Genomic DNA, 243,394 nt, shown 5'->3' with positions numbered 1-243,394 from the left:
CAGATCTCAGCCGTTGATCGCTTCGCGGTGAACTATAAATAGGGGGTCGAGGACCCCTCTTCTTCGCCAAAAATTCTGTGACTAAGCTCTCCCGAGGTCGCGTCGGAGTCTTTCAGCTCGCTCTTTCTTTGTATTCCGAGGTTGTTCTTCTTTTGGTGAGTTTGTTTTTTCCTCGTCGGCAGGGTCCATCATGATTTGGTTGTATCCCGAGTACGCATCCAAAAAACTTAGCAACTCATGCCCTGAGGTCGCGTCCACTAGACGATCTTGGGCAGCGGGAAACAATCCTTTGGGCAAGCTCGATTTACCGTTGGCCTTTTTTACCAGGACTAGTTTAGCTACCCAGCTTGGGTAATGGACCTCCCGAATGAAATCGGCTGCATGGAGCTTCCCGACCTCCTCGTTGACTATCCTTCAACGCTTTGGGGCGAGGTTGCGTTTTTCTGTCTAACGGGCCTAACTAAGGGATCAGTGTTTAACTTGTGAGTTAAGATTCTGGAATCTATGTCGGGCATTTCTGCCACAGACCAAGCAAGTACATCTAAATTTTTAATTAAAAAACTTATCAGCAGAGAGCGGTGCGGTTCCTCGATCGAAGCACCAATCTGGAGAGTCATAGCTGGATCATTTGCTGAGACCGGGATATGGATTGTCTCTTCCGTTGGTGTAGCTTGCTCTTTGGCGTACTCCGTAGGTCACTCGAGCTTGATGTCAGCCGCTAGCTTGACTTTTCCCTTGAGGGCAGCAACGTAGCACTTGCGAGACCCGATCTAGTCGCCTCGCACAACCCCTACTCCATAGTCCGTCGGGAACTTCATGGCCAAGTAGTAGGTGGACACTACCGCGCGTAGTACGTGGGTAATAGGCCGACCTACTATGGCGTTGTACGGGGAGGGAGTCGCGACCACTAGGAGTGTGTGCTCGAATCTTGCAATGTTGGGCCACGTGCCAACCTCTACGGGTACTGAGACTCGCCCTAGAGGTCCGACCTCTTCACCATTGAAACCTACCAGGGGAGTATCTGTCGACTTGAGATCGCTTTCTTGGAGCTGAAGCTTATCGTAGGCGTCTTTGAACATAATGAATCCACTAAGACGCGCTTGATTTCAAAGTCGTTTATCCTCAGCTTTATTACCAGCACATCGTCGTGGGGGTACTGGATCCCGCGCGCATCATCTTCTGTGAAGTAAATGGGATTTTCGAGCTTGGGTCGCTTCGGTGGATTCTACTCTTCATGCTCTAGTTCGCGGACTGAAGCTTTACTCGATGCTGAGGTGCAGCCCACGATGATGGACCCGCCAGTAATCATGTTGATTACTCTGTGGATCAACCTTTCTTCTGGTAACTGCCTCTGCAGCTGCTCATTCTGCCTGCTACTGGACTCGGGAGCATTTCTTCTTTGCTCCTCCTGCTGATCTTCTTGGTTCTTATTTTCTTTTTGTATGAAATTTTTTAGGTATCCGTGACAAATGAGTTCTTCGATCTCGTCGCGGAGGTTTCTACAATTTTCGGTACTATGACCGTGATCTTTGTGAAAGTGACAATACACGTTCCTGTTTCTGGTAGCGGGGTCCCCCCTCAACCGAGGTGGCCACTTGACGTAGGAGGAGTCTTTGATTGCCATAAATATTTCTCCTCGCTTCGCGTTGAGAGGTGTGTAGCTTATCCGTTGAAATGGCGAAGTTCGGGAACGCCGACCTAGCCTGTGAGATTGTGAAGGAGATCGGCTCCCAGACTTGTTTCCTCCCCTAGTCGGGGACTTGCTCTTTCTTCGCTTGCTGCCACCGTTACCTGCACTGTCACCTTCTCTTTTCCTCTTTCCTACTGGATTCTCGGTCATATGGTTCATCTCTTTCTTGGTTCCGATGAATTGATCGGCGAGCTTGAGGAATTCCGTGATGTCCTTCGGCTTATTGGCCACCACATGCCACTTAAATTCTCTGTGTTATACCTTTCTTTGCCGCCGTGAGCCTCACTACTAGATCTAGATCGGGAATCTGCAAGCAGGTGTCGTTAAAGCGTTTGATATAACTTCTAATTGACTCCCCTTCTCTCTGAACTATGTTTAGGAGGCTTTCTTGGGACCTCGGACACTTCTTAATGGTGATGAAGTGCGGGGTGAACAACTCTACGAACTGCACCCAACTTCTGATCGTCCCTGGCGCGAGGTTCCTGTACCACGTGCGAGTTACTCCTTTAAATGTTGTGGAGAAGGCTACGCACATGCAGGACTCATCAGCCCCAGCTAGGTGCATCTGGGACTGGAAGGAGTCTACATGATCATTTGGATTGAAGGATCCGTCGTACTTGTCTAGAGGAGGCATTTTAAAATCTTTGGCATTGAGGCCACCAAGAGCTCGGAGGATAGAGGAGACGACCCGGACAGGAGAGGAGCAGTCTTACCGGCTGCCGAGCTCGCCTCTTCTTTACCTTTTGCTTGCTCTAGCTGGCTGGGCCCGACGAGCTAACTATGAGCTGTAGTTCGGCGTGCCTTGCAACGCCTTCATTGTTGCTTCTTGATCAGCTCCACATTAGTGCTGCTGACTTCTGTATGATCGGGTATCGTTATGGCGCAGAGTGGCTCTGGGTGTTGAGGCTGGCTACCATGAATGGAAGGGCCTTGCTTTGAGTCCGCGGCCAGGGGCCCGAACTGGTTGCCTGTGAGTGAGCCCTTTTGATAAGAAGGCTGAGGTAAAAGGCCCTGGTGGGCTGAGTATCTCCTGATCTGTTCAAGTTCTGCGAAGCGAGCGGAGTAATCTGCCTGTCCCTCTTACTGCGGGATGAGACCTGGCTCCCAAGAGGAAGTGGGACTTGGGGGGTCTCGCCTCGGCGGGGAGGGCGGGTGTTCTGCTGACGAGGTTGATTCTTCCGCACTGCCGGGTGTTGAGGCAGAACTGACTACTAACTCTACTGCAGCGGAGGGAACTGTTGCTGGTAGAAATGATGGAGGACTTGTTGTTGATGGTGCTGGAGCTGCTGGACCTGTTGCATTTGGACCTGAATGTCCCGAACGCAGTGTACCAGGTCGTCAAGCTGGGATTTCCCGACTCCAAGGGGAACCACAGATGGTTCAGCGGATGTCGCGCCGGCTACAAGAGGGAGCGGCGCGTTCACTTGTGTAGTCGCTTGGGACATGGTCAGTGTTGGGACCCCATCTGCAGTAAGCGGTATGGTAAACTGACCTATGCAAACAGACAGGATCTAAGACTGCCCCCTGGAGATGTTCGCCTCATTGTTTTGTCTGGCGTTGCTGGAAGATGCCATTGCTATTGTTATTAGTGGAAAAGGCTTTCCTGTAACGTTTCCCACATACGACGCCAAATGATGTAGCGCGATCTAGCTACTCCCCGCTGGAGGTGACCTAGCTTCTAGTTAGACAACGGGCGAGGTGGATCTGCAAGGAGACGATCAGAGAACCCGGGGTGGCTAGCCCGATGAGGTCGCTCCGATGCTTAAGTTAGTATACTTGTTGCGACCTAAAATAGCTTGAGAATATAGAGAGCTAAAGAGCAGAGAAATCACATGTACCTTGTGCCCTCGGGGTTGGAGCCTTTAAATAGTGAAGTCCTCGCGGGTTTCGTAGAGCAGTTCCGGGATCCTCGATACGGCGAGGTCCATTTCCACGTTAATTGGGGGATAATGTTGCCAATTGATAAGGCATATCTATTTCACCCGAACCGGGCGGGGAGGAGGATAAGGCTTTCCATTACGAGGTGTGATCCCGTAAGGTTCGGGATCTGATGGCGAGGTCTCTGGGGCCGTCAAGTAGTGGTTTGAGTCGGTATCCCTGAACTGATGCTCTTTAATCCCGAACTGGAGTGAACCTTGAAGTGCCTTGGGACCAAGGTGGTCCTGATGTGACCTTGTACCGAGGTGACCTCGTCCCGAGGTGACCCATGCCGAGGTGGTTTGATTATCCGAGTTCGATCTGTTGCGGTCTTGGTATGTTGGGCTGAGCTGTCATCTATTAGTCAAGTCGTGTCCACGTGTCCCCTTATTACTAGGTCGGGCCAAATCGTCCTTCATCAAGGATAAAAATGACCTTTCATCCCTAATCCCCATCAACAAATCAAATCTTGAAAATTTTTAAATTAAAATTAATTTTAAAAAATTGATTTATTTAAACTAAAAAAAATTGTTAAAATATAAAATATTTTAATATACATATATATATATATATTTTATTTTATTGTTTTTTTTAACGGAGTAGAATTATCAGCACCCAAAACTTGATTAGCTGCCTTGTTGCAGACGTTAGAAGCATTTAGCCATGACTCAGAAGACCCCTATAGTTAGGCACATGGTTTTCAAAACCGGACCGGACCGGATGGTTGGACCAGAGAAACTGGGAACCGATCAGGTGATAAGTTTCGGTTTTTCCCAAAACCAGAAATTTGCCCAAAACCGTCGATTTTGGTTAGCAAACCGTTCGAACCATTCGAATGGTTTTGACCATTTTTAATTTTTTTATTTTTTTTATCAGAACGGGCCGACCGTTTGGTTCGAGTGGTTGGACCATTCAACTTGGTAACCGAACCCCTGCCCGGTTCAGCCTCCGGGTCATTTTTAAAAACCATGGTTAGCCATAAATAATATGATAAACTCGCCCAGTATGTAAACACTTTAGAAGTAACCTTCCAAGTTACAAAATACAAGCTGAAATGCCTAGTTAGGCCTGAAGCAAGCCATAGACCTATAGGTTGAAGCATTTTCCATCATGCATCTATTAACTTGAAAGCCCATGTGGAGGAAACGGGTGAGATCATCTAGGAAAAGAACATAATGGTTTTTTTAAAAATAAAATGTGCTACACAAGCCAAGGGGAAGCACAACCCCAGAAGTCACTAAAGCAAATAAAATAAAGATCCCTCGGAAGATTACAAGAATTAAAAGGAAATACAGAATGAGAAGAAGACATTGCCTTGTGAGTGAGCCAATCCACGACCTGGTATGCATCTCTAAACATGTGCCTGTATCGAACACCTCGCTCCAGCAACTCCTTCAATTTTAAGCAACCCAAGATTCCATGGTAGAGAAATCCGCTCTTTTAAGCAGTCAATAACAATCTTCGAGTCCCCCTCAATCGTAGTTGGGCGGTCATTAAAGTTAAGGGCCAGATTGTGAACATCCCATGCAGCCCAAGCCTCAACCACATTAATAGAAGTAGTGCCAAGAGTGAAGCATTTGGAATCCAAGACCTTGCTCCAATGGTCTCTTACAATTGCCGCAACAGAACAAAAACCATCTCTCAAATGAGAGGCATCAAAGTTGATCTTAATTTCGCCATACTTGTGGGGGGGGGGATCAAGTAATAAGATTACATTTTTTCCTTTCTATGATGTGATCTGACTTATCTATAAGCTCCTGAAATTCTGAAAACGCCTTGCCCGCCTTCTTGGCAATAAGCAGGGGATCATCCTCTTTGTTTTCAAATATTTTCTTATTCCTATTTTTCCTTCAAAATGTTTTTGTCTGTAATGTCCCTCTTGTGAATAGTAGTCCACCAATCAACCATTCGATTACTCTCCCCATTAAAATTTACAGGATTGACATCAGTGCAACCCCAAACTTGTTTAGCAATGATGCAGTCCAAGAAAATATGCTTTACATCCTCCCTAACCCCACACCAAACACAGTCCTCAACAATATTAACACCCCTCTTACGAAGGTTGACCTTAGAGAGGAGCTTGTTGTTAAGCATAAGATACAGGAAAACCTGTAACTTTGGGGGGACACTAACATTCCACACTATCAAGAACCAGTTCAAAGGAGACTCACAAAGAAAGTTACTATTACCTAACAGCTCATAAGCTGATCACATGGTGAAAGAACCTCTTGGAGTTAAACCCCAGACTAATTTATCTTGTTCACCATCCATCGGAATGAAGACGTCTTTAATTTTGTTCTAGGTGTTCACTGGAACAAAATTTCAAATTTTTTTCCTCCATCCAAACCCCTCTCCTTATCAATATAATCACTTAGAACTTCTTCTTCATTAATTGTCCCAGAGTTAGGGAGATACCCCAATAGGGGACCACCCTCAACCCAATTATTAGTCCAGAATTTAATTGAGTTCCCGTTACCAAGTTCCCATCTGAGACCCCTTTTTCAAGAGATCTCTAGTACAAAGAACTCCTCTTCAAGCCCCCGGGATTCCTTTCCTTTTCTTACTCTCCCACAGACTCTCCTTACTCAAATATTTCCCTTTCACCACTTTAACCCAGATGTTATCTTTTTCATTAAGAATTTTCCATCCAAGCTTGGCCGAACTAACTTCATTCATCCACTTGAGCTTCTTCTTCCCTAAACCACCCTTTCTCTGTGGAGTACACACTTTTTTCCAGTTAAGAAGATGAATAGGATTTTTACCATTAATTTTGTCCTAGAGAAAGTCTCACTATATTCTATCAACTTCCTCAATAGTATTCTGAGGGACTCTAAAGGACCTCATAATGAAAGAAGTATCATAGTCGTCATAGAATTCAACAAGGTCAACCTCCTAGCAATTGATAATGTTTTCTTTTTCCAACCTAAGAGTCTCGAGCTAACCTTTTCTTTTAAATCCTTAAAAGTATTCTTCGTGACTCTAGAATTGATAATAAGGACTCCCAAATACTTCTTTGATCCAGACCGAATAGGGATCCATTAGGGATGTTACAGGAGAATTGAACCGTAGATTACTTTTTTTTTTCTTATTTATTCATTTATATGGGATGCAATAAAGGGATCTTCTCCACTTGGCAGCTTCTTAGTTGAGGCACCCTCAATTGGTTGGATAAGTTTGGATTTAAAATAATTTCTCCATGGGATAGATATAAGATAGGCGGTGCAAACTGTAGAGAAGTATAAAGAATCACTTGATAAAGCATTGTGTTCAATTTAGGTTCAGTTTGCAAGAAGTATAAATAGAAATATGTAGAATGCAAAAAGTTTATATTGTGTATTATTTTGTATAATATATACTAGCAATTACCGATGTGCAATGTACGGAATGGTATACTTTTACTTTTTTATGTGTAGGACAATAGAAAAAAAATATTTTCTTTTTTAGCTATTGAGTTTCAAATTTTTCTTTTTATATAGCTTATATATTATGAGAAGCAGAAGCACATAAACCAATTGACATTGGTTCAATTGATACCTTGTCTAGTTAGTTGTAGCAAAGACCTGGGTTGGGGCAATGGACTACCTCCTATTGTGTAGCCTTATAAAGCAAAAAAAATGCTTAACATGAGATTAATTAATAACCAAGTTAAAGAAAATAATTTCAAAATTGAACTGATGAAAATAACCAAAAACTCACATTAAGTTTTCTTACTATATTTTATTATTGAAGAGAACAATCCATTAAGCAAATTTACATTAAATAAAAAAAAAAAACAAAGGGAAAAACCTCAACCCAAGGAAAGGAGCAAAATAATGGGAAATATGTAGAGTGCAAAGCCTTGTATTTTATATATATGTACACTATATATTTGTATTTGTACTCTTTCCCCAGTTGAGGCTTAGCTTGGAAGTGTAAATGCAAATATGTAGAGTGTAAAACCTTGTATTTTATATTATTTCTAAGTATTTGCATTGTACATAATTATATTTGTATTCTTTCCAAACTAAGCCTTGAAGGAGTACAAATACAAATATATGGAGTGCAAAACCTTAATATTTTGTATTTAAACTATAAATATTTATATTTGTATTCTTCACAAACTCAGTTCGAAAAAAAATATAAATACAAATATATACAGTGCAAATACATAAAAAGTCATACAAAATACAAGGTTTTGCATTGTCCTTCTAAACTGAACCTAATGAACTGAGTCTCTCCAGTTTTGTTTTTTGAAGGAGATTCTCAGCAGGTTTGTGGTTAATATCTTGTTGGGATTGTTGGACAACTCCCCTTGGCAGCTTCTAATACATTCTAGCTGAGCTGAGTGCAGGATTCTTATGTCCATTTTCTAGTTATTGTTTGGTTTGTGTTTTGTCCACGTTATTGTAACATATATGGTGGCGCATCATCCTGCACTAGCTAGCTCGCTATGGAATTAGGCATTAATTCTCGCCCTCATATATATGTTCGCTGTTGCTTAGATCTTCTTTTATTTCTCATTTTATTGATGCCGAAGAACAATGTATAGATATTGATTGATATCTCTGTTGAATGGAATTTGTCTTTAGCTTCAATACAAAAGAAAATAAAGTGTCGGAATAATGAGCTAGATAACATAAGACCCTATTTATAAAGTAATTTGTCAACAAAATAAAGGCATCAGAATACCATGCAGTGTGGAACTGTTTATCGAAAAATATCTACAAGATTCCTTTTTTTTTTTTTTGAAACTAAAGCCCAAAAAGCTGGATTCACTGATCAGCAAATAAAGAATGTACAAAATCCTTGGCTAGTTTAACCTTTGGGTGGGTTAACGTACGAGCAAGGATTAGCTGAACAGCGTTCAGCGAGCTGTGGATTCGATGATAAAAGTTCCACGTCATCAGTAATAAAATATGGAACACAGTAAGGCCTATGAGTTTATTACTTGCGTGGAACATTGTCATTGATTCCACAGCCATTTTAAACAACCATCGTATTCAGTTATTCCTAATTCCAATGTACCACACCCATTGAAGATCAGAGTTAGGCCACAAGCTTAAAGCACTCTTGACCAGGTAATGACCCTCCTTGTCCTTGGTGCTTGAGACCAATTATTTCAGATTGTAAATGCATTTTTAGTTTTAGTGTGATTTTGGAAAAAAAAAACAATTCTTTTTTTCTCAAACCATAATGCTGATGTGGCGGGCACCAATTCATTAAAAGACATCTAAGAAGCAAATAAATATTAGTCTTTCCTTTTTGTTCACTAATTTGTATTTCTAAATTGTTTGTCTTTTTCAACCCGTTTAATAACTATATTCCAGTCCAGCCTATGAATGGTACTCATAAGTTTGACTCAGCATAAACCCAATTAACCTAATTAACTCACTGCCTCTTAAGGAGGACTTGATCAATATATTGTTAAAGTAAAAAATGAAGACAAAGAAAGCAGACGAAAGAGTAAATAGAGAGAGAAAGGAAAAGAAAAAAACACCAGCGAAGCAGCTGGAAGGTCATCCCCTCAGTTGCATATGGTTCTGACACATTTTTCTTTCAGCTTCTAGGAAAATATATATGGTTCTAAACATATAGTTTGTGGTAGAAATTGGTTATCTTTGAGACTCCCATCATTTATCTACTCCATCTTACATTCATTCATTCATTCATTTATTGGAACAAATAGGAGGTGGTGATACCTCGTTACCGTCCAAGCAAAGCAAAAATAAGGAGTCCCAAAACGTGTAGGGGCCAAGTTGATTATCTACTACAGAGAGGATTCCATCTTATAACTACTATAAGATGTGTGGTTCAAAACCCTTGTATCTAGCATATATCACATAAATTCTTTTCTTTATCTTGTTGGAGAAAGGGGCACACCATCAAATGACTACCATGTTATTGTTAAAAAAAAGATGATCATGTTGATTTTAAGACAAGTTATTTTCTCTGGTTGGGAATCTATACATTCAATGGACAAAACTTGGATAGAAGACTTCTACATTGTAGGGTGGTGCATTTTTTAAATTTTGTTTTTCATTTTAATTTTATTTGTTTTTGTTATAATATGGTTCCTCTTGTTTTCAGATAAGATGTATTTTTCAGAAAGCGACCCAAGTTAGGTTGAGACTTGAGAAGGTGGTATTAATTGTTTTACTTTCCAGAAAATTGGTAGCCATGTCTACGGCTTCTTCGCTTGATATGGTGGGACATGCATTTAACAAGCTCCCTATTTTTGCCTCTTTTTAACCTATTAATCGTGTCTATTATTTTACTCATTTTTCTTTTAATCCTTTCCTTGTCAAATATATAATATCTATCTTATCATCATTCATGAGAAGAGGACCACCATTACCAAAAAAACTCTATCTCCCCGTCCCCCAAATCTTTTTATTTATTTATTATAAGTAGAAGGATGTGTGATGATAGGTTTATTAATTGATATATGTCCTTCTAGTTCTTAGTTACATACCCACCCAGTCGCCCACCCAATCAAAACCTTGAACTCAATGAATGAGCAAATGCTGTTTTTTGGCTATGTATTGGGCTGTTTGATATACAAGTTGCCTTGTAGTTGTAGATAAACTTATTTACTAGTTAGAATAAACTAATTAATTAACCACGGCTAGCTATCTCATCTTTTGTTTATTTCATCTAGATAGCATCTAACTAATACACACATAACATGTTCACGTCCAATGAAGCAACACTTAAGGGTGTATAAAACAACTTAAACACCAATTCTAACAATAATTAATTAGCTACTATCTTGTATAATTAGCAAATAGCAAAAGATTATATAGTTTAGAAGTTGTGAATTGTGTGCGCATCAGTACATATATACCTTCACCTGATAAAAACAAACATCAAAATCTGGTTTGGTGAGATAAAAACATTTAATTAATAAAACCATTGGACTCAACTTATGATGAGGGCGAATTTGGTCCTCCAATGATATTGTGACACATGGTACCTCGGAACAAATAGGTGACACCTGGAACCACTTTGGCAATAACTTGCCTTAGCCAAGTTGATGGTGTCCCACCTGGCGGCTTGGCCCAAGCGCTGACCTGGGGACCTGCGAGACGTGCTCGGCGATAAATTCGGCATGCATATCCAAACACTCCCACGAACCTTGGAAGTTGGCCACGTGTCGAACGATCCTGAGGGTGGTCAACATGCATGGCAGTTGCCTCAAGGAATCTCGGACCACTTAGACGACCTTGCAGAAATCTCGAATGCGGTGCGTGAAGCCCACGCCAAACAATGTCTATATAAAGGCACCAACCCCAATGGCATAGGGGGGCAAGTAAGCATATTCTAGTTCTCATACTTTGGGATTTTTAGCTCGTAGTCTACTATGAGAGTACTGACTTAAGCATCGGAGCGACCTCGCCGGGTTAGCCACCCCGGGTCCTTTGGCATTGATTCCTTGCAGGTCTCTAAAGAACTATGAAGCTCAACAATCAATCCAGTTCGGCACCTAACCTGCCCAGCTCGGCCCAGTTAACTCGGCACCGAACCTGACCCCAGCTCGGCCTGGTCAGCTCGGCATCCAAGTTCTCATCCTTCAAAAGTTCACTTCGGCCTCTGAGTCATCGACTACTTGGAAGCAGACCAAATGACGAGGTACTTAGCACAAAAAATTGATTCATCAATTGGCACCGTCTGTGGGAAACGCTACAAAAAGCTAAGTTCTCATCCTCCGAAAGGCTAAGTCCTCTTCTTCTAGAAAGTTAAGTTCTCACCTTTTAGAAACTAAAAGCTCTCACTTTCTAGTTTCCATTTTTTATGAACTCAAAGACTATGCAGGAAGTTGATGTCCAACTGAATAAGCAGCTCTACCAACTTTATTTCAACTCGGATAAAGCCTCCTCAGTCCTCTTCGCGAGGTACCCTCTACAAAGATGAGCTCTTCGTGGCTTCCGCAGGTGTAGGCGGCCAACAAACTGCATGGACGCCCCTACTGGTCGAGCCTTCCAAGGCTCCCGTGCGAGCTGGTGACCTAAAGTCAGTAGTGCTGCCCCTCTAGGTCGAGCTCCTAGTAGCTTCTTGTAGGAGTGGGTAACCAACGTCACTAACGAGGCTGATGCAATGCAGCCGTAGCTCTGAGGCGCGACCTGACAACCTAGCCCAGGCGCGAACTAGCGAGCTGAGACTTTGGCTCCACATAAGTCCCAGTCGCCTCTTCGGCATGGGCAAAATCAAAAATCAAGGAGAGTGGACTACGAGTCGCTCCCAGAGCCTAAGGGTTAAAGTGCCGAACTAGCAAAGACTTCGGCACCACATAAGACCCAGTCGCCTCTTCAGCATGGGCAAAATCAAAGATCAAGGAGAGTGGACTACGAGTCGCTCCCAGAGCCTAAGGGCTAAAGTGCCGAACTGGCAAAGACTTCGGCACCACATAAGACCCAATCACCTCTTCGGCATGTGCAAAATCAAAGATCAAGGAGAGTGGACCGCGAGTCGCTCCCAGAGCTTAAGGGCTAAAGTGCCGAACTGGCAAAGATTCAACACCACATAAGACCCAGTCGCCTCTTCGGCATGGGAAAAATCAAGGGTAAGGAGAGTGGACTCCGAGTTGCTCCCAAAGCCTAAGGAATTAAATCGACGCTTACGATTTCATCGAATTAGTCATTTCAGGCCAAAATGAGCAATCTACTCCCTTCGCCGAGTTACTTTCGGCTTGGGAGTGGGGGGCAAATGATGAGGGCAGATTTGGACCTCCAATGATATTGTGACACATGGCACATCGAAACAACTAGGTGACACCCGGAACCACTTTGGCAACAACTTGCCTTAGCCAAGTTGATGGTGTCCCACCTGGTAGCCTAGCACAGGCACGAGCTGGCAGCCTGGCACTGGCGCGACCTGGCGGCCTGTGAGACGTGCTTGGCGACAAATTCGGCATGCATATCCAAACACTCCCATGATCCTTGGAATTTGGCCCACGTGTCGAACGATCCGGAGGGTGGTCAACATGCATGGCGGTTGCTTCAGGGAATATCGGACCACTTAGATGACCTCGCGGAAATCTCGGATGCGGTGCGTGAATCCCACGCCAAACAATGCCTTATAAAGGCACCAACCCCAATGGCATAGGGGGGCAAGTAAGCATATTTTAGCTCTCATACTTTGTGATTTTTAGCTCGCAGTCTACTATGAGAGTACTGACTTAAGCATCGGAGCGACCTTGCCCGGTTAACCACCCCGGGTCCTCTGGCATTGATTCCTTGCAGGTCTCTAAAGAACTACGAAGCTCAACAATCAATCCAGTTTGGCACCTAACATGCCCAGCTCGGCCCAATTAACTCGGCACCTAACCTATCCCCAGCTCAGCCTGGACAGCTCAGCATGCAGGTCCTCATCCAACAAAAGTTCACTTCGGCCTCTAAGTCATCAGCCACTTGGAAATAGACCAAATGATGAGGTACTTAACACAAAAAATTGATACATCACCAAAACATTGATTCATCACATTAATAATCATCAGAAATCTGAAATGGGTGGTGGCATTATTATTAATTAATAATTATATTGCCCAAAAACAACTTAAACACCAATTCTAACAATAATTAATTAGCTACTATCTTGTATAATTAGCAAATTTCAAAAGATTTTATAGTTTAGAAGTTGTGAATTGTGTGCGCATCAGTACATATATACCTTCACCTGATACATATGTTAGTTAAAAACAAACATCAAAATATGGTTTGGTGAGATAAAAACATTTAATTAATACAACCATTGGACTCAACTTACCTTATCATCAAATCAGAACGTGAAATGGGTTGGATTTGCTTTAATTTGTTTTGAAGACTTTCTTCATCCACACTAGTTGATTATGGCCATGACATATATACGGCTGTCTGTTGCGACAATGCTGAGAAGAAAACGTTAATTAAGTTTATGAGCTAGAGCCTCAAGCTCCAGTTTATGTGATGATTTTTTTTTTTTTTCCCGATAAGTAGCACATGTGATGACTTTCGACTTGTATTTTATTTAATTGGGTTCGAGGTTCTCTTTGCATCTTATTATTTAATTAGGAGGGGAAAAAAAGATTGAATATATTAGTAATATTGGGCTTATCTTAACGAACCCAACTCCGTAGTTTTGTTCTTCATTCATTCACCCATTGTAATAGGAGCGAACGAGGCATGCTTCGTACAATGTGCTTATTATTATAGCAGGTAAATTATGCAACTATTTATAGTCATGGAGAGTAGTTAAGAGTCTGTTGACGTAATGATAAAAATATCAAGCTTTATTTCAAATTGGGCAATGAACATATATATATATATATATATAATAAGGGAAAAAAGGGTTAAAGAATGATGATCATTACACAATAACACTCTTATCTTACGATCGAGATCATTTCATGCAGCAGGCTGCAGGCTCAAAATAGAGCGATGCATGCTTAGTTTGATTAATTTGTCATCCCTCATCACTTCTAAGGCCCGCCAAACAACGTGGGATCCATATGAAAATACACACTAACTAATAAAGATAAATTAAGGTTGGTATGGGTCTAACAAATTAATTAGTTTATCTTTGAGGCTAATACCTAATGCAACTTCCATCTCAACTGTAACGGTAGTAGTTCAAGTTGGGACAGTTAGATGGTTTTCAAAGTTGTTCGAACAATAAGGTCTCACATGGATGGCGGAATACTTTTCAGTGGAACGGTTGATGTTGACAAGAAAAAGGGTTTATCTTTCCAAGTGTTTCTTTTTAAAGATAGAATAGAAAGGAATTTACCCAATTCATTAGTTTACTCAAATGTTTCTATACCGGTCCAGATGTAGTAGGCACGTTAGGTAAGTACAATGAGTGAGTACGTAATAGCTGTGATAAAAATTATCTATTATTTTATTATTTTTGTCAAAATAATTAAAAATAAAAGCAATAAAAAAGGAAAACGTAATTGAGTCCCAACTCCCAATACGTTTAGGTTTTTCCTTTTTCATTATTTTTATTTTTAATTATTTTGACAAAGTTAATAAAATAATGGATAATTTCTGTCTAACGGAACAAAAATGTTTGGATGAAAGGCACATTAACTAGGACATCTGTCACACAGTTATTACGTGCTCACTCATTGTGCTTACCTAACGTGCCTACTACATCCGGACCTCTCTATGCCACCAAACAAAAAAATAAATAAAACATGTACTGATGAGGGCGGATTTGGCCATCCAATGACATTGTGACACGTGATATCTTGGAACAATTGGGTTACACCCGGAACCATTTAGGCAACAACTTGCCTTAGTCAAGATGATGGTGACCTGGCATAGGCGCCGACCTGGCGACCTAGCATAGGCGCCGACCTGGCACAGGCATTGAACTGGTAGCCTGGCACAGAGACCGACCTGGCGACCTGGCACAGGCGCCGACCTGGCGACCTGCAAGACGTGCTCGCCGACAAATTTGGCATGCATATCTCAACACAACCACGATCCTTGAAAGTTGGCCCACGTACCGAACGATCCGGAGGGTGGTCAACGTGCATGGCGGTTGCCTCCGGGAATCTCGAACCACTTAGGCGACCTCTCGGAAATCTCGGATGCGGTGCGTGAAGCCCACGCCAAACAATGCCTATATAAAGGCACCAACCCCAATGGCATGGAGGGGGGGGGGGGGCAAGTAAGCATATTCTAGCTCTCATACTTTGTGATTTTTAGCTCGCAGTCTATTATGAGAGTACTGACTTAAGCATCGGAGCGACCTCGCCGGGTTAGCCACCCCGGGTCCTCTGACATTGATTCCTTGCAAGCCTAAAGAACTACGAAGCTCAACAATCAATCCAGCTCGCCACCAGTCAACTTGGCACCTAATAGGCAGCTCGGCACCTAATAGGCAGCTCAACCCTCTGGTCAGCTCAGCACCTAATAGGCAGCTCAGCCCTCTGGTCAGCTCGTCACCTAATATATAGGTCGGCCTAGTCAGTTCGGCACCTAACCTACCCAACTCGGCCCAGTCAGATCGGCACCTAACTTGCCCCGCTCAGTCCAGTCAGTTCGGCACCTAACCTGCCCAGCTTGGCTCATTCAGCTCAACACCTAATCTGCCCCCAGCTCAACCTGGTCAACTTGGCATCCAGGTCCTCATCCAGCAAAACTTCTCCACTTCGGTCTCTGAGTCATCGGCCACTTGGAAGAAGATCAAATGACGAGTTACTTAGCCAAAAAATTGATACATAACCAATAATTGATTCATTAATTGGCACCGTCTGTGGGAAACACTACAAAAAGCTAAGTTCTAATCTTCTGAACGACGAAGTTCTCTTCTTCCAAAAAGCTAAGTTCTCACCTTTTAGAAACTAAAGCTCTCACTTTCTAGTTTCCATTTTTTATGAACTCAAAGACTATGCAGGAAGTTGATGGCCAACTGACTAAGCAGCTCTGTCAACTTTATTTCAACTCGGATAAAGCCTCATCAGTCCTCTTCGCGAGGTACCCTCTACAAGATGAGTTCTTCGTGGCTTCCGTGGGAGTTGGTGGCCAACGGACTGCACGGACGCCCCTTGTCGGTTGAGCCTTCCAAGGCTCCCGTGCAAGTTGGTGCCCTAAAGTCAGTAGTGCTGCCCCCTTAGGTCGAGCTCCCAGTAGGAGTGAGTGACCGGCATCACTAACGAGGCTGATGCAGCGCAACCGTAGCTCTAAAAGTGCCGAACTGATAAAAGACCTCGACACCACATAAGACCCAGTCACCTCTTTGGCATGGGAAAAATCAAGGAGAGTGGACTACGAGTCGCTCCTAGAGCCTAAGGGCTAAAGTGCCAAACTGATAAAAGACCTCGACACCACAAAAGACCCAGTCGCCTCTTCGGCATGGGCAAAACCAAGGGTAAGGAGAGTGGACTATGAGTCACTCCCAGAGCCTAAGGGCTAAAGCAGTTCGTATTCAACACGAAAAAACAAAAGAAAGACTAGTTCGCTCTCAGCACCATGATGGATGAAAACTTGATTTCTTCATACCCGACCTCCACCTCGGTTGTAGGCTCCGCATCAAACTCACTGGCTAGGGCCAGCTCGAAGAATGCTGCGTCGAAGTCTACCTAGGTGGAGCAACCTGATAAAGCAGTCACATAGAACCCCCTCTTAAGGATGACATGATGAGCTTCACTCTTGAGGTACTTAGCCGGATTGTAGAACCTCTTGATGGTCACATCCCTAATAAGGTAGATGTCCTCAGGGTACCTGCTCCACCTCTCCTCGAGAAGATGAATTCGCTCTCAGGCCCCGAAAAATAAAGATGGTGAGATCCTACACAAGGCTGCAAACGCTTGGACTCTTCCGACCTGAGAAGTAAATTGGATCGACACTTACGAGCTCATCGAATTAGTCATTCCAGGCCTAAAGGAGCAATCTACTCCCTTCACTAAGTTACTTTCAGCTCGGGAGTGGGGGGCAATTGACGAGGGCGGATTTGGCCCTCCAATGACATTGTGACACGTGATATCTCGGAACAACTGGGTGACACCCGGAACCACTTAGGCAATAACTTGCCTTAGCCAAGATGATGGCGACTTGGCGGCCTGGCACAGGCGCTGACTTGGCGACTTGGCACAGGCGCTGACCTGGCGACCTGGCACAGGCGTCGAACTAGCCACTTGGCACAAGTGTGGAACTGGTAACCTGGCACAGGCACCGAACTAGTGACCTAGCACAGGCGCCGACTTGGCGATTTGGCACAGGTGCCGAACTGGCAGCCTGGCACAGGCGCCGAATTGGGCTGTTCGACCTGCAAGACGTGCTCGCCGACAAATTCGGCATGCATATCCCAACACTCCCACGATCCTTGGATGTTGGCCCACGTACCAAACGATCTTGAGGGTGGTCAATGTGCATGGCGGTTGCCTCCGGGAATCTCGGACCACTTAGGCGACCTCTCGGAAATCTCGGATGTGGTGCGTGAAGCCCATGCCAAACAATGCCTATATAAAGGCACCAACCCCAATGGCATGGAGGGGGGGCAAGTAAGCATATTCTAGCTCTCATACTTTATGATTTTTAGCTCGCAGTCTACTATGAGAGTATTGACTTAAGCATTGGAGCGACCTCGCCGGGTTAGCCACCCCGGGTCCTCTGACATTGATTCCTTGCAGGCCTAAAGAACTACGAAGCTCAACAATCAATCCATCTCGCCACCAGTCAGCTCGGCACCTAATAGGCAGCTCGACACTCTGGTCAGCTCGGCACCTAATAGGCAGCTTGGCCCTCTGGTCAGCTCGGCACTCTAGTAAGCTCGGCACCTAATAGGCAGCTCGGCCCTCTAGTCAGCTCGACACCTAATATGCAGCTCGGCCCAGTCAGTTCGGCACCTAACCTGCCCAGCTCAGCCCAATCAGTTCGGCACCTAACCTGCCCAGCTCGACTCAGTTAGCTCGGCACCTAATCTGCCCCCAGCTCGTTCTGGTCAACTCGGCATCCAAGTCCTCATCCAGCAAAAGTTCTCCACTTCAGCCTCTGAATCATCAGCCACTTGAAAGCAGACCAAATGACGAAATACTTAACCAAAAATTGATTCCTCATCTACAACCAAAACAATAACCATAAATCGTTCTTTTGCCACTGGTTTAAATTAATATCTCGATAAAGAATTATTTATGTTTATGATGTATTATTAATTTTGTCATTCTTGTGCTAGCTCAATCAAAATCTTGAGCTCAATGAATGGGCAAAGGGCAATTGAAGTCTGGGCCATGCATTGAACTTCTTGCTTGATTATTGACCTGTTGGTCTAAGAAAAGTAATCAAGAATATTAGAATTATATTCTAAAAATAGGCCATTGTTACGTTGTCTTAGCTTTTGTTCCTTCGTATAGTATCTAATACAAGCTTAGCAAAAAGATCCATTCAGTGTTTCATTTTTCCGGCTGTGTTTAGATATTGGTTGCAGTGCAAATTTGAACTAAATACAAATTTTGCATCTGTTTATTTCTACTTATGACTTGTACTTCTATCTGCTATAAAATTTGTACTTTTTTTGTCTCATTTACAGTGTAAAATTTGTATCTCAATTCTCTCATTTAAAGTGGGAAAAACTGCATCTTACTTCTACCTCACTCCCAAACAAATAACCCTATTCTTACTTCCATTTTCTTGCATATTAGGTAACCTCTTGTTTTATCTTTTTATAAACAAATAAGACAAGGTTTTATTCTTTTTGAAGTAAAGGTAAACTGGAAGATGTTGCCCATTTACGATTCATTAGTCCCACATCGGTAGTTTGGGATGCCGCTGTGGGGTGTATATGTGTCTATGTTCCCGCTCTAACAGCTAGCTTTTAGGGGTGAGTTCTCCTAAGGCACATAACAGATGGTATCAGAGCCTACACTATGCCTCCCAGTTTCAATCGTGTGGCGCAGGTGGTGGCGTCGGTATTGCAATGTTCAGCCAGGACTAGGGGGACTAGTGCAAAGCCAGCCTGCGTGAGCGCCGGGACTACGGAGCGTGGTGGAATGCTACGATTCATTAGTCCCACATTGGTAGTATGGGATGCCGTTGTGGGGTGTATATGTGTCTAGGTGCCCTCCCTCTAACAGCTAGCTTTTAGGGGTGAGTTCTCCTAAGGCACATAACAGATGGTATCAAAGCCTACACTATGCCTCCCAATTGCAATTGTGCGACATAGGTGGTGACGTTAGTATTGCAGTGTTCGGCCGGGACTAGGGGGACTACTGTAAAGCCAGCCTACGTGAGCGCCGGGACTATGGAGCGTGGTGGAATATTAAGATTCATTAGTCCCATATCAGTAATATGAGATGCCATTGTGGGGTGTATATGTGTCTGAGTTCCCTCCCTCTAACAGCTAGCTTTTAGGAGTTCTCTAAAGGCACATAACATGCTCAGTGGCAAGACCCGTGTGGTTTGATTCTGGTGTAGCTCTCTACGAGCTAATCAGATATCAGCTATATCCATCAGAGAATGCATACAAAGTTGGACGGATATCAAAGCTAGAATATGGATGAGGCATGAGAAGGTGGTCTATATATATATATATATATAGAAAGCAAGGAAGTCGACAACTCTGGCCCATCAAGATATCCACACTTACTCAAACCTTACAGGCTATTTGGTCAGACTGGCTTATATGGGAAAAGGTGGAGCCTTTGTACACAGTTTTTTGAATCATCCTTTACAGGATGGTCCAGAATCTTGGTGGATGTGGGTTGGGCTCCAATATTAGGCAATGCAGGGCTTGGGTGTGTTATCCTGAACAATCAGGGAGTTCTTGTCATAGCTCTCCATGTCCACAAAAGAGCCCCCTCTCCTCAACTCGTTCCAGTGCTTGTTATTCGAACAGGGCTCCTTGAGGTAGCTAAGTTAGGTTTGGATAGAGTGGTGCTGAAATCAGACACTTTAGGCTGCATTTGCCATTCCTTATTTTAAGGATTTATTTCCTTTTTGTAATTAAAATGCCCTTATCAATACTGTGTTTTTAAGTGCAAAAAGGAGATAAGTCCTTAAAATAAGGAATGCCAAATGCAGCCTAAATCCATCATTAAAGAGCTAGACTCAATGTCTTTGAATGATCCCCACCCAGCTTGGACATCAGAACCTGGTTTTGCGTTTTGCTCCTGTTAAGTTTGTTCACATTGGGAAAAAATTCATCAAAGTTACCCACAATTTGGCCAGCGTGGACCTTACTCCTGTACCGTTAGACTATTTTCAGCCCCTTTGGCTTCTACCTCTCTCATAAAGGGGCAACCATTGAGGTGGAGTGGGGGAGGGAAAAATTTACATAAAAAACTGTATTACTGTAAAGATTTTCTGAACCATAGGGGGGCCTGGCTCCATCCCTGAGATTCTTGATATTAATTACTTTTAATGACCAAACTAATCCTAAGCAAACAACATCAACTACTATCTTGAATACAAACCTCTTCCTTTATCATCAAAAAACTTGAACAATCTGTTCCAAAGTATACCTTTTAGATTTTGGGTAGTCATCTTTTCACTCATGGTAAACAACATCTTTTATTCTCTCTCTCTCTGTCTATATATATATCCTAATCTCACTGAATGCAATTCACTATGCGAAGAAAAATTGTTGCTTCAACAACTTAAGGGTCAACTACCATCTTGAATATATACGAATTTCATCCTTTATCATCAGCAATGAAACTTGAACAATTCTATTTCAAAGTATGCCTTTTGGAGCATTTTCTTTTTGGGATGTTTGGTGCCATAGTTGCTGCCTTGGAAATTGGGAGAGCAGGTGAATTGTACATAAACAGTACTAGTGCACAATTGTTATTTTTAGGCACCATTATTTGCCCTATAGAGCAAAAGAAGAGAAAATGATGGGAGCAAAAAAAAAAAAACTTCAAAAAGTTATTTTCATGGAAATTGAAGTAAAATAAATACAAGCACTTTTACTTGAATTAGCACTAACAAATAAAAAATTGTTCAAAATGCCTACCTGCATGAGGCTAACGTGACGGTGTTTCATGAGAAAGGATCACAATACACTACCAAATAGCTATTTAGATTAATTAATAGGAAACTTGGAATTCATTTTATTGTATATTAAGTGTTCTAAAGCAATTATGTCATGTTTTGCGTGTTTGACACGCAATGGTGCTGTAAACGGTGATCATTGAGTTGGTAAAAATACTACTGCTGCAAAAAGTTTACTAACAGAGGGTTTGTAAGGATGCTCTCAGAGAGCAAATAAAAAGGATATATTGGAAATATAATTCAAAAGGCAAATCCAAATGGAGAGTTAAAGAGTAATTTTTTAAAAATCGTCTTGACTCCTAACTTCAAATCTTTGACAGAGGCCATAGAGGTTCTGAAAAGTCGAAGAAAGTTTAAGATAAATAAAGAAAAATGAAGGGGAATCAATCTTAGGTAAATTTACAATTAGTACCAAGTAATTTAGGTCTGGTGTTATTTTAGTGTTATCTTAATTTTAAATTGTGATAATTTAGTATTTAAACTTTCAAAATGTGTCAATTCAGTACCGGTTGTTAAAGGGGCATTTGAAAAGATATAAATACCCTTCAAGTGTCATCTAATTTTTTTTATTAGCCATCTAAATGTTGATAAAAAATAAACAGTCCTAATTTACAATTAGTACCAGTCGTCTCCTTGGCCATTCTGGTGACCCAAACTTTTTTGAATAGAAGTGGCAAGGATTTGGGATTGTTCATTTTTTGTCAACATTGGATGATTGATAAAGAAAATTAAATGACACTCGGAGGACATTTATATCTTTTCCATGGTTTTCAAAACCAGGTCTAGCCGGTTCCGTTTTACCCTATAACAGTCTTTTGGCCAAAAACTGTTGATTTGGTCAGCAAACCACTAACATGGGTGTTCGAACCATCTAACAGTGTTGGCCATTTCTTGTTATTTTTTAATTTTTTATTTTTTGTTAGAACGGGTCATCTGTTTAGTTCGAATGGTTAGACCGTTCAACCCAAGAACCGAACCCCTGAACAGTTTGTTGTCCGGTTCAATTTTAAAAACCTTAGTCTTTTCAAATGCCACTTTAACGGCTAGTTAATGATAGATACCAGATTGGCACATTTTAAAAGTCCGGATGCATTTTAAAGTTATTGCATGATACTAATCGGGACCAAAGTGACACTAGGCCAAAATTACATGATACTAATCAGGAATTTTCCCTAAAATTTATTGCAGCATTCACTCTAAAATATAAAACCATTAAATGGGATGAGTAAACGCCATAAAAAAAACATTGACATCATTTGTTAATGTCATATTCAAGAGGGCTATAAAATCATGGGAGAAAGACACTTCGGTCCTGGGTTAGAATTTTTAGGCCCAAAGTACAGATAGGGTAGATGCCAGTTCGGAATTGATGTCAATTCATGGGCGGGCATTGATGTATAAAATGGGGGTTTTTGACATTTTGAATGTTTATAATTCAGAAATCTGCATTGAACTTGTCCATACTTTTTAATAAAAAGGAAATCAAAATCAAATCTCTTTTTTTTTCTCCTTTCAATCTTTGGACCCGCGAGGTTGTGTCTGGAACTGGTATATATTCCACGGCATTTCTGCACCGAAACCGAAAGATCACTTGGGAGGGATTGCTTGAAATTTGCAAAAGAAAAAGCGGAAATAGAAAAGGGTGCATGTGATGTATTGTACGCGCCGCAATCACAAAGGTATGCAACATAAAAATATCTTAGATTCTATTGTACAAAATAAGTATGGACTGGAATAAATTTACCTGATATAAGATGCCATTAAGTACATTTATTATAGAAAATTTTCTTTATATCAATTATTTGAATTTTAAATATATCATAATTAACATGGAAATTGAAAATTAACAAAAATAATAATATAATTAAAAATAGATTTAAATGCTTGTAGCAAATAACAAATACTATTATTATTATTATTATTATTATTAAATTTTGTATTCCAATTCTATCATAAATAAAAATAACTTTTATTTTAACACAATTATTTTTATTTAATATGATGAATATATAACATTAGAAATGTTCTCAAATGTTTTCCACAAAATTTATACATTTTCATATTTGGTGTTCTATCATTTTTTAAATATTTATTATTCAATTCTAGCATTATGAATTCCTTTGAAAAGTTGGGCCATTGACCCACCAACTAGATAATAAAATAGCTTTGCTTTTGGATTAGTTTTAAATTAGGGAAAGTTATAGTCAGAGTGGGTTGTACATTTAAAATTAGGCTACAAGTTGGTCCTAAAACCGACAAAACTCTGACAACCGGCTCTACATTTCAAATTATAAAACCCCTGCTATGTTATTGGAGGCTTATGTGGTTGTTCCCAACATGAGATTCTTAATCCATGTTGGACACAACAAAATTCTTATACCGAAATTTTCCTTTAATGCTGGATGATTAGAAAATAAAAAAAGGGTTTTTAGTTTGTCTTCCACTCTCTCTCCTCCGTCCCACTCTCACTCTCATAGTTATCTCTCTCTACTCAACAACTGTGTGATTTGAAAATAAATAAAAATGGTTTTCGGTTTCGGTATTTACATTCTCTCTATCAATTTCTCTCATTCTCTCTCTATACCTATCGTTTTCCCTCAATCTCTTTCATTCCCTTTCTCGGTCAATCTCTCTTTCTCCTTTAATTTCTGTTGTTCTCCCTTAGTTTCTCTCCCGCTCCCTCTCTCATTCTTTTTTTTTTATTTTCTTACACACTTATATGGTATTAATCAGGCCATATAAAAAAACATGAGACCAACTTGGTATGGATAAAAAATCATTACACCAATTTGATAAAGATTCACAAGAAACTCGTGGCTATGAAATTTACACCAACTTGAAAGAATTTTATAACTTAATTGTACAAGTGGTTGGTCCATTTAGTTTTTTTATACTATTTGATTAATATTGTATAAGTTTGTAAGAAAAATAAAAAATAAAAAAAGAATGAGATAGGGAGTGGGAGAAAGACTAATGGAGAAGGAGATATTGATTGAGAGGAAGAAAAATAAGAGAGATTGAGGGAGAATGAGAGAGAGAGAGAGAGAGTTTTTGATTTGGTTAAAACCAAATCTAAGAGAGTGGGAGAGGTAGAGGGAGCGGGAGATCAAGAGATGATTGTGAGAATGAGAGAGAAGGGAGGGAGATCGAGAGATAGAGGGAGCAGGAGAGAAACTAAACACCTATTTTCGATATATGCTTTTTGTTGTGTCCAACATGGATTAAGAGTCCTATGTTGGTAATAGCCAAATAAGCCTTTAATGACATGGTGGGGGTTTTTATAATTTAAAATGTAGAGTCGTTTGTTAGAGTTCTGATAGTTTCTAGACCAACTTGCAACCTAATTTTAAATGTACAATCAACTTTAATTATAATTTCCCTTTAAATTATATATTTCATTTACATTTTATAAATAACTTTTACTTATCACACTTAATTTTTGTTTGTCTATGATATCATTTGACCTAAACCACTAACCACCACCCAAAAAGAAAAATAGTTTGATTTCTAGGTTAACATTAAATTTCGTATTACATTTCCAACATTGATAAAATTATTTATTATCTATAATACTTATTTGTGTTTTGCATAATATTAGAGATGTACCCAATATTTTATTTTTTATAAATATATAACATTAGATATGTACCTATTTTTTCTCTATATTTTTTTAATTTTTGTAATTCTTTAAATTTTTTATGTTTTAAAATTTAATTATTTAACTATGACCATTTCATTTTTAGGTAGATTTTAAAATTGGCATTCCATTTTCATCATTAATAAAAATACTTCTTACATTTTATACTTATTTATTTTAATTTTTAATTATTTAATCATGGTATTATTTATTAATCTGTTTGACCTCAAATGGCCAAATTGCTTGCCCACCATCAAGGAGGGAAGAAAATAGTTTTGTTTCCAAATTACTTTTCAAAATATTTATTTCTATACTATTAAAATTAATATTGTGGATTTCATTACAAGAATTTAATTATGAGAAAAATATATCTTAAATATAGGATCTAATGAGAGAGAATAGGAAAATATTTTTATTTCCAAATAAATTTTACATTCAATTTCTATAATTAATAAAAACATTTCTTATTTATCATACTTATTATTGTTTAATATGTATGTTAAAAATGTTCATTTTTTTTTAATTTCTATTTTTTTCATTTTATTATTTAATCATGGCAACATGGATTGGCCCATTTGACCCAAAATGGTTTAATTTCTTACCACCACCTAGAAGAAACACTATTTTTTCTAGGTAGATTTTAAAAGTATAAGTTTTTATGTAATTGGAATTATTAATTTATTAAATATAGATTTAGTTAATAGAACTTAATGATGAGAACTTGAGAAGCAACAAAATTGACTTAAATATATGATTCAATGAACATGAGTGCAAGTTAATAACTTAAATGTGGATTTAATGAGAGGAAATTGAATGCATTAAATATCTTAAAATTACCTCTTTTCAACTCATTTAATATCAATAACTGACTACCCTATTTGCCCTCATTTTTATCAATAAATTTAAATATAGAGAGGTAAATTTTGTCCTCAAAAAATTCTAGAAATATTCTTGAGGCCGTTCGAACTTTTTAAAATAGTATATAGATATTTTTATCAAACAGTAATATCAAAATTCAAAAGAGCAAGAGAAGAGAACATTTAGGCCCCGTTTTGTTCGTGGGGATAATGGTTTGGAATCGGAATTGGAATGGGCTATTCCGATTCCAACTGTTTGGTTGGGTGGAATTGGAATTTTATTCCCATTTCTGGTGGAGTGGTCATTCCATCTTCCTCCCTTAGGAATGTAATCCCATTCTTATTGATTCCAATTTTCATTCCCATTCTTGTTTGAACCAAACAAACTATGTGAATAAGCCATTCAGATTCCAATTCCAAATGATTTTGATTCTGATTGCAAAACAAACCAAACATACCATTTATTTGATTTTGTTTAGATGGACGGTGAGCTTAAAAATATTAACATCTCCATGATAAATAATAAAGTAAATAAATTGTGGGCCATCAATTTAACTGTTTGCAAGCAAGTTGAACTATAATGTTATAAATTAAATAAATTAACAAAATTATAGAAATTTTATAGAATATAACATATACCTAACAATATTATATGATGATAATATTAAAGAAAAATAAGTGTGATAGTTATTGTTATTATTAAAGATAAAAAATCAATCGTGAGAGGAACCGTTAATGACATCATAAGTTTGTATCATCTATCTAAAAAACTCGAGAAAGATGTATATATTCATGTTAATCTATATATATATATATATATATATATATATATATATATATATATATGTATATATGTATGTATATTAAAACAAAGCGGTCAAGAAATTTTCTCCCTTTTTTGAATTCCTATTTATCTCCAAAGTTACCTTTAATTTAGTAAAGAGTTTCTCTCCTAAATTATCTCTAATTCCTATTTATCATCTCCCCTACTTTTATCTATATCTATATAAAGAAAGTTTAGATTAAAAAAATTAAGAATTATTTAAATATTCTAACAAAATTATAAAATAATTTTAAAATATTTATTAAAAACACAAAAAATAATTTTATATTTTTACAAAACATATCACAAAATTATGTACTAACAATTTAGATTATGTTTTTCTGGACTATCAATTATGTACTAACAAAATATATCACGAAATTATGTACTAACAAAAGATTTTAAATATTTTCTAGATTATTTAAATAACTAAGTATTTATCATAATTAGATTTTAAATAGTTAAAATAACGAAATTATGTAATAAATTTAAAAAATTTCATCAAAGCAGAAAAATATGTATAACATAATATTGAAATTAATAATAATTTAATATATTACAAAATTAATAATGGAATTATGTAATAATAGTATAAATTATGATTTTATGGATAATTAAATCCAATAAATAAATCATATTTTAAAATTTAAATATTTTACATATTATTTAAGTATTTAAATAAATAAATATTTTAAATAAAAAAATATTTAACATAAGTAGATTTTAGATAGTTAAAATAAAGAAATTATGTAATAAATTTAAAAAATTTCGTCAAAGTAGAAAAATATGTATAACATAATATTGAAATTAATAATAATTTAATATATTACAAAATTAATAATGGAATTATGTAATAATAGTATAAATTATGATTTTATGGATAATTAAATTCAAAAATAATTTAAAATTTAAATATTTTACATATTATTTAAGTATTTAAATAACTAAATATTTTAAATAACAAAATATTTAACATAATTAGATATTAAATAGTTAAAATAAAGAAATTATGTAATAAATTTAAAAAAAATCTGAAAAGTAGAAAATAATTATAACATAATATTAAAATTTAATAATTTAATATTTTTACATAATATTGTAAATAACTAATTTCACTTATATCAAGTAATAATTCGAGAAAATAACTTTCAAGAAAATTAATATTTGTTAATAAAAATTTTAAACTCTTAATATTTATTTATTATATTATTATATATACTAAAATTAATATTTATTGTATTTCAGTAATTATTTATGTTTTATGATAAATGTATTTTCAATGATTATGTATAAATTTATTTTGTTTTGTTATTTAACAGAAAATAACTATTATTTGTTATTTTGTTTTGTTATTTATTATTTAATTATATACTAATTTCACTACTATTGAAATTTTTGAATTTAATTTGTTGTGCTTATTGTATTTATTGTACTTTTGTTATAACTTATTGATTAGTATTTATTAGAGATTAAACTATTATTTGAGATTATATTATTTATTAACTAAGTTAATATATTTTTATTGCTTATTATATTTTTTCATTATCAATATATTTTCAATAATTGTGTATTTTCACTATAAATTTTTAATAATTGTTGGAGATTAAACTATTGTTATTTATCAGAGATGAGACTATTAATTTAGTTGAAATTATGAGCATTCATGAGTTGGTTCAGTTCAGTCGTGGGCTATTTGGCCAACCAAATTGACCTGGTCAAGTTGGGGAGTTGGTCAAATCAACCCACTCAAGTTATATCGGTTGGGTCGATTTTTTAGTTTAGTTAATCAGTTCAAAATATTTAAACTTAAAAATTTAATTTAATTTTAAACATTACAGTATAATTATTAAAAAATAAATTTTAAAATTATATTTATGATAGAAAAACATTTTAGACTATGAAATATGGGAAATTTCCCACATTTTTATATTAAAAATTATATTTAAAATATAAAATATTAATATATATCCACGGTTAGGTCATTCGATTTTGGCTAATTTAAAGATGGCCAAAGTGAAACTAATCAAACTTGGTTGAATTGGGAAATTTTTTAACCAAAGTCGAACTAAAATACTAGAAAACCGACCAACTCGGGTCAAGTTGATCGGGTTTATCGGTTTCATCAATTTGATGAATAAACCTACCTGAAATTAATTATTGTTATTTTTGTATTATAATAAATTTATTAAAAGTAGTATATAAAATATGAATAATTATTAACTATTTAAAAAAGTTGAAAATATAAAACAATTGTGTACTCATATGTGCTTCTATCAGGGTCATTTACTAGAAATGAGTGTTTGTTTTGCCATTAGGTCCATGATTTTTTATTCAAAAAATACCCTTAACACTTTTTTGTACAAAAAACAAAATTGACTAAATATAGCCAATAGAATGGTTGCTCATGTCTTATTAAGGGCAAAAATGGTATCTTTATTTTTATTTACTTTCGATTAAATTTATTTAAATGAACATTAGGGTCAACACTATCATTTTCCATTGTCATCTAATGGAAGATTGATTAAATCCATTGAAAATTATAAGTGGTGTTTTAGTAAAATGTTAACTACAGTAGATTTTAGTAAATCCATGAAACTATAAGGGTATTTTAGTAAATGACCCTTTATGTTATTTAGCTTTTGCTTAATAAATCCCGTGCATTGCACGGGTCCCTACTAGTATATATTAAAATAATGTTTTGAAATTTTCTCCTTTTTTTGAATTTTTTTAATTCCATGTCATATTTGAAACAACCAATTAGATGCACTTTTCCAATAACCTAAATAATTTCTTCTCCTAAAATTTCTCCTAAACTACTTCCCCTACTATCCCCCACTTTCTCCTAAATTATCACTAATTCATATTTATCTTCTAAATTATCTCTAATTCCTATTTATCCTCTTCCCCACTTTTTATCTATATCTATTTAAAGAAAGTTTATATTAAAAAATTAAGAATTACTTAAATATTCTAACAAAACTTTATAATATTTAAAAATATTTATTAAAACACAAAAAAATTATTTTAAATTTTCACAATACATCGCAAAATTATGTACTAACAATTTAAATTCTGTTTTTTTTTGGATTATCAATTTAAATGTTATTAAAAAAAAATTAACATTAAAAAATAAAACTTTATTCAAATATTTCAATAAATAAATATCTTAAATAACAAAATATTATAAATATATAAATAATTATGTAACAAAATATTTAGTAACACGTAATAGCTTTAAATAAATAAAATTCAAATAACAAAAAATTTTAAATATTTTTGATATCATTTAAATATTTAAATAAGTAAACAGTTAACATAACTAGATTTTAAATAGTTAAAATAACGAAATTATGTAATAAATTAAAAAAAAATCGTAAAAGTAGAAAAATAATTATAACATAATATTGAAATTAATAATAATATAATATCTTACAAAATTAATAATGAATTTATGTATTAATAGTATAAATTATAATTTTATGGATTATTACATTCAACACATAACAAAAAATTTTAAATATTTTACATATTATTTAAATATTTAACATAACTAGATTTTAAATAGTTAAAATAGCGAAATTATTTAAAAATTTCTTAAAAGTAGAAAAATAATTATATTATAATATTGAAATTAATAATAATTTAATATATAACAAAATTAGTAATGAAATTATGTAATAATAGTATAAATTATAATTTATGGATAATTAAATTCAATAAATAATTAGTATTTTAAAATTTAAATACTTTACATATTATTTAAGTATTTAAGTAACTAAATATTTCAGAAAACAAAATATTTAACATAACTTGATTTTAAATTAGTTAAAACAAATAAATTATGTAATAAATTTATAAAAAAAAATATTAAAAGTATAAAATTAATTATAATATATTGAAATTAATAATAATTTAATACTTTTACATAATATTGTAAGTAACTAATTTCTATTATATCAATTAATAATTCAAGAAAATAACTTTCATAAAAATTAATATTTACTAATAATAATTTTAAATTCTTAATATATATTTATTATGTAATTATATATACAAATATTAATATCTATTGTATTTCAGTAATTATTTATTGTTTTTGTGATAAATGTATTCTCAATAATTATATATAAATTTATTTTTGTTTTGTTATTTAACAGAAAACTTTCAATAATTATTGGAGATTAAACTACTATTATTGAAATTTTTAAATTTTGTTTATTGTACTTATTGTATTTTGTTAAAAATTATTGATTATTATTTATTATAGATTAAACTATTTTTTAAGATTATACTATTTATTGACTAATTTAATATATCTTTTGTACTTATTTATTTTTGTAATTATTGTATTTTTTCATTATCAATATATTTTAAATAATTGTGTATTTTCGCTAAAAACTTTTGAATAATTATTGGAGATCAAACTATTATTATTTATTAGAGATGAAACCATTAATTTAGCTGAAATTATGAGTGTTCATGAGTTGGTTCGGTTCAATTGTAGGTTGTTTGGTTAACCAAATCAACCTGGTACTGAAACCAACTGACCATTTGCGAAAACCGAACCACTCAAGTTGTATTGGTTTGGGTCGATTTTTTAGTTTGGTTAGTCGGTTCGAAAGATTTAAACTTAAAAATTAAAATTATGATATAAAATATTTTAAACTAAGAAATATGGGAAATTTTCCACTTTTCCATATTAAAAATTATATTTAAAATATAAAATTTTAATATATATCAATTGTCAAGTCATCCGATTTTGGTTAGTTTACAAATGGCCAAAGCGAAACTGATCCAACTTGGTCGAGTTGGAAATTTTTTTAACCAAAGCTGACCTAAAATACTAGAAAACCGACTTACTCGGATCGAATTGATCAAGTTGGTCGGTTTCATCAGTTTGATGAATAAACCTAAATGAAATTAATTATTGTTATTTTTGTATTATAAAAAATATTAAAAGTAGTATATAAAATATGAATAATTTTTAATTATTTAAAAAGTTGAAAATATAAAACAATTGTATACTCTTATGTGTTTCTATTAGGGTCATTTAGTAGAACACACCTTATAGTTTTACATATTTACTTAAACCTACCTTATAATTTTCATTTTACTAAAATATCCCATATATTTTACAACTTATTTACTTAATCAACCTTTCATTAAGGAGTGTTTGTTTTGCCATTAGGCCTATGATTTTTTATTCCAAAAATACCCTTAACACTTTTTTGTACACAAAATAAAATTGACCAAATATAGCCAATAGAGTGGTTGTTAGGGGAAAAATGATATTTTTATTTTTATTTTCTTTTGATTAAATTTATTTAAGTGAGCATTAGGATCGACACTACCATTTTCTACTGTCATCTAATGAAAGATTGATTAAATCCATTGCAAATTATAAGTGGAGGTCTTGGGAACTACTGTATTCCCAACCAAATGATACAAACCCTTGCATTTTCTCCCTTCATCAGGACCATACCGCCATGTGTGATTTTCATGGCTCCACCTACAACAAAAACCTTGCATCCCTTGGAGTTTAATCGGCTAAGTGATATTAGATTCCTACACATTTTTGGGGCATACGCCACACCATCCAAAGTGCGAATCACTCCATCAAACATTTTGATTTTCATTGTACCAAAACACCTGTGATGTTACATGTAGATCCATCACCCAAGGAGACAATACCTGTCTTCCTCTCTTGGAACGTGTCAAAATATTCTTTCCTAGAGCAAATATGCATAGAACATCTAGAATCTAAAACTCACTCATTTGGAGAAAAATTGCACATACCTTTGGAGACGGGAGCACATCTCCATCATCATCATATGCAATTGTCACGCTTCCATATTCGTCCCCACTCCTTTTTTCGTGTAGGACAATCTCTCTTCATATGACCAAATTCTTTGCATATATAATATTGTATCTTGCCCTTTTCCCTAGCCTTTGATCTAGACTTGTTGCTCTCAGACCCCCTATCGGACAACCTTCCTTTTTGATCCATTCCTAGCATAACCAACGCAAAGTCTTGCCTTCTCTCATACTTGGGCTTCCTCCTAAGCTCATTGGATAGAAAAGATGCAATAACTTCTTCTAGCTTCACTGTATATTTCCCATACAATAATGTTGTCACCAAGTTTTCATACGAATCAAGAAGTGAGGTAAGAAGCAAAAGGGCCTTATCTTCTTCCTCTACATTGACATCAACTTTCCTTAGTTGATCCAAGATACTATTGAACATATTTAGGTGTTCTAGGAGATTCCCACCATCTTCCATCTTCAACTTGTACAACTGCCGCTTCAAACATAGCTTTGTAGTTAAGCTTTTTTTTCCAAATAAAGCTTCTCCAACTTATCCCACAATTATGGTGCAGAATCTTCCACCATAACGTTAAACATAACATTATCAATTAGGAGAAATCAAATTGTACTAACACACCTTGACTTGATGTCCTCCTAATCAACATCATTCATGTCTTCTAGCTTCCCATCATTTCCCTTCAATGCTCTAGCCAAACCTTGTTGAACTAGGACATCCTTTACCTTCTTTGCCATAGGGTAAAAGTGTTTTTTCCATCAAACCTCCCAATCTGGAATTGAGAAGTTATACCTTTTACTGCCATTATTTCTTAAGCAATTTTACAAATACTTTGTAAACACTAACCTGGGAGCTCTGGTACCACTTTGTTGGGGCCTCACAACAACCACCCACAGTATAAAATCACAAGGTATTTGAAATAGCAACCACAATAAATCTAATAGTAGAAAAAATGGTGAAATCTAAGCAAAAACAAATAAAAACAAGCACCGAAAATAACACAAAGATTTATGTAGTTTGACCATACCGCCTATATTAACTGGAGAGATGAAACTTGTTTTTCACTATGAAGGAAAACTGAGAAATAATACAAGTATCTTGTGGTTTGCAACTCAAACCAATCCTTAATCCTTGTACACCCGTTCTCCCTTTCCTCTCAACCCGAAGAACAAAAATAAGAGAAAAAATCCACTCTCACACCAAGAACATTCTGTATTTTTCTCTCACACCTTCTTTCGAAGAAAGGCCTTAACCCTACATACAAAAGAAAGTTTTTATATGTAAAACCTCTTTAACCTAAAGAGGGACCACACCAATCATTAGATTAAAATTAATCCAATGGTTGTAAAATAAGACACAATGCCAACAGAAACTACCATCCCTGCAACCCGAACAATCCTCAGGTCATTATCAGTAACCCAAAGTACACTCAGCTATACTAATACTTTATGCAAATAGTGAAAAGCATTTAGAAAGTGTAGTCTAATTTTCTTGGGAAATTTGGAGTTTCAGACTCATCGGACTTTCAACCCTTTTATGGTCAAAAGGACCTGTTTCGTTGCGGATGAGAATCTGCACAAGCAAGAGGTTGTTTCAATGAAAAGATTCTAACCTGATTATATGTTCAAGTCAGTGACATGTTTATCATGGTTAGTACTTAGTAGCCAATCAGATGGCTTAAGGCAGCAGCTCTTGCGAGCCAGAATTTGGGTTACGGAAACTCCAGTGTGTCTGAAACTCCAAGTTTCCCAAGAAAATAACATTAAAAATAAAGAATTGTAATTCAAAAAAAAAAGGAGGTTTAGTTGAAATTTCAGTGAATACTAACCAGAAATGCAGTTCATAAAAAAAATAAAAATAAAAAACTCCACCTCAACTTCCAAGTTTCATTGAAAAAGGGAATTTCAATTAAAACTTGAGATTTGGGAGAAATGGCAGTCCAATTTGGAAAAAAAAATGTTTGGGCGCTCGCTCTCTAGATCTGGGAGCTTCTATCAACATCTGAGGTTGTAGGATTTTTCTTTTGGAGAAATGACGATCCAATCTTATTGTACCAGGGGTTAAAGAGGCAGTTTACTCATAAATAGCACATTATCCATGAGATGGAGTGGATTTAGAAGTGGGTTTTCCTTGTATTTTAGGAAATTTATACTATATATAAAAGTGTGGATGCTGAAATTTTTTTGGGTTAAAATTATCCTTTATTTCTTTATTTGAGAAAGGGTATAAAAGTTATTCTATTATAGCTTTAATGTTAGCTTTAATGGCTACTAAAATGCTCATATTTATATATTTAATTCATATTTAATTGTAAGAATTGAAAGTGTAACTTCAATTATTACTTTCTACCTCATTTAATCCTCTCTCATTAAGTCTTATACTTATGGAATCTCATTTTCTCTTATTAAATCCTATATTTAAGTTATTTTTCACTAATAAATACTACTAATTATATCTAGGTTAATAATTTTAACAATATAAACCCATATATTTTAAAGTTGACTAAAAAAAACATTCTTTATCCCAATCATAGCTAAGCAATTCAACCATCCGAGTCAAACTGGTCAACCTATAAGTCATACTTAGGTAATAAAATTTAAAAATACAAATAAGCATAGAAAATTATAAAAATGTAAAAACAATTAGACACATTTATGATATTTTTATTAATCAAATTTAAAAAATAAGTGTAATAAACAAGAATTATTTTTATTGATAATGAAAATGAAAAACATAATTTAGAACTGGGTAAAAATGAAACATAAAAACTAATAATAAATAGTTCAACTTTTGGGTTAAATGTGTGATCATAAATAAATAATAAAGTATAAAAATATAATAATGGAAAAAATACATAAATTTTGCAAAAAAGCATTTAGGTCCATGCATAATGTCATATATTTATCATATTAAACAAAAAGTAAGTGTGACATATCATAATTATTTTTACATACAAAAAATACAAAAAAAAAACAAATCTATAATTCTATATTTATACTTCTATTAAAAATATAAATAAGATTGTAAAACAATCTTTTGACTAAAATACTTATTTTTGAATTTAGTCCCTATTTAATTATAAAGTTTAAATTGTAAATTGAACTACTACTTTTCACCTCATTCAATTCCCTCTATTTAAATCAATTTTTTTTTGATAAATGAACAAAAAAAGAAGGGTAAATTACAAAGACCCCCCTATACTCTGTTTTGCGAGAAAGACCCCTTGTACTATGACCATGAGACAAAGACCCCCTTCTGTTAGCTTTTCGTTAAAATCTGTTGTTGCAATATTTTTTAATCCCCATACTATCCGTGTAATAAGAAAAAACATTGTTCATCTTCCCTGACCTCACGATATACGAACAGCAGTGGCGATAAGGGAAGAGAAAGGGAGACTGGATATTACTGTCGCTGTTGTTCTATTAGTAGAGACTTGGTTCGCTTCTTGGAGTTCGTTGATGGAATTTCCTTGAAAAGGCAGCAACTTTCTTCCAAAATGATGAGGCATGCAACATCTATAGCCGATGGCAAGGAATCCAGAACTTTTATCAATGCTCAAACCGGTTCATTTCCATGTAGAAAAAACATTGGAAATGGTTTTGGTATCAGTCATCGAGATTTTGCTGGTGATCGGAGACAGAGAAATTGAGCGACCAGATTAAAGAGGTCCAACGCCCTTTTGAGAACGACGAGGAAGCAGAGGTTGATGATCATAGACGAATCAGTCAAGAAATTTTAATTAAGAAAGAAATTTTAAAGCTAACGAATCAATCAAGAAATTTTACCTGAACTGTAGCTGGATGGAATCGAGCATCAACAGTGACAATCACAGACGCAGCAGCACTTATGGTGTCCATGGTGTTATTGATGCCCCTCATGTCTCCTCTCTTCGATCAAAACCACCCTAATTTTGTCCAAAAGCAATGGTTCTTCCCTCATCTATATTGACCTTAAATCTAGCTACCCTGGTTCTTACGACTTCGGGACTCCGGTAAAACCATAACTTCCAAATCAAGAAAGAACTCAATCACGGTAATCCGAAATTCGTACCAAAACCAACAAAAGATAAAAACAGAGAGAAAGAGAGAGAGAGAGGAGTAGAGGAGAAGAGAAACAAGTAAGGAACATTAATATATAAAAGAACCAGAAAAGATCAAAGCAATCTCGGTCTTGACTCGTGGATGTCAAACACGCAATAACTTGGATTTGTAATTAACTATTGAGCTGGAAAGCGGATTTACTGAAAAAAGCCCTTCCTCATCGTTCTCAAAAGGGCATTGGATCTCTTTAATCTAGTCGCTCAATTTCTTTGTCTCTGATCACCAGCAAAATCTCAATGGCTGATACCAAAACCATTTCCGGTGTTTTTCAGCGTGGAAATGGATCGGTTCGGGCACTAATAAAAGTTCTGGATTCCTTGCCATTGTTTGCAAATGTTGCATGCCTCATCATTTTGGAAGAAAGTTGTTGGCTTTTCAGGGAAATTCCATCAACGAACTCCAAGAAGCAAACTAGTTCTCTGCTAATAGAACAACAATGGCGATAATCTCCGATCTCCCTTTCTCTCCCCTTATCGTCGTTGTTGTTCGTGTATCGTGAGGTTAGGGAAGATGAATAGTTTTTTTTTATTACAAGGGTAGTATGGGGATTAAAAAATATTGCAACGACGGATTTTAACGGAAAGCTAATGGAAGGGGGTCTTTGTCTCACGGTCATAGTACAAGGGGGGGCCTTTGTCACAAAATAAAGTACAGGTGGGTCTTTGTAATTTACCCAAAAAAGAAAAACGATACACTAAAAAGATAAAACATTAGAAAAAGAATAATCTAGCCAAGCAGGTAGGCAGATCAAAAAACTTAAGGGTACTTTAAGACAATATGTAAACAGTAAAGATAGAGTTAGTCAATTTCCTAAACTAGGGTTACTTTAAGAAATTTACCCTATTAATTATCAACACGTGGATGTAATCCTTGACCGCATTCAAGTTTTAAAGGCTATATGTTCATGTTTGTTACTATTTGATAGGCATATGATTAGTTAGTTTTGTGCTTTTGATCTGCCGACCCGAAGACATACAACTTTACACGAACCAAGTCATAATATGAAGTTTGCTAAGGGGGTGCTTTAATTTGTTCATTATCAATCATTTGCAAGGAACATGTATTGAATACAATAATTTACATTATTTCCTTGGGGGAGAGAGAGAATGGAGTTTGATAAAACCCCCACATTCAGTTCTAGCTTTCTCCACAAGCTAACGGGGAGGGATACTTTTGTTTATGAAAATATAGAAGTATCCCTCCCTATAGAGTTGTAAAATGGGCTATGCATGGCCCATGGGCTGTGCCTCCCTCCCTTAGGATATTTTAGGGGGTCGGCTCAGCACACCCCCCAGCCTGAGCCTGCATGGGCCCATGCCATGCCACAAGTCGGGCTGGTCCATGGGCCAAGCCTTAGGCTGGGCTGGACCAAAGCTATGAAAGGTTTATTTAAAAAAGAAATTGAAAAAAATCTTAAAATTTTTTTCTTATATGAATTTTGATGTATACAATTGTTTATGTATACAATAATTAAATAAAATTGAAAAAAGTGTTTATTTTATTAATATATTATATACCGTATATTATTATATAATTATAATTTATATAATATATAATATATAATATATTATATATAAATAGAATATATATATATAATATATATTCGCGGCCCACTTGGTCATGCTGCGTTCGCACGGACCACGGACTTGAAACCCCAATCCCAACACGACCCATACAGTCATGTTGTGCCTGGCATAGCCTGTGAACCATCGTGTCAGGCCATGCCTAGCCACGAGCGGCACAGCCTGATTTACACCTCTACCTCCTTGTTAGCTTGTGGAGAAAGATAGAACTGAATGTAGTGATTTTATTATCAAACTTTGTTTCCCTCTCCCCAATGAAGCAATGTAAGATTTTGAATGCCCTTGTTGGATGGAGGAAACTAGATAGTGGAGTCCATGAAGATCAACTTTGATGCCTCACCGAGATCAGATGGTAGATGTATGATTGGTGTTATTATGAGAAATGATTCTTGAAAGACTATGAGGGTCACTTGCAAGGATGTAGGGTATGCTCCATTAATGAATCAAGAAAGACATAATATCGGAAAAACTTACAACCAATCAACTAATATCATAAAAAGAGGTGACCAATCAGTTAGCATTAAAGGCAATTCGTGGGGGGTGCTTTGATTGGTCAATGCTATTCCAATATCATGGATTTTCCTCGTAAAAAGAATACATTACAATCAATATAGTGGGATATGTAGGTATCATGCAACATAATGCATTAATTAATATCGAGTCCAAGACACATATTATAAAGAATTTTATAAATTACTGCATTCCTGAAACCATTGTTATGCTTTAACTACTAAATCAATTATCTTCTATTTTAGTATTTTTACTTTTAATATTAACAAAAAAGTCAAGTTAATATTAAATTCTCAAATGTTTTGTTAACTTTTGTAAATAATAAATATGTTGTTTTTTAATATAAATTAAAATATTAATCAATAGTTTATAAAAATATATAATTTCAACTTAAAATATATAAGATCCATTAAAATTTCTAAGATACATATCATATGCAAATTTATAAATTTCAATTAATAAAATAATTATTGTGTTATTAGTATTTTTATATAATTTTTTTAAATTAAAAATCATTTTTAATATAAATGTGGACAAGTGGACTTGATTGCTACTATTTATTCAAATTACATGTGAATGCTAAATCAAACAAAATTTCATTTTTTACTTGTTAGCATGATATGGGAAGATATTCTAGTGGTGTAAAGACCATATTTTCTAATGTGAGTGCATTTGGGTTCAAATATTACTTACATGGTATTGATGCATATAGGTTAATACAACATGGTACAATCAAATAATACATTAAGTCCCCATTCATTTTTCGGAAAATAGGAAGGGAGAAAGTTGGTTAGTGGGAAAGTGATTTCCATTGACTAATTTTACTATATTATTTTTTGGCAAGCTTTGGGCGACTGGGCCCCATGAAAAAAGGTGCCCAATCCTATATGGCATGGGGCAAGTAGAGAAATCTCTCTTCACCGGCCTGTAGAGGATTTAGAGCATGTGGTCGTTACCTGGTTTGGATATTGGATAAAAAACTCTATGATATGCAATGTGGGCTATGTTCGGTTTGATGGGTATTTATTGGAAAAGCACCACTTAGGTGTTGGCGTTTATTGTGCATGAATCCACTGTTTGATTTCAACATTTATCAAATAAACATTAAAAAATATAAACATTTGGATTTATGTGCATGAGCCATTGGGTAAATTTTCAAATTCTAGTTTCTCACACTAACCCAACGTTTATTGAAATGCAATGCTTACCTAGAGCATTGTAAGCTGAGGTGGAAGATAATTTTATAGTGTATTACTTGTAACGTCCAACCAATCAACAAAAGACAATAAGCATTTAAAATTACGTTTTTCAATAAAGCATTTATACTATATTATAAAGTAATTAGGTCCCACATCAACAGTCATTTCCTTCTCCCATTCCCCCTTAGCTTCTCTCTTCTCTCCTTTCTCCCTTACCCCTTCCTAGCCCTTCCATGTAGCCACGTGGCAGCCCTCTCTTCTACACTAGAGTGCCACTCCAAATTTCTCTCTCATGTTCTCAATCACTTAGCCAACCCCCTTCTAAAATTTCTCCTAAACTATCTCTCCCACCTAAAATTCTTCCAAAAACACCTCTTAATCTATATTGCCACATGGTAGCCCTCTCTTCTTCACTAGAATTCCTCTCCAACTCTCTCTCTCTCTCTCTCATGTTACCAATTGGCTCAACCCCCTCATAAAATTTCTCCTAAACAATCTTCCCCATCTAAAATTCCTCCTAAAACACCTCTTAATCTATATTATAAACCATCTAAACACCAAAAATGTAATTTGTGAAATATTTTTATATTTTCATTAATTACTGATATTATTTAGTAAATATCAACACCTAAACTATAATTTTTCATAATTTTAGTAAATTGAAAATTTTAATTATTGAAAATTACTGATTTTGGTAATTTAATTTCATATTTTTGGAAATTAATTATTGAAATCAATAATTACTAAAAATTAATAATTAATTAAAATATTAATAAAAACAAATTTAATAATTAAAAAGTATTAATAATTTTTAGCAATAAGTAGTTATTGATATTTTCAGTAATTTTGATCAATTTATTAATATTTAACTAGCAGGGATCCATGCAATGCACGGTGTAGCTACCCGACCTAGAGGGGGGACGGAATGGATTGGATATGGATGTTGGAGCCACCTAAATTTTTGGAATTGGGAATTTAGGAAAACCTAGGATTTTTCAAAAAAAACATTTTGTTTTCTTGGTGACTTATTGCCCAAAGGGGATGAGATTCTTAGGGTCCGTGTACCAAGGTACGATGTGGGAAGGTGTTAGGCACCCCACACACACTTGGTTAAACCGGCCTCTATTTCACCAAAGTTCCAAGGAAGATTTTATATTTTTGGGCTTGATTTGTTTTACTAAAATTAACACACACACACTAAATTAACAAGGGAATAATCAAATGCTAAAATTCTAACTATTTAATTCAGCAACAAAGCAAGAGAGCATTAACTACATAAGGAAAAGTTAACCCTAAATAAAGAAATTAATAAAATTAAACAAAGCATGAATTTCTAACAAATTAGAGTCCTAGAATTCAAAAAAAAAAGAAAAACTATAAAAAATACCTTTTTATTCTATTTTTTTAAAAGTTGGTTGACACTTGTCCTTGACATAAAGAGAGAAACTTCTTTGACTTGATTATGCAAAACATGGGACTGACTAATGTGAAATCGATGAAGTTGGAAATACACACAAATTTTATCCCTACTTGGATGAAATCTGACCACGTTAATAAAAAAGGTAAACCTAAAATGTGCAACTAAGATAAGAATGACAATGGGCGGGTTTGGGGTGGGGGTCATACTCCCCATTTTGACTTTGAGTTTTAAATTATCCCTGTCAAAAATTTTAGCCTGCATCCCTAGTCCTTGACAGAGAGGGCTTCCCCATTGGAGGCCTGAATCCCTGAATTTTTTAATTAAAATTTTATTTATTTAAAATAAAGGAAAAAATAAAATATAAATAGTATTTTAAATATATTTTGATATATATAATATAAAAAATATTATAAATAACATAAATAATATTATATATTTAATATAATATATACACATATTTTTAATATATATAATCAGGGTTTGGGTGGGTGTGGACTTCACTCCCTGTCCCCAATCAAGTATTCCTATTAATTCCATCCCCACCCTATTCCCGCTAAGCAATGTTTTAAAAACCAACCCAGAGGCTGACCTGTTTTTGCCTCTAGGTCGCAGGTCACTGGTTCAACCAGCCTAGTTGAACAGTTCAGACATGCCATGCCAATGCATATATGGATTAAGTATATGTGTGTGTATGCATAAATATATATTTTAACAATTTGAGGCATTATGTTTTTTAATTCAGTTTTTAATTTTTAATTTATAAAAATTGTAATTTGAGGCCTAAAAAGGGATTTTTCGCTAAAATAGCGGGGCAACACCTTAGGACAGATAGATCTCGAAAAGTTACCCAAAATAAAAAAGTCACCCCAATTAGACATTGGAGTGCAAATTTATGGCCTCCGAAAGTTTGCATGCTATGAGTGTGCAATCGTGACCCGATCACCGGGTTTAACAGATCAACAGTCGAATCGGTCGGGTCGAACGATTTTTGCCCGTCTTGACTAAACCAGACCTGGAATCTTGGTTGGGTGACGATTCAAATGGTTCGATCAACTAGGTCAACGGCAGGTTGAAAACATTGTCACTAAGGCAATTTCCATAGTCCATCCCAGCTTGATCGGGAATGCCCATTACTTGATGGGAATGAAGAAAATTGCCATCCCTACCCGGGTTGTGTAGGTCCATAGACTAATATATTTTAAGTTCAATTCCGTTAACCTGCTAGTTTATCTCATAACACCCATCTTTAAACGCCCACGAAAGTGGTCATTCCTTTAGCCACGTAGTATCATCGGTGATATTGGGATTCCGCTGCTTGGTTGTTGTCCTGTTGAGTTCAAACATGAGATGATTGAAAAAAAAAGGAGGGTCAAACCAAAATACCAAATCACTTTGGACGGTTTTTCCCTTTGGGACCCGCCTTGCTGAAAATCAAAATCATCACCGATACGATAAAATCGGGAAAAAAAGTCGGCAACGCCACGTAAAATGGAGCTATCGATGGGTCACTGGTCAGAAAGCAAAACACAGTACGCGATTACGACGCTCGTACGTGCAGTTGCCAGTTGCCACGCCAGGACACCCTACGCCAAAGGAAAGCAATTTAAGCAAAGGCAGAGTCTTTAGCTCTACGTGGAAACTGGGACCCATGCTGAGCCTGAGGAGGGCACAATCCGTGGAGTGGGGAGAGCCGAAATTAGGTCGGCCTCACCAAGTTGACAGAATGGCAGTCGAGCCCAACTCAAGTCAGTCGGCCACAACACAGAACACATTCATTTTCCTTGGAATTACGTTTGCTTTGGGTTCTGACTTCTGAGTGTGATCCCTGATTCACGTGCGCCTAAAAGAATGGCTTACGATGATTCAGATTCAACCCCGACAATAGCCAATAAGTGTTTTGTGTTTTTGAATAGAAATCTCCTACTCTTCAAAATTTTGGAAGGTGGGCAATTCCACTCTTTAAAATCACAGGGCCAACTGAGTGTAGGGGTGTCAATTTTCCCCGTCCCCAACAGATACTCGGGCTCCCCGACCCGATGGGGTCGGGGATGGGGTTCCCTTGGCGGGCTTGGGATCACGGATGGGGCTACTCCTGAATCTTCGATTTGGGACGGGGACGGGGAATGCAACCCCCGCCCCGACCCGTCCCCGATTAATATATAATATATTATATATATTATAAATATATATATGTATATATAATATTGTTTATTTTTAAAACATTAATTATTAAAACTTGAAAAATAGGAAAAAGTGTAAAATATTAAACTAAAGTCTAAAACCCTCGATAGAGAGAAGAGAGAAGTCGAGAACTCTCAACTCGTCTGTCTCTAGAACAGCTTCGCCGATTCGCCTTCCTTCATCTTCGATTATTCGTCGTCGAATCGCCGAATCACCGATCGCCGTTGCCACAAAAGATTCAGAACCCTAGCTTCGTGCCTTTTCGAGTGATAGAGAATAGATAATGAAGAGTTTCAATCGTTAGCCCTCTAACCTTCACCTATCATTGCTGACCGCCGTTGCCTGTCAAACTCTCTCTCGTCGCCGATCTTAACTCTCCCAACAGTCCTCTCTCTCTCTCTCTCTCTCTCTCTCTGTCTCAACCTCTCAGCCCGTCGGGGTCAGGGATGGAGGGGGGATTCATTTCCCCGTCGGGAATCGGGGACGGGGACGGAGGGTGATTTGGGGGTCGAAGTCAGGGATGGGGAATGTAATCCCCGCCCCGTTGCCATTCTTAACTGAGTGGCTCTATTGATTTGTTAGCTGGTTCGCTCCAGTATAAACATGGATTATATTCCTGCGACCATCGACTTTCAGGATGAGCAAAGTTTGATACACTTTGATATAGGAATGCCAACGGGACGGGGCGGGGCGAGGACGGGGAGCCTCTCTCCATCCCCGTCCCCACAAAAATCCCCATCCCCATCCCCGTCCTCGTCCCTGTTAACAAGGACAAGGTTATTCCCATCCCCGTCCCCACGGGGAACTTCATCCCCATGGGGATTCCCATTCCCCGTGATTTTTTATAATGTTAACCATTTTGTTTTTGTTCTTTATTTTATTTAAAAAAATAAAAACAAAATAATTAAAATTTAGAATCCTATTAGAAAAGATTCAAACATATTCAACCATATTTTTAAAAATATTAATATATAGATGTATGTGTACATATATAACGTATGCATGCATATATACATATATATTAGTAGGGATCCAACGGGGCGGGGAGTGCTCTCCTCATCCCCACTAACGGGGATGAAAATTTCTCCATCTTCATCCCCACGAGGGGAAAATCATCCCTATGCCCACCCCATTTGGAGCGGATCACCACGAAGATCGAGGAAATGGGAAAAATTGTCATCCCTACTTTTATATCAATTATATCAATGCACCTTATTGCACTATACCCAACTTATTAAGAGAGATTTTATTAATTTACCCACTGTTGTCAAACTTAACTAAATACGATGTTAAGACCACCAAAATTAGGAATCCTTAGCCAAAACCGTTTCTTTTTGTTGTCATAGCTCTTAGAAATGTTAAACTCATTTCATTTATATGTTTTTCTTTTTGAAAAGGAAAAACTTTATTAATAAAAGGAGAGGGGCATAAACCTAACCCTTAAAACATACAAGGAGGAAAATCTCTAAATACTAAACTATATTCAAAAACAAAAGAAAATTCTCAAGAAATAGACGAGGGTGATAATTTTTGTTTGGTCTTGACAATTGTTTGAACTCTTTCCTATTGATTGTTGGGCATTGTCTCCCAATCCTCCACTTTCGATTCTTTTTCTTTTTCTCCACTATCACCCATTATTAATTTGGATCATTAATTGTTTTTCTTAGATATACATTCCTTAATAGGATTCTCACCATTGTGACAAATTTCTCTTGTAGGAGTGACTGGACAATTAGGATTTAAGGTTTGTTTCGATCACCATCGGAGAGATTTGAATTCGAAAATAAGGAGATTGGTCGAGGTGCTTTTAATTTGAAGGGTTGCACTAGCTCCAAATACCATGTCATCCCAACCTCTTTGCTTTACAATACACAAAACATATTTCGACCTTTCATCACCACACTTAGTTGAAACCTTCAGCAGTCCTGTTTCTTGATTTTTGATTGGAGTGTTCCCATATATACAACATTAATTTTCTTCTCGAAGACTTTGAATGCCTTGAACTTCTTTCCCCTTCTCGGAATCCATACACCATAGCAGACACCCTCCTCGGGGTCTATTGTAGGTTCGACAGCCTTGCTATGAACGATCATCCCATCCTTCGTCATTGGGGTTCCATTGGGTTGGTTGTTCGAGCCTTGTAGGATTTCTTCATCACTCATTCACTCATTGCAGTAACCAAATTAATCTTCATGGAAATAGCATCTCAAGCACATCCTTACCTTTTCCATTCTCCACGGGAGCCTCTCTGGAAAGCTTATCCTCCATAGACTGTTTGTTCACCCTATTATGTTTAGGGGGTGCATGCTCACGGTTTCTTAACCGAAACGTGAGCTATTTTCTGAGACTAAACTAGTATTATTGGTTTTTGCAATTCCCCAAATCGAAATCGAAACAATACCATCAGTTAATTAGTTCTGATTCTTCGACTTTTTGATTATAGGGGTGGACTGAACCTTGCCCATGGATTGATGTCAAATTCACGGGCAGGATGTGGTTTATAGGGGAGGGAGCTGCAAATTGCAGTCCAAAAATCCCTTGATTATATATATATTATAAATAGTTAATTATAAATATAGCATATATAATATATAGATAATATATAATATATCTAACAGTCAGTTTGATAAATTGCCTATTTTTTCTAGATTAATTGATAATCAAACTGATTCTTTGATTTTTCAAAAATACCAAACCGAAATTGAACCGCTTGGTTCAATTGATCACACTCTTCAGTTAGGCTTTCTCAATTTGGTTTGATTTTTCTGAATTTATGAGCACCCCTAATCATGTTTTCAAGTTTATGCTTGATGGCCAATCTTGAAGCAATTCTCACAGTAAAGAGGGAGGTGTTTATACACTACATCTTGTCGTAACCAATCTCTACCAGATACAATCTAAACATGATGAGGGTGCTTCTTCAAAAGATCTTACTCTACACAAACCCTAACAGCTAATGTGTGATAACTCGAGTAGAATGAGAAACTGTTTCTCTCTTCTTCTTATTATTCTTCCTTTGCAGGGGTTCAGAAATATATATACAAGCATCTCTTAATTATACATAGATTCTGGTTCTACCTCTCCTAGTTACATACAACTTAGGCTGAGAGTTATCCCTGAATTCAAGGGATATCCCCTAGTTTTACAGCTCACGCCAATACTCCCCCTCACGTTGGTGCGTACAGATCTTGGACACCCAACTTGCCAAGTGAGTTGTAGAAGTTCTTACTGGATACAGCCTTTGTAAGTATATCTGCCAGCTGGTCTTCAGATTTGACAAAGGGAAATCGAATGGTTTTGTCTTCGATATTTTGTTTGATGAAATGTCGGTCCACCTCCACATGCTTTGTTCGATCGTGTTGGACGGGATTCTGAGAGATGTCAATGGCAGCCTTGTTGTCGCAGAATAGGTCCATTGCAGAGGTTGGGGGAAAACCAATTTTAGTCATCAGTCTTCTCAGCCAGAGTAGCTCACACAGCCCTTTAGCCATTCCTTGAAACTCAGCTTCAGCACTTGATAGAGCTACAACCTTCTGTTTCTTACTCCTCCATGTAACCAGATTTCCTCCGACGAATGTAAAGTACCCCGAGGTGGATTTTCTATCTGAGACATTTCCGGCCCAGTCTGCATCTGTGTACCCTTCTATCTTCAGATAATCATTTTTTGAGAACATGAGTCCTTTTCCGGGTGAGGACTTCAAGTATCGAAGAATCCGCATTACAGCATTCATGTGATCTTCGCTTGGGCAGTGCTTGAACAGACTCTCTACGCTGACGGCGTAGGCGATGTCTGGGCGAGTATGGGAAAGGTAAATGAGTTTACCCACCAGCCTTTGGTATCTCTCCTTATTGGTAGGTACTTGGCCTGGGTATTCTCCAAGTCTATGGTTCTGAACGATAGGCGTGTCTGCTGGTTTGCACTCCAACTGTCCTACTTCGGAGAGTAAGTCCAAGGTGTACTTCCGTTGGGATAGAAATATGCCTTCTTTTGATCTAGCAACTTCAATCCCTAGAAAGTACTTTAGCCCACTTAAGTTCTTCATCTCGAACTCGGATGCCAATTGCTTCTGCAGTGTTGCTATTTCTCCCGAATCATTCCCTGTGATAATCATGTCATCCACGTATATTATTAGGGCTGTCACCTTTCCTCGTTGGTGCTTTAAGAATAGTGTATGATATGAATTGCTTTGCTGGAAGCCATATTTTTTCATCGCAAGACTGAACCTCCCAAACCATGCCCGTGGAGATTGCTTTAGTCCATATAGTGCTCGTTGTAGCTTACACACAACTTGGTTCTTGGAGTTCGCTGTATAACTAGGTGGGATGTCTATGTATACCTCCTCTTCAAGATCACCATGGAGGAAGGCGTTTTTCACATCGAACTAGTGTAGTGGCCAATCAAGATTTGCGGCAAGAGATAATAAGACTCTGATCGTATTCAGCTTGGCTACTGGGGAGAAAGTCTCTTGATAATCTATGCCCTATGTCTAGGTATATCCTGTTGCGACCAGCCTTGCTTTGTATCTCTCAACTGCCCCGTCTGCATTGTATTTGACGGAAAATACCCATTTACACCCTACTGGTCTTTTCCCTTCAGGCAGGGTGGCTAGAGTCCATGTCTTGTTCTTCAGTAGTGCCTCCATCTCTTCTTGTATAGCTTGAGTCCATTTTGGGTTTGTCAAAGCTTCTTGGACACTGGTGGGAATATGATTATTGGACAATTCTTGCACAAATGATTTTAGAGGTTTGGTGAGTCTCTTCGTTAATACATAGTTGGCAATTGGATACTTTGTCCTCCTATCCTCAACATCTGGAGAATATCTGTTTGGTGGTTTGCCACGATTATGCCTGAAAGGTAAGGTGTAGCCAGCCAAAGTATCGTTAGAGCTTGAAGGAGTAGTAGGGGAGGTTACCTCAGGGATGCTTTCACGTGCTTCCGGGATATCCTCAGGAGGTGGGCTTTCCGGTACTGGCGAGGTTGGGGTCTCTACTTCTTCTGCTGGTAGAGGTGATGCCGACGTTGAGGTTTTTGTAGATACTTCTGGTGTAGTCTCTGTAGGTGCCTTACTGGTTGCTTCATGGTCCACCATTTTTGTTGAAGCACTCGTATTCGGCCAGTCAGGTAAAAACCAGTTCTGTTCTTCACTTTGACTCTCCCCCTGAAGAGAAGAATTGGTTGTAGGTCGAGAGTAGAAGGTTTTAGATTCCAGAAAAGGTGACATCCATGGTAACATAGGTACGGTGGGTGACTGGGTCATAACATCGGTACCCTTTCTGGTGTAGCGCATACCCCAAGAATATACATCGAGCTGCCCGTGGATCCAGTTTTGTACGTTGATTTGGATGTAGAAGCACGAACGCCACACAACCAAAAACTCAATGTGGAATCATCAAAACAGAGGGCAATGAGACATGAGATGAAAGAGCTTGTAATGGTGTTTTAAACTGCAGGACCCGTGAGGGCATTCGGTTAAGGAGGTGCACGGCGGTAGCAACAGCATCAGCCCAATGTCGGTTAGGTACATGTGCTCCAAGTAACAAGGCGTGGGCAGTTTCGAGTATGTGCCGGTTCTTCCTTTCTGCAATGCCATTTTGCTGTGGAGTTTGGGGGCATGAAGTCTCATGAAGTAATCCTTGGACCCGAAAATAATCTCGGAACCGTTGATTCATGTATTCCCCGCCGTTATCAGACCGGAGTACCTGAATCTGTGATTTGAACTGAGTCTTCACCATTATATGGAAGGATTGAAAGACAGTTAGCACTTCATCTTTATGTTTCAGTAGATATAACCATGTCATGCGAGTGCAATCATCAACAAAGATTACAAACCATTGGAATCCAGAGACTGTAGTCACCGGGGATGGCCCCCACACGTCCGAGTGAATCAAAGCAAATGGAACTTGACTTTTATTCATACTTAAGGGATAGATTGTTCTATGACTCTTAGCTAGGATGCAAGTGTTACATTGAAAAACATGCGGCTGTATATCTGAAAATAACTCCGGAAATAAATGTCTCATATAACTGAATGATGGATGTCCTAACCGGCGATGCCAAATCCAAATTTGTTGTTCCTTGGTGTTCCCTTGATGATGTGTATGATGCGCTTGACCCGTGCTAAGATCATCCATGTAGTAGAGCCCCCCTCGCCTAGTACCATGCCCAATTATCTCCTTGGTGAGAATATCTTGAAGAAGACAGAAAGTGGGATAAATGAGCACAACACAATTCAAATCAGAGGAGATTTGACTAACAGATAGTAATTTGTGGGAGAGCGAGGGAACAAGCAAGGTGTTTTTCAAGGATATAGCAGGTGACAAGGTCACAGTGCCTGCTCCTGTGACTTGAGAGATTGCCCCATTGGCATTAGCAATTGTAGTCCGTCTTGGTGGTGAAGTCTTTGAAAAATCAGTAGCATCATAGGTCATGTGGTCAGTGGCTCCTGAGTCAAGTATCCATGCCTTGTTGTCAATGGTCTTGTTGGGAAGATTGTTACCTGAATCCGAGAGGTGAACTTCTCCCTGTGGTGCGAATGAGGGTTGAGATTCTGTTGTAACTGTTGTAGCCTTACCACTTGTTTCAACCTTGTCTTGGCGTTTCCGAGCTTGGAGTTCATGCCACCAGTCGGGATAGCCATGTAGCTTGAAGCAGTTCTCCCGGGTATGCTTTGAGTTGCCACAATGAGAGCCTTTAGTACCACCAGAAGATGCTCGAGATTTAGAGGTCTTACCAGATTTTTCGCTGCTTGCAGGCAGAGAGCTCGTTGAAGAGAGCGTAGGTTGCCCAGTCTTAACACCTTTAGAGGTCAATACTGCTCCTGGAGTTTCAATATGGTTGCCGGTTATCATGACCCTCTATCGGATAGCTTCTCTTCGAACATGTGTGTAAGCCTGTTCAATAGTGGGAAACGGGTGCATTTGGAGTACATCTGCCCGAATCTTGTCTAGTCTGTCATCAAGACCATCCAGGAAGATATACACTCTCTCCTCTTGAAGGAGAGCATTGTACCGTTGAATATCTACCACACACTCCATCGGATTCGGACGGTGAAAATCAATTTCTCTCCACAATCCTTGGAGATCATTATAGTACTTTTCAAGAGATCCTCCAGACTGGCGCAAGCGGGTCACACGGCGCCGGAGATCGTATACTTGCGAGGTATCACTGCCATCAGAGTACGTGGTAGCCACAGAATCCCACACCATCTTTGCTGTAGGGAATCGAATAAAGTTACCAATCAAGGATACGTCCATGGAGTTAATTAACCAACCTTTGACAATAGCGTTGTCGGTGCGACACCTTCGAAAGGTTGGGTCAGTTTGTGGAGGCTGAGGAAGTTCTCCATTAATATATCCCAGTTTGTCTCTGCCAAATATATACATCTCAACAACTTGGAACCAAAGGGCATAGTTGGTGCCATCCAACTTGATACCGATCTGAGCAGCAGAGGTTTCTGTAGTTGAGATCGGTCTGTGTAGGAGTTCAGTCATTCTGGTGGTCAATTCAGTGAGAGTAGGATTAGGCCGTTGTTCTCCAAACGGATATGAGGTTTCCGAATCAAACATGATTATCAGCGGGTTGTAGCAGTAGTAGCACCGTCAACCACGATGGGGCGGCGAGATTGCAGCAGAGCACCTGTCGGTCTTGCGACGACAGTAATAGTAGCCAACCACCCGGGGTTCGCGGTGAGGTTGATAGTTCTGGATAGATCCACTGCCAGAGTTGCAGCGGTAATGGCAGTGGATAGAGCCACCGTCGGACTTGCAGCGGTCACCTCCCGGTGACTAAGATTTTGCGGCGACTAGGATTTGCAGCGGTGATAGCGGTGGTCCCCTCCTGGTATCCACAAAAATCAATAACAGGAGATCTCGGCTGACGGATTGAGAACTTTGATTGAACCTCAAGAAGAAGAAGTAGAGAGCAGAGGAATCCTCAATGTTTTTTTGTCGACGAATGCTCTGGAACAATCTCCGAAACCAGGAAGCTTCTTCGCTTTCCTCCCGGTGAGAAAAATTTTTCCTTGATCGTCTCGATCGCTAGGTGGAGAAAACGATATGGAAGAACAACCTCCCGGCGACCAAGTTCTCGCAGCGATCACGACCTGCAGCGGAGATAGCAGTAGTCGCCTCCTGGCGACCGAGTTTTCGCAGCGATCACGACCTATGGCGGTGGTAGCAGTGGTCACCTCCCGGCGACCAAGTTTTTGCAGCGATCAGAACCTGCGGCGGTGATAGCAGTAGTCACCTCCCGGCGACCGAGTTTTCGCAGCGATCACGACCTGCAGCGGTCGCCTCCTGGCGACCGATTTTTCGCAGCGATCACGACCTGCGGCGGTGATAGCAGTGGTCACCTCCCGGCGACCACGTTTTCGCAGCGATCAGAACCTGCGGCGGTGATAGCAGTGGTCGCCTCCCGGTGACTGAGTTTTTGCAGCGATCACGACCTGCAGCGGGGATAGCAGCTATCACCTTCGATGACCAAGATTTCGCAGCGACAGGGATTTGCAGCGGTAATAGCAGCGGATGGAGCCTCTGTCGGCGACCAAGATTTCGCAGCGATCATATCGTCGAGTTTATCATGGATCGGTATGCTCTGATACCATGATAACTCGAGTAGAATGAGAAACTCTTCCTCTCTTCTTCTTATTATTCTTCCTTTGTAGGGGTTTAGAAATATATATACAAGCATCTCCTAATTATACATAGATTCTGGTTCTACCTCTCCTAGTTACATACAACTTAGGCTGAGAGTTATCCCTGAATTCAAGGGATATCCCCTAGTTTTACAGCTCACGCCAATAATGTGAAAGAGAGAGTTGCAGTCGTTGGATTTATCTTGAAAACTGAACCTATGACCTATGCAATGGACTAAGGAATCCTTCGATGTAAAAGTCAATCAACAAGAAAGGAAAATTGATCCATACTAGAACTACAAACAGATCCCAGCCTAGTTTAAAATCTAGTACCCACTTAAATAAATGGAATAAAAAAAAAATTAATCTCGAATGCATCCTTCATCCCAACCCGATGGACCCGGACCGATTGGATTAGTTCTGATTCCAAAACTTGTTCCGATGGATCAGTTCCAGTTCCTAATACATTTTCCCAATTATTATCAGGTCGGTATCAGGTGGATCATGTCCAAACCAAGTCTATATATAATTATATATATTATTAAATATATAATAATTAGTAAATTACATTACATATATATATGTAATATTTAAAGAGAAGATGTCTAAAATGGTCATTTCGGCAGGGTTTCATTCAAAACCTTACCGAAATGCCCACACCCTTTCCTTTGCCCCTTTTGTTTCTTCTCAATTTGAAAGACAAGCTTAAGCTAGGCTCTTGAACAGTGAACACACTACGACAGAAACTGGGAACACAGAATGAGAGCCAGAGACAAAGAGGGGCTGTAGGCTACATCTACAACTTTGTCCGTTCATCCATCTGCAATTCCGCCATCATCGTCCATCTCTAATAGTTGTTTTCTCAGTTTTTCCTCACTCACAGGTATATATTCTTTATAGTCTCTCCTCCATTGCTCATACATTGTTCATACCGTACAAGAAATCTGTAGACTGCAACTAAAATCTATATTGCTTTTGGGTGTGTTTTGAGCTTGTTGTTATGGTGTAGGCGTCAAACAAAAATCCATATTGATTTTTCCTTTGTTTTAAACATTTTCATGAGATAAAATTCAATCTCTTACTCTCAAGGATTAAAGTATCAGTATCGGGTATCGTATCGGACAACATGGATACGCTTGGAAAATACATGAATACAGATGAAAAATATACAAATGTTTGGATACACTAAGGAAATGCATATAAATTCAATAATTATATTAGTAATTTCAAGTTTAATGTCAAAATAACTATAAATAACATATAAATACATAGGAACTGCATATTTTAATGGTATATCAAAAGAAATATATTATTATTGATATAACAGGATGTATAGATATTATACAATTTTATTAATAATGCATCAATTTTTATTTTTATTAAAATCCAAGGCATAAAAAATATGCAGCAATTATATTTGAATTATTATATCAACTATTTTTGTTTTACTATTTCAATTTTTAACATCAACAAAAAAATCAACTAAAAATTAATTTGAAAATGTTCAGTAAATAATACTTTCACTTTTGTAAACAATAAATATGTTTATATAAAATGTAAATGAAAATTTTAAGATGCATATCATATGAAAATTCATAAATTTTAATTAGTAAAATAATTATTCATTATTAATATTTTTTATTTTTATGATTTTTTTAAAATAAAAAATTAATTTTTATTTAAATGTAGATTAGTTGATTTGATAGATTCAATTTATATTATATTCTCAAATATTTTGTAAACAATATTTTATCTTTGTAATAATAAATACATTACTATTTAATGCATATTGAAATATTAATTAATAATTTATAAAATAATTATTATAATTTATCAAGTCTACATAAATAATTCTAAGTATTATAATAATTATTCTATTAATAATATTTTTATTTGCATAACTATGTTGAAATTAAAAATAATTTATATATATGTGGATTTGATAAATTATTTATTTTATTGATTTATAAAATAATAATTTTGAATATTATTCTTATTTTTTGTATTTGAAGTTATTGAATATTTTTAGATTAAATGTAATAATTAATAATAAAAGATAATTTATTTCACTTATTTTATCATGAAATGTAAGGTGGCTTGATCAGTCGTGGCATATCCCATATCTTCCCCTACTGATACCGATACGATACGCCCCGTATCGGGCATATCATGTCGATATTTTAATCCATGTTTGCTCTTCTTTTAATTAATTATTAATGGTGTTTGGCAGCTATAGTATAATTGGGTCCAATTGTCCCAAGAACCGATTGATTCGATTATGGGTATAAAGTTATAGACCCTATAGGGTCTAGGCCAGTTCCAGGTCCATTATATTTTTTGCTGGTTCGAAACTGGTTCTACCAAATTCCGACCCAGAACCGACCTGTTGGCAGCCCTTCCTTAAGATAATCCTCCTCATTTTTGAACCTAATGAAGATATGCTTAGAATCCAACAAAGAAAGAAACCCAAATCTCCTGAGTGGGCTTAAATGATCACACAATATAAGATCTTTGATCGTTGATAAAGATGGTTTGCTATACGTGCATTTGGTAATCAGCGTCCATTTGAAAACCTCATACGAAACATGAGAGAAACTCTTCTGGCCAGAAAACATGGAACTCTTCTGGCAAGAAAACATGGAACTCTTCTGGCAAGAAAACAGCTGGTTCCCCTTTAAATTGGTGCCAATCAGTACTGAAATGTCAAAAGAAAGGTTGGGATATCGGAGAGTTTGGTGAGAATTGCAGTGAAAGAGGGATTCGGATCACCATCTAGAGCTTCCATGGGAGACTGATTAGGGTTTTGTCATTTTGAAAAACCAAAAAGAACCCAATACTCCATTTCATGCACCACTAGTTACAAAATAGGTAGCATTTATATTAGGGAAAATTTTCGATTAGTAACTTGTACTTTGGGCTTAGTGCTATTTTGGTCCCCTAACTTTAAAATGATGTGTCAATCCAGTATCTGCCATTAATCGATTGTTAAGTAACATATAAAAAAATACAAATGCCCTTCCGATGTTATCTAATTAATTTTTTATCAACCATTTAAATGCCCTTTTCAAAATTAAAATACTATTTATCATCTTCTTTCTTAATAAGAAATAAAAGAGGTATAAGTTTTACAAGGGAATTGTAATGATATTACTCCCACAAAAACCAAACAATTCCTCTCAAATCCATCAACAGCAGGTTCCCCTGCACGCGCTGGTGTTTCTATTAAAACCAGAGAAAACATAAAATACCTGCATGCCGTTATGGGTTTGTTCTGTTAATTATTACGTGTGACCTTCCGAGACCTATGGTTCCAAAGTGCTGTATAATTATTACGTATTTACGTGTGACCTTCTGATCACCTCTCTCTATATATACATCACTGTTTTCAAAACAGGACCGGACTGGACGGTCAGATTGGAAAAATCGGGAACCGGTTATTTGACCGGTTTCATTTTCCTCCAAAACTGTTTTTTTCCCTAAAATTGTTGATTTTGGTCAGTAAACCATTGAACCGGCTGATTAGCCGTTTGAATGGTTTTGACCGTTTTCTAATTTTTTAAATTTTTTTATTTTTTATTAGAATGGGCCGACCGTTCGAACCAATAATCGGACCCCTGACCGATTCAGTCACCAGTTCGTTTTTAAAAACCATGCTACACACTACTATTCAGAGTTCTTTCTTCAAAATCAATCCTTCAGACTTCGGTACAATAAGATCCGGAAAACTATTGTGACGATGAGCGGAGACCCTTACATCCTCCACACCAATGTGTTTGCCCAAGGGAAGGGCAATTGTTGCTGCATTGGATGGGGCCAAGGGTAATACGATAACTTTGCTTTTGGCCAAAGCTGATGTATCCAATTCAAGGAGAGAACACACGTCAGAGGCCCGGGCTGTTATTCCAAGGGCGAAGATTCTGACGGTCAAATTAATTAAGTACTTGAAAGGGGTTTGACCAGGCTTAAGACGAGGGCTCAAACAAGGTCCCCGGAGAGAAGTAAAGCTAAAAAGCAAGAATGAACTAGATGCTTTACTTGAAGTTGAACACCCCCTTTTATACTTGACATTTCCATGGAATGGTTGAAGATAATTAGAGGTGGACGCCAGGATGTCATCCGATTGACGCCACGTTGCGCCATCCGGAACCCTGCCATATGCGCCTATATCAGCAATAGAGAACAGCAGTTCTATCTCTGGTTTGACCCCACCAAGGATTTCCACACCTATTCTTTCTTTTGGAATCCTCGGCAAATCATATAGGTGTACAGTGCTTAATTTGTATATAAATTAAAATGGGTCTTCTCAAACTATATAACCATTTAATTTTAATCTGTGTTTGCTGCAATTTTCTTTCAGTTTCTCTGTGGACGGCGCACATATCAGAGTGTTCAGAAACATGAGTCTGGCGTTGCTTTCCCCAACAAGCAACCCATGAGGGTTTACGCCAGCTTATGGAACACAGACGATTGGGCGACGAGAGGTGGGCTTGTGAACACTGTTTCAGTCTTTCTTCAGGATTTGATTTTGGGTCACGGAGGACTGTTTCAGTCTCAGGTAGGTAGAAGATGATGAACAGTATTTTTAAGTAGTTTTGATATTTAAAAAGTTTTAAATCGCACGTATCAACACTTCATACAGATTTAACACGCTTTAATTAAAAGTTCAGAGTGAAGATACTTAAATTGGCATGTTTTAAAATTTGAGGACCTAAGTGACACTAGGCTTACTAATGAGGAATTTTCCCTTTATGTCATTTTATGTGTCAATACATGCTATACCCCCCTAACATTTATTGTTGTAATCTTATTTTGATGTAAAACAGCTTTGAAAAGATAACCTAGAACTTATTTTTCATTTTTTTTTGCTGCTTTTGTTTTTTTAATAGCTTAAAATATCCAATGGATCTAGGTGAAGAGTTGAAGATTAGATAAACCGAGGTTCAAAGGGACGGGGCTGATGGACTAATATGGAGTATGGACACTTTCTCCTTCAAGTAAAATTTCTTTGAAAAGTTGAAATCGGCTTATAAACAAATTAGAACTGAGATTGCTTCTTCTTCAAAAGATGAATGACGTTCAAACAAACCTGGAAATTTTGTGGTCCTCTAAGCTTATCCCTCCTGGAATAATGATGTTTGCTTGGCGATGTTTGAATGGTGCCCTTCCTTGTATGGCTGACTGAGTTAGCTGAGAGATATTTGACTTATATTGATGGCTTATGCCCGATTGGAAAATTGAAAATGAAGAAGCTATTTCTCACATGCTTTTTGATTGTGTTTTGTTAAAGAGTACTGTGTGGTTTAATTTGGTTCTTATTTGGCTATTCGTACAGATCAAGGTATAAGGAAGTCTCCTTGAAGGACTGGATCTGGGTGTGGAAATTAATTAATGCTTGGCGTCTCCAAACTCTTTAATTTGATAGTTAATCAGTTGATGGGTTGGTTATTTCATGGAGTATTAATTTCGAAAAAACATAGAAACCGTGTTTCTTTAACATGGTTCCTGCTAATACAGGTTCTGGGATTATGGCTAGCTACTAGTGCCTTATTTGTTGTGTGAAATTATGAAACAGTTGGTTCATCTGCATACAGTGAGGTGGGATCGATGTGGTGATCATTGGGAGAAGCTCCTAGCTAGCTAGGCATGGTGAACTTAAAATTGATTAATTTTGATGGTGCTTCATTCAACTAAGAATGGTGCTGGTATTAGTGTAAGGAATTCAGAAGGAGAGAATGTTACTGCTAAGAGTATGGCTATTTTTTTTACCTCTCATTGTTTTGCATCTGAATTTGAAAGCGTTGGCTGTCTACGTACTCACTGAGTGTGTTTTCTGTAATTGTGGAAAGTGATGCACAAGCACAGCTTATCACACGGTTGCGCACTGATGAGTGAGAATGCTGAAACCCCCTGGAAGATTATTTGGTCGGTGGGGGGTAGAAGATTGTAAAAAAGAAGCTTTTAGCAAGGAAGAATTAATTAATGTTGCTCATCCGTTGCCATAGTAGCCACTGGCAAGCATTGTGATACTGAGGCCCCTGCTGATATTCTGGATGAGCATTTTGTCGAGATGAAATATACAAATGCTTAATTTATGACCATTTTATCTTCAAAGAAAAAAAAAAAAAAAGAAAGAAAACGGACTTGAATTTGTGGCCTAATCACCAAGATGGTTCTTTCTTCTTTGTGGTTGTGGACTCTGGAATCATAATTAATATTGTATTTACCATACAAATGCCAGTGCGATCAAAAGGGAAACCTTAACCTTGATAAGAGAGAAAAGTGGAGAGATGACATCTAATTAAACTTGCATTGGCAAGGCAATTTCAAAGAGTTTATAAAAAAATCAGGTAATGATATTCAATTGACTTATATAACGAAAATCCAAAGATTTTTTTTTTCTTTTTCTTTTTTTTTTGGTGTTAAGAAAATCCAAAGAGTTTGTGCGAACAAAACAAACATACCGAAATTTGAAAATCAATACCCTTTCGGCATCATCATCATGTCATAGACATGTGTTTCCGGCAGCATAGATTTTCCCCATTCCCCATTGATAAGTGATATTCTAATCAATTAAAAGCAGGGGAAGTTTCAATACAATTCAGAATTTTTCCTTCTATTAATTTTAATTAAATTTTTTTGGTTCAAATACAACCAAGATTTCAATTATGTATGACTAAGTCTAAAATCTAAAATCTTTCATTGATGTTCATCTCAACTAAAACCAAAATTTCATGGAATTCCAATCCAACAATTAAATAATAAATACCATGAAAAAGAAGAAAAATGACTATAATACAATCATGCTCCCAAAATCAATTACCGTTAATGGATAAATATCTAAAAAATGTCGTTTAGTTATAAACAAAATACAAGAGAGGAGGTGGCTTGCCGTGTTCTCCTTTCCAATTCTTTTCTTTCCTTCCTCCAATCTTCCTTGATCTTCCTCTTCAATTTTACGCCGAGTCAAAGCAAGTTGGCCAAGAATCAAGATACCCTTCTCTCTTTCTGTAACTATAATCTTTAAAATAATACAAACCCATAACAGAAGGCCATAAAAAGAGAGATCTCCCCTTCTCTTCTTCTTCTTCTTCTTCTTTAACTTTTCCAAAATTATTTCTGATCCATTTCCCATTTCTTAGTTGTATTATCATTCTTCTCTTATTATTAGCATTCAAAATTTCTGGATATCTCTCTTTCTTGCTCATCTCTAACTTTCTGTTCATATCTCTCAATGGAAGTATCAACTTCCTCGCCTTTATCAGTCCATTCAATGGAATTCTCCCCCCTCTTTCCCCACCTCCGTCGACACAAGCCCTCCCTCTCTCTCCACAACCATTCTTTCTCATCAAAACCTAAGTCTTCAATCGACTGCCGTGGCCGCTCCATGTTCCTCCACGTCGACCCACCTCGCCATTTCTCTCCCCCCGCCTCTTCCATCTTCGGCATCTCCATCTCTCGCAACAAAATCCCATCTAGGTCCAATTCAATTCCTCTCAAGATCCGCAAGACCCATCGGATACCGCCCATCTCGGCGGTCTTTGAACGGTTCACTGAACGGGCTATCAAGGCCGTCATGCTTTCTCAGAGAGAGGCCAAGGCCTTAGGCAATGACATGGTCTTTACCCAGCACTTGTTATTGGGTCTTGTCGCTGAGGATCGATCAGTCCATGGGTATCTCGCTTCTGGGGTCACAATTGAGCAGGCCCGTGAGGCTGTTCGTGCCATTTGGGGCGATGATGGTGTTAACTCAAACTCCGAGTCTTCCGCGAGTACTAGTGCCAAAAACTCTGCCGCAGCTTCCACGGATGTGCCTTTTTCTATTAGCACAAAGCGTGTGTTTGATGCTGCAGTGGAGTATTCAAGGAGTAAGGGTTATAATTACATTGCTCCTGAACACATTTCTATAGGGCTGTTCACTGTTGATGATGGAAGTGCTGGCCGTGTCCTTAAGAGGTATAATTTCCGAGTTCCTTTGGATAATTTGCAGGAGTTGTATCAAATTTTTCATTCTTATATGCGGATATGCCCATAGCATTGTTGCTTCAATAGATTTTTTGTTTTTTTATCTAACAATTTGGTTGGTATCCTTGTAGGTAAATATTGGAATTTCTAATAGCTTTTAGTTGCTATGAAAACTTTAGGCGATGCCCATGTGATCCTTCGGCTTTCTTCAAAACAATGGCTATTTGAATTTGGATTACATTGCTTGGCATTTTTGTGTTTATAACAACCATACTCCGTTTGTGAATTGATGCCTCCAAACCTGGTTTTGTGTGGAGAATTTGTGTTCCAATTGCCCATGCTAATATCATTTCTGTAAAATGGTGTGTCTCTGTGGAAATCTTACACATTGAACTGCATATTCTTACTGATTTTTTTGGGTGAAATGTGTGATACCCATTCTATTTGTCTCTTTTTAATGGATTAATTACAATCCTGTGGATGATTTATTCTTTTTTTTTATATATGTTTTTTTGGTCTCAAGAACTTCCTTGTATGCCTTTCCCTCTTAAATTAGTTTTTGAGTTTTCTTTTCCATTCTCCTAGAGAAAGGAAAACTCAATAACTACTCTGAGTCCTGGCAGACTGAACAGCATACTTTGAAGGAAACACAATTTCTTCTCAATAACTAGTCAGTTTCTGTTGCTCTTCTAGACCTGAGAAGGATTGGAATAGACATAATTGGTCAAGCTTTTGTTGCCAATGATCTCAAAGAAAAATGTGATATTTATGAGAACAAAAAAATAATAATTTTCACCTTTTTATTTCTTTTGTTCTTTTTAGTTTGGTTCCTTTTGAGGGAAAGCATTTCCAGGGTGCATGACATGATTGTGGATAATTGTGTAGAAGTTATGTTGGACTACAAGTTGTGCCTTGTAATTATTTCCAAGGAACCCATTAGGGGTAGGAGTGCAAATCGGGTTGCCTGATTTGAACAATTTTAACTACATCGGCCTCAGATTGTGCCTGTACCCAGTCAAAATTTAGGAAACTCTCAAACCCAATTTGACTCCCTAATTGGGGAGATACAACTGGTCTAACTAAATTACCATTTTTCTTGATAGAGCACAATGTGTAGAAGAGGATTCATGTAGCCAGCCCCAAGTTGGAATTAAGGCTGGGTTGAATTGCAGCTTGGAAATTGATGTTTTTTTTTTACCTTAAACATATGAGTTTCGAACAAACATGTATACATCAATTTACAATGAGTTTGAAATGGTGCTAGTTTCAAACTTTTACAATGTATAATTGGTATATAATGTATTAATGCACTGATGTATGTATTGGTGAAATGTACATACTACAATTTATGAGAAAAATGAATATGATCACAGATTGGGAGCAGATGTCAATCATTTAGCAGTTGTAGCAGTCTCCAGACTTCAAGGAGAACTTGCCAAGGAAGGTAGAGAATTGCCTGCTGCATCAAAACAGATGCGCAGTAAACCTTCTTCTGAAAAAACATCAGTTTTGAAGTCCTCCGGGAAAAGAGAAGGTGGTGTATAGATGTTTGTTTATCAAGATTAATTTGGCATCTTCCAATTGATTTTCAACTTCGTGTCTTAGGAAGAATGCTAAGTTGTTAAACTATTTCCCTCAGAGAAAAGTGTCTTGGCTCAATTCTGTGTGGATCTTACTGCTCGAGCTAGTGAAGGACTTATTGATCCTGTAATTGGTAGAGACCATGAAATTCAGAGAATTGTCCAAATCCTTTGCCGAAGAACCAAGAATAACCCAATTCTTCTAGGTGAACCAGGAGTGGGAAAAACAGCTATTGCTGAAGGGTTGGCAATTAGTATTGCAAATGGCGATGTTCCCATTTTTCTTTTGGTGGGTTGGTGTCCTTTTATTATTTAATTCTCCTCCTATATCCTCCATGTTCATCCAGTATTTTGCCAATGCCTTTCTTAAAGAAGTTGCATGTTACAACTTTCTTAGTGCTACTATTTCATGTGCAGACAAAACGCATAATGTCCTTGGATATAGGTCTATTAATGGCAGGTGCAAAAGAGAGGGGTGAGTTAGAGGCAAGGGTCACTACCTTGATCAGCGAGATACAAAAAGCAGGTAAACATATTTATTAGAACTTCATGGAAATAAACATGTTCTTTTGTTCTGTCTAATATGCCCTATATATGCAAAATATTGCAGGTGATATCATTCTATTTATTGATGAAGTCCACACACTTATTGGATCTGGTACAGTTGGAAAAGGAAACAAAGGATCAGGCCTTGACATTGCAAATTTATTGAAGCCTTCACTTGGAAGGGGTGAGTTGCAGGTAATGGTTCATGCCATGATGTTTTGGCACTGAGTTTTGTTCTTATATGGCCATGTTCCCTGGAAAACATGACATATAGGTTTTCAAAATGTTAGATAATTTATCATTATTAATATTGTATAACCAGTATGCCATGGTTAGCGGAGACCATAATATGTATGACATACCTAGATAAGAAAGATTGTTTTTTTTTAAACAATAGGTAAGAAATGATATCCAATAACAAGAATCACTCATCAGGCAGAAAGTGAAAAATTAGATACTTGAGCTTGAACCCATTCTTAAATTAATATTCCATGATCTGTTTTATATGTCGAACTAGTTTGACTCTATCAAAGACATGTTTAAAAAGTATCTGAGGCACCATACTACCTGAGGAATTCCTTGAAGCAAGCAGCCTTAAAACACAATGCTGGAGACTCAAGTTTGAAAATGTGAGGTACAGTGTTGCACGGACTCAGATATGAGAGTTGGAATATGACATGTGTCCAAGAGTCTGACTGGGCAAGCTGAGTTGGAATATGACATGATATGGTCATCATATCATCATCTAAGCCTTGTCCCATCTGTATGGGGTCAGCTACATGAATCTTGTTTTGTCATTCCATTCTGCTCAGTACCGTATCCATTGTTAAATTATGGGCTCATAAATTTTCTCACTACTTTAGGCCATGTCCTTTTTGGTCTTCCTGTAGCTCTTCTAGCCCCCTTAACTTATGACAGATTACTCCTTACTGTTGCTGTATATGGTCTTCTCAACATGTGCCTAAAGCCATCTTAGTCTACTTTCTCTCATTTTATCACCTATTGGAGCTACTCCTGGGTATCTTTGAATAAGTTCTTTTCTGATCCTATCTATTTTTTCTGGTCATCCATCTCACATTTACATTTCTGCCACACTCATACAAATTTGTTATTAAAATACTAATTGTATTTAAAACATAGATATTATTAGGATACTTCGTTTTTTTTTTTTTGTTTTTTTTTTGAATTCTAACATTATATACCTGCAAAAATGTCGCCTTGTTACTAAGTAGCGTTTAATGTTAAAAATGTCATTCATCTTGTACATTAGTTGTTCATTTGTGCCAAGGAGATAAAAGGGAATTATTACATGGAATTCCTCAGAACCCAGGAAGACACCGACTCACACACAACGTCCATTTAGGAGAATCCATGGAACACTGGCAAGCTGTATGTGCACTGCATGTACTTATGCTGCAACTTATGCACAGTTGTTGATTGTAAATGAGATCTACAATTTCTATTACCTTTTTTATATACAAATTAATGATTGAATATAATGTGCCTTTTGAAATGCTAGTGAACTAATGGGGTAAAGCTTAATAACTAATATGTCATTATCTGCGTTTTTCATTGTTTTTCTGTGGTGCTGAGTTATCTTTGGTGTATTTGCCTCAAGCTTGAGAGACTTATTCAATGACTGAATATAATATGCCTTTTGAAATGCTAGTGAACTAATGGGCTAAAGCTTAATAACTAATATGGCATTTTCTGCATTTTTCATTGTTTTTCTGTAGTGCTGAATTATCTTTGGTGTATTTGCCTCAAGCCTGAGAGACTTGTTCCAAGTTTTGTATCTTTGTTTTTCAATTTGTATGCAATTCAGACTGACAACCCACTCCCTTCCCAGTGTATTGCATCTACAACTGTTGATGAACACAGGATGCATTTTGAAAAAGACAAAGCATTAGCTCGGCGATTTCAACCCGTGTTGATTAATGAGCCAAGCCAGGTAATCTTCGATGTTTTCTCTTTATATATCTGTATTAATTTGTATACCAAAATCTGCTTAGATTTTGCTTTTAACATTTTGTAGGAGGATGCAGTTAAGATACTGTTGGGCCTAAGGGAGAAGTATGAAGCTCACCACAAATGTAGATTTACTTTGGAAGCCATAAATGCTGCCGTATATCTGTCAGCAAGATATATTCCAGATAGGTATCTTCCTGATAAGGCCATTGATCTTATTGATGAGGCTGGAAGTAGGGCACGCATGGATGCCTACAAGAGGAGGAAGGAAGAACAAACTTCTGTACTAAGAAAATCACCCAATGATTATTGGCAAGAAATCAGAGCTGTTCAGGCCATGCATGAAGTGGTAAGAGCTTTGCTTGCTAGTTAGCAGAAATTGTTTCAGGATTTGCCGGATTGATCAGTACTCGTTTCTGTTTTACATTCAGGTCCTGGCAAATAAAATTAAATATGCCGATGTTGCCTCTTTTATAGAGGATGACACCAAACTCATATCAGAGCCTCCTGTGCCCTCCACACTTGACAATGATGAGTATGATACTAGGTGCCTAATTTTTTTTAATCAAGTATGCAAATACTAGGCTCAAGACATCTAACATTTATTGTGTCTCAGATTTGTGGTAGTAGGACCAGATGATATAGCAGAAGTGGCTTCACTTTGGTCTGGGATACCAGTTCAGCAACTTGATGCAGATGAAAGAATGGTTCTAGTGGGTCTTGATGAGCAACTTAGGAAGCGGGTTGTTGGCCAAAATGATGCTATTTTTGCAATCTCTCGAGCTGTAAAGAGATCTCGTGTTGGCTTGAAGGACCCTGATAGACCTATAGCAGCAATGCTTTTCTGTGGCCCAACTGGTGTTGGCAAAACTGAGCTTGCAAAAGCTTTGGCAGAATGCTACTTTGGATCAGTAAGTACCTACACACAATGGGCAAGGGGTGGCATCTATTATGAATGTGGCTGATTTTCAGAACTTGGAGATATTGATTTTTTATTGTGAAGCTACCCTTTTATAGCAGGCAAATCTTTTTAGTATTAAGTTAAACTGTTTTTAGCACCCCCCCCCCCCCCCACCTTTTTTTTTGATGAATAGCAGAACAATTTTATTGGAAGAAGATTAGAATTACCAAAGATTAGCCATCCCAGAGGTTGAGATAGACTGAACCCAAAAAATTACATTAAATGGAAGCCCCTTCCCCTTAAAACAGAGAGAAGTCCCATTCCCCCAAAATAGGTTCTCTCTTTCTACCCCTTGTTCTGCGAACCTGCCTGCCAGCCCATTTGCAGATTTGCAAAGGGCACTTTCCTTCATTTTGAATCCACCCCACAACTACTTTCGAGTCCCCTTGTATTTGTGTAAGAGAGAGAGAGGGAGGGAGGGAGAGACTTCCATCACCATTTTTGAAAACTCCCCCAATACTGGAGGGGCCTGGCCGCCTGGGTTACCTCTGCTGCAAGCCTGCAAGCATTGAAGTTAAGCTTGATCAAATGGTTTGGTGGTGGTTCCCATACAGGCTGTGCAGCCACCCTACTAATGAAAGAGTTTGTTATCAATCTCAAGTTTTTTACTAACATCATTGGTGGAGAAGGAACTTAACAACCTCAATAATTTTACCTAATGAACCACTCTCACCGTTATGAGATCAATAAGAACTCTTCTGTCCTGAGTTTTTTGCTTGAATAATCTTCTGTTTCTTTCCTCCCAAACAGCCCATAAAGTGCAGCTCTGGAACATCTCCATAGAATCTTTTCCTCTACTCTTGGGAGGGACAAAGAAAGTGTTGTTGAATATGGACTGCAGATTCAAAGGAGGTGTCCATCTGCACCTAAAGAAAGCAAAAAACCACTCCCAAATACCAAACACAAAAGAATAGGAGCTTAGTGAATGATGAGTACTTTCCCCACTCACTTTATAGAGAAGGCAAACATGTAGAGATAAACACCAATGTGGTCTCTTTCTTTGCAGTCTCACTAGTGTTGATTTTAGCATGATAAATATCTCAACAGAAAGCCCTCACCTTAGGAGGGATTTAACCACTTCATACTTCTTTCACTTGAAAACTAGGGGAAGGGTCATGGGCAATAAGGGAATCGATGGAGGCACAAGTGAAGTTGCCAGAAGGACAAGGGAATCACACTCTAGCATCAGACTCTGATGGATCCACCACCACCCCTTCAACTATCTCCACTACCTGAATACTCAATGGAATTTCCACCTTCCTCAGGCTTTCATCTAAACCCAAAATTCCAAGAAAGCCCAACAGAGGATAGGGATACAAAGTGGGAGATAGTTTTATTTTTAAAGGTCGAAAGAGAGTGCAATGATGGAAATTTATCTCTAAGAGAAAGATTCTCCCACCATAAGACTAAGATGTCTAGAAGCACCCCACCGTGGAAATTTATCTTCATGGATGCATAGTTGCATGCATACATATAAATTTATTTAATATTTATGGGAAAATCTATGCTGCCGGAAAGACATGATACTGGAAGTGCTTTGACCAATCAATTCCCCCTCCCCCCGGTGAATTTTGATAAATACCACCTGATTGGTTATCACTTTTATGATACCGGTTCATTGATTACAAGTTTTTTTGGCATCATGTCTTTCCAATATCATAGTCGAACCCAATATTTATACATACAAATATGAAGATATGTCAGGTTCGGGTTGGGTTAGGTTGCCAAGGGCTCATTCCCTAACCCAACCTGAAATTAAGTTGGGTTATATTTTTCAATCCTTAACCCAAAATTCAACCCACCTTTTTTGAGTTTGTTTCAGGCTAACCTGGCCCAAGTTGCACCCCTACTTTTGGGGAGATTTTTTTCCTATACTAATTTGAAGCAACAAAATGGTCCATTTTGAGCTTTATACTTTTAGCTCTTAACCACATGGAAAGTATGTAAATTGAAGGTTATCATGTTTGCATTAACAGAGGAACCAAAGTCTCTAAGACAGCTTATGCTGGATTATTCATACATAAAATGTCACCTGTACTTGAGATAAACATCCCTGCATCTCCTGTACAAAGTTACGAGCTATGTCAGAAAGAATAGAAAATGATCCCAACCTTGTTTGGTATTATTTGTATGTCAAGTCTGATAGAAAGTAACAGAAAGGAGTAAACTAGGACATTTTCCCTGCACAGTGTGTTCCTCAGTTCAGATCAAATAAAATACTAATTGCTTTTAACATTTAAAGGTCAAGCACCAATCCTCTTATTGCATCTATGTATCCTTGATATTTTATGCTCCATTGTTAATTCCATTTCCCTGTATGTCATTATTGTAGGAGGCATCCATGCTACGTCTGGACATGAGCGAATATATGGAGCGGCATACAGTTAGCAAGTTGATAGGGTCACCACCAGGGTATGTAGGCTATGGAGAGGGAGGCATTCTAACAGAAGCAGCTAGAAGAAGACCTTTTACAGTGGTTTTGCTTGATGAAATTGAAAAAGCCCACCCAGATATATTTAACATCCTCCTCCAAGTATTTGAAGATGGCCACCTCACTGATTCTCAGGTTTGTGCACATTGTTATATGTTCAATATGAAGAGACTGACTGGGAAGATTTACCAAGTTTCTTATTTTTTCAAAGTTGAAACTGGTGTCAACATTGACTGATCAAACATAGTGTCATTTGGGATTGCTCCCGAGGTTAGAATATCCTTCTAGTGAAGCATCTTTCATGGAAGCACTTCTAGAAGGAAAAACTCACATAATTAGAGTACTTGGTGATTCATTTTTGTATAGAGGTTAGCTTTTAAACATCAAAATAGTTTGAGGTAAGGTATAGGTTGGTCAATAAAAAAATAATTGACAGATTATAGGGTTATTTGGCATTTAAAAGAAATCTTTAAAATAACATTTTTGTGCACATTGCACATGTTTTATTTTCAGCTTCTGCTGAGAGTGAGATGCGGATGCCATAAAAAGGTTTTACCAGATTCTGTTTCCTAATGGAAAATAAGCACTTCTAATTTAAATTATCAAAAGACATGTCAATACAGAGAATCACTTCACTGGCCATGAAGCTACAGAATAGAAGACTTCTAGGAGCAATCCCAAACTTGGCGTCTTGGCCTTGATAAATTTGGTCAAATTTCAATTGCATTATATCCTTTTATATGCTTTGCATATCCAATAATAGCTGCAGTGCTTCTTACTTTAGAAAGCATGGATTCAACAGGGGCGAAGGGTGTCATTTAAGAACACATTGATTATTATGACGTCCAATATTGGTTCTACCACCATTGCAAAGGGTAGACACATGTCCATTGGTTTCTTGATTGAAGATGATGGTGAACCAAGTTCGTATTCTGGAATGAAAGCCCTCGTTCTGGAAGAGCTTAAGGCATATTTTAGGCCAGAGTTTCTCAACAGGATTGATGAAGTAGTTGTATTCCGTCCTCTTGAGAAGGCACAGGTTTGTCTCGCACACAGATTATTAATAAAGACCAGTTCTTTATTGGCACATTGGTTATCAATTTTAGTTAAATGGGTCTCAACATTAAAGGCAACATTTTAGCTTGGTTTTCTTAATCCCTAAGCAAAATTAAATCTTAGCATTAAATCACTAACAGTATCCTTTTACCTATTACCTTATATAAAAGGGAGGTTTTTATTCCCCCTTTTGCCGACTCTCAAACTTCTCCTTTCTTAAAATGCTAATAGTTTATCTTAGGGAAAATTAGTTATGTGGGCACTTGTAAATTTTTGTTTACAATTAAGAAATGTGAACCAAAATATTTGCAAAAAAATTCTTCTAATGGAAAATCTTGTTCACTAAGTCCTTATAATCACCTTGTGCCTTGCTACTTCAAAAATGGCTTTCCTATATCCAATAACCTTTTCTCTTGATTGTTAGTAACTTAGTATTATTGAGATGAGATTAATTAGAGATTAATTGGTTTTTATCTTTTGTTTTTCCTTTGCATTTGTAAACTGCTGAAGTGCATTTCTGACTTTCTTTTATTTTTCTTTTTTGATACTTATTTGATTAACATCCATTTATATTTGTAAAACATGACTCTAGGAAGGTATGTTTCAATCAAAATAACATAAGAGAAAGAATGTAAACAACTATTCTTCTTATTATCTAATAAAATATTAAGTAATGCAAATGGGATTTGTTATAGATATAGGACTTGTGGGCATAACCTTAGAAATAAGGAAACTTAATGCAAGAGGTTCACTGCATTAATCTGTGCAACATGTGACATGGGTAGTATGTATGAAACTAAGTTTTCATGGTTACTTGATTTGTTGTTTCACTTCATTCAGGTTAGCATTTAAAATTTGTAGCTCACAACGATTAAATAAAACTAATTAATTGGGTATTCTTTTTTTTATCAATAACAGAAACTTTCATTAATAAAAAAAGGGTAGTACAAAGGAGACTAGGGGAGAGGTAAACTCTCTTAATCCTCCCTTACAAAACAAAAAACGACTCAACTTACAAAATAGCCCAAAACAATTGTTCTCTTCCCACCCCTTGTTTAGCAAGGGTATCCGCAAAGGAATTAGCACTTCTTTTTACCCACTATAACTGAATTTCCAAACCTTGTGCTAGCCGGTTAAGCATTTTTTTTTTCATTAGCAAACTTCCATAGACCATTCTCTTCTTTGTGCAGCCATCCTATAACCAGTTTTGAGTCCCCTTTCAACAATAAGCTTGCGACAGTTCAGCTCCTTTGCCTTCTTCATTTCCTTCCATCACTGCCAAAATCTCAGCTCAAAGTGAATCACCTACACCAATAGGACCGGAAAAGATATCAATGACTTTCACATCCTCATCCCTAAAAGTTCCTCCAATTCTAGAAGGCCCCGGGTTACCTTCACTACTTCCATCAGTTCAACTTGATAAATCCAAAAGCTGGAGGAGACCAAATGGGACCAATCTTGGTTTTTGGCAGGGGCTGAATTAGCCACTTCCTTCCAACTTCTTCTCATCATATCTGTAGAGATGTACTCAAACATTTCTAGAGATTTCACCCAATGTACCACTCTAATAGTAATTGCTTCAATAATGCCCTCCCTGTTCCTTTCCTTTTCATTAAAAATCGTTGAATTTCTTTCTTCTCGTATTGTCTAGCAAATGGCAGCTCTGACACATCTCCAAAGAATTCTACCCCTCTTCTTTGGCCACCTGAAAAAGGAGGCAAACAAGCTTTGTACATCTGATGGGGGGTGTCCACCTGCAACCAAATAAAGAAAAAAAAAATCATTCTCAAATATGTGAAACAAAAGAGCAAGAGATTAGTAAGTGATAGCCGCTTTCACCATTAGCCTTAGGATGCACCAATTAGGTCTTTTTCTCTGTAGCAAGTCACTAGTGTTACATCTTCCTAGAAAGGCTTCCCAATAAAAAGCTCCAGTCCTTGGAGGAATCAGTTTAGCATCTTGGCTTTGGGATGCTAGTATATATAATGCATTATGCATGCTATTTATTTGACGAACCTACTATGCACTTTTTTATTATTTTTTTTGGTATTAATAGATAAAGGAACATACACAAAATGGGGGAGGGGGTAGTACAACCCAACAGTCCATTACAGATATATTTTAACTCTTCAGTACAACCTTACTATTGAGACTAAGCATCTCTACTTTAACCAATATTCGCAAATCAATTGGTGTTTGATTGCTTTTTGTAAATGTGTGAAAGCCTCCATATCAGCTTCTGATGTAAGATTGTGACAATCCTGGATCAAGTTGGAGATGCTCCACAATGGTTTGAAATATTAATTTAAGCAGTCTATATGGTTTTGGAGTAGAGACCATTACTTGGTGTAATGGTAAATCTCAGGATGGGAAGCATGAGAATGTGGGTTGAATCTGAGAGTGGCCAGTTTGTGCAAAAAAGAAAAAAAAAATGCCAAAGGTTTGGACTGTATCGAGTCTACCCCTCCCAAGACCCTGATAGTTGGGAACCAATATTGGCTAATGGTCTTTATACTGATTTTGGAGTCCCCTTCTATCCATATATTTTTTAATCCACTTTCTTGGGCTAGAATATGAGCTTCCTTTCAGCCCAGGCCTCTGCCACATTTTTAGTGGTTTTTCTGCTACCCACCATGTGGCAGAGGCCTAGGCTGCTAAGGTAGCTCATAAAGTGAATTAAAAAAAAAAACATGGATAGAAAGGACTCCAAAATCACAATAGATTGCCTAAATAAAATTTTTGAACCACCATGGATCTCCAACTTAATCCAATATTGTCACAATCTTTCATCAGAAGCTGATATGGAGGTTAAGTGTACTCATGCATTTCCAGAAAAGCAAATCAAGCAGATAGGTTAACCAAAATATTGGTCATAGTAGAGATGTTTGCAGTTTCAATAGAATAGATCATACTGAAGAGTTAACCATGAAGACTTGGTTTCGTGCTTATGCTAGCCATGTGCCATGTGTATCACACATAAAATCTGTCAGAGAGAGGAGGCGAAGATGGTGCAGAAGACTTGTACTATTAATGTTTTGCACAGTATGGAAAACACAGGGGTCATTGCTTGGCGCAATGATAAAACCACAGACTGACAAGCATAATGTGGGTTCAAGTCTGAGAGTGGACACTGTGCAAAAATGCCAAAAATTAGGTCTGTAACCAGTCTCCTCCCAAGGCCCCAGCTAACTAGGACCAAATTGGGTAATAGCCCTTATAGTAGTGTTTTCAACCCATTGTGAACTATCTGGTCAGACCCATCCACCCATCACCCAGCCAAGTTCCTAGGTCTGTTTAGCCCCCGAACTGTTTATATGCAAAAGAAATGTTGACTCAATCAATAACCAATAGTCCAGTCGCTTGAACTGCCTAATTGTTTGACCTAGTCAGCAGGTCACAGGTTAGACATTTAGGCCATTACCCAAATGATATTTCTCATTTATCATATTTATTTTTGTTAAATAAGAAAAAAGGGCCATTACCCAATGTTGGCCCTAGTTATCTGGGGTCTTTGGGAGGTGTAGACTAGATAGGAGAACCTAGCCTTTGGTTTTTTTTTTTTCACACTGGCCTCTTTCAGACTTGAACCCATTTCACACTTGCCAGCCTGAGATTTTATCATTATTTTTGTTTAATATGATGAACATATAATATTAGAGGCATGCCCAATGTTTTTGCAGTCTTTTCTGTTTTTTACATGTTATCTAATTATCTGATTTAGGACATCATGGGTTGACCTGTTTGGCCCAGACAGTTTAAGTGTTGAACAATTAATTCACCACCTGAAGGGAAAGGTTCTGTTCCTGGGTTATTTTTTAAATATTGCTTGTGATAGATTATTCTTTCTCCTGATTTACAAGATCTTTCCTTTGTCTTTTATTTTTCCTTGTCATCAAATTCCCAATTTTTCAAGGCATTCCATTTTTATGCTATTTTTTAATTATTTTCTTCTAAGTTCTTAACCAATAGAAATTGGCTTGCAAACTGGTTTCAATCAAACCAATCCAGAACTTAGGTTAAGGTTACAGAAAGTTAAATCATCTAGCCGAAGTAAACTTTTCTAAAACTAGTAATACTTGATGTTAAAACATGTAAGGGGCCCATTAATATCAGATTCTAGCATAAGTAATTCAGGCCATTGCCACTTCTTTTCAGATTATTGAGATTCTAAATCTGATGCTGCAAGAAGTGGAGGAAAGGCTTATGTCTTTGGGCATTGGTCTGGAGGTATCTGAGGCAATGAAGGATCTTATCTGCCAGCAAGGCTATGACAGAAACTACGGAGCTCGGTCCATGAGGAGGGCGGTCACCCTTCTAATTGAGGATGTCTTAAGTGAAGCACTTCTTGGTGGGAAATACAAACCTGGTGACACTGCATTAATAGATGTGGATGCATCTGGAATCCCGTATGTGATTAACCGGTCAGATTTTGATATTCATTTGTCTGATGCAACATCCATATTGTAGTTAAGATCTTTGACAATTCATAATTTAATCACTCAGTGTATATTGATCTGTATCGAGATAGAGATTTATTTTGTATAGTTCTAGGTAATTGTTTGATCCTGTATGACCCAGGAGAATGAGGTGCTTACATACAGGTTCTGTATATATATATTTGGGGAAAAGATGCAATTATTACTTTTTGTAACTGTTTGAGGCATTTCTATGATTGCCGAATATTCTCAATACCAAAGGGTGGAAGAGTTGTTTTCATGTTCAACCATTGAAGGCTTTGTGACCTTGGCTTAAACAGAGAGCTTCGAGTTCTTGTTTCTCGTGTATATGTAGAATTTCTTTATAGATGATCGTGTTCCATGCACTATTTTGGTATGAGATAGTAGCCTCATGTGCTCCACAAATCTTGAACAATGATCACATCACATCTGACCTAAACAGAGAGCTTCAAGTTCTTATTTCCTGTGCATATGCAGAATTTCTTTATAGATGATCGTGTTCCATGCACTATTTTGGTATGAAATAGTAGCCTCATGTGTGCTTCACAAATATTGAACAATGATCATATCTAGATTGTTGAATTCTTGTATTAAGACTGAATTGAGTTGAGTCGAGCTTGCTTTCAAACTACATGAAATCAAATGATCTTTTCAGGGATTGCCCTTGCATTTCAGAATACAAATTTACCATCTATAATTCACTCAGTTACTAATAAGATATTAGTAATGATTAAGGGAAAGAAAATGAGGGAAGATATTGGTGCAGCCTTAATACCCTATCACGTAGTCAGTTTGAATAGATGTCTTGTGATTTACTTCAGGTTTAACTTTGACGACCTTAAACCAATGAGCACAGCATACAATTTTGAGAATAAAGCCAGAATATTGTGATTTATCTGCCATAAAATTGCTACTCTATCTTGGATAGACACCATAGCCTACTTAGGCCATGTTTGAGAGTGCTTAAAAATAAGTGCTTATTTTGGCCATTAAGCATTTATTGGTATTTGGGAAATAAGCCCGAAATAAGTGTGTATTTAAAAAATAAGGGCTTACATTTTAAGCCCAAATTTTCAGCTTTTTTTAAAATGCTTATACAATAAGCAGTTATTCAATCTTTTCTTCCAAAATTATCCCTAGTTGAATTTTAAAATACCACTTATAAAATTATCCCTAGTTGAATTTTATAAAAGCACTTTTATGGGAGCACTTTTACAAAAGCACTTTTGCGAAAGCACTTTAGGAAAGTACTTTTATGAAAGCATTTTTACAAAAACACTTTTATGAAAGCACTTTTACTTTTGTAAAAGTATTTTTATGAAAGTGTTTTGTAAAAATGCTTTCATAAAAGTACTCTCTTAAAAGTGTTTTCATAAAAGTGTTTTTATAAAAATGCTTTCATAAAAGTACTTTCTTAAAAGTGCTTTCAAAGGATGTATTTTGAAATTTTGAAAGAAAATGAAAGACAAAATAGTCACAAATGCTTATTTAAGTGCTTATTAGAAAAAAATACTACCAAACGTTCAATATAAAATAAGTGCTTATTTTAAAAAAAAATTGGGTGCCAAATGCAAATAAGTGTTTATTTGAATAAGCACTTGTTTTTAACTTAAGCACTCCCAAACATGGCCTTAGAACCTTATCATCGATGAAAGGATCATTAGTTTGCATTTTGCAAGACTTGGATGTTCGTTCTGGCTGACATTGTACCTGTGGTTTTCAATTTACGTGCTCATATATCAGCCTTTCCAAACTCGAATTAGAATCAAAGTCCACCGGAATTGGAATTGAAATGGTCTATTCATCCTACTTGTTTTGTTCAGATGGGTATTGGAATTAGCTAGAATTGATTCTCATTCCTGAGGGGGAGGAATGCCATTCCACTAGGAATGAGAATGGGATTTTGATTTTGCCCAATCAAACAGTTGGGTCTAATTCCAATTCCAGGCCTCTCTATTCCCACAAACCAAATGGACCTTCAAGGTGCAGTGTTGACATGAATTATATCTTTAGGTAGAGTTTAACTATGAGGGGGAGTGTTAAACAGTGTATGCCCTTAGCTCTAATCAGATTGATGTACATTTTGACATTTATTGTAAATGAATAAAGAACATAATTCATTCATGTTATTATGGGGTGTTTCTATGTAATACCCTTAAACTGGACACTTATGATACTCGTGTTAGTTTAGAATCTTCATAGTCGTTGGATAAACTTAAGGAGGTTTATCCTGACAAGGCTGACACTAATGTGTTGCCAAGTCAGTTGGGATGGCTTGTCTCAGCTGCTAGGGTGAGACCTGAAGCACATGTCGTGTGGGTTTGCTTGAAACCCTGAACTGGACCATTTTTCAGTTATGCCTTGGAGACAGATGGGCAAAACTAGAAAGTTACACCTAACCCCTAGACTCGATTATAGTGTTGCACTAGGTGTTGGATTGGGTTATCTTTGATATACCAATCAGTGAGATCCTTAGAGGGGGTCAAAACCTAAGTATGTTGGGGCAGTCCGAGAATTCACCTGAGTGGGTGATCATAGTGACAGGATCAACCCCTTTGTCGGACAAAGTGAATGATCGGGGAATGCACTCTCTTTGATGAAAACCTAAACTACCGGCAGTTGATTTCAAACTTGTTGAGATTTGTTTTTGCAAAATATATTTATATAGAGATATACATATATATTATGATTTCACAAAATATTTGCAAAATGTTTTAATTCCCGGGATCCATGTGAGCAGAGAGTGCAACACTGTACCTTGCAGTCGAGGGAGAGGTCCTCTCTTGTCGGGGCAGTGTTTAATCATCATGGGCTAAGAGGTTAAGTGTAAGACCATTTAGGGCTTTTACCTGATGGGCTAATCTCACTTAAGTCCATAGTCCTTGGGCCTTCATAAGGTGGCTAGACCTAGAGACCATTTAGTGTAAATGTTGGGCTTGCTAAGAGCCCATATTGATGGGCTTAGGGGTTCACTATCTTCAGCAGTGAATTTGGCCAAACCTTGTAACAGATGATAGGCTGAAACCATATGGTTTTTGTGGAGATCAATGCTAAGATCCCACGCCATACAAAGAAAGCCAAGCTAGCCAGCAAATTAAAGAGGAAGTGAGCATGATAACTTAATGGGCCTAAAGCCCAATTCGAACTAACTTAATGAGATTAATAAGAGATGGGCGAATTTGAGTTTAGATATACTTCTAGATCAGCAAGAGGATAAGATATGTCTTATCCACTTAGGAGTTTCAGATCTAAATAGAGATTTGGATCAAAGAACCCTCTCCTTATATGATTAGGAAGCTGATCCAAGAAGGGTTATAAATAAAGGGAGAAATCCTGTTAAACACTTTTTGCAAAGCCCAGATCTTCTCTCTGTTCTTGCCGCCCTACCCATTTCGATCTCCACATTCTTGGATTGGTCAAGAAAGGTTCTTGATTTTGATTCTTGCTTGAAGAATCAGATCTGAAATTGTGCTCACATCCCTTGTGTGATCCTTGTTGAAGGATTGCAAATCTTGTTGAAGAATTGCTTTGTTGATCCTGTCTCACTCTAAGTTGTGTCATCTTTAGTGGAGGTGGGATTTGGTACCCTCTTTAGGCGTGAACACCTACGTTGAGAGCTACTTGCGTGGATTATGTATTAGGTATATCACTCCCTTAATCTTGGTTGCAGATTTGGTCCGGCTTGTTTCAAGAACGAACCTTAACAAATGCAGTTTTTCTAAATCGGGGAATAGGATTCCCGAAAGGGAGAAAGAAATTTTTAAAATTTTGCCCAGCCACCCTGCATGGTTTGGCCATCCATATGATGGATCTCCCTTCCCTTCAGAGGGGGGGTTAATTGGTCAAAGCTCTTCTGGTATTGTCTTTTTGGTGGCATGGGTGCCATAGATTTTTTTTTTATCAATAACAGTAACTTTCTATTAATAATAAACATAATTAAAAATAAGGAAGGGAAGATAAACTTTCTTAACTCACCCAGTTGGGTAGGAGCCTCCATAAAAGCAATAAAAGGAAATTACAACTTTGCACAAAATAAAGAATCTCAAGCCACCCATTGCTTAGCTAACCCATCTATAAGAGAGTTAGCAGATCTCTTCACCCAGCTGTACTTCACTTCCATATCCTTTGTTAGCCACTTGTGAAGTTCCACAACCCTGCCTCAACCATCCTCTTGTAGCCATCCTACTACCACCTGCGAGTCACCTTCAACCACAAGTTTCCTTATATTCAACCATAGATTTTTCCTACTAACATGATTCATGCCAGCAAAATACTTTCATCCATTATTGGAAGGATAGCCCATTGAGGGTGGACCTCGGTGCAATAGTAGGGTTACTCCATTACGACCTAGGTAACAAGGGCTAAGGGGTGCAAGTTGGGTGGATTGAGCCAGGTTTTAGCTTAATCTAGGCCCAATCCTAAAATTTAGGCTTAAAGCCCAAGCCTGGCAAAGGCAGGTCAAGCTCAAATTATCCAATCTCGGCCCAACCCACACTAAAATTTTATGTATTCAAATTGAGCTTGTGTCTAAGTGAAGTTTAGGTTAGGCCTGCCCAAGTTGCACCCCTACCAAGGTTCAAATCTTGGAAACAGCTTCTATATGTGCAAGGGTAAGGTTGAGTATATGTCCCTCCAAGACCCTGTTTTTGCTTGCAAGAGCCTTGTGTGCACTAGGCTGCCCTTTTTATTGGAAGGACAACCCATTCTGGTTATCAATTCTAACACCCAAATGAGAACCAAACTATATAATATAGATATATTAAAACAAGGCGGTGAATAAATTCTTTTTTTATTTTTTTTTATTCCATGTCATTTTTTAGACAACCAATGAGATGCATTTTCCTAGAACCTAAATAATCTCCTCCTAAACTACCTCCTCCACTATCCCTCGCTTTCTCCAAAATTATCTCTAATTCCTATGTATCTTCTAAATTATCTCTAATTCCTATTTATCTCCAAAATTATCTCTAATTTAGTAGAGAGTTTCTCTCCTAAATTATCCCTAATTCCTATCTATCCTCTCCCATACTTTTTATCTATATTAAATATTTTATAGATTATTTAAATATTTATCATAACTAGATTTTAAATGGTTAAAATAACAGAATTATGTAATAAATTTAAAAAAAAAATCTTCAAAGTAGAAAAATAATTATCACATAATATTGAAATTAATAATAATTCAATGTATTACAAAATTAATAATGAAATTATGTAATAATAGTATAAATTATGATTTTATGGATAATTAAATTCAATAAATAATTAATATTTTAAAATTTAAATATTTTACATATTATTAAGTATTTAAATAACAAAATATTTAACATAACTAGATTTTAAATAGTTAAAATAAAGAAATTATGTAATATGTTTAAAAAATCTGAAAAGTAGAAAATTAATTATAACATAATATTGAAATTAATAATATTTTAATATTTTTACATAATATTGTAAATAACTAATTTCACTTATATCAAGTAATAATTCGAGAAAATAACTTTCAAAAAACTAATATTTATTAATAATAATTTTAAACTCTTAATCTATATTTATTATATAATTATATATGCTAAAATTAATATTTATTGTATTTCATTAATTATTTATTGTTTTTTGTGATAAGTGTATTTTCAATGATTATGTATAAATTTATTTTATTTTGTTATTTAACAGAAAACTTTCAATAATTATTGGAGATTAAACTACTATTATTGAATTTTTTAAATTTAATTTGTTGTACTTATTGTATTTTTGTTATAAATTATTGATTAATTAATATTTATTAAAGATGAAACTATTATTTGATATTATACTATTTATTGATTAAGTTAATATATTTTTAGTACTTATCATATTTTTTTCATTATCAATATATTTTCAATAATTGTGTATTTTTGCTATAAATTTTCAATAGTTATTGGAGATTAAACTATTGTTATTTATCAGAGATAAGACTATTAATTTAACTAAAATTATGAGTGTTCATGAGTTGGTTCGATCCAGTTGTAGGCTATTTGACCAACCAAATTGACCTGGTCAGATTGGGGAGTTGGGAAGCTGAGACTGACTGACCTTTCGTGAAAACTAACCCACTCAAGTTGTATCGGTTTGGGTCAATTTTCACAAAAGGTCAGTTGGTTCAAAAGATTTAAACTTAAAAATTTAATTTAATTTTAAAAATTATAATGCAATTATTAAAAGCAAATTTAAAAATTAGATTTATGAAATAAAACATTTTATACTAAGAAACATGGGAAATTTCTCACTTTTTCATGTTAAAAATTATATTTAAAATATAAAAGGGTAAATTTCTTAAATTACCTTATGGTTTAGCTAATTGACTAAGTATACCTTACTGCTTGAAAACTTACTAACACTACCCCTACTGTTTCTGACAATTGACTAATATTTCCCTTGTCGTTGGCATCCGTTAATAGAAAGACAAGAAACACTATTTTACCCTTTATTCTTCTTCAAATTTTCAAAATAAAACAAGGAAAAAGGGAAAGAAGCCTCATTCATTAAAACCCTAACATTTCAAACCCAACAATGCTAACCTTCCATCATCCTCCTCTTTAAGAAATTGACCCTATATATTACCTATGGAGACTTGAATCACCTGAAGTTTTGTCAATGAAGATTGAAGAGGGATGCACCTGCATCCAGTTTTTCTTCCGTCACCTCTGTATCCGTTGGGCATGAGCATTGGTAACTCCCAACCGTATTTGTGCAAATTGTTGATGGTGCGCAATTATTCATGGTTCGATCCACGCATTCATCCATGTCTGCAACCGGTTTATTGTTTGCACCTCTGCAACTCTTCACAACTCTTTAGGTGAGATGGTTATTTGAGTCATGTTTACTGTTTTTTTTTGGAAGAAAACAGGCCATTTAAGAAGAAACTGGTGTTCTGACTTTTAGAATTTTAATCAAAGAAATATATCTGGATGGATCTAGCTCTATTCTCCATTATCCATTAAAGGTCCTCTTAGGATTCCATTAGACACGACTCTTTTTTTTTATATAAGGAGAATAGAATTTACATCCATCCAACACAATTCCTTCTCCATTCTCCCCTGTTTTTGATATTAAAAACAATAAATAAAAAATATTTAACCGTTTTAAGAAGAAAACAGGAGAAGAGGTTAACAAATTCCGGATTACAAAGCACTCCTTCCATCTTCCCCCTTCGCCTCCTCCGCCCGTTGCCACCCAAAAGACGAAAAGGTTCTCCTAGGATTCACGAAATCCATTTACATCCATCCAGCTTTCATCCAATGAGATCCCAACACCGGTTGTTTTGACTGGGTCTTTGTCAAGTACAATGCCAATACCAATTGCATCACCCAACTGTTTATCGCTGTAACCACCATAGTCGGCCCCATCTCGACTGGCATCGGAGACCTCCAATACCATGGCGCCACTCACCATAGCTTTTGCTCCTCCGGTGGGGAGAGTATTTGCTGCAACTACTGCGAAGAGATCTGGGGGATGCGGAGAGGAGAAAGGGCTTCTGGATTGGATCCTCAGGGGTCTACAGAAGGAAGACCAGCTGCTTGAGACCGACCCCACCCTAAAGAATGTCAAGAAAAAGAACAACGACACCACGAGTTCGGGATGGAGGGGATCTATCGCAGTTCCACCCAAGAAGTCCAGCGGGTTTGGAGGAAAAAGAAAGGGAGAGAGAAAGAGGGGTGGGAGGTGGAGGGTAAAATTGGATTTAAAAAAATATATATCACGTGCGAATGAGTTTTGAAGGAATATTAACGGACCTTAACGACAAGGGTAAAGTTAGTCAATTGTCAGAAACAATAGGGATAACGTTAGTCAATTTTTAAATAGTAAGGGTACACTTAGTCAATTAGCTAAACTATAAGGGTAGTTTAAGAAATTTACCCAATATAAAATATTAATATATATCCATGGTTAGATCGTTCGATTTTGGTCGGTTTACAAATGGTCAAAGTGAAATTAATTCAACTTGGTCGAATTAAGAATTTTTTGAACTAAATCCAACATAAAATACTAAAAAACCGACCAACTCGGGTCGAGTTGATCGGGTTGGTTGGTTTCATAAGTTTGATGAATAAACCTAACTGAAATTAATTATTGTTATTTTTGTATTATAAAAAATTTATTAAAAGTAGTATGTAAAATATGAATAATTATTAATTATTTAAAAACTTGAAAATATAAAACAATTGTATATTCTTATGTGTTTCTATTAGGATCATTTACTATAACACACCTACCTTATAGTTTTCATTTTACTAAAACATCTCATATATTTTACAACTTATTTACTTAATCAACATTTTATTAAAGAGTGTTTGTTTTGCCATTTGGCCCATGATTTTTTATTCCAAAAATACCCTTAATATTTTTTTATACAAAAAACAAAATTGGCCAAATATAACCAATAAAGTGATTGCTCATGTTTTATTAAGGGCAAAAATGATATTTTTATTTTTATTTTCTTTTGATTAAATTCATTTAAATGAATATTAGGATCAACACTGTCATTTTTCACTATCATCTAATGGAAGATTGATTAAATCCATTGCAAACCATAAATGGTGTTTTAGTAAAATGCTAACTATAAGGTAGATTTTAGTAAATCTATGAAACTATAAAAATATTTTAGTAAATGACCATTTTCTATTATTTATCTTTCGCTTAATAAATCCCATACATCGCACTGTTCCCCACTAATATCATAATATAATGATGCATGATCAACTATTCTTCTAGCCCCACAAATTTTGTATTAAGGATCTCTTTGTTATTTTTCTTTGTCAAAGCTTCCCCATAACAGGACTACTGTATATTGCTCTCCAAGTAAATACTTGACTTTTGGGATGGTCATAACTTTGTATTAAGGAGTTCTTTGTTATTTTTCTTCGTCAAAGCTTCCCCATAACAGGACTGCCGTATATTGCTCTCCAAGTAAAAAAACTTGACTTTTGGGATGGTCATAACGTTGGAATTTCCTAATTCGTTTCTGTTGGAGATGTAGTTAGAGGTGAAACTCTAAAACGTATCTAAACACTGGTTTTAGAAGGTTATTTGCCCTTCATTCAATAGATTGAATTTGTTTTTGAGTTATAAGTAAATTTGTTTTCAACATTTAGTTTGAAAAGAGCACAAATACAAATACAAGGTTTAATAATATAATATACCTGTACTTGTGCAAGGGAATGTGCTATGCAGGTGGACAAGGATAAAGATATAACCTAACATCATATAATCAAATTTAACGTTTATGACATGCACCAAATGCCAATACGAAGTCAAGTTCCGTTTTATAAGTACAGATATGTTGGTATTTGCACTCTTCCCAAGCTGAGCTCAAGGCTAAGGGTGAACAAAAAAACTGAAAAACTGAACTGACCGAAACCAAACCAAAAAATCAGTTAATTGAATCAGTCGGTTTGGTTTCAGTTCGGTATTTAAAAAAAAATGAAGGTATCGGTTCAATTTTGGTTAACCAATATGGAAAACCAGTAGTTAACTGAACCGACTGATATACATATATTTCTATATATTTTATATATATTTATGTATATTATATATATTTAATATTTTTTATATATTATAAATTAATAAATATATATTATATATAAATATATACTTATAATATATGATATATTATTTATTATTTAAAATATAATATTTTATATGTTTATAATTTTTTTATTATATATTTATATAATATATTTTGTAAAAATAAAAAAATGATGAACCAAGCCAACGGTTAACCAAACCGGTCAACCGGTTTTCCAAAAACCGATAGTACCAATTCGGTTACAAAAAAAGACCCACGGTTCAATTAACCGAACCGTGAACACCCCTACTCAAGACTCCATTTGAGAATAGTATAAATACAAATATGTTCATTATAAATACAAATGTTATAATTTACATAAACTGTGAATATTTATATTTGCATTCTTTCCAAATCGAGCCCAAGATACAACAAAGTCGGGTGAGATACTACAACCAACAAAATTGAAGATTCTCTAAAGACTCTTTTATCAGATTGAGAGAGACAAGAGAATTGTATATGTGAATTGTGCAAAAACGACTTGTACTCTTTTCAATAGATTATGGAATCACTTTGTGTTTAAGAGACTCTTTGTGCAATCATGAATTTGAATTGACTACAATCTATAAGTTAAATGATTTAATAGGGTATTGTTAGGATAGACTTTTATGTACGATGGTACCAGAAACACTTTTAGTTTGGTTGGCATCATTTATACTTTTACAAAAATACGAAATAGTAAAATCACTAAATTGGCTTTTCATATTTTGTGCTTTTGAGGCCAAAATGTGCTTTATGTTGTCTACAGCATGTGCATTAATTGCATGTGTGGCATTTAAATCCCTACCATATGGTTACATATATAGATGCCACATGTCACTCGGATGAATTAAATGACATTATGTGTGATGTGGCACTTGAATGTAATCAATGATACGTACCATTGTGACAAAACATAAATATGCCGAATGACACCAAGGTTCAAAGTATAGACACGTATCAGTCGATACATATCGTTTCGGGAGCTCCCCGATATGTCCCTACAAAAGGTGTATCAGGGTTCTGACTGGTTTAGGGGGTGGAGCCTTAAATCGGCCCCCCAGAACCGATTTTGAAAAAAATAAAAAAAGTGAAAAAAAAATTATCGATATCGCCTGATATGCCCTTACTAGCGTATCAGGCATATCAAGTGTATCGATATTTAGAACCTTGGATGGCACTAAAATGTATTTAATGACACGTGCCATGTGGCAATATATATGAATGCCATATAACATTAGAATGTATTTAATGACACATGTCATATAATAACATATATGAATGCCACATGGCACTAAAATGTATTCAATGATACATGTATGCCATGTGCATATACGTATGTCACATGCATCAATGACATGTACAAAACACTAAATCCATCCAAATAGCACCTAAAGTCAAATCAATTAAACACCGAAGGCACTAAATCTTTAAAAACATTAAATCTAATTGCATTGTTTATAGCATGGGTCCTTTGGCATTTTTCCGAAATTATATACAGTAAAACACCTTGTTTTCTTGTGCGCCCAACACGTTTATCCTAGATGAAATCCAAGGGCCCTTCCACGCAAATTCTGTCCATAGCCTTTTTTTTTCCTTTTGATAATTGTCCATAGCCAATTTTCCACAAACACCATTTTTTCTAGTAACTCTTTCTTTTTTTATCAACTATTAGAAAAATCTCCTAGCTGCCCTAGGAATAAGGCATCAGGCCCAAAAATATTACAAAACCAGCTTCAAGAGGAAAAATAAAAACAAAGACAACTATAACATAGAATTACAGATTGAACCCTGGCACAGAAATCCCCAAACTGATCCCTAACAACACCTGCCTATTTCTTTCCCCACTAAAATGATCCTCTACCCCCAAGAGTCCTTAACTGAGTTTTGTATCGTGAAATAATTGTAACATGGAAAGTATCTAGTTTTGAGAACTTTAGTCCGATTAAGCAAGTGTTGTATCCTATCAAGGGGATGGCAGTGAGTATCAAGATGTTCAACTACAAGGCATTTGGTTCAAGCTAATCAGAAGCCCCCAAATCTGAACCAGGTTATGCTGAATTTTAAAAGATGCAGCATGGGGAACCCAGGGCCATCAGTAGTAGTAATGAATGAACAAGGGACTGGGTCAAGGCCTAAAGCAAATGAAGAGAAAGAAAAGGAACCAGAGGGGTTTAAGCTCCAAATCCTGCCACCATTTCTGGACAGATTCAAGATCCAAACAGGACGTCCTTTAGAAGAGCAACTAGAGGAACTCTGGAGACCCTTGGGCCCATTACTAAAACTAAAATTCCAGACCAGCCACAATGGGGAGAAAAGAGAAGGTGAAGCAAACCACAAAATAGAATTAAGCTTGAGAGGTGAAAGGTTGTACAAGGAGGAAAAAGCATCCTTTAAATTGAACATTACCCCACCATAATTCTTCCCAAAACTTCAATTTTATTCCCAAAACAAGCATCATACCTTGTGAAGTTCAAGAAAGACGGGCAAATAAGAAAATGACTTTCATGGAGAAGCTAGAGTAGATCTTGCAACCAAGCCAGCACCCCAGCTATTTGGATGAGCACCAATATATACTTCCTATCACCTCATCTAGTGGATATCTCTAAAGTCATTTTCCTAATAACTGTTTAATCTAATTATCCCCACTCCTATCCCCCCCCCCCCCGAAAAAATAAATAAATAAATAAATAAAGCCTTTCTCTTACACACAAACTCCCAATTTATCAAATTGTCCTTTTAAGCTTCACCCAGTTCCCAAAGAAAAACTCTTTATCTTTTCTAGTCTTTTAGTTACCAATGTTGGGGAATGAAAAACCTAGAGGAAATACTGGTGGGAGGATAGACAAGGTTATCCTTTCAATGAGATATGGGGCCTCTTCCAAGTTGCATGCTTTTCTTTTCTTTTTTTTTTTTTTTTGGTGAATCTATCCAACATTGGGTCGCAAAAAACACACTATTTAGCATTCCCGCCCAGTACTATTCCAAGGTACCTCAAAACACTGAACCAGTAAATGCATGTTCCTTGCTACCTCCCCTCACATGTCCTAACAAAATAATGCCATATCATCTGCAAAGGGAAAATGTGTTATTACAATCTGTTCCCTTTCAATTCTCATCCCATGATCAGCCCACATTCATCTGCCCTAAAACTTAATCTACTACGCACATCTACAAGAAGAGTAATGAGAAAAAAGGAGAGCAGATCTCCCTGCCTTAATCCCTTCTTGGCTGGGAAAATATATTTTACATCCCATTTATTAAGATAAAGTACGTTACTGAATTTAGTACACCTGTCCATTCACCTTCTCCATCTTTCCCCAAAACCACATTTTTCTAGCACTTCTCCCAGAAATGGCTAATCTACATGAGCACTACAGTTCCCAATTAGAAAAGGCAACTTATCCCAATTTGGGTGAATTATTTCGTTAACACTGGGTATGACTAGGGTAACTTCTACCATAAAGATGGGGTAGGAAAATCATAAAAGAACATTACTTTCATCAGGCAAAAGGTACAACTATATACCAAGAAAAAAGAAAACATTCAAACTAAACCCAGATTAACATACTGCAGGAACTTTCCGTAGATAAATGATTATTATGTATATTTGGTTATTTTGAAGATCCAGCATCTTCTGACCTGCTACAATGCTCTTCAATTTTATTCCAATCAATGCTCGTTAACTGTGCCTCTAGTAGTGTAAGAGAAGCATCTAACTGCAATATTCTCCTGAACAATCACAAAACTAAAAACTATTAGCAACAACCATCTGGTCGTTCCAATCATTAAAATAGATGCACTTGAATTTTAATAGATTCTGCAACTTAAATTACAAAGAAGTGCATCAATTTTAAAGCATGTGGAATACTCGTAAAGTTAGAAAACTTGGAAGTTTGTATGGACACTGCTTTGCAACTTGCCATTTGATCATCTAAGTTGGGATCAAAATTGGTAGAAATGCATTGATAAATTGTTTGTTGGAAGAGCAAGGAACTTTAGGACAGAAATGATCCAAAACTTAACTATCAATTTTGAGGAGAAAACTCAAAAACAAATGATGCTTTGTAAGGTTTAGGTCCAAGGTTTGGGTCTGTGGGGTTAAGGGCGAGTCATGAGGGTTCATCTAGAGATATAAGGTTTTCATTTGATTAGGTTATTCTTTTAGGGCTGAAATTCCTGCAATATGTTGAATTTTTTAAAGAGAAAACAAAAAATAAATAACTCAAGATTGTGTTGAAGTTACTTTAAAAAAATCATTAAGCCTAGATGCTTCTTTAGTGAGGTTGAGCTTAGCAAAAGTTGGTGTTTTGACATGGACATGCACAGAATGGCATTGGTGTTTTCCATTGAGTGATAATGTTGGAGAGGTCTTTTTGTTTCAGTCTCATAACAGGGAAGACACATCTGAATTCTTACAGTTTGAGACTCAGAGGGTTTGAAGACCTGAGTTGCAGTTGGATTTCTTGTCCATGTTGGTTGGGAACTTTAAAAACAACGTTTTCTACATTACCAACACCACAAATATGGGAAGTAGAACCATCAGCTAGGGTATTTGGAATGTGGAGGACTAAGAAAAGAAGAAAAACACACCTAAAGTCCCAGTCATATAATTGGAAGCTCCAAAGTCAATAATCCAATGGGACGGTTTGGATGCCAAACAAGCTATACCTAAGTGGGCAAGGGTAGCAGTGTAGTTCTACGAGGAAGCCTAGAGAAACCTTTTATATTCATCATGTGGAACACTTGCCATCTCCTTCCTAATGCACTTACAAATGTAGAACGTGTCTGGTCAGCTTGTAAGTTTTCACCAACACCACTTGTCACAACATGATTGGCCAATGCAGATCATAACAAAAATTGATAGTATACCCCTCCATTCCATAGTATGTGCACTTCCTAGACCATTATTGTGTCTTCTACCATGACCTCCCCCTAAATCTCAACCTTCACTATGCCCACCACCGCGGTTAAACATAGGACCACATCGGCCTCCTCTTCTATTCCCATGACCTCCTCCTCTTGCCACTATGAAAGCAAACCTGTCAGAGATAGTGGGACTCTCTAAAGGTCCAATCAATGTTTTAAAACGTGGAGGTGTGATGCGAGGCGTTCCACTACCTAGAGGCGTGAGGCATAATTCAGAACGCAAGAGGCGTAAGCCTCCTAAACACAAGGAAGCGTAAGCCTCCTTAAGAGGAAGGGGTTAGGAGGAGGAGGATGAAGAGGAAGGGGGGATCTCATTTTTTCTTTATTTGTGATAAAAATCTTTTATATTAAGAAAAATAAAGATGCATAACATTAGTTGAAAGGGGGGGTCTTGTCGAAGCGGAGGCGAGAGCTCACTAGAGCGGAGCAAGACCCCCCTAGCACGCCTCATGGCGTTGTAGCCAAAGGATATACACAAACTTATGGCATTGATCATCTGGAAACATTTGCTCCAGTTGCTAAAATGAACTCCTATTCGTGTGGTCATTTCTCTTGTTGCCTATTACTCTTGGTCTTTATATCAAATGGATGTGAAGAATGCCTTCCTCAATGGGGGCTTACAAAAGGAAGTGTATATGGACTTACCACCTGGGGTGAGCTTTCCTAACAGTGAAGGAAAATTTTGTTGCTTAAAGAAGTCCTTGTATGGGCTCAAGCAATCTCCTAGAGCATGGTTTGACAAGCTCAGAAATGCCATCTTAAAGATTGGGTTTTCTCAATCTCAGGCAAACCACACTTTATTCATTAGAAGAGTTTATGGAAGAGTAACAATGTTGATAGTATATGTTGATGACATTGTTGTGACAGGTGACGATATCGTAGGTATCTCCCAGTTAAAGTCCTTCCTTGCTTCCAAATTTGAGATTAAAGACCTTGGTGATCTCCGATACTTTTTTGGCAATGAAGTTGCAAGATCTAAAAAGGGAATTTTTCTGTCACAAAGGAAATATGTACTTGATTTGCTTCATGAAGTTGGGAAATTAGGGTGTAAACTTGTAGAAACTCAATTGATCCCAACCACAAGTTGAGTGCTACTGAAGGAGAAGTTCTTCCAGACAGAGGGGTATATCAAAGATTGGTGGGCCGCCTTCTGTATCTCTGTTTGACTAGAACTGACATATCCTACGTTGTTGGAGTGGTTAGCCAATATATGCATGAACCTGGGACCTCTCATATGTAGGTAGTTAATAAAATTTTAGCCTATTTGAAAGGATGCCCTGGTAAAGGGATGTTGTATTCCAACTACAACCATCTAAAGATTGAGGCTTACACAGATGCAAATTGGGTAGGGTCCATTGATGATAGAAGATCAACATCTGGTTATTGTGCATTAGTCGGAGGCAATGTGGTTTCATGGAGAAGAAACAATCTGTGGTTGCTCGTTCTAGTACTGAGGCAGAATGCAGGGCAATAGCTCATGGAGTGTTTAAACTACTCTGGTTGAAGACCTTATTGGCTAAGATGGGCTCCAAGCGGATATCCCAATGAGACTATATTGTGACAATCAAGCAGCCATAAACATTACCCACAATCCTGTTCAACATGATCGTACAAAGCATATTGAGGTGAATAGACACTTTATTAGAGAAAAAATTGCTAGTGGAGAGATTTGCTTTCCTTTTGTAAGTTCGAAAGACCAACCAGCCGATTGCCTCACTAAAGGTGTTCACCACCCAAAGTTTGCTAAGAACCTTGCCAAGCTGGGCATGATTGACATATATGCCCAGCTTGATGGGGAATGTTGAGAAAGTTTAGGCAATGGTGTTTTTAGTCTTTACCTCTTCTCTTTGTACTCTTTTTGTATTTGGGCTCCCAAGTAGGGACCTCTTTGTAATTTCTTGTTTCAAAATATAAAATGCTTTTTGAGGGTGTGAATAGTAACAAGAACACACATTTGACAAATTCCTCTCTTCTTCTCCTTTCTCTCTTTCTTTCTTCCTTTCTCATACAAACCCTAGATTTACAATACTAGTTGACAACTAGAATAACTAAAATTAAAAAACTCCAACAATAGAAAACTAAGAAATATAAGAGCTTTAATGAACAAATTAGAATAAGAAAAATCAGAATAACTAATTTCCCTTTTTCCTCTGGTTTTCAAGATAGGATCCGTTATGAAAAACTAAACCTTAAACAAAATAATTAATTACCTTTATTACCTTTCTCTTAGATTTATTTTCTCCGTGTGGGTATCAAAATGGGGTTAAAGCAGACCCAACCAGCTATACCAAAAGGAGGCATAGAGCTATGTCTTCCTTTTTCTGTTTTGGTCTTGAATAATCTTATTCTAACAAGATATGTTTCCATGAGTAACCGGAATGAAGAAACTGGAAGGTTCATACCTGTGGACGTGGGCGAGTTTTTCCTCACAGAGGGCTGAGAATCGATTCAAAAAACGAACCATGTTCACAATGAAAATGTTCACCTGAGAAATTCAAGTCAAATCAATAATACTATCACGAGAGAGATACAGATAGACAGACAGACGGAGAGAAAATACCAAATAGAGAGTCCTCTGATCGGAGACAAAAAGAGCAACTTCTTGTTGTTGCTGCTGCTGCCGCTGCCGCTGCCATTGAACTGGGACAACTTCATCTGGAGAAGGGAAGGAAAGGGTCTTTCTCCACTGCATCCTCTACTTCTGCGGGTAAAAAGCAGATGTGAAGCAAATGCAACACCCAATTCCACAATTGTTTTTTACGGAGAGTTCAATATACAAAAAAACAACAAAACAAAAACAAAACAAAAACGAAACAAAAAGTCCACTATATGGTGCATGCACCAAATCGAACCGAACTGAAATTTCAGATTTGGTTCGATTCTGCATTTTGTAAAATAAATCAAACCAGAAATTTTAAATTTAAATAAATATATGTGTATAGTATTAATTTTAGAAGATTATAAAGATAATAATAATGTATCCAAATTTTTTTTATAAATTTTATAGATTTTTTTGTTTTTTATTATTAATCCGATGTAAATTTCAAAATCTAAATATGATTATATAAACACCCCATCCAAATATGTGGGATCGAGTTGTGAATTTTCAAGTATCATTGATAGGCCTATCTACTCGATTAGATTCTTCTTTTTGGTGTTTTTTTTTTGTTTATTTATCAAAAATAAAATGTAAGATTTAAGTAGAGGGAATTGATGAGGTGAAAAGTAGTAGTTCAATTAACAATTTAAATCTTACAATTAAATATGAACTAAATTCAAAAATGAATATTTTAGTCAGAAGAAAATTTCAAAATTTTATTCATATTTTTAATAATAGTGTAAATATAGAATTACAGATGTGCTCAATTTTTTCTATAATTTTTTTAAAATTTTTGTGTGTAAAATAATTATGATACGTCACACTTACTTTTTGTTTAATACAATAAATATATGATATTATACATGCACCTAAATGTTTTTTTTGCAAAATTTATGTATTTTTTATTTTTATATTTTATTAAATTTTATTATTTATTTATGACATTAAAGGTTAACACATTTAATCCAAAAGTTGAACTATTTATTATAGTTTTTATATTTCATTTTTGGCTAGTTTTAAATTATGTATTTAATTTTTATTATCAATAAAAATAATTATTGTTTATTACACTTATTTTTTAATTTGATTAATAAAAATATCATAAATGTGTCTAATTTTCTCTACATTTTTCTAATTTTTTATATTTATTTCTATTTTAAAATTTTTATTACTTAACTATGACTTTATAGGTTGATCAATTTGATTCGGATTGTTGAAAATAACTTAAATATAGAATTTAATAAGAGAAAATGAGATTTAATACCTAAGACTTCATGAGATGGGATTAAATGAAGTGAAAATTAATAATTGAATCTACATTTAAAGATGAATAAAATACATAAATATAGGCATTTTAGTAGCTATTAAAACTAGCATTTTAGTAGCATGTAAATTTATGCATATATATATGTTGTTTGGGCTTTCTAATTGGATTAAATGCAATGAAATGGCCCAACCCATATTAGAAACCACACCAAATTGTAACAAAATAGTTTGGTTTGGTTTACATACCACAATGGTTTGGTTTTGTTGAAGAATTTTATAGATCGTATTTTATTGCCTTAGTCTAAGATTTTCTTCAAACCGCACTGAACACACCCTATTTCCTCCCCCACCTAATCCCAGTAGAGATCGGCTTCCATCAGGGCACACCTGTGCCCACACCATTCTAATAGCCTTTCCCAACTTTGCAATGAGAATATCTCCCCATAAAATAAAGCATATAAGTATAGAGATATTCTCAATGCAAGGCACTAAAAACTACTCGAACGAGCTTTGCCCTGATTGAAGCCAAACTCATCCAAGTAAATGGCATACACTATTAGTGAGGGGGTGACCATTTCAACATGGTCAAAAATTGGGTCCAAATCAGACCCACAATTTTGAAAAGCCAAGCCTAGGCTTAATACTTCAAATTTAGTCGGCACCCAATTCTTCCCACATCAAACCCACCTGAAACCCCAACCCATGACCACCGCTAGTGGCGATTGGTAAGTGACACCTACCCCCCTCGTATTTTAACATATCATGATCTGTGATCACTAACACTAGTGGCTTTTAGGGTCAGTGATCACAGATGATCTATGATCAATGACATGTCTACTTTAACACTTAACCCTCCTTGTATTCTAAAAAGATCCAAGGCTGCATTTGTTTTTAGTGTAAATGTAAATTATCATAAAACTCCAACATAGACGCATTGGCACATGTTTGTTTTCGATGTAAATACAAATTGGTATAAAACTCCACTCGTAATCTGTATTTTCACACATTCATTTCAATGTAATGTTTACATCAAAAATGGATGTAAAAGATTCCAACGTTTGAGTTTTTCATCAATGATTGATGTAAATAATACATCAATTTTATCAATATAGAGTTACATCAATTATCACATCAAAAAAGCTCCATCGATCCACTAAAATTTTAAAATTATCGTTTGAGTTTTCCATCAACCGAGTGTTACATCGATGGATTTTCCACCAAAAACAAACGCAGCTAAAAAACGGAAGCTTATCATTGGCCATTTGGCTCATACATGTCTTTTTCTCACTTTCATACGTATCGCTGACGAAGGGTGTTGTTATTAGTGGTAGCCTGCCAAGTGTAGCATTCCAAACTGCTAAATGGTTTCAAAAGGTTAATGAGACAAGGCAATAACAAAAACCCTTGCAGCCTTGCCTCAATAACTTAGCTCAAGCCTTGGGTTGGCTGAATGCGGCTCAAATAATACTTTATACATATAATCGTCCCCTTTCCATTAATCAATTAATTCATTTGGGCGTTAATATAATGCCGATACTTAACTGCGCCTCACGGTAATCCCAAAATTACAATTTATGATGCCGCTCAACTAGTGTTTCAAAATACAGATAAAATTGGGATCTGTTCCTCGCAGAGCGCGCCTTACACAGACTTTACAGTTACATTTTATCCTGTATTGAGAATAGATTTATTCACGGGTTGGGCTTCGGGCCTGATTTACACTGTCGGGTTTGAGCTTCGGAATCCATTTAAAATTTGGCAAACATCAAACCCTGACCCTGGCCTATGGACAAGTCTAATTGAGAGCATCTCCCATGTGCGGCCAGGACAGGTTGTGAGGTCAGTGTGAGGCCGATATGTGAGTAAATCCAGACTCATAAAAAGAGTGGTAAAACTAAACAGCAAAAAATAAAACGGAAAAGTACGAATAGGTTAATGCAAATTTCTGATTTCCACTGCAGATTTATAAACAATCAAAATATTAACAATCCACACTCTATGCATCAATGCCCGCCCATGAATTAGCATCAATTCCGAATTGACACCTACCCCAACAGTAATTTGGACCTACAAATTCTGATCCTGGGTTGAACTGTCATTCTCCCAAAAAGAAAAGATGGGGTACACGGTAGAGAAAAAAAAAAGACTAGGGTGATTGACGGCATCCAAAACTCAAAGCACCACTCGGTAATTTTGCAAAACTTTAGAAATGGCACCAGCAAATCTAAATCAACATAAATTACTGGCTGCAGGTGTAAGACTGTAAGCCCTCAATAGGAGTCATTCTCAGACGCGCCTCTAATTAATTTAGGTTAAGAAGCAAACAGCTTTCTTCTACTCCCATAAATGAACATGGAATCCTCAATTTAGCGGTGCCAGAATTTCTGTGCTTCACCGCTTCCAAAGATCACCAGAATAAATTCTCTCAACTGCAAGAATAAGATGTAACAACCACCGTGAGAATGCAATTCATCAGAAAACAGTGTAAGGTTGTGCCTTGATACAAAGACATAGCCCATCGAACTTAGTAGTTTAATTATCTATTTAACAAGAACCAATTAATTGAATCTCAATTCTCAAGGATTATTTTTCCATCCAACTTAGTAGTTATCTTTTTACATTCTTCTCATTACGTTATAAGAAAATAGTACATTAGATATCACTTTTTTTTTGCTACTAAGATAACACCTTATTTATTACAGAAGTAATTGATTCTGTTTATCTAATTTTTATTTTTATAATATATTTTAAATATTTATATTTTACTATTATATTTATGACATCACAGGTCAAACTGTTTGACTAGACAGTTGAACCACTGACCCAAAAACAGAGGCCCAAGCGGTTCCATTTCCTGCTCAGTTTTTTAAAACCTTTGTTTATAATTACTATCAACAAAAAGCTTTTCAGAATGGTAAATTTAACGAAAAATCAGTTTCTAAAAAGGGAAAATTCCCAATTAATACCCTGTACTTTGGGCCTAGTGCTACTTTGGTCCCTGAACTTTAAAAACGTGTCAAGTCAGTACCAACCATTAAGTGGCATTTGAAAAGACACAAATGTCCTTTGAGTGTCATCTAATTCTCTTTATCAACCATCCAAATATTGACAAAAATGAAATGTCCCAAATCCTTGTCTCTTCTATTCAAGAAAGTTTGGAATCATGTCTTAGTTGACATTTTAGTGACCCCAAGTTTCTTGAATAGAAGAGGCAAGGATTTGAGACTGTTCATTTTTTATCAATGTTTGGATGGTTGATAAAGAAAATTAGATGACACTCGAAGGGCATTTTTTGTCATTTCAAATGCCACTTAACGACTGGTTAACGAGCTGATTAATGGTAAGTACTAAATTGGCACATTTTGAAAGTTTGGGTACTGAATTGTATGTTTTAAAGTTTGGGGGCCAAACTGGCACTGGGCCCAAACTATAGGGTGCTATTCGAGAATTTTCCCTACTAAAAATAAACTGGCAATACTGATTTAATACTCCATCATTTACAATTTTAAGTGGGCCAGACATCGTTTTCTAAGTTCGAGCAGTAATGCATCTGAAAAGATTACACTCAGTCTTCAATGTAACCAGATTTATGCATAACCCCAAAACCATGAAGAACATAAAGGAATTAATAGTAATAAAAGAGACCACAAGTCTGGTCGTTTGAGAAGGTTCTACTATATAGAATGACTATTAAATTCCTCAAAACACAATGAAATTAACAGCTACAAAAGTAGATAGAATGAAGCTTACTAGGAATGTCAGATCAGATTCCAATTAAGAATTCAATAGACAATGGATTTGCTTGAACCAAGCACGAACTAATCTGAAACCAAAGACATAATCTTGACAGAATATAGAGAAAAAGGACCACCAAAACTTCAACACTCAACATTCTTTTCCATTCAGCTAGTCGCCATGTGCATAATGCACCAGCATGACTCCTTTTCTAGTTTATCCTTTTTCGGCTCTGCCTTTTGCCCAAGAAAGGCAGCAATCATGACCTCCCTTAATAAGCTTCATCTCTGACGTCGTCCTTCTGTCCCAAACACCTGATCAATCTTAACTCTTAATCTTCTTTAGCTCCATTTGTCCTCTCTTGCATGGTAACTCGAGCTTTTCCCAGAAAAATTAAGCACCTACAACAAAGGACTGAAGGAGCAGATTCTACAGTAAGCCCTAATTCTAGATTTCTTTCCCTAGTTCTTTGAAACAGAGATCAGAGAATACAACCCACCAACACCACCTGATTATGCAACTTTGGTGGAGAGCAAAGATGAGCCTCAGTTGTCCACCTGGCTTCTTCCAGGAGACCATGGCCATCTTGAAGTTTGACAATGTCCAAGGACAAAAATCTTTGTCTCACCCAAAGGTACAAAGAGGTAACAAGAGATAAAACAGGGAGAGAGAGAGAGGCAACAGACAGAGAGGGTGCTCCAGCGATGGTTGTGTGTTTCAATAACCATCTAAAGGTTACAGGGATGATTAAAGAAGTAATGGAAATTCTGTTATGGGGGCAGGGAGCATTGAATATAGAGAATCCAAGGGCTGATTGGGGCTAATTCTCAACTCATTTTGTTCTTTATTTTCCATGTTAAGGAACTTGGGAATATCATTATAGAATGTATCATATTTGTACAGCTTATTTTATTTTTGTACGAGGACAAAATGGTCCTTTCTCACATTTGATTCTTAATAATATATAAGCTATTTATTCTTTGAGGTGTGTGCAAGTGTTACACCCACACACACCCATTCAAGCTGTGTTTTTTTCTAACTGCTGACATGGTTGTATCAGAGCTGGTACGATTGATTGAATTTGCACGAAGTTTTTGAACCTGCTGTTTGAGGATTAAATTAAAGACTTCTTTGGCTCATCTATCTGGAGAGATCAATCCAGCCTCTTTTTTCCTTAGTATCTTTTGATTGGCAATTGACTCCTCTTTGGGAGGGTTTCTTTCTGGTCTGCAAACTAGTTCTTTTTGTACTGCTACCTGTTATTTCCTCCACATGGGTGCTTCCTTCACTGGGAAGACTGCATATCTGTGTGCTGGTTTCCTTTTCCAGCTATTCCTTTATTTCTCCTGCTATTCTTTTATGAGATGACACCAGATTTGATAGATTTGCTGCTTGATTTCTTCTATCTTCTCATTGAAACACCTTTATCTTTTGCCTTGGGCTGTTTTATTTGGTGATTTACTGCTGAAATGGCATTAGACAAAGGGGAAATTTTATCTCTCAGGTTCAATGGATTTAACTATGCACTATGGAGATTTCATTTTCAATTTTTTTGAAGGGACTTTGGGATTACATTGATGGTTTGGTTTCTAAGCCTGATGATTCAGATGTTAAGAATTTCTAGCTGTGGAGGATAGATAATGTAAAAAATGCTTCTTGGATTCTCAACTAATACTGATGTGGCTATTCCCATGAGGGGGTCTTCAGACTGCCTGGGAGATGTTTAATTACTTGGAGAAGGTCTATGAACAATCTAATATATCTCGTCAGTACCAAATTGAAACTAAAATCTTCTCCTACAGTCAAAGAGAGAAAAGAATACAAGAATACCATGCTCGTTTTGTGAACTTGTGGATTGAGGATGAATTAGTTCATTTAGGTTAATCTTCACCTGATTGTTGCATCAAAGTTATGAAGGACACTTTGATAAGAGGGAAGATTATGCATTTTCTGGTGCACTTAAGATCTGAAATTCTGAACGTGAGGTGATCAGGTCGAATATTTATAGAAGGGCACCATTCCTAGTTTGGAACTTTTAAGAGTTATAGGCAGTAGGACAATGACTTTATTTTACATAATTAGGGATAGTATTGTAAGTTTACCCTTTATTTATATAATAAAATAAGTAGGGCAGCGGATAGAGACATATTCTTCTTCTCATTATTCCTGGTTTCTTTTATTTTAATATTGTATGTTTATATATAAATATTTCCTTTTCTTCTTCCTCCTGGTTTCTTTTGTACATAAGTTGGGAACTGGACTTGATAGGTTTGATTTTTATTTTTTTTTTTATATCTTCGGAAAGTTTACACAATGGGGTAGCCCATCCCCCAACCCATACCCCCCCAACCTAGGTGCAGGCGGGATTCGACCCCAAGTCTTCGCTACGAACAGCAGGAGACCTTACCAACCCGCTGGTTGATAAGTTTGATTTTCGAGCTACTAGATGTGTTCTTCTTGGTTATTGTCAAAGACAAAAAGGGTATAAATGTTATGACCCCCATCCTTGGAAAATCCTTTGTTGTTCCTGATGTCGCATTCTTTGAAACCTTACCTTTCAACTCTAGTATCCACCTTCTGTTCCACTTCCCCCGCTCCACTAGTGATCCATTTGTTCCTCTTCCCACTCTTGAAGAGCCCATACAGCCACCAATTCATAGAGTGCACTCCAGACATGAAAGGGAGATCGATATTCTAGCTATAGTGCCCACTCCAACTAATCCACCATCAACACCTCCACCATCAACAGATTCTCCATCAATTGACTTAAACCTTCCCATTGCTCTTCATAAAGGTTAACCATCCCATTTTCCATTATGTTTTTCTTGCTCACTTGTTTCCTAGCCATCAACAATTTGTCTCCTTCCTTTCACCAAACCTTCCCATTGCTCTTCGTAAGGAATAACCATCCCATTTCCCATTATGTTTTTATTGCTCACTTGCTTCCTAGCCATCAACAGTTTGTCTCCCTCCTTTCTTCTATTTATGAGAAGCTTTCACATCCTAATGCAGTACAAAAGAAGGCCAATAAGTTCTATGCAAGTTGGGACCATTCCAAGACACATAAGAAGTAGAAATGACGCCACCGGCCCATCTTAGTAAATATTTACCGATATAGCATCACCACAAGAATTCTATCTTAGTACGTTTTTACCAAGTTGGCGCCATCTCAAAGTGTCCATCTTAGTTCGTTTTTACCAAGATAGCATTATTTCGAATTTATATTCAATTAGGACTTTCCTTTTAAAGGATTTTAATAGGATTCTATTTTGGAGTGTTTTCTTAGATTAGGATTTTCTTTTTTAAGGAGTTTTAGTAGGATTTTATTATGGAGTGTTTTCATATTAGGAATAGGAGACATAAGGGTGTATGCCTATATAAAGAGTAGCTAGGGGAAGGCTAAGGCAGTTCTCTTGTTATCAATTTTCTCTTAATTGTTTAGTGAAGAATCTTCTTCCTAAAATTCAACTTCTGTTCTTTTTTTTTAAGCTTTTCTCACGTGTTTCGTTTCCGTTTTGCATCAGTTGGTATCAAAGCTCAAGTTGATCCTTCTTCGGATTATGGCTCCTAAGAAGAAACAAGTAGCTCACATCATGGAGCAGGAACCCAACAACAAAACACAAGGAGAGATAGCGGAGCTGAGAATACAAGTTGAGGCACTTGCTGAGAAGGTGAAATCGTTGCATTCCCGGTTGGAAACAGGGGACAACGACTCCAATGCAAGTATCTCCATATGTTCCCTTTCATCATCAAGGCAAGCAACTAGATTGGCTGTAGTTGCGGGTGGTGACCAAAGACGGTGGCAAGCAGATCTCAAGGTTGAGATTCTGGAATGCCAAGGAGGCATGACTCTAGAAGAATTCATGGATTGGCTTTTCGTGATAGAAGAAATCCTTGAATTCAAGGAAGTTCCGGAAAATAAGATTGTGTCCTTAATAACCACTCGGTTTAGAGGACGAGCAGCAGCATGGTGGCATCAATTGAAGGTTATGTGACAGAGAAGAGGCAAGGAAAAGATTAAGACATGGGAGAAACTCAAGGCAAAGATGAGGCCAGAATTTCTACCCCATAATTATATTCGTTTACTTTATCAAGAATTGCAAAATCTAAAGCAAAGAACTGATACAGTAGATGAATATACAAAGAAGTTTCATCTGTTAGTGGCCCGGAATGAGTTAGTGAAACCGAAGACCAAATGGTGGCTAGATATATAAGTGGGTTGAGATCAAAACCGAAGACCAAGGGTGTGGACCTAATCAAAACCAGGTGGATCCACCTGGACTGAAGTGTTTTAAGTGTGGTGAACCAGGCCATAAATCTATTGAATGTGTGAGGGGTGATAAAAGAAAGGGGCGATGTTTGTAGAAGATGAGAGTGAAACCCAATTAGGTTAAAAAAAAGCAATTTGACCGTGTATGGTGTGATGTTGGTTAAAAAAGAGACCGGTGTTGTGTATGCTTTAATTAACAAGGGGCTTGACTTGAAATGTGTGGAGACTCCAAAGGAGGTGAGGCCTTTGCTTGATGAATTTAGTGATGTGTTCCTCGAGGATTTACCAGCAGGATTACCACCATTAAGGGATATCCAACATTGCATAGATTTAACACCGGGTGCTAGTCTCCCCAACAAGGCCCATTACAAAATGAGTCCCACTGAACATGAGGAGTTGCAAAGGAAAGTAGATGAATTGATTGCTAAAGGGTTCATACAAGACAATATGAGTCCATGCGCGGTTCCCACTTATTAGTACCGAAAAAGGATGGTACTTGGAGGATGAATGTTGACAGCCAAGTAATTAATAAGATAACCATCAAATATCGATTTCCGATTCCACGTTGGGATGACATGTTGGATCAACCTGCTAGGGCCAAGGTGCTTACTAAGTTGGACTTGAAATCAAGCTACCATCAAATTAGAATTTTTCTCGGTAATGAATGGAAGACAGCATTCAAGATGCGGGATGGTTTGTATGAATGGCTAGTGATGCCATTCGGTTTGTCCAATGCACCAAGCACATTCATGAGGGTCATGAACCAGGTTCTCAAGCCTTTTATTGGAATGTATGTTGTGGTATACTTTGATGATATTCTCATATATAGCATTGATATGAACTCCCATTTGTTGCATCTTCGAGATATACTTGTGACTTCGCGCAAGGAGCAACTTTATGCAACCATGAAGAAGTGTATTATTGCCATAGATCGGGTCTTATTCCTTGGATATATCATCTCAAGGGAAGGAGTTTCTATAGACCCAGAGAAGGTTCATGCCATTGTTGAGTGGCCCATCCCCAAAACACTTACTGAAGCACGAAGTTTTCATGGTCTTGCAAACTTCTATCAGTGACTCATTAGCAACTTCAGCACTGTTATGGCACCATATACAGACTATATGAAGGCTACAACCAATTTTGTGTTCACCACTGAAGAAGAGAGAGCCTTCATTGGGATTAAGGCACGGTTGACAACTGCACCCGTGCTAGCCCTTCCCAACTTCGAGCAACCCTTTGAGGTTGATTGTAATGCTTCTAAGGTTGGAATCGGTGTTGTTCTCAGCCAAGGTGGCCAGCCCATAGCCTACTATAGTGAGAAATTGAATGAATCATGCCTCAACTACTCAACTTATGATGTGGAATTCTATGCTATGGTACAGAAGCTTAAGAACCTCCAAGAAAAAGTCCACAACAAGCTGAAAGTAGCCAATGCTAAGTACAAACAATATGTTAATGGAAAAAATGAGGAAGGTAGTATTTGATACGGGAGACTAAAGCTACCCAACCATATACGTACCCATGATGTTTTCAATGTCAAACACTTGGTACCTTATGTTGGCGATCAATCAGATGATGATTTGAATCCGAGGACGGATTCTCCCCAACCCGGGGAGGATGATGTAGTACAGGAGAAGGCCAATAAGTTCTATGCAAGTTGGGACCATTCCAAGACACATAAGAAGTAGAAACGACGCCACCGGCCCATCTTAGTAAATATTTACCGATATAGCATCACCACAGGAATTATATCTTAGTACGTTTTTACCAAGTTGGCGCCATCTCAAAGTTTCCATCTTAGTTCGTTTTTACCAAGATAGCATTATTTCAAATTTATATTCATTTAGGACTTTCCTTTTGAAGGATTTTAATAGGATTCTATTTTGGAGTGTTTTCTTAGATTAGGATTTTTTTTAAGGAGTTTTAGTAGGATTCTATTATGGAGTGTTTTCATATTAGGAATAGGAGACATAAGGGTGTATGCCTATATAAAGAGTAGCTAGGGGAAAACCAAGGCAGCTCTCTTATTATCAATTTTCTCTTAATTGTTTAGTGAAGAATCTTCTTCCTAAAATTCGACTTCTGCTCTTTTCTTTGAAGCTTCTCTCACGTGTTTTGTTTTCGTTCTGCATCACATCCCCTGACGAGAAGAAGGCAATGGACGAAGAATTTCATATTCTTCATTCCAATCATACATGGTATTTGGTTTCCTTAGCTCATGGAAAGCAAATAAATGGATGTAGGATGTAGGTGGGTGTATATAGTTAAGCATTGACACGATGGTAGTGTTGAACAATATAAAGCTTGTTCGTTGGCTAAAGCATATACCCAAACCTATGGCATTGACTACTCTGAAATCTTTTTCTTATTGCTAAGTTGAGATCAGTAAGTTTGTAAAGACATGATAATCCAAATAAAGTGGATTAGGAGATCTGAAAACAACATAGCGGATGGGTTAGTAGCTAAACAAGGAATTCAGAGACAATCCATGTTTTGGGTTGTTTTCTAAATATTGGAATTGTTTTTTGGGCTTGTTCTTTGCCCACAACTGTTTGTTGTACTCCTTTTTAAAACTGATAAATCAATTTTTGTGTTGCTGACCAAAAAAAGTTGGGATCAGTAAAGGTGGTAATATCATTAGAAGCACACTTTGGTTTGGTAGATGCAGACTGTGGTAAGAACTTGGTTTGCGTAAACGCAGTATTGATCACTCGATTTTTAGTAGAGATACTTCTTCTAGGAAGATTATCTTGGTTGTCTATGTCAGATGTAATTATCACTAGTAGTGATGTTCAAGGTATTGACAAGTTGAAGCAATTTTTACAATAGCAATTTCAGACCAATGATTTGAGACACATGAAGAATTTCTGGGAAATTGAAGCAACAAGGTCAAGATGGGGGCATTTCTCCATTATAATGGAAATATGTACTTGATTGGTTGGATGAAACTGAGCTGTTAGGAGCTAATCTAGTTCCCATGGATCCCAATGTTAAGATGACTAATAGAGGTACAGGACAGGTATAACCTTCAGTGTGGGAGTTTTGAGTCAATTTATGCAGAGTTCTAGATCTAGTCATTGGGAAGGCAATAGTTAGGGTGACTACTTAAAAGGTGCTCCAAGTCGAGGCTTGTTATATAAGAAAGGGAGAGGGTTGTTATTGGAAGGACATTTAGATGCAAATTGGCAAAATCCTCAGTGGATAGAAAGTTGACCACATGTTATTGCACTTTCTTAGGCGAGAATCTAATCATGCGGGAAGTAAGAAGCAAAGTGTGGTTGCCAGAAGTAGTGCTAAGGTTAAGTACAGGGCAATGGCGCATACAACTTGTGAGCTAATCTGGTTGAAGCATCTCCTCCAAGAGATTGAAACATCTGTGTTTGAGCCTATAAAATTGTTTTGTGACAATCAAGCTGCTACACGTATTGCTTCCAACCCAATTTTTCATGAAATGGCTATACAATGGTTGACTACCATTTTGTAAGAGAGAAAGTTGCAAATGGTACAGTTGTTACCTCATGCCCCCATGTCAGGTTGGAGGATCAGCTAGTCGATTCCTTCACTAAAAGTCTAAGTTGTTTAAGGATAGATTACATTTGTACAAACTGGAACTTTATGATATTTATGCTCCAACTCGAGGAGGAGTGTTAGGAGTTATAGGTGGCAAGACAAAATGCCTTTATTTTACATAATCAAGGGAAGTTTTGTAATGCTACCTTTTATTATATAATAAAATAAGAAGGGCAGTAGATACAGACATACTCTTCTAATTCGACCTAGTTTACTACTCTCTTCTTCTCATTATTCTCGGTTTCTTTTATTTTTCTCTTGTTCTCTAAATCGATTTCAAGGCTGCATTTGTTTGCGATACAAACACCGAACCAGGGTATATGCACCCCGGTTTGCGTTTGCGAGCGTTTGTTTGAAACATAAAAAAGTAACGACTATCAAAGTAAAATTGCATTTTCTGACACTTTTGCACTCTAAAAAGATAGCATTTGTACCTATTTTTTGGATACAAATTTGTGTTCATTTGATAATTAACTTTTTGACCAAAGTTGAGGCATTGAAGCATAAGATAGTTGGAGCATTTAATGATGGGCCCACACCTTTGCACCGATTTCAAACAAACAGGATGAATGCAAAAACAGTTTAAAATGTGAACCGTATTTGCATTCATGAACCGAAAAATGGGTAAATATGTAATGTACATATTTGCGTTTGCATTGCAACCAAAAGCAGCCCAAGTTGTTTTTAAGATGCAATCTTGGGAGAATTCCTCAGGGAAAAAACGAGGTTGATCACTAAGTCTACTATTAATGGGAAACATGATTCTGGAGTTAAGATTACATTTCTTGCAAATAAGTCCACACTAAAGAATGCTTTGTCCCAAGAGAAGATGTTAAGAATGCAAGGAGTAGGTCACATGATTTCTCACTGTAAGAAAAAGAACATGTGTACCTATCACAGTGTTTTAAAAGCGAAAGGCGCACAAAAAGCAACAGGTTCCAAATGCGCCTGAGGCGCAAGGCGCAAGGCGAGGCACACGCCTTTTTAAAAAAGGCACACAAAATAAAAATAAAAAACTAAAAATAGAAAAAATAGAAAAAAAAAAACATGTAGAAATTCTAAGACATTAGGAAAATATCAAAAAACAAAGTTAATTACTTAATTATTAGCTCAATTGGTTAGAATTAGATACTTAGATTATTAGACATTACTCATTAGAGGTAATGTAATCAGCTTATCAGCAATCTGAAGTTAATGAATCAGGAAAATATGCAAATATGCAATCATCAATTATCAATCTTGAATCTACAGAAATAAAAATTAGAGATATACTCATAAACTGATAAAGTATGAAATCAGCAATGGTTCAATATAAAAATTAAGAAATCAGCATGATTAAATATAAAAGAATTATAGAATATGCAAATACAATCAGCATTAAATATAAAAGAATTAAAGAATATGCAATCAGCAATGATTCAATTGGTTAATCAGGAAAATATGCAATAAGTACAGAATTAAGAAATCAGTATTAAATAATTAAAGGAGACTAGACTACAAAAAAATAATAATAACAGAACAGTATAACACATTCAAATTCAATGATTCAATATAAAAATATAAAATATAAATATAAAAAAATTAAAGAATATGACATATGAACAATTGAGCACAACCTATACAACATAAGATAATCAGCATTAATGAAGTTAACACTTAAAAGACACTTACCTCTTGGTATCAGTATCCTCTCCATGGCTCACACCGTTACACTCACAGGTAACAAAATCAATATAAAAATTAATCCTTTATTGTAATAGGCAAGTAAGGAATCAGATTTGAAAAATATTTCAAAAAACAAGCTATATATTGAGTCATAGACAGTTTTCTACCCAAAAAATGAGTCAGACAATTTTCTACAAAACAAAATCATAGACAATTTTCTATATATATAAAAAAAAAAGAGTCGTAAGGTTTCAGTTCAGCCATTCTTCAAGACTCAATGTCTCAATCAGTATCCTCATCCTCTAATCATCTTCATCTTCACTTGGAAGTTCAACTTCATCTTCATTGTCATCTGACTTGTAGTCATCAAAATCCTCTTCCATTTCTTCTTCAACTTCTTCTTCCTCTTCTTCATCTTCCAATTGAAGCTGTCTTGGTCTTTTTCCACTAGATTTTGTTGTTCTTGCTTGGGAAGTTGAAGCTCTAGACCTTGTATACCTTAGTGGCTCTTCAACTCCAGAAGCACAAGCAACATCTCCCCATGTTAGTGTATCATTATCAAACACCAAATCAGCTTCTGCACCATCCTCGTCACATCCTACCTCCCCCATTAACCATTCATTACTCTCATATATATCTTTTAATGAAATGGGGTCATTGGTGCTACGTGAGTCAAAACTTTCTTTAAGCATCTAGTTGAACTTAACAAATACCAAGTCATTCAATCGCTTCTGATCCAACCGATTTCTTTTCTTAGTATGAATCTGTTAATTCAAAAAATTAAATAAGTATAAATTTAAGATAGTTTATTCAAAAAAAAATTGAAGTATTTGAGTGTAGTAGTTTGGCATACATGCTCAAATACGCTCCAATTTCGCTCACACCCCGATGCACTACATGTCGAACTTAGAACTTTCACTGCAATCTTTTGTAGATTCGGGGTAGAAGCACCAAATATGGTCCACCGATCAGCTAAAAAATATAAATATTAACTAAATTAGTGATGATTAGACAAACTAAAAATATTAAGATAATCAAATATTGTATTAATTATTAAATCAATGTTATTTACCTGGTGCTTTAGTCTTCCTCTGGGAAATAGCCATATCAAAACCAAAAATGCCTTCTGCATTCTTGTACTTGGATATTTCATCAATGATTACACTTCTCTTGTTCTTGTCCTTCTCAAGCATCTCAATTACTTTAAAAAGCCCCATCATAACCTCTTCATCTGTTTCAAGTCTCTCTTGATCATCATAATAAAATTGGGGGTTTAAAAAGTAACCAACTGCATGCAATGGTTGGTGGAGTTGGCATTCCCACCTCTTATCAATAATTTCAAAAATTTCATATTTTTCTTTCCTTCCACCAAATGCCTTGTCAATGGCCTCCTTTGCTCGATCCATAGCCTCATAAATGTAATCCATGTAAGGCCTGCTTTCACGATCCACCAACCTTAATACACAAACAAGAGGGCCACACACTTTAAGAGTAAAGATGACATTATTCCAAAATGTGGGCATCATGACTGTCTCCCCTATTCTTTTCCCTTTTGCTTCTTTTATCCATCTGCTATCACTCCATTCCTTTGAGTTGAATAAACCTCTCAAATTCTTTTTTTGTTTGTATATACTCTACAATGTGAGAAAGGAAGTAGCAAAACAGGTTTTTGCTGGCCTAATCAATCTTTGATTTGTGAACTTCCTCATCAGGTTCAATAAACCTGGATGGTTATAGATATAACCCATAAGTGCAATTGCCCTCTCAATTGTTCTCTTCACAGTAGGCAACTTTCCAATGTCTTCCAATATCAAGTCTAAGCAATGGACAGCACACAGTGTCCATGTCAGATGAGGATGCTTTGCCATCAAAAATTTCCCTAATAATACAAGAAAACAATTCAAGAAATAAGAATTAAGAAATGTGACTCTAACATGTCAAAAGACTAAAGTTAAATAGAAATAATAACAAAGTATAAAACCGGCTAGGACATAATTTGATGCGTTGTTAGTAATAACTTGGAGAACATTTTTCTCACCGATTCTCATCACCATCTTGTCAAGCAATATAAATAACCTCTCAGTTGTTTTTACTTCACTTGAAGCATCAATGCTCTCTATAAACATTGTCCCCGCACGGCTATGGACCAAAAAATTTATGAGGGTCCTATCCTTTCTATCTGTCAACCCATCAGACATAAGAGAGCAGCCCCATTTTTCCCAAGACTCATTATGGTGCTGAAGCAATGTTTTGTATAATCAACCTCCTTCAAGAAAGGAATTCGCAACTCATAGTAACTTGGGATTTTTAATCCCGGACCAAATTGCCCTATTGCCTCTACCATTGCTTCAAAACTTTTCAAGCGTACGGTATTCAAGAGAATACCAGCTTGATAAAACCATCTAGCAATGTGTATGCATACTTGCTCTCTCCCTTTTATTATACGCATCACTAATAGTGGTTTGCTTCATTTCTTCTGGGCTTGGAGTAGGAAAAAATTTATCCAAAGGCCCCTTTTGCCTTCTTGTGGGGGACTGTTTAGAACTTCTTTTTGAACCTGAAGCAGAAGGAATGTGATCACCACCACCAACACCAAGAACTTCCACCTTGTCCCCCATCTTATACTCATCTTCAATTATGTTTTCAAAATCATCAAAATCAGGAATTCTGCCCTCTTGACTTCCAACTATGTCCTCTTTCATTGATTTTTTTTCTATGCATGTATGCTAACATCTCTTCTTTCACCTCTTTCGAGCATTTAGGATAGACTTTTACATTTCTTCTTCCACCAATCAAATGCTCCTTTTCTCTATAGATCCCTCCATTTGTCATTTTGCCACAAAATTTGCAAGTGACAGAATTTGTATTCTTTGGATCTTGCAAATAACAATATTTCTAACTCGGGTCTTTCCTATTGCTTTCTTGAGTATTGTCGGACTTGTCTCCCATCTCTTTACTCGGTTGGCAAAATTTCCTATTGGCAAATAACAAATTACAATTTGCAACTATCAATACTCATATTTGTGCACCTATCTTTGAAAATAAATAAACTATTCTAGTTCTGCTTGATAATAACAGAAATAAATAAACTATCTTATTTGATAATGAGAAAAACTGAATTGTTTTAACTCACTAAGAAGCAAGACTGCAATTCTGCAAGTATGCAAGTCTTTGTAGAAACTATAAAGAAGAATGGGCAATTTTAATGATAAAAAACTAAAAAAACAATGGGGTGGACTATGAAGCCCCAATTTTAATGAGAAAAACTGAAAACAAAAGGGGCGGATCCCCTGTTTGTATGATAAAAACTGAAAAGCAATATGTTTCAATTAGAAAAACTGAAAAAAAATAGGGTGGATCCCCTGCTTTTATGATAACAACTGAAAAAAAAATGGGGCAGAGCCCCTGCTCTAATGAGAAAAACTGAAAAAAAGGGGCGGATCCCCTGTTTTTATGACAAAAACTGAAAAAACAAATGGGGCATAGCCCCTGTTTTTGTGCAACAAACAAGACTGCAAGAAAGAAGAAGAGAGGGCAGAGCCCCTGTTTTACTGATAAAACTGAAGAAGAAGAAGAAGAAGAATAAGAGAAAGGGCGGAGCCCCTGTTTTACTGATAAAACAGAAGAGCAGAGCCCCTGTTTTAGTGATAAAACTGAAGGGTGGAGTCTTTGTTTTACTGAGAAAAATCGAAAAAAATAAAAGGGGCAGAGCCCCTGTTTTTATGCATGTTTTGTACGAAGAAGAAGAAGAGGCTGAAGAAGAAAAAAAATAGGGCGGAGCCCCTGTTTCAGCCTAGATTGCCAACTGCCATAGGAAGAAGAACAAAAAAAAAAATACATAACATGCCTTATAGGCTGATATTGTAGCTCTGTTCGATTCGGGCTTGGAGTCTTGGACGAACTTGAGCTTCAATGAGCTTCAGCTTCCTCTGGTTTGTTTCTGGAGTGCTAACTTTTGAACGAAGGAAGTCTTCCCTCCAAACTTTCTTTTTTTTTTTTTTTTTTGATAAATGAGTGAAATTTTATTAAACCAGCAAATAAGAGTTACACGCAACTCGTGGAAAGGCACGAGATGCAACCTTTCCTTTAAAGCTAATTACAGAATTATAAGTACAAAAGAAATTACACTGAAGCCCAAAATAAAGTATCCTGAGAAACCCCTTGTTTTGCAAGTGAATCAGCCAATGAGTTTGCTGATCTGCCTACCCACTGAACTCTGATTGTCATATTCCTTGTTAACCATTTAACCTTTTTGAGAAGATCTCTAAAACCCCAAATCACAGTGTCTAGATCCTTCAGCCAACCCACTATCACCTGGGAATCCCCTTCAATAATCAGATGCTCTATGCCTACCTGATTTGCAAGCTGGATTCCTTGTACAGCAGCCAGTAATTCGGCCCTTAAAGAGTCTCCCACACCTGCTGAACCTGAGTACAAAGATATCACGTTACTATCTTTGTTTCTCAACACTCCTCCTATGCCTGAAGGTCCTGGATTTCCTCGGCTACTTCCATCAAAGTTCAGCTTGATAAACTCCTCCCCCGGTGGCATCCATTCAACCCCATGTCTATCCTTCCTGGTAGAAGTATTAGCCATTGCTAACCAATTTCTCCATAGGGTCAGCAAAAGAGTATGCATCAAAGATCTTTAGAGTTTTCAGCCACTGAATTGCCCTTGTCAAAATACATTCTTTAACTTCCAAGAAGCTCTTTTCTTTTTCACAAAAGATTCCGATGTTCCTTTCTTCCCAAACTGTCCACAACAAAGCTGCTCTTATGCACTTCCACATTGTTGAGCAAGAGCAAGTGAAGAGAGGAGAGGAGAAGAGAGAAGAGAGGTGAGTCGAGTGACTGAAAGCCCTCCAGAACTTAGGGGGCGAATGAATGAAATTATTATTTATACTAGTCCAGTCGAACAATATAAACAGAAGAGGAATTACAACAGTACCCTTATGGTACTAAACCTGAATACACAAACAACTGTCAACACTCCCCCTCAAGTTGGAGCATAGATATCAATCATGCCCAACTTGTCACAAAGATCATGATGTCTGGAAAGGTTTAAACCCTTTGTAAAGATGTCTGCAAGCTGGTTCTCAGAAGTGACATAGGGGGTACACACTTCGCCTATGATAACTTTTTCTCTGATGAAATGCTTGTCAACTTCGATGTGCTTTGTTCTATCATGTAGCACCGGATTGGCATAAATGCTTATAGCTGCTTTGTTATCACAAAATAGAGTTATAGGTTTGGCCACTGGGAAACCCAACTCCCCCAACAAATTCTTTATCCACATGCCTTCAGCAACCCCGTGGGCCATAGCACGATATTCAGCTTCAGCACTGGATCTAGCTACCACATTTTGTTTTTTACTCCTCCATGTAACAAGGTTCCCTCCTACAAAGGTGCAGTAGCCACTGGTAGACTTTCTGTCACTTTGGGATCCAGCCCAATCTGCATCTGTATAAACTTCAACTTTCAAATGTCCGTGCTTTTGAAACAACAAACCAGTACCCGGATACTTCTTTAGATATCGAAGGATTCTCTCTGCTACTTCAAGATGAGAAGACATAGGAGTATGCATGAACTGACTGAGGACACCAACAACATATGCAATGTCTGGGCGAGTCATAGAAAGGTATAACAATCTCCCTACAAGCCTCTGAAACTGTTTCACATCCTTGAGCGATTCACCACAGTTGTCACCTAATTTATGGTTGGGGTCAATGGGAGAGTCAACTGGCTTCACCCCCATCTTTCCAGTGTCCTGAATTTCATCCTCCTAGTCACCAGTGTCCTGAAGATACCCTTCTTTGATCAGACGACTTCAATTCCGATGAAGTATCTGGCAGGTCCTAGATCCTTCACTTCAAACTAAGTGGCAAGAAAAAGTTTCAATTTCTGAATTTCATCCTCCTAGTCACCAGTAACAATTATGTCATCCACATATACAATTAGAGCAGCAATTTTACCTTCTCCTTTTTTCACAAACAGTGTGTGATCTGATTAACATTGCCTGTATCCTTTCTGCTGAACTGCCACACGAAATCTGCTGAACCAAGCTCTTGGTGATTGTTTCAGCCCATATAAGGACTTCTTCAACTTGCACACTTTCTGTTCATTGCCTTGAGCTACAAAACCAGGAGGTTGAATCATGTACACTTCCTCTTCAAGGTCACCATTCAAGAATGCATTCTTGATGTCAAGCTGGTGTAAAAGCCAATCCAGATTAGCCGCAAGAGAGAAAAGAACTCTAATGGAATTCATCTTGGCAACGGGGGCAAAAGTTTCTGCATAATCAACTCTATACACTTGAGTAAATCCCTTTGCCACTAAGCGAGCTTTATACCTTTCCACTGTTCCATCAGCCTTATGCTTGACTGTGAACACCCATTTACATCCAACTGGAACCTTTCCCTTAGGAAGATCAACAAGTTCCCATGTGCCATTTTTGTGAAGGGCATTAATTTCTTCCCTCATGGCATTTGTCCATTCAGGAACTGAAAGAGCTTCTGCCACATTCTTAGGGATAGGGACACTGTCAATAGAGGTAAGGAAAGCACGGAATGAGGGTGAAATGTTCTCATAGGAGACAAAGTTGGAAATGGGATGTTTAGTGGTGCACAATCTAACACCCTTCCTGTGAGCAATAGGGCGGTCAAGATCATTAACAGTAGAGGAATCATTTTCAATAGATTCAAGGACATCATTGGGAGCCAAAATACCTGAGTGAGTATGATCCTCCCCCGAAGAGTCTGATGGCACTGGAGGTACAACTTTCGGATTCTCTACAGCTCTTGAATTTGGTTGGCCTTTGTGACGACGAGAAAAAACACGAAAAGGTGGAGGGTCAGGAAGAGATGGAAGCTGAACCAATTTCTCCTCATGCCTACACTCCCCCTGAGGAGAAACAGGATAGAAAGGCTCATCTTCAAAGAAAGAAACATCCATGGAGACATAGAATTTACGAGAAACAGGATCAAAACAACGGTATCCCTTTTGAGTGAAGGAGTAACCAAGAAATATGCAAGGGATAGCACGAGAATCCAATTTCCCACGGGTGGGAGACAGATTTTGGACAAAACACCGGCAACCAAAGACACGAGGAGGAATAGAAAGAAGAGGAGCCTTAGGAAAGAGAAGTTGATGTGGGCTTTGTACTCTAATCAACGAGAGGGCATACAGTTTATAAGGTAAGTGGAACAAAGAACAGCTTCAAGCCAAAACCGTTTGGGAACATTCATATGAAGTAGTAAACCCCGAGCCACTTCAAGGAGATGTCGGTTCTTCCGTTCGGCCACACCATTTTGTTGTGGTGTGCGGGCACAAGAGCTACGGTGAAGGCAACCATGCGAAGCAAAAAATTCCATGAGGTCACTATGAAAAAATTCTTTTGCATTTTCTGATTGAAAAATTTGGATTTCAGTTTAAAATTGAGTGAAGACCATCCGCTGGAAATCTTGAATGATTTTTGGTACTTCTTCCCTGGTTCGCATCGGGTATACCCAAGTATATCTAGAATAATCATCAATGAGGGTAATGAAATACTTGTAGCCACTCTCAGATGGTAAAGTAACAGGGCCCCATACATCAGAATGAACAATGTGAAACAGAGATTCAGATTTACTATTTCTTTGAAGAAAATGAGTTCTACAATGCTTACTCAACTGACACGTTTGACAAGAAAAATCAGAAACAGACATTGACTTAAACAGTTCTGGGAATACAACTTTCAAAGACTCAAAAGACAAATAACCAAGACGACAATGCCATAAATAGAATTTTTTCTTACAGGACTGACTCATAGACTCTGTAACATGAAGACCAACTTTCAGACTGTACAAGAGCATAGACTTCCTGAACAGATGGGAGATCCTTAGAGCTGAGAATTTGAACCCTGATAGATTCATACATAGGATTCAGACCATGTAAGAATGCAAACACCCTTTGCTGGGAGACAAGCTGCTTGTACTTCTTAGCATCCTCATCACACTTCCAATCCACACTCTGGTAGTGATCCAATTCCTTCCAGACAGATGTTAAGTCAGAGTAATAAACCGATAAACACCTCTCCCCCTGTCTACAAGTAGAAGATGTTGCCTACAGTTGATAAATTTTGGCATAGTGTCGCAATTCTAAATATGTAGACTTTGCTTGTTCCCAGATTTCATTCGTTGTTTCAGCCCACATGAAATTCTTCCTGATTTGAGGTTGCATGGAAACCAAGAGCCTGGACATAACAATATTGTTCTCCTGATTCCATCTATCATATTCATATAGCCTATCTTCCCCCTTGTCGTGATGTATAATTTGATCCCTCTTGACCACTCTAGGTAATTTAAACCATCAAGAGGGACAACAGCCATGGAAAAGGATAGGTCACCCCCACCCATTCCATTCAGCATTGAGGAAACTCCAGATGTGGCTGAATCTTCACTGCCCATGATATCAGAATAAAAACTGAAACAGCAACCAAAAAAAGTACAGCCGTACAAGGCTATTGCAGAAATAGGTCCTTCTGACCACCGGTTTCACTGAGAGCAAAAAAAAAAACAGAACACTGTTGTTGCAGTACTGAAACAGGTCCTTCTGACCTACGGTTTCACTGAAAACAAATCTGCACACTGTTGTTGCAGTCAAGGAGATCAACAGGGTAGTCGAACAGTCAATCAATAAGATTAATATTGAGCAGACAATCAATCGGCTGAACAGACAATCAACAGTCCACAATACCAATAAAAAAAAGGTTTGAATACAGTTACTGTGTTAAGGAATATAGTCACTTAACAGTAGGGCAGCCGAACAGTTCATCAAACAATAGGCAATCGAACAGACAACAGTAGGGCAGCTGAACAGTTCATCAAACAATAGGCAGCCGAACAGACAAGGATGATAGTACCTCTTTTAGTTTCAGATGATAGTCTCCCTGTAAACCAGAACTCCTTCTACGAATCCTCAAACAATAGGCAGCCGAACAGAAGATGACCAATACTTCTTTTAATTTCAGATGATAGCCTTTCTGAAGACAGAACACCCTCTACAAACCTCAAACAATAGTCTCTCTACAGTCGAGCAGACAAGAGGAGCAACTTCTAGGCTGGAAGACGAAAAGACTGTAACTTCTGGGTCGAACTGATTTCACCAGATTAGGAGTTCGATTGGAGACAGCACTGGATGCAACAGTAGTTAGCTTGACATCAACCTTCAGGCCTGGACGACATGCTCTGATACCATGTTGACAAGAGCAAGTGAAGAGAGGAGAGGAGAAGAGAGAAGAGAGGTAAGTCGAGTGACTGAAAGCCCTCCAGAACTTAGGGGGCGAATGAATGAAATTATTATTTATACTAGTCCAGTCGAACAATATAAACAGAAGAGAAATTACAATAGTACCCTTATGGTACTAAACCTGAATACACAAACAACTGTCGACACACATAATTCTCCCTCTCTTTGTGTGCCATTCAAAAATAGACGGACTAAACAACAAACTGGTATCAGATGGCAGGTTCCACCTACACTCAAACAACATAAGAATCTAATTCCATAAAGCTGTAGCAAAGAAGCAAGAGATTAGTAAGTGGTGACAGTCCTCATTCTGAGATTTACAAAGAACACACCAATTAGGGGATAAGCACCATTTTGGTCTTCTCTTTTGTAGGTTTTCAAAGGTGTTAATCTTACCATAATAAACTTCCCAACAAAAAACAACAGTCTTTCGGAGAATGGGCCTAGTCCAAAATTCTTTAACTGGGAAATTCTGAGGTGCAGAAGTAGAACAAAGGGACTTGAAGAAAGAGGAGCAAGTGAACAAACCTTTCAGGTTAGGGACCCAAATTCTTGTGTCAGGTTTGAGGGGATCTAAACAAATAGGCTCAAGTAAAGACAATAAATCTGAAACACAAGCACTTTCATCATCACGTAACCCTCTACGAAAACCAAAATCCTAGTTTAGGGCCACAGAAGATTCTGAGTAGGAAATAAAACTAGAAACTGGCTCTTCCTTATAAAGGGAAAGAGAGTAAAGAGAGGGAAAAAGGTCTTTAAGAGGTTGGTTGCCCACCCAAATGTCTTCCCAAAAAAGAACATTGTGTCCAGAATTAACATTATACCTGACCAGATTGAGAAAATGGGGTAGAATTCCGTGAATGGCCTTTTAGGGTGTTGCAAGAGTTGCCCGTCAAGATACCCCGGCATCCCAACCGTTCTGCAAACAGCCATGAATACTATTCACCACCTTGTGCCACAACCTCTTTCTCTCTAATGGCCATCCCCAGAGCCACTTCCCTAGTAAAGCTTCATTCTTAAGAACTAGATTTCCCAATCCTAATCCCCCTTCTTCCTTACTCCTACTGACTATCTCCCACCTAATCAAATGATCCTTCTTCTCTTCCCCTGGCTCCCACAAGAAATCCCTCATCACCTTTTCTAGCTTCTTGGCTTCCCTTAAGGGTATCTTGAATACAGAAAGAAAATAAACTGGAAGACTAGCAAGTGTCACCCTAATCAAGGTCACTCTACCCCCTATCGAAATGTAACTTTTTTTCTAAGCAGCCAGCCTCTTTTCAAACTTTTCCACAATTGGATACCAGAACCGACTTTCTTTTGGGTTAGCTCCTAACGGAAGGCCCAAGTAGGTTAAAGGCTAACCATATATGAAACACTCTATAGAACCTGCTATAGCCTCTACCTCTCAATCTTCAAAATTGATTCCCACCACACAACTTTTGTCAAAATTAATAGATAGGTTTGAAGCAGACTCAAAGAATTTAATAAGATCTTTTAGGTTCCTCACTCTCCCTAAATCTCCCCCTTCACAAAAGATGATGATATCATCAGCAAACTGAAGATGAGTCACTGTGACATTATTCCTGCCTATCCTCCAACCTTTTATTAGCCATTCCCTATCTGCTTTAGAAATCATTCTACTGAGCACATCTGCCATAAGTGTGAACAAAAAGGGGGAAAGAGGATCTCCTTGTCTGAGCCCTCTACATCCTGGGAAGAAGTCCTTGACCCCTCCATTAACTAGAACTGAAAATTGGCAAGATGTTATGCATCCACTCACCCACCTACACCATCTATCCCCAAATCCACATTTCCTTGGCACTTCTAATAGAAAATCCCAATCCACTGAGTCATAGGCCTTCTCAATGTCCAGCTTACAAATAAAACCTTGATTGTCGGATCTCCTCATTTCCTCCACACATTTATTCGCTATAAGGATCTGATCTATAATTTGCCTATCTTGGACAAAAGCACCTTGGGTTTGAGTAATGAGAGACAGAAGGACCTTTTTAATCCTTAAAGAAAGCACTTTTGCCACAATCTTATAGATGCTGGTCACCAAACTAATCGGCTTGAAATCTTTAGGGTGTTTGGCATCTGATCTCTTTGGAATGAGAGCTAAGAACGTGGCATTAACTCCGCAACTAATCACATGGTTGTTTTCAAACTCCCTAAACACCTCAAACAAATCTTCTTTAATAATGTCCCAACACTCTTGATAGAAAGCCATGGTAAAAATATCTAGTCCAGGAGCCTTTGACCTGTCCATAGAGAAGACAGCTTGTCTTATCTCTTCCTCTTCAAAGTTTCTTTCCAACCAAGCTGCCTCACCGACTGATAGACCTGGCCAATCTAGATCTTCCACTCTCACCCTTCTCTCCAGCGGCCTGCTCAAAATGGATCTGAAGTGAGTTACAAAGCAATTGGTTATCTCCTCTTGTGACTCAATTTCTACTCCTTTAACCTCAATCTTGGTCACAAAATTTTTTCTCCTTCTCCCATTGGCCATAGCGTGAAAGAACTTGGTATTCCCATCCCCTTCTTTGGTCCATTGATGCCTAGATTTTTGCCTCCAAGATATCTCTTCCCTCAATAGGACCTCTTCCAAATCCTTCTTCAACTTCCATCTCAATTCTCTTTCTTGTGCACTCAAGGTCCTTTGATGTTCCTTTAAATCTAAATCCTCAATTTGGGTTGTCAATCTGGCTTTTAACTCTTCCAATCTCCCAAATTCCTCTCTATTCCTATCTCTTATTTTGGATCTCAGACTTTTTAATTTCTTGTGGAATCTAACCCCTTCCTTTCTTTTCTTTTTTTTTCTTTTGGTTGTTTTGTCAAAGACCCTGTCGATTCACCTTCCTTTTTTTCTAAGTTTCCTATTTTGTGTTTTTTTAATATAATTTCGAATCCTATTTTAAGTTGAATTGTGTAAACAACTAAACGTCATCCAGGCGCTCGCCTGGCCTGAGGCACATGCCTAGGCGCAAAGGCGAGCGCCTATTCAAGGTTTGTGCGCCTTAGCCTGGGCAAGGCGCCCAGCTTGGAAAGCACATTGCCTCTACGCCTAGGCGCACCTAAGGCACGCCTTTTAAAACACTGACCTATCATAAGCAACTAGGACACATAATAACTGAGTGTCCTACTCAGCTACCTAAAGCAAATGAATGGTTCAAAGAAAAACCAACACAAAGCCTATCAGACTACTATGAAAGGGTCAGAACTCAAAAGGTGATACAATTTCTCCTCCCATCACTTCCTATTCAATTTAGAGTACTGAGGAGAAGATGTGGAAATTGATATCTACAACCATTTCTTTTTGCATTTTCAACCATTGGTCTATTTGGTGAGTTAGCTTAGTATTGTTCTTTTCCCAATTATCTTTGGATAATCAGTTTTGATGCCTCTAATCACATGACAAGGGAACATTCTGTTTGTCTCTTAAACCTCAATCTTTCAACAAACATATCATTATTGTTAATGGTGAAATCACCCAAGCATAGGGAATTGGACTATAAGAGGAGAATCACCCAAGCAAGTGTCCTCTCAAAAGAGGACTCCATTACCACATCCTACATCAAATCTGGCGAAGTTCAAGAAAGTAGGGAGTACCTCATAATGGATTTCCAAGGTGAAGCTAAAGAAGCAAGAGATGAGACCTTTGCATCCCAACCATTGTCCAAAGCACCATGAATACTTACCATGACTCTGCCACAGTCTATACCTTTCTAGAGGCAAGTGCCACAACCACTTCCTAAGCAAAATTTTTTGAGGATTAGGTCACTTATCCCCAACCCACCTTGATCCTTAGATCTACACGCCAATTATACTTCACCAAATGGTCCTTTCTATCCTTCCTCGATTTCCATAATCCCTTCTGTATTTCTCTAATTTCCTTGCTACTGTTACCATAATATGGAAGGTGGGTGAAAAATAGATAAGAAGGTTGGCCATTGTAGACTTAGATCAACATAATCCTTCCTCCCAAAGGACTTTTTAAATAGAACTTTAATAAACAATGCTCACCAAATGCCAATACTATACTTTTAAATAACTTTTTAAATTGAACTTGTTAAAAATCCAATAAGTTACCTAACTGCAATGCCAAATGCAACCTAAATAACCAACCATCCCATTACCTGATCTCCTTTCCCATTGTACTCTAGTAATCATATCTGAGCTCACATCGTCTTTCCCTGCCAATGATAATCAACCACGTCACAATGAAAGTTCACCCACACCAACATCATCGCACACCGCCACTGCAATCGAGCCACCATAGTTAGTTTGTGGCAACAGCCGGAGTCTTTCTCGACTACCGCTATTTCTCTGAGAGTTCATTTCCACAACAACGGTTATCAGAAAAATCTAAGGTTAAGTTTCATTGGAATTTACATAAACTGGATTAGGATTTGGAGGAGCAGGAGACAAGAGTGGTTGTTGGGCCCCTAGTGTTTTACAAGAGAGGAAGGAAATGGTATGATGAACATGTTGATAGGATTCTTTTCATGATTCTTTCATCATTGGGATTGATTTTTTCTGATTGTAATGATGGGAGGATCCAGGCGGTGGAGACCATGGAAGAAGAGCTTACGGAGATGACAGGTGATTGTGACAATGATGTAAGAACATCCAATTCAAAAAATCCCAGCTTAAAATTTTGTCATTCAATAACACTCTGCAAGGTTTTGTCCTATTAAGTCTTAACGATATCTAGATTACACTGTAAAGATAAAAAATATGATGAATTGACCTTTTGATAATTGATACACAGTCGCAAGACCAATTCTTTGTGGATTCTTCAAGTATTGTAATGAAAAGCAATTGACTGATGTATATAATTAACTACATAAATTACCTTGTTGCAAGGTTTTTAAAATCAAACCGGACAATGAACCGGTCAAGGGTCTGGTTCCTGGGTCAAACGGTCCGACCGTTCGAACCGAATGGATGGCCCATTCTGACAAAAAAATAAAAAAATTAAAAATGGCCAAAACCGCTGAACGGTTCGACCACCCAGGTCAGCGGTTTGCTAAACACATCAACGTTTTTGGGCAAATTAACGGTTTTGGGGTAAAATGGAACCGATCACCTGACCGGTTCCCAGTTTTTCTGGTCCGACTGTCCGATCCGGTCCAATTTTGAAAACCATGCCTTGTTGTTATAGTGCCTCTAGTTTCTGTAGATGTGTTAACATCGGTATGGTTATATGCGACCTCAAAGTTCATCTCAATCATTGGGTAAAAGTCCCAAGAGGGAGTTCAATTGAGGTAGGCATAGTTGATTGAAAAGTCTTTTTCTGAAAGAGACAAGGATAAGATCGAATGCAAAACCTTACCACACCTTTACATCTTCAAATTACAAGTTTCAGGGAAAACTTCTATTATTAGCAAGCCATGGAATATCATCTCCAATGTCCACCAACCAGTTATGCTCATATGTCAGAGAGAGAGAGAGAGAGACTCATAACTTTCTTCTTCCATCTATATACAAAAGATTCTTGCATCTATAAATCATTTAGTTTGCAAGGAATTTTAGAAGAAATGAAACAACTTTACAGTGTGAAATTTTTCTAGACAAGAAGATAAGAGGGAAAAAGGAAGAAAAATTGGAAAAAAAAAAGATGAACAACTTCAAGCCAAAATAAGCACTGCTGAAATGAAAAGAAAAGGGAAAACTCGGCAGCCTCCTCTTCTGTGATCATCAGGTTCATCGTTGTTCACTTATTCTCTTTATAATTGATCATCATTGTTCTCTTCTGTGATCATCAAGTTCATCAGTACTCTGATACAAACTCTCTTAGAAGGCAAAACAAAGAGTTGTAGTGGAAAGATTCCGGAAAGAATCATTGGTGGCTCTGAACGTTGGCATTGAGCAATGAAAAGATTTTGGAAGCTTGCAGCAGACGAACTCTTGTAGCTCAGCTCGCGAAGGTAGTGTTTTGGCAAGGGGAATGAGGGTGGTCAAGAAAGACTCTGGCTGTTGCCACGGACGAACGACGGTGGCTTGATTGCAATGGCAGTGTGCGACGACATTGGTGCGGGCGAACTTCGTTTGAGAGAGTGCAGAACGAAAATGGGGAAGAGAAACTTGGAAAGTGGGATCCAAAGGGTGGTTAAACCAAAATTGATAAGTTTTGGAGTCCAGACTGCTGTTAAGGTCTAGACTCCGTTAATTTTGAAATTTACAAAGAAGAGCAACATGGTTGATTATCATTGATCGGGACAGAAAAGTTTTTGTCCCCTAGGACAGACGATGTGAACTCGTACTAATCAGCCATTTAAATCTTTTCATTACTCCCCTGTATTTCCAGATCACTATATCCAGTTCTTTCAGCCATCCAACTATCAATTTAGAGTCACCTTCAATTAACAACCTATCATGGTTTAACTCTCTAGCAATCTGTACTCCCTCCATTACTGCTTGGAACTCAGCATACACCGAATCCCCTACTCTAACAGGACCTGAAAATAGATCAAGAACCTGCCCTTCAGTATTTTTTTTTTTTTTTTTTGATCAGCAAACCTGCCCTTCAGTATTCCTCAACACTCCTCCTATACCAGCCGGCCCCGGGTTTCCTAGGCTGCTGCAATCAAAATTTTAACTTCATAAAACCTTCTTCAGTGGGCATCCAAGGTACAGCAGGTTTATCTTTAACAGTAGAGCTTTTTTTTATCAGCAACACAAAATTAACTCATTAGATTTAAAAAGAGGTACAACAAAGATTTGTGGGCACAAAAACAAAGCCCACCCAGAAAATATTCACTATTTACAGAATTGCCCAGAACATAGTGTCCTTGAGTTCCTTGCTTTGCCAGACCATCAGCCAAACTATTTGTAGACCTCCTAATCCATTTATTTGGATCATCATATATTTAGAAATCTGCTTGAATCTCCTGAATTCATTCCTTAAATTCCATATGATTCCTTCCCCTTTTTTCAACCAGCCCACAACTACTTTTGAATCACCTTCAATAATCAGCTTAGTAATCCCCATTTCTTTAGCTTTTCTACTCCATAGGCATCTTTAACAGTAGAGCTACTTGCTACAAACTTCCAATTCTGCCATATATCATCAACAGAGTAGTCTAAAAACAAGTCTAAAGATATAACCCAATTTAAAGTGCTATTAACTATACATTCCCAAACTGCTTCTGCATTCCTTTATTTATCAAAGAGGGTATCAATCTGCAAGGGCACATTTCACCTGTTACCAAAAAGACTGAAAAGCTTTTTTCCAAAGACGTACAACAAAAGGGCACAAGATTAGTAGGTGGTAACAACTTCCTCTATTAGTGCTGCAAAGGGTACACCAGTTTGGGGAGATACAAAGGCTCTTCTTTGTAGAACATCCAGAGTGCTAGATTTCCCATGAAAAGGCTTCCCAACAAAAGGCACCGAACTTGGGAGGGATGGGTTTGGACCAAATTTCTTTAACAGGAAACGACCAAGGGATAGGGGATGAACACAAGGTGGAAAAGTATCGATCAAAAAAAAAACACAAGGTGGAAAAGGAGGCATAAGAGAACAGTCCCTTAGCATGAGGAACCCAAATATGACCATCAAGCTTAGAATTATCCAAAAAGACGGTATCAAGGATTTGTAAAAGCAAGGCTGCTCGCTCAAACTCATGGTCTCTTAAATCTCTCCTTAAACCCAAGTTCCAATGCCAACTGACACCAATCAATGACAAGAAAGAAACAAAGCACTGGATGGGTTCCTTTTTGAATACAAAGATGGAGTATAAAGATGGAAATAAGTCTTTTAGGGTTGCATTGCCAATCCAAAGGTCCTCACAAAAAAGAACCTTATCTCCAAACACAAATCATACTTGATAAGGCTTAAAAACTGAAAAAGCACTCCACTTATGGCCTTCCAAGGAGAAGTGATAGCAGATCGCAAAGATACCCCAGCATCCCACCCATTGCTTGCACTTCCATGAATGCTACTTATAACCTCATGCCACAGTCTCTCCCTCTCCAATGGCCATCTCCATAGCCATTTTCCTAGCAACGCTAAATGCTTCTTCCCTATATTACCTAAACCAAAACCCCCATGTTCCTTGCTGTTACACACCAAGTCCAATTTAATCAAATGGTCATTCCTTCCTTCCCCAAGCCCCTCAAGAAGTCCCTCATCAATTTCTCTAATTTCAACATTTTCCTTTGTGGGATCCTAAAGATCGAGAGATAATCAACTAGCAGGTTTGCTAAGGTGGACTTTATCAAAGTAATTCTACTCCCAAGAAAAATGTAATTTCTTTTCCAAGTTGACAATCTTTTAGAACAACTTTCTACAATTGGCCTCTAGAACCTGCTTTCATGCAGGATATCTCCTAGGGGCATACCTAGGTATCTCATTGGCCATCGAGTGAAGACTAACCTAAACCTAGGGACTCCACTGCTGCAACCACTTCCTCCTCATCAAGATTTATCCCAAACACAACTTTTTTCAAAGTTAATCTTTTCAATTTAGAAAGGTGTTCAACCAAAACCAATGTAATCACCCACATTAACTACCTTGCCTTCCTGGGATCACCACCCTCACAAAAGATTATTGTATCATCCACAAATTGCAAATGTGTTACTAATGTATCATTTCTTCCTATCCTCCAACATCTAATAAATCCACCAATATATGCTCTCAAGATAAATCTATTGAATGCATCTACAATCAAGGTAAAAAGGAAAGGACAGAGAAAGTCCCTAACTACACATTGACCAAACCCTAATAATGGCAAGTACTCAGACAAGCTTCAATCCAGCCACACCATCTTTCCCCAAACCCAAAACTTCTCATGGTATCCAAGAGAATGACCCAATCCACCATATCATAAGCTTTCTTTCTCCAAAATTCTGGTGGAGCAAATTGAGGATTTGGACCAGAAGGAAGAGAGAGGCCCCTTTGGAGAGGAATAAAGGAAGTTGAGATGGGTTTTAAGGAGGAAGTTGGAGGACATCCTAATCAAGGAGGAAATCAGTTGGAGGCAAAAATCTAGGTGTAAGTGGCTAAGGGAGGGAGACAGAAACAAGGTTTTTCCATTCAATGGCAAATGGAAGGAGAAAGAAGAATTACATCTCTAACTTGGAAGTTGATGGAACAGTTTTGTCTCACCCGGCTGAAATTGCAGAGACCCTAGTAAATCACTTCAAATCTATTTTCAGAAGGCCTATGAATGAGAGAGTGTGGTTGGAGGGTTTGGATTGGCCGACTCTAAGTGCAGAGAAGAGAGAGTGGCTAGAAAAAAGATTCGATATGGAGGAGGTAAAGGAAGCAGTTTTCTCTATGGATAGGACAAAAGCTCCGAGTCCAGATGGGTTCACAATGGCCTTTTACCAGGATTGCTCGGATATCTTGGAGAATGATCTTGCTTCGGTCTTTGAGGAGTTCCACAAGAGGGGTGTAATAAACTCGGGGTTGAACTCAACTTTCATTGCCTTAGTCCCAAAGAAGAAAGATGCCTCTCAACCAAAAGATTTTAGACCTATTAGTCTGGGGACTAGCTTGTACAAAATCATTGCTAAGGTGTTGTATCTCAGGATAAAGAAGGTGCTCCCCTCTATTATTGCACCCAACCAAAGTGCTTTTGTGGAGGGAAGACAGATCACCGATCAGATCCTCATTGCAAATGAGAGCTTGGAGAGCTTTAGAAAGTCAAAGAAGAAGGGAGTGGTCTGCAAATTGGATCTGGAGAAGGCTTTCGACTTGGTTGATTGGTCATTCTTGATGGAGGTGTTGAGGAGTTTTGGTTTTGGTGACAGGTGGTGCAAGTGGATCTGGGGCTGTGTTAGGACTTGCCATTATTCTATCCTGGTGAACGGGACTGTGGTTGACTTCTTTCCGGCGTTGAGAGGTCTAAGACAAGGAGATCCTCTTTCCCCTTTTCTTTTCACCCTTATTGTTGATGTGTTTGGGCGTTTGATCCATAGAGCAGACTCGAGGAATCTGATAAGAGGGTGGAGAGTAGGAAGGGAGGAGGTTCCCTTAACTCTTCTACAGTTTGCAGATGATACTATCCTTTTCTGTGAAGGAGGGAACCTCAGTTGGATCTGGAATCTAAAGTTGACAGTACAACTTTTTGAGCAGATATCTAACCTCAAGGTAAACTTCGACAAGAGTTGTGTGGCGGGAGTGAATGTGAACGAAAGAGACCTAAGGAAATCTGCAGATGAGCTAGGTTGTGCTATTACGGACTGGCCCCTGACTTACTTGGGCCTCCCTTTAGGAGATAATCCTAAGAGTGTCAACTTTTGGGCTCCGATTGTGGAGAGGTTTGGGAAGAGGCTAGCGGCCTGGAAGAGGAGTTATCTTTCTTTAGGTGGAAAAGTCTCTCTCATTAGATCTACCCTAGCTAACCTTCCTGTTTACTTTCTGTCAGTGTTTAAGATCCCCTCAAAGGTTTCAAATCTTTTGGAAAAATTAATAAGGAACTTTCTCTGGGAGCCTGGAGAGGAGAAGAGAGATCATAGGGTGAGTTGGGAGGTGGTCTCTAGGTGTAAAACAATAGGAGGTCTAGGGATTGGTAATTTCAAGAAAATGAACATGGCTCTTCTGGGGAAGTGGTTGTGGAGGTTCTCTTTGGAAATGGATAAATTGTGGACTAAGATTGTGGCTAGCATTCATGGGCTGGAAGACAATGGCTGGGATCCTGGAATCTTGGCAAGGGCTTCAGCTGCTTCTCCTTGGAAATCCATCCACGATCTGCTTCCAGTTTTCTCCCCTTGGATCAGGTATGGTCTAAACTCTGGTAACCGAATAATTTTCTGGGAACATCTTTGGGTCGGGGATTCTCCTCTGAAAGACAAGTTTCCTTCCTTGTATGCTCTTTCAGACTTGAAAAATGAACCCATTTCTTCTTTCTTAGTCCCTTCGAATTCCACTTCGGGCTTTGGTTGGAACCTTGGCCTGCATAAGGCAATTAGGGATACGGACTTGGATAGCCTGGTAGCTCTGCTAGCCTCCCTTGAGGGTGTCTTCCTAAACCCTGCTAAGGAAGACACCAGATTTTGGACCCTTTCTAGCTCTGGTACCTTTTCTTGTGCTTTTTTCTTTGAAACTTTAACTCAGCCTCCTACCCCCCTGGGGTTGTCCTTTCCAGTTAAGGAAATTTGGAGCAGATCTATTCCTCCTCAAGTGGGGTTTTTTTGTTGGGAAATTTTCCTGGAAAGAATCAACACTTTAGACTTACTCCAAAGAAAGAGACCCAACTATTGTCTACTTCCTAATAGATGTGCTCTTTGTAAAGTTGATGGGGAATCTGGCTACCACCTCATGGTCTCTTGTAAGGTTGCTAAATCTGTTTAGGAGTGAGTTTTCTCCCGTTTTGGGTGTTCTCGGTATCCTTCGGAGACTGTCCAATGTTTGTTTTCCCCATCTTTTTTCAGTTGGCCTAAGAAGCGAGAGAAGACTATGTGGAGGTGTATTAGGGCAGCGGTTTGCTGGTCTTTGTGGGAAGAAAGAAACTCACGCATATTTTCTGACAAGGAAAAAACTTTGGAAGATTTGTTAGATCGAATCCTTATAAGAGCGGTCCACTAGCTAAAATCTTTGGAGTTGTTTTCAGATTGTCCTATGGATGACTTGCTAAGAAACTGAAAAGAGATTGCTCTCACTGCAAGATGCAAGAGGACTCTTTGTCCGTTCTGGTCCCCTCCCCCCTCGGGCTTTTTAAAGCTGAATTTTGATGGTAGCAGTGTAAGGAATCCAGGGCCCTCTGAGATTGGAGGAGTCTTCAGGAATGAGGAAGGGATTGTTACTGCTTTATTCTCTGGCCCTATTGGAGAAGGTGACTCTCTTAGGGCTGAGATCCTTGCAGCGCTTGAAGGAATTCGAAGAGCAAAAGATCTAAATATTAGCCGTTTGATTCTGGAAGGTGACTCGAAGGTGGTGATTAATTGGTTGAAGACAGAGGACAGTGGTTTGTGGAACTTTAACAATGAGAAAAAACAGTTCTTATGGCTGGATAGGGACATAGAGATTCAGTACAGCTGGGTGAAGAGGAGTGCCAACTCATTTGCGGATGGGTTGGCCAAGCAAGGAGTGAATAGGGAGGCTGTTTTCTGGGCTAGTTTTTAATTTTCTTTGCTTTCCCTGAGTTTTCTGTTTTTGGGGAGCTAAGTTATTTTATCTCCCTTTGTATTCCTTTCCCTCTATTCTCTTAATTTAATGAAATTGGTGTTATTGATCAAAAAAAAATAAGCTTTCTCCAAACGCAACGTACACACAAAGACCTTTTTTCTTCTTCTCTTAAAATCCTCCACACACCAATTAGCTATTAGAATTTAATCAAAAATCTGTCTCCCTTGAATAAAAGCCCTTGGAATTGAGTCACTAACTTAGGGAGGGCTCATCTTAATATTAATGACAACACTTTGGCCATGATTTTATAGATGCTAGTCACCAAACTAATGGGTTCTCTCAGTTAAATGGCATCTCTTTTTCTGGGTATCAATGCTAGGAAAATAGAATTAATCCCTAGGCTAATTAAGTGTTCCTCAGCAAACCCCTTGAAAACTAACAACAAGTCAGATTTGATTATCCCCCAACAATCTTGATAAAAAGTCATTGTGAAACAATCCAGCCCTGATGCTTTAGATCTACCCAATTATTAGTGGACTTGGATGATGTTAGGTAACGATTATAAAACAATTATGGTCGTCAATATGGTGAGTACATCACCACAAATTGAAGTAGAGAAGCCAAAGGTCTTAGTACTAGTTTGTTATCAGCAACAAAGAAAACTTATTCATTAATTTTAATTGAAAAGCAATGTTCAAACTTGAAAGAATTGGACCGGGCATAGAACTGGAAAAGAGAGAGGTTCACCAATCAAAGGTTTAACCAAGGTCAAACCGAAGGTTGAACAATGATGACATGGCATATATGTATATATACTATAGGTCATATAAATACTACATATAATATATTTTACAACTTTTACTATACTTAAATATGGTAGATGGATGGCAAGTTCCTTAATTTTTAAAGCAAATGACCAAGGTTCAAGTCTCTTAATTTACATTTTCTTTAACATATGTGTGTATTGTGTAATAAAGTACTAAATACGATAAAGAGTCATTAATTAACACAAGCAAAGATGTGGAATAGTGGTAATTAAGTGATACTAAAAATTTAATTATTTAATGACCTGTGCGGTTTCATGAAACCGGGACCAGTTCACCGATTTTCCAGTTAAAACAGCTGATCAGCCAGTTTTCACTGGGTTTTTAGCAATTGCGGTTATTGGGGTGTGACCGAACTGGCTAGGGCCCAATCACAGTTCAACCAGTCCAACAGGCCAGTCTGGTCCGGTTTCCTAAACACTGTTGAAAAGAACATAACAATCAAAAAGCAATAAAATAATCACAACGTGATGCAATATGAAAACATGGCAGAAGAAATGGAAACAAAACAATGCTTACACTTTCTGCGGCAGGACTCAATCATCCATAACTTCTTAACATCCCTCTCTACCAACCGATTCCTCCTCCCTCAACCGCCCACAAGCATTGCACTCCATAACACCAGACACAACCCCTTCCTCCGAAGGTGGTAATGGTGCCAACGTCCCCCCGCAGTTATCTCGATCACACACATACCTCAGAAAGAAATAAGCATGAGGAAATTCAACTTCACTGCCCTCTCCATCGCCATCCTCATCCTCAACACCTTCCATTTGCTCCTCCCCATCCTCCTCCGTCATCTCCTCCTCCCCAATCCCATCCTCCTCGTCATCTGACCAACTCACCTCCACCCTACACCGATCACACCCGCATTCAAACCCGTAGTCCTCCCTCAACCTAGTCTGTCTCTCTTTATACCTCCAATTCACCGGAAAATAGCTCAAACAAATCTCCCTCCCCTCCGGAACTTCATGAACCGCCCTCACAATAATGTCAGTATTGCCATCTCCAACACCATCCACATAGTCAAATCTACAAGCGTTCGGCAGGCAATCGTGGTTAAAGAACGACGCATTCGGATAAATACCGTACGCCCTCACGGCCCGCTCCCCAGTTTCCTTAAACGGTTCCATTAACCCAAACGCGTTCGCTTTGTCCTTGGCCAGCAGAGCCGCCGTCATCTCGGGTGAGAACCCGGTAAGGCCCGGGGGAGGACCAAAAGAAGATATCAAGGAATGGAGGAAGAGAGTTGGGGCGTCCAGAGACTCGGGAGGGTCTCCGTGAAGGGAGAGTAAGGCATGGAAGTCGGGAGCAGATAGAAGGGAAAGATTGTAGGCAGCGATGAGGAAGAAGGCTTGAGTGTGGAGGTCAGGCGGAAGGGGGGGAGAGAGTGAAAGGGAAATGAGGGAGTGGCAGGACCATGGTGAGTGGGAGGAGGAGAGGGCGAGGGAGAGACAGGAAGAGGAACAGAAGAGAGCGCAGTGGGAACAGGTGGGACAAGGGAAGGGGGACTGTGGAAGGAGGCGGAAGCAATGGGAGCAAAATTTGCAGAGGGAGGGGGTGGCGGAGTACAGGAGGACCGGAGAGTCTCGGAGGAGTACTTGACCTGGTTTTATGGGCTGCGTGGAGACCATGCCGCGGCCTTTACCTGGTATTGAAACGAGTTTCACAATGGAGTTCGGTGGCTGCAACATGACTTACCTACTGTCGTCGCCCAACGATTTCCTTGGAGGTTAGAGGCTTAGAGCAAGCCGCAAGGCGACTTCATTTGTAATGCAAGAAGCTCGAGAAAGAGAGACCTCCGTCGGGGGCGTGTTACGGCTGGTTGTAGGTAGGGCTGTCAATGGATTTGGTCTGGGTCGGGTCCAAACCAATCTCAAATCGATTATTAAACATTTTTAATTAATATATTAACAAATTAAACATTTTTAATTAATATTACTTATATATTATTTAAATTTATTATTTCGAATATAAAATATGATAGAATTATAAGAAAAAAAAATCTTATATATTTAATAAAATAATTGTTCTATGTCTTAATCGATTCAGAACAGACAAAAACTAGAGTTGACCCAATTATTAGTCAGGACAAAATCATGGAATTATAAGTTTATAACTATCATAATCGGTTGAACTTGAATCCATCAGGAAAATCCGACCTATTAACAGCCCTAATTGTAGCCTAGACTTGGGAATTGGGATCAAAATCCCGCTACACCAGGTTGAGGGTGTTATGGGTTTGGACTTTGGGGATGTACTACCCGTTTGGGGAGGGGTTGTTATGGGCTACCCTACCCCTATTGTGTAGCTGAGCCAAAAAAAAAACAAGAAAAGAGAGAAAGAAGGGGAAATTGAAGCACGGATTTTTATAATGTGTAGCTGAGCCAAAAATAAATAAAAAAGAAAGAAAAAAGGGCTACTTTCATTACAGTTATTTTATTTTTCATAAGGATTTTGTTATGTGAATTTAAGTAAAAAGAACCTTATAACATTCCCAAGTAAGCCAATCGGGTTTGGTCCAACCTAAACATAATTTTATTAATTTTTTATTTTATCATTTTTTAAATGTCATACATCAATGAAAAATTAGAACTAAAAATTGCATTATTTTAATTTTGAATGGATATTAAATTTTACTATATTTTATTATTTTCATTAATTTTACTAAGATATACAAATTTGTTAATTTCAAATTTTTATTAATTTTTTTATATTGAATTTAAATGGATTTGAAATTATAGTTTTTACCAATAATAACAATTAAATAGTGGGGCCTAATGCATTACACGAGTTTGTGACATGGGTTTCACAAAGTTATGGCCTTCGAAAGTTTTCATACACATTAGTGTGCAACCTGACCCGGTCACTAGATCAAACGGGTCAATGATCTAATCGCCCAAGTTGGATGTTTTGACTAGAAATGCAACCGAATCGGATCGGATTTGAATCAGGGTATATCCGAATCCAGTCTGACACTGTTCATGTCAGATCCGATCCGATCAAAAAAACTGATCGGATCTGATAGGCCTCAAGTTGAATTCGAATCCTATCAGTAAGTCAGATCTTCGGGTCTGATCCAATCCGACTTGTTTTCTTTAAAAATACATTATTAAAAGAAAAATAAAATATACCAACTTAAATAAAGAAAAAAAGTACAAATATTTTTAATTATTTTCAACATATGTATACATGCTTTTATAAAAAATAAATAATATAACAAATTTATAAAAATACAATATAAATAATATATTTATAAACAAATAAATAACATATATGTGTATTATATATATTTATATAAATAAATATATAACATACATTGGATCGAATCTTTAGAGATCGAACAAGGGTGATCCGAATCCGATTTGATTTCTTATCAGATCATATTATCCGATCCAATTTGAAGATCTAAGCAAGGATGATTCAAATTCAATCAAATAGGATTGGATCTCGGATCATATCGGACCATGATTCGATCCACTTGCATCCCTGGTTTTGACTAAGTCAATGTTCTTTTACCAATTTATAGGTTTTACTATAATTGAATCCTTGGTCCAATGATGGGTTGAAAACACTATTCAAAAGATCTTGGTCCAATGATGGATTATTAGCTTTGACAACCCTTGAACTTTGTAAAAGGCCAATTTCGACCTTAAAGAATTAGAAAATACCATTTTTGACCCCCCCAAACATTGGTGAAAAAAAGGCAATTTGTAGACAAAAATACACAACATTTGAAATAACATCGAGGGATCCGTTAGACAATGAATAAAATAATAAAAGCATTACTAAAGTTTGAAAATGTCACTTTAGAGCCCCAAATTCGAAAATAGGTCACTTTAATAAAGTTAATTAAGTAAATTACTTTAGGGTCTAATTAAAAGACCCTAAACTATATAATTAAGCATTTAATTTACTTAATTAAGTTAATCAAGGAAAACAAATAAATTACTACTTAAGATAATTAAGTAAATTAAGCAATTAAATAAGTGAATCAAATTAATTAAGGAAACAAAGTTAATTAATTGATTAAATAAACAAGGTTTAAAACCAACCCAAAATGGAACCACTTTAGCTATTGGTTTTTGGGTCAATGGTTCGATCATCCGATCCAAATAGATCAACCCATTACATTTTGAATATATGTAATTAAAATTAAAAAATAATTCAAAAGCCATTTACCAGATCAAACAATTTAGTGGTTCGGGAAAAATTTTAGGCCAAATATAAAATGGAACACTTACTAGTTTCCGTAGGTGTCAATTGGATGGATTTGGTCCAACCTAATCCAGTCAAACGTGAATCCACTTATAAATGGACTGGACCCAATCCTGTCCAAATCCAATACAAACCAAATCCAATCCAATCTATTAAAATGCAAATGGATTGGATTGGATGCAATCCAAACCGAAAGAAATATAAAAAATTATATAAAAGCACTTTTAGCATTGAAAGAGCACTTTTGTAAAAGTACTTTGATAAAAACATATTCATAAAAGTGCTTTTACAAAAGCACTTTATTGAAAGTACTTCGGCACTTTTCGAAAAGTACTTCCATAGACTTTTATAAAAGTACTTTTGTAGAAGTGTTTTTGTAAAAGTACTTTTATAAAAGTACTTTCGTAAAAGTGATTTCGTAAAACTACTTTTATAAAAATACTTTCGCAAAAGTGTTTTATAAAAGTGCTTTCATAAAAGTACTTTTGTACAAGTGCTTTCGTAAAAGTTCTTTCATAAAAGTGATTTTCTAAAAGTGCTTTCGTAAAAGTGCTTTTATAAAAGTATTTCTATAAAAGTGCTTTTGTAATTTTTTTTTTGTAAAAGTGTTTTCGTGAAAAGTACTTTTGTAAAAGTGATTTTATGTTGTTTTCAGTTTTGATTGAATTCAAATTTGACAAGGATTTTGCCTCATGATTGGATTATTGGAAATTTGGTTTAGGTCTAATTCAAACCAATAAGAATATGGACCAATTTATTTTAGATTGACCCAATCCAATAATTATAATGGACCGTCCAAATCCGATTTAATAAGATTTGGATCGAATTGGATCCAAACCAAAACCGGCCGATTGACACCCCTCCTAGTTCCTGGGTCAAATGGTTCGACCGCTCAACTGCTTGTGCTCCAACTACTCGCAGGGGTCATGCTTATGTTCTAGCTTCTAGCACCCATATTGACTAACCAAGGCCAATGAGACACCATCCATTGGTACCTACAATAGGTCTTGTATGTGTCTCCTATGTGGAAGAATGTTCACCTTCTTCTGCACTCTTCTTTTTATCTAAAAGTAAGGAGTCTTCTTGATGGATCTCTCTACTATGTTTCATTTTAGAAGGGAAATTTCACGGCTTCAAGCTTCGGAATACAAAATGCATATGGAAAAGTTCTAGAATACAAAACGTCTCTCTCTAAGAAAATCTCAATGGCTCATGATTGGAAATTTGTAAAATTACCTTGTAATTGTGATGAAAATTGGTAAGGGGTAGAAATAATTAAATTGACCTACTAAATGCACAATCGAAATAACAGATCACTGCACTTGCACTTGGACTATGTGTTCTGTTCGTAATGTTTGAGAGCAAAAAAACCTTCATGTTCGCCGGTGATGTATTCGACAAAAGAGGAAAGAAGAAAAAACTGAACCTATTCAATCGTGTTGGTGGTCGCCGGTGATGTCAGAACGAATGCCGGCGCCAGAAAAGGAAGTGGAGATGGAAGGGCGCTGAACAGGAGTGCCTGGAAGTCGAGAGAGAAGGGTGAGCGGGAATAGGGGCTTTTGGGTTTTTTGGAAAAATTCCTGATCATTACCCTGTACTTTTTGATTTCCGAACTTTAAAATGAAACAATCTGTTATGAATATCATGTGACGGTATCCCTTCCGGCAGCGTATTGGCCAGATAGACACATGGCAACTGGGGGTTACCTGCCTGCTGCAGCGACAATAACGGGGGCGGAACAGCCAGTGTATCTAATTCCCACACTGGGTAGCGTGTATCATGCACCAACTGGGCGCTCAATAACATGTCTAATAGGCCAAAATTACTACACGATGCCAAGAGTGGTTCCAGAGGTTTATAGGAAAGCACCACCACCCGTCTACAGTGTGGGTGCACCAGCGGCCGCAGCACCTGCAATAGCGGCACAAGCGAAGGTAGGGGCGTATGCAGAAGGTGGGGTTGGACGCAGGTTATACGTAGATCGCCTACGATGGCGCGGGGAGGCAAATGTACTAGCGCAGCCAGGTGTAGTGACCCAATATCAGACAATGGCGGCTGGTTTGGTATTGTGCGGTGGACATGGCGTCTCTCTCTTCCATGGCTAACAATAATAATCTTCACGTAGTAATGTTCCTATGGTTAGCTTTTTGGGCACATGATGCCGTTTTTGGAGCTCTCCAATGAGGCGAGATTCTGTGAACCGGGCGCGTGAACCCTCCAATAGGAGGCGTGCACGTCTCCCCTTCGAGTCATGCGCGAAACCTCCATCGCCGTTAGCTTAAGTAACCATTAATCGGTTGAACCGGGTGGAAACTGGGCGGGACGAGATCATAGAAACCGAGTTCGAGAACACAGAAACCGGCGGCATCCTCACCGAATCATTCAACCATATCCGGTGGTAACCAGGTGAATCATTCAACCATATCCAGCGGCAAGCGGTAAGACCCTCTAGTAAGTGGCTTCTCCTTCTCCGACGGACTTGGAACCCTGTTTTGAAATGTAATTTTCAAAATAGCGGCAAATGTGATTTTCTTCTTCTCAAATGTAATTTTCTTCTCCTTCTCCAACTATGTCATGTTGTTTTGCTTTCCTTCTCCAACTATTTCATGCTGTTTTGCTTGTTAGGATGCCGCCGGTGACCTATAGAGAAGAAGAAAATCACATTTGAGATTCAAAACAGGGTTCCAAGTCCATCGGAAAAGGAGAAGCCACTTACCAGAGGGTCTTACTGCTTGCCGCTGGTTGCTGCTGGATATGGTTGAATGATTCACCCGATTACCGCCGGATATGGTTGAATGATCTCAGTGAGGATGCCGTCGGTTTCTGTGTTCTCGAACTACGGCTCGAGTGACTCGAAAATGGGGGGAGTGGGGGAGAGAGGGAGATGAAACGAAGGGATGGTGGGCTCTCGATTGATTTTGTTTTTGTCCCGCCCGGTTCAACTGATTAACGGCTATTTAAGCTAACGGCAATCGAGGTTTCGCGCATGAGTAGAAGGGGCGACACGCACGCCTCCAATTGAAGGGTTCACGCGCCCCGTGAACCCAGGGGTTCACTGAATCTCGCCTCCTCTCCAAGAGTTTATCTCAAAGGGGTCATCGTGTCTCCTTCGTTTCTACACCTAGAAACATCAAGACTCCCCAAGATCACTCCAAGCTTATAATCTCTCCTGCACCTGGTGGAGCTCCCCTTACCTCCCGTCGACGGTTTGCCAGAGAATGCAAAGGCAATTGTTGATCTCTCGTACCACAAGGTCCATTACCTTAAGAAAGCCTTCGATGGGTTGGAGGGACCCTTGACTTGTTTCTTGGAGAGCTCATCCCCGAATTGGATCGTTCATGATTTTGTGCCTTCTGCTTTCTTAATGCATCAATGAATGCCTTCTTCGGGTCTTATTTGAAAATAATAAAGAAGACAGATGGAACTTATCGGTAATCGCTTTCCAAACTAAGAACTTGTAGGAGTGTAGTGTTGTAGAACTGCGAAACTGAGAAAAGGAGGGCTGAGTCATGCCACTTGGTCACTCTCCTTAAAACCGCATTTGCCCCCTATGGTGCAGTCGGGTGATCACAAATTGGTCGCCAAGATAAAACAGCCCACAGGTCACTATTAGGCGTGCACTTGCTTATTAGACCTTCGCGAACCACTGAGAGATGATGCTCAGATTTATGGAGAAGACAAAAAAGAAGAATGTCGAAAATGTTGCTCTGTGAAAACTGTGTCGACCAACACTCATTTTATATCTTAGACCCGAAAGGACATGTGCCTCTTTAGAATAGTGCACCTGTTCAAAGAGACACAGAAGGTAAAGGGATAAGAACCTGTTCGAAAAGACAGAGACAGGAGACACGAACAGGAAAAGAAAATTGTTCAAAAAATAAATTTGAATTAAAATTCAAAAGATTAATTTGGTTAAAAGCAAAACTGATTCGGTTTAGCGTGTACACGTACACGTACTTGTACCCGCGCCCGTGCCCCGACCCGATCCGGCTCACGCGTGTGAAAAGCACCCCCAACTCCCCCTCACATGCACGAGATATCTATAATGCTTTCCTCCTATGGGTCCCTACCCATAGAGAGCAAAACTATAGATATACTCTACCTCTACTCATTTTCCAAGCAATGTGGGACAATGAGTCTTCCCCTGCACTCGAGAGTGGGAAGAGGAAAAAACAAACTCAAAAACAAGATAAGGAGGAGAGAGACTCTTGAAATTTTGAATCTCCCTCCAACACCTTTCCAATTGGCATTTCGCCTCTAGGAGATCCTCATAATGGTCGATGGCTTAGACCAAAATGCTTTAGGTGTCTGACTCCTACCAAGGCGATCCTAGGCTGTGATATTGTGGTCATTCGAAGCTGTATGGAGTTCGAATCCAATTGCTTGATTAACTTGGTCCAATCTTCCACTCTCTTTTGTTTCTTCTCATTTTTTTCCTTGTTTTTTCTTTTGTTCTTTTTTGTAGGGATTTTAGTACAGGAGGCGGAGTGTTTGGCGGTGGCCTTAATCGCTAATTTGATTCACCGTTGGTGACTGTTTCCTTATTTTACTTAACTGACACTTACAGTTCTGGGTGGATCCAGTTCCGATGATAATAAATCTGATGATTACAATTCTAGGTGGTTAACGTTCTAGTTGGTTCCAGTTTTGGAGACATCAATTCCGACAGTTTCAGTTCCGGGTGGTTAAAGTTCCATTTGATTCCACTTTCGGCAATAACAGTTCCGATAGTCTCAGTTCCGGGCGGTTAAAGTTCCAGTTGGTTTCACTTCCAGTGATAACAGTTTCGACAGTTACTTTTTTTTTTCTGGGTGGTTAAACTTCCAATTGATTTCAGTTTCAGCGATTACAGTTCTAGACTTTTAAAGTTCTAGTTAGTTCCAGTTCTGGTGGTTATGGTTCCGGATGGTTAAAGTTATGACGAATCGCTATTGTATTTATCCATCTCTTTCAGTGGTTGGAAATGCGTTCATTTATCTATTTTGCTAGTCATTCTGCCTCACCTTTTATCTATTGCAGAAGTTTCTTCATTTCTCCTTTATCTACTGTGAATATTTTGTTCTTTCTAGAGACTTGTATACTTACTTGGTACTGTTATCACTTCTCTGTTTTCATTCAATGTTTCTATAGTTTCTTGCTTGGTACTATTACCAGATACCACTACTTTGTATTCATATAAGTTTCATAGTTGTGAAGGGATGAGAGATCCATCCTATGGACGCCCAAAAGATTGCGGAATAAGGGGCGAATTTCAAAAATTTTTCTCTCCCTTCAACTGGGAATCGTATTCCCCATTTAGAAAATCATATTTTCAAGGATCAATTCTGAACCATAAACTGAACCAGATTTGAACCAAAAAGAAGTGGGAAGGATTATACCTGATACGGAGAAGTAATATCTCCCAACGAAGGTGTTCACGCCCAAGGAAGGATCCAAAGACTGCTCCCACTGAAGATGGCGCAGTGCAGGTGGAGCAGAATCAGCAGTGTTCTTCTCCAAGAACTCTGTCCTTCGCAAGAATAAGCAAGATGGCACGTGAGCACAGCTTCCTTTCAATCCTTTCTCAAAGGACTGATGTCAAGATCCAATATTGACTTCTCCCACAAGTGGAGATCGAACTGGAAAGCAGGGCGGCAAGAACAGGGAGGCAGCAAGAGAGTATTTGCAGGGAGCAGAATTCTCTCTTCTAGATTTAAGCACCAAAGAAACCTGATGATCTGTGTGTATTGTGTCTAAAGGCTGCCGCCCCCTTCTTCTTTTATAGTCTTAAAGGGATCAACTCCTAATCAGATTAGGAGTTGCTAATCCAAATCATATTTGGTTTAGAAGTCCCTTTAAGTGATAAGGGATAATCCTTATCTTATCTGGAGATCAGATCAGCCATCTCCTAATCTGATTAGGAGGTTTCCAGATCTAAATCTTATTTAGATCTTGGACTCTCTAAGTGGATAGGGTCTAAGCCCAATCCTATTAGCTGATCCACTTCAGATTTCGCCCCTTTATTAACTAAATAAGCAGCCCAGTTCGAAATGGGCTTTAGGCCCATTAAGCTTATGTGCTCACTTAACCCTCTTAACTGCTGCCCAATTGGCCTTCCTTGTATGGCGTGGGACTCAAGCATTGATCTACACATCAGCCACATGGGTTCGGCCCAGCCTTTGTTACAAGGCCTGGCCGAATACACTGTAAAAGACAGTGCACCCCCTGAAACCCATCAAATGGGCTCTACGGGCCCAACACTTACCCTAAGAGGTCCCTGGGCCAAGCCACCTTGTAACACCCAGGGACTGTGGGCAGATGCAAGATTAGCCCATCAGGTATTAACCTCAATGGTCTTACACTTAACCTCTCAGCCCATAATGATCATACACTGCCCGACAAGAGAGAACCTCTCCCTCGGCTGCAAGGAACAGTGTTGCACTCTCCACTTATATGGATCCCGGGAATTAAAACCTTCTTGCAAACAATTTAGAAACCATACATATATACTTTTATATCTTATATAAAATATATTTTGCAAAACAAATCTCAACGGTTGAAATCGGCTGCCGGCAGTCTTGGTTTCCATCAGTGAGAGTGCATCCCCGATCATTACCTTTGTTCAACAAAGGGGCTGATCCTGTCACTATGATTCTCTCTAGGGTGGCGGCAAGCAATGGAAGAATAACTCTCTGCTCTACAACATAATCATACGTGGGAACTCACCACCCTTCCTCCTGGTAAGCACACTGTTGGGTGTAAATGGGTCTATACAGTGAAGCATCTTCCTGATGGCAGTGTGGAACGATTGAAGGCACGGTTAGTGGTCAAGGGCTATTCTCAGTTATATGGTGTGGACTATATGGAGACATTCTCTCCTGTGGCTAAAATTGGTTCAGTTTGGGTGTTGATCTCATTGGCTACTATGTATGATTGGCCTTTCCTACAACTTGACATAAAAAATGCCTTCCTACATGGTGATCTTGTTGATGAGGTGTATATGGAGCAACCACCAGGGTTTGTTGCTCAGAGGGAGGCTGGTAAGGTGTGCAGGCTCAAGAAGGCAATCTATGGACTGAAACAATATCCTCGTGCATGGTTCGGTAGGTTCAGTGAAGTGGTGAAGGCCTTTGGGATGAAACAGTGTCAGGTTGATCATTCTGTGTTTAGCTATAACTCGAAAGATGAAAAAATCTTGCTAGTCGTGTATGTGGATGATATTGTCATAACTGGAAGTGACAGCAATGGAATTGACAGGCTGAAAAAATTCTTACAGGACCACTTCAATATGAAAGATCTGGGGAAGCTAAAGTATTTCTTAGGAATAGAAGTTGCGAGGTCAAAACAGGGGATCAACCTATGTCAGAGGAAATATGTTCTTGATCTACTTGAAGAAACAGGGTTGTTAGGTGCTAAACCAGCAGAGACTCCTATGGAACTCAATGCCAAGTTAAGTGTGGATGCAGGTGAAGAGTTTGATGATCCTGGAAGATATAGAAGGTTGGTGGGAAAGTTGAACTACTTGACCATTACCCGACCAAATATATCATTTGCTGTGAGTGTGGTGAGTCAGTTTATGCAACATCCCCGGGTTCCTCACTGGGAAGTTGTTATGAGAATTGTTAGGTACCTAAAGGGTGCTCCAGGTCGTGGTTTGTTATACCAAAAAGGAGGACCTCTTGAGATAGTAGGGTACACAGATGCTGATTGGGTTGGCTTTATATCAGACAGGAGGTCAACCATAGGGTATTGTACCTTCCTGGGTGGCAATCTTGTAACTTGGAAGAGCAAGAAGCAAACAGTGGTGGCAAGAAGTAGTGCGGAAGCAGTGTACAGGGCTATGGCCCATACCACATGTGAACTAGTATGGCTGAAGAACCTACTACAGGATATGGGTTTCTCAATTGACAAACCCATGAAACTATACCGTGATAACCAAGCTGCTGTTCACATCTCATTCAATCCTGTCTTCCATGAAAGAACTAAACATATTGAGGTGGATTGTCACTTTGTGAGAGAGAAAGTGATAAGTGGGGTAATAACTACATCTCATGTGAGCTCAAGAAATCAGTGGGTAGATATCTTCACAAAAGGATTGTTTCGGGGAAGAATAGATTACATTTGTAACAAGCTGAGACTATATGATATATACTCTCCAGCTTGAGGGGGAGTGTTAGAATGCTCGAGTCAGGGGTATTTTGGTCATTTTGGTGTATCTTATTGAAAGTGAAATGTCTAATGTATCTGAGTTTAAGTTATGTGTCCCATCTTCTATGAGGAACAAAACCGTCTTTCTTGTAACTCAAGTTTTTCATGAATAAAAGTCAAGTGGGTCGGTAGGAGAGGTACTTTTGTACATCCTCTCTTCTGGTCTGGCCGAATACTTTTCTCCTCTCCTTCTTCTTCTTCTTTCTCTTTTCTTTCTTCTTTCTTCTTCTCTACTTTGACCTAGAAACAATTAGGGTTTATTCACAGACTTAATTATCTCATTTTTGCCGTTAAAAATTCAAGGTTCATAGGGGAATTTTAACAGCAAGAAGGAGATAAGTCCTTAAAATAAGGAAATCCAAATGCAACATTAGTCTCGTCTCTCTTGACAGAGTCATCAATGGTAGCCAATGGTGTTTCTTTTTTTGGTAATCGCCATTGGTGTTTGTATGTTTGACCGAATGATGTTTAAACTGCCTCTACAACATGTGGATGATTTCAAACCCTTTCCTGTTAATCAATGAATCTCATCTGCACAAGTTCATTCTTTAGAGCCATGGACTGCATAATGCCATCAATTATTCAAAGTTCAAATGTTAATTTATTGATCTCTATCACCAACTTTGAAATTAGTTCTTACTCAATAGTCACTTCCCAATTTGATGGACGTGAAAAAACTTGGTGTTACAAACTCCTTCCTTCAACCATTTTATACTTAGATTTTTGCCTCCATAACACTTCTTCCAACTTCAAGGTTCATGCAACTCCTTATAAACACCCAACACCAATCTATTGTGATCATTAATACTATGAATATCACCAAAAGCTTCTTAGCTCCATGTTTTCAATCTATGAAGTTTTAGAAAAGGTCTAACCAAGGAGATAGCTGCCACTAATTCTCCCCAACTATATCAAGAAAAATATGATGATAGGTCCACATTCGGTGGAACCTAAAAAGGCTTAGGATTTTCATGTTTCAACTATATTCTCCTCCATATGGAAAATCAAAGGGCTATGACCGTAGTTGAGCAATTCTATCATTCCATCTTAATTTATTATTTGTTCTTTATTATTTATAAACTTTAAATATTTTTAAATTTTTTTTAAGTTTATGCCTTTCTACCCCTTAAGGCTTATGCCTCACCTTTTTGAGCCATTATATCTCAACTACACCCTTTGCCTTTTAATGCTTTAGTTGGCAGATTTGATCAAGGTTAAAGGAGAGACAGAGAGACCAGGGAAATTGGGGTTTGAGAAGTAGGGGTACAACATACTTGCATGCAACATACTTCGGATTGTACCTATCAAAAATAAATAAATAATAGACAATTACCATTTTTTATCTTTTCTCATTTGGAAGGTGTAAAAACATCGTGCACTACTTATCAAATTTGTGTTTGGCCTTGTAAATTGTAATATGAAGAAACAATCTGAGAAGTTTTCTTATTTATGTTGACAGGCTCTGTATGTGACAAATAACTAGCAGTAAAATAGCCTAAAAAAACTAGCAATAGAATAAAGTAAAGACATGATCAGCGCCTTGAGATTGGTATTTGCACTATATCTTTCTACAGAGATGCTTCCTTGTCTCTTTAACTTTACCCCAATTGACCTTGTTCAGTTATACATTGCTGCCTTGTAATTTAATCTTATGATCTCAAAAGTCTGCGACCTGAGTTTGATACCATCCAAGATGTGATCACATCCACCAGCAGGTCTATGTCCTTTGAAATCTCTGCCCTCAGGGTTGTTGAGTCAACGCCCAATGTATTGCCTACTTCTTTGGCCACCATTTCCCATGCTGTACCTGCAGTCAGGTTTGCTAGAAACTCACCTCCACGGTTTACTGCATCTGCCATTGCTGGTGGAACATCTGGGAGAGCCTGCAAAAATGTTAATTGGTTCTAGTTTGTTTCCTTGTATCAATAGATTACAAATATATCATGGGAACTGTGCATAAATGAGCTTACTGCTCCTCTTTTTCTTCACACTAGAATCAGTTGAGTTCTCATTGTTTTCGTTAATGATGAGGGAAAAGGGTTATTGAACTAAACTAATGGGTGCCAGATTCACCTGTTTCAAAGGAAGCCCATGATCTCCGGGCAATGAACGAATTGACATATCCAGTAGAGAACTAATGGCAGAATCTGAACTTAGCATCTGTGCTAATGTTGAGGTTTCATCAATTGTGTCATCTTTGAACTTAATAAGAAGGTTCCTTGAAATCCCATAATATGACTTTACCTGCAGGAGGGGTAAATATCTCTGCATCATAAGCTCTAAATGATCATTAATTGAATTGAGGATCTACAAAAAGGAAACTGTCCAAATATCATGGAGAAAAAAAGGCCATTACCCAATGTTGGTCCCAGCTATGTGGGGTCTTAGGTCAGTGTAATTCATAACACATGTTGGTCCAATTAAAGCATCAGGGAAGTTCCAGCCAAAAGGCATGGCAGTTTATTACAAGGTGACTATTCATACAAAAGTTCTATTGCTACACATGTCATTTCAATTTGAACAGATTTATTCAGATTTAGCTCTATAGGCATGTATTTATCTTTGTAGTTAGGATCTCAAACAGATTCACTGATTCACAATTCTGCATGCATGACTCTGTGAAACAGTTGATAAGACATTAACCAGTTACATTTTCACTGTCATCTTGTTCGTTGCAGCCATATGATCCAACTGATCCTGCAGATTGTACATCTGCTAGACTGTCTTAACAAACCTTTTCTATTTTTTTCCTCAACCTTTTTTAATAGAAATATGAGCAAATAACTCCCTCGTATAAAAGGAAGAGATCCTACCATAGATCCTAGGATCCTTTTTTGATAATAAATACAAATTCTATTCAAGAAAAGGAAAATTGAAACATGGAACAGGTGAAACAAGAACTTCAAGGCCTCAACATAACAAAATAGCCAGCGTGGTCACATACAAAAAAGCACCTGCCTCATCTCGCTATACTTCCAAAAAGTAAAAACAAAGTCAGAATACCCTCATAGCCTTCTTCCTACATCACCATCTGGGCTTTAGATTAGCCACCCCACTGGCAGTCCTATCTTTGCTACAAACCTCCTCACCCACCATGCTACATCCACTCTCCAACTGTTCTTGTTGTGTCCACTACTTCCAGATGCCTAAGTTTGGATTTGTAGTTTCCTAACCCAAGAACAGGACCAACTTCTTAGCTATCTGAACCTCCTGAGTAACCACCAACTCTAAAGAAATGGACCTGTTAATTATTACAATTATTACCATTCTTCAGGTAGATGATAGATCATCCAACTTAAAAAAAAAAACAAAAAACTGTCAATACAAAACAACACTCCCATCTTCCAACTAAAAGGCTGACAAAAAATTCTGGTAAAATCACAACAGGTTTCCAATCTCTGCACAAAGCTTTTCTTTGCCTTTTTGATTGACAACAAAGGAACAAAAAATTTATTAATATAAATAAAGAATATACAGCGTTACAAACAAGGCTGAAGGCAATCAAGCCTTGCCACTCCCCACAGAAATTACAATCTCACCTGAAGCATTCAGATCTTTCACTTTATAATTGAGCTCAGAATAGCTGCCTCCTGTAATCATTCATGGAGAGAGAGGGACGAGAGAGAGAGAAGAGAAAAGAGAAGAGAGGAGAAGAGGAAGATACGATTGAGAGTCTCAAACTATAGCTGGCGGCTGCCAGTTTGTTTATTTACATTAACTTAATATAAATGAATGAGAAATTACAAGTATGTCCCTGGTGGCACTCCCTAGTAACAAGCTAATAAGAAAGAAAGAAACTAACTGGCTGACAGCACACTAACAGCAACTGTAAATAACAATTAAATAATCCTCACAACACCTCCCATTTACCCCTTGTTTAGCAAGACAATCAGCTAATCCTTTGCCTGATCTTAGAACCGATTGTATTATTAGCTGCATGTCCTTTGAGAACCATTGGAACCTTTTGATCTTGTTATTAAAACTCCATAGTGCATTACTTTCCTTCATCAACCAGATTATCACAAATTTTGATCTCCTTCGATTATTAATCTTACAATCCCTGATTCCCTTGCCTCTGACACCCCAAAAGCTGCTGTCATGAGTTCTGTTCTAACTGAATCTCCTTCCCCTATTAGTCCAGAAAAGATGGCAAGTATGAAACCATTCCGGAAGGCCCTGGGTTACCAATGCTACTCCCACTAAAATTTAGTTTTAAAAACCCCTCTCCTGTGGAGACCAGCTCATTATCTATTATTGCACCCCAATTTCTAAGAATTTCATCCATTGTGTAGTCTGTAAAATTAATCCATAGTCTTGACTTGACCCAATGTGCCACTCTTATTGCAATACTTTCAATGGTAGCTTCATAGCTTCTCATTTTCTCAAAGAACCATTCAACCTAAAAGACTAAGTTGTTAAGTGAGGTTCTTGAATAGGTTTTGTTCTCTAAAATGTCCCCTCACATGAAAGCCCATTGGGCTTGAAGTGTGGACAGCACAGGCCCACCCATACCTTGTGCTGAAACTTAATTAATTATAATGGGGGTGACGAGAATCGAACACTAGACCACTTGATCAAAGTGGCTCTGATACCATCTCAAAGAACCATTCAGCCTAAAAGATTAAGCTGTTAAGTGAGGTTCTTGAATAGGTTATATTCTCTAACATTTACCCTCAAGGATACAAGCATTCCTTTCCATCAAAGATTCTTTGTTCCTTTCATTCCAAACCTCCCAGCAGATTGCAAATGGTGGAACACAACACCAAGAGATTTTTGCTCTTTTGCTCCCTTAAAGAACTGACCAACAAGAGAAATTCTTTGGGGGAATAAGGACCCCATAACTTTGTTCTAAAAAGCTGAAAGAAGTAATCCCACAGGAACTTTGTAGAAGAACAGTCAAAAAAAGGTGCAAAATATCTTCCTCCATACTAAATATATATATATCTCTACATTTTAAATGATCCTGCATGAGGATACTAGTCAGAATTACCAACCACACAAAGCTTCAACCCTTGGAAGCCCCTCTTCTTCATGCCCTTCCTCAGCACCTCCATAAACCTCCCCCCCTCATTCCCCTCCCCATCTGTCACCTACGTCCTCCAAAACATCCTCCATTTTCGGATGAATCCTGTATGGTCTACAATTAGGTGGTACCCCATCAAAAACTCATCTTCATCATCTTGAATGAAGTCCAGACCCTATGATCCTCACACACTAGTCAATTCTACCCTCGTCTTACATCACTACATCAACTGCCATATTCATGTTGAGGTTAATTTTCAATTCTAATGATGCTTCATATTCTCTTAAGGAAATTTCATCACATGTACTTGCCTCTCCTTTAGCCCCCACAAATATGGTCATAGCATCAGCAAACTGGAGACGGGCAATTGCAAATCCCCTATTAACCACCCTGAATCCTTCAAATGAATCTTAGGTTTTCCACTTCAATTATTATTCTACTGAAAACTCTCACTACAAGAACAAAAAAAAAAAAAAAAGAAAAGTGGAGATAAAGGATTTAGTTTCTGCCTTGAATCCACTTAAAAGTTAAAACCCAAGTAATGTCATGTTTTTTGAAGCATTTAAAACCTTTAACTTTTATCATGAATTCAGTGCCTATTCATACCTTCTTGAGTATTAGCTTTAGATAATAGAAGATATTTAATTATTATATGTATTTTGGTGCTGCACCAGTGAGGAGTGAACTGGTGCAAGTAGAAGGCTCTAAAGACCAAAGAAAACATGAAACGTTAAAAAAATGGTTTAATGATTTACATCTTAACAGAAAACATGGCTCTTGATTGTGAAAACCTTATTTAGTCCTAGGTTACAGTAGAGAAGAAGGAGAAGAAGAAGAAGAAGAAGAGGAGAAGAAGGGTTCGGCCAGTAGAGGAAAATCAGTCCTCTCTCTAGTCGACCCACTTGAATTTATCTCCAATAACATAGTTACAAGAAAGACCATATTGTCCCTCATAAGTGATGGGACACATAATTTAAAACTTAAATAAAACAGACCTTTCACTCTCAAATAGATAAACCCAAATGACCAAAATACCCCTGTTTTGTGTACTCTAACACTCCCCCTCAAGCTGGAGAGTATATGTCATATAGTCCCAGCTTGTCACAAATATAATCTACTCTGCCCCGAGACAATCCCTTTGTAAAGAGATCTGCCCGCTGATTTCTTGAGCTCACATGAGATGTGGTTATCACTCCACTTATCACTTTCTCTCTCACAAAGTGACAATCGACCTCAATATGCTTGGTTCTCTCATGGAAGACTGGGTTGGAAGAGATGTGAACAGCAGCTTGGTTATCACAGTATAGTCTCATGGATTTGTCAAACGAGAACCCCATCTCTTGTAGCAAGTTCTTCAACCATACTAGTTCACATGTGGTATGAGGCATAACTCTATACTCAGCTTCTGCACTACTCCTTGCCACCACTGTTTGTTTCTTGCTCTTCCAAGTTACAAGATTGCCACCAAGGAAGGTACAATACCCTGCAGTTGATCTCCTGTTTGATATAGAACTAGCCCAATCAACATCTGTATACCCTACCATTTCAAGAGTCCCTCCACTTTGGTATAGCAAACCACGACCTGAAGCACCCTTCAGGTACCTAACAATCCTTGGAATTGCTTCCCAATGAGGAATCCGAGGATGTTGCATAAACTGACTCACCATACTCACAACAAATGATATATCTGGTCAGGTAATAGTCAGATAATTCAACTTTCCCACCAACCTCCTGTATCTTCTAGGATCATCAAACTCTTCACCTGCATCAACACTCAACTTGACATTAAGTTCCATAGAAGTCTCTGCTGGTTTAGCACCTAACAGTCTTGTTTCTTCAAGTAGGTCAAGAACATATTTTCTTTGACATAAGTTAATTCCATGCCTTGACCTTGCAACTTCTATTCCCAGGAAGTACTTGAGCTTACTCAAATCTTTCGTATTGAAGTGGTCCTGTAGGAATTTCTTCAACCTGTCAATCCCATTACTGTCACTCCCAGTTATGACAATATCATCCACATACACCACTAGCAAGATTTTCCCATCTTTTGAGTCATGGCTGAACACAGAATGGTCTACCTGACACTATTTCATCCCAAAGTCTTTCACTACTTCACTGAACCTGCCAAACCATGCGCGTGGAGATTGTTTCAGTCCATAAATTGCCTTTTTGAGTCTATAAACCTTACCATCCTCCCCCTGAGCAACAAACCCTGGCGGTTGCTCCATATACACTTCCTCAATGAGATCACCATGTAGGAAAGCATTTTTGATGCCAAGTTGCACAAGAGGCCAATCATACATAGTAGCTAATGAAATCAACACCCGAACTGAACCAATTTTAGCCATAGGAGAAAATGTCTCCATATAATCCACACCATACAGCTGAGAATAGCCCTTGGCCACTAACCTGGCCTTCAATCGCTCCACACTGCCATCTGGAAGATACTTCACTGTGTAGACCCACTTACACCCAACAACATGCTTACCAGGAGGAAGCGCAGTGAGTTCCCACGTGCAATTGTGTTGTAGAGCAGAGAGTTCCTCTTCCATGGCTTGCTGCCACCCTGGGGAGGTAAGGGTTTCCTGGACAGTCTTGGGAATGGAAACAAATGATATAAAATTGCGATGAGAAGCAGAAAGGTGAGCAGCTGAAACATAGTGTAAAATAGGATGAGAAGTACAAGTGCGTTTACCTTTTTGCAGGGCAATAGGAAGATCAAGGTCCAAGGGAGAAGAAGCAATGATAGGACCTGTCGACGAGGGCTGAATTGGAGGAGGGGCCGGTGCTCTTCTATGAGTATACACTTGTCTGATTGGTGGCTGTAGAGAACATTGATGTGGACCCCACTGCTGTGGTCCCCACTGTGTTTGTATGGCAACATAGCATATCTTTTGTTAGTTATGTCAGTGTTAGTTGGTAGTTATTGGTAGTTATTGGTAGTTATTTCAGTTTGTTGTTACAACTTGTTATTTCAGCTTTATTATTAGTTTATTTGCCATGTAAGCAATAAGGGCAATTCAGCCCTTTTACAATTAGTCAACATATATAAATATTAAGAGTGGGTCGGCAGATCAATAGATCAACCCTCTCTCTCTCTTTTCTAAATCCCTTCGTGTGCCTCTTCTTTTCTCCCTCTCTTCTTCTTCTTTTCTTCTGAAATTTCTCCTTTTTCTTTCGAATTCAAGACTGATTGTAGTCTTGATCGACTACTTGGTATCAAAGTAAGGATTAGGGCTTCTCATGTGAGTCTGATCCAGCCAACCACATGAGAGTTGCTTAGGGGTGGAATATTAAGAGGATCCTTTTTCGGCTGATTCTTGGAGGTTATCAGAGACTGTAGCAGCTGTCCAAAGAGTGGATTGTGTTCTTGATAATCAAGAAGAATCAGAGGAAGATAAAGAGTCCAAGATCAGTTTCTTTATCAAGACTGAAGGTGGCGATCAGAATTTTTGTTCAAAACCTAAAACTGGTTGTAGAGAAGGTCTTATGTTAGTCTAATTAGATTGACTACAGGAGAATTTCCTAGGTTTAGAAGTTTTTCAACAAAGAAGGAGGATCGGCTGATTCTTGGAGGCTATTGGTAGTGTGCGGCTACTACTAAGAAGATTGTAGAAGGCTGGGAGAGTTCCAATAGTTAGGAAGAATTAGAAAAGGCTTCAGATCCCCAAGATTAGGGTTCTGCATCAGACAGAAGGTGGCGGCCAGAGATTTTCTTTCATAAAGTAAGTTTTTTTTTTTTTTGCTTGAGAATAACCTTGAAAGAATCATCTTGGTCTATTCTGAGAGGTGCGGCTGGAAAATCTTTTTTTCCTTCTAGGGTTTTGAGAGAAAACCCTAAAATTCAGAACTGTTGTTGGTTTCAGATCAGATTTTGAACTGGTTTCATACAGAATTCTCTTTTCTTTATTGTTTGGAAGACCTAGGCTGGCTGTTATCAGTTGTTTAGGTGTTGTTTTCTATTACAGTAGCTTCAAAAGTTTTTTTATTGTTAATTCTTGACCAAGAATGGAGTTCAAGAATCAGGGGGAAGGTGTTTTTGGTACTAGCAATTCTGGTAACATGTCTGAGAATGCCTTTCAGATTACAACTGTGAAGTATGATGGATCCAACTACTTAGAATGGGCTCAATCGGCCATGATGGCCATTGGGGGTAGAGGAAAACTCAGCTACTTGTTGGGAGATGTGAAAGAACCAACTAAGGAGGACCAAACGTATACCAAATGGGTTCAGGAGAACTATTTGGTTATGACATGGCTGTGAAACTCTATGCAGCCACATATCAGCCGGAACTGTTTGTGGGCAAAAACAACCAAGGAAATCTGGGATATCATGAAAGAGACTTACTCCCAACCCCTTAATGTTGCTAGGGCCTATGAATTGAAGTGTGAGGTTAATAACCTTAAGCATGGAGAGAAACCAATCTTGGTTTACTTCTCTACTTTGAAATCTTTGTGGCATGAAATTGACCACCTAGAAGCACTTGAGTGGGAAAGTCAGAAGGATGCACAGACTCGTAGAAAGCAAGTTGAAACTAATAGGGTTTTTGAATTCCTAGCTGGTCTGAATTCTGACTATGATATTGTGAGACAACAAATACTAACAAGGGACAGTGTGACCTTATCTCAAGCCTACTCCTTGGTGCATAGTGAAGAGACTAGGAGAAAGGTTATGATGCAACATCAACCCTTCCCACCAGCCTTGGCAGCAGTTAAACCTAAGTCTGAGGGTGATACGGAGAGGGATATAAAGAAGGAAGATAAGCGGGATCTAGTGTGTTAACATTGCAAGAAACCTAAGCATACTAAAGACACATGTTGGAAGCTGCACCCTCATCTAGTTCCAGCAAAATTGAGGAACAAAAGGGGTAATGCTCATATGGCTGTTAATACCGATTCTACATCCTCATCGGGCACAAAAGGCACGCCTCTAGACACCTTAGCTTCTGTCCGGGCTGCCCTAACTCAATTGGAAAAGGAAGTTGGGAATTCAGCTCAATCATCTCAGCCATCATCAGCTCCTTCCACATCAGCCTTTGCTCATTCAGGTACTCGGGCCTCAGCTTACCATGCATCAACTCCAGGTAACACTGAACATTGTTGGGTAATAGACTCAGGTGCATCTGACCATATGACTAGCTTGCCATCACTGTTCACTACCTATCACTTATCTTCTGGTAGAGATAAAGTGTCCATTGCTGATGGTTCCCTTGTTCCCATTTCTGGCAAGGGAGACATCAAGTTGTCTAATACCATTTCCTTATCTTCAGTTCTGCATGTTCCTAAGCTTGATACTAACTTGCTTTCAGTCAGTAGTATTACAAAACATCAGAATTGTTTAGTAACTTTTTTCCCTGACCGATGTATTTTTCAGGACTTGGAGACAAGGAAGGTGATTGGGACTGACCATGAGACGAATGGGATCTATCTGCTTGGAGAGAGTTCTCATTAGGAAGATCGTGAAGATAGGAAGTCTTTTGTTTCTCAGTCTGTTAGTCAGGTTATGCTTTGGCATAATCGGTTAGGTCATTTATCCTTTCGGTCTTTGAAGAGTTTGTTTCGAAATTTGTTTGAGTCTGTTCAGATGTCAAATTTGAGATGTGAGAGTTGTGAGCTTGCAAAGCATTGTAGAACATCTTATTCCTTGAGTAATAAAAGAAGTAGTAATTCTTTTGATGTTGTGCACACCGATGTTTGGAGCCCGTATCACATCCCTTCTATGGGGGGTACAGATATTTCTTGTTGTTTGTTGATGACTATACCCGTTTTTCTTGGGTTTACCTTATGCGTTCTCGAGATGAGGTTCCTGCTCTGACCCAGATCTTTCATCAGATGATTTTAACCTAGTTTGGGGTCAAAATCAAAATCTTCAAATCCGATAATGCGAAAGAATACATTACCAAGCCATTAGCCTCTTATCTGCTTGATCATGGGATTATTCACCCAAGTATTTGTCCTTATACACCACAGCAGAATGGGGTTGCTGAGAGGAAGAATAGGCACATATTGGAGGTGGATAGAAGCATTATGTTTAACTCCAATGTGCCTATCCGTTTCTGGGGTGACGCTGTTCTTACAGTAGTGTATCTCATCAATCGAGTTCCTTCACAGGTTCTTGACATGAAGCCTCCCTTTACCCTTCTATACCCCGATAAAGAATTGTTTACTGTTCCCCTTAAAACCTTTGGTTGCACTTGCTTTGTTCAGATTCTTGGACCCCATCATTCCAAATTTGATTCTAAGGCCTCCAAATGCATTTTTCTCGGTTATGCACAAACTCAAAAGGGTTATTGCTGCTATGAACCTACTTCTGGGAGGAGATTTGTCTCGACGGATGTTACTTTCTTTGAGGAGGTACCCTATTACCCTAGGCTTTCTCCTCAGGGGGAGAGTGAAAGAATGGTAGGATCCATCTAATGGACGCCATAAAGGTTGCGGAATGGGTGGGGCGAATTTCAAAAATTTCCTACCTTCTCCCAACTGGGAATCATATTCCCTGAATTTAGAATACAATATTCAAGGATCTACTTGAACCCTAATCAAACCAGATCTGTACCAAAGATAAATGGGAGGATTATACCTGATCCGGAGAAGCAGTATCTCCCAAAGTTGGTGTTCACGCCCAAAGAATGCTCCAAGATCTGTCCCTGCTGAAGATGACACAGCTGTGGATGGAACAGAACCAGCAGGGTGCGTCCTACACACTGGATCCTTCACAAGAATCCCCTGGATGTACTAAACACTGAATTCTTTCAGTCTTTCTTGCAAGACTGATGTCAAGAACTGGTTTCTTGACTTTCTTTTCTGCAAAGATCAAATCTTGCAACAATGCAGATGGCGGCGGCAGGAGGAGATTTCCAGAAACGAAAAGGCTGAACTGTTTTCTTTTCTGGAGAGAATGAGATCTAATCTCAATTCGCAGGAACCCTTCTTGCTTACCAAAACCTCTTGGATCGAAATCTTATTTCTCTCTCTTGGTTCATTCGAAAATCTCCTCTCTTTTCTTCTTGATTAAGAAATCTCCTAATTAGGAGTTATCCCAATCCAAATCAGTATTTGGATAGGGGATAATCTTAATCCTTTTCCCAGATAGAGTTAGCTTACTCCTGATCTTATCAGGAGGTTACCAGATTCAAATCTGATTTGAATTTGGTCTCTAAGAGTGGATAAGGCTAAGAGCCCAATCCTTTTTGCTAACTTCAATCTCAAATTCGCCCCATTGATGGGTGATCATATCAGCCCACTTCGAAATGGGCTTTTGGCCCATTAAGTATTCAGTGTTTAATTAGTTTCCAATCTGCTGCCCAGTTGGGCTTCTTTGTATGGCGTGGGACCCAAGCATTGATCTACACACCAGCCACATGGGTTCGGCCCAGCCTTTAATACAAGGCCCAGCCGAATTCACTGAAAAACTCAATGAACCCCTTGAGTCCATCGTATGAACCCTATGGGCCCAACACTTACATTAAGTGGTCCCTGGGCCAAGTCATCTTATAAAAACCCAGGGACTGTGGGCAGGTGCAAGATTAGCCCATCAGGTATTATCCTAAATGGTCTTACACTTAACCTCTCAGCCCCTAATGATCAAGCACTGCCCGACAAGAGAGGACCTCTCCCTCGGCTGCAAGGAACAGTGCCGCACTCTCCTCTCACATGGATCCCGGGAATTAAAACCATTTGCAAACATTTTGAAACCGTACATATATATGTAAATATATTAATTTTGCAAAAACAAAATTCCAACGATTGAAATCAACTGCCGGCAGTTTGGTTTCCATCAGAGAGAGTGCATTCCCGATCATTACCCTTTGTCCGACAAAGTGGCTGATTCTGTCACTATGACCACCCACTCAGATGAATTCTCAAACTGCCCCAACATACCCAGGTTTTGATCCCCACTCAGGATCTCACTGATTGGCATATCAAAGGCAGCCTGATCCAGCACCTAGTGAAGTGTCATAATCGAGTCTAGGGGTCAGGTGTAACTTTCCAGTTTTGCCCATCTATCTCCAAGGTCCAGGGCAAGACTGGAAATCTGGTCCGGTTCAAGGATTCAAGTAATCCCATGCTGTATGTGCCTCGGGTCTTACCCTGATGGCTGAGACAGGCCATCCCAACACTTGGTGGCACACCAGTATCAGCCTTGGCAGGATAAATCTCCCCAGACTTATCCAACGGCTGTGAACATTTAAAACTAACATGAGTCTCTACAAATGTCCAGTTTTAGGGTTTTACACAGAATTAAACCAAACAACATGAATCAAACATGCACTTTATTTATTTCCACTAAATGACAAAAGTACATCAAAATGATTGAAGCTAAGGGCATACAAAACTGTCTAACAGAGAGTAGTGAGAGTGGGGTTAACTCATTAGAAGTTCCTTTACCTGTTCCATTAAGTGATGAGGGATGTAATGGGGAGGGTTGTCAGAGGTGTTAGGATTTGAGAGTCTATCATAGGCGGTGGAGGCAGGTTGATTTCGGTCATCAGCAGTCCAGGCCAGCTCCAGTTCCTTCTACGAATCCAGATCCAGGTACCACAGTCCCTTTATCAGATCCAGGTCCCCCTGAGATACTTTCCACTGTTGCTACTTTACCTCCTTTGGATGACCTTGACCTCCCCATTGCAGTCCGTAAAGGCAAACGACGTTGCACCACATCCACAGCTCACTGCATTTCCCAGTTTCTGTCCTATGATCGCCTGTCCCCCTCTTACAGGTCCTTTCTCACATCCATTGCTGATATTCCTATTCCCAGAACAGTGCAGGAAGCCTTGTCAGTTCTTGAGTGGAAAGATGCAATGAAGGTTGAAATGGATGCCCTTCTGAGGAATAATACTTGGGAGCTAGTTAATTAGCCTAAAGGAAAGAAACCGGTTGGATGTAGATGGGTATTTACTGTGAAACATAATGCTGATGGTTCTATTGAAAGGTATAAGGCTCGGTTAGTTGCAAAGGGATTTACTCAGACTTATGGTATAGACTACTTGGAGGAGGTACCCTATTACCCTAGGGTTTCTCCTCAGGGGGAGAGTAGTGAGAGTGGGGTTAACTCATTAGAAGTTCCTTTACCTGTTCCATTAAGTGATGAGGGATGTAATGGGGAGGGTTGTCAGAGGTGTTAGGATTTGAGAGTCTATCATAGGCGGTGGAGGCAAGTTGATTTCGGTCATCAGCAGTCCAGGCCAGCTCCAGTTCCTTCTACGGATCCAGATCCAGGTACCACAGTCCCTTTATCAGATCCAGGTCCCCTTGAGATACTTTCCATTGTTGCTACTTTACCTCCTTTGGATGACCTTGACCTCCCCATTGCAGTCCGTAAAGGCAAACGACGTTGCACCACATCCACAACTCACTGCATTTCCCAGTTTCTGTCCTATGATCGCCTGTCCCCCTCTTACTGGTCCTTTCTCACATCCATTGCTGATATTCCTATTCCCAGAACAGTGCAGGAAGCCTTGTCAGTTCCTGAGTGGAAAGATGCAATGAAGGTTGAAATGGATGCCCTTCTGAGGAATAATACTTGGGAGCTAGTTAATCAGCCTAAAGGAAAGAAACCGGTTGGATGTAGATGGGTATTTACTGTGAAACATAATGCTGATGGTTCTATTGAAAGGTATAAGGCTCGGTTAGTTGCAAAGGGATTTACTCAGACTTATGGTATAGACTACTTGGAGACTTTTGCTCCAGTAGCAAAGATGACCACTATTCGAGTTCTGCTACACCTTGCAGCCAGTTATTCTTGGCCCTTGTTCCAGATGGATGTTAAAAATGCCTTCCTCAATGGAGACTTACAGGAAGATGTCTACATGCAGTTACCTCCTGGATTTTATGATGCAGAGACAGGTAAGAAGGTTTGCCGGTTGATTAAAGCCTTGTATGGACTAAAGCAGTCCCCCAGAGCTTGGTTTGATAGATTCAGACAAGCCCTAGAAAAATTCGGCTATGTACAGGCCCAGTCAGACCATACATTGTTCATTAAAAGAGTGGACTCTTCCTTGACTTTGCTTGTTGTATATGTGGATGATATTGTAGTGACAGGGAATGATAACAGTGAAATTGAGTCTCTTAAACAACTCCTTCATCAAGAGTTTGAGGTGAAAGATCTGGGAGAGCTACGATACTTCTTGGGTATTGAGGTTGCTAGATCTAAACATGGGATTTTTATTTCTCAAAGGAAGTATGTTCTAGATCTATTGGAAGAAACTGGGAAGTTGGGTGTTAAGCTTGCTGGTACACCTATTGAACAGAATCACAAGATCAGTAAGCTATGTTCCAAGGGTTGGTTGGAAAACTCCTCTATCTTTGTCTCACACGACCGGACATCAGTTAACAGTCAGCGTTGTCAGTCAATATATGCACTCTCCTAGAACTACTCACCTCCTTGCAGTTGAGAGAATATTAGCATACTTGAAGAGATGTCCAGGTAGAGGTATATTATTCAAGAATAATGATCACATGAAGATAGAGGTCTATACTGATGCTGATTGGGCTGGGAGTGTTGATGACAGAAGGTTTACCTCTGGATATTGTGCCTTTGTAGGAGGTAACCTTGTCTCCTGGAGGAGTAAGAAACAAAGTGTTGTTTCTCGTTCTAGTGCTGAAGCTGAATATAGATCTATGGCTAATGGTGTGGCTGAAATCCTATGGCTGAAGTCATTATTTGAGGAGTTGGGTATTGCTTATGAGAAGCCCTTAATGTTGTATTGTGATAATCAGGCTGCTATTAATATAGCTCATAATCCGGTACAACATGACAGAACTACGCATATCGAAGTCGACCGACATTTTGTCAGAGAAAGGGTTTCGTCTCAAGAAGTGTGTCTCCCGTATATCACCTCCAGCATGCAGCTCGCAGATCTTCTCACCAAGGCTGTTCCAAGGAAGAAGTTAGAGGCAAACCTATGCAAGTTGGGAATGACAAATATCTATTCCCAACTTGAGGGGGAGTGTAGAGAACACTGATGTGGACCCCACTGCTGTGGTCCCCACTGTGTTCGTATGGCAGCATAGCATATTTTTTGTTAGTTATGTCAGTGTTAGTTGTTAGTTATTGGTAGTTATTTCAGTTTGTTGTTACAACTTGTTATTTCAGCTTTATTATTAGTTTATTTGCCATGTAAGCAATAAGGGCAATTCAGTCCTTTTACAATTAGTCAACATATATAAATATTAAGAGTGGGTCGACAGATCAATAGATCAACCCTCTCTCTCTTTTCTAAATCCCTTCGTGTGCTTCTTCTTTTCTCCCTCTCTTCTTCTTTTCTTTTGAAATTTCTCCTTTTTCTTTCGAATTCAAGACTGATTGTAGTCTTGATCGACTACTGTGGCCTCTCAGTAGTAATTGGCACGGGAGGTGAATCTGCAACTGGAATGGGAACTACAGGAAGGGGATCCACAAGAGGGACGGGAAGAGGAACTACGGGGGAAGGAGAAGAAACCACAGTATCCGAGAAAAAAGGAGCCGATTCAAAGAAGGTGACATCGGAGCACACAAATGACATGGAATTTAGGGTTATAACACTTATACCCTTTCTGAGTCCTTGAGTAGCCAAGGAAGATACACTTAGTAGCTCGTGCATCTAACTTGTCTAAACCAGGCCCCAAGTTTTGAACGTAACAAACACATCCAAAGACTCTTGGGATGAGAGGAAACAGAGACAAGGTGGGAAACAACACCGAGAAGGGGGATTGACTTCCAAGGATGGACATGGGAATCTGATTGATGAGAAAACAGGATGCAAGGACATCATCACTCCAAAAATGCTTTGGGACATTCATATTAAGCATCAAAGACCGAGTAGTTTCAAGGAGATGTCGATTTTTCCGTTCAGCTACACCGTTCTGTTGTGGGGTGTAGGCACAAGAAGTTTGATGAATTATCCCATGGTGCTCTAAGTATTGCTAAAATGGTATTGAGGTGTACTCTTTGGCATTACTGGAGCGAAGAATTTTAATATGAACACCAAATTGGGTACGTATTTCAGCATAAAATTTTTGAAAAATAGAGAACAATTCACTACGATCTTTCATAAGATAAATCCATGTCATCCTTGAAAAGTCATCAACAAAAATTACAAAATACTTATAGCCATTGTATGACATCACTTTGATCTTACCCCAGACATCAGAATGAACTAAAGAAAAAGGACTCAAGACACGACTATCAACTCTTGGACTAAAAGAGACTCTATGATGTTTCCCAAGCTGACGTGACTCACATTCCAAAGATGAAAGATGACTCAAGGAAGGAACAACAACTTCAGAGCCTTGAGAGAAGGATGACCAAGTCTGCAGTGCCATTGAAGAGGAGTAAGAGACAGCTGAAAAGCTACTGGAGGGCCACCACCATCAAGGTAATACAATCCACCTGCCTCATGCCCTCCACCAATCTTCATCCCTGTCTTGAGATCCTAAAACATACAAGAAGAGGGATAAAAGGTTATGGAACAATTAAGTGACTTGGGGACATATAAAACAGATGATAAAGACAAGGAGGAGAGATCAACATCACCAACACCACAGATGGGAGATGTAGAACCATTAGCAAGAGTAACTGTTTGAGATGTGGAGGACCGAGAAAGAGAAGAAAATACATTAGGAGTCCCAGACATATGGTCCGAGGCTCCGAAGTCAATGATCTAGTGTGAAGACTTGGAAACCAAGCAAGCCATACCTGAATGGGCAAGGGTAGCTGTGTTCTGCTGAGAAGATGTCTAAAGAAACTGCTCATATACTGCACGGGGTACACTCACCATATCCTTCCCAGAAACACCAGTAGATGTGGAGGGGATCGGGTCAGTTTGTTGACTTTCAATAGCTGTACCACTACCCTTAGTCACAGCATGGTTAGCCCAAGTGTTGGGTGGACCATGTAAATCATAGCAGAAATTAACCGTGTGCCCCTCTAATCCACAGTATGTACACTTCCTAGGGGCATTACTTCTTTACCACAACCTCCCCCTGAGTCCCGATCTCTACTCCGGTCACCAGCACGGTTAAACATGGGACCACCACGGTTACCTGCCATTCCGTTTTGTTGTGGAGTGCCAGGACAAGATCTCTGGGATTGAATTCCATTGTCTCTCAAGAAAATTTGAAAGTCTCCATCAAGGTATTCACCCCCCGAGTTTGAATGGAGAACCCCAATGTTTGCATCAAATTGGTTTTTGATTTTTGCTAGGAAATATTTAAAGGTAGAAAAAACTTCAGATTTGTTTCTCAAGAAATATATCCATGTAAAGCCAATCATCAATAAATGTAACAAAATATTTAAATCCCAACCTGGAAACAACTGGAGACAACCAAACATCACTATGTACTATTTTAAAAGGAACAGAAGCATGTTCAACAATTGAAGGAAAAGGTAAAACATGGCTCTTACTCAAGCAACAAGAAATGCAAGCCTTATCCACATTATTAAAAGAAGTAGATTTAGAAGACAAATAACTATCATGAAACAAAGACTCAAGTTTATTTGCATAGGGGTGACCAAGACGCCTATGCCACAAGTGCCATACATTGTTTTTGCAAATAACCTCAGTACTAGGAGTGGTAGTAAGCAAACAGGATGTGGATGAATGCCCTGGTGTCTTTTCAAATTCCAAGGCAAATAGCCGACCCAGCCTACGCTCCTTCCCTTTCACCGTCCTAGTGTGTTGGTCCTGTATCAAACAACCATCATGGGAAAAGGAAACAGTGTTGCCATCCTCAACTAGCTGACTGACTGAGATCAAATTCGTTGTAAGTTTAGGAACAAAGAAAGTTTTAGGTAAATGAAGGCAATAATTGACAGATGTAGACAAATCGTTGCAACCAACAATATCCAATTTCTCTCCATTAGCAGTAATAATATGTTTATTCAAGGATTTGGGTTTAACGAACTGACCAATGTGTGCCCCTGTCATATGGTTAGAGGCCCCGGAATCAATGGTCCATAAGTGACTAGGAGAGGAACAATAATACGATGACTCACCGAAAAGACTAATGGCTGAAAAAGCAGAGGAAATAGTTGAGGATACTAGCTGCCGCATTCTTTCTTCTGTAAGAGTCCTAGAATTTTCACCCATTCTTGTTGAAGTCGTACTCCCTGTATCCGCACCTTCAGTTGTTGAAGCTGTACTCCCTGTACCTACTGCAAACAGCATGAGAATATTATTCCTGAATGTACTCCCTTTGCTGGCCGGGTAGGACATTCAGGAATAATATGCTCATGCTGTTTGCAGTAGGTACAAAAATTTTTCTTCTGACAGTGTGAGACATGTCCATATTCCTTGCATTCATAGCATTGTACATGGGACAAGTCCTTCTTGGGCTTGGATTTGTTCATCAGAAAGGCTGTCTCTGTTCCACAATCAGATTTCAACCTCAAGGTCGATTGAGTAATGAGTCTAGTTTCCTCCCTGAGAATCTCCCCCAAAACTGTGTCAAGTGTGGGAGGAGTGCCTCTACTGAGAATCTTGGACCTTACAATTTCATATTCAGGTCTCAGATGCATCAGAAAATGCATGGTTTTCCTCCTATCAAAGTGTTCTTTCAGATTTTTGATGCAACAAGTAGAGATGCTTTCACCCATGTGAACTAATTTATATTACGTCCACAAATTCACAAAACCAGCATAATACTCCTGTATTTTCTTCTCACCCTGACTGTAAGAAAATATCTCTCTCTCAATTTGATACTGACGAGAGATGTTGGACGGTTGGTACACCTTTTCCATATAGGTGAACATTTCACTAGCAGTTCGATAACTTCAAATTGGAATAGCAACCTCAGTTTCAACGGACCCAAGAAGCCAAGACACTACTTTGGCATTGTCGATCTTCCACTGTTTCAGCCCCTTGGAATCAGACTCATCTGGTTGTTTTGTGGAACCATCCACAAATCCCCATAGGCCATTTCCCTCAACACAGAACTGGAAATGGAATTTCCAGAAGGCATAGTTTGTTCCATTGAACTTTACTGGTAGAATATCCCTTTTCTCCATGGCCATTTCAGCAATGAGTAAGCAAAGAAAACTAAGAAAGTAGACCAGCCGAAGGTCCAAATGAATCCAAAACTTGATGGAATATGTGTGTCTAATCACACACCACAAGGAGGAATCAAAATCCAATAAAGAAACCAGCCACACAGAGTTTTCGAACTGATAACAGTCCAAAAAAGTTAAGTTTTCTGGACTGTCAAACAAGAAGAAGGGAAAAACACCCTTCAAAAGGAATCCGAACCAGAACTAAATTATAGATCTATATAGATCTGACCTGGGCGACTTCAGATCTGAAGTTTCACACTTATGCCCTTATCTTACAATGTTATGGAAAGGACAGTTATGCCCTTATCTTACAAGAAAGAATTAAACAAAAGATAGTGTACATAAGTTACAGCATAAAAGAGTGGTCCCAAGGGCCAAAAAGGAAAGATGTAAGAAACATAATCAGTTTCTACATCTTCAACTTGCGACAGATCACTTTCTAACTTTACAGTTTTTCATCATCTTAGGACACATATGCAATTCTTGATATTAATCCCTAAGACCTTTCCTGACCTAACTGATGTCTACCTTTAAGCTGCATTTTATAAGAGCATAAATGCAGAACCATTGCAAATTTGTCCTCCAGTTCAGTTTTACAGTTGTTTGGTAAGAATACGTCTTTGTACTGAAAATGAGAGTAAATTTGTTTTTTTCCCTGATGTTTTTGCATTCAAAATGGGAGCAAGAAGCAAACTTTTGCACTCAAAATTGGTCAATGTAAAAAAGGTAGGTTCCAGTTTTTAAATTCGTCTTTGTACCCATCACAACCAAACTCAATACAAAATTTATCAATGCAAAACTGAACCAAGTTTGCATTCTCACTTTTTGACCAAATTTGCATTTACTTCAACACATATGCCTTTTGCACTCTTTCCAAATGCAGTCTTAGTTTTATAATCATCACTAAACCCTATTACAAATAATTAATTCTTTCCTAGACTCATCCTTTGGTCATAACTGTTCTACATCAGTTTTGTATCAAAGTAATTAATCCTATATCAAAAGTGCAAGGGGTTCCTAGAGTCTGAGCCACAACGCAAAGCATGTTCTTGAACAAAAGTGAGGCATTATTTTTTGCAAAAAAAGATAAATAAGTAAGAGTAATTAGTCTACAAGAATATGAAAACAAAATTCTTGGAGATATAAGATATTTTACAAAATGTAGATCAATGGGATAGAGAATTGTCTTATTATCACCAAGGTTGTAGCCTAATATGTTGAAGTCTTATATAGGATAAAACATTATAGGTATAACCTACAATATAGTAAATTTCCTATTGAGCATTAAATTCAAAGTTAATTCATCAAAGCAAAGCAACAAGCCAGGTGAGGATCACTTGGGTTCAATGGAGGTGCATTTTACAAACTGAGCCTCATTTTGTGGGTAAATTACAGATCACCACATTGTACTTTGGGGGTAGTGACACTTAGCCCACCGAACTTCCATTTGCAACAAAGGCCCCCTAAACTTTCAGATTCCAATACTTCGCCTCCTCTCTGCTAACTGGATTGATAAAGTTAATTTACTAAAATGCCCTTTTGAGATACGTATGGGCAAGGGGTAGCATTTCAAAATAATGAAAATGGGTAGGTTAAAGTACATTATCTCTTCTTCACCCACTTTGCTTCTAAGCCCTAAACGAACAAAATCCTCATTACAAGAAAGAAGAAGAAAGAAACATAAGTAAAGGGTTTATACTAATATGTAAGAGAAGGGGCAAAATGGTCCCACAAATTAAAGAAAGGGTAGTTTGGAGATTAGGAAATATTTCACAAGCACAAAACAATCATATGAGAATCTTTTTCAAAGTTAACTGACAGAATGCTAATGGAGGGGGCAAAGTGTTGGAATCTGAAAATTCAGGGGGGTCTTTGTTGCAAATGAAAGTTCAGGGAGCTAAGCGTTATACAGTTTTACAAGTAACTGTTTTAGTGGCAGTAATCTGTAATTTACCCTTTTTTGATAACTGTTTCTTCATTAATGAAAAAGTATATACATAGTTTTATATAAGACAAGGATAGGCGAGAATTTTCTGCCCATCCCCCACAAAAAATTTAACTACAATACAGCCCAAAAGAGTTCATCCCTGTTTACCCCCATGTTTGGCAAAAGTGTCAACCGTGCTGTTGGTCAATCTTTTAATCCACTGAACTCTGATTTCCAGATTCATAGTCAACCATTTGATTTCCTAGAGTTCCCATCTATAGGTTTGTAGAGCCTTCTCTTCATGGGTAAGCCAAATGACCACTATCTCGAAGTCACATTTAATGATTAATTTAGTGATATTTATGTGATGAGGCATAAAATATGCCCACCAATAGATGAAGCACAGAATCTATTCACTCCCTCGTGTCTGATGAGGTGGCTCGGACCGGGTTCAATCTGCGGTGAGCTGAGCTACAAAGCCGAGCTGAGGGTCTGAGCTGGGATCTGCTGAAACGAAAGAGAGTTTAGAGTGCCTGGGTAAATTTTACCCAGGAAGACAGCTTAAGTCAGTAAGTAGTTCAATCAGAGAAATTGGGAGAGAGTGAGAGCTTATGTGTTCATACCCTTTTGAAGTGGTCCTGGGGTCTTTTTATAGCCGCCTGAGGTTCAGGTGCTGCTGGGTAACATCTCGGAGCCTTGTACAGAGCTATTTCCTAAATTCTGGGGTGTACTAGTCAATTGATTGCTAGATCTGTGTGGCGGTTACAGGTCGCCTGCTGGTCTTGAGGCGGTCAACTCGGTGGACCGCTCCCTGTGTTGATGTTACAGTGCTTACGCGGGCATTGCCTTCGGGACTGTTTTGGGTGAGCTGGGGCTGTCACAGGATTGAGCTCGCCCTAGCTCGGCCGTGTACTAGATACTGACTGCCTCGTTTTACTTTGGCGAGCTGCTCTGCTATGCTGGACGCTGTGGGCTGAGCTTGCTCTATCTTGGTCGTGTACTCGCCCCACTCTCGAGTCACTATTTAGTAGACAAAGAGAGTAGAAGTTCCTGGGGCAATTTTGGTTCACTCTTAGGTATGTTTCACCTTTTGAATCAGTTCGGTTCAGCTCGGTCGGTTCAGTTCGTTTGATTTGGCGCGGTTGATGAGGACAACAGGCTTTTTTAAATTTTGAAAATGAGCACCGTTTTTTCAAACTCCTGCAATTGGCGCGCTGACAGGTTCGGCGCGTGTCTGTTGGCAGCTGTCAGCAGCCTGTCAGGCGCAGGCGCCCCTAGATCATGGGAGACGTGCTCCTATCACGTAGTTTCCAATCTGGGCCGTTGACTTTTATTTTTGCGAGCTTTAAATATGGGGGCCTTCGAGGTCCCCACCTTGTCACTGTTCTTTGGCTTTTTCTAAGGATAGGTGCGTGGTGAGAATTTGGAATTTCTTGCTGAGGCGAGCTTTGTTTTCCGCAGGCGAGCTGTTTTTTCTTCCTTTGCCAAGTTCGGAAGCTAGCGTTCTCTTGGTGAGTACTTTATTCTTGATATGTCTCACAGTTCCGTTGAGAATAGGGTTCGTTGTAGTGGGTCAGGAGAGGAGTCTAGCTCCTTAGATGAAGAGTCTTTCGAGGTTTTCTATGATGGGGCTATGGTGGGCAGATAGGCGGAGGATGAGGCTGCAACGACTTCATTTGGGGAGACCGAGTTGTCGGGGGACAAGGTGGTAGAACTGTGTCATAGGTACGAGGTCCCAAATGAGTACCAGTGGATCATGCCCAGTCCTGGTCATTATCCTTGGGAGCATGGCCTGGAGGGTTTATGTGTCTACAAAGAGTCTTTGGCGGCTAGCCTTCGTTTTCCCCTTCATCCCTTCATCATTGTAGTTCTGATGCGTTATCGGGTATCCATGGGTCAGCTCGCTCCTAATGGGGTTAGGACATTGATTGGGTTAATCAGTTTGTTCCACCATTGCGGCTTTCCCTTGAGTGTTGAGGCCTTCTCGGCTTTGGTGCACATGAAGTGGGTTTCGGGTCCCTTCTGTTTCTGTCTCCCCTTTCGCAGTGGGAAGAAAATTTTCAACTTCCCAAATAAGGTTAGGAATTGGAGGCATCGCTTCTTTTTTCTTAAGAAGGTAGGTGGTTGGGGCTGTAGTACTGCCTGGTACAACAATCCTCAAAATGTTCCTGAGTGCAAGGATGACAAGCTGTGGGCTACCGTTCAGCAGCTCATCCGAGAACATGTTAAAATTGAGGATTTTCTGGCCGAGCCGATGCTCGTGCAGGCAGGCCTGAGCCGAATAGGTGGGTCGGATGTCTGGCCACTTATTGCACATTCAGTTCAGGTTGCTTGCCTATTTTTTTCTTCCTTTTGATTTGGTAACTGATACCCTTTTGCTTTTTCCAGGTATGGCGAGCTTAGCTTCAATGATGTTTGCTGATGCTGAGTGGAGGTTCTCCCACAGGAAGCGTCGAGTTGAGCGCAGGCTATCGAGGGGTGTAGCTTCTTCTTCCGGGACTCCTATTGTCGACTTGGAAGGGGAGGGGGATCCGATGCTTACTGAGTAGGATTCTTTTGATCCTGGGAGAGGCGGGTCCCCACCTTTCCGACATCCCTCCTTTTGTTCCCAGTATTCCTGATGTGAAGGTAATTGATTGGTTGAGCGATGTCCAGGTAGCGCTTCAGATTGGCAGGGGCATTCTTTTTCCGGCGGATATGCAATGAATCGCCGAGATGGATCTTGCGGAGGCCGGAGCTCGGATGACCCAATGCATTATCCAGGTGCCTTCTCCCTTCGTCCTTCTCTTCTCCCCCCTTTTTTCTCTTATTTTTTTGAAGTGCCTTACTCCTGTCTTTCCTTTTATAGGCAAACTCTTATGGCCAGGCCTTGTTGGATCATGCCTACTCCAGCCAGAAGGAGCGAGCTAGTCTGCAAACTAAAGTAGGTTTGCTTAACACCAAGGTGCAGAAGCTCAGGTTTGACTCGGAAGGGGAGCATGTAGAGCATCAACGTTTGTAGCACGAGCTGTCAGAGATGAGGTCGAGGTGTTCCTAGAAGGAGTGCCTGAGGGCTGAACAAGCTAGGGCAGAGGCGGTTGCTTCTTACCTAAAATCTAGGGCTGTTCATAAGAAGGCCCAACCCGACCAAACCGACCAAACCGACCAACCCAGACCGACCCAACCCGAGTTGGCCGGGTTTTCATCAGCACAGGTCGGTTTCGGGTTGTGCAAATTCCTAAACCGATGATTCGGGTCGGTTTCGGTTTTCACACCCGAACCGAACTGACTTAGTTCCTAGTTCAAACATGAAGTTCCAAAGCCCATTAGGCCACCTAGTTTTTGAATGGTTGCAAGAAACTTTGGATTAGTGAATAGTGATTAATGAACAACTTTTGTGATTAACTTTTCATTTAAATTTTATCATAGGAGATGGCTGAAATGATATTCAATTTATGACTGTTTTTAAAATTAGCAAGATTTTATCACAAGGATGAACTTAGAATCGAAACCGACCCAAACCGACCCAACCCAACTCAAACCGACCAGGTCGGTTTTTCTTAACACTGGGTCGGTTTCAGTTTCTATGTTAGGTAACCCGACCAGGTCGGGTCGGTTGGAAAAACCGTAGTAAACCGACCCAACCCGACCCGTGAACAGCCCTACTAAAATCCCCCGCGTACGAGAACCAGCGAGCAGTGGATGGTATTCCTTCAATGAAGAGGGGTTTCAAGCTATGCTGCCATTACCTTAAGTCTCTTTTTCCCGACCTTGATGTTAGCTCTGCTACTTCTCGGAAGGTGCCGCTCGATCTCGTCACCCAAGTGGACCAGGAGCCGCTGACCCTGTCAGATGAAGAGGAAGACGATGAAGAGGGGTTTGATGGGGGAGATGGCGAGGAGGCTCAGGATGATGCTGGTGGTGAAGAGTAGCCTGTCTCTTAGCTCGGACGAGGAATCTGTGGTGGTCTGTTGGTGTTCTCAGTTGTTCCGGGGGCTTTTATGCTCCTGTGAAGATCTTGGGGCCTGCATGCCCCGTATTTGTCCGAACTTATGAATATATATTTTAGGCGGCCATTTGGCCTGCTTCTTGTAGGGAGGGGGGGTTCTGGTTCTCCCCCTTTTTCTTTCTTCAGCAAAGGAGCTTTGTTTCTTCCATCGTTCTTGTTTTCTCTGTGTGTCTTAGCTATGCTGTGTTGTTTTGATCTCTCCTGTTACCTGCTGTTGGTCGAGCTGATTTTTGGCACTAGCGAGCTGTTTAAATCCTTATTTCAGGAATAGTGTCGGTGTAGATTGTCTATGTTCCATGCTTGGGGGATCTTTTTGCCATCAAGTGTCTCAAGTTCATATGCATTCCCGCCGAAAATTTTAGAGACTCTATAAGGTCCTTTCCAATTCGGACCGAGCTTCCCTACTCCAGGCTCAGGCACCATGATTTTCCTAAGTACTAGGTTGCCGACCCTGAAATTACGTTTCCTAACTTTAGCATTATAGTATTGCACAACATGCTGTTGATATGCTGCAGTCCGAATGTGAGCAAGTTCTCTAGTTTCTTCTAGTAGGTCGAGGTTAGCTCGCAGTTCTTCTTCATTTGATTTTTTAGCGTATACTTCAGATCGCAAGGTTGGAATTTCTATTTTTGTTGGTATCACAACTCCAGTTCCATAAGTTAGGTTGAAGGGCATCTCACTGGTTGCTGTTTTGGCAATGGTCCTGTAGGCCCATAGTACACTGGGTAGCTCGTCCACCCACAATCCTTTGGCTCGAGATAATCAAGCCTTGAGTCCTCGTAGTATTGCTCTATTGGTGACTTCAGCTTGCCCATTAGCTTGGGGATGCACTACCGACGTGAATCTTTGCCTTATTCCCATTTGATCGCACCAATCTTGAAACTTAATGTCTTCAAACTGTTTTCCATTGTTGGAGACTAATACTCTTGGTAGACCAAACCTGCACACTACACTTTGCCAGAAAAAAATTTGGACGCTGCGAGCTGTTATTGTCACTAAGGATTCTGCTTCCACCCACTTAGTGAAGTAATCCATAGCTACCACCAAAAACTTTTTCTGTCCCTTCGCCGGTGGGAAGGGCCCTAGTAGATCTATGCCCCATTGCGCAAATGGCCACGGGTTGGTCAAGTATCTTAGGTCAGCAGCGGGTTGATGTAGGATGTTTGCATGTTGTTGGCACTGATCGCACTACTGGACCAGCTCAGCTGCATCTGCTTTCATGGTGGGCCAGTAGTATCCTTGTCGCAAGGATTTCTGGGTGAGGGCTTTGCTCCCTAGGTGCCCTCCACAGAGGTCTTCATGGATCTCGCATAGAACTTGGTTTGCCTCAGCTCATCTTAGGCATCGTAAGTAGGGCATCGTGAAGGATCTCCTGTAGAGCAGCTCACCTACTATCACGTAGCGGGCTGCCTGTCGCTTTATTCACCGAGCTGCATTTCTTTCTGTTGGTAGCATGCCATGTTTCAGGTAATCGTAGAGTGGGTCAATCTAGCTTGGTTCGGCGGTAGTAATGTTGGCGACCTCCTCTCTTGCCTTTTCTATCGAAGGTCGTGGTAATTCTTCTATGTAGATGGTTCGTTTTGTCGAGTCAATCGTGCTCGCTAATTTGAAGAGGGCATCAACCTCCGTTTTTTCTGATCTCGGAACTTGTTGGAGATACATGATTCAAAAACTGGCAGGAGTCCTCTAACTTTGGTGAGATATGCCATCATGGAGGAGTCCTGAGCCTCATAGTTCCCATTTACCTAGTTTACGACGAGCTGAGAGTCGCTGCATATGACCGTGTTTGGCTCCTACTTCCTTTGCTAATGCCAATCCTGCTAGTAGGGCCTCATATTCAGCTTCGTTGTTTGATGCCCGGAATAGAAACTAGAGCGCATATTCCGGCTTTGTTCCGCAAGGTCTGTATAGTGTTAACCCAACTCCGCTTCCGCCCTGGTGAGACGAGCCATCTACCTAAAGTATCCAGGGCTCCTCGTCCCAGCTCGCTATCTCGCGAGGTGGGGGCGCCGTGTTGGATAAAGCTTCTGTTGCTAGCTCCATCTGCCTGGGCGACGACGAGCTGAAGGTACTCTTGGCAATGAAATCTGCCAGGACCTACGCTTTAATTGTTGTGCGCGGCTCAAACCAGATATCATATTCATTGAGCTCGATTGCCCATTTGGTGAGTCTCCCCGAGATTTCGGGTTTTAGGAGAATTTGTTTCAATGGCTGATCTGTTAGCACCACTATGGAGTGCGCCTGGAAGTAGGGTCTCAGCTTCCAGGTGGCTAATACCAAGGCGAAGGCAAGCTTCTCAATGTTTGGATACCTTATTTCGGTGGCATGGAGTACTTTGCTAACATAGTATACTGGAAATTGTGTTTTTTCTACCTCTTTGACAAGGACTGAGCTTACCACTTCATCACTTGTAGAGAGGTAGAGTTTGAGCTCGTCTCCCACCTCCGGCCTGGTCAACAGAGGGGGTGAACTAGGGTATTGCTTTAGTTCGTTGAAGGCGAGTTGGCATTCCTCGGTCCATTCTAAGGTCTGGTTCTTTTTTATGGCCTTGAAGAAGGGAAGACACCTCCCAGTTGATTTGGACATAAATCTGTTCAAGGCCGCTATTCGTCCTGTTAATCTTTGAGTCTCCTTAACCGTCCTGGGTGGTCTCATGTCTAAGATCGCTTGGGTTTTTTCTGGGTTAGCCTCTATGCCTCGTTGGCTGACGATGTAGCCCAAGAACTTTCCTGAGGTCACACCGAAAGCACACTTGTCTGGGTTTAACTTTAGGTTGTGTTTTCGCAAAACTTCAAATACAAGATTTAAATCAGAAACTAATTCTTTTGAAAATAGAGTTTTTACAACCATTTCGTCAACATAGAACTCAACTTTATTGCCAATTAACTTTGAGAAAACAAAATTCACTAATCGCTGGTAGGTCGCTCCAACATTTTTTAAACCGAATGGCATGATCATGTGACAATACAGGCCTGTCTCGGTGGTAAATGCATTCTTCTTTCGATCTTCAGGGTCCATCAAGATCTGGTTGTAGCCCGAATAGGCATCCATAAAGTTGAGCAGTTCGAATCCTGAGGTTGCATCTACCAAGCGATCTATGCTGGGTAGGGGGAAGCTGTCTTTTGGGTAGGCACGGTTTATGTCCGTAAAATCTATACACATCCGCCACTTCCCATTTGCTTTTTTCACTAAGACTGGGTTCACCACCCAGCTTGGGTATTGGACTTCCTCTATGAAGTTCGCAGCTAGCAACTTCCCCACTTCTTCATTTACTACGTTCCACCTTTCCGGGGCAAGGTTTCTCTTCCTTTGCCAGATTGGTCTGACTGTAGGGTCCACATTAAGTTTATGAGTTATTAGATTGGGGTCTTTACCAAGCATTTCAGCAGCTGACCAGGTGAAAACATCTAGATTTTTTAATAAAAAGCTTACCAATTCAGATCGCAGAGGATCTTTCAGGTGGACTCCTATCCGTAGTACTTTCTCAGGGTCAGTTTTGGAGACTTGCACTGCTACTGTATCCTCGGTCGAGCGAGCTTTTTCTTCAGTGTTTTTTGGTGGAGGATCTAGGTCAATGTCAACTATCATTTTACCTTTGGCTTTCAGCGAGGCCACGTAGCATTTCCGAGACTCTAGTTGATCATCGCGTAGCACTCCCACCCCTATGTCCGTTGGAAATTTCAGTGCTAGGTGGTAGGTGGGTACCACAGCTCGCAATGCATGTAGAATCGGTCTTCCCAAGATCGCATTGTAAGGCGATGAAGCCACTACTACTAGAAAATCATGTTTCAGGCAAGCTGGGGGGGAGCCTGCTTCAATCGGTAGCCTGATCTTGCCAATCGGGCGACTACTTCCCCGCTGAATCCTACCAACGGTATATCAGCGGGTTGTAGGTCAGTTTTACTCAGCTCCATTCTTTTGAAGGCTTTGGCGAACAAGATGTTAGCTGAACTACCTGAATCTACCAAAATTCTTTTTACCTAGAAATCATTGATGAGCAATTTTACCACCAAAGCATCATCATGAGGGTATTGGATTCCTCGCATGTCATCTTCAGTGAAATAAATGACTTCTTCTATTCGGGGGTGTTTGTGTGGCTGGTTATCTTCCTGTTCTAGTTCGCGTATTGTGTTCCTCCAAGCAGATGAGGTGCATCCTGCTATAATCGAGCCTCCTGTGATCACGTTGATAGTTCCTCTAACCTGTCTCTCTGGTGCTTGTTGGTTTTTGGCAAGTGGTTCCTACTGCCTGTTGCTCTGTGGTGCTTCCCTATTAGCTTCCACTTCTTGAGTCCGCTCATCCTTGATGAAACGTTTCAAGTAACCTTGCTTAATGAGGTCCTCGATTTCATTCTTCAAGTTCCAACAATTCTCAGTATCATGTCTGAAGTCCCTATGGAAATGGCAGTACTTGTTCGGGTTCTAGTGCTGGGGTCCCCCCTCATCTTGGGAGGCCATTTCACATAATCATTAGATTGAATATGCATGAGAATCTCCTTTCTGCGAGTGTTCAATGATGTAAATACCCTGGTGTATGCGAGTGGTGTTCCCAGTCGTCGCCTTGCTCTTCTGTTTGGCGATCTGCTTTTTCGGCGTGGTGAGCTGCTACGCCTTCTCCTTGGGGATCTACTTTTATGAGGTGACCTGCTCTTTCGCCTAGTTCGACTTGTGCTTGCCTCTTCATCTGTCCGCTTCCTTTTTCCTACCTGCTCCTACTGCTTCTTCCGCCCTTATGAATTCATGGGCAATTGTGAGGAACCTTTCCATGGTAGCGGGAGGGTGGAGTTCTAGTTCCCGTTTTAGCTTGCGATGCTTGACGCCCTTTTTGGCTGCTATCAACTGAGTAGAAATCTGCTGAATTAGAAAATATGAAAGAAAGTAGTTTCTTGAAGAGAGAAGGAGAAGAAGAGAAGAAGAGACGTTGAAAGAAAAGAGAGCAATAATCTGGCCGCCCCCTTCACTTATTATTTATACTAAAATAATAGAATAGTACAAAGACAACTATGCCCTTATAGGGCGGCAAAACATAAAACAGCATATACAACACTCAAAAAACATAATAAAATTTGGACTCACATAACTACTGTGGTCCCCACCTCCTATCTAACAACTAACATAAAACATCATAAAACTAATTAATCTTCAACAAACTGTACAAAGGGATCTAAATTAGGTATCTACAACCGTTCCATGTTGAAGCGCCGGATGTATTCTCTAAGTGGTTCATTGGGCTTCTAGACTATGTTAAACAGGCACGTAGCTGATTTTGAATGCAGCGTGCTTGTGATAAATTGGTTGATGAAGAGTCAGACAAACTGGTTCCAGTTTTTTATGGATCCTGGGGCTAGTCCCGAATACCATACCCAGGCTTCTTCTTTTAAGGTAGTGGGGAACACTATACACATACTAGCGTCATTTGCTCCGTAAAGGAGCATTAGAGCTTGAAAGCTGTTAGCATGTTCTACCGGGTCTGATTTCCCTCGGTAGGATTCCAAGGTGGGTGCCTGGAAGTTTTTAGGGCATGGAGCTCCAAGAATTTCTGGTGCGAGAGGGGTTTCCCTAGTCAAGCTGGATTGTTCTGATAAGGTAATTATTCTTCCTGTTGCCGTGCTACCTTCTCCTAGACGAGCCTTGCCCCCCGCTCGAGCGTGCTGTATCTTTCTTCCTGCGCGGTGTGTTCTTTTCTTTTTTCTGGTGCCTTGCGGAGCAAGCTGCATTAGATTCAGCAGGGGCCTCCACCTGACTCTCTTCTGGTCATTGCTCATTCGGGGTTGTAGTATCTTCTCTGGTTGGTGCATGGATTTGGCTACACACTCGCGATTGGGGTAAACCTTATTGATTCAAATTGGATTGTGGGGGTTGTTGGTTGTTATGAGGCTGACTGTCCTTTGGTGCTGGTTGTCTGGACATCACCGGATGCTGTGGTTGACACCGCTGCTGAGGTTGCTGGTGAAGTTGTTGAGACTGCTGATGAAGCTGCTACTGAGACTGCTGTTGGTGTGGCTGTTGTGGCTGCTGCTGGGACGATTGCTACTGTTGTCCAGTGATAAACACAAACCTGTTCTCTCACGACCGCATTTGTTCAGTCATGGTATTGACACACCGTACTAGGTCATTAAATTGTCACGCATCCACTGTCGTGGGGGGTGCTGCTGGTTCCATAGATGGGGGGGGGGGGCATATTCACATTTTCCACTTGTGGAAGGGGAACATCGATTTGGCCAATGGTGATGGTTGGGATCTGGCTGTTGATGTTATTGGTGGAAGGATTTTCTGAAGATGCCATTAAAAGGTTTTTTTTTGAGTAAAATTTGAGATAAAGAGATGAATGAAAGGGAACACAGGCTTTTGCTGCGTTTTCCACAGATGAAGCACAAAATATGCCCACCAATAGATGAAGCACAAAATCTATTCACTCCCTTGTGTCTGATGAGGTGGCTCAGACCGGGTTTAATCTGCAGTGAGCCGAGCTGAGGGTCCGAGCTGGGATCTGCTGAAACGAAAGAGAGGTTAGAGTGCTTGGGTAAATTTTACCCAGTAAGACACTCCGATGCTTAAGTCAGTAAGTAGTTCAATCAGAGAAATTGGGAGAGAGTGAGAGCTTATGTGTGCATACCCTTTTGAAGTGGTCCTGAGGTCTTTTTATAGCCGTCTGAGGTTCAGGTGCTGCTGGGTAACATCTTGGAGCCTTGTACGGAGCTATTTCCTAAATTCTGGGGTGTACTGGTCTGTTGATTGCTAGATCCGTGCGGCGGTTACAGGTTGTTTGCTGGTCTTGAGGCGGTCAACTCGGTGGACCGCTCCCTGTGCTGCGGTTACAGTGCTTACGTGGGCGTTGCCTTCGGGACTGTTTTGGGCGAGTAGGGGCTGTCGGAGGATTGAGCTCACCCTAGCTTGGCCGCGTACCAGATACTGACTGCCACATGTTACTTTGGCGAGCTGCTCTGCTATGCTGGACACTGTGGGCTGAGCTTGCTCTAGCTTGGCCGCGTACCTGATACTGGCTGCCACGTGTTAAGCTGGCGAGCTGTCTTGTTGAGTGGGACGCTGTGTTGTTGACAGCGTCCACGTGTCCGCCGTCAATTAGGTTGACCAAAATGCCCCTCATCAATTTGTTTTGCCACTCTGATTCTTTCAAGTAAAGCTAATACCTCTACCCTTATGGAGTCTCCAACACCTGTTGGGCCTGAAAACACTGCCCTAACACCTCCATTTTCATCTCAAAAGACACCACCTACTCTGGAGGGTCATGGGTTACCCATACTACTACCATCAAAGTTGAACTTTATTACTCTACCATTGGATGGTTGCCACTGTTGTTGCACTACCACTTTCTTGGAGGATGAGCCTGCCACTTCCCCACATTTATGCATAGTATCATCAGTAGAGAAGGGTGAAAATAGGCTCAATGACTTCATCCAATGTGCTACCCTTATTGTGATGGTCTCAATAATGGCTTCTTCACTTCTTGCTAGAACTTTGTATATTCTAGCATTTCTTTTTAAGTATAGGCACCCCCAATATGTTCCATTTAAAACACTGGTTAAGAAAGATTTCAAATGAATAATAGTGGTAAATAACATCTATCCTTGTAGCAGAAAACTCATCACAGTCTTAGTAAGAAATATATTTCTACAATTCATACAACAATCCTAGGGAGATACAAAATACAATAATCTGAATATTAAATGTAGTAAATCAGGTTACTGGAAATTCACTGAACACTCGAGTGATTACATACCAACCGATGGGTTTCTTCTGGTTTAGGGCTAAACTCTTCTCTCCCCCTGACTAAATCCATGTACAAAGGAGGAAGTTGTTCAACCAAGGGAAAAACCTGCTTCATAATTGGAGGGCTAAGGTTTTCGAGTTGCTTCATAGCCATTTCTGCCTGGAAACATTTCATGAAGGAATGGCATATTCATCAGTTAAAAAATTGTTGTAATAAACCTACTACACAGAAAATAGATACTATAGAGTATAGACCTAGGAAATATTAAAGCATTTTCTTTGAGACTAAACAATCTCTACCTTGTTCAGTCATGCTCTGTCTGGGACACACAAAACAAAATAATTCTTTTACAGTGACCAGCAATAGGGGAAAACAGGTAATATTAAATGGCTAAATGAAGAATGGTAGGCAAGAATCTGATCAAATACTGGGGAAATTTCACTATTGCAGGCATTTGAGATTATCTTATAGCAGAATAAAAGAGTTAACTTAAATGTTAAGTATGTTATGCTCAAGTACCTGAGGTAAATATATGCTTCTAGCATACAAAAATTTGAATACAAGTTCCAGTGGTTTTTTAATAAAAACGGGTTAAAATTAGTCATGGCCAAGTCTATCTGGATTGGCTACACGATATTTTCATGCAAAGTTTCTTTTACTATCTTCTTGCAAAGCATGGATGCTGATGATGTATTGTAATAGACAAAAAGTACATACATAAAACAACATACTTCAGATAGCAAAGTAATATCAGATAAAATTACTCCAAAGTAGAAAGGACAACCACTCCAACATAAGAAGGCAACTTTCTCACCCCAAGGCGGACTGTTGGTGATGATGTAAACTGAGAAAGAAGTGGACCAAAGCTTTGAGCCATTGGAATAATGACAGGTGAAAACAATGGGATAGCTAAGCTTGCCTCCTGCAAAATTAATTAGTTGAGAAATGCATCAATTGATCTCTCAAAATTTTATAGATTCAGTGATAGTCGGATAGGCATTTCAGTATTAAGAAACAAACACAGACCATCCATCATATTACACAGTTGTCTAATAGACTGTTTTTCCTTTCGTTTTGTGTGTATGTGTGTGTGTGTGTGGGGGGGGGGGGGTTAATTCTTGCACAAAGGAAAAGAATACAAAAATACTATATCTAATTCTTGTGTAAAAAAAGAATCTAAACGAAACAAGTACAACAAGAACCATAAAAATTAAGGGTGAAGAAATAAATACAGCCTACTGATGACGTTGTACTGTCATTTGCTAGACCATATACTTGTTTATATTTCTTTCTTTTTTTTTTGGAGGAGGAATATTATTTTTTGAACAAAGGAAAGGAATAAATAGATACTATATTAATGTTTCTTTTGTAAAGAAAATCTTTAAAAAAATAAGTACAAAATGAAGCCATATAGTATGGTGATGATGCACTTTTTGGCAGCTCCTGGCTGATAGGTAACTCGGATGCCTAGCTGAGCAATCCCTACCTGGATGGTGGCTCTGACAGCTAGCTGAATGGTGATGAGCTGGAAGGTGGCTCTGACGCCTAGTTGTATGGAGACGAGCAGGAAGGTGGCTCTGACGCCTAGCTGAATGAGACGAGCTGGAAAGTGGCTCTGACGCCCAGCTGAACTGTCCCTAGCTAAAGGTGGCTCGGACGCCTAGCTGAACTTTCTAGCTGAAGGTGGCGAACTGCATAGTTTACTGGTCCGACCTGCAAGGAATCAATGTCACAGTGCCCTGGTTGCTTTACCCAGGGTGGGCACTCCGATGCTTAAGTCAGCGAATAAGAGATTTTTAAGATTGCTAAATGTGAGAGAGCTGGAGAGCTGCAAGAACTAAATTGCGCATGTACTCTCTGAGGTTGGAGGTAAGGCCTTTATATAGGCATTGTTTGACGTGGGCATCACGCATCGCGTCCGAGATCTCCGGGAAGATGTGCCTAACTGGTCCAAAGTCCTCAGAGGTAGTCGTGCATGTAGACTAGTCTTTGCGCCTTATTCGGTTTCTTCCAGAACATTTGGTGTGAGAGCTGACTTCCGAGAGACCTGGGAGTAACGGGATGCATGCAAAATAGGTCAGCGAGCACGTCTTGCAGGACGCCACCTGGACCTCAATCAGGTCGGCAAGCCTTTGAGGGAGGTTGCTCCTCATGTCGAGGTCACTTTGACCGGTACTGATGAGGTACCACAGGTCGGCTCTGGACGAGGTGCTGCTAGCGACCTTGAGTTGTGGACGAGGTCGCTAGCTAGATTTCCACCAAGTCGGCGGCAGAGGCAGGTCGCTAGGTCGGTGACGGAGGTAGGTCACTAGGTCGGCAACAGAGGCAGGTCGCCAAGTTGGTGGCAAAGGCAAGTTGCCAGGTCAACGACAGAGGTAGGTCGCTAGGTTGGCAACAAAGGCAGGTCGCCAGGTCGGAAGGGGAGGCAGGTCGGTGGCGGAGGCAGGTCGCCAGGTTGGCGGCAGAGGCAGGTTGCCAGGTCACCAGGTCGGCGGCGGAGGCAGGTCACCAGGTCGCTAGCTGGGACTTCATCATTTTGGCCAAGGCAAGTTGTCACCTAGGTGATGCTGGGATGTCATTCAACTGTTCTGAGATGCCATGTGTCATGATGTCAGTAGAGGGCCAAATCTGCCCTCATCAATTGCCCCCTACTCCGTAGCTGAGGTTAGCTCAGCGAAGGGAGTAGCTTTATTGTAGGTCCTTTGGCCTGTTACCAACATATTTCAAGGTCAACTTAGGGGTCCTTGATGTTGAAAGCGGTTTGGCTTCCCCTTGTAATATGTGTGTCATTGTTTAAATAGCGGGTCGGTGTCACGTCTGCACTGTCATTCCTCAGAGGTGTTGGTCGTCTACTCCTACGATAAGCCACAGGGTTCTCAACCTGCGGGGGCAGCTCTACTAATTGCAAGTTGCCAACTCGCACGGGAACCTTGAAAGGCTCAACCCGCAAGGGCAACTACAGTCTGTTGGCTGCCGACTCCCGTGGGAGCTGCAAAGGGCTTGATCTCTAGGGGCGACCTCGCGAACAAGGCTGACAAGGCTCGTCTGTGCTGATTACGTGTCGTCAGGTCGGCAGAGGTTGGTTGCCATGTTGGCGGTAGAGGCAGATTTTCAGGTCGTTGGAAGTAGGTCGCCAGGTCGGCGGAAGTAGGTTGCCAGGTCGGCAGAAGTAGGTCGCCAGGTCGGCGGAGGCAGGTCTCCAGGTCGCCAGTTCGGCGGAATTTTGACAGTCTAGTTTTGCTCTCAGCACCGCAGCCTACAAACACCTCGTCTCTTCGAAAGGATTGACCTGCGAGGGTGGCTCCACAACCTATTGGCCATAAACTCCCATGTAGAGCATGGAGGGCTCGATCTACGGCGCGACCTCACAATTTGTTGGCTATCAACTCCCACGGGAACCATAGAGGGCTCGACTTGCGGGGTGACCTCACATTCTGTTCGGGCAAGATTGCGAGAACTCGTCTGGGCTAATCATTTTGATTTTGCCCCCCTAGGGGATTCTTTCGATTAAGTGCCGTTGTTGTTTCTTGAAGATGCTATTACTTGAGGCTTAGAGAATTGGGTGAGAACTTAGCCTTTTGTAGCGTTTCCCACAAACGACGCTAATTGATGATGCACTTTTTGGCAGCTCCCGACTGACAGGTAACTCGGATGCCTAGCTGAGCAATCCCTACCTGGAAGGTGGCTCTGACGCCTAGCTGAATGGTGATGAGCTGGAAGGTGGCTCTGACACCCAATTGTATGGTGATGAGTTGCAAAGTGGCTCTGACACCTAGCTGAATGGTGATGAGCTAGAAGGTGGCTCTGTTGCCTAGTTGAACTATCCCTAGAAGAAGGCGGCTCGGACGCCTAGCTGAACTGTCTCTAGATGAAGGTGGCGAGCTGCATAGTTTACTAGTGAGACCTGCAAGGAAACAGTGTCACAGTGCCCAGGTTGCTTTACCCGGGGTGGGCACTTCGATGCTTAAGCCAGCGAATCAGAGATTTTTAAGATTGCTAAATGTGAGAGAGTTGGAGAGCTGCAAGAACTAAATTGTGCATGTACCTTCTGGGTAGGAGGTAAGGCCTTTATATAGGCATTGTTTGGCATGGGTTAGTCCAAACAACCTTGTGCAAATTTGGAGGTAAGGCCTCTATTTTGAACGAGATGCATGCAGAACCACTTAAGGCGCAAAGATTGGCCTACGTGCATTAGTCCAAACAACCTTCATAAATCCAAAACTGGTCATATCTTGGACAAGGCATTGTAACTCAACAACTTGGAGTTATAGACATGCCTTCAAGGAGATAGACTATGTAGCAAAGGAACTCAATATCACCTCCAGCTAGATTAAAAGAAGTGCAAATGACTTGGAAGATGTACTGGCAAAACAAGGGGTGGATATAACCCATTTGCTTTGGGCAAAAATCTAAACTCTTATATTTGGGGTTTAGTTTGAATGGTGCAACAACAGTACTAAAATTTAACTCCAAATTTAATTAATGAATATCCTTTGCTGATAAAAGAACAAGTGTTTTTTTAACTAAAATTAACTTATATAATATATCAAATTTACCCCTCTAGACATAAATCATAACAAAAAAATACAAGAAAACCACAAGATCTTTATATATTATTAATTACATAATCGGTTCGGGTCTTAATCAGTTTGGAATAGAAAAATTGCTCGCAAACAAATTATAATTGGGAAACAAAACTTAGAACTAGAACCAGTATAATCAATTCGGTTCGGTCCTATTGGGTAGATCCAACCCATTGACAACTCTAACAACCATCTGCCTCTTACTCTCCCACATAACTAAATTTCCACCTAGTAAGATGTAATAGCCAGTTATGGATTCTGTAGAGAGGATGGGCCGAATGGTCCATAGGCTATTTATTCTTTCTTACCTTTTATATTCCTTTCTGTAATGGGCCTTATTCTGGGCCCATCCTTTCTATGTTATGTTCTTTTAATTTCTTGCCCAACTAAGGGCCTCCTTGTAATTATTCAAGTTTAACTTAATAAAATAGTGTTAAGGTGTAGGAGAAGAGAGTAAGGTTCGAAACTCTCATTCTCTGAACCCTTATTGCCGCCCTCTTCTTCTTCACCTTCTACTCCATAGAAGAAGCATTTTCTGCTGTTCCTTTTTGATTTCTGCATCTATTCTAAACAGTCCCCCCATTCCTAACCACTCTCATGTGGGTGTAGTCCAGCCGATTACATGAGAGTGTTCTAGGGTTGGAAGCTTCAGCTTGTGTCGCCTGATTCTTGGAGGTCATTGGAGATTGAAGAAAGTGCCCAAGATTCAAATCTCTTGGAGAGTGGTTCGGTGACCAGGAAGAATTAGAGAAAACAGGTCGGTTTCTGAATTGGAGCTTAAGTCAGAGATTGTAAGTTGTGCTCAGTTATTTCTGGGTTATTGTTTTTGTTCTAGACTGTTGAAGTGTCTGAAGGTTCTTTGAAAACTGTACAGCTATTCGGCTGTTTTTAATCTGGTTTAACCCAGAGATTTCTGGGTTGTTTTCATTCCTTTTCTGGACTGTCAAGTTGCCGAAATACCTTTAGATTCAGTGCTGCGGGTTGTTGCTTCCTTGAGTTGTTTTTTGGGCACCTGTACAGACTGTCCCTGAGCTGTTTTTCACCTTTGACAGTGGGGTCTTCTCTGCTGCCCACATTGTGTTTGTAAAAAGGCCTCTTCATCAATATGGACTGTTCTTTGCTCTTTTTGGGGTACTTTTTGGTAAGTACCTGGAATTTCTGTTTAGAAAAGGAGCTTGGACTGGGTGCACAGTATTTGGAGGTTTTTTGATTATTTCTTGAAGGCCAAACCAAGCTGTTTAGTGTCTCGTGTAGTCAACAAGGTGCTGCTTCAGTCTTGGTTCTCACAGCTTCCGGGTGTGATTTGGTTTTGTGTATTGCTGCTTTAAGGCTGGTTTAACACAGTCCTTGCTCATCCTCATTCAGTACTTTTGTTGAAGTTGGTCGAAATCTTATTTGAAGTGTTTAAAGGGATGGACTCCTTAGAGATTGAAAATAAGAATGTTGCTGAATTCGGACAAGTTCAGGGGGCTCCAGTTGATTCTTTATTGACTGTGACCACAGTCAAGCTGGAGGGAATTAATTATCTGGCATGGTCACAATCGGTAAAGATTTATATATGTAGTAGAGGAAAGTGGGGCTTTATCTCCGGGAGCAAGAAGGCTCCCCCAAAGGATGACCCATCCTATGAGAAGTGGATGCAAGAGAATTACACTGTTATCAGGTGGCTTGTGAACTCAATGCAGCCACAGATTAGCCAACACTATCTATGGATGAATTCAGCAAAGGAAATCTGGGACAGTGTTGCAGAAACCTATTCCCAAAAACTAAATGTGGCTAGAGCTTATAAATTGAGAAGTGATGTGAAGAATTTAAGACAGGGGGAGAAACCTTTAGCTGTATACTTCTCAACCTTGAAGTCTTTGTGGCAAGAAATAGACTTAATAGAAGCTGTAACCTAGGACACCACCAATGATGCAGAGACCTACAGGAAACTGGTTGAAAGAAACAGGGTGTTTGAGTTCTTAACCGGACTAAACCCAGAATATGATATCACAAAACATAATATTTTATCCAAGGAGTCTGTCTCATTGTCACAAGCATATGCGTTGGTGAGTAGTGAAGAGAGCAGAAGGATTGTCCAGGTTCAAGGGACTGGTATAAGTGATCACTTTGCTAATATGGGAGTGAAACCCAAAGGAGTTGCAGGGACTTCTAGTGGCTCTAGGAAGAAAGAGGTTGTATGTGACTACTGCAAGAAGCCAAAACACACCAAAGACAAGTGCTGGAAACTACATCCTGATCTTGTTCCCCTTCGATTTCAGAAAAAAGCATGATAGTAAAAGGGCAGGGAGTGCAAATGTGGCTGCTGGTCCAGATAGTGACAAGTACCATACTGAAGAGATATCTGCTTGTGCACAGTTAGCAGCCATGAAAGCAGAATATGAAAAGTTTGGGAAGATGATCAGTCATTTAGAGGGCGTGACTTCTTCTTCCAACCCTTCGGGGAATTCATCCTCTTCTGCATGTGCTCATTCAGGTATAAGGGCTTCTGCCAATCATGCATCCATATCAGGTAATCTCAAGATCCCTTGGATTATCGATTCAGGTGCTTTTGATCACATGACCAATCTTTCTACCTTGTTTGTTTCATATGACTTGTTTCCTGGACGTGATAAAATCACCCTAGTTGATGGTTCTCTTGCCCCTATTTCTGGCAAGGGAACCATCAAGGCTACAGATTCTTTTTTTCTACCTTCTGCCCTTCATGTACCTAGACTAAATACAAATTTGTTGTCTGTAAGTAGTTTAACTAAGTCATTAAATTGTTGTGTAACCTTCTTTCCTTCCTACTGTGTTTTTTAGGATCTGGAGTCTCAGAAGGTGATTGGGAGTGGCCATGAGGTGAATGGAATATACCTGCTTGATACTCCGGGACAATGCCCTGATCAACCTGGGAATGTTGCTTTTGGTTATGTTTCTTCAGAGTCTATTAGTCGAATTATGTTATGTCATTTTCGTTTGGGTCATCTTTCCTTTTCTGCTTTGAGTCATTTATTCCCTGAACTGTTTAAGGGAATTAGTTTGTCCAATCTTCATTGTGAGTCTTGTGAGTTGTCAAAGCATTGTAGAAACAATTATCCTTTGAGTAATAAAAGAACTTCTTTTCCTTTTAATATTGTGCACTCTGATGTGTGGGGGCCTTGCCACTTACCCTCTATGGGTGGCTACAAGTATTTTACCCTGTTTATTGTTAATTTTTCACGGTTCACTTGGATATTCCTGATGAAATCCCGTGATGAAGTTCCGAGACTTGTGAGACAGTTCCATGAATTTGTTCTAACCCAGTTTGATACCAGGATTAAAATTTTCAGATCTGACAATGCAAAAGAATATTTTGAGAAGAACTTATCCTGCTATCTCTCTGACATGGGGGTTATCCATCAAAGTTCCTGTGTTAGGACTCCAGAACAGAATGGAGTTGTTGAAAGAAAAAATAGGCATATTGTTGAAGTTGCAAGAAGTATTTTGTTTGCCTCACATGTTCCTACAAGGTTTTGGGGTGATGCTGTTCTCACTGCTACCTACCTTATAAACCGTATGCCATCCAGGGTTTTAGGGTTTAAGTCTCCCTTCAGTCTCCTTCATCCGGACAAGGACCTTTTTCCTATTCCTCTTCGTGTCTTTGGCTACACCTGTTATGTACATATTCCAAGTGTACAAAGGCATAAATTTGAACCAAAAGCCCACAAGTGTATCTTCCTTGGTTATTCCCCCACACAGAAGGGTTACTGTTGTTTTGATCCGAAGGCTGGCACTCGGTATGTCTCAATGGATTTCACCTTTGATGAGCTTTCTCCCTTTTATGGTTCCTCCCTGGAAGGACATTGTCCAAAGGGGGAGGATGTATCACAGGTGTTTGCTCTTCCTCTTCCTGTCCCAGTTGAGTCTTTTGATGAGTTTATTTCTCCTTCAAATGAATCAAGGGAGGATCAATCATTCCATTCTCCCTGTCCCAGTGTTCTTCCCCCTTTACCTCCTCGTCCTATCTTCAACCCCAAGGTGTATCAAAGGAAAAAATCCAGAAATGAGCAGGTTGTTTCCCCTACAACTCATGAGCCTCATGCACTTCTAGTTATAGATGAGACAACAGGTACTGTTTCAACTCCCTTGGGGCCATCTTTCCCTGATCTTAATATTCTCATTGCTGTTAGGAAAGGAAAACGGAAGTGTACTGCACATTGCATTTCCAAACACCTTTCTTATAGTCTGCTTTCCCCTTCATACTTTGCCTATCTCTCTTCTGTTGCCTCTAACCCTATTCCTAGGTCTGTGTCAAAAGCTCTAAATATTCCAGAATGGAGGGGTGCTATAAGATCCTAAATTGATGCCCTACACAAGAATGACACTTGGGAAGTGGTCGATTTGCTTGAAGGGAAGGATCCAGTTGGTTGCAAGTGGGTCTTTACCATCAAATATCAGACTGATGGCACCATTGAGAGGTAAGGCTATACACAAACATATGGGATTGATTATCTTGAGACCTTTGCACCTGTTGCCAAGATGACATCTGTGAGGGTTCTTCTATCTCTAGCTGCTCACTCTGACTGGCCCCTATATCAATTGGATGTAAAGAATGCATTTCTGAATGGTGAATTACATGAGGAGGTTTATATGTCTCTTCCTCCAAGGATGTATGGAACAGATATGAAAGGAAAGGTATGCAGGCTGAAGAAATCTCTTTATGGACTAAAACAATCCTCTAGAGCATGGTTTGAGAGATTTAGAACTGCCCTTGTTAACTTTGGCTATGTACAGACACAGTCTGATCATACTCTTTTTGTGAAGAGTAGTGGACCTCCTGGCAATATACCTCATTGTGTATGTAGATGATATTGTTGTGACTGGTAATGATGTTTCAGGTATTCATGATCTCAAATCTTTTCTCCATACAGAGTTTGAGATTAAAGATTTGGGAGAATTGAGATACTTCCTTGGCATAGAAGTTGCTAAATCCAAGGATGGGATTCTTATCTCCCAAAGGAAGTATGTTCTTGACTTGCTCTCTGAAACAGGGAAGATGGGTGCTAGACCAGTTTCTACTTCTATTGATATGAGTAATAAACTCTCTGCTTCAGATGGAACATTGTTAGAAGACAAAGGAGTCTTCCAAAGACTTCTTGGAAAACTTCTGTACCTATGCATGACTCGGCCAAACATTGCTTATGTTGTCAGTTGCATCAGCCAATTCATGCATGCTCCCCGAGACACTCATATGGCAGTAGCAGAGCGAATCCTGTGTTATTTGAAGGGCTCCCCAGGAAAGGGAATTCTGTTTGCCAAGCATGGTCATATGAAACTTGAAGCCTATACTGATGCTGACTAGGCTGGAAACATTGATGACAAAAGATCACTTCTGGGTATTGCAGCTTGGTGGATGGTAATATTGTTTTTGGAGAAGCAAGAAACAATCGGTTGTTGCTCGATTTTCAGCAGAAGTAGAATACAGAGCCATGGCACATGGAGTTTCTGAACTATTGTGGCTAAAATCATTGATGGAGGAACTGGGGGTTGAGCATGACAAGCCAATGATGTTATACTGTGATAATTAGGCTGCCATCAACATTGCTCACAACCTAGTGCAACATGATAGAACTAAGCATATTGAAGTTGATAAACACTTTATTTGAGAAAGAGTCTCTTCGGGTGAAGTATGTCTTCCTTTCATCACCTCTGAAGGACAGTTGGCAGGTTTTCTCACCAAGGGCATTCCCAAGGCAAAACTTCAGCATGATACTGGCAAGCTTGGCATGATTGACATCTATGCTCAGCTTGAGGGGGAGTGTAGAGAGGATGGGCCGAATGGCCCATAGGCTGTTTATTCTTTCTTACCTTTTATATTCCTTTCTGTAATGGGCCTTATTCTGGGCCCATCCTTTCTATGTTATGTTCTTTTAATTTCTTGCCCAACTAAGGGCCTCCTTGTAATTATTCAAGTTTAACTTAATAAAATAGTGTTAAGGTGTAGGAGAAGAGAGTAAGGTTCGAAACTCTCATTCTCTGAACCCTTATTGCCGCCATCTTCTTCTTCACCTTCTACTCCATAGAAGAAGCATTTTCTGCTGTTCCTTTTTTATTTCTGCATCTATTCTAAACAGTCCCCCATTCCTAAGGACTGTTTTTCTTCTGATTCTTATCAAAGATGGATCCATCCCAATCAGAATCTGTATACCATTTAATAATTTTAATTTTTTATTGCTTTTAGTCAAAGAATAAAATGAATAATGTTAAACATGTGAAGTAGAAAATATATATAATATTCAATGGTAAAACAATTCAAAAATACCATAAAGAAGAAAAACAATTTTCACAGATCAGATTTCAAAACTGTTCTCAAAACTTTTTGGCTTTTTAGATAATCTAGATTTGTCAAATACCACCTTAATAATGGTGAAACTCCATCTTGCAAATTACAATTGGGTTGATGAGACCCCAATGAGAAGGCTAGGGTTAGAGGAACCCACATCCTTTCCCTATTTTTCGTTCTTCTTGTGGATCCTCAACCAAAATTTCTATATTGGGGCGAAATTCAGTACTCTTTTTTCTGGATTTACTTGCATGTTGCCAAACCCCCTTGAATACTATTAAGTGAATACCACAAGCCTCATCTGAATAAAAGTAAATATTTGTGACTCAAGTTGACTATATAGGGAACTTAGTTGTTGCATGTAGAAGCCAATAAAGTGGTTGTAGGAAAATGATGCAGGTCCAAGTGCAACCTCTAGAAGTATGTTCTTGATACACCAATGAAAAATTAGGTAGTTGTCTATATAACTCATCTTTTCATAGAAATAAATCAATAGATAACATTTTAACTTCTAACAGCCAAAAGAATGTGAGACTACCTTATTGTTAAAGGACATTAATACATTCCCATTTCGTTGGATGGCATATCTTGACCCTGTGGCATGAAGTGTTGCAAAAGAAACCATTATGTCACCAAGGCAGCCAAAAAGAAGAAAACCAAACCACATCATAAAAAAACTATAATTACAAAATTGTAAAAAAATAATAATACCAATCAGAAGGTGGATGACAGATCCTAAAGAATGGCCAATGCCAAAAGTAGGGAGATCATTTACCTATAGATACAAGAAATTTTAGTTTGGAAAATCATGAAAAATCAAGAAATTTCCTGCACATCATATCAGGTACTCACAATCTCTTGTAAAAACCGAAGGCACCTGTCAAATTTGAATTGTACTTCATCTGCAATGAGGAAGTGATCGAATCCACTGGCATATGGTGTAGCGATTACCATTGCTCCCCTAAATTACAGAAAAATTTTAAGTATTACTTTTTTCCCTTTATTTTTAAAATTTTATAATTGCAAATCTAAAGAGATGAGTAAAGGAAGTTATGTGGTCGTCATGCTTAGGAAATAATTTTGGCCAAAAGGAAATGACCATAATAAATACAATTATTTAAAACAAGTGAAAAGATGCATGCCCAGTGCACCTAGGCATGTGCTTGGTGTACCTTGAACCTCACCTCAGGCATGCTTTGATACGTGCCTTAGGAGAACTCACCCCTAAAAGCTAGCTGTTAGAGGGAGGGAACCCAAGCACATATATACCACACAACAGTATCCCATACTACTGATGTGGGATATCTCACATTAGCATCCCATACTACCAACGTGGGACAAATGGTTTTTTTTTTTTTTTTGAAGCTTGGTGGCTGGGCTGGGGGCTTTTCCCCTTGACCCCAACCAAGCCCCTTAAGGCAAGCCCAAACAACTCCATGTCATGGTCTAAAATTCTTTATCCCTATAAATGAAATGGTTTTATAATTTTAAATACCTTTTAGAAAATATCTTTTATTAGGAAGAATGAATTAACAGCATTAGTAAATAGGAGGTTGATGAAAGAGCAAGAGGAAGTACCTAGAATCACCATGATATTTTGCAAGATGATTGAAACTCAGCTTGGGAAGAAGGTGAAATAGTTACAGTTAGACAATGCTGCTGAATATTTCAAGAATTCCCTAAATGTGTTCTTTGAAGATGAAGGGAGTCAGGGACTATACATCAGTCCTTTTGTTCTTACACTCCACAATAGGACTTGGTGAGAGAAAGAATAGTCATTTAATGGAAACCACTTGTGCTTTATTGTTTTATAACAAGGTTCCAAAGAGTTTTTGGTATCATGCAGTGCTCATAACATCCTACTTAATCAATAGAATGCCTTCTAGGGTATTGGGTGTTGGTTCGACTGTTATTAGTGTTTAAGTTGGTCTTATTTGTGTCTTATGTTCTTAGTTATTGGGCCTTGTTATTGGGCCCAAACCTGTTTAGTGTTTTAATTGTTTTATTTGTCTAGGTGTCCCATCACTAATCAGGGGCATTCTAGTCCGTTCATGTAATATTATTTTATAATCATCTATATAAACTTGTTGGGCCGGCTGAAGAGTTTAAGCCGTCTCTCTCAGATCTTCTTCTCTTCTTCTTCCTCTCCCTCTTCTTCGACTGCTGCAATCCAGCAAACATGGTATCAGAGCAAGGTTCGTTTGTCTGATTACAGCCGCCACCTTTTGGCCCTTCTCTTTTTTTTCTTTCTTTTTCTTTCTCTCCTGTCTTGGTTGCTGTGAAGAAACTCTAGGGCTGACCGTAGAGCACAGCAAGGTCTGTATCTAGGGTTTCCCTTGGTTGTAGGGCCCAAGGGGAGTTTGTTCCAGAAATCAATGCCCTACTAGACACCTTACAGCAGGTAGTAGCCATTCGGCTGCTAAGAGAGATCTGTGTGGAATAGATCTAGGTGGAAGGGCCGACACACCCGAGATACATGCTGGGATCTTCATGGAAAGCCGAAATGGGCTCAAAATCTGAATAAGAAGCAAAGTTCAGATATGAATAAAAAGTCAGGACAACAAGGTACAAAAAAACACACTATGGCCAACATGGCTACTCAAGAGAATCAGCCCCCCATCCATACTGTGACTCAGACACATTCATCTGGATCTGACCCAAGGAAGGATATTATGAATTCCTTCCGTGACCATTTAGAGCTCTATGGTAGAGCAATTCGTCAGATGGATGCTCCTCCCTCAACCTCATTTGCGTCTACATCAGGTAACTTTGCCACAGCTTTCCATGTTGCTTCTCATACCCTGACAAGGTGAGACTAGCTGATGGATCATATGCTTCCATAGCTGGTCAAGGAACCGTCTCTCTTCCCCTCGGCCTTACCCTCTCTGATGTTTTACATGTTCCAAAATTTCCCATTAATTTGTTCTCTGTTAGTAGTGTTACTAATTCCTTAAACTGCTCAGTGACCTTTTTCCCTTCTTACTGTGTGATCCAGGATCTGGCCTCGGGGAGGACGATTGGTAGAGGATGTATGGTTGATGGACTTTACATGCTGGAGAATAAGGCCGGTCTTCATGTTACAGAGTCTAAGAGTCAGTCCTGTAAGCGTCAAGTTTATTTATGGCATTGTCGCCTTGGTCATTTATCTTTTGAGTCTTTGAAAGTGGTGTTTCCAGATCTGTTTAAGTCAGTGTTCGTTTCAGATTTCTCTTGTCAAACATGTCAATTGAGTAAACATTGTAGAACTCATTTTCTTCCAAAAAATAGTAAATCTGAATTTCCTTTTCACATTGTTCATTCTGATGTGTGGGGCCCTGTTACTTTACCATCTGAGAGTGGTTACAAGTATTTTATTACCATCATTGATGATTATTCTAGATATACTTGGGTATATCCCATGCAAACCAGGGAGGAAGTACCAAAAATTATCCAAGATTTTCAGAGGATGGTCTTCACTCAATTTCAAACTGAAATCCAAATTTTTCAGTCAGATAATGCGAAAGAGTATTTTCATAGTGATCTCACGGAATTCTTTGCTTCGCGTGGTTCACTTCACCGTAGCTCTTGTGCCCGAACACCACAACAAAATGGTGTTGTTGAACGAAAGAACCGACATCTCCTTGAAGTGGCCCGGGGTTTACTACTCCAAATGAATGTCCCCAAACGTTTTTGGCATGAGGCTGTCCTTTGTTCTACCTACCTCATTAACCGTATGCCCTCTCGTTGGTTAGAGTGCAAAGCCCCACATCAGCTTCTCTTCCCTAAGGCCCCCCTTCTTCCCATTCCTCCTCGCGTATTTGGTTGTCGGTGCTTTGTCCAAAATCTGTCTCCCACTCGTGGGAAATTGGATTCTCGTGCTATTCCTTGCATATTCCTGGGGTATTCCTTCACTTAGAAGGGATACCGTTGTTTTGATCCTGTTTCTCAGAAATTCTATGTTTCCATGGATGTCTCTTTCTTTGAGAATGAGCCTTTTTTCTCTGTTTCTCCTCAGGGGGAGTGTAGGAATGAGGAGAAACTGGTTCAGCTCCCTCCTCTTCCTGATCCTCCGCCTTTTCGTGTTTTCTTCCGTCGTCACAAAGGCCAACCAAATTCAAGAGCTGTGGAGAATCTAGAAGCTGTACCTCCAATGCCATCAAACTCCTCGGGGGCGGATCTTACTCACTCAGGTACCTTGGTTCCCAATGATGTCCCTGACCCCATTGCAATTGATACCTCTATTGCTAATGACCTTGACCTTCCTATTGCTCATAGGAAAGGTGTTAGATCGTGCACCACTAAACACCCTATTTCCAACTTTGTTTCCTATGAAAACATTTCACCCTCTTTTCGTGCATTTCTTACTTCCATTGACAGTGTCCCTATCCCTAAGAATGTGGCAGAAGCTCTTTCAGTACCTGAATGGACAGATGCCATGAAGGAAGAAATTAATGCCCTTCATAAAAATGGCACATGGGAACTTGTAGATCTTCCTAAGGGAAAGGATCCAGTTGGATGTAAATGGGTGTTCATCGTCAAACATAGGGTTGATGGCACGGTGGAGAGGTATAAAGCTCATTTAGTGGCAAAGGGGTTTACACAAGTGTACGGAGTTGATTATGCAGAGACTTTTGCTCCTGTTGCCAAGATGAACTCCATTAGAGTTCTATTCTCTCTTGCTGCTAACCTTGACTGGGATCTACATCAGCTTGATATCAAGAATGCATTCTTGAATGGTGACCTTGAAGAGGAAGTTTACATGATACAACCCCCTGGTTTTCAGGCTCAAGGCAATGAACAGAAGGTGCGCAAGTTGAAGAAGTCTTTATACGGGCTGAAACAATCACCAAGAGCCTGGTTCAGCAGATTCCATGTTGCGGTTCAGCAGAAACGATACAAGCAATGTCAATCTGATCACACACTATTTGTGAAAAGAGGAGAAGGTAAAATTGCTGCTTTGATAGTATATGTTGATGATATAATTGTCACTGGTGACTGGAAGGATGAAATCCAGAGGTTGAAGAGTTTTCTTGCCACACAGTTTGAAGTAAAGGATCTAGGGCCTCCAAGATACTTCCTAGGAATTGAAGTTGCCCGCTCAAAAAAGGGTATCTTCATTTCCCAAAGGAAGTATGTCCTAGATTTACTCCAGGATACTGGAAAAATGGGAGTGAAGCCAGTTGACTCTCCCATTGATCCTAACCATAAATTAGGTGACAACCAAGGTGAACCTATTAAGGATGTGAAACGGTTTCAGAGACTTGTAGGGAGATTGTTATATCTTTCTATGACCCGCCCAGACATTGCTTATGTTGTTGGTGTCCTTAGCCAGTTTATGCATGCACCTATGTCCACTCATCTTGAAGCAGCAGAAAGAATCCTCTGATATCTTAAAAGGTTTCCAGGTGCTGGCTTGTTGTTTCAAAGACACAGGCATTTGAAAGTTGAAGTGTATACGGATGCAGATTGGGCTGAATCTCTAAATGACAGAAAGTCTACTAGTGGCTCTACACCTTTATAGGAGGAAACCTAGTTACTTGGAGAAGTAAAAAGCAAAGTGTAGTGGCTAGATCCAGTGCTGAAGCTGAATATCGAGCAATGGCTCATGGAGTGGCTGAAAGTATGTGGATAAAGAATCTGTTGAGTGAGTTGGGTTTTCCTGTGGATAGGCCTATGACCCTATTCTGTGATAACAAAGCAGCCATAAACATTGCTGCTAACCCAGTGCTACATGATAGAACAAAACACATCAAAGTCGACAAGCATTTTATCAGAGAGAAAGTCATCACAGGCGAAGTGTGTACTCCCTATGTCAGCTTTGAGGACCAACTTGTAGACATCTTACAAAAGGACTACACCACTCAAGACATCATGATTTATGTGACAAGTTGGGCATGATTGATATCTATGCTCCAACTTGAGGGGGAGTGTTAATAGATGTAACAGATGTTATTTTTTATATGTATAGTACCACAGGGGTACTATTGTACTTTTACTTCTCTTTATGTTTAGTTGTTGTCGCCCTAGTATAAATATAACATACTGCGTCGCCTGCAGTATCTTTTTGGGCTCTCAGTTCTCTCATCTCTCCTCTCCTCTATCCCTTCCTCTCTTCTTCCTATACAACAGTGACCAAGCCAGATAATTAGTTCCATCCAGCTTGACTGTGGTCACAGCCAGTAGAGAGTCTACAGAGGCTCCCAGAACCTGTCCTGATTCAACAACATGCTTGTTTTCAAAGTCTGAAGAGTTCATCTTCTTAAACACTTCAAAAATGATTTCAAACAGCTTCAAAAAACACCAAATGAAGACAGAACAAAACTGTGTTGTGAGCCAACCTCTATGCAGCCATACCAGTAATCTGCGTCACACCCGGAAGCTGGGAGAAACGAAGAAAATTCAGCCGCTCCTTGTAGACTTCACAGAACACCAATCCACTTAATTCGATCTTCAAGAAGGAGAATGAGAAAGACTTCAGTCACTGAGTGCCCAGGTCACTCTTGTGGGGCCCGCAATCAGATTTCTCCATAAAATTAGGGTTTCGGGCAACACACTTGAATTTGTCAAGGGGGCGACAAAGCCAGTCCTCTTCTCTCCAGAAACCACTAACAACTGGGCTGAAAAAGGTGTCTTTAACTATTCATACGATTCAGTTCTCCATACACATGGTGTATGGGAAAAAAACGAGCCTGCTCTGATACCAAGAAGAAAAACAGCCTTTTAAGAAGAAATGACTGTTTTGAAAGATGCAAAAAATCAAAAGAAAGTAGCAGAAATCAGAGTTCAAGAGGAGAGAAGATGAAGAAGAAGGTGGCGACAACTTGGGTTCAGAGAGAGAGATTTTCGAACATAATCTCTTCTCTTACACCCTTAATTCTATTTTATTAAGTTAAACTTTGGTAATTTACAGAGAAGCCCTTAGTTGGGCAGAAAATTAAAAAGACATAACATAAGAAAGAATAAGCCTAGATTAAGGCCCATTACAGCAAAGAATAAACAGCCTATGGGCCATTCTGCCCATCTTCTCTACAGAAACAATACCCCTTTGTCCTGGTAGCTAAGTTCACATCCCTTTTCCCATAAGGTGTTATAGGAAGTTTATTCTCTGCCTAACATAAGATCTTTATGCTTGGAGGAAGCTCATAAGGATTACTCATTGCAGTAAAGACCATGGAAAATTTCAATGATGTCTCCATTCTCAAGATCATATATTTAGTGATTTGTTTCTTTTTCTCATAGGTAACTATTTCGACTGCTGCTACAGTAGTCCGAACCAGTAAAGAGAAGAAGAAAGAGAAGGAGAAGAAGAAGAAGAGAAGAAAAAGAAGAAGATGAAAGAACTGTCGAACCTGATAGACTAAACCCTATCAGTCGACCTCTTAATAGTGATTAGGATCTAATTAATTGTACAAAGACTAAACTGCCCCCACTTAAGTATGGGACAGAGAGTCTCCAATAAGACTGCCACATAAGCACATAACTTAACAAAGGTGAGTTGACTAATCTACCCTTATTCGGCTAACTCTAACACTCCCCCTCAAGCTGGAGAATATATGTCATATAATCCCAGCTTGTTACATATATAGTTCACTCTCCCTGAGCTTAAGGCTTTTGTAAACAAATCTGCCCACTAATCACCTGAGCCTACATGTTCTGTGCTTATCTCTCCAGTAAGAACCTTCTCCATCACAAAGTGGCAATCAATCTCTATGTGCTTTGTTCTCTCATGAAAAACAGGATTGGATGAGATATGGAGCGCAACTTGATTGTCACAGTACAATTTCATAGGTTTATCCATGTGGAACCCGATTTCTTGTAGGAGATTCCTCAACCATACTAATTCACATGTAGTGTGTGCCATGGCTCTATACTCGGCTTCAACATTGCTTCTAGCCACAACCGTCTGCTTTTTACTCTTCCACGTCACAAGATTTCCTCCAAGAAATGTGCAGTAACCTGTAGTAGATCTTCTATCAGACACAGAGCCTGCCCAATCTGCATCTGTGTACCAAACTACTTCAAGTTTTCTTCCTGGTTTATACAATAGCCCACGGCCCAGAGCTCCCTTCAGATATCTTATAATTCTAAGAACTGCATCCCAGTGAGATATACGAGGGTTCTGCATAAATTGGCTCACCACACTGACTGCAAAGGAGATGTCTGGTCTCGTGATAGTCAAATAGTTCAGCTTCCCCACTAGTCGTCTATACCTTCCAGGATCATCAAATATTTCCCCTGTATCACTGCTCAACTTAACATTTGGTTCCATAGGAGTCTCAGCCGGTTTTGCACCTAACAGTCCTATTTCGTCCAGTAGATCGAGAACATATTTTCTTTGGCACAGGTTTACACCTTGTCTTGATCTAGAAACTTCTATACCCAAGAAATACTTCAATGTCCCAAGGTCTTTTGTTTGAAAATGATTTTGCATAAAGACCTTTAGTTTGTCGATCCCCAATTTGTCACTGCCAGTTATGACAATATCATCCACATAGACCACTAATAAAATTTTTCCGGCTTCCGAGTCATAGCTGAACATTGAGTGATCAACATGGCATTGTTTCATTCCAAAATTCTTCACCACTTCACTAAACTTCCCAAACCAAGCACGAGGCGATTGTTTCAACCCATAAATTGCCTTTTTCAGTTTGCACACCTTACCATCCTCCCCCTGAGCAACAAACCCAGGTGGTTGCTCCATATATACCTCCTTCATAAGGTCACCATGAAGGAAGGCGTTTTTTATGTCAAGTTGAAATAGGGGCCAATCATACATAACTGCCAGGGAAATTAACACACGGACAGAGCCAATCTTAGCCACTGGAGAGAAGGTCTCCATATAGTCCACTCCATACAACTGTGAATAACCTTTAGCAACAAGTCTAGCCTTCAGACGCTCTACACTACCATCTGGCAAGTATTTAACAGTATACACCCATTTACAACCCACAACATGCTTACCAGGTGGAAGAGTAATGAGCTCCCACGTGTGAGTATGCTGAAGAGCAGAGAGTTCCTCCTCCATTGCCTGCCTCCACCTAGGTGAACTAAGAGCCTCTTGGACAATGTTAGGTATGGAAATAGATGACAATAGTGAAACAAACTGGCGATGTGAGGCGAAAGGCGAGAAACTGAAACAAAATTGGAAATGGGATGGAGAGTAGAACTACGTTTACCTTTCCGTAAGGCAATGAGTAGATCAAGTCCTGAGGGTTCAGCAACAGGACCAACGACAGGATCCACGGACAAGGTAGAAGCTGGAGGGGCCGGTGTCGTTCAACGTGTATACACTTTCTGAATCGGTGGTCGTTCAGTAGGGATCTGCACTGGATGAGGTGACGAGTCAACTCCAACAGGAACACCCGGAACGGGATCACTGACCGGAAGATGAAGAGGAAGTAAAGGTGGAGACGAAGATGCTTCAGTTCCTGAGAAGAAGGGGACAAACTCAAAAAAGGTGACATCAGGACAGACATAGCACTTCCGAGTAATGGGATTATAACACTTGTACCCTTTTTGAGTCCGAGAGTAGCCAAGAAAGACACATTTAATGGAGCGTGCATCTAGATTGTCTATTCCAGGACTCAGATTGTGAACAAAGCACACAGCCAAAGATACGAGGTGTTAATGGAAATGGAGACAAAGTAGGGAACAAGATAGAGAAGGGAGACCGACCATGAAGAATGAAGGAGGGCATCCGATTAATGAGGAAACACGCCGTAAGTACAACATCACTCCAAAACCGTTTAGGAACACTCATATGATGAAGAATGGACCGAGCAGTTTCAAGGAGCTGACGGTTCTTTCGTTCAGCCACTCCATTTTGTTGAGGAGTGGATGCACATGAGGTTTGATGAATGATGCCATACTGTTCTAAATACTGTTGAAACGAAGTAAGAAAGTATTCCCGACCATTATCTGAATGAAGAACTTTGATTGTAACACCAAATTGTGTACGTATTTCAGCAAATTTCTGAAAAATGTAAAATAATTCACTTCTTTATTTCATTAAGTAAATCCATGTCATCCTTGAACAATCATCAATAAAAGTGACAAAATACTTGTAACCATTATAAGACTCTATTTTGATCGGGCCCCAAACATCTGAATGAACCAAAGCAAAAGGACTCAACATACGACTTTCAACTCTAGGACTAAAGGAAACACAACGATGTTTACCAAACTTACACGACTCACACTGTAACACCGACAAATGACTCAAAGACGGAACTAGTATCTTGAGTGCCTTGAGAGAAGGATGCCCCAGTCGACAATGCCACTGCAGAGGAGTGAGTGAAGTCTGAAGTGAAACTGACGATCCACCACCGTCAAGATAATACAATCCACCAGCTTCATGCCCCCCACCAATCTTCTTCCCCGTCTTGAGATCCTAAAAAACACAAGAGGAAGGGAAAAAAGTAACAGAATAGTTAAGAGTCTTGGTTAATTTACTAATAGACATAAGATTGAATGGAAACTTAGGGACATATAGAACAGATGATAAAGAAAGAGAAGCCATGTCAACATTGCCAACACCACAGATGGGAGAGGAGGAATCATTGGCAAGGGTAACAGTTTGAGATGTGGAAGTTTCAGAGAGAGAAGAGAACACACCTGGAGTCCCGGTCATGTGATCAGAGGCTCCAGAGTCAATAATCCAGGGAGAGGTTTTAGATGACAGGCAAGCTATACCTGAGTGGGCAAGAGTAGCAGTAGTGTGCTGTGAAGTAGACTGAAGGAACCGCTCATACTCATCACGCGGTACACTCACCATCTCCCTCCCGGAAACAGATGTAGATGTGGAAGGAGTTAGGTCTGCCTGTTGATTATCACTGACGTCAACCCCACCAGCTACAGCATGATTGGCCCATGTAGAGGGAGGGCCATGGAGATCATAACAGAAATTTACGGAATGTCGTTCCCTGCCACAGTGGGTACACTTCCTTGTAGAGTTGCTTTTTCCTTTGCCACGGCCTCCCCCTGAGTCACGACCACCACCACGGCCAAATATGGAACCACCACGACCTCCTCGGGAGGCATGTCCTCCCCCTTTTGTACCACGTCCACTTCCTCTGGCTGTCACAAATGCTGATCTATCAGACTGTGTGGGATTCTCTGTTTGTCCCAAAGAAATCCTACGAAGCCATGCAAACACTTCCTCAAGTGTAGGAAGGGTAGAGCCCCCCAATATTTGGGCCCTAACTGGTTCGTACTCTGATTTCAACCCCACTAAGAACCTTGTGACATCTAGTTGTTCCCTCTGTTGTTACTGAACCTTAACATCTGGAGTGAGAGGATGATAGACATTGAGTTCATTTATGAGGTTCTTCATACTGGCATAATACTCTTCTAGGGTTTTATTTCCTTGTTGTAGATCAAAGTACTCCTGATAGAGCTGATATACCCTTGTAGTATTATCTTGCCCAGAATACAACTTCTTGGCATGTTCCCATATGTCCTTAGTTGTATCTAAGAACATGAAGTTGGCACTTATTTTGGGTTCCATACTATTCCGCAGCCATGTCATGATTTGAGCATCTTCCTGTTCCCAATCATCAAACCCTGGAGAGTTAGCCGATGGTTTATCTTCTTTCACATGCTTCACTTTCCTCTTTGCCTTGAGAAAAACTTCCACTGACTTGGCCCATGGAACATAGTTCTCACCATTCAGTTTAATTGAGGTCATCTGTACACCTAGATAGTCAAAGGAAACCACCACACTAGGTTTCTGATCACTACAGCCATCTCCAATTGCTGCCATGATACTCTTTCAATGCTGCCTCTAATCTGAATTCCTAGTCACCAACTAAGTGCTGCTGTCAGGAGTTTGATGTTCCAGAACCTACAGCAGTCCCTAAACACAATGATAGATACACAAGCCTTTGTTCTTGTCCACATCACTACTGATTTCACAAAACCACGAACCACACCAACATTAATTCAGCACTTACTAACCACATGCAAGCCCTCTTATAACTACTCAACAGAGATTGTGCATCACAAGCACCACCACACAGCCATAGCTGTCACACACGTTACAGACCTGTCTAACACTTTTAAGAGGGCACTACAAGACCAAAGAGAACTCAACTAGTGCCACTGCATTACACCTTGCACCATTTGGCCACCTACAGCAGCCCTTACACCATTCGGTCACTGTAAACACAGCCTGTTCTTGGAATTTTTTTCAAGAACCAGGGCAACAACCAACCTAGTTCTCTAGGTTCTGATCAGTCCTCGCTGGTTCTTGAAGATTTTCAACCCAGAAATACCAACAGCACAAAGAGAAGAGATAACCAACCTTCTTTTGAGAGCTTCATCCAACCATTCACTGCTGAAGTCGTTTTCTTAAGAAAGGAGGTTCTGCGCACCAGAGAGAAAGAAGAGCTGAGATGTTTTAGGCCTAGGACGAACCAGTTTTCTCCATTGACAGCCCAGAAAAGAAAAGGAGAGAACTGAAGCACGAACTGAAGCAGGTCACGAACCCTGCTCTGATACCATGTTCCGGCTGCTGCTACAGTAGTCCGAACCAGTAAGGAGAAGAAGAAAGAGAAGAAGAAGAAGAAGAGAAGAAGAAGAAGAAGATGAAAGAACTGTCGAACTTGATAGACTAAACCCTATCAGTCGACCTCTTAATAGTGATTAGGCTCTAATTAATTGTACAAAGACTAAACTGCCCCCACTTAAGTATGGGACAGAGAGTCTCTAATAAGACTGCCACATAAGCACATAACTTAACAAAGGTGAGTTGACTAATCTATCCTTATTCAGCTGACTCTAACAGTAACAATAATGAGTTTCTTAGGGTTTAGCAAAAAAAAAAAGAGAAAGAGATTTAATGTAAAGAGAAAAGAGAATTGGAAGAGCAAGGTGAGAGGCCCACCCTCACTTATTTTATTAGAGAGATTTAATGCAAATAAGTTACAATATCACCTTCCATATGATGAGAAGCCATTGGATGGTAGTTTTGGGTATGAAGATTGGGTGCAAGATTGCACAAATCATGACATGGATATGGAATAGTATGGACTGAAGATTAATGTTAACTTTATGTTCTTAGACAATGCTAAAGAGATCTTGGAACATGCTAAGAGGCTGCATTTTGGCAAGGGCCACCAAACACATAATAGTTGACTGCCACTTCGTGAGCATAGTGAACTGAATACCCTTACCCAATACAACATCAATGCGGCTTCTCATATGCAATACCAAGTTTTTCAAATGTGAATAAACCCTAGTTGTTTCTAGGTCAAAGTAGAGAAGAAGAAAGAAGAAAGAAAAGAGAAAGAAGAAGAAGAAGGAGAGGAGAAAAGTATTCGGCCAGACTAGAAGAGAGGATGTACAAAAGTACCTCTCGTAGCCGACCCACTTGACTTTTATTCATGAAAACTTGAGTTACAAGAAAGACAATTTTGTCCCTCATAGAAGATGGGACACATAACTTAAACTCAGATACAATAGACATTTCACTTTCAATAAGATACACCAGAATGACCAAAATACCCCTGACTCGAGCATTCTAACACTCCCCCTCAAGCTGGAGAGTATATATCATATAGTCCCAGCTTGTTACAAATGCAATCTATTCTTCCCCGAGACAATCCTTTTGTGAAGATATCTGCCCACTGATTTCCTGAGCTCAAATGAGATGTAGTTATTACCCCACTTATCACTTTCTCTCTCACAAAGTGACAATCCACCTCAATATGTTTAGTTCTTTCATGGAAGACAGGATTGGATGAGATGTGAACAGCAGCTTGGTTATCACAGTATAGTTTCATGGGTTTGTCAATTTAGAAACCCATCTCCTGTAGTAGGTTCTTCAGCCATACTAGTTCACATGTGGTATGGGCCATAGCCCTGTACTCTGCTTCCGCACTACTTCTTGCCACCACTGTTTGCTTCTTGCTCTTCCAAGTTACAAGATTGCCACCCAGGAAGGTACAATACCCTGTGGTTGACCTCCTGTCTGATATAGAGCCAGCCCAATCAGCATCTGTGTACCCTACTATCTCAAGAGGTCCTCCTTTTTGGTATAACAGACCACGACCTGGAGCACCCTTTAGGTACCTAACAATTCTCAGAACAGCTTCCCAGTGAGGAACCCGGGGATGTTGCATAAACTGACTCACCACACTCACAGCAAATGATATATCTGGTCGAGTAATGGTCAGGTAGTTCAACTTTCCCACCAACCTTCTGTATCTTCCAGGATCATCAAACTCATCACCTGCATCCACACTTAACTTGGCATTGAGTTCCATAGGAGTCTCTACTGGTTTAGCACCTAACAACCCTGTTTCTTCAAGTAGATCAAGAACATATTTCCTCTGGCATAGGTTGATCCCCTGTTTTGACCTCGCAACTTCTATTCCTAAGAAATACTTTAGCTTCCCCAGATCTTTCGTATTGAAGTGGTCCTGTAAGAATTTTTTTAGCTTGTCAATTCCATTGCTGTCAGTTCCAGTTATGACAATATCATCCACATACACGACTAGCAAGATTTTTCCATCTTTCGAGTTATAGCTAAACACAGAATGATCAACCTGACACTGTTTCATCCCAAAGGCCTTCACCACTTCATTGAACCTGCCGAACCATGCACGTGGAGATTGTTTCAGTCCATAGATTGCCTTTTTGAGCCTGCACACCTTACCAGCCTCCCCCTGAGCAACAAACCCTGTTGGTTGCTCCATATACACCTCCTCAACAAGATCACCATGTAGGAAGGCATTTTTGATGTCAAGTTGTAGGAGAGGCCAATCATACATAGTAGCCAATGAGATCAACACCCGAATTGAACCAATTTTAGCCACAGGAGAGAATGTCTCCATATAGTCCACACCATATAACTGAGAATAGCCCTTGGCCACTAACCGTGCCTTCAATCGTTCCACACTGCCATCAGGAAGATGCTTCACTGTATAGACCCATTTACACCCAACAGTGTGCTTACCAGGAGGAAGGATGGTGAGTTCCCACGTATGATTATGTTGTAGAGTAGAGAGTTCTTCTTCCATGGCTTACCGCCACCCTGGAGAGGCAAGGGCTTCCTGTACAGTCTTGGGAATGGGAACTGAAGAGAGTAATGATATAAACTTGCAATGGGAAGCAGAAAGGTGAGCAATGCAAACATAGTCTGAACTGGGATGAGAAGTACAAGTACGTTTACCTTTCTGCAAAGCAATAGGGAGATGAAGATCTGAGGGAGAAGGAGCAATAGTAGGATCTGTCGACGGGTGCCGAAGTGGAGGAGAAGCCGAAGCACTTCTGCGAGTATACACTTGAGTAATTGGCGGCCTCTCTGAAGTAACCGGCATATGATGTGCATCCGCTGTAGGAGTGGGAGCTACGGGAAGGGGGTCCACAACCGGAACAGGAAGAGGAACCACAGAGGGAGAAGAAGAGACCTTGGTATTGGAGAAAAAAGGAACTGATTCAAAGAAGGTGATATTCGGGCACACAAACGATTTATGAAACGTAGGGTTATAACATTTGTACCCTTTCTGAGTAGCCAAGAAAAATACACTTCGTAGCCTGAGCATCTAGCTTGTCTACTCCAGGCCCCAAGTGCTGAACAAAACAAACACAACCAAAGACTCTTCGGGTGAGAGGAAAGGGAAACAAAGTGGGGAACAACACGGAGAAAGGGGATTGACTTCCAAGGATTGACATGGGCATCCGATTTATCAAAAAACAGGATGTAAGAACAGCATCACTCCAAAGTGCTTTGGGACATGCATATTGATCATCAAGGACCGAGCAGTTTCAAGAAGATGTCTATTTTTCCGTTCAGCTACACCGTTTTGTTGTGGGGTGTAGGCACAAGAAGTTTGATGAATTATTCCATGATGTTCTAGGTATTGCTGAAACGATGAGGAGATGTATTCTTTGGCATTATCGGAGCGAAGTATTTTCATATTAACACCAAACTGAGTGAGTATTTCAGCATGAAATTTCTGAAAAATAGAAAACAATTCACTACGGTTTTTCATAAGATAGATCCATGTCATCATTGAAAAGTCATCAACAAAGATTACAAAATACTTAAACCCATTGTATGACACCACTTTAACTGGACCCCATACATCAGAATGAATTAAAGCAAAAGGACTTGAGACACGACTATCAATTCTTGGACTAAATGAGACTCGATGATGTTTTCCCAACTGACATGACTCACAATCTAATGATGAAAGATGACTCAAGGAAGGAACTAGCAGCTTCAAAGCCTTGAGAGAGGGATGACCAAGTCTACAGTGCCATTGGAGAGAAGTAAGAGACGACTGAAAAGCCACTGGAGGGCCACCACCATCAAGGTAATACAAACCACTGGCTTCATGCCCTCCACCAATCTTCGTCCCCATCTTGAGATCCTGAAATACACAAGAAGAAGGATAGAAGGTTACAGAACAATTAAGGGACTTGGTTAATCTACTAACAAACATAAGGTTAAAAGGGAACTTAGGAACATAAAAAACAGATGCTAAAGACAATGAGGAGAGATCAACATCACCAACACCACAAATAGGAGATGTAGAACCATTAGCAAGTGTAACTGTCTGAGATGTGGAGGTGCGAGAAAGGGAAGAAAATACATCAGGAGTCCCAGACATATGGTCCGAGGCCCCATAATCAATGATCCAGGGTGAGGCTTTGGAAGCTAAACAAGTCATACCTGAATGGGCAAGTGTAGCTGTGTTCTGCTGAGATGTTTGAAGGAACTGCTCATATATTGCCCGTGGTACACTCACCATTTCCTGCCCGGAAGCACAAGTGAGTGTGGAGGGGGTTGGTGCAGTTTGCTGGCTTTCAGTAACTGTGCTACTACTTTTAGATGTAACATGGTTAGCCCAAGTGTTAGGTGGACCACGCAAATCATAGCAGAAATTAATTGTGTGCCCCTCTAAGCCACAATGTGTACATTTTCTCTGAGCATTACCCCTTCCTTTTCCACGGCCTCCAGTCCGGCCACTGGCCCGGTTAAACATGTGTTCACCACGGTTGCTTGGAGGACCACTGCTGCCACCACCACTTCTACTTCCACGACTACTCCCTTTAGTCACTACCATACCAGATCAATCAGAGAAGGAAGAATGTTCCACTGGCTCAATGGATGTCCTCTTAAGATGAGCAAAAATTTCTTCAAGTGAGGGGAGAGCTGATCCCCCAAATATCTGTGCTCTGACAGGCTCATACTCAGCCTTCAAACCCACAAGGAACCTAGTCACATCAAGTTGTTCACGTTGCTGCTGTTGGATCTGGACATCTGATGTGAGAGGGTGATACACATTTAGCTCATTGCGGATGTTTCTCAAACTTGCATAATACTCTTCTAAGCTTTGACTTTCTTGATTCAAATTGAAGTACTCTTGGTATAACTGATATACCCTAGTTGTGTTGTCTTGTCTAGAGTACAACTTTTTAGCATGATCCCAGATCTCTTTGGCTGTATCTAGGAACATGAAGTTCACACGAATCTTTGGTTCCATGCTGTTCCAAAGCCATGTCATCATCTGTGCATCATCTTGTTCCCAATCACTGAACCCAGGAGAATCAGAGGAAGGTTTCTCTTCCCTCACATGTTTGACTTTCCTCTTGGCCTTCAAGAACACCTCCACAGATTTTTCCCATGGTATATAGTTCTCACCATTCAACTTGATGGATGTCATTTGAACACTTAGATAATCTGAAGAGAGCATGATGCCTGTTTTGTTGTCATTCCCAACTCCAGTTGAAGCCATCTCAATTATGCCTCCTCTGAATGTACACCACAATCTCACACTTGTCACAAGACTTATCTCACTTACAATACCACCAACCCACTTTCTTCAACTGCACATTACACACTACACTCTAAAGCTGAAATCATTCAGTCAACACATCAAACACTTGGACTGCACACTGCAGGACCATTTACCACCAACACACCACTACTGAAATTACTCAGTCATTTCATCGAACACTTGTTCTGCAAACTGCAGAGCTGATTACACACAAGTTCTAGGGGTTCACTTTTAAGCATTAAAAAAATATAGATATGCCAGCCACCACAACACAATCAACACCGCACCACTGCTGTCGTGGACATCAGCAGTCTACCACTCTTCTTTCAGCACTCATGTGAGCAAGAAAACACAAAAAAAAAATGACTGATATGTGTATCAGTTTCACCCAGCACCACAACAACTAACTTTCGATGTACACAAAAAAAAATCAGCATTCACAGTCCATTTCTAAACACACGACAGCAGTGCCCATACCTGTATACGACTAGCCCTCTTCGTACACTGAATAGAGGGTCTACTATACCACTTCAACGACCACCACAGCACCGGCCAGAGGCATTCTCACCTCCAGGCCCTCAAAACGACAACTCCTTTTCAGCCCTTTATCGAGTCTTCAATCAGATCAACTGTAGGATGAAGAAACCTACTGTGAAGCTGGCGGCAAACCCAGGAAGAAGACAGCAGCAAGAAAAAAAAAAAACGAACACCAGACCTTAATGCTCTGATACCATGTGAATAAACCCTAGTTGTTTCTAGGTCAAAGTAGAGAAGAAGAAAGAAGAAAGAAGAAAGAAAAGAGAAAGAAGAAGAAGAAGGAGAGGAGAAAAGTATTCGGCCAGACTAGAAGAGAGGATGTACAAAAGTACCTCTCGTAGCCGACCCACTTGACTTTTATTCATGAAAACTTGAGTTACAAGAAAGACAATTTTGTCCCTCATAGAAGATGGGACACATAACTTAAACTCAGATACAATAGACATTTCACTTTCAATAAGATACACCAGAATGACCAAAATACCCCTGACTCGAGCATTTTAACATCAAACAAGCACAACCAAAGAATATCTCAAACCTGAAGTGCCATCAGTCTATAGTCAGCCCCACCAAACAGTCTGCAGCACTATTATCAATATGGATAGTAAAATATAGGTTCCCACTGACCCATAAAGGTTGTTGTAAGTAGTTTAAACACCTCTGCATCCTAGCAGCGCAAAAATCCAATGTAAAACAAGGTCTTGAACTGACTTCCAGCCCTGTAAACCCTTCAATTCATGGTCAAAAATAACTCTGCACAGCCTCATAAATAATCTATAATAGTGAATCTGACCTTTTGCATACACCCCAGCAGTCATATGCATCATACATTCAGGTTTACTGCACTTGGGACACATCCCAGCAGTCATATAGATCCCACAATCCAGTAGAGCAGAGTAGTTCAGGTTTAGACACCCCTTATACCTCTATCTGCAGAATTTAGTCACCAACAAATGGTTTTCTCTTGGTACCATGAGTTTATGACCAACTAAAATAGGAAAAAATGAAAAAAAGGGTTGCAGGTTAGATTGTACAAACCAAGATCTTCTCCTTTCAGCTGCCAGTTACTACAAACCTGCTCTGATACCATGTAAACCAATATAGATTGGAAGAAGAAGAAGAGAGAAAAGAAAAGAGAGAAGAGAGGAAGAAAGAATATAGAAGATTGGGAGAACATCATAGTGAGCCTGGTTGCACCCACTCTATTATTATATTAGGGTGACATAATAAAAGAGGAAAAGACATAACTACCCCTGCATCAATAATAGAACAGTTTACAACAATGATTCCAGGGTTGTGGTTGACTCGATTGAGAGAATTGTCTAGGTCTCCTTGGAAAGATTCAGTAACCATCCCAAAATGGTATGGTCTCTGTCTCTGTCATCAGATTGAAGCCCTTGTTCAAATAGGTTCCAAGAAATATCAGTTCAGTTGTAGATAATCTTGCCCCTGAGGAGTGAGCGAGTTTTTTGGCACACATCAATGCTGGGTAGTTTTTTCGTTATATGAAATATAAGAGAGCCCATCACCTCAAGGTTGCCCTCCTCTCTACTTATTTGTATTCTCCTAGGTGATTTTTACCTATTGTCTCCTTTATTTTCCTTTTAGTAAATTTTCCATTTTCTATTACCAAACAATAAGTATAAGATATTTTTATCTAAACTAACTAAATGTAACTTCCAAGATTACCATAAATCAGATTATCAAATGCATGATGTACCATGAACTATGATTACCAAAAAGTGATATTCTAAAGCAAATTATAAGTAATAAATAGTAAAAAACCACTTACTTTTCTGAAAGGCGTTCCAGAAACAAACGGTAGGTAAGCTGAGGGGCAGCTCCAACAAAAATACCACCAATGAAATGGACAACTGATGTTGGTTTTGAATTTCTTGGTTTTAGCACCCATGCTCCCTGATAGAAAATAATCCCAATTAATTTAAAAGGATTACAGAATAGGTAAAATCATAAAAATCATTTTCAAGAATAATATTTGTAAGAGCTTTAACTGCTTAATCAAGCTTCTTGAAACTAATCAAAATAAAAAATATTTAAGATCTTTCAGCACAAGTGTTGAAACAACTTCATCTCTGAAGTATATCCACACAAGAGAAGAAGTTTTATTTGAGAAAAGAAAAGGAATCATTTGAAAAAGGAGAACAGATATCAAGTCTACACTATTAGTTCTGTTTTTTAATCAATAACAAATAATTGTTTTAATTCAAAAATTAAGGTGGCCAATGGCTTAGCCAATTTGAGATGCTCCCATGGTCTTGATAGTGTTTGGTTTAACTTCAATGAGCTTCCTATTCATGTGCAGAGACTTGTTAGTGATGACTTAAATGGGATGCTCACATTTAAGTCAGACTTGTAGCAATGCCAGGCCCTGGTATTTGCCATAAAAATTGTTCCTGTTCACTTCAGATTTGCCAAAGCGTCAGCAATTGAGTTAGCTGAAGCAATTCACATTGATGCCAAAGCAATGGCTTCTCTAATAATCTATTTCAGACTACAAGGACCCTCATCTTTTTTCTCCATCCATCCCATGAGCACCTTACAGTCTCCTTCAATCATCAGATTCATCAATCCTTGAGATTGGGCTAATTTTAATCATACACCAATTGATCCTGTAAAACTCATTATAACATTCTCAAGATGGTCTCTTGCCAAACCTATGCCCAATACTACCCCGAATTGACAACATCAAAGCTGAATTTCAGCTTCCCTGCCTCTGGTGTTGACCATTAAGTTTCAATACAGTTCTTTCTCAAGGAGGCTAGCCCCACTCTATCCTGAACTCCTAGTATATCATCGGTTTTAAGACCTTTAAATGCTTTGGTAGTGAGTACCCAATTAGCCATCTTAACCATACATTTTCTATGGTATTGTACACATCTCTTGAGTATTATCAAAAAATATTGCATTCCTCTCCCCACAGAGTCCACAGCACAGTTGCTCTGGTATAAGACAACAAAATTCTCCCTTTTTGGTAATGCCGAGGTTGAACATGATTGCTGAATAGCTCCATTTTATTATTTGGTCAGTACCATATTGATTCAAAGAGGGTGAAAAAATGATTCCACAGTCCACACCATTGATGATTAGGGACAAGAAAGAAAAAGATGTTCAACACTTTCCCCCACAAGAACACACACATGAGGGCAAAGGTACCATGATTTTCGTTTTCTTTGATTACGTATTATGATTATAAGAGTAGCTTCCCATACAAATGCTTTAAATTTTGGTGTTCTGGGTCAATTCCAGATCTCAAGAAAGGGAAAGGAATAAGGATCAGAAGGAGAATTATTGAACTCTAAAGAAAGATTTACAAGTGAAATAGCCCATAGGATCTGGTGACCAAACTCTACTGCCATGACCTTCTAATTGAAGGAAAACTTGGTTAAGGTTTTTAATAAGCTGCAGACTTCCTCACTTTTCCCCTCCCTCAAGTTTCTTTTGAGTCCCAAATTCCAAGATAACCCATTGGGTGAAAGAGTCACAAGGTCCCTAATACTTCTATTTTTATGTAGGGATAAAACATAGAGTCTAGGGTACTGCATAGTAAGAGGCATATCACCCGACCAAGTTTCTTCCCAAAATTTGACTCTATGACCTGTAACTGGACCAAATATTATAAGCTGACACCCTGTTGTTCTTTTCTAATTTGATTTTTTTTTAATTGGAAACTTGTTTTTCAATATTGGTTTCCCGATGAGTGCGTGGATCAGAATGAAATGCACAGCATTTTGAGTGAATCCTGAATTAGTTCTACCTTGCTTGAGAGGAGTGCAATTCCAATAGAAATGGAATAGATAATTGTTGTTACAAACAGGTCAGCTAAGTCACTTTTAGTTTTAGGTACTCTCCATTTCATATTCTAATGATTCAGAAAATATTTAGACCTTTAGCAGAAAAATCATTACTGATTCCAAAGAAAACTTGACATATGGATATGCTACTTACAAAGTACCACAAAGTATAAACATTTTTTTACTACTCAAATATACAGACTACTAGCCACAACCATCCATAAGTAACAGCTAAAAGTTGAGCTCACAAGACCTCAATTTCACTCCAATCTCCTGAAGTTCTCCACCCACTTTGGGATTGCCGTGCAGTTTCAGTAATTAATCTGCAATTAGAAAATAAGAATTAATTTATTTTTTCAAATACCGGCCAGATAAAAACATTATATTTTTCTTCTAAATAGGTAAATGAATTCAATCATAAGGAGTTCTTGTGAGAAAGCATTATTGTATTGGTTCATGGTATAGATACATGGAAGTGGAAAATAGCCAATATCAGCATCCTTAATTCCAGTTGAATCTATTCCTTGCCATTAAGGTTTATTTTTCATTTATAGATTCTATATGATAATGCATGGAACTGGTAAATAGTCATTTCAACACCAACAGTTCCACTTGAATCTATCATGCCTTGCCTTTTAGATTTACTTTCCCACTTTTAGGATTCTATAAGATTTTGGCTTAGTGTACCACTGAAAAAGGTAGGATTTGAATCATGGACTGTAAGATCTGATCTGAATACAAAATTTTCCTTCAGGTAAAGAAAACTTAAAAACTGAGGTCAATGGCAAGAATAGAGGGCAATGAGATCCTGTCTGGAGAAGGAAAGGAATTTCAGTTTCTGAATCCACATTCGGGTGAATTGTAATGGGCTGGATATAAATGAATGGGTTGCTGGATTAAGTTCCAGTATTTTATGTAATGATTTAATTCTCAATTAATGAAAGTAATTTCTGTTGCTGATATTAGGAAAAAAAAGAAATCCACATTTGGGTGGACGATAGCTTACTGGTTTTTGATGTCAAAGAAGTAGAAAAATCTAATGTCTTTCATAGTGATCAGTGATGCTATAAAGAGAACATCAATAGTGCTCTTTGACAACCTATGCAACCACTTCTTCAAGCTTGGTGCATGACACCTTTGACAGCTTTTTCTGTTGATGTATTGTTATATGGAAAGTTTTTATAATCTAGTGTATGTGTGGGTGTTGCCTCGAAACCCTACTTGGGTGTACCTTCTTTTGTTTTGATTAATGAAAATTTTCTATTTACTTATCAAAATGCTATAAAGAGAATACAGAGGTTGATAGGAGAAGTGTTAACTGGAAATCTGATTAGTTAGGCTAGATTCTTGTAGAGACTAGGAGTGTCAACGGTATTCGAAAATCCAATTTCGAATTCGAGATTCGACATAATCGAATCAAATTCAGATAATTCGAATATTTGATCGGTTGAATTTGGATATGACCTGATTCGATTCGATAAATATCTGAGTTCGACCAATTATTTAAGTCTTATATATAATATATAAAATATTTAAATTTTTATATAGTATATATATATGATAATTAAATTATATAAATAATTTATATATTTATGTACTTTATATAAATAAAATATTTATTTTATATATTTATTAATTACCTAAAATAATTAATTAGTCGATTCGAATCTAAGTGAATATTCGAATATTTAATCAAATTCGAAATCAAATATTAATTTTCAATATTCATCAGATATCGAATTTTTTAATCAGATTCGAATTTGGATATTGTCTGGTCTGATTCAAATTCGATCCGTTTACACCCCTAGTAGAGACTTCAGACATATCAGTTGCTCAGCTAGAAGCTGATTTCTTTATTGGCAAGAAGTAGGTGAGATTTATGGAGAAGAGGAGCTTGAAATTGAACCAAGAGTATAAGGTCAATTGGTAGTTGTAGTCTTGTAGAGCTTAGGGGAGGGTAGAAGGTAGGAGACACGATGGATATTGAGAAGGTCAAAGATGTCAACTCATTTGACGCTAAGAGACATGTAGCTGATAGGTGAATTTGATGGTAGTGGTGAGTTCCAAAAATAAGATGGATGGAGATACAAGACATGCTTTAATGGAGTAGTCGATCAAGACTACAGTCAGTCTTGGATTCCAAAGGATTTCAGATTGAGAAAAGTAGAAGGAAAGAGGGAGAAGAAGAAGAAGAAAGCAGAAGTACACAAGGGTTTTGAAAAGGAGGGACAGATCGAATGAATCTGCCGCCGCCACTCTCTCAATATTTATATGTTATGTTCACTAATTGTAGGAAAGGGCAGAATTGCCCTTAATGCTTACATGGCAAATAAAACAATAATAAACTAAAATAACAAGCTGTCTAAAATAACTACCAACTAACACTGACATAACTAACAAATATTACGAACACCGTGGGGACCACAGCCGTGGGGCCCACATCAGTGTTCTCTACACCCCCTCAAGTTGGGAACAGATATTTGTCATTCCCAACTTGCATAGGTCTGCCTCTAACTTCTTCCTTGGAACAGCCTTGGTGAGAAGATTTGCGAGCTGCATGTTGGAGGTGATATACGGGAGACACACTTCTTGTGATGAGACCCTTTCTCTGACAAAATGTCGATCAACTTCGATATGTTTAGTTCTGTCATGCTGCACCGGATTGTGAGGTATATTAATAGCCGCCTGATTATCGCAATACAGCATCAAGGGCTTCTCATAATCAATACCCAACTCTTCAAGTAGTGATTTCAGCCATAGGATTTCAGCTACTCCATTAGCCATTGATCTGTATTCAACTTTGGCACTAGAGCGAGAAACAACACTTTGTTTCTTACTCCTCCAAGAGACAAGGTTTCCTCCTACAAGGGCACAATATCCAGAGGTAGACCTCCTGTCATCAACACACCCAGCCCAATCAGCATTTATATAGACCTCCACCTTCATGTGATTATTATTCTTGAACAGTATACCTCTACCTGGACATCTCTTCAAGTATGCTAATATTCTCTCAACTGCAAGAAGATGAGTAGTTCTAGGGGAATGCATGTACTGGCTGATAACACTGACTGCACAACTGATGTCTGACCGTGTGAGACAGAGATATAGGAGCTTTCCAACCAACCGTTGGAACATAGCTTTGTCTTCAAGAGGCTCTCCACCCTCTGCACTGATCTTGTGATTTTGTTCAATGGGTGTATTTGTAGGCTTGACACCTAACTTTCCAGTTTCTGCCAACAGATCTAGAACATACTTCCTTGAGAAATAAATATCCCATGTTTAGATCTAGCAACCTCAATACCCAAAAAATATCGCAGTGCACCAAGATCTTTCACCTCAAACTCTTGGTGAAGGAGCTGTTTGAGGGACTCAATCTCATTATTATTATTCCCTGTCACTACAATATCATCCACATATATAGCAAGCAAGGTCAAGGAAGAGTTCACTCTTTTAACAAACAATGTATGATCTGATTGGGCCTGTACATAGCTGGATTTTCCAAGGGCTAGTCTGAATCTATCAAACCAAGCTCTAGGGGACTGCTTTACTCCATACAATACCTTATTCAGTCGACAAACCTTCTTACCTGTCTCTGCATCATAAAATCCAGGGGGCAACTGCATGTAGACTTCTTCCTGTAAGTCTCTGTTGAGCAAGAGCAAGAGAAGAGAGGAGAGGAGAAGAGAGAAGAGAGGTGAGTCGAGAGACTGAAAGCCCTCCAGAACTTAGGGGGCGAATGAAAGAAATTATTATTTATACTAGTCCAGTCAAACAATATAAACAGAAGTGAAATTACAACAGTACCCTTGTGGTACTAAACCTGAATACACAAACAACTGTCAACACTCCCCCTCAAGTTGAAGCATAGATATCAATCATGCCCAACTCGTCACAAAGATCATGATGTCTGGAAAGGTTTAAACCCTTTGTAAAGATGTCTACAAGCTGGTTCTCAGAAGTGACATAGGGGGTACACACTTCGCCTATGATAACTTTCTCTCTGATAAAATGCTTGTCAACTTCGATGTGCTTTGTTCTATCATGTAGCACCGGATTGGCAGCAATGCTTATAGCTGCTTTGTTATCACAAAATAGAATTATAGGTTTGGCCACTGGGAAACCCAACTCCCCCAACAAATTCTTTATCCACATGCCTTCAGCAACCCTGTGGGCCATAGCACGATATTCAGCTTCAGCATTGGATCTAGTCACCACATTTTGCTTTTTACTCCTCCATGTAACAAGGTTGCCTCCTATAAAGGTGTAGTAGCCACTGGTAGACTTTCTGTCATTTTGGGATCCAACCCAATTTGCATCTGTATAAACTTCAACTTTCAAATGTTTGGGCTTTTGAAATAACAAACCACTACCCGGATACTTCTTTAGATATCGGAGGATTCTCTCTGCTGCTTCAAGATGGGAAGACCTAGGAGCATGCATGAACTGACTGAGGACACCAACAGCATATGCAATGTTTGGGCGAGTCATAGAAAGGTATAACAATCTCCCTACAAGCCTCTGAAACTGTTTCACATCCTTGAGAGGTTCACCACAGCTGTCACCTAATTTATGGTTGAGGTCAATGGGAGAGTCAACTGGCTTCACCCCCATCTTCCCAGTGTCCAGAAGTAAATCTAGGACATATTTCCTTTGAGAAATGAAGATACCCTTCTTTGATCGGGCGACTTCAATCTCTGAATTTCATCCTCCCAGTCACTAGTAACAATTATGTCATCCACATATACAATTAGAGCAGCAATTTTACCTTCTCCTCTTTTCACAAACAGTGTGTGATCTGATTGACATTGCCTGTATCCTTTCTGTTGAACTACCACATGGAATCTGCTGAACCAAGCTCTTGGTGATTGTTTCAGCCCGTATAAGGACTTCTTCAACTTGCACACTTTCTGTTCATTGCCTTGAGCTAGAAAACCAGGAGGTTGAATCATGTACACTTCCTCTTCAAGGTCACCATTCAAGAATGCATTCTTGATGTCAAGCTGGTGTAAAACCCAATCCAGATTAGCCGCAAGAGAGAAAAGGACTCTAATGGAATTCATCTTGGCAACGGGGGCAAAAGTTTCTGCATAATCAACTCCATACACTTAAGTAAATCCCTTTGCCACTAAGCAAGCTTTATACCTTTCCACTGTTCCATCAGCCTTATGCTTGACTGTGAACACCCATTTGCATCCAACTGGAACCTTTCCCTTAGGAAGATCAACAAGTTCCCATGTGCCATTTTTGTGAAGGGCATTAATTTCTTCCCTCATGGCATTTCTCCACTCAGGAACTGAAAGAGCTTCTGCCACATTCTTAGGGATAGGGACACTGTCAATAGAGGTAAGGAAAGCACGGAATGAGGGTGAAATGTTCTCATAGGAGACAAAGTTGGAAATGGGATGTTTAGTGGTGCACAATCTAACACCCTTCCTGTGAGCAATAGGGCGGTCAAGATCATTAGCAGTAGAGAAATCATTTTCAATAGATTCAAGAACATCATTGGGAGCCAAAATACCTGAGTGAGTATGATCCTCCCCCGAGGAGTCTGGTGGCACTGGAGGAACAACTTCCAGATTCTCTACAGCTCTTGAATTTGGTTGGCCTTTGCGACGACGAGAAAAAACACGAAAAGGCGGAGGGTCAGGGAGAGAGGGAAGCTGAACCAGTTTCTCCTCATGCCTACACTCCCCCTGAGGAGAAACAGAATAGAAAGTCTCATCTTCAAAGAAAGAAACATCCATGGAGACATAGAATTTACGAGAAACAGGATCAAAACAACGGTATCCCTTTTGAGTGAAGGAGTAACCAAGAAATATACAAGGGATAGCATGAGAATCCAATTTCCCACGGGTGGGAGACAGATTTTGGACAAAACACCGGCAACCAAAGACACGAGGAGGAATAGAAAGAAGAGGAGCCTTAGGAAAGAGAAGTTGATGTGGGGTTTTGTACTCTAACCGACGAGAGGGCATACGATTTATAAGGTAAGTGGAACAAAGAACAGCTTCAAGCCAAAACCGTTTGGGAACATTCATATGAAAAAGTAAACCCCGAGCCACTTCAAGGAGATGTCGGTTCTTCCGTTCAGCCACACCATTTTGTTGTGGTGTGCGGCCACAAGAGATACGGTGAAGGGAACCATGCGAAACAAAAAACTCCGTGAGGTCACTATGAAAAAATTCTTTTGCATTGTCTGATTGAAAAATTTGGATTTCAGTTTGAAATTGAGTGAAGATCATCCGCTGGAAATCTTGAATGATTTTTGGTACTTCTTCCCTGGTTCGCATCGGGTATACCCAAGTATATCTAGAATAATCATCAATGAGGGTAATGAAATACTTGTAGCCACTCTCAGATGGTAAAGTAACAGGGCCCCATACATCAGAATGAACAATGTGAAACGGAGATTTAGATTTACTATTTCTTTGAAGAAAATGAGTTCTAGAATGCTTACTTAACTGATACGTTTGACAAGAAAAATCAGAAACAGACATTGACAAACAGTTATGGGAATACAACTTTCAAAGACTCAAAAGACAAATGACCAAGACGACAATGCCATAAATAGACCTTTTTCTTACAGGACTAACTCATAGACTGACCCATAGACTCTGTAACATGAAGACCAGCCTTATTCTCCAGCATGTAAAGTCCATCAGCCATACGACCCCTACCAATCGTCCTCCCCGAGGCCAGATCCTGAATCACACAATGAGAAGGGAAAAAAGTCACTGAGCAATTCAAGGAATTAGTAACACTACTAACAGAGAACAAATTAATGGGAAATTTTGGAACATGAAGGACATCAGAAAGGGTAAGACCAAGAGGAAGAGAGAGAGTTCCTTAACCAGCTATGGAAGAGTATGATCCATCGGCTAGTCTCACCTTGTCTCTTCTAGAAAGAGGGTGATAGGTTTGAAAGTAAGAGGATGTACCAGTCATATGTTTTGATGCTCCAGAATCAATGATCCATGGAGAGTCAGGGGTGTGAGAAGCAACATGGAAAGCAGTGGCAGGGTTACCTGACGTAGATGCAAATGAGGTTGAGGGAGGAGCATCCATCTGACGAATTGCTCTACCATAGAGCTCTAAATGGTCACGGAAGGAATTCATAATGTCCTCCCTCGGGTCAGGTCCAGTGAGAGGTGTCTGAGTCACAGTAGAAATGGGGGGCTGATTCTCCCGAGTAGCCATGTTGGCCATGTGATGTTTCTTTGTACTTTGCTGTCCGTACTTCTTATTCACCTCTGAACCTTGCTTCTTAGTCAGATCTTGAGCCCATTTTGGTTTCCCATGAAGATCCCAACAGGTATCTTTGGTGTGTCGGGGTTTCTGGCAATGAGTGCACCACAATTTTTCCTTTTCTTCTGTTTTTTTCTGGAGATCTCCTTTCCGGGAAGAAGATCCCACACCAGTAGAGACACCCCCTTTTGCAACCAACACAACAGCATCCCCACCAGGGTTGTTCATCAAATTTCTCTTGCTTTCTTCAGACTATACAAGAGCATAGACTTCCTGAACAGATGGGAGATCCTTAGAGCTGAGAATCTGAACCCTGATAGATTCATACATAGGATTCAGACCATGTAAGAATGCAAACACCCTTTGCTGGGAGACAAGCTGCTTGTACTTCTTAGCATCCTCATCACACTTCCAATCCACACTCTAGTAGTGATCCAATTCCTTCCAGACAAATGTTAAGTCTAAGTAATTGTAGAGAAGATGGGTCGAATGGCCCATAGACTATCATTTCATGTTATGTTATGTTTCTCTTTGTTTTGGGCCTTATTCTGAGCCCATACTCTGTAATGTTCTATTTTTTGTATTTTCCTGCCCACTCAAGGGCCTCTCTGTAATTTGTCAAAGATTAACTTATTAATAAGATGTTTAGAGTGTTAGAGAGAGGTTAAGTTCGAACCTCTTACTCTCTAACACTCATTGCCGCCAACTCTCTCTTCTCTTCCTCTCTTGTTTGTTTATTTTCTATTTTGCATCTAATCTCAAACAGTTCCATACATCAAGTGGATTGTTTTTCAACTTGGTATCAGAACAGGCCATTGCTTGGCGTGTCCCTCATGTGGTTCTAGTTCAGCCAACTGCACGAGGAGGTTCTAGGGCTGAAAGTTTACAGTCATCCGCCTGGTTCTTGGAGGTCATTGGAGGGTGCTCAAGTTTCTATACACTTGGAGAAGGGTTTGGTGACCAGGAAGAATCAGAGAGCAAGTTGTTTGGCCTGATTTGAAATCAGAGAAAAAGAATTTCGAAGTTATCTCAGAGAACAAGTGTTCGGCCTGGTTTATAGTTCAAACCAGAGACTCTCTTACTGTAAGTTTTTTCTCAGTCCTTTGCTGGGTTATTTTTTTGTTGTTTGGGAGGACTGTTAAAGCATTCAAAGCCCACCTCCATTCGGTCCACTATTGCTGGACTGATTCTACTCAGAAATTTCTGGGTTGTTTTGGAAGTGCTATTAGGCTGATTATTGGACTGTTAAGCTGCTGAAACTGATCTAAACTAAGTGATACTAGTCTCATCTTCATCCCAGCCTCTTCTTGGACCGATACTGAACACTTTGAAGTGGTTTTCTTCTAGTTAACAGTAGGCTGTTAACTACTGCACACTGAGTGTTCGACAAAAGGTCTCTTAAGGACTGTGACATTTTTTTCTTCTCTTTGGGACAACAGCTGTTGGGAACCTGAAATACCTTGTGATTGGAGGTTTGTTGGGTGTTCTTTGAAGGCTGAAACAGTATAGAAAGAACTACCATCGAACTGGACTGTCACAATTATCAAGATTGAACTGATTCTGTGATCTAGTTGTTGTTGCCTATTCAATTACATGATAGACTTCTCAAGCCTTGAAAACAAGAATGCTGCTGAATATGGACAGATTTTGGGAACCCCAACCGATTCTATGCTAGCTGTAACTACAGTTAAGTTTGATGGGACCAACTACTTGGCTTGATCACAATTAGTGAAAATCCATATTTGTAGCAAAGGAAAATGGGGTTTTATTTCTAGGAGCAAGAAAGCTCCTCCAGAGGATGATCCATCTTATGAGAGATGGGTGCAAGAAAACTACACAGTGATTGGGTGGCTTGTGAACTCAATGCAGCCACATATTAGTCAGCATTATCTGTGGATGAACTCGGCTAAAGAAATCTGGGATAGTGTTGCAAAAACTTACTCCCAGAAGTTGAATGTTGCCAGAGCCTACAAACTGAGAAGTGATGTGAAGAATCTAAGACAGGGGGAGAAGTCACTTGCAGCATACTTCTCAGCCCTAAAATCTCTATGGCAAGAGATTGATTTGATAGAGGATGTGACATGGGATACCCCTAAGGATGCTGAAACATACAGGAAATTGGTTGAAAGGAATAGGGTCTTTGAGTTCTTGACAGGGCTGAATTCTGAATATGACATTACAAAGCACAACATCTTGTCCAAGGAAGATGTTTCATTGTCTCAAGCATATGCTCTGGTCAGTAGTGAAGAAAGTAGGAGGCAAGTGCAGGTTCAAGGAGTCAGTACCAATGATCATTTTGCAAATATGGGAATTAAACCCAAAGGGGTTACAGGAGCTCCTAGTGGCATGGGAAAGGAGGTGGTGTGTGAATATTGCAAGAAGCCGAAACACACCAAGGACAAGTGCTGGAAATTGCATCCCAGTCTTGTCCCTATCCGATTCCAGAAGAAGAATGATAGTAGAAAGTCAGGAAGTGCACATGCAGCCACAAGTACAGATACAGAGGTTGAGTCTGCCAGTGGACAATTGGCAGCCATGAAAGCTGAATATGAAAAGTTTGGAAAGATGATCAGCCAGCTTGAAGGTGTAACTTCACCATCCAACCCTTCTGGAAGTCCAGCCACCACCGCATTTGCTCACTCAGGTATAAGGGCTTCTGCTAACCATGCATCCACCTCAGGTAATCCCAAGACCCCTTGGATCATAGACTCCGGTGCTTCTGATCACATGACCAACCTCTCCACTTTGTTTGTTTCATATGATTTGCTTCCTGGTCGTGACAAAATCACCTTAGTTGATGGTTCTCTTGCCCCTATTTCTGGCAAGGGAACTATCAAGCCTACAGACTCCTTACTCCTATCTTCCACTCTTCATGTACCTAAGTTAAATACCAACTTATTATCTGTAAGTAGCTTGACCAAGTCATTGAATTGCTGTGTAACATTTTTTCCTTCTCACTGTGTGTTTCAGGACCTGAAGTCTCGGAAGGTGATTGGGAGTGGCCATGAAGCGAATGGAATATACTTGCTCGACACCCCTAGCCAATGCTTTGATCATCCCAAGAATGTTGCTTTTGGTTCTACTTCTTCAGAGTCTGTCAGTCAAATTATGTTGAGTCATTGTCGGTTGGGTCATTTACCTTTTTCTGCTTTAAGTCATTTACTTCCCAAACTGTTTAAGGGAGTCAGTGTGTCCAGCCTCAATTGTGAGTCATGTCAGTTGTCAAAGCATTGTAGAAAAAATTACCCTATGAGCAAAAAAAGATCTTCTTTTCCTTTTCATATTGTTCACTCTGATGTGTGGGGGCCTTACCACTTATCCTCTATGGGGGGTTATAGATATTTTATCCTATTTATTGATGACTTCTCTAGATTCACTTGGATATACTTAATGAAATCCCGAGATGAAGTCCCAAGACTTGTGAGGCAATTTCATGAGTTTGTTTTAACTCAATTTGATACCAGAATTAAGGTTTTTAGATCTGACAATGCAAAAGAGTATTTTGAGAAGAGTTTATCCTTGTATCTCTCTGACATGGGGGTTATTCACCAAAGCTCCTGTGTTAGAACCCCTGAACAAAATGGAGTTGCTGAGAGAAAAAATAGACATATTGTTGAAGTTGCAAGGAGCCTTTTATTTGCCTCATATGTTCCTACAAGATTTTGGGGTGATGCTGTACTTACTGCAACCTATCTCATAAACCGTATGCCATCCAGGGTTTTTAGGGTTTAAATCCCCCTTCAGTCTTCTTCATCCAGACAAGGATCTCTTCCCAATTCCTCTTCGTGTGTTTGGTTGTACCTGTTATGTTCACATTCCAAGTGTGCAGAGACATAAGTTTAAACCAAAAGCCCACAAATGCATCTTCCTTGGTTACTCCCCCACACAAAAGGGTTATTGTTGTTTTGATCCAAAGACTGGCACCCGACATGTCTCTATAGATGTTACATTTGATGAACTTTCTCCTTTTTATGGTTCCTCTCAGGAAGGACATTGTCAATAGGGGGAGAGTCTGCCACAAGTCTTTGCTCTTCCCCATCCTGTCCCAGTTGAGTCTCTTGACAAACTTGTATCCTCACCTAATGAATCAAAGGAGGATCAGCCACCTCATTCCTCTTGTCCTAGTGCTCCTATTTCTTTACCTCCTCGTCCTACCCATAATCCCAAAGTGTATCAAAGGCAGAGATCCAGGAATGAGCAAGTGGTTTCCCCTACAACAGATGAGGCTCATACATTCCCAATCATAGATGAGATAACAGGTACTGCTTCAGCTCCCTTGGAATCATCCTTCCCAGATCTTGATGTCCCCATTGCTGTTAGGAAAGGAAAGCGGAAGTGTACTGCACACTGCATTTCCAAATACCTTTCTTATGACCTACTTTCCCCCTCATACTGTGCCTACCTCTCTTCAATTGCTTCTAACCCCATTCCTAGGTCTGTATCAGAAGCTCTTGGGATTCCAGAATGGAGAGATGCCATGCAGACTGAAATGGATGCTCTACATGAAAATGGTACTTGGGAGGTGGTGGATTTGCCTGAAGGGAAGGATCCAGTTGGGTGCAAGTGGGTTTTTACCATTAAATACAGGGCTGATGGGACTATTGAGAGGTACAAGGCCAGACTTGTTGCAAAAGGCTACACACAGACATATGGGATTGATTATCTGGAGACTTTTGCCCCTGTTGCTAAGATGACATCTGTGAGGGTTCTTTTATCTCTGGCAGCTCACTTTGATTGGCCTCTCTATCAGTTAGATGTAAAGAATGCATTTCTGAATGGTGACTTACATGAGGAGGTCTACATGTGTCTTCCTCCAGGAATGTATGGGAAAGATATGCAAGGAAAGGTATGTAAACTGAAGAAATCTCTTTATGGCCTCAAACAATCTCCTAGAGCCTGGTTTGAGAGATTTAGAGCTGCACTTGTTAAATTCGGCTATGTTCAGACACAGTCAGATCATACTCTTTTTGTGAAGAAAAGTGGATCTCTAGCAGTGTATCTCATTGTGTATGTTGATGACATTATAGTGACTGGTGATGATGCCTCAGGCATTTTGGCCCTTAAGTCTTTCCTTCGTACAGAATTTGAGATTAAGGATCTGGGGGAGTTGAGATACTTCCTTGGCATAGAAGTTGCCAGATCCAGGGATGGGATTCTTATTTCCCAGAGGAAATATGTCCTTGATTTGTTGTTTGAAACTGGAAAAATGGGTGCAAGACCAGCTGCAACTCCTATTGATATGAGTCACAAACTTTCAGCTTCGGATGGAACTTTGTTGGAAGACAAAGGGGTCTTTCAGAGACTTCTTGGGAAGCTTCTGTACCTGTGCATGACTAGGCTAGATATTGCGTATGCTGTCAGTTGCATTAGCCAGTTCATGCATGCTTCTAGAGATACCCATATGGCAGCAACAAAATGGATTTTGTGCTATCTGAAAGGCTCTCCAGGAAAAGGAATTCTATTTACCAAGCATGGTCATCTAAAACTTGAAGCCTATACTGATGTTGATTGGGCTGGAAATATTGATGATAGAAGATCTACTTCAGAGTATTGCAGTCTGGTGGCTGGTAATGTTGTCTCTTGGAAGAGTAAGAAACAATCAGTTGTGGCCCGATCCTCCGCAAAATCAGAATATAGAGCCATGGCACATGGAGTCTCGGAATTGTTGTGGCTAAGGTCCTTACTGGAAGAACTTGGAATTGATCATGACAAACCCATGAACAGGTCCTTCTGACCTACAGTTTCACTGAGAACAAACAAAAAACTGAACACTGTTGTTGCAATACTGAAACAGGTCCTTCTGACCTACGGTTTCACTGAAACAAGTCTGAACACTGCTGTTGTAGTACAAGAACACGTCTGAATGACCTAATTAGTAGGCCTGATAGCTAATCAGTCGAGGAGATCAACAGGGTAGCCGAACAGTCAATCAATAAGATTAATATTGAGCAGACAATCAATCGGCTGAACAGACAATCAATCGGCTGAACAGACAATCAACAGTCCACAATACGAATAAAAAAAAGGTTGAATACAGTCACTGTGTTAAGGAATACAATCACTTAACAGTAGGGCAGCCGAATAGTTCATTAAACAATAGGTAGCCGAACAAACAACAATAGGGCAGCCGGACAGTTCATCAAACAATAGGCAGCCGAACAGACAAGGATGATAGTACCTCTTTTCAGTTTCAGATGATAGTCTCCCTATAAACCAGAACTCCTTCTACGAACCTCAAACAATAGGCAGCCGAACAGAAGATGACCAGTACTTCTTTTAGTTTCAGATGATAGCCTTTCTGAAGACAGAACACCCTCTACAACCTCAAACAATAGTCTCTCTACAGTTGAGCAGACAAGAGGTGCAACTTCTGAGCTGGAAGATGAAAAGACTCTGTAACTTCAATAGCAGTTTGCTTGACACCACCCTTCAGGCCTGAACGACTTGCTCTGATACCATGTTGAGCAAGAGCAAGAGAAGAGAGGAGAGAAGAGAGAAGAGAGGTGAGTCGAGAGACTGAAAGCCCTCCAGAACTTAGGGGGCGAATGAAAGAAATTATTATTTATACTAGTCCAGTCGAACAATATAAACATAAGTGAAATTACAACAGTACCCTTGTGGTACTAAACTTGAATACACAAACAACTGTCAACAGTCTCCATTCAAAAAGGCATTTTTAACGTCCATCTGGAACAAGGGCCAAGAGTAACTTGCTGCAAGGGCTAATAGAACTCGAATAGTGGTCATCTTGGCTATTGGGGCATAAGTCTCCAAGTAGTCTATACCATTAGTTTGAATAAATCCTTTTGCAACCAACCGGGCTTTGTACCTTTCAATGGAGCCATCAACATTATGTTTCACAGTAAATACCCATCTGCATCCAACCGGTTTCTTTCCTTTGGGTAGGTCAACTAGCTCCCAAGTATTATTTTTCAAAAGGGCATCCATTTCAACTGTTCTGGGGATAGGAATATTAGCAATGGAAGTAAGAAAGGACCTGTAAGAAGGAGAAACGATCATAGGATAGAAACTGGGAAATGCAGTGAGCTGTGGATGTGGTGCAACGTCGTTTCCCTTTACGGACTGCAATAGGGAGGTCAAGGTCATCCAAAGGAAGGGAAGTAGCAACAGTAGAAGGTATCTCAGTGGGTCTTGGACCCGAGTAGGGGACTGTAGTACCTGGATCTGGATCCGCAGAAGGAACTGGGGCCGGCCTAGACTGTTGATGACCGAAATCAACCTGCCTCCATCGCTTGTGATAGACTTTCAACTCCTGATCCCTCTAACAACCCTCACCATTACAGCCCTCATCACTCAATGAAATGGGTAAAGGAACCTCAGATGAGTTAACCCCACTCTCACTGCGCTCCACCTGAGGAAAAAGACCCATATTCTCACTACTCTCCCCCTGAGGAGAAGCCCTAGGATAATAGGGTACCTCCTCAAAGAAGGTGACATCCATTGAAACAAATCTCCTCCCCGAAACAGGATCATAGCAGCAATTGTTAGACAGTTGTATGCCCTTAGCTCCAATCAGAATGATGTACATTATGAATTTATTGTAAATGAATAAAGTACATATTTGATTCATGTTCCTGTGGTGTGTTTCTGTGTAATACCCTTAAACCGGACACTTATGAGACTCGTGTTAGTTTAGAATGTTCACAACCATTGGATAAGTCTGGGGAGATTTATCCTGCCAAGGCTGACACTGGTGTGCTACCAAATGTTGGGGTGGCCTGTCTCAACTGCCAGGGTGATACCCAAGGCACATGCAGTGTAGGATTGATTGAATCTTTGAACCCGGACCAGATTTCCAGTATTGCCCTGGACCTTGGAGATTGATGGGCAAAACTGGAAAGTTACACCTGACCCCTAGACTCGATTATGATACTGCACTAGGTGTCAGATCAGGCTGTCTTTGATATGCCAATCAGTGAGATCCTTAGCGGGGGTCAAAACCTGGGTGTGTTGGGACAGTCTGAGAATTCATCTGAGTGGGTGATCATAGTGACAGGATCAGCCCCTTTGTCGGACAAAGGTAATGATCGGGGATGCACTCTCTCTAATGGAAACCAAGACTGCTGGCAACCGATTTCAATTGTTGAGATTTGTTTTGCAAAATATATTTTATATGAGATATAAAAGTATATATATTATGGTTTCCAAACGTTTGCAAAAGGTTTTAATTACCGGGATCCATGTGAGTATAGAGTGCAGCACTGTTCCTTGCAGCCGATGGAGAGGTCCTCTCTTGTCGGGCAGTGTTTGATCATTATGGGCTGAGAGGTTAAGTGTAAGACCATTGAGGGTAATGCCTGATGGGCTAATCTTGCATCTGCCCACAGTCCCTGGGTGTTACAAGGTGGCTTGGCCCAGGGACCACTTAGGGTAAGTGTTGGGCCCATAGAGCCCATGTGATGGGTTTCAGGGGGTGCACTGTCCATAACAGTGTATTCGGCCAGGCCTTGTAACAAAGGCTGGGCTAAACCCATGTGGCTGATGTAGATCAATGTTTGGGTCCCACGCCATACAAGGAAGTCCAACTGGGCAGCAGTTTGGAAGGCTAAGTGAGCACATAACCTTAATGGGCCTAAAACCCATTTTGAACTGGGCTGATTTGATCAGTTAAATAAGGGGCGAATTCTGAGATTGGATTAGTAGATAGGATTGGGTCTGAACCCTATCCACTCAGAGAGTCTAGATCTGAATGTGATTCAAATCTGGAAACCTCCAAATGAGATTAGGAGTAGGCTGATATAATCTGCAGATAAGATAAGGGTTTACCCTTATCACTTAAAGGGAAGTCTGATCCAAATATGATTTGGATCAGCAACTCCTAATGGGATTAGGAGCTGATCCCTTTAAGGTTATAAAAGGAGGAGGGGGCGGCAGCCTTTTGACACACATCTCATCCTGTCTTCAGAGCTGAAATCCTAGAAGAGAGAATTCAGCACATCTGCGAAAATTCTCTCTTGTCGCCTCCTTCCTGTCGCCGTCACACCTGCCAGTTCGATCTCCAGTTCAGTGGGAGAAATCAAGATTCGATCTTGATATCAGTTCCTTGTGAAGGGACTGATAGGAAGCTGTGCTCACGTGCCATCCTGCTAATTCTTGCGAAGGATTAGGTTCTTGGAAAGAACACTGCTGATTCTGCTCCATCCTGCACTGCGCCATCTTCAGTGGGAGTAGTCTTTGGATCCTTCCTTAGGCGTGAACACCTTCGTTGGGAGATATTATTTCTCCGTATCAAGTATATCCCTCTCCTACTACTTTTGTTCAGATCTGGTTCGGTTCATGGTTCAAGATTGATCATTGAAAAATATGATTTTTCTAAAATAGGGAATACGATTCCCAGTAGGATGGAGAGAAATTTTTGAAATTCGCCCATTCTATTCTGCAAGATTCGGGCGTCCATACGATGGATATCTCATCCCTTCAGCAATAACCCTTTTGAGATTGTGCATAACCGAGAAATATGCATTTGGAGGCCTTAGGGTCAAATTTGGAATGATGATGTCCAAGAATCTAAACAAAGCAGGTGCAACCAAAGGTTTTAAGAGGAACAGTAAACAACTCCTTGTCTGGGAATAGAAGGGTAAACGGAGGCTTCATGTCAAGAACCCGTGAGGGAACCCGATTAATGAGATACACTGTCGTGAGGATAGCATCACCCCAGAAACGGATAGGCACATTGGAGGTAAACATAATGCATCTAGCCACCTCCAAAATGTGCCTATTCTTCCTCTCGGAAACCCCATTCTACTGTGGTGTATGAGGACAAGTGCTCTGGTGAATAACCCCATGATCGAGTAGATAAGAGGCCAGTGGCTTGGCAAAGTATTCTTTTGCATTATCAGATCTAAGGATTTTGATTTTGACGCCAAATTGGGTTAAAATCATCTGATGAAAGTTTTGGGTCAGAGCGGGAACCTCATCTCGATAACGCATAAGGTAGACCCAAGAAAAAACGGGTATAGTCATCAACAAACAATAGAAAATATCTGTACCCCCCCATAGAAGGGATGTGATACGGGCCCCAAACATCGGTGTGCACAATATCAAAAGAATTACCACTTCTTTTATTACTCAAAGAATAAGATGTTCTACAATGTTTGGCAAGCTCATAACTCTCACATCTCAAATTTGACATCTCAACAGACTCTTCAAAGACCGAAAAGATAAATGACCTAACCGATTATGCCAGAGCATAACCGGACTCACAGACTGAGAGACAAAAGACTTCTTATCCACAGGCTCTTTCCAATGAGAACTCTCTCCAAGCAGATAGATCCCATTCGTCTCACGGCCAGTCCCAATCACCTTCCTCGTCTCCAAGTCATGAAAAACATATCAGTTAGGGAAAAAGGTTACTGAACAATTCTGATGTTTTGTAATACTACTAAATGAAAGCAAATTAGTATCAAGTTTAGGAACATGCAAGACTGAGGATAAGGAGATAGTATCAGATAACTTGATGTCACCCTTGCCAGAAATGGTAACAAGGGAGCCATCAGCAATGGATACTTTATCTCTACCAGAAGATAAGTGATAAGTAGTGAACAGTGATGGCAAGCTAGTCATATGGTCAGATGCACCTGAGTCTATTACCCAACAATGTTCAGTGTTACCTGGAGCTGAAGCATGGTAAGCTGAGGCCCGAGTACCTGAATGAGCAAATGCTAATGTGGCAAGGGCTGATGGTGACTGAGATGACTAAGCTGAATTCCCAACCTCCTTTTCCAACTATATTAGGGCAGCCCGAACAGCAGCTAAGGTATCTAGGGCGTGCCTTTTATGCCCGATGAGGATTCAGAATCGGTATTCACAGCCATATGAGCATTACCCCTTTTATTCCTTAGTTTTGCTGGGACTAAATGAGGGTGCAACTTCCAACATGTATCTTTCGTATGCTTGGGTTTCTTACAATGTTCACATACTAGATCCCGCTTATCTTCCTTCTTCATGTCCCTTTTTGTATCACCCCCAAACTTAGGTTTAACTACTGCTAGGGATGGGGGGAATGACTGATGTTGCATCATAACCTTTCTTCTAGTCTCTTCACTATGCACCAGGGAGTAGGCTTGAGATAAGGTCACACTGTCTCTTGTCAATATCTGTTGTCTCACAATGTCATAATCAGAATTCAGGCCAGCCAGAAATTCAAACACCCTATTGGTCTCGACTTGCTTTCTATGGGTCTGTGCATCTTTTGGACTTTCCCACTCAAGAGTCTCCAGATGGTCAATTTCATGCCATAGATATTTCAAGGTAGAGAAATAAACAGAGACTGGTTTCTCTCATTGTTTGAGGTTATTTACCTCACACTTCAGTTCATAGGCTCTAGCAATATTAAGGGGTTCGGAGTAGGTCTCTTTCATGACATCCCATATCTCCTTGGCTGTCTTTGCCCACAAGTAATTTCGACTGATATGTGGTTGCATAGAGTTGCACAGCCATGTCATAACCAAGTAGTTCTCCTGAACCCACTTGGTATACATCGGGTCCTCCTTGGAACGTTCTTTCACATTTCCCAATAGGTAGCTAAGTTTTCCCCTTCCCCCAATAGCCATCATGGCCGATTGGGCCCATTCCAAGTAATTGGATCCGTCAAATCGCACAATTGTAATCTGAAACACAATCTCAAACATATTACCAGAACTGTTGTTCCCAAAGACACCTTCCCCCTGATTTTTGAACTCCATTCTTGGTTAAGAATCAGTAATTAAGAACTATTAGGGCTACTGCAATAGAAAACAACACTTAAATAACTGATCACAGTCAAAAATCTGTATGAAATCAGTTTAGATCTGATCTAAAACCAATCGGCAGTCAGAATATAATCAGTCCGATAACAGTTCTCACCCCCAAAACAGGCTTGGAAGACGAAGCAGGTCTAGAAACCACTTAGAAAACAACCTGTAATGCTGAAGCAGAATTAGGGTTTTAATCGTAGGGTTAGGAAAACCTTTGTGAGAACATAAACAGTGCTCAGCCGCACCTTCCAAAGGATTCACAGTCAAGTCTGGCCGTAAGGTTAATGACAAACCCTAAAAAAAACTGATTGCCTCTGAGAAAATAAGGGAGAGTTCGGCCGCTCCTCCCAGATAGGTCCAACCTATCTTGACTGGCAGCAATCTCAAGGGAAAAATAAAAACTTACCCAGAAAACTCTGATCGCTACCTTCAATCGTGGCCTGAACCCTAACCTTCTCTGATTCTTCCTGATTACCAAAACACTCTCCAAGCCTCTACAAGCCTTCGGACAGCTGCTAAACCTTTCTGGTAACCTCCAAGAATCAGCCAACGAACAATCCTTTGTAAGCTTCCAGCCCTAGACAGTTCTCATGTGGTCGGCTGGACTAGACACACATGAGAAACCCTAGATAGGCTCTGGTACCAAGTAGTCGATCAAGTCTACAGTCAGTCTTGGATTCCAAAGGATTTCAGATTGAGAAAAGTAGAAGGAAAGAGGGAGAAGAAGAAGAAGAAAGCAGAAGTACACAAAGGTTTTGAAAAGGAGGGACAGATCGAATGAATCTGCCGCCGCCACTCTCTCAATATTTATATGTTATGTTCACTAATTGTAGGAATGGGCAGAATTGCCCTTAATGCTTACATGGCAAATAAAACAATAATAAACTGAAATAACAAGCTGCCTAAAATAACTACCAACTAACACTGACATAACTAACAAAGATTACATGTGCTGTCATACGAACACCGTGGGGCCCACATTAGTGTTCTCTACAAATGGGAAGATGAATAGTAGAGCGTTATGTGAATAAGTGGGTTTTATAGAAATAAAATAGAAGGGTGGAGGGGATATTTGAAAGGAGAGAGAGGTAGAGAAACATGTTCAGGCTTTTGAGCAGGTTCTTGTGAACTAAAGTGGCCAATGAATTCAGCTAAACCCGGTTTTGGTAAATTACTTGTTAGACAGTTTTGTATGCCCTTAGCTTCAATCAAGAATGATGTACTTTATGAGTTTATTGTAAATGAATAAAAGTGCATATTTGATTCATGTACCCTTGGTATGTTTCTGTGTAATACCCTTAAACTGGACACTTAATGAGACTCGTGTTAGTTTAGAATGTTCACAGCCAGTGGATCGGTCTAGGGAGACCTATCCTGACAAGGCTGACACTGTAGTGCCACCAAGTCGGTTGGGGTGGCCTGTCTCAGCTGCCAGGGTGAGACCCTAGGCACATACAGTGTAGGATTAATAGAACCTTTGAACCGGACCAGATTTCCAGTATTGCCTTGGACCTTGGAGATAGATGGGCAAAACTGGAAAGTTACACCTAACCCCTAGACTCGATTATGATACTACACTAGATGTCGGATTGGGCTGTCTTTGACGTACCAATCAGTGAGATCCTTAGCGAGGGTCAAAACCTGGGTATGTTGGGACAGTCCGAGAATTCATCTGAGTGGGTGATCATAGTGACAGGATCAGCCCCTTTGTCGGACAAAGGTAATGATCGGGGATGCACTCTCTCTAATGGAAACCAAGACTGCCGGCAGCCGATTTCAACCGTTGAGATTTGTTTTTGCAAAGTATATTTTATATGAGATATAAAAGTATATATATTATGGTTTCTAAAATGTTTGCAAAAGGTTTTAATTCCCGGGATCCATACAGGTAGAGAGTGCAACACTGTTCCTTGCAGCCGAGGGAGAGGTCCTCTCTTGTCGGGCAGTGTATGATCATTATGGGCTGAGAGGTTAAGTGTAAGACCGTTGAGGATAATACCTGATGGGCTAATCTTGCATCTGCCCACAGTCCCTGGGTGTTACAAGGTGGCTTGGCCCAAGGACCACTTAGGGCAAGTGTTGGGCCCATAGAGCCCATTTGATGGGTTTTCAGGGGGTGCACTGTCCATAACAGTGTATTCGGCCAAGCCTTATATCAAAGACTGGGCTGAACCCATGTGGCTGATGTGTAGATCAATGTTTGGGTCCCACGCCATACAAGGAAGCCCAACTGGGCAGCAGTTTGGAAGGCTAATTGAGTACATAACCTTAATGGGCCTTAAGCCCATTTCGAACTGGGCTGATTTGATCAGTCAATTAAAGGGGCCGAATTCTGAGATGGATCAGCTGATAGGATTGGGCCTAGACCCTATCCACTTAGAGAGTCCAAGATCTAAATGAGATTTAGATCTGGAAACCTCCTAATTAGATTAGGAGATGGCTGATCTGATCTGCAGATAAGATAAGGATTATCCCTTATCACTTAAAGGGACTTCTAACCCAAATATGATTTGGATTAGCAACTCCTAATCTGATTAGGAGCTGATCCCTTTAAGATTATAAAACAAGAAGGGGGCGGCAGCCTTTGAATACACAACAGATATATGATTCACAACATATTTTCTCTTCAGGAAAAAGAAAGAGAGAAAGAGAGATTTCCTGCATACTGCGAATTCTCTTCTGCCGCCTCCTTCCTGTCATTGCCATTCCTTTCAGTTCGATCTCCAGTTACAGGGAGAAATCAAGATTTGATCTTGATCTCAATCTTTTGGGGAAAAAATTGCTTGGAGCTGTACCCATAAGCCATCTAGTTGATTCTTGCGAAGGGTCAAGTTCTTTTGGAAGAACGTTGCTGATTCTGCTCCATCCTACACTGCGCCATCTTCAGTGGGAGCAGATTTTGGATTCTTCCTTGGGCGTGAACACCTCCATTGGGAGATATTGATTCTCTGTATCAGGTATATCCTCCCTTCTACTACTTTTGGTTCAGATCTGATTTGGTTCTTGATTCAAGATTGATCCTTGAAAATATGTTTTCTGAAATAGGGAATTCGATTCCCTGCAAAGATGGGAGAAATTTTTGAAATTCGCCCCATCCCTTCCGCAAGATTCAGGCGTCCATGTGATGGATATCCCATCCCTTCATTACTTAGGTTAGATGTGAATCATTCCTCTAAAACTGATATAAACTTGGTTAAAATTAGAGAGAAAAGAAGAAGAAAAGTAGAGGACAACAGCACAAAGGAAGAAGATGGAGAAAAGAAGAGGAAGAAGAAGAAGAATTCGATTATCTCCTCTCTCCCCTCTATAATCCTTTTGTTAAACTTCATTCATTAGGCTAATTACAAGTATGCCCTTAAGTGGGTGGCTAGTTAGGCAGAAACATAAAGTAAACTTACAAAAAGAAATAACAGGCCCATAAAGATAGGCCCATTAACAAACAAATAAATAAATAACACACTACAAAAATAGATACTAGGGCCAATTTGGCCCAGTCTCTCTACACTCCCCCTCAAGCTAAGCATAGATGTCAATCATGCCCAGCTTGCTTATATAGTGTGTCAGCTTCTCTCTTGGAACTCCCTTGGTCAAAACATCAGCCAACTGTTCTTCTGAGGCAATAAATGGCAAGCAAACTTCTCCTGAGGAAACTCTTTCCCGTATAAAATGTCTATCAACCTCAATGTGCTTAGTTCTGTCATGTTGAAAAGGATTATGTGCAATATTGATACCTGCCTGGTTGTCACAGTAGAACATCATTGGCTTCTCATAGTCAACCCCCCCAATTCTTCTAAATGTGATTGCAGCCACAGTAATTCTGACACACCATGTTCCATTGCCCTGTACTCTGCTTCAGTAGAGGATCTAGCAACTATAGACCATTTCTTACTCCTCCATGAAACAATGTTCCCTACCACCAAAGAAAAATAACTCGAGGTGGATCTCCTATCATCAATACATCCTGCCCAATCAACATCGGTGTATGCTTCCAGCTTCATGTGTCCATGTTTGGCAAATAGAATGCCTTTCCCTGGAGTACCTTTCAAGTAACACAAAACTCTTTCTACTGCAGCTAAATGTGTATCTTTGGGAGAATGCATAAACTGACTAATAACACTCACTGCATAGGAAATATTCGGCCGAGTCATGCAGAGATATAACAACTTCCCAAGTAGTCTCTGAAACACTTCCCTATTAGATAAAAGTTCACCATTTGTAACAAAAAGCTTATGATTGGGATCAATAGGAGTGGAGGCCGATTTAGCACCAAGTTTACCAGTCTCTACAAGGAGGTCAAGGACATACTTGCACTGAGAAATGAAGATACCATCCTTAGATCTAGCAACTTCAATTCCCAAGAAATGCCTGAGATCTAAATTCTTGATTTCAAATTCAGAGTTAAGAAACTTTTTGAGTTTACTGACCTCCTGGGTGTCATTACCCGTGACCACAATATCATCAACATAAACTATCAGAAAGGTCATCAGAGAGTCACTTCTTTTCAAGAACAAGGTATGGTCAGATTGAGTTTGTGTGTAACCAAATGAGACAAGAGAAGCCCTAAATCTCTCAAACCAGGCCTGAGGAGACTATTTGAGACCATAAATGGATTTTTGCAGTTTACACACCTTCCCTTGCATTTCCTTTCCATACACTCCCGGAGGCAATAACATATAAACCTCTTCATGTAGATCTCCATTCAAGAAGGCATTTTTAACATCAAACTGGTGGAGAGGCCAATCAAAAGTAGCAGTTAGAGACAACAAAACCCGGATTGAGGTCATCTTGGCCACAGGAGCAAAGGTCTCAAGATAGTCAATACCATACATTTGAGTGTAGCCTTTAGCAACCAGCCTGACCTTAAACCTCTCAATAGAGCCATCAGAATGATATTTAATGGCAAATACCCATTTACAACCCACTGGTTCCTTCCCTTCTAGCAAATCCACAATATCCTAGGTATGGTTCTTATGCAAAGCATCCAGTTCAGCCATCATAGCATCCCTCAATTCAGGTTTAGATAGGGCTTTTGGTACAGAGCTAGGTATCACATGGGAAGAAATAGAAGTAAGAAAATAGTAGTAGGTAGGGGATAGAAGGCTATAGGACAGGTGTTTAAAGATACAATGGGTTGCACACTTCTGCTTGCCCTTGCGAAGAGCAATAGGAAGATCAAGGTCTGGGAAAGAAGTAGATGGGTCAGAGGAAGGCTGATAAGTTACCTCAGTAATGATGGGAGGAGAAAGAGGTCTTCTGCAGGAGTGGAAACAACCTGCCCATGTCTGAATTTGTGTCTTTGGTACCACCTTTGGAGAACAGGATGTGGGGGAATTATAGGAGGATGAGGTGGAGGAGGAGGAGTAGAAGTAGGAATATTGGAGGTAGGCCCAGTGGGAGAGGTGGACACCTTTTCAGATGACTCAAAAGAAACAAGAAGAGGAACTGCTGGAGACATAGCAAAGGGTTCCTCAGATTGCTCCCCCTCAGAAGGAATACTAAAGAAAGGAGTAGGTTCAGGAAATGTGACATCCCGAGATACAAAGCGGGTGCCACTATCTGGATCAAAATAGAAATATCCCTTCTGTGTGGAGGCATATCCTAGAAAAACACATTTACGAGCCTTAGGTTTAAATTTGTGCCTTTGATGGTTGTGAACATGTACATAGCAGGTGCATCCAAAAACACGGAGAGGAAGAGAGAAGAGATCTTCATCCGGAAAGAGAAGGCTAAAGGGGGTTTTGAAGCCAAGAACCCGAGAAGGAATACGATTAATCAAAAAGGTAACGGTAAGGACAACATTTCATCAAAATTTAATAAGAACATGGGATGCAAAAAAGAGGGATCTGGCAAGCTCAACCACATGCTGGTTCTTCCTTTCCGCCATTCCATTCTACTGTGGAGTGTAGGAACAAGAACTTTGATGAATAACGCCAAAATCTTCAAGATAGGATGAGAGGGTTTTCTCAAAGTACTCCTTAGCATTACCAGAACAGAATATTTTGATTCGGGTGTTAAACTGGGTAAGGATAAGTTCATAAAATTTTTGCACAATAGTTGGTACTTCATCCCGGGATTTCATGAGATAAATCCAAGTGTAATGAGAATAATCATCAATTAAAAAGGATGAAGTACTTGTAACCCCCCATAGTAGGCAAATGATATGGCCCCCACACATCAGAGTGAACAATATAAAAAGGAGAAATGGATCTTTTATTGCTTATTGAATAAGATTGTCTACAATGCTTTGCCAGTTCACACGACCAAGGTTCAAAGTATCGATACGATACGAGTTTCGGTCGTATCGTATCGGTACTTAGAAATGGCCGATACATACTTTTTTTTAGTTTTTTTTCAAAGTTTAGTTTTTTGGGAAGCTTATAAGATATTTTTTATTATTAAAAAAATTGGGGGTCCGAAACACCTGGAAACAGGCATTTCGGACTGTATCTTTTTTAAAAGATACGATACGATACACCCCGTATCGGGCGTATCGTATCGATACTTTGAACCATGCACACGACTCACAATGAAGACTTGATAAAGACACTCCCTTAAACATATTTGGAAACAAATGACTCAAAGAAGAAAAAGACAAATGACCAAACCGAAAATGGCATAACATGGCTCTGTCAACAGACTCTAACAAAACTGACTCCAAGGCTACTCCATGAGGCGGTCCAAGAATCCTATCAAGTGTGTCCAGTAAGTATATTCCATTCGCCTCATGGCCACTCCCAATCATCCTTTGAGATTGCAGGTCCTGAAAAATACAATGAGTGGGAAAGAAGGTTATGCTACAATTCATGGATTTAGTTAAGTTGCTAACATATAAAAGATTTGTATTAAATTTGGGGACATGAAGAATAGAGGATAAAATAAGGGTGTCAGAGGTCTTGATATCCCCTTGCCAGAAATGGAAGGAAGAGACCCATCAGCAAGAGATATTTTCTCTTTACCAGAGAGAAGGTGGTATGAACAAAAAAGATTAGACAAGCTGGTCATATGGTTTAATGCACCAAAATCGATGACCCAAGGGATTTTATGATTACCTGAAACTGAAGCATGGTTTGTAGAAGCACTAATACCTGAGTGAGCAAATGCGGATGATGATGATGTGTTGCCTAAAGAGTGAGATGTAGAGACAGTGGCTTCCAAGTGATTTAACAACCTTCCATACTTTTCAAAATCAATGACCCAAGGGATTTTATGATTACCTGAAACTGAAGCATGGTTTGTAGAAGCACTAATACCTGAGTGAGCAAATGCGGATGATGATGATGTGTTGCCTGAAGAGTGAGATGTAGAGACAGTGGCTTCCAAGTGATTTAACAACCTTCCATACTTTTCTAAATCTGCCTTCATTGCTGCCAACTGTTCCATGGTTGACTTTTCTTCACTCTCCTTACTCCCTCCTTCGGGTACTGTGGCAATATTAACTCTCTTAGGCTTTCCTGTCTGACCGGTCTTCTTAAAACTATTGTTATTCTAAAACCTGTCAGGTAGAAGATCTAAATGGAGCTTCCAACAAGTGTCCTTAGTATGCCTCAGTTTCTTGTAGTATTCACATACCAACTCTTTCTTCTCAGTTGGACCCTTCGGCTTTATTCCAACATGTGCAAAGTGTTCTGTAGGTGGACTCTGTAATTGAACCTGCCGCCTACTCTCTTCACTACTTACCATAGCATATGCCTAGGCAAGAGTTACCTCATCCTTGGCCAGAATATTCTGCCTAATAATGTCAAACTCAGGGTTGAGTCCTGTAAGAAACTCAAAGACCCTGTTTCATTCCACCAACTTCCTAAAAGTTTCTGCATCCTTCGTACTCTCCCATACAACAGTCTCCATAACATCAATTTCCTACCATAGGGATTTCAACATAGAATAGTAGATTGCCACACTCTTCTCCCCCTATCTCAGGTTTTTCACATCACTTTTCAGCTTGTAGGCTCTTGCCACATTCGACTTCTATGAATAGGTTTCCATAACACTATCCCAGATCTCCTTGGCTGAAGACATCCAAAGATAGTGTTGACTTATATAGGGCTGCATAGAGTTGACCAACCATCCTATGACCGTATCGTTCTCCTGCATCCATTTCTCAAATTCAGGGTCTGTCTCTTCGGGTTTCACCTTACTGCCTATGAGATACCCTAATTTTCCTCTACTACAGACATAAATCCGTATAGACTGTGCCCAAGCAAGGTAATTGGTTTCATCTAACTATAGACTGCTTGAACTCACTTCCGTATTGCTCCATTAATCAAACAGAAATCAAAAAACCAGAAATTTGGTCTTTATAAACTTACTTGAAGTCAAAACAGTACCCAGATGCTTGAAAACTAGGGTTTCATTGTGCTCGGCTGTTGGGGAGAAAGAGAGAAGATACAACTGCTCCTACCAAAGCTTCCCAATCTCTTCCAGAACTGAACCACCCTCTTTTAGAAGTCAAAAGACACCTCCCAAGCACTGAGCGCCACACCCAAAACTTCTCCTTTACCTGTAACTTCTAAACTCTCTAATCGGCTAGGGTTTTGGGCAGAAAAAAAAAATACAGCGTCACTTCTTGGCAGTTTTCGGCCAGATTTCAACTCTCCAAACCCTTTACCAACTAGGCAAAAGATCCTTTGAACTATAGAGAACGTATCTCTCCATACACTCTCTTAATCAAAGGGTGTATGGGAAAAGAGAAAAAGAGAAATAAGGAAGAAAGAAACCTGCTCTGATACCAAGATGTGAATCAGTCCTCTAAAACTGATATAAACTTGGTTAAAATTAGAAAGAAAAGAAGAAGAAAAGTAGAGGACAGCAGCACAAAGGAAGAAGATGGGGAAAAGAACAGGAAGAAGAAGAAGAGTTTGATTATCTCCTCTCTCTCCCCTCTCTAATCCTTTTGTTAAACTTCATTTATTAGGATAATTACAAGCATGCCCTTAAGTGGGCGGCCAGCTAGGCAGACACATAAAATAACTTACAAAAAGAAATAACAGGCCCATAAAGATAGGCCCATTAACAAACAAATAGATAAATAACACACTACAAGAATAGATACTAGGGCCCATTCGGGCCGGTCTCTCTACAAGGTTGGAAAGATTTTATAGGAGAGCATTTTGGTAAAACCAAAGGTACAGATGAGTGGAGGTAGGTTATTACAAGGTACCTACAAAATTCCTTTTGGTTTCGTTCAGTGGAGATAAGACTCAAAGGCAAATATATTAGGTGTGATCAAGGAGTGTTTTCTGCAATAGCTCAGTTAGAGGAATAAGGAAGACAAGAAGACAATATCCCATAGCTCTTTTCTGGTCAACAGGGGTTATTTGAATTGAATGAAAGACATTCTGTTATCTATAAAAGAGTAAATAAATAAATAAAGACAAGTAGAAAAAACAAAAATTTGAAGGAATGTAATGAGAGTGGCAGTGCCCAGTTTCTTATTTAAGAGTGTAGAAACCAAGTACAAGGACATAAATGCTCCTGTGTCCAGTACATTAAGTATTACAACACTCCCCCTCTAATGGGGTATATATATCATGCATACCCAACTTGCTACAAAGTTCCAGATGCCACAAGCTGTTTACATTCTTAGTGAATATCTCTGCCAAATGCTTTTGAGAGCTAACAAATGAGAGACAAATCTCCTGTAATGGAGTATATATATCATGCATACCCAACTTACTACAAGGTTCTGCATGCCACAAGCTGCTTACATTCTTAATGAATATGTCTGCAAAAGTGCCAATTGCTCTTGAGAGCTAACAAAAGTGCCAATTGCTTTGTCCTGTCATGCTAAATGGGATTAAAGCAAATGTTAATAGCTGCCTTATTATCATAGTGCTGGAAAAAGGAAACAACTCTTCTAACAAGTTTCTTAGTCAGAAAATTTTAGCTACATCATGGGCCATTGCTCTATATTCCACATCTGTACTTGACCTTGCCACAACAATCAGCTTTTTACTTCTCCATTTGACAAGGTCACCGCCAAAAAACATGTAATATCCAATGGTATATCGCCTATTAACCACTGAAGCCCAAACATCCTCAGCCTCAGGGCTCAAATTTGGCAATGTTAACATGAGAGGATCAACCAAAGTTTCATTTGTTATCAGATGAGCCTTTTCTGTAATCCTGCCTTCAGTGGGTCCTACACAAGACACTTAGTTGTGTCTAATCTCATTCTCAATGCACCCTGTCCTTGTACTTCTGAATTCAAGATTTTTCCTTACCCTTGTTTAGCCGAATGAGAGAACACCCTACCAAAGTTCCTCAGTTTTCTGTCAGACTTCCCCACCAGAGCAAATGTAAGCTCTATCAAAATATCTTAAGTAAACAATACAGTTATTGGCATCACCTCCTTATGACCTGATATTTTTTCCTTACACCCCTCAATGTCTAATTCATCAGAAGAGTCACTAAACTTTTCCTCATCTCATTTATCCTAGCTATTTATCCATACCTTGTCATTTCACATATTTTCTTTCGACATCTAGGTCCAGCCACATGACTTTTAAGTGAGTCATGTGACTTGTTATCTTGGACAAACCCCTATGATCTTCTCAAACTGGTTCTTGTATTAATCTCTGGTTCAACCTGCCTAACCAAATAGTGAGTTTTGGTCAATTTTCCCTCTGCATTATTTGGCATGGACCATAGATCCAATGTTCCAGAAATTACCATCTAATGGACTTCCCTTCTCAATCATCCATGTGTCAGGTTAACAGGCTTCCTGACTACCCCTGTCCCAATGTTATTTTTATGGACCCTTAGATCTAAGATAGGCAGTGAGGATTGAGCATGCTTGTTCAGAAAACATTTTCTAGATGGCCAGTCAAAATTAATCAAGTTAATGTTATCACTACCATGGATGTTTTTTGAACTTCCTAAGGCGATAGATACCATGTCATTGTCTTCAACCTTCAGCAAATGGAGTGCTAACAATTTGTCTACCATACTTTGAACTTCAGACCATCATTCATAGGATGAATTCTAGCATACAGCCTACCACTTTAATGCGGGACATATGAAGGTTGATAAGATTGAGAGAGGTCTCATCCGCCCCAACAAAACCACCAGACAAATCACTATTTGTTTGAAGATGATTGCCGTCGAAAGATTGAAAGGAAAACCCAAGATACCTACAGCAATGGCTGTTGGAAGATTCTAGACCTTCATATTTGCTGCTAGGCATAATCAGGATAGAAACCATCACTGACTGAATGCCAATGCTTCAACATAGAAATTGGTTTTGACACCGCAAACGGTGCCTTACAATTGTCAAATGGCCTAATCCTTACTTCTTCCATGATATCCAATTTTTTTCTTTACCAATGTAGCCACCAGACTCCACTCTAGTTTATTCTTCTTTATTGTAACAATAATGCTATTTTCCCATGATGTTTTTTTCCGTCATCACCACCAATGATGGTGCTCTCCCATAGCCTTCTGAAATGATGGCTTGTTTGCAATTTCCTGTGACAAAATTTGGCTACTTAGATGGATTTCAGGGTGATAATAGAGGATTGTTTCCTTACAACCCAGGTAACAATGTCCCAAAACTTTTTTTTATAAGGAAAACTTTTGCTGCAAATAAAGGGCCAACTGCCCAAATAAAATGGCAGGGAAAAAACAGACCCTAGCCCATAATTCCACTTCCCCTACACATCATACATTGTCTCAAGGATAAATCCTTGAAATCTCTAAAATTGATACCCATACAACAAATTCCTTTTGATGCCACCTATGAGTGCTTGAGCTTCTCATCATTTAGACTAAAAAAATCCTAGTGTTTCTTTCCATCCATAAGTGCCAACAGATAAACAAAAGGAACAAGATTTCATAGAATTTTTCCTCTATTGTTAAAACCACTTGTTGTCATGTTTGGATAAGCCCCACCATGTCAGGAGTGACCCATCGCCAGCCAAACAGCCTGATGAAGTGCCACCAAATAGGCACAGCGAAGCTACAGTAAACGAGAAAATGAGATATAGACTCTAGATCTGCATCACACAACATATCTGACTTTCAAGTCAAATTTGACTATAATCTTAGGCCTATAGTGTATAAGTGTTAAACTCTATTAATTTTGGTACACATTTGGTAGATATGGATTAAAAATTGGGTAAAATCACTTTTCTATACATTAAAAGTTTTAGTATATCTGTTCTTAATTTTTGACAAATTTGTAAACAAACAAAAATAACCTTATGATACAATTCACGATGGTATTTGATTCAGATTTCTCTCTGATTTACGATAAGATAACAATTTTTATAACACTGCTTCATTTACGACCTCTCTTGCATTTGAATCTGCAAATTCATTGAAACGCTATCAAAATAAACCAGCAGAAAATAGTAGAACAGGTCCATGCAAACCAAGATATGGCCTTTGATATTTAGCGAAAAAAGATAACCCTTGATAGAGCAGAAGGGCTAGTTGAGTTCAGCTGGGTCCAAGAAGCATCCTCTATGAATTCATTCTACAATTCAGAAACGTGGACTCAAGAACTATAAAGCACGAAATTCTCTAAGATTTCATGTATAGCCATTACAAAAATTCATGAGAAAGAAAATTGTTCATTAGTACATATGTAGATTATGTATGATCTTCTAATAAAAGTAAAAGAAATGATGGTAGAAGGTATTGACATATACCTCTCAATCTCACTGTAGAGCTGAACTCCGCTTGTTTCGCGAGGTTTCTTGCTGGTATCATCAGTGTAATGGAAAGTTCTATTAGCAACGCTGCTACAACTGGACCGGCGATGGAGACGGATTCTGAGCGAAAAAGGAAGGCGGTGAAAGTCATGGCTTTGATCGCATCGCGATATTCTTACGCATGGAATATGTGGTAGCTTGGACGGGTAGGGGGAAGAAGCAACGGACGGACGTGGAGCCGAAAACCAATTAGCCATAGCTGCCTCCAAAGCACAGCAGTTAGAACTTAGAACACTGCAACTGTAAGACCTTTTTGTTCGTTAGAATCCACCCTCTCTATTTATTATGGAATAAAATGATATAAAAGGCAGTGTTCACTGCTTCCTTCGCTCTTTCTTACGGTACAGTCTCTCTCGAGTCTCGATTGGTCTATTGATCTAGAAGTTTGCTTTTTCGTTGCTAAACCGTCACCAGATGGATCCGGATCATGAAACCAAGCAGAGAATTATTGATGAGGTACGTCAAACTTGGGTCGAGTTTAGGTCGGGTTAAGATCAACTCAGACCCAATTCGAGGTAAAGGTACGTCAAACTTGGGATTTGCCCTTTCCTCCATGGGTACGGGGATGGGAAATTTTCATCCTCGGGGACAGGGCAAGCACTCCCCGCCTCATGGAAACCCCGATCCCCGTCCGTGGGATTCCCACTAATATATGTATATATTTATGTATATATTATATATATATACACATATGTCTATATATTAATATTTTAAAAATATGATTGAATATATTTAAATTTTCTTAATAGATTGTAAATTTTAATTATTTTATCTTTATTTTTTAAATAAAATAAAAAACAAAAACAAAATTATTAATATTATAAAAAATTATGGGGAATGGGGATCTCTGTAGGGATGGGGATAACCTTGTCCTCGTTAGCGAGGATGGGGACGGAGACGGGGATGGGGATTTTCGTGGGACCTGCCCCGCCCCGTTGCCATTACTAACTAAATACCCTATATATTTTGCAGTTTGTATTTTACTAAAACACCCATTTATAGTTTATAGTTTGCAACGATTTATTTAGGAAAATCTCTTAAATTACCTCTAATGTTCACAATTGACACGTCGATAAATATTAATAAAAAAATGAAATATCGAATTAGACCTACACTATTTATCAAATTATCAAAATAAAACAACTGATGGAAAACCCCTGATTTCCATTTTTTTTCTAGAGCAGTTATTCATCCTACGTTGCCAGTAATTGAAAAACCATCACCATCACCATCGCCACCGCCACCGCCACCGCCACCGCCACCGACAACTACTGCTACTATTACGACTCACAAGTTTGTTGATCATCCGACAAGCGGAGGCGGATCGGCCAGTAGCATATCGGAGTACTTGATAAAGATGTTGCCGGGATGGCAAGTCGAGGACTTTCTTGACTCCTATTCTACTCCCTATGGTTTCTGTAAGGTTTGCGCTATGCACCGTTTTTCTTCCCCCTCAAGAAGACCCAATTGGTTAAGAGTTGGGTCTTAACCTCCCTTGTCACAAAGCATCCGCTTTCTGCTTAGATGGAGAAAACAGAGCAGTGGTGGTGGTAATCCTATAGTCATAACCACCAGTGGTGGTGGCGGTTTCACCCACCAATCATGCTGTTGCAACCCCTTCATCTGGTCCATTCTTCCTCCTCCTACAACTGCTATTCTTCCTCCTCCTCCTCCACCACCACTACCTCTATCTTGCTGCATCTCTCTCTTTAGATCGCTCTATTTCTCTAATTTTTCTTGTTATATATATGTCAGAGGGATGGCGAGACGGACAGGGAGGTGACTTAATTCAAAACGAGCTGTAGCAAATGTTTGGTGGTGCATGCAGATATTGGGGTAGGGGATTTGCAGGGAAGGTGCCTTTGCCGTTTCAGTCAGGCGCCTAGTCTGACTAGCGCGCGTACTCTCTTCTAGATAGCTGCAAAGCCGTCAATGTTGGAATGGAGACTCAGACTTTGCTTCCCGTTCGCTGAACAACCCTCCTGTTGCTTAACTAAACCATGCTTCAAAGGGCGAACTCCACCTATTTTTGAGCTATTGAATTAGGCAATCTGAAAATAAATCTCTTTCTCACTCTTTAACTGAAACCATTCTTTTCTCGTGCTCTCACTCTCTCTCACTCAGACCTTTTCTCTGTTCAAAGACAAAAGCAGAGCATCCGCTTTCTGCTCTTGTTATATTCCGACTCCAAATAAGAGCCTAACCCAATTACGGATGTGTCATATTATCAATTATCATGCACCTTTAATTCCTCGTGTAATCCAAAATGGATTTCTTCTTCAGTTGGGGTCTTGATTGGTTACTCTACTAGTAGAATGTTTGTTCGTTACTTGGGCGCATAGGTGAGAGTTTTAATTTCTTGCAAAGTATCTGTTCAGTCATTTGATCCAATTTCTTTATTCTTTTTGAATCTTGAAATGGGTGTGTGAGTTGTATTGCAAGGGTCTCTGAGGCTATTAGCGATTCCACCGGCACTACTGATAGGGGTGTCCATAGTTCGGTTGACCAAATCATGGCCCTTTTTTTGTAAACCAAACTGGTGGTACCGTTTTTTTCATTTTGCCAAACCGAAACCGAATCAGTACCATCAGTTAACTGGTCCACCGGTTTCGGTTTTTGATCAATTCGGTTCTTTGGTTTTTTGGTTTTTTATATTTATAATATATATTATATAAATATATGTATAATATTACATTATAAATAATAAATGATAGATAATATATTATAAATATTTTAAAAATATATAATATATAATATATTTATAAATAGATCATTATAAACTTATAATGAATATATATTTATATATAATACATAGAAAATATGTGACATACATTAAAAATATATATAAAATATACATATAAATATATATCGGTCGGTTCAGCTAATTGTCATTTTTTTTTGTAGGTTAACCGAAAACCAAACCAATCCTTCCGTTTTTCAAAAATTCTGAACCGATCGGTTCAGCTAACCACATTTTATAGTTCAATTTTCTCGGTTTGGTTCGGTTTTTTAGTTTTTCAGTTTTTCATGAACATCCCTAACTGCTGGTTCTTAACGATACGGAAATCACTGCTACCGTTGCAACTTCCAATAGTGATGGTGAACAATAAGGGTATTTTAGGATTTTTAGAATAATTACCACTCACGTGATGTCACATGCAAATAGAGTGTAACGAAAAATTAACAGCAAGGGAGGTTTTATACAATTATCTGAAAACTTAAGGGTAGCTTAAGACAATATGTAAACAATAAGAGTACAGTTTGTCAATTTCATAAACAGTAGGGGTAGTTTAAGAAATTTACCCATTTATTTAATATAACTTCTGTTAGAAAGTGGAAAAAGGAAGATATGTACAAACAGGAGAACCTCGACACCATTGTTTTTCTCTTCTTTATCTTGTTGAAATCAAACATTGTTTGATAGCTATTGATCGCTTTTATTTGCGATGTAAATAGTGGATCAGTGTAATATATATTTCAGTTAGGTTTGTGGCTGTTTGGACTGTAAAAGAACATGAAGATCAGTGTAAAATTTGATTTCGAAAGATGTCAAAACCGAAAGTAACCCCAAATGACAATGTTGATCCCCAGTGGCACTGACAGTGTATTTGCGATGTCAAATGAGGGGAATAGTGGAAGGGCTTCGTACGCCGGTGTTGCATATTTGTGTTTAAGGGTGGTTGTTGCTAGAGAGTGAAAGGTGAAACAGACGGTACTCCATTTTTGAAGGTAGTCTCCTCCACCGCCATCCGGTGGACTAGTCTCTATTCCACTCCACTCTGGTGAAGAGTCATTATTCTCTGTGCGCTGTTACGTACTATGTCTGCTACTGTGTCTACATATGCCGATTAAGTTGGTTTTCTCTTGGCCAGCGAACAAGGACTGTAACTTCTCTGTTAGAAAGCGTTGGGTTTTAATAAGGTTGGAGTTTTGCCTCAACCAATTTATCAAATACGAAGAGTGTTAACTGGGATCAACATCCGGTTTCCATTTTACATTCTCATAAATCCATCCATATTATAATCTTCGGTGTAAATTTGGATTTACACCATATACAAATATAGCCAAAAGTTTTATGAAGTGCTACGGGTGTTTTTGGAATAAACAATCATAAACTTATGCCCTTAAACATTTTCCATTCAACTTAGGTGGTCATATAGCAATTTTCAAACAACAATAGAAGAAAAGGTTGAACAAAAGGCTAAAAGTAAATTGGTTGCAAATTATAGGATGGGGTGTTTTATAAAACAAAAGACTATAAGGTAGGTTTTAATAAATTCATGAAACTATATAAGATTTTTATAATTGAGTTAGGTGTATTTGCACCAATGCGTTTCACTATTGTTCCATTTCACCAAGAAGGGGATGTCATTTCCTTAATTTTTTTAAACATATAAAGCATGTATGGTGGAAATGCATGTTGAATGGGTATTTAAAGTGTTTTATATTAAAGAAAATTGGGTGTTTTTCCTCAATGAGAGAGAGAGAGAGAGCGAAATGTTGTAGTCAAAAGATATAAGTGGTGCGTCCTCCTTAAGGGAATAGAAGTTTTAGGCATTAATTTTTAGAATTATAAGAATCATTTGGTCTGTTTAATACTGAACGATGTACACTTAAATGATAGATATTAACTAGTCTAGCTAGTAATTTGGAAGTATAAGTAATCATTTCTGTTTAATGCTATATATCTGTAAGTTTGTAGAATGTCTTTTAATTTCTTTAATACCAAATGACATACATTTTAACACTTATTTGAAAATCATATAGCACCATATGGTTTGCTGATTGTTAAATGCCTTTAAATATATAAAAACCATTAAAGCACTTGAGTGTTAGTTGTTCATCACTCTAACTAGCAATTTGAAATTGTACAAAATTATTCGAATTATTTTACGTTGGATGACAATAAGTTTGAAATACCATGCAATTTGTTTGATACCGGATGATGTGTTAAAGTACCCACCATTTGATATTAAATAAATCGGACAGTATTTTACAAGCTTATTATCATCCACTACAAAATTGACTGAATAGTTTCTTGCAATTTCATATTACCAATTAGAGTGGTTAATATCTTGTATTCAAATGCTTTGATGGTATTTAAAGCCTCAAGTGCATTTAATAACTAATAGACCATATGATTTCTTATGATTTTTTAGTATGTGCTAGTGTATACACCATCTAATATTAAATAAATCGAATAGTATTTTATAAACTTACCAACATCTGGTACAAAATAGAGCAGATAGTTAATTTCTATCTTACAATTTTATATTACCAATTAGAGTGATTAACATTCCAGTACCTTGATGGTACTTAGAGCCTTAAATACATCTAAAAACTAATAAATCATATTGTTTTTTATGATTCTCGAATATATGTTAGAATGCACATCATTTGGTATCAAACAAACCAGATAGGCATCCGACATAAAATAGACTGGATTCTTTCTTGTAACTTAAAATTACCATTTAGAGTAATTAAAATTCATTATTTAAGTGTTTTGATGGTATTTAGAGATCAAATGGTACTTTACAAATTTATGGGCATTCGATACAAACAGATTGAATGGTTTATTGTAATTTTAAATAACCAATTAGAATGGTTAACATCTAATATTCAAATGCTGTGATGGTATTTAGAGCATTAAATGCATATAAAAACCAACATACCATATGGTTTCTTATGACTATTGAATATGTGTTAGAGTACAAATCATCCAGTATTAAATAGACCATAGTATTTTATACACTTATGAACATCCAATACAAATAGGTTGGATGGTTATTTGTAATGCTAAATTATCAATTAGAGTTTATAATTAACATCTAACAACCAACAGATCATTAAATGGCACTTTACAAACTTGTGAGCATCTCACACAAAATAGGCTGGATAGTTTCTTGGTAATGTCAAATTACCAATTAGAGTACATCTATTATTCAAGTTCTCTAATGAAAGTTAGAGTCTCAAGTGCATCTAGCAACTAATAG

The 243,394-nt window shown here is 39.1% G+C and overlaps 5 protein-coding genes across 11 annotated transcripts; 1 reads left to right on the top strand and 4 right to left on the bottom strand.

Moving 5' to 3' along the window:
- Positions 1-50,043: 50,043 nt before the first annotated feature.
- LOC148791958 (uncharacterized) lies at positions 50,044-50,754 on the bottom strand. The gene has a single exon (XM_088902995.1). It carries the CDS (start codon positions 50,752-50,754, stop codon positions 50,044-50,046), a length of 711 nt encoding a protein of 236 aa, XP_088759121.1.
- Positions 50,755-58,685: 7,931 nt separating this feature from the next.
- On the top strand, positions 58,686-73,048 carry ERD1 (Clp ATPase). Its single transcript, XM_010251086.3, has 12 exons — positions 58,686-59,774; positions 61,157-61,317; positions 61,423-61,652; positions 61,781-61,889; positions 61,974-62,104; positions 63,759-63,860; positions 63,945-64,226; positions 64,309-64,412; positions 64,494-64,788; positions 67,171-67,404; positions 68,072-68,308; positions 72,481-73,048. The coding sequence occupies exons 1-12, from the start codon at positions 59,053-59,055 to the stop codon at positions 72,790-72,792; spliced, it is 2,919 nt and encodes a 972-aa protein (XP_010249388.1). The 5' UTR covers positions 58,686-59,052; the 3' UTR covers positions 72,793-73,048.
- A 12,793-nt stretch (positions 73,049-85,841) lies between these two features.
- LOC104591933 (uncharacterized) lies at positions 85,842-90,070 on the bottom strand. Its single transcript, XM_010251088.3, has 3 exons — positions 89,858-90,070; positions 89,700-89,782; positions 85,842-86,100 (listed from the first exon to the last, which is right to left on the bottom strand). The coding sequence occupies exons 1-3, from the start codon at positions 89,987-89,989 to the stop codon at positions 85,983-85,985; spliced, it is 333 nt and encodes a 110-aa protein (XP_010249390.1). The 5' UTR covers positions 89,990-90,070; the 3' UTR covers positions 85,842-85,982.
- Positions 90,071-93,094: 3,024 nt separating this feature from the next.
- On the bottom strand, positions 93,095-128,420 carry ASHR2 (ASH1-related protein 2). Of its 7 annotated transcripts, XR_016085770.1 has the most exons (5): positions 127,105-128,419; positions 126,831-127,005; positions 105,475-106,281; positions 105,256-105,374; positions 95,319-105,166 (listed from the first exon to the last, which is right to left on the bottom strand). XR_016085770.1 is itself a non-coding variant. In XM_088904034.1 (4 exons), the coding sequence occupies exons 2-4, from the start codon at positions 105,926-105,928 to the stop codon at positions 105,095-105,097; spliced, it is 645 nt and encodes a 214-aa protein (XP_088760160.1). In that variant the 5' UTR covers positions 105,929-106,281; positions 126,831-127,002; the 3' UTR covers positions 95,319-105,094. The 7 variants fall into 7 exon arrangements, 3 of the variants coding, with proteins under 3 accessions (XP_010249391.1, XP_010249393.1, XP_088760160.1); XR_002022386.2 differs by lacking the exon at positions 126,831-127,005 and having other exon boundaries at positions 127,105-128,420; XR_016085771.1 differs by lacking the exons at positions 126,831-127,005; positions 127,105-128,419 and adding an exon at positions 106,441-122,658.
- An 11,988-nt stretch (positions 128,421-140,408) lies between these two features.
- LOC104591937 (Gut esterase (DUF1350)) lies at positions 140,409-238,057 on the bottom strand. Its single transcript, XM_010251093.3, has 10 exons — positions 237,339-238,057; positions 205,944-206,013; positions 203,671-203,795; positions 184,429-184,537; positions 184,288-184,351; positions 184,115-184,170; positions 173,501-173,608; positions 172,696-172,845; positions 141,064-141,234; positions 140,409-140,873 (listed from the first exon to the last, which is right to left on the bottom strand). Exons 1-10 carry the CDS (start codon positions 237,596-237,598, stop codon positions 140,640-140,642), a joined length of 1,347 nt encoding a protein of 448 aa, XP_010249395.1. The 5' UTR covers positions 237,599-238,057; the 3' UTR covers positions 140,409-140,639.
- Between the last annotated feature and the right edge of the window lie 5,337 nt (positions 238,058-243,394).

Source organism: Nelumbo nucifera, chromosome 4 (assembly GCF_055504915.1).
Source record: "Nelumbo nucifera cultivar China Antique chromosome 4, China Antique-T2T, whole genome shotgun sequence".
Lineage (NCBI taxonomy): Eukaryota > Viridiplantae > Streptophyta > Magnoliopsida > Proteales > Nelumbonaceae > Nelumbo > Nelumbo nucifera.
The sequence above is the reverse complement of the archived record's forward strand: the minus strand, read 5'-3'. Positions and strand labels throughout refer to the sequence as shown.

Bases quoted from the DNA above. Each gene is read 5' to 3' on its own strand.
- LOC104591937 (XM_010251093.3), bottom strand. From the start codon at position 237,598: ATGGCTAATTGGTTTTCGGCTCCACGTCCGTCCGTTGCTTCTTCCCCC. The intron at 173,609-184,114 runs GTAGTCTCACAT...TTAATTTTGCAG, and splicing joins TAATGTCCTTTAACAATAAG to GAGGCAAGCTTAGCTATCCC. The intron at 141,235-172,695 runs GTATGTAATCAC...CCCCTCCTGCAG, and splicing joins CAGAAGAAACCCATCGGTTG to GTAAAGTCATATTATGGGAT.
- ASHR2 (XM_010251091.3), bottom strand. From the start codon at position 128,279: ATGTTGCAGCCACCGAACTCCATTGTGAAACTCGTTTCAATACCAGGT.
- ERD1 (XM_010251086.3), top strand. From the start codon at position 59,053: ATGGAAGTATCAACTTCCTCGCCTTTATCAGTCCATTCAATGGAATTC. The intron at 59,775-61,156 runs GTATAATTTCCG...ATATGATCACAG, and splicing joins GCTGGCCGTGTCCTTAAGAG to ATTGGGAGCAGATGTCAATC. The intron at 61,318-61,422 runs GTGGTGTATAGA...TATTTCCCTCAG, and splicing joins GTCCTCCGGGAAAAGAGAAG to AGAAAAGTGTCTTGGCTCAA.
- LOC148791958 (XM_088902995.1), bottom strand. From the start codon at position 50,754: ATGTTTGATTCGGAAACCTCATATCCGTTTGGAGAACAACGGCCTAAT.
- LOC104591933 (XM_010251088.3), bottom strand. From the start codon at position 89,989: ATGCAGTGGAGAAAGACCCTTTCCTTCCCTTCTCCAGATGAAGTTGTC. The intron at 89,783-89,857 runs GTATTTTCTCTC...TGAATTTCTCAG, and splicing joins ATCAGAGGACTCTCTATTTG to GTGAACATTTTCATTGTGAA. The intron at 86,101-89,699 runs GTATGAACCTTC...GTGATTGTTCAG, and splicing joins AAACTCGCCCACGTCCACAG to GAGAATATTGCAGTTAGATG.